The 288,358-nt window shown below is 45.2% G+C and overlaps 1 protein-coding gene across 3 annotated transcripts; it reads left to right on the top strand.

Annotated features, from left to right (window-relative positions):
* The first annotated feature begins 68,476 nt into the window (after positions 1-68,476).
* On the top strand, positions 68,477-267,309 carry RPE (ribulose-5-phosphate-3-epimerase). 3 transcript variants are annotated; one of them, XM_069225666.1, is made up of 6 exons: positions 68,477-68,661; positions 119,086-119,165; positions 145,382-145,521; positions 164,600-164,734; positions 226,517-226,603; positions 227,056-227,133. In XM_069225666.1, the coding sequence occupies exons 1-6, from the start codon at positions 68,540-68,542 to the stop codon at positions 227,116-227,118; spliced, it is 627 nt and encodes a 208-aa protein (XP_069081767.1). In that variant the 5' UTR covers positions 68,477-68,539; the 3' UTR covers positions 227,119-227,133. The 3 variants fall into 3 exon arrangements, with proteins under 3 accessions (XP_069081767.1, XP_069081768.1, XP_069081766.1); XM_069225665.1 differs by lacking the exon at positions 227,056-227,133 and adding an exon at positions 266,821-267,309 and having other exon boundaries at positions 68,483-68,661; XM_069225667.1 differs by lacking the exons at positions 164,600-164,734; positions 227,056-227,133 and adding an exon at positions 266,821-267,309.
* The last annotated feature ends 21,049 nt before the right edge of the window (positions 267,310-288,358 follow it).

The following is a 288,358-nucleotide window of genomic DNA, read 5'->3' as shown; positions in this document are numbered from 1 at the left end:
TGCAAGGCATTTTACTCTGAGAATATCTTTGAATATGACCATCTGCTCAACGTTTTTCACCCTAGAGTTCAACTGCTGAGGATGAATAGGAGATGGAGACATACCCCAGTGTACAGACCCCTGATGGACCTGGCGACAATGGAGGACAGGCACATTATCGTTACTTACAGACTTGATAGGGCCACAATCCAAGAGCTGTGTGCCCAATTGGAGCCAGACCTGTTCTCAGCTATCCGCCACCCCTCTGGTATCCCCCCTCTTGTGCAGGTCCTGTCAGTGCTCCATTTCTTGGCAAGTGGGTCCTTCCAAGCGACAGTGGCCATGGCAGCAGGGATGTCACAGTCTATGTTCTCAAACTTGCTGACCAGAGTGTTGTCAGCCCTAATGAAACACATGCGCAGCTACATCGTATTCCCCAGGGGGAGGATTTGGCCACAGTGAAGACTGACTTCTATGCACTGGGACATATCCCCAACATCATTGGTGCTATTGATGGTACACATATTGCCTTTGTTCCCCGCCCCCAGAGAAACGAACAGGTGTTCAGAAATCGAAAGAGCTTTCACTCTCTGAATGAGCAGATAGTGTGCCTGGCGGACCAGTACATCTCCCATGTCAATGTAAAGTATCCTGGGTCTGTGCATGATGCCTTGATCTTGAGGAATAGCAGCATTCCATATGTGATGTCTCAACTCCAGAGGCACAGGGTGTGGCTAATAGATGCGCCCATGGTCCCCACCCAGTGTCTGTTGGTATATGGGTGTGGGGTTGGCCCTAAGGGTGAGTGTCTGGCTAACAAGTATCCCTTGATATTTACAGGTGACTCTGGTCCTCCACCCTCTCATGGCTACTGACCCCAGTGAGGAATGCCAGGACAAGGGCAGAGGAACGTTACAATGAGGCACATGGGCGAACAAGGAGGATCATTGAGCGCACCTTTGGCCTCCTGAAGGCCAGATTCCGGCGCCTTCATCTGACAGGTGGATCCCTGTGCTAATCACCCAAGAAGGTGTGCCAGATCATCGTTGCATGTTGCATGTTGCACAACCTGGCCTTGAGATGCGAGGTGCCTTTTCTGCAGGAGGATGAGGCTGGAGATAGTCGTTGTGGCAGCAGTGGAGCCTGTGGACAGTGACGAAGAGGAGGCAGAGGAAGAGGATGTAGACAACAGAACAACTATAATTCAACAGTACTTCCAGTGACAAACAGGTAAGACACTGTAACTTCACCTTCCATTGCAGTTTTGTGTTGGAAATTGTACATGGCAGCCTGATATTCCAAGCTCTATGGCCACTTACTGTACCCTTTGGCATCTCTATTTTCAGATATCTGTGCCCCACTCTGGCTCCTGGTGTGTTTACTGCTGCCCACTACAGGTCATACCTATGTATACATAACTGTACATGGGGACAAAGGAGGTGCAAATGCGGTTGGTGCAGCACTACAAAGGAAGGTCCCACGCCGCCAGAGATCAACTCAGCAAGTTGAGTGTCGCAGGATAGAGTGCTGGGGACCTGGGCAAGGCTGTGCATGAACGAATTTTGCAAATAGTGCACAGAGGCCTCAGGAGGTGAAGAAGACGCTGTGCAAAAGGGTACTGTCGTTCTCGGGGAAGGCAAGGTCTTACCTCCTCCAAATTGGGACAGCAGGACCTCAGGAGAGTATATGGGGTCCACCCTCTGTGTTCCAAGGAGCACGCTTGTCACCAGGAGAGAAGACCAAGAGAAACGGTCATCGACTTAGAAGGTGCCTGCTTCAGCAGGGGAGTGACTCCATCACCCCACAGGAGATTTCTTCGGTCCTTCTGGTGCAGGGTGAAGACAGGGAGTTCTCAGAGCGTGCACACTGTGGAAACTGTTGCAGTTGCTTGCTGGAGCTGAAGTTGCACAGGAAAAGTATTCCCTTCTGGATACTTTGTTGCTGTTACAGCAGTTCCTGGAGCAGGCTGTGGTTGATCCGAGGTCAGAGGATGAAGTAGTAGTTGCAGGGGATTCCTGCTGGAAACTTGCAAGTAGAATCCACAGGAGAGACCCTAAATAGCCCTGAGAGGGGAATTGGCTACCTTATCATGTAAGGACCTATCAGGAGGGGTCTCTGACATCACCTGCTGTCACTGGCCACTCAGAGGCCTCCATAGTGCCCCCACACCTTGCAAAGCAAGGTGGCTGAAGTCTGGGACAAACTGGGGGAGCTCTGGGCACCACCCCTAGGTCACTCCCCTTTCCTTTGTCCAGTTTCATGCCAGAACAGGGACTAGTGGCCCCTGAACCAGTGTAAACTGGCTTATGCAAGGAGGGCACCATCTGTGCCCTTCAAAGCATTTTCAGAGGCTGGGGGAGGCTACCCCTCCCCAGCCTGTTACACCTATGTCCAAAGGGAGAGGTGTAACGCCCTCCTCCCAAAGGAAATGCTTTGTTCTGCCTTCCCAGGACTGAGCTGCTCAGACCCCAGGAGGGCAGAACCGTCTGTGAGGTGGCAGCAGCTGTAGCTACATTGCAAGCCTCAGAGAGCTGGTTTGGCAGTACTGTGGGGCCATGGTGGAGCCCTTAGGATGCATGGAATTGGCTCCCCAATACCAGAAATGGAATTGGGGGGGGGGACAATTCCATGTTCTTAGACACCTTACATGGCCATATTTGGAGTTACCATTGTGAAGCTACATATAGGTACTTACCTATATGTATTGCACGCTTGTAATGGCGTCCCCACACTCATAAAGTCTCGGGAATTGGCCCTGAACTATGTGGGGGCACCTTTGCTAGTGCAAGGGTGCCCTCACACTTAGAAACTTTGCACCTAGCCTTCATTAAATGAAGGTTAGACCTATAGGTGACTTATAAGTTACTTAAGTGCAGTGAAAATGGCTGTGAAATAATGTGTGCACTATTTTGCACAGGCTGCAGTGGCAGTGCTGTGAAAGAGTTTGTCTGAGCTCCTTATGGGTGGCAAAAGAAATGCTGCCACCCGTAAGGATCTCCTGGAACCCCAGTGCCCTGGGTACCTAGGTACCATATACTAGGGACTTATAAGAGGGGGTCCAGTGTGCCAGTTGAAATTGGTAAATGGAGTCAAAAGCCTATAGTGACAAATTTAAAAGCAGAGAGAGCATAAGCACTGAGGTTCTGGTTAGCAGAGCCTCAGTGACACAGTCAAGCATTACTGACACAACACACATTAGGCCACAAACTATGAGCACTGGGGTCCTGGCTAGCAGGATCCCAGGGAGACAGGCAAAACACACTGACATATAGGTTTTTATCTATGAGCACTGGGGTCCTGGCTAGCAGGATCCCAGTGACACAACAAAAACACACTGACACACTCTCACAAACATGCTAAAAGTTAGGGTAACCATGCTAGAAATAGGCTACTTTCTCACAATGAGTAGGGCTGTTATTGCCAAAATGTTGTTCCTCCCGCATTTCTGCATCCAGTCCAAAATAAAACAAAAATTCCACTGACTGCAGCTTTTTTCTAGACTGGACAGTCTGTTAGTATCTTTGATTTGGGCTGGGCGCTGCAGTAGTGTGGTGTTAACTACACTCCAAGTGGATCTGGATAACTGGGGATTAGCAATTCCGTATGTCAAAGTATACCATTATGCAGCACATAGAGCACACCACAAGGTGGCTAACTTAGACTGATACATGGGAGAAGAGGCTCTTCCGGGGCATGCTTGGTGCGGACACGGTAGTTCAATTCTTGATGAAGGGGAATAGATTGAAATACCCGGTCCTGTATCTGGTCAGAACTACTGCGGCTCTCTGGGAACAGGTAGTCAGGCGGGTGCTTCATCTGGCTCTCTTTGATAGGGAATAACGAATTTGGGATCTTGCCCCATTTCGGGCTATTGGGGACTGAGGCCTTCATTACGAGTTTGTCCGGCGGCGGAGGCTGTCTGCCAAAATGGCACCGCCATGAGACTGCCTGTGCGGCCAGAACACCGCCGGCCCTATCACCGCAGGGCCTGCACATTGATTACGAGCCCGGGCCCGCAGTAATTCGGGCAGTGGAATGCGCAACAGGACTGTCCATGGGGGCCCCTGCATTGCCCATGGCAAGTGCATGGGCAGTGCAGGAGCCCCTGTGGGCCCCCGGATTCCCCTTTTTGCCAGCCTTTGCATGGCTGGGCTACTGCCATGCAAAGGCTGGTAGTAGACCAGCCATGCAAAGGCTTGCAGAAAGGGGACTCTTAATCCCAGGGCAACGCTGCTAGCAGTGCTGCCCTGGTGGATTACAATCACTGAGACCGCCAGGCTAATGACTGGCGGCAACCTGGCAGTGCCGGCAGTCCTACCATGCCACTTTCGCCACAGTTGTAATGTCGCGGTCGGACCGCCACCATGACCCTGGTGGCCTGGTGACCAGCAGGGTCATAATGAGGCCCAAAATGTCTATGGAACAATGGAGAGTAGAGGGCTGTCAGGCGGCAGGTGATCTGTACCCTGGGGAGCTTTTCATCTCATTTCAGGAGGTTCAGAACGTATTTGAAATAGGCCCAGGTCACTTTACACTATGCTGAACTGGAAAGTGTGGTGAGGGAGGTGTGGTGTGACTTCCCAGCTGTGCCGAGGGCGTTGGAGGTGCTGGGGGGCATGGTTCGATGGGGAGAGGGAAAACACTTCATTAACCTGTTCTATAAGGCCCTCAGGGGGACATGTTGACAAAACCCTGTGTGGCGCGACGCAGCTGGGAGCAGGAGCAGGAGGGTCCGATATCTGACACCGACTGGTCACAAGCCTTAAAATCGGTGCGTTCAGTCTCTTGCAATAACAGGTTTAAACTGTTACATTTCAATTTTCTCCATCACACCTATGTGACTCCTTACAAATTGGATTCCTCTAGAGGAGCTAGATGTAAGCGTTGTGGTGAGGACGATGCCACTTTCCTACACCTGGCTTGGTTATGTGCTGGGGGAGGTGGTCCCCAGGATAGAGGAAGTCAGTGGGTTGGTGATTACTCTGTCTCTGAAGACATGCCTGTTGGGAGTGGTGGCCTAGCCTAAAGGGTGGAAGATCCCCTATAAACTCTCACAGCTCGCCCTTTTGTTGGCCAAAGGTAGAGTGGCCACAGGGTGGTTTGGATTAAGAAGACCGCTGGTTGACCACTGGCTTAGAGCTCTTCTTGAGTGGGGAGTAGTAGAGGAACAGCATATGTGCCTGGCACACACAGATGACAGGGCAGTGGAGGAGATATTGGCATGAGGACAACTCCTCTATTAATTAAATGATGATGATTTGGCTTTTGATGGTAGCACTGATGTTGAAGGATGACTTATCTCACCACTCTGTTATTTTCATTACTAATGCGACAACCATGTTCATGTCAAGTTTGTGGCACTAGGACTGGGCTATATGGTTTGGTTCATGTATTACACTCAAAAGTACATGGTGTGGTTATCTCAAATGTTGTCTGTTCTGACACGGGTGCTGTGTTGCTTGCTTGGATTTCTCTCTGTCTGAGGATTTACCTATGTGATCTTGTGACTCCTGCACTGTATGGTTTGTATGTGAGTTATATGGAAAACCAATAAAACAAAGTTAAAAAAAACCTTCTGGAGCTGAGGGCCATCTGCTTGGTGGTAAAAACCTTCTTTTCATCCTTCAAAAGAAGGCTGACAGGTGCTCACGGACAACATTGGTCACACCAATTTGCTTTTGGGGCTCTGGGTTTGGGGGTGTGGGAAGCCTTAAAAGCAACTGACGTCAGCACACAGGAGTGATACTTATATAGGCCCTGCATATCATTTCTGGAGCAGCATGGCATTAGTGCAGAGCTGCATGGTGCTGCCTACAGACATGCAGAGGTACTGCTGAGAAGTTTCCAGATCCAGTCTGACACCTAGGGATATTCAAAAGGTAAGTGTAGGAAGCTAGTTCTCTATGTGGTGCACTAAAAAGAAGCACACCATGCAGAGAGTCCAGTAGATCCCCAAAGGTTTGCAGAGGCAGAAATAGGTCTAATGCTCTATTTGGGGTAGTGCGGGTGAGCAGTCAGGCTTATCAAGGAGTTGTGTTAAACATTTGTTGTACTCACAGACGCATTAAATGAGACACACAATCAAAGAATAAATCTGAAACCAAATAAAAAAAATAACATTTGCTTTTATATATGCTTTGAATCAAAGAACTTTGTTATAAGGTAAGCAGCTTTTAAACTAAAAATACTTTTACGTTTCAAAAACCGACAGTGCAATTTTCAGAGTTCTGAATGTTAACCTATGGGAGGAAAACAAGAATGCAGTTTTGCAAGAAAAATACTCGATTTACAAATCCAGTCTTCGGGATTTTAAGTCAACTTAGGCAAGGTTGACCTCAGCACCAACAGTGTACCTACAGCAGCACACGGGCGGCTGGGTGCAGAGATCAGTTTTGGGATTGGGTGCCAAATGTCAACCAATGGAGACTGGGGTGAACGAAGATGCACTGCTCACAAGTGAGTAAAGCGGTGTCAGCGGTTGATCTCCTGGGGTTAAGGTAAGTACAAGGGGGGCCACATGGAAGCACCAAGCTTACACTCTCAGCGGCACGGGGCTGACGGGTGCAAAGTGTCAACACAGCGTTGGGCGCCCAATGTTAACCAATGGGACTAGGGGTGACTAAAGATGTGCTGCTCACAGGTGAGTAAAGCGGTGTCAGGGGTTGATCTCTTGGGGCTGAGGTAAGCACCTGGAGGGGGGAACACAAGGCAGCACCAAACGTACACCCTTAGCAGCACAGGGGCAGTCGGGTGCAGAATGTCAACACGGCATCAGGTGCCCAATGCAAGTCAATGGAGGAAAAAAGGCTGCAGGCTAGGGCCAGGAGGTTGAATGAAGAAAATCCACAGCTGACCAGGTAAGTTCGGATGTTGAAGGACTCAGGGACACCGTCGGTCAAGCTCCCCAGGATCCAGGGGCTCCAGATGCAGGGGTGTCCTTTGACGTCAGAAAACAGCTTACTGGGCAGTTGAGGTCAGGGGTTCTTCGACTGAGGCTGCAGACTTCAAGGCACATTCCGGCAGGGGTCAACCCACAGTGAACTCAGGCTCAGAATTGATGGAGAGCCTTCACAGGACCTGTGGGCCACTCAGACTTGGACCGTGGGCTGCAGAATTGGGTCCTGGTGTGGATTTGCGGCTCCTCAGAGCAGGGTTCTGGTTCTTTAAAGTTGGTTTCTTCTGCACAGGTCCGCTGTCCACAGGAGATCTTGGTCTTTGTCAAAGGCAGGCAGTCCTCCCAGGGCTTTGGAGGTCATTGGGCTGCAGGACGGGTCATCTTTTGATGCAGAATCATTGAGGGCTACAGACAAGCAAGTAGAGCTGGGGCCAAGTCAGTTGATGTCTACAGTCTTCTCTGGTGGTGCGATGCTGTAGTGTCCGGCTCTTCTTAGGTTGTCAGGAATCTGAGTTCTAGGGTTCAGGGGTGCCACCTAAGTACTGAATTTAGGGGTGTTACATGGAGTGCCAGGTGATAGCCAATGGGCTACTCACCTGTAGGGTGACTACACCCTTTTTATGACCACTTCCGCTGGGAAGTGGGCATAACCCTAACACTAGTGGCCTAATTCCTTCCTAACAAGATGGAGGAATTTACAAAGTAGTATCCACTTCAGCTCGTCCACCGTAGGTTTGGAACTGGCATGAAGTGGGCACTCCTCCTAATTCAACTAATTTTCCCGCCTGTGCTGCCGCCAAAAGTGGGGTCAAGACAGAGGGGTTGGTCATCTCCACCATCCGGAGAGACCTGGGTCACATTACAAAGGAAGCAAGGCCTTTGAAGCTCCCCACCCTGGAATGTCCATCCTGCCTGGGATTCAGGGAAGCCATCATGTAGCTGGTGAACTCCTAGTGACCAGTGTTAAGAACATACATTTAAAATGGCCCTCCTGTACACTTACTATGTCCGAGAATCGACAAAGACATAGCAGGGGCATATCTGCTCATGCAGGTACGCCCTCACATGTAATATAATGCACCCTGCCTTAGAGCTGTAAGGCCTGCTAGAGGGGTGACTTACATATATATTGCATGCAGTGTTTAGGGGACCTCGCACACAGGCTGTGTGTCGTGTCCTGTTTTCAATTTTGGAAGTGTTGTATAGCTATTTTAGCCATGTTCTAAACACGTTGTTTTAAGCTAACTAGGCCTGGCGTTGTGCACTTTAACCCAATTACATTTTATTCTGCATTGCTTTATTTTTCTAGCAATAGCTACATTTGGGGTGCTGTTTTATGTTCTCTATCTCATTGTTCTTTCGCCTAGGAAAGCATCACATTCTTAGTAGGACATGTAGTTCACTTTGTGCTTTTTCCAAAGCTACAGTTAGATAGGGTTGCTGACAAACGTGGTATGCTATGTCTCAAACGTTCACGGAAAAACACACACTCATATGTGGGGACCATTTCTTAGAATGTTAGCTGTTTTATTATAAAGCACCCCTTTGTCCCAGACACGTTAGAGGGAGATTCCAGCCAGATGACCACGAGTGTATGCTGATTGCTGCAAGCTTTACTTAGACAACCGAGCCCTGATCCAGATGGGGACGATGTCTTTTTAGACTTCAGACCTCTTCTCCAGGTATAAGAGATAATGTTCTTCCAGGGGGAAACCCGAAGGGCAGATTAGGCTTAGTACGCTGTGCTCATACTTAGCGTAGGTGAGGGGTTATAGATCCACTCCCCTGTTTAGACAGCATGGTAGGACTATTTTTGTCTTTTACACTTTCAGTCATGTGCCCGCTCCTATTGTATTTTATTTTCCTTGTTATCCCAGATGCAGATATTTAAATAAATGCTTATTGAAATATATTCTGCCTCCGTTGTCTTTGCCTGAGTGAGATCTTGCCACTTGAGAGAAAGGGATGAGATCTGATGTACCACGATCCCTTGGTAGTCTATCTTGCCATGAGCCCGGTCGCCACAATCATCTCGGTTAGAGATGGAGCGCTGCTAGTCAGCCGGAAACCCCGGCTTAGGCCAACAGGTGTCACCTGGTGTGGAATTGTACTTAGTACCCACAACCCAGGCAATCCTACCGCCCAAATCCAGTAGCCTCATTACCCTAATAGGAACCTACGTGATATGGCACCACCAACGTTTGGTCAGACACGAATATTCGGATCCTCCTAAGTATCTCTATCTTACTGAAGGCTAAAGACACCTCGATACTATATACGGAGACGTCCGTGGTATTGAGGATTTCCTCCTCAACTAGGTAGGTCGGACCTATCTTGAGCTGTGGGTTGTTCAAGCTTGAGCCATAAAAGTATTGATCCTCAGTTGGTATCCTTATCTCTGAACGGTTAAACCAGTAATATGGCAAACCCTCAACGGGTAGTAATAGCAGTAAATATGAGAGGCCCCCTTACTGAACATTTATTGGCAAATGGCCTAACGGCCCAGAGAGGTCCAGTTACATTTGTTATAGAAGCTCATGCAGCCTACAGAACAGAATTTGTTTATTCTTGGGTCACCTTTCCAGCAGTAGATGGGAAAACAAATACATTTCATAACTATACACCAGTAAATCCACCTGCACAATACAGAGCTTATGCATATTTAGAAATAACTTTATTTTATCAAGACCACAATAATTGGCTTGATGGTGGCCTACTCCATACAATATTACATGTTAGGTTAGGTCATTTGAGTAATGCTGGCTCGACCTGGCCTTTGTTGGCCACATATACACCACATCCTGATGTAGCAGGCTTGGCGGTAGCTGAGGTCCGCCGCTTATATATAGAGATCATAACAATATATAGCTTGTTAGTACAATTTGTCATGCAAACATTAAACACAAACCCAGCACGGGCTGCTCCAGCGCAAGCACATGCACCAACGCCAGGCATTAATCCTGTGACTGTATAGTCGATCAAGGGTAAAGTACCCGCCAAAGGGGAGGAGATTTCATTTTGGATAGTTAAAAAAATAAATGCACTGGAAGCAGTCTTTCCCCATACGGAACCTCAGGATAAAAATAGAATTTTGACAATGTGCTTGCCTTTCGGGAAGGTTCCCACAATTGAAAACTGCAATACATGGGGGTACGGTATTTCCCACGCTCCACACAACTGAACATGGTACACCAACGTTTGCCAATATTCCGGAGGTGTTGAAACAGAGTCAAGATGAATAGGGGGCAGCCCCTGCCCTACATTTGGGGATGCAATTAATAGGTAATTTTGCCACTGTGTCTTCAATCATATTAAGTAACATTAAAGGGGGAGCAGTTGCACTGACAGTGCGCATACGTCTCCGTGACGTTTTGGTAGAGGATCAAGAACGTGAGCTGCCAAAAATTATCGCTGAAACATACTCCAGTATAGGTCGAGATAGTTTGGGCGCTAGACCAACTAAGTCACAAGTACAAAGTAGATCCAATAAGGATGCTGCCAAACAAACACCTGAGGGTCCTAAAAAAACACTGGGATAAAAAACAACAAACATCTAAAAAGGAAAGGGGAGAATCTCCGCATTCGGAAACCCCACAAAATAGATACAATCTTAGAAATAGGGATAATATAAAAACGCCTAACGGATATCATTATACTGATACATGCCAATCTCGTTCCTTTCAGGACTCACCGAAAAAACGCAGTGAGAGAGGTGGGCAGTCAGATCAGCGGACAGAGTACATGAAACCGAGAAAGGACTCACAACGCTCGTCAGAAGTTTCTGTTAAAAAAGAAAAGAAACTTCCACAACAGAAACCACAATTTAAAAAGAAAAAATCTGCAGCATTTGAAATACGACATGCCACTCAAGAAGAGGGCTTTACTAAAGAACAATAAGTGTGCGTTGGCACTGCTAGACAGCGCAGCAGAAGTCACAGTAGTTCACCTGGATCTTCTAGCGCATCTGGAGGTGAAAGGAACTGATGACTATCTACAAGTAGAGACTGCGGGCATGAGTGTCTCCACACCAAATAGAGTGTATAAAGTAACTATTCAGTTAGAAGAGGACATCAAAGGCATAATAGACGCCATCTTTGGGACCGCGTCATCTCTATTTATGATATTCTGCTGGCCGAAAAAGATTGGCCACCGGTATTTGTCAGTGAATTCCCATATGGAGAGGACATCATTGAAAAATCCTTCTCGCCCCTTGTTCCGAAAGAGCTTGTTGAAAAATATGCCATTGATTGGGCAGTGGTGCAGGCACCTGCACTATATCGCAATCATGTAGGGTGGGACAAAGATTCTCCCTACCACATAATACCAATAAAATCCCAACCTCAGCCTCAACCTCAATACCCAATAAAATATGATGCAAAAGTCCCAGTGAGGGAAATCCTCACACAATTAGAGAACCAGGGTGTCATTGAACCCTCAGACTCATCACGAATGAATAATCCATTATTTCCAGTCGCTAAACCCGACCATTCATATAGAGTAGTCCTAGACTATAGGCACTTAAATAGCCACACAAAGACATCTGCTATACAAAACGCACATAGAACAGCACTAATGAACAACATTGTGCTGAAAAATTAACAAACAACTCTGGATATATCCAACAGGTTTTTCTACCAAAACATAGCGCCTGAAAGTAGGGACTTAAAACGTTTCAGCGCTTTAGGCTCTCAGGAACAATTCTGCTGACTCTCACATGGCTACAAGAACAGTCCTGGACTGTTCTTAGCTCGTGTGACATCGATATTACACGACATAGACCCTGAGGCGTTGTCCTATGTGGATGATATGTATCCCACAGACGATGACCTAATACAACATTTAAGATGGGTAGCCCGCATTGTTGTCGGATTTGCCGAAATCGGCTACAAATTCACCTTCAAAAAAACAAAAATAGCCTTTCAGTGTCCTGTTTTTGGGATACGAGTTGTCGGTAGTAATGGGTTTGGTCGCAGCAGTAACACGCTCTAGAACAAGAGTGGATAATTAAACATTAGCAGCTATAGGAGCGACGGCTAAAGGTACACCTGTGCCCAAGGCCTAGCCCACTAAATAATCCAACCGGATGGGAGGCATGTTTGACGCAGAAGTAAAAATTCCAGGCGTGGGAGTCTGAGTGATTCCCAACAAAGACCTAAGACCAGAGTTAGTAAGAGCAGCGCATAAGGGAGTTGCATCGGCACATGCCCGGGTGGCCGCTACAATGTCAATATTACAATCAAGCTACTGGTGACCAGGTCTTTATAAACAGGCCAAGCAGTATGTACTTTGCTGTGACATCTGCCAACAAATAAAAGGCTCCAGTGTTAAGCGCCCACCACAGATTCCCCTCTTAATTTCCAACAAACCATTACAATGTGTGTACTTGGACCACTGTGGTCCGCTGACACCAGACAGTGCATACAAATACATTTTAGTTGCTGTAGACTCATGCTACAGATTTCTATGGGTCTGGCCACAAAACTCGGCTGACGTTCTAACTGTTATTAAAGATTTGCAAGTCTTTGTCGGTACATTTGCTGTTGCAACTTTCCATTCGGACCAGGGCCCTGCTTTTGCCTCAAGGGCTTACAGGAATACCATGCCTTTTTTAGGGGTCCAACTGCATTACTTGTCTCCATTTCCTCCTGAGGGAAATAGTGTTGTGAAGTGACAAAACCGCAATTGAAAGTAATCCTTAACAGCTATCGTATTAGGCATGGGTCGTAGTTGGCTTACAACTACTGACGGCCACTGATATTGATTATAGGGTTCGGTGAACACTTAATAATCTGCCTAGAAAGTCCCTCGGAGGGCGTACTTCATACAAGTGCCTGTTTGGAACTCAAATGTATGTTCCAGATCTTGATGGTCCTGGCATGGAGGCAGCAGATACACCTTGTAACATAAGTGAATGTGTCACTGTCTCGCAGGAGTCACAACAATTCCTTGACGACAACGCATCTGCCAGTGCTGCCTCCTTTGAAATTAGGGATGTACCAGTAACATCTACTGGCTAGATTCCCAAGCTAGGGTATCTAGTACGTGAAAAAATTGCTGTGAAAAAGGAGTTTGGTCCTTCTTATCATGCACCGGTCCCAGTCCTGGGAATACATGGTACCAGAACTGTAATTTTACCACCGCTGTCTGGTTCGAAGGAGAATCACTTTGTCTCAATTGACAATGTCAAACTACACCATGTGGCCAATCCTGCACAGCAGACGTAGGGGACTCCAAGGTAGTACCCAAATCCCTCCCACTACCAAAGGGGATCTCCCCCTACAAGTCATCATTAACAATACTGATACCACTCTGAGCTTGGAAAGGGTGGAGAATGAGCTTTCATCGGTTCCACTGCCGACAACTTCTACATTGATTTCTGCTAATATGGAGCAACCTTCTACAAATTCCACACAAACAGATGTTTTAACATACTACACACCACCTAGGGAATCTTCAGCAGTTTTCCCTCTTCGAACTACACCACCAGCATTTGTTTGTACAGATGATGGTTACTTCGTCGATGCTGACGACTTTTCTTCAGACCCATCTGCCTCAACTGTGACTGAACTGTCAAGAACACAAAAAACTAATACATTGGCTAAAAATTTACTATCTCACTCACCTATAGAACTATCTATGGTTATCGCTGACTGTAGTTGCCTTTTTTCTTTGGATTGGGTTTGTCATTGTTTTTTTTCGTCTTCTACATGGTCATTACCTTCCTGATCGCTCTACAGTTGAAATGGTGGATGAAGTTTTAAAACCACATTTTTTTTCACATAAAATACACAGAGACTTGTCCCTAGTGAACATTGCAGCAGTGGCAATTCCAGATGGGATTGTATGGGATAAAGTCTTATTCGACATATATGGTTCTATAGAGATCATTCAAATTCCTTATGTGTTCAAACTTTCACTGATTTATGTTATTACACCCGGAGTGATTTCTGATGATTGGGATGTAAAAACAGTTGATACTATGATGTCTGATCAATAGTATTATACAGTTTTTGAAAATGATGGTGTGTATCAATTTAAAGGAAATTATGGAACTATGTTCTGTTACAATCATTATGGACATCATTTCATTCACAGAGCTAGTACCCCAAAGATTGTTTTTAAATATGCACAATGGGACCACTGCCCAACTCTGCCAACAGGCAGTTCAAAAATGTATATTGAAAAGTTTGCATATTTTTCTGGGCACAATGTCAAGAATGCTGAGTCATATTATTTCAAATTGCCAGTGATGGAAGATTTGCATGTATTATTATTATTATTTTTTTTTTAAGGAAGTCCGCATACACCTCCAAGAGTTTGTGACACCTTCAATACGCAAGCTTTCCACTTTCCGTGACCAAAAGTATGAAAGTGGACACGCAGCCCAAGGAGGCCCATCTCACCCACTCAGCCTACCTGGAGTCACCCTTGTGGCTGGCGCGGATGAAAAATGGGGTTTGAATCATAGGACTATAACCCGAGGGTAGTGTACCTTTGGCAGCTCTGATAGAGGGTGGTGTGGAGGAGGGGGGGCCCACTCCAAAAGCGCAGCCCATAACTTATTTTTCTTCCACCTCCTCTCGGGGCCACCCACCCTTAGGTCCTGTTTAGCTGTCTTCAAAAGAGCTTCAAACCATCTCCCGTGCATGGGGGGAAACCATAACCCACTTCGAGCATATCTCCCTTCTAGCCAGAAGAATAGCATAAAACAGCAAGTTCTTAATTTCTCTTGACCAGCCCTTCCGATCATGTAGTCTCCCAAAAATAAGGAGGGGGAGATTTACAGTTAATTCCCTCCCTAAAACCTATGACACTGTTCCAACCACCTCAGACCAAAAAGCAGTAATTACTGGGCACTCCATGAACATATGAATATCAGAAGCATTTGGGGCACCGCATTTAGCACAGTTCAACACTTCCCCTTTCTTTATTTTAGTGAGTTTTGCCGGGGTGATGTAAGCTCTGTGTATCACATACAAGTGTTTTTTCCTCAATGGAGCAGCTTTTACTACCCCAAAGCACATTCTCATAGATTCTTGCCATCCTAGCTATGCCACTTCATTCATCATGGTGCCTCCCCATAGTTGTTCAGGCAATTTAAAGTCACCATGAATTAGCTCCAGAATCTTCCAGTACCACGCTGATACCTTATTGCTACTTGAGGAGCCATTAAAAAGATCTTTTGCTAAGGGATTTCCCCCCGCCGAGTTAATCGAATGGACTGTGCCCAAGCTTCCAATTGAATATATTTAAACCTAGTCAGAGCGCCACCAGTTTTATCCTTTAATTCTTCCCAGGGAACTAGGACTGCTTCCCTCAGAAGTTCACCCTGATATTCCAGCCCGGCTACCCGTAATGGTTTGGCCAATGCATCTTTCAAACATTCTGGTGTGCCTGGAGAATCCCAGATCAGAGCCCACTGGTTATAATAGGCTATCTTGGTGATCGTTTTAACCTGGTGCCAACATGTTGCAGCATCCTTCAAAACTTTTAACCTTATCTTCTTGAAAATTTTTGGATCACCAAACTTAAAAAGAAAATGATTTGCAGCTCCATAAATAACTCGGGTCATGGCCTTAAACACAGCACCCATCACTCTATCATCCGGTGAAGCAAATAGCAAACTTGAGCTCCTCAGAAGGAAGGCCCATGTGTATAGCTGTAAATCCAGCAGTGATAGCCCCCCCTTCTCTCTCTTCCTCCACAATTTTTTCCACACAATTCTAGGACCTTTGCAAACCCATATAAATGAATTTATCACTCCTTGAAGCTTATTGAGATACCTGCAGTTCATTTGTGAAGGGATTGCATTCTGAACAAAATTTATTTTGGGCAAAATAATTATCTTAACCAAGTTTACCCTCCCCAGTATCGTCAATGAGAGATAAACCCAGCCCTTCCTTAAATTGACACACTCCTCTAACAGCTTTTCCTGATTTTTCACTACAAGTTTCTCAATATCTTGTGTAATAACTAGACCTAATTATCTCATTTCCGAATTCCCCTGCCGTACCTCCCCTTCCTGATTCCAAGCCATTATTTCAGTTTTTTCTGTGTTCACCTGGTACCCCAAAATAGAACCAAAATCCTGGACTAACCTTAGTAAAGCAGGAAGTGCAGTGGACAAATTTGTGGTATACACCATTAAATCGTCCACATAAAGACCTACTTTCCTCTCCCACTGCTCCCACCTAAAGGGGACAATTTCAGGATCCTGTCTTATTCTCCTAGCAAGAGGTTCGATGTACAGGTCAAACAGCAACGGAGCTAGAGGGCAGCCCTGTCTAGTACCCCTAGATATTGTGAAGGGCTTTGTTAATTTCCCGTTAATGAGAATTCTGGCAGAGGGTGCATTATAAATCCGTTTTATAGCCCTACAAAAGTTATCTCCTAAGTTATGATTCCTTAACAATAGAGTTAAATAATCCCAATTAACCCTATCAAAGGCTTTTGTAGCATCCAAAGCTATGATCCCTAAAGGAGTCTTATATGCAGTAGCCAAGTCTATTTCCCCATTTAAAGTATGCGTGAGCTCATGTAGATACCTACCCTTTATAAAGCCCTTCTGATCAACATTAATCAAATCTTTCACTATAACGTTTAATCTATCCGCTAATGTTTTTGCGAAAAGCTTGTAGTCACAGCTTAACAGTGAAATGGGTCTATATGACTCACACCTAACCGGATTTTTACCTGGTTTCAAAATCAAAGAAATGTTTGCCTCATTCCAAGAGGCTGGAATAGGAGTATCCTTTGCAAAGACCTCAGAAAATACTTTTAACAGGAAAGGTGTTAAAGCCTGTTCCAATACCTTTACAGTTCACTTGGAAGACCATTTGGGCCCGGATCTTTTCCTCCTTTACTACTCCTTAAGACAGTAGTTAATTCCCCTGACATAATGGGTCTTTTCAACCAAAGCTGCTGCTCGGATGATAAAGTAGGAAGAGTATCCTTCCCTAACCAAGTTTGAAACTCTGTTTCCCCAACCCTTATTTCTTCTGTATAAAGTTGAGAAAAAAATTGCAAAAAGGCACTATTTATTTTTTCAGTCTCTATAGTCTTCTCCCCTTGATCCAACTCAACTTCCTTGATGCAATTTCTCACTTGATCCCTTTTTACTTTCTACGCTAATAATTTCCCTGGGCTTTCCCCGTATTCAAAATGCACCAACTTGCTTGCCTCCCATTGCTTTATAACTCTTGATTGTAGAAGGGCTCCAAATTGTTGTTTCATAGAGTCCAGCTTTCGTTGCCCCACCAGTTTCTCCCTTTTACCCATGCTCTTCAAAACCTGCTCTCTACATCCCTTCATTTCTATTTCTAGATGCTCCAGTTCTGACCTATACTGCTTGTTCTTATAACTAGCAATATTCATAATTACCCCTTGAATCACTGCTTTATAAGCATCCCAGACCACGTTAAACGAGACTGAACCTATATTCTCCTTGAAAAACTCCTCAGTCTCTTTACTCAGCTTAACTACAACATCTTTATCTAATAATAGAGTACGATCTAACGTCTATTGGCTCGTCTCTCTCTCCTTCAATACGTTCATTTTTAATACTACAGCCCCATGGTCTGATAAATGGGGGGGAAGGTACTCTATATCTTCTACCGCATCAGACCATGCCTGGTCCACCCAAAAAAATCGATGCGTGAAGAATGGCTGTATTTTTTGTTATTGTAAAAAATAAACTGCTGCTAACCGGCTCTTTCCCTTCACCAATCATGCAACATCCTTTCCTTCATCATCCTTCTCAAACCTGCTGAGATTTCAAGTTAGCTACTGATCTACTTTTTGTTGATCTGTCCAGCTTGTTATCTAAAGTTACGTTAAAGTCTCCTGCCATTAATAGTGGATCCAGAAAGTCCAAGAGCTGACAGAACATCTTCCTGAGTGATTCTATATCATCACAACTGGGGCCATAGTATCCTACCAACATAAAAGGTCTCCCGAATAACCGTACTCTGGCTATTATCCATCTCCCTGTTTTATCTGTATCGACCTTTAATATGGCTACCTCAATCTGATGCTTAAACAATATTGCCACCCCTCTAGTATTAGAATCCTGTTCAGTGCATACACAAAGGCCAATCCATTTCTGTTTTCTAAACAGCTCCTTACATTCAAACCTAGGAGAATCCATCAGATACTGTAAGATCCTCTCTCTGACCTCTCACCCTCAGGCCATTCACATTCCAAGACAAAATTTGAAAACCTTGATTACGACTGGGCCATTGGGCTGCCCCTTTTCTATCCGTCTCTTGCAGCTTGTTTAACGACTTCTGTGGTGTAGAGGACTTTTTTACCCCAATTTTTCTCCCGACTGCTCTTCCCCCCATCGTGTCCCCCCTTCCCACCCTTGGAGAACCCTCCTTTCATACGGACCAAAAAAGGGCCCATTTTTGAAGCACCATTGGGTCTTCCTCAACGGGCGCCCTCTCCTTAGTTATTTCTGAATATCTCTTTTTTTAATAGTCTTCAATAGCTCATCCGCTGCTTTAACCCCTCTTATATTATACATTTTGTTGTTATGCATAATCCTTAAAGTCGCTGGGAATCTCAACTGTACAGATGCACCCAGTTTCCTGAAATCCTCCATCCGCCTCCCCAACTCCCACTGCCTCTTCATAGTCACGCTAGACAGATCAGACCTAATCTCGAAGGTAAAATGATCGCCCTTTAAAGTTTTCTGCCTAAGTGCCAAAGACAGGATTTTCTCTTTTAATAGGTATGTCTGAAAGTTTACCAAAATCTTCTGGGGTTTAAGGCATTCGGGTTTCCTCTTAAAAGGATCCCTTTGAATCCGCTGAATATCATTCACTATCTCTTCCGGACTTTCTTCCAGCAAAAGTGAAACTTTCAGAAGAGAGATCAGAAACATTTTTACATTTTCTCCTTCTGCCCCTTCAGGAACATTCAACACTCTCAAGTTATTCCTCCTGGAATAGTTTTTTAGCTGTTCCAGCTTATTTTGCAACATCTGTTCATTTCCCTTTAGTGTGTTGATTACTCCCTTGTGGTCTCTAATTTCATCTTTCATAACTTCCACTGCCTCTTCTAACGCTTGTGTTCTTAGTACTAGAAGGTCCAGCTTTTTTTCCAAGGCACTACACGCCTATTTGTCCTTGATTATTTTTGGAAATCGTAAAACCCCTTTTAATATCTTTAGACAGAGTCCCGATTGCCTTCTCAATAGAGGAGTCCGGATTACTAACAAATAAAGCAGAACCTGGGATAGGGGCCGAAGACAGGGAGGTGGAAAGAAAAGATACCTCCTTTCCTGGTGTCACCGACCCTAAGGGATTTACAGCATCCGGTAGTACAACCTCACTACTGGTACCCTCTCCACCCTCCTCCCGAAAATCAACAGATTCCTGGGATACCATCAATGGCTGTTGTTGCAGTTTATATGGGGAGGTTTCTTCTTGATATCTCCCCTCACCTTCACCCTCCATACCCAGCATCATTGAGCTCTTAAGCAATCTTAAAGCGCTAGCATTCAAACCAGCTCCCTCTCCAGCTGGCTTAACTGGGGACCCTACTTTAAGAAAAGTTTTCAGTGATGGAGTCAACTTCAAACTAGTAGATTTAACAGTGGTTTTCTTCCTTACTTTAATATTTTTAGCAGTTTTTAAAGCAGTATTTCACTTCCTTCTCCAATTTCCAATGTAGTACTAGGCAAAACTTGCCTGTCTGATGGGTTATTGTGCCTCATAGAAACAACTTCAAATTGTGCGTGTCCTGGTGTTCTCTCCCCCCTCCTACCACCTTCTACCTCCTTACAGTAGAGCACTCCTTTACTGGATGGGGGCCAGCTTCCGAGCCCTCTCCACACCACCTACATGCAGGGTTGGAGCTTTCACCATCAAAAGGCAGCCTGTCAACACGTGTGCTTGTGCTGACTTTGCCTGTCGTGCTCTTGAAGGAAAGTCGGGCCTAGAGTCGTCTGGAGCGTTTAAGCTCTGACCTCACCCTTGACCAATTTAGCTTTGGTCGGCCTCAAAACCCCCAGTATCGGCCCCTCGAGCTTGCGGGGGTATTCTCATTCAGGCGGAATCCTGCAGAGTACGGCTCCAGCGCGGAAGCCCGCCGGGACCCGTGAGTGCGTCCGCGCACTGCAAAGCGTGCAGCCGCCATGTTCTCCCTCCTTGAGTCGATTAGCATGTATTATTGACGGGTTCAAAATTTATATATTCTGATTCCTTTGTTTCCCGATTGGCCATAGAAGGTTATGAACATTGGTTTAATTCAACTGACTTAAAAATGTGTGTGGGTAACAAACATTTTTGCAAATTAGAGGTACAGACGCTTTATTTAGAGCTTGTATGATTCCTGTTCAGATTATATTTTTAAATGAAAGAGTACAACAAACAAGATGTTTAGGCTTAGCAAACATCAAAGAATTGAATGCGGCCAGTATTCCCGTCCCTGCAAAAATTTAACAAATGGCAAAAGTGTACAAATGCATCTGAAGATCAGATTAATCAATGGGTACAAAATGAAACATATAACACGTCGTTATCATGTGTTGTGGGTGGTTATTGTGGTCTGTAGACACCAATGGGTGCCAACAGTGTTTTGTAAACTCCTCAATGGGTTTTTAGAACTTAGAACTAATAGGCCGGACCCTCGTTATATATCCTTAGAACACTCTGGTATTGTGACAGCAAATAGTGTAGGGAAACTAGGCTAGCAATGGATAAAGGTCTCCTCACTAGATGCTGTTAAAGAACATCTTGGTCTCCTTTCCAATAACACGGATTTATATGACTTACTGTTAGGCCCCAGAAGACAATGGAGAAAACGCTTCATATATGAAACATATAATGACATTTGGAAACTGTCCCAACAAGAAGCAGATGCACGGTTAAGGCACATCGATCAGGAAAACTTACAGAAAGCATTAGCCATCGTATATAATGGAATTATCACCTTGTCTGACTGCATTTACACCCTAAATACCATTTTGTCCTCTGCAATAGATGCAGTATAGAGTTATGTATCATTTTTGCAACTTGGACAAAGTCAGCTGCGATCAATCATGCAGTTAGGTTGGACAGTACAAACAATGAAGGTGGTCGCGTCCCCTGGCAACATGTGAGCACAAGGGAGATTTTTTTCAACATTCAATTTACCACGACAGCAACAAATGATGGCTAAGAAGGTAGCATTAAAGATCATGTTGAGAATAGAGACATTAGAAAAGTTGCCTTTTACCGTGGCTGAGGTACCATTTACTGAATGGTTAATAAATGGGTTAATTAATCTGCCTATTTCAACACTTAAATTTACATCCTGCTTGAAACACATTCCAGTAGGCAGATAATTACATACACGAGGTGTGGGAGCTTCTCTTTTTGTACAAATGTTTCAGTGGCATGAAAGAGGTCTTTCTTAGCGGCAGTGAATGAGAGACTTCTGTGAGCCATTCAATGGTTTATAAACAGCTGTCCTTGCACAGGGCCTCCGCTGCAAATTTAGCTTGTTATCTGAAGGGAGTCCCGGTATCCTTGATTAGTCCTGCCTTCCATGTGCTCTCCAATGGCAGCTATGTGCTCCTTAACAGTGAGAACTGTTGCGGAATGCGAGCCGGATTTCCTTATGTCGTTTCCGTCTCCGAAATTGTTACATGTTGCGGGAATGTCCTTTTTCCCCCTGCACAATTTAAAGGAGTAACAGATATCTGGCCCATATTGCTACTTCTGATGTTAATTTTGACAAGTTGAGCAGACTAAAGGCCTTATTGTTCTAAAAACATGTGGCACTTACATTCACCCGCGAGACCTATGCGCTTCAAGTTGCAAGGTCATCAGCAGCGATTCAGTCCTTTTTAAATACTAATTTTCTGAGATACTTTGGTGAACTCGTGGGATGAATATTCAATGCGTCTAGTACAAGTGAAATCGACCACTTTTTTAAGGCTGTTGGTTCTGGTTTCATTCACATATTCGGTTTAATACCTTCAGCCATACACTCACTTTTTTCAAGTGTTTGCTGTGGTTTTCCGATCACTTTGGCTATAATTGGTGGCATTTTTTTTCTGCAAAATTGCTGTCCCTTTACAAGATGGAGGACTGAGAGCACTATCGTCAGCACAACTGTGTTGCGAATGCATGATGCAGTACTTCGGAGTACCTCTGCTGCGGCAGCTGGACAGTGACTGCTCTTTGTCATCTCGACCGGTTTTGGATTGTGTGCAGCCCGTGTTTCGTTGCCTTTGGTGCCTCTTTGAATGTGCACTGGATCTCTATCTTACTACGCAGCACTTACTTTCATTGGACACTGATCTGCTGATGTTCTCGGTAAGGGCTCATTATCAGACATGGGTGTTGAGGGTGCGTTTGTTGCGGGAGGCTGTCTATGAGTTGCCCCTTGTGGATGCTGTGACTCTTGACCCATTGACGGGCACTACACGGAATGCTGCTGCCTCAGCTGACGCTTAGTCTCTGGAACACAAGTGCTCTGTAGTCTTCCTTGGACATGACTTGGATATTTTACCACCTGCCGAAGTGGACTGTCTCCTGGCTTCCATTGACCTGGATATAATTGGCGACTTCCAAAATGACTTTGACTTTTGAAATTTGGTTCTACGTGCCACGTAGTGGTGTTTGAAATTGTCCTTTCTTACAGCTTATGTTTCCTGAACTTGTCACGATTGACACCTTAAGTAGAAGCTTTAATTTAGGGTTTGTTTGCCTTATTTTAGAGCCAGCTTTGAACCACCTTTGACCGGCAAGGGGAGGGTGTTGTATAGCTATTTTAGCCATGTTCTAAACACATTGCTTTAAGCTAACTAGGCCTGCCGCTGTGCACTTTAACCCAATTACATTTTATTCTGCATTGCTTTATTTTTCTAGCAATAGCTACATTTGCGGTGTTGTTTTATTTTCTCTATCTCATTGTTCTTTCGCCTGGGAAAGCATCACATTCTTAGTAGGACATGTAGTTCACTCTGTGCTTTCTCCAAGGCTACAGTTAGATAGGGTTGCCGACAAACGTGGTCATGGAAAAACACACACTCATACGTGGTGACCATTTCTTAGAATGTTAGCTGTTTTATTATAAAACACCCCTTTGTCCCAGACACATTAGAGGGAGATTGTAGCCAGATGACCACGTCTGTATGCTGATTGCTGCAAGCTTCACTACAGCTAAAAGCTTAGATGACCGAGCCCTGATCCTGATGGGGACGGTGTCCTTTTAGACTTCAGGCCTCTTCTCAAGGTATGAGGGATAATGTTCTCCCAGGGGGAAACCTGAAGAGCAGATTAGGCTTAGTATGCTGTGCTCCTACTTAGCGTAGGTGAAGGGTTATAGATCCACTCCCCTGTTTAGACAGCATGGCAGGCCTGTTTTTATGTTTTACACTTTTAGTCACATGCCTGTTCCTATTGTCTTTTATTATCCTTGTTATTTCTATGCACCTGCTTTTATCCCAGATGCAGATATTTTAATAAATGCTTATTGAAATACATTCTGCCTCTGTTGTCTTTTCCTGAGTGAGATCTTGGCACTTGAGAGACATGGATGAGATCTGATGTACCACGATCCCTTGGTAGTCTATCTTGCCATGAACCCCGTTGCCATAATCATCTCAGTTAGAGATGGGGTCCTGCTAGTTAGCTGGAAACCCCGGATTAGGCCGACAGGTTTGACCTGGTGTGGAATTGTACTTAGTACCCACAACTCAAGCGATCCTACCGCCCAAATCCAGTAGCCTTATTACCCTAATGAGAACCTACGGGACAGAAACTGAACTAAACTGAAGAGCTTACAGAGTGACAGAACAGGAAATTACTTTAAACACACTATGACAGGAAACATAATGGATTGGACAAAAAAAGGTAGGAATCAAGGAAGGGACAGCCATGATGGAAAAGGAAAAAAAGAGAGAACTGAAACCTGTTAGCGAGTCTGACCTTATTTGGCTTTTTATCTTTAAGTTATAAGGGGTCGCATTAGAGGTTTTGATGGACCTTTTGACTGCGCTTAGAGGAAATCCCACCAGAAGACTCTTTTTCCAGTACTAATTTATAACAATAGCAATCAATAGTATTGATAATCTTGGGAGTCAAAAATTTCCACACACCATGACCCCTTTGGCCATGAATTACCACACTTTTATGAAAAAGCTAGAATGTTTATTTCCATATATTAACAATGCTAATATGACGTAATTTAATCTCAAAATCAAATGATAAACATACAGAAACAACACTGGTTGAGTAATCTTCTAAAGAATCTTAATTTAAATAATGCATGTATGGTTATGCACTCTAGAATTACAGTACAACTCAATAGCAAGAATAACTGTGCAATAGAAATAGCATACATTTAGGTTCAGCAAAGAAATGACATCAACTGTTGTCAATAATTAGCAAACATCTGATTAGAAGAGCATGTTTGGGCTTCATGCAAAACAATTCAGTCAACACAAATTTGGAAAACATCTAGCTATGGCTCTATCAAAATTAGTGGTTGGTACAAAGGAACAAACGACAAATCACATCAACAATAACATGTGGCTAGTACCTCTCTTTGGTATGGATCAGCAAGATGTGATTGTCTTCGTCAATTGGGTATCTGTTCGGTCAGCATCAGCATCAGAATTTAGCAATAAAGATTGAGATAAAATTCTTTAAGTAAAGGAATCAAGGCGAGTACACCTCATCGGTGAAGAAGGAAAATGGGAAGTGTGTCTCAAGAGTGGGGATAATCGGAATGGTGCTTCTCAGCAAAAGATTAAGAAAAATTAGCTCTCATCTCTCTGTCTAGTCGGGCTAAATTAAAGTTCTCTAGGACGCTTCCCGCGTTGCTATTGGTCAAAGAATCGTGCGTTTACATTTAGTCCAATGAAAGTAGAACCTCAAATCTAAGATATAAATAAACTGTCTTTCACATGTCGATGATAGGCTATTCTTCTCCTGTTCCAATCTTCAGATTCGTCAGGTAACAATTTTGTATCTTTTCTGTCCTCCAGTCAGTGCTCCTGGGAACATCGCTTTCACACACACTAAACTCTCCAATGTATCGATAGCTAATACAGAGTATTCTAGCAAGCAGTTCTCATGGGAAAGAAAATCCACACAGCGGAATAATACAAGTATTTATTTCTCTAAACAGCCATTTTGTGTAAATTATTTAAACAGTGCAGCTTACCATGAGGCTGTGCAACTAGGCACATGACCTCGCCAACTTAAGACCTACAATTAATAAGGCACATACACAATACGTAATAATTAATATACCATACTACTACATTAATTTAAACATGGGCACAACATTTCATATTAATAAGCAATTAATACGGACACTTCATGATTACTGACGGCCACTCAAGTAGGTGCATTTTCCAAGTCATGCATTATTTTCTATATTAAATCATTTTCTATGCTGAATCAATATTTAGAATATTTTTTTGTAAAAATTCAGCTCTGCTAAAATTTGTCCTGCCTATCTAACTTATTTCTTCATTCCCTTTTCAAATTTTCCCTGAACTATTTTTCCATTTTAATTTCTTCCCTCCTTGATCATTTTTCATTTTCTTCAATTTAATTACATGATACAATTTACATATTCCCCATGCTCCAATTATGCAAATCACAATAATCAATATCCCGTGTATTATTTTCAATACTATCCATTTCGTTAGATTGCCGAGCCAATTCCCCACGGAAGCAAATCCTTTGCTAACTTTTTCCCAAACTCCTGGTTCTTTCAGCTCTTTCAAATCAGCACTATCATTAGTCAGATTATTAATCAACCTTCTAATTTCTTTGCTATTATCAGGAATATACGAACAACAATGCTTCAAGTTTAACATTTTGCAAACTCTGCCACCTTTTACTAAAAGAATGTCTAACGCAAGCCGGTTTTGAAGAGTCATAGATCTTACCGCAGCCACTTATTATGATCATGACCATTATGATCATGGCTCCTGAAAAATATGTCAACATGTTATCCACAATAGTAGACAACCATTTTCTAATTTTCAATGAATTCAGAACAACTCCTACTGAAGGAATTATTGCTCCAAATATATCTCCAACTATGCCAGAATATGATTCTTGCTTTTGTCTAATATGATGTAATTCAGTCATTTTAGGTAATTTACTCAAGCTCCCTATCTGAAATATCTTTGGGAAAACTGTCCCCAAATAACATGTGCCATACTATCCTCTTGGCAGACGGTAATACACATTTGGCCTAAAAATGTAATAAACTCCAGGAATTGCTGGATCTGTCCATTCAACATGAACTTCCATCACGAGTAGGCTACCTTAAATTGTTTTACACTTTTGCTCTGATTCATTGTCTTTTAATGTTTTTAATATTTTTAACTGTGAATCCACTTCGGGCATTTAATTTTTACTGTTGAATATTATTCTGTGTACCTAATTTTTTACTGCGAGCACCGGAGCCCGTGTTTAGTGGCTACCGGTTGCTCGGATCTCCCCTCCTTCCTGGTTGGGACATTTTCGACCGCCATCTTTTTAGGCGTGCAGTCTAGTTGTTTTTCTTTAAGCCGGCTGAGGCTGCCATACGTCAGTATTTAATGACTGACAGGCGCCGGCCGTGCCGCTGGCGCGACGAAGGTGCACCAAAGGCAAGCCCGTCTGCGCCCGTCCGCACCCTGGAGCACCCAGAGCCCAGATATGCTGCCCTTTTCACCCCCATCAGGTTAGCCTATTTCTCTTCACAGTTGCAGGCACTTAGAACTACTGACCCCTGCCCTTCCCTCTATAGTAATAGGAGTCCCCTTTCCCTCGGCTTACCATGGATTCTCCCATGCCCACATTGTCCGTGGACTGTTCTGCAACCGACGTCCTCTGACGCCCCCCTCCCTCACTTTGGCAGAATGATGTTGCTCAATTGCAGCTTCCTCCCAGCCCACTCCCTAAACATCTACACTCTCTTGGAAGAGCTCCTGCCTGATGTATTGTTCCTTACGGAAACCTGGCTGGATGATGATTCTACAGTAGACATTTGTAACTCTTTGCCTTCTACATACTCTATGCTACATCTAGATAGACCTGTCACCAGAGGTGGGGGAATAGCTATCATTCATAAATCTACTATTAAGTGCACCATTTTACCTTTGGACATTTCTGATTGCGAGAGCCTGATGTTTTCATTATATCTGTCCTCCACCTTCACTTTTTTGGGAATCCTGCTTTATCAACCCCCTGGACATGTTTCCCGCCGCTTTCTGGTCACCCTACCTGAGATTGCAGCCAGCCATATTTGCAAATTCTCTAATTTAACTCTTCTAGTAGATTTTAACATTCACCTTGACAACTTGGACTGCCCCTCGGCCAAACTATTAGTAACTTCCCTTTCGGCACTTCAATTAACTCAGCACGCAATTGGCCCTACGCATTTGAAAGGCCATATGCTAGATCTTATTTTTAGTAATATTGCTAATCTGTTGGCTGCTCCCCCTCTGCCACTAATATGGACTGATCACTCCCTTCTATCCTTTACCTTCCCTTATGATGTCACTCAGGGACAGCCCCTTTGCTCTTCAATATCTGGGCGTATCTGGTCAAAACTGGACCCAGAGGAATGGCGTAGTGCCCTCCGGGCCCTTGGTAAAACCAATTACTCTCCAGTTTCAGAATCGGCAGACTCATTTGATAAATAGATTTTATCCTCCCTGGATGTTATTTTGCCCGTCAAACCTAGAGTAAAAATATCGTCTCATAAAACCCAAACCCTGGTTTTCTCCTTACCTTCTTGAAATTAGGAAGAATTGTAAAAAATTAGAGAGGCTGTGGCGAAAAAACTACAGTCTCTCTGATAGAGATAACTACAGTCTCTCTGATAGAGATATCTACAGACAGTCTATCAGAGTATACCATCACAATATTAAAATCGCCCAGTCCACCTACTACGGTGGGAAAATAGAAAGTTCCTCATGCCCCCAGAAATACATTTTTCACATTTTTAAAGAACTTACTACACCTCCCATATCTGCCCCCATGACTGAAGCCTCTGTTACCCACAGTAATCTACTGGCATCATATTTTCAAGATAAAATCACCAGTATATACTCTGGGTTCCCCACCTCAATGAATCTGCTCCCTATTTGTCAGGTCATAGACTCCTTCTCTGGAGGAGTCTCATTAACCACTTTCTCCCCTCTCACTGATGTGATAACTGACAACCTTCTGTCCAAAAATAAATCTGGTTCTCCCTTGGACCCTGCCCCTCCTTCTGTTCTCCTATGGGTATCGGATACCATTGTTCCTCTGCTTACAAACATTTTGAACTATTCTCTATCCTCTGGGTCCCTTCCTCAGTCTTTTAAACATGCTGTTATTAAGCCTCTTCTGAAGAAACCAAAACTTGATCCCACCTTACCAGAAAATTACAGACCTATTGCCCTCCTTCCTATTTACGCCAAGATCCTGGAGAAGCATGTCAATTCTGAACTAACTAGCTATCTTGAGAACCATGAGCTCCATCATCCCACCCAAATGGGCTTTAGAGCTTTGCATAGCACTGAGTCAGCTCTTCTTACTGTAACTGAGTCGGTTCGTCAGCTCTTAGATCAAGGGACTCATGTAGCCATTATCTTGCTTGATCTGAGTGCAGCCTTCGACACAGTCGATCACGATCTCCTTTGCTGCAGACTTTCAGAAATAGGGGTAGGAGGCTCTTCCCTGTCCTGGTTCTCTTCCTTTCTCAAAGGTAGATCCTTTCAAGTTCTGGACCGTACTTTTTTCTCTGATATTCTCCCTTTGACCTGTGGAGTCTCCCAGGGCTCCTCTCTTAGTCCCACTCTTTTTAATGTTCATCTGTCACCATTAGCCAAAGTGATCGCCCTTCACAACCTCTCATTGGTCACTTATGCAGACGACACTCAGTTGGTGGTGTCCCTCTCCAGCTCTGGAGGCTCGTCTGTGGATAACCTCTTCCGCTGTATGAGGGACATCACTAGCTGGATGATCGAATCCAAACTCAAATTTAACGATGGGAAGTCGGAAGTTTTGGTCCTAGGTAATGGTTCCCCTGCCTTCCCTCTTCCATCTTTTTCAGATACTTTTAGCAATCTTCCCCCTCCCAAACCCCAAGTTAAGAGTCTGGGCGTGTGGCTCGATCCTCGGCTTACCATGGATTCTCAAGCCAATAAAGTTTCCTCCACTTGTTTCGGTCTCCTACGTATGTTTAGGAAGATTCTCACCCTTCTCCCTCACGCCGCTAGAAGAATTCTTATTCGAGCCTTAATTCTCTCTCGGCTTGACTATGATAACTCCTTGTTCCTTAGCTCCCCGCTCTATGTAATAAAGAAGTTGCAGAGAGTGCAAAATGCAGCTGCCAGGCTTCTTATTCATTTACCAAAACATTCTTCTGCCAAATCCGCTATCTCTACTCTTCACTGGTTCCCCATCAAGGAGCGGATTCACTTTAAATCACTTTGTATTGTTCACAGGGCCCTACATGGTAGGGGTCCAATCCTCTTAAGAAAACACATTTTACTGCATACTCCATCTAGGAATCTACGATCTTCCTCTCTTAGGTATGTCCACATCTCTCGGTCTAAGAGAACTTGGGGTAGCAACTCCTTTTCCAGTAAAGCTGCCCATCTCTGGAATGCCCTTCCCTCTGAGCTCTGCCATGAATCTTCAGAGCGACTCTTCAGGAAAAAGCTTAAAACTATTCTTTTCCGTAATTAACTCTTGTTCCCCTACCTGTACGTGATCTCTGTTGCTGTTAGCGCTGGGATGCCCTTGGGTAACTATGCGCTCTATAAATCCAAAAAAACTAAACTAAACTAAAACTCCGAAACAAAAACACATGTCTGCATTCACTCGTTCCCACAAATAATGTATCAGTTCTAGATTTTGGCCCACATATGCAAAACTTTCCTACGTGTTGCACATCTAAAGCTAAGCTTTCTTGCGTCTTTATCTCACTAAATGCATAATCATTTCTAAATGTCCTTTTTTCTAAACCCTTTTCTAATTTATCCTTTAATGCTTTTCTCCTATCATCTGTCTGATCAAAGAAGCTCTTTTCTATGAATGTAAGCAAGCATGTTAAATTGTTGCGGTGTGCGTATGTGATGCCAAAAGTCAACATAGGCTCAAAAAAGCCTCTCACTAATTCTATAGTGTTCTCCTCTGCTACTCTATTCAGGTACTTAATTATAGGGAAAAATGAAAACACAACATCATAAGTGGAATAGAAACACTGAATGTACAGACTACAACTTATTCCGTAAGTAAGGGGCAAATTATGATAAGTAACTCCTTCCTCGACTAATGAAGGAATCTGCATGCAAACATAACAATCTCTTGCATCCATCATCTCAGCATACTCACTAAATAAGTGATAGACGACGTTAGAAGAAAATTCTCCTTGGGCATTGTTAGAGCTGACAGCCTTAGGGTGGTTATCCCCCAACATTTTGCCTGCCTTCCTCCACTTTTCTGACACTGTTTTTACTGGTTTTTAGGACTCTGCAAATTCTACCACTGCTAATCAGTGCTAAAGTGCATATGTTCTCTCCCTTAAGACATGCTAACATTGGTTCGTACCCAATTAGCATATTTGATCTATTTGTAAGTCCCCAGTAAAGTACCCATAGGGCAGGGTGCTGTGTAGGAAAAAGGCAGGACATATACCTAAGTGTTGCATATGTCCTGGTAGTGGAAAACTCCTAAATTTGCTTTCCATTACTGTGAGGCCTACTCCTTTCACAGGCTAACATTAGGGCTACCCTCATATACTGTCTGAGTGGTAGATTCTGATCAGAAAGGGGTAAATAGGTCATGTTTAGTATGGCCAGAATGGCAATACAAAATCATGCCTATTGGTGAGGTCGGATTTTATATTAGTTTTTTAGAAATGCCATTTTTGGAAAGTGACCATATCTCGGCACTTAAAATCCATCTGTGCCTTACAGCCTGTCTCCAATCCATGTCCGGCTTGGGCTAGTTAACAGCTCCCTTGTGCATTTCACCCAGACAAACACAGGATACTCAGTCACACCGGCACTCATCTCCATACTGAATGGGTCTTCCTGGGCAGGAAAGGTGGAAGGGCCTGACACTTACATTTCAAAGGCTAGTAGGCTGCTCACACACAATGGACTGCCAAACTCCCTACTGGGACCTGGCAGACAGACCTGTACTGAAAGGGGACCTTGTGCACTTCAAAACATTCTTTGAAGTCTCCCCCACTTCAATCGCACTTTCGGGTATATAAATACCAACTCAGACACTTCCTGGGACAGACACTCTGAACGAGATCCTGCAACCTGCCAAGAGGAGCTGCCTGGCTGCCCAAAGAACTCACCTGGACTGCTTTGCTGTGAAGGACTGCTGCCTTGCTGTTGCCCTGCTGCTTTCTGGCCTCTGGCTCTGCTGAGAAGTGCTCTCCAAGAGTTTGGATTGAGCTTGCCTCCTGTTCCTGAAGTCTCAGGGCCAAAAAGACTTCTACTCTTCAAGGAAACTCCTTGTGCGCTGAAAATCGACGCACAGCCTGCCGGAATCGACGCACAGCCTGCCTCACGATGAAAGAATTGCTGCATCCCTGAACTAGAATAGCACAGCCCGGCTGCCCAAGTGGAGATCAGCGCAGCGCCTGCGTTGCGATCAGAACTTCAATGCACAGCCATATTGGATTGACGAATCGCCGAGCTGGAATAACGCAGCACAAGTTCCTGAGTGAGGAATCGACGCAGCGCCTGCCGTGCGACAGAAACTCTGATGCATCGCCATTGATGCAGCACCTATGACTTCGTCCCACATGCCCAGGATTTCCCACGCATCGTCCCTGTGCATCAAAAGACCCCGCATCGTAGGAAGGATCCAAGACTGCAAGCTGGAAATTGATACAAAGCCCTTGGAGAGTGGGAAGAATCAACGCATCATCTGTGCACGTCAGGAAATCCGACGCACACCTTCCTTTTTCCACGCATCACCTCCTCTGCGGTCTTCGTGCGTGTAATTCTGTCGCATACCAGGTACTTTGTGCACACAAGAGACATTTGTTGATCCTTAAAGACTCAACACTCTTCTTATCATTGCAAAAGTGATATTTTGACTTGTGCTTATCAAATCTTGATCGTTTTTTACCTTAATTTACTCAGATAAATACCTTATATTTTTCTAAACCTGTATTTATATGGTGTTTTCACTGTGTCATTGCATGATTTATTGCACAAATACTTTACACATTGCCTTCTAAGTTAAGCCTGACTGCTCAGTGCCAAGCTTCCAGGGGGTGGGCACAGGATAATTTGGATTGTGTGTGACTTACCCTGACTAGGATTGTGTTCCCTACTTGGACAAGGGTGTATACCTCTGCCAACTAGAGACCCCATTTCTAACGGGCATTGTCTTTGTGCAGATATTTCTCATCTAGCCTAAACTTCGCTATTACTGTGAGTGCAGTACTTATCTCTAAAGCTAAGGTATGGTTGGCCTTACTTTTGTCAAGAACACTCATACCCACAATCGATACCAGGCACAATATCATGCATACAATCGTCAAACCAGTACTCATGTATTTATACCACCTATTCTTCTTACCCTGCTGGCTAAGGTCACTCATGATCTGTAAAGAATCAGAAAGTAGAAGAGAAAAATTATAACTATGCAGCAAGAATCAAAAACAAATCTTCAATCTTCTTCAGCAATTATTTACAGCTTTCATTCTTTCTTCCAGGGCCCTTTTTTGTCAAAAAATCAGTAAATTATCTAAATCGGATTAGCCGCTTGTCAAAATCAGGTTATCAAGTATTTTCCGGTTAATTTCATCAGTCTCTTTCTTGCACTTTTCTCAGCTTACAGTTTTCAACAGTTCAGTTCATTGATTTCGTTCAAGTGCCAAAATATTGACCTGGAATGTCTTGATCAAAACAAAAAGACAAAAATTATCTTTGCCATTCACTCGTTGCATACACCCATTCAGGACCAGTGTACCTTCGACTTGCCATTCTCTTTCTTATCAACCTTCGATCTCCATTCAATTCTCAATCACTCAAGTCTTCTCTCCTTGTCGTGTCTACTTCCTCCTCAACTGTTGTCACTGTAATTGATTATTTTCTTTTCGCTTGTGACTTTGGCAACTTATCTCCTTTCTGTGGACCTTTCTTCAATGCTCTTTTTAATGTTGCACTTATAATTTCTCTTTGTTCTGCAGGATTTTCTCTTGACAGACCTGCAACTGATTCCGGAGGAGTCAGACCATATTGGATTTGATCCGCCTCAATTCCTTCCCCCTCGGGGTCTGTCGTTTGCTCTGTTTGTCTCTCTAGACTGCCTGCTTCTGGGAGAGCCCTCCTCTGACTAGACTCTCCTGCTGCCTCAGTTGAGGTTTGTTCACTTTCACTTTCCTGTGGGTCTTTTCCTTCGTCTCTCAGAGAAGTGGCTGAACCGCTTTCAGTTTGCTCAGATTCAGTCTCAGTTTGTCATTCTCCCCCTTCTCCAGTTCTGGAGTTTGTCTGGACGTGTTGGTAGTCTAAACAACTCCTCTTCATTGTCTAATGGACAGGCCACTTTCCTTGTATGGCTTTTGTGGATCCAATTCGGAACACCAGCGCACTTCACAGCTGTGGTAGTGATCACCGCTACCTGGTAGGGGCCTTCCTCACAAGATTTCTGTTCACAACCCAATCACCTGCTCTCAGGACAGTTGCAGTGTGGTGGCTTCCACCTCAAGAGAGAAACAGAAAACCACATCAGCCAGACCTTTGCAGTAGTCCAACACCATATCATCTGTTATGTTCACAAGAGTATTTGCAGGAACCGCTGGCAACCTCATTGCTCTTCCCATGAGGATCTCATGCAGTGACAGTCCTGTCTTCCTGTCTGGTGTGTTCATCATTGACATCAAAACTAACGGTAGTGCGTCGGGCCATTTCAGATTCATGGACGCACACATTTTCGCCATTCTTGGTTTCAAAGTACCATTCATCTGTTCCACAAGTTCTGTAGCTTCAGGGCGGTACCTACAATGCAACTTCTGTTCAATGTTTAAAGCTGAACATACTAATTTAATTACTTCATTGTTTAAGTGACTTCCTCTATCTGATTCTATAGAGACCGGAAGCCCAAACCATGGTATCAGTTCCCTAAGCAGTAATTTTGCTATGGTGAGGTTGTCATTTCTTTGTGTAGGGCAGGCTTCAATCCGATGGCTAAAGATGAAGACAATTACCAACACATATCTCAATCCTCCACATACAGGCATCTCAATACAATCCATCTGCATTCTGCTGAATGGACCTCCTGGTTTTCCAATGTGGCTCAAATTGACCACTTTCCCTTTGCCCATTTCTTGACAAATGATGCAGCAATGGCAAACTGCTTCAGCAAGCTGTCTAAATTTGTATTGAACCAATTTTGTTTAAACACTTGAATCATAGCGTCCCTCCCAACATGTGCTTGACTGTGAGAATATCTAGCCATTTGAGTCAGTAAACTATTTGGCAACACTAGCTGACCTTCTTCTGAGACCCATAGTTCGTCTTCATGCTGGACACATTTGAATTTGGACCATTACCTTTTCTCTTCCCTTTCAACATTATCCTGCAATACTTTCAATACTTTCAAGGTATCTATGACATGTAATGCATAACTTGGGCACTTCTCATCTTCATCAGATAGCAATTCCCATTTATCTTTAAATGATATATAGTTCAATGCGCAAAACCATGCGACTTGATCCGCATATCCATTTCCCAATGACACAAAATCTTGTGATTTCAGGTGTGCACTGCATTTCACCACGGCAATCTTCTCAGGCATATGAATAGCTTGTAACAATTCATGAATTCTCTCACCATTTCTGACGGGTGAACCAGAAGAGGTCAGAAAACTTCTCTGTGACTACAACTGGCCCAAATCATAGCTATTCCGAATCCATACTGGCTGTCTGTATAGACGGTGACTAAGTTGTGCAGAAACATGGCATGCTCTAGTGAGGGCTCCCAGTTCCACCACTTGTGCAGAATATACTCCTCGAAGCCAGGACGCTTCAAGTATACCACAAATTATGCACACAGTATACCCTGCTCTCAGTGTTACCGTGTTGTCTCTTAAACAGGAACCATTGACAAAAATAATTTGGTCATTTTCCTCCAATCGGGTATCTATAATATCAGGTCTTGGTTTTGTGCACAGATCAGTTACTTCAAGACAATCATTATCAACATCTTCCAATTTGTCAATTTCAACATTTTCTTTCGGGAGTAAGGTTGCTGGGTTAAGCACTGTACACCTTTTCAGTGACACTTTTGGGGACCCCAGGATGGTCCTCTCATAGCGAGTCAGTCTGGCACCTATAAGGTATTGTGTCTTTGTCAAGATGACAATGAACATGCATCACGCTTGTGACAAAACAACGTGAAGGGTTTTGTGTAGTCAGGCATTCCTAAAAAAGACGGGGCTTTGCACAAGCTTTCTCTCAACTCAGAATATGCTTTCATACAGGCTTGTTCTAACACTAGAGGATCAATAACTTCTTTGTGAGTCAGCTTCTGCAATAGCTTTGAAATGACTGAAAAGTTGGGAATCCACCGGCGACAGCGACAATAGCTTAACATTCCCAGAAACATCCTAACATCTCTCTTTGTGGCTGGGTGGATTCATATGGCTGTGACCCTTTCTCTGGTTATTTTCCTAATTCCTTTCTCAGTTAGGTGGCCCAAGTATTTCACTTCTTTCGGACAGCATTGTAATTTCGCTTGGGACACCTTGGGGGTCATTATGACCCTGGCAGTTCTGCCCGCCACGTCGGCGTTGGCAGCCATACCGCCAATAGCGAGGTGGTGGAGGACCGCCAAATTATGACCATTGCAGTGAACTGGCTGCATGGCAGCCAGTTCACCGCCTGTACCTCCAGGGGGGTGGAACTGTCTGGTCGAAGGTTGACCACCTTCGGTCCGGCGGTCCATCTAACACAGCCCGTGGCATAATGAGTATCCTTACCGCAAGGGTTTCCGTGGCGGCAGCCCCACCACGAAATCCCTGGTGGTAAGAATACTGGCAACAGGAATACTAAATCCTGTCGCCACTACAGGACTCCCCAACAACCCCTCCCTATAGGAGAACCCCCACCCCTGACCCCACCAGGAAAACCCCCACCCCCCAAGCAGCGACATCCTGTCCCGATCCACGTACTGATCCCCCTCCCCCCAATCCTCGTACTGATCCCCCCACCCCCGATCCCCATACTGCCCCCCCAATCCACACACACACACCACACATAAGGACATACACGCAAACATCCATGCTTATTCATTCACAATCACATGCACACATGGCCACAACACTCCCCCACCCCGTATACAGGCATTCACACAAGCACAGAGACACTTGCACCCATGCACATAAACACACACAACACCCCCTACCCCCTTCCATTCACAAAGTTGTACTAAGGCGGGCGGTGTTGTGATGACGTGGCAATGCCAGCGGAGTATCCTCCACTAGACCGCCGACCGCTGGTATGGCTGCTGGTGGCTCTCCGCTCAATTTATGGCAGAGATATTCCAGGAGTCATAATATGGCGGTCTCCTGGTGGGCGTGACTTCGGCAGTCCACTGTTTTGATCGCCGATGTGATAATGAGGGCCTAAAAAGCCCATTCTTCCCTAAATTATTCCATAAGGCAATCGTATCATACTTGCATTTCTCTTTTGTTTTGGATGCAATAAACAAATCATCAATGTACTGTACCAATGTCGATTGGAAAGGCATTTCCAATGACTCCAGGTTCTTTTTCAAGATCTGGTTGAACATGGAGGGTGACTGTGAAAATCCTTGAGGAATTCTACACCAACAGTAAACTCGATCCAGAAATTTGAAACAGAAGAGAAATTGACTATCCTCATGAAGAGGAACAGAAAAGAATGCTTGTGACAAGTCTATTACGGTGAACCATTCAGTGGCGCAAGGGATCTGAAACAAAATCACTGTTGGATTTGGCACTATGGGACAACATTTAATCACAATATCATTTACCTTTCTCAAATCCTGAACAATCTGAAATTTCCCACAGGGCTTTTCACAATCCCAATATTGGTGAGTTACAGGGACTGCTCAACACTTCTTTCAAAACGCTGTGGTTCACAAATTCTGGAATTATGGGTGCAAACCCTTCAATCGTATCCTGTGTCATGGGGTACTGAGGGACCTGAGGAAAAATCACGTTTGGTTTGACTGGGACCTTAACTGGCTCAACTCCTTTTATTAGAGCAATGCCCTTTACTGTCAAATCCCACACTTTCATCTAAACAGTTCCCTGTTAGTCAGAAGGAAGAACTCTCACTGTGAAAACCATAAAGAAACTAATTAAAGGGTACTCCTCATTTACTGTCTCACAATCTGTCTCCGAAGTCAGGTCATCCTCATCATCACTGTTTGTCTGAATTTCAGTTCCATCATTTGAGCAAGTAATTAAACACCTTGTTTTAAACAAGTCCCTTCCCAGTAAGGATACTGGACCTGAGTCATAAACCACAAATGTGTGTAGTCCTTTAAAGTTGCCAATTTTAACCTGAACTGGTTCGTAATTGGGTTGGTCAAATACTGATTCGCATATGAACATAAACAGAAATAGTGGTAGTAATGGTAAAGTAGATGTTTCCAGTAGTTGAAATAAAAAAGTACTTGTAGATGTGGTGCTATGTGGTCAATTGCCTTACTACCTCAAGGCAAAAACAGTATGTATCCCAAGAATACACAACATACAAATATCCACCATACAAATATCCAATAAAGACCATAGCACTCTGGAATGAGCACATAGAATGTAGATGATAGCTTCCAAGTTATAAAGACTGTGAACCATTCCTTAAACAAAACAATGATCTTCTTTGTTGCAAACTTGTAGTTTATTCATGTCAGCGACAGTCCTTTAAAATATATTTGTTCATTAACAGCCGTCAACAATAGTCCTTCATAGGTAATTCATTTATTAACAGCCAATAGTCCTCCATAGGTAATTCATTTATTAACAACCAACATGTGTTTAGTCACAAAGTGACTTTTTCAAGGCATTAAAATATAATGATGGAAAATGTAGGAAAATGTCTTCTTGTTGCAATTACCCCCCCCACACACACACTTTTTGCCTGATATTGATGCTGACTTGGCTGGGAAGTGTGCTGAAATCCTGCTAACCAGGCCCCAGCACCAGTGTTCTTTCATTTAAAATGTACCATTGTTTCCACAATTGGCACACAGATAAGTCCCTTGTGAAAGGTACCAGTGGTACCAAGGGCCCTGTGACCAACCAGGAAAGGTCCCTAAGGGCTGCAGCATGTGTTGTGCCACCCTAAGGGACTCCTCACCTAACACATGCACACTGCCATTTCAGATTGTGTGCGTTGGTGGGAAGAGAAAGGCAAAGTCGACATGGCATTCCCCTCAGGATGCCATACACAAAAAATACTGCCTGTGGCATAGGTAAGTCAACCCTCTAGCAGGCCTTAAAGCCCTAAGGCAGGGTGCACTATACCACAGGTGAGGGCATAGCTGCATGAGCAATATGCCACTACAGTATCTAAGTCCATTCTTAGACATTGTAAGTACAGTGTGGCCATATTAAGTATATGGTCTGGGAATTTGTCAAAACGACCTCCACAGATCCATAATGGCTACACTGAATACTGGGAAGTTTGGTATCAAACCTCTCAGAATAATAAACTCACGCTGATGCCAGTGCTGGATTTATTAAAAAATGCACACACAGGGCATCTTAGAGATGTCCCCTGTATTTTACCCAATCCTTCAGTTCAGGGCTGACTGATCTGTGCCAGCCTGCCACTGAGACGAGCTTCTGACCTCCTGAGGTGAGAGCCTTTGTGTTCTCTGAGGCAAGAAACAAAGCATGCACTGGGTGGAGGTACTTCACACCTCCCCCCTGCAGGAACTGTAACACTTAGCAGTGAGCCTCAAAGGCTCAGGCTTCGTGTTACAATGCCCCAGGGCACTCCAGCTAGTGGAGATGCCCACCCCCCAGACACTGCCCCCACTTTTGGCGGCAAGTCCAGAGGAGATAATGAGAAAAACAAGGAGGAGTCACCCTCCAGACAGGACAGCCCCTAAGGAGTCCTGAGCTGAGGTGACCCCTGCCTCAGGAAATCCTCCATCTTGCTTTGGGGGATTCCTCCAATAGGATTAGGGATGTGCCCCCCTCCCCACAATGAGGAGTCGCAAAGAGGGTGTAGCCACCCTCCAGGACAGTAGCCATTGGCTACTGCCCCCCAGAATTAAACACACCCTTAAATACTCTACGAACCCACGAAACCAGATTCTTGCAACCTGTAGAAAGAAGAAGGACTGCTGACCTGAAAGCCCCGCAGAGACGACGGAGACAAAAACTGACTTGGCCCCAGTCCTGCACGCCTGTCTCCAGACTCAAAGAACCTGCACAGTGATGCATCCAGCAGGACCAGTAACCTCTGAGGACTCAGAGGACTGACCTGTACCTAAAGGACCAAGAAGCTCCTGAGGACAGCGGTTCTGCCCAAATCTACAACCAAGAAACCATCTTTAAAGAAGAATTCAGCCTCACTCCGGAAGCGTGAGTCTTCACACTCTGCACCCGATACCCCCGGCCCGAGTCCAGAGAAACCAACAAGTCAGAGAGGACCCCCAGGTGACTCTAACGATGTGGACACCTGTGTCGACCTCCCTGCACCCCCACAGTGACACCTGCAGAGAGGATCCAGAGGCTCCCCCGACCGCGACTGCCCGGTAACAAAGGAACCAGACACCTCGACAAAGCACTGCACCCGCAGCCCTTAGGACCGAGAGTAACCAACCACCAGTGGAGGAGTGACCAGCAGGCAGCCCTCATCCTAGCCCAGTCGTGGCTGGCCCGAGAAATCCCCCTGTGCCCTGCCTGCTTCGCCAGAGTGACCCCCGGGTCCCTCCATTGATTTTAATATAAAATCCAACGCCTTGTTCACACAGTGCATCCGACCGCCCCTGTGCCGCTGAGGGTGTATTTTGTGTGCCTAATTGGGACCCCCTCAGTGCTCTACAAAACCCCTCTGGTCTGCTCCCCGAGGACACAGGTACTTACCTGCTAGCAGACTAGAACCGGAGCACCCCTGTTCTTCAAGGGGGCCTATGTTATTTGGCCCCTACTCTGACCTCCGCACCTGACCGGCCCTGTGTTGCAGGAAACGTGTTTTATTGAATCCTAGATTTATAATTTATTCGGGTTAGTCATATATATGTAGAGCCCATTTCATTAGTAATATCCATACGAAGCACAAATGCTTTTCTAAGTATGAAAAAGCACGAACATGTAAAATCTCACGATACAACTGTGGTAGAAAGCAACTTAAAATATGCCCTAACATACCCTAAGTACATAGAAGAAGTCAAACAGGTATATATAAAACCTGTTCTATTAGCGATATCCATATGCAGCACAGATGTGCTCATTAAGTATAAAAACAGCACAACCGTGTCAACCTTACGGTCCAACCATAGTGAAAAGCCTGTTAAAATATGCCCGGACGTAACTTAAGTATATCGAAAAAGTAAAATGTCATATCTGTCATTACCTCAAGAAAACAAGTATTCTGTTGGCTCCCAGCGTCTTCTGGATGAGTATCAGGGAGACGTACATAGCATGCACGTAAATAGTCTCCCTTCGAAACATAGAAAGAAGACTGATTCGAGTAAAGTCCCCGTTCTGAACTTGTGGATTGGTGGCCATGTTTGTGTCCACTGTGTACATATTGAAAAAGTAAACTACCTTATCTGTCATTATCGCAAGAAAACGAGAGCTCTGTCGGCTCCCCACCTCTTCCGGATATGTATTAGGAAAACGTACATAGCGTGTACGTAAATAGTCTTCCTTCGAAACATAGAAAGAGGACTGATAAAAGTAAAGTCCTCGTACTGAACTGTGTAGTGGCGGCCATGTTTAAATGTAAGAGATACAAACAACAGACCCTACCGATATTGATACGTCCACCGTGTGCATCATTCAGTACCATATTTAATCCATGTTGATGTTAAGATATCTATCGTAAACTACTGTAACGTAAATATCTGTGATAGTGTATAGTCATGGGTCCCATTTGCTCTCAGATGTGGATGTTAGATCAATCATCCATTTAGTTGTATTCATATCTGAAGTCTAAATTGTTACCAGAGAATGCCGAAACTGCATCAGAGTAATGAACAACAACATAAGTAGTCAGAAATTTTGAATATTAGATTCCATGGAATTGCTCAAATTACCAGCCACCCTAGATTAGGCGATAGAAACAGGGAATTGAGGAAGTGTGAAACCCGATGGTTTATTAAATTACGGGCTGTTAAAGATGGTTTGAAAACTGATAGAGAACTATGGTGGTCATTACAACATTGGCGATATAAGGTGCTTACCGCCGTGCAGAAGACCACCAATTCACCGCCGCGGCCACGGTAGACCACCACAGCTATTATTACACACATCACGGAATCCGCCGAAATTCAGACACCCACACAACACCACCACACCAAAGGTCAGCGATAAACTGGCGGAAACAAATCCTCCACCTCCACGCCAACAGAAACACGCCCATGCTATTACGACCCACGAATCCACGCGGCGGTCTTTCAACCGCGGTATTCCATTGGCGGTACACACACATCTCCAAAACACCGCCACATTGGACAATTACAAATACACACAGCTGATACACATACACACACCACACACCCAATACAATATAAAACACACACCCACATCACCCACAAACACCTACAACCAGAATTTCTGAGAGAAGTCCAGAGACAGCACAGATATTGACAACCCCATCACACAGAGGCACACAACACCATCACCCATACTACATCCACGCACAAAACACCACATACCACTACACTCATCACACTCATCAACACATACACCACCCCACACATCACACACAACACCCCATGTCACGCCAAAGACACCCCCGCTTCTCCGAGGAGGAGCTCAGGGTCATGGTGGAGGAAATCCTACGGGTAGAGCCACAGCTATTTGGCTCACAGGTACAGCACACATCAATAGCCAGGAAGATGGAGCTATGGCGCAGAATAGTCAACAGGGTCAACGCCGTGAGACAGCACCCAAGAAATAGGGAGGACATCAGGAAGAGGTGGAACGACCTACGGGGGAAGGTGCGTTCAACGGTATCCAGGCACAACATCGCGGTGCAGCGGATTGGCGGCGGACCCCCACCTCCTCCCCCACAACTAACAACATGGGAGGAGCAAGTCCTGACCATCTTGCATCCTGAGGGCCTCGGAGGAGTCGGTGGAGGATGGGACACTGGTAAGTCAAATCTTATCTATCATATATACCTGCATGCTATCACACACCCCCACCCTCACACCCTCCCATATCACCCCAAATCCTCACTAATCTACCCATGACACCAACCACCCATCCCAACACCAAGCCCTGCATGACACAACTAAGCATGGACACCCCTCACTAAAGCATGCCCACTGCACATACCCAGAACACCCCCCAACCATCACCACACAAGCCCCCACACAGGAATGCCTGCACTGGGGATCACGGACACCCAACCATTTCACACCATGAAACACACACATGCAATAATCATGTTCTTATACCCCTGCAGGAACCCGAAGGAACGTCACAACACCAGAGGGTCCAGACAACACCACTCCACCCCCAGAAGAGGCCCACAGTGACGACAGCAGCTCTGCCCCACTGGATCCTGATGACCAGCCCGGACCATCGTGGGCCTCATGACAGTCGGTTCCCCTTGCCCAGCCACAGCCCAACACCGAGCTGCCACCCTCTGGTAACACCGGCACAGTACCCACCCAGCGGGCCCAAACCTCCCTACCCAGGACAGGTCAATCAGCAGTGTGTCCACCACTACAGGGCACCCAGGGTAACCCACCACCCCAACAACAACAGGGACCTGGGGGCAGTGGTAGTGGGCACACGGTCCAGGGGACGGAGCCACAGGAACACCGGGGAACTGGGAGGGCTGCTGTGCGACAGAGGGAGGACAGGCCAAGGGAACCAACTCTCCACGAGGCCCTATCCTCCATCATGGGAGCATACCACCACTCCCAGGAGACGATGGCGACGGTCCTGGACAAGTTGCAGGAGACCCTGCGTCTCCAGGACGAACTGTATTTGGGGTTCAGGGAGGAGCTCAGGACCATCAGCGCCGCCCTGGGCACCATCGTAGGGGTGCTGACGGACATTCAAAAGACCTTGAGGGACACCGTGGCACTCCAAGGGGCCCCTGACACTAGCCAGGACGACGAACTGCCCACCACCTCCGCCGGCGCTAGTGGACAGGACGCCCCGCCACAGGACCAACACACCAGCACCCCACCCCCTGCAGACGGACAACCACCACACAAGCGGGCCCTGAGATCCAGGAACAGGACACAGCAAGATGGCAAGACCCCCGCCAGGAAATAAGACCACCCTGATTGTCCCCCCACTGTCCCACATTGTCACCCTGTCCAGATTGGAACTGCCCCAGCTCCAACTCCAATGCCCAGATGGACAGTGCACTTGTGAGACTAATAGACTGGACTCTGCTATGGACATTCCTCCACCATCACCCATCACCATTTTACAACCTTCCTTGAATTTTTTAGCACTTAACTAAACACCCTTGAAAGCCAAAAAGAATCTAGAGTCAGTCTATGATTTGGAACTTTGTATTATCAATTACAGTGTCATAATGGGTTACCCATTGTAAGGCTAACATACCAATGTCACACATCACAAGCCCTTGAAGGATGCAAGCAGTTGACACGTAGGTTACCACACTTGTGAAACTGAAATGGAAAGGTACAACTCAATTAAAAATAGTGAGTGAAATGTAGGTACAGGATAGAGGTAGACGTGTGAAAGTTAAGGTAATGTTAAACCAGAAAATGTTCTCACCTGTGTCTCACTGGAAATATTGCTGTATGACTGACTCCCTGTTGTCGTTTTCTTCATCCTCAGCTTCATCCTCATCACTGTCCACTGGCTCCACAGGCTCCACAGCTGCCACAACAACGTCATCTGGATCATCCTCCTGCAGAAAAGGCACCTGGCGTCGCAATGCCAAATTATGGAGCATGGAGCAGGCGATGATGATGTCGCACACCTTCTTCGGTGAGTAGAATAGGGATCCACCTGTCATATGGAGGCACCTGAACCTGGCCTTAAGAAGGCCGAATGTGCGTTCGATCACCCTCCTAGTCCGCCCATGGGCATCATTGTACCGTTCCTCTGCCCTGGGATTCTTCACTGGGCTCAATAGCCAGGAAAGGTTGGGGTAACCAGAATCCCCCAATAGCCATACACGTGCCTCTGGAGTTGACCCATCATATCAGGGATGCTGCTATTCCGCAGTATGTAGGCGTCATGCACAGAGCCAGGGAACATTCCATTTACCTGCGAGATGTACTGGTCTGCCAAACAGACCATCTGGACATTCATCGAATTATAATTCTTCCTGTTCCTGTAAACCTGTTAACTCCTGCGGGGGGGGGACCAGAGCTACATGGGTCCCATCAATGGCACCTGTGACGTTCAGGATATGTCCAAGGGCATACAAGTCACCTTTCACTGTAGGCAAATCCCCCACCTCAGGGAAAATGATGTATTTCCTTACGTGTTTCAGCAGAGCAGACAACACTCTGGACAAGACGTTGGAAAACATAGGCTGGGACATCCCTGATGCCATGGCCACAGTTGTCTGAAAAGACCCACTTGCAAGGAAATGGAGCACTGACAGCACCTGCATGTCAGGGGGGATTCCAGTCGGATGGCGGATTGGTGACATCAGGTCTGGCTCCAACTGGGTACATAGTTCCTGGATTGTGGCACGGTCAAACCTGTAGGTGACGATGATATGTCTTTCTTCCATTGTCAACAGGTCCACCAGCGGTCGGTACACCGGAGGATTCCACCATCTTCTCATATGTCCCAGCTGACGGTGCCTACAAAGGACAACAGCGAAGAACTAGTCACTATTCCTCCAGGTATGTACTCACAGTTACACACAAGACTACACCAGACAAAAAACCCTTCCTGTATGTGTGTTGAGTATAGGCCTAGCTATGCGTGACGCAGCAGTAAATGAAGCCATGTGGGCCCCTGAAATGGCGGCTGCCTGACCTCTAAACTGGGACAATGGGATTGTGGGGTAACTGCGCTGGCGCAGCACACCGTCGCGGTAGGCGGTCGTAGACCGCGGCGCAATGCTGCATTGGTTAACATTGGACCCTATGGGTTCCAGGAGCCAATGAACAGGTGCGCTGGCGGTGATGATGCGCACCGCCGCGGACGTCACCGCCGCGGACGTCACCGCCATTTTCTATCTGTTCACTCACTAGATACCTGACCTTCGACAGGAAAGGACCTACACTGCTAGTGCTGCTGTGACCTCGGTCTGTAAGCGACGATGGCTGCTGCGTCTGGCGAAAGGGCCCCTGCCTTCACTGCACAGGAGTTGGAGAAACTTGTGGATGGGGTCCTCCCCCAGTACACGCTACTCTACGGTCCTCCAGACCAACAGGTTAGTACACAGGGAGCACGTTGTATGGGCTAGCCCTGGGTGGAGAGGGCTGGGTAGAAGAGGGAAGGGAGCAGAGTACATAGAACAGTTATGCATGGGAATGAATGGGTCACATGGCCAGAGTAGGGAGGGGGCCACTCACATTGACGGTGCACTTGGTAATGACTGTTCCTCTTTCCTTGTGCATGTCATGTAGGTCAGCGCCCACCAGAAGAGGGAAATTTGGCGTGCCATTGCCAAGGAGGTCCGGACCCTGGGGACCCACCAGAGACGGGGCACCCACTGCCGTAAGAGATGGGAGGACATTCGCCGCTGCAGCAAGAAGACGGCGGAGGCTCAGCTGGGGATGGCCTCCCAACGTGGGAGGGGTGCCCGTCGCACCATGACCCCCCTGATGTTCCGGATCCTGGCGGTTGCCTACCCGGAGTTGGATGGGCGCTTGAGGACATCACAGCAGACACAAGGGGGTGAGTACAACCTCATTCTGCGGACTTTGCGTGCAGTGGAGGTGTCTGGGTGGGGGAGGTGGGCTGTGGGTGTCCCTAGGCCAGGGCGAGTTAGGTAGGCAAGGCCCCTCTGTAATGTAGGCCATGTGGCACTCAACCCCACCTCAGCAGAGTGCCAAGTTGAGGTATAGTTGCCCCTGTGGCATCCATGTTTGCAGATTTCCACCATTGCCATGTAGACCATGTTCCAGAAATTGCATGTGCAGAGGTCAGGAGCACGGCGTTATGCAGGGGGCTGCTACGTCTGTCTTGTCCGCCAACGGTAGCGGCATAACATGCATTAAAACTCTCTTTGTTCCGTCTCCCCCCCTTTTCCTGCTCTCCCTGTCCTTTTGTATATCAGCATCATCAGGCGGAAGTACAGTGGCACCGGAGCACGAGGGAGCTGCATCCCACATGGCCATGGAGGGCCACACCACAGACTCTGAATGCACCAGTGGGACGGAGGGCGAGGGGAGCTTCACGTCGGCCACCGGATCACCAACCAGCGACACAGACTCGTCTGCCGATGGGAGCTCCCTTGTGGTGGCGGCACCATCTGTGCCCCCCATTTCTATAGGTACAGCCGCCACCTCCCCTACCAGCACCGCCCTCCCAGCAGCCCCTCAGCGTTCGCACCGTGCCCGCTCACCCAGGAGGGTGGGCATCACCTTTGCCCCAGGCACCTCAGGCCCTGCCCCAGTCACCCCTGCTGCCCTCAGTGAGGAGGCCATTGACCTCCTCAGGTCACTCACTGTTGGGCAGTCTACCATTGTGAATGCCATCCAGGGTGTAGAAAGGCAGTTGCAACACGGTAATGCATTCCTGGAGGGCATTCATTCTGGTCAGGCTGTCCTTCAGCGAACCCTGCAATCTCTGGCCTCAGCACTGATGGCAGCCATTGTCCCTGTGTCCAGCCTCCCCCCTCCAACCTCCTCCACCCAGACCCACTCTCCTGTACCCCAGCCCATCCCAAGCACACCTACAGACCAGCATGCACACAAGTCAACACACACAAGTAGCTCAAGCAAACATAGGCACCACACACACCACAGGCACTCCCGCAAGCCTCACCCACATACAGACACAGCAACATCCACTGTCTCCACTGTGTCCCCCTCCTCCTCTTCTCCCTCCTCCCTCCCAGTCTCGTCTACACACACACCTGCATGCACCACATCTACAGGCACTAGGACTCGCACCAGAACACCCAGCACCACAAGCCGCTCACCTGCACTCACCACCTCCACTGCCATTTACACGTCCCCTGTGTCCTCTCCCAGTGTGTCTGTGACACCCCCTCCCAAAGTACACAAACACCGGCAATCACTCACCCAACATCCATCCACCTCACAACAGCCTCCAGTACCTGCACCTGCACCCAAAACACCTAAAGTGACGCCTCCTACAACCACCTCCTCTTCCTCCACTCCCAGACCCCCTCCAGCTACCCATCCCAGTGTCCATCAGAAACTGTCCCTATGTCAAATTGACCTTTTTGCCCCCACCACCCCCTCCAATTCATCAGTCCCTTCGTAGCACCTCAGCCAAAAAGCCTCCAGTACCAGTGGTGCGTGTTCCAGGTTTTTGGAGTGCACCGGCCACCAGGGCAGGCAGTAGGACCCGGAGCCAAGGCACTGGCAGCCCACCCCCTGTAAAGGCTCAGAAATTGGAGAGTGGACGACAGGACCGTCTTAAGACTCCTGGTGGGACAACAAGTGACATGGGATCAAAGGCGATTGGTGAGTCAGCTGTAACTCCAAAAAAGGTGGGGAAGGTCCAGAGGAAGTCTGCCCAGCCTGTTGTGAGTGTCATGGCGGAGAAGTGCGCCATCATTTCCGGCGGTCCAGACACAACCGCCAGCACCGTCGTCACTGGTCCAGAAACCACCGCCAGAGTCACAGCCCAGGAGGGCACAAGTATCGTCACTGGTCCAGAAACCACCGCCAGAGTCACAGCCCAGGAGGGCACAAGTATCGTCACAGGTCCAGAAACCACCGCCGTAGTCACAGCCCAGGAGGGCACAAGTATCGTCACTGGTCCAGAGACCACCGCCAGAGTCACAGCCCAGGAGGACCCAAGTATCGTCACTGGTCCAGAGACCACTGCTGGAGTCACAGCCCATGAGGGGCCAGGATGCCACAGCCCCGCTGGGCAATGATGGAACGTCATGCCACACACCAATGCCCATTGTAGAGATCGTCATGCCACACACCAATGTCCATTGTAGAGATCGTCATGCCACACACCAATGCCCAGTGTAGAGATCGTCATGCCACACAGCAATGTCCGTATCAGAACCGCCATGTCAAACCACCACTGAACAGTCCATAGACCGCCATGGCAAAGCACCGCTGAACATGGGCAAAGACCGCCATGGCAAAGCACCGCTGAACAGTCCATAGACCACCATGGCAAAGCACCGCTGAACAGTCCTGAACTGCTATGTCAAAGCACCGCTGAACAGGGCAAAGACCGCCATGGCAAAGCACCGCTGAACAGTCCATAGACCGCCATGGCAAAGCACCACTGAACAGTCCTGAACCGCCATGTCAAAGAACCGCTGAACAGGGCAAAGACCGCCATGGCAAAGCACCACTGAACAGTCCATAGACCGCCATGGCAAAGCACCGCTGAACAGTCCTGAACCGCCATGTCAAAGCACCGCTGAACAGGGCAAAGACCGCCATGGCAAAGCACCGCTGAACAGTCCATAGACCGCCATGGCAAAGCACCGCTGAACAGTCCTGAACCGCCATGTCAAAGCACAGCTGAACAGGGCAAAGACCGCCATGGCAAAGCACCGCTGAACAGTCCATAGACCGCTATGGCAAAGCACCACTGAACAGTCCTGAACCGCCATGTCAAAGCACCGCTGAACAGGGCAAAGACCGCCATGGCACAGCACCGCTGAACAGTCCATAGACCACCATGGCAAAGCACAGCTGAACAGGGCAAAGACCGCCATGGCAAAGCACCGCTGAACAGTCCATAGACCGCCATGGCAAAGCACCGCTGAACAGGGCATGCACCGTGTAGGAATGAATGGACCGCCACATCAGGCATCCTTATCCCATGTGCAGCTGGGACAGTGACAGGACAGGTACTTTCACGGGGAGACTCATCCAGTCTGGGCAACAGTCCCCCTCCAGAACCAGTGGAGACCTGCATCTACTTGAGAGACTGTGGCTTTGCACTCCCCAGGATGGCACAGTGGGCAAATCACCCACTGTATAGACTTGAGAGACTGTGGCTTTGCACTCCCCAGGATGGCACAGTGGGCAAGCCACCCACTGTAGAGACTTGAGAGACTGTGGCTTTGCACTCCCCAGGATTGGCTTATCAGAGGGTAGTGTTAAGCATTTGTTGTACACACACAGGCAATAAATGAGAACACATATTCAAAGACTTATCCCCAGGCCAATAGGTTTTTATAGGTGGTACACAGTCCAAAAATCAACAGTTCCTGGGGAAGGTAAGTATAAGTTAGTTTAGCAGGTAAGTAAAGCACTTATAAGTTCAGTCTCCGGGGCATAGGCAGCCTACCGTTGGGGATTCAAGTCAACCCCAAACACCCAGCACCAGCAACAGGGCCGGTCAGGTGCAGAGGTCAAAGTAGGCACCTATGGAGACTAGGGGTGCTCTGGTTCCAGTCTGCTAGCAGGTAAGTACCTGCGTCCTCAGGGAGCTAACCAGGGGGGTTTTGTAGATTACTGGGGGGGGGTCACAAACAGACACACAAAATACACCCTCAGTGGCACAGGGGCGGCTGGGTGCAGTGTGCAAAGTAGGTGTCGGTTTTGCATTGAAAACAATGGAGGGACCCGGGGGTCACTCTGGCGATGCAGGCAGGGCACGGGGGCTTCTCGGGCCAGCCACCAACTGGGCAATGATGAGGGCTGCCTGCTGGTCACTCCTGCACTGGTAGTTGGTTTCTCTCGGGCTTGGGGCTGTGGGTGCAGTGTGTCTTCCAGGTGTCGGGTTCTTTGTTACCAGGCAGTCGCGGTCAGGTGTAGCCTGTGGATTTTCTCTGCAGGTGTCTCAGGGTGTCCATGTCATTGGAGTCACCTGGGGGTCCTCACTGCAGTGTTAGTTTCTCTGGACACGAGCCGGGGGCGTCAGGTGCAGAGTGTTGGGGACTCACGCTTCCAGAGTGAGGCTGGAGTCCCTTTAAAGATGGTTTCTTCTTTGTAGGTTAGACAGTGCCGCTGTCCACTGGAGTTTCTTGGTCCTTTGGGTTGCAGGGCAGTCCTCTGAGTTGGCAGAGGTCGCTGGTCCCGCTGGATGCGTCGCTGGTGCAGGTTCTTTGAGTCTGGAGACAGGCCGGTAGGGCTAGGGCCAAGTCCCTTGTTGTCTCTGTCGTCTCTGCAGGGCTTTCAGGTCAGCAGTCCTTCTTCTTCTTTAGGTCAGCAGGAATCTGTTTTCCTGGGTTCAGGGATGCCCCTAAATACTCAATTTAGGGGTGTGTTTAGGGCTGGAGTGCAGTAGCCAATGGCTACTGTCATTGAAGGTGGCTACACCTTCCTTGTGCCTCCTCCCTGTGGGAGGGTGGCACATCCCTAATCCTATTGGGGGAAATCCTCCAAAGCAAGATGGAGGATTTTCTAAGGCAGGGGTCACATCAGCTCAGGACACCTTAGGGGCTGTCCTGATTGGAGGTGACTCCTCCTTGTTTTTCAAATTTTCTCCTCCAGACTTGCCGCCAAAAGTGGAGGCTGTGTCCAGTGGGCGGCATCTCCCCTAGCTGGAGTGCCCTGGGGCGCTGTTACACCAGGCTTGAGCCTTTGAGGCTCACTGCCAGGTGTTACAGTTCCTGCAGGGGGAGGTGTGCAGCACCTCCACCCAGGACAGGCTTTGTTTCTGGTCACAGAGTGCATAAAGGCACTTACCCCATGTGGCCAGAAACCCGTCTGGATGTGGTAGGCTGTCAGAAACTGGTCAGCTTAGCACTATTAGTTGGGCTGGTATACAGGGGGCATCTCTAAGATGCCCTCAGTGTGCATTTCTCAATAAATCCCACACTGGCATCAGTCTGGATTTATTGTACTGAGAAGTTTGATACCAAACTTCCCAGTATTCTGTGTAGCCGTTATGGAACTGTGGAGTTCATGTGTGACAAACTCCCAGACCATATACTCTTTATGGCTACCCCGCACTTACAATGTCTAAGAATTGGCTTAGACACTGTAGGGGCATAGTGCTCATGCAGTTATGCCCAGACCTGTGGTATAGTGCACCCTGCCTTAGGGCTGTAAGGCCTGCTAGAGGGGTGACTTACCTATGCCACAGGCAGTGGGTTGTGGGCATGGCACTCTGAGGGGAGTGCCATGTCGACTTAGTCTTTTTCTCCCCACCAGCACACACAAGCTGTGAGGCAGTATGCATGTGCTGAGTGAGGGGTCCCCAGGGTGGCATAATACATGCTGCAGCCCTTAGAGACCTTCCCTGGCCACAGGGCCCTTGATACCAGGGGTACCATTCACAAGGGACTTATCTGTGTGCCAGGGCTGTGCCGATTGTGGAGACAAAGGTACAGTTTAAGGGAAAGGACACAGGTGCTGGGGCTTGGTTAGCAGGGTCCCAGCACACTTTCAATCTTAACTAGCATCAACAAAAGGCAAACAGTTAGGGAGTGACCATGCCAACAGTTGCATTTTCCTACAGGTACCTATTTACTAGGGTCTTATAGGAGTATTTAAGAGTATAACCAATTGTGATAAGCAGCACAACACCTGTAAGGAAAGAGAGCTGGCTCAGGGAACCTGTTTAGCAGGGGCCCTGGGCACTACCAACTTCGAACACATCAACACCAGACAAAAAGTGGGGGCGAACCATGCAAAAAGAAGGCTCCTCTCACAGACCTGTTGTTTACATCTCATACATTTAAACACGGCAGCCACTACCAAGTTCAATACAGGGACTTTACTTGAATGAGTCCTCTTTCTATGTTTCAAAGGGAGACTATTTACGTGCATGCTGTGTACGTCTCCCTTATACACATCCGGAAGATGCTGGGAGACGATATAACACTTGTTTTCTTGAGGTAATGACAGATAAGATATTTTACTTTTTCGATATACTTAGGTTACGTCCGCACATATTTTAACATGCTTTTCACTACTGTTGGACCATAAGGTTGACACGGTTGGGCTGTTTTCATACTTAAAGAGCACATCTGTGCTGCATATGGATATCGCGAATAGAACGGGTTCAATATATACGTGTGTGACTTCTTCTATGTACTTAGGGTACATCTGGGCATATTTCAAGACGCTGTCCACCACAGTTGGACTATGAGATTTTACACATTCGTGCTTTTTCATACTTACAAAAGCACATTTGTGCTACATATGGATATTGGTAATAAAATGGGCTCTACATATATATGACTAACGCAAATAAATTACAAATCTAGGATTTGGTAAAACATGTTTCCTTTACATAAAGGCCTTGTATAGGGGTCATTGGCTTTTGTCGATGCAGTCAGGGCACGTCTTGGTATAGGTGGAGACGCGTTTCACATATGAAATACCACGCAAACATTTTGCAACAGAAATTTCTTCTACGAGGATATCCCAGAAAACTGATTAGAGACTCCTACAAAAGAGCAAAATACTATAATAGGACTAGTATGTTCGAGAAACAAAATAAAAAATACACACCTTCCATAGTCTGTGTAATCCAACATTCAAATCTAAATGAAAAAATTAGGAAAATAATTCTTGCCAATTGGCGCATTCTTAACAGCGATTCGAACCAAACATCATTAGAACGCCCCCTTCTATCTTTCAGGAAAAAACAAAATATCTCAAACAAACTAGTGAGAGCCAGTCTACCTAAAAATGAGACCTTTTGTCAGAAGTCTATATATGGGGATCGACCTATTACAGGCAACCATAAATGTGGTAATTGCAAGGCTTGTCCTAGAGCCATCGTGGTCAACGTATTCTCGTGGAAAGGCACCAACTTTCAATTATCGGAGATGACAAATTGCAAAACAGCTAATTGTATCTATTTAATCAGGTGTCCGTGCCCTCTCCTACATGTAGGAGAAACAGGAAGAGAAGTCAAAGTTATAATATTGAAGCACATTTCCAATATTCAAAATGACAAAGAGAGTGCCCCACTGGCTACACACTGGAAACAGCATGGGCATAAAATCGAGGACCTCTCCTGGACTGTCCTAGAAAGAATTAAGAACTATGGACAGATAGAGGACCATAAAATCCGGAAAAAGAGAGTAGTTTTCTGGATTTTTACATTAGACAGCTGTGAAAAGGGATTGAACGAGTATATCCCTTGGGAAAACGCTATCATATAAGCTAAACTATCATTTGTAAATATTTATATATTTATTTTAAAACAGTACTTTTGTCTAAAAACTTTAGGATTTTTTCTAGCATTCCTTTTTTCCATAGGTTTGTATATTTTCATCACGGCTGTTATCTTTATTTTTATATCTATTTTTATTTTTTATTTTTTATTTCATTTTTATTTTTATTTTTATCTTTATTTTCATTCTTAATCCCACTTTTTCTCCTATCCGCTTCTCTTTATTAGCACTCTGGGGAGTAGTTGGTACCACAAATTGGAGGACGTCTTCATTAGAGTCCATCTCTCATTAGTTGATAGATATTCTTTGCTAGGTATTTTGCTAGATATTAATATCTATATCATCAGATTGTAGCATGTATTCTACAGAACCATCTGAATCGAAAATAATTTCTGTCCTTTGAGTCACAAATATAGAGTTAGTTGGAAATCGAGTCCATAGTTGGGTTCCATCTGTTGTTCACTTTATCTATAAGTGACGTATATTTTTTTATATATTTACAGCCCTTTGACATTATTTATTTCTGACTTCGCCTTCCCTCGTATCTATATTAAACAGTGTACAATATATTAATCAATAGCTTGTTTATCTTCCGTCCGCGCCTTCGTAATACTCTCAATATGGCGCCCGCTTTAGACCGCCTAACTATCTTGCATTCCGGTGGCCCAGTGCTACTAGGAACACTATTCTGTAGCCGTATAAGAACGTCTACGTACTGCGGCGGCTGACTCTAGTCAGCAGATGCGGGGCGATTGAACGTCGCGATCGGTATTTTTCTAAAGTATTAATTTCCCTTTTCACTGTTTCTACATTATATTTATTCCATTTCACTATTCGATTGATTGATTTGAGCGGCCTATTGTATAGAGCCTAATTATTTTTGCCCCCTTTCACTCTTTGTAATTTGCAACAGTTTCTGTTATCATTCTTAGACACACATACTCTGGATTTACCTTTTGTATCGCTACGATTTTGAGGACCCATAAAAACCGATTATATGTACCTAATTTCCACAACTACTACCAGCTAATATTCAGGTGAATTCCAGTATTTACAAATAATAGCAGTAACATATATTTATTACATCATGAACATCCGATCCATTTCCTTATTTATTTATTTATTTATCTATTATGTGTTTTTTTAATCTATTTATTCAGCTCATCTCCTTGTATAACAATTGGTATCATCACGCTCCGTAGTGAGATAGAAACGGCCGGAAAAATTACTGTTTCATAAAAATGCTAGAAAGGATTCCTCAAGTAAGGTTTTTCTGTATCAGAATTTATTACTTCTATCACTTAACATACACCAAGACGCATGTACTCGCCGAAGGGAATTAAAGAATGCTGGTAGCACAATGTAAGGCACCCTTCAATTATAGTATACTAACTACCGGTTCCCCTAGCTATATTTAGGATGCATCATCGTTATTAATTTAACACTTGTCATTGTATGTTCTTCAGTTTTCAGTCTGCTATATTTCATACTCCATTACTAATAACACCACTTAAAGTTCATTTAGACTTCTTGGGCACTTATTCTGATATGACAACATGTCACACTTGATTGACATATACGGTCTTTGAAAGGTTTATTTAAACACACATCTAAGGGCTGTAATACAGATGTAAGCCCACCTGGAATAACGGCTAAAGTAACTTGAGAAGACTTTGCCAATATTTTTATGTCATCAGATGTGTGGGCTCTGAACATATCCCAAACTAGCAATGATGGTTTTTTCTTTAAGGCTGCTCCTGGTCGTCCGTTCCAAACTTCTTCCAGCCACTTTTTTGTTCCATCTTCATCCATCCAGCCTTTAACATGTGCGCGCACTGTAATTCGTGGTGGGAAATTGACCTTTTTAGGCAAGGTCTTTCTTTTAAAAATAATGACAGGCCGCAGCTTAGTTCCATTAGCCAAACATGACAGAACGACTGTAAAATGGTTTTTCTCATTACCTGTGGTTCTGAGTAAAACAGTTTTGTCTCCCAAACTTGCCACGGTTCTGTTGCTTGGAGGATCAAAGGTCATAGGTGTTTCATCCATATTCCCAATATCTCCCAGATCATAGTTATGGATCTTTCTTTGTTTTATGATGAATGAATGGAATGACATCACTTTTTCATCAAGGTCTTTTGGCAACTTCTGTGAAATCTTTGTTCTTTGCCGCAAACATAGGCCATACCTATTCATGAAGCCAGTACACCATCCTGCTGACGCAACAAAATGTTCAATGCCTGGTGCTTTTAATTTGTCATCTTTAGCCATTTGAAGGGCATGTAAGCGAATTCCCATGCGTGTTACGCAGTAACCATTTTGACGACACTCCATAACCCATTTATGCAATTCAGTCTCTAGAGCCCCATATGGAGTTGTTAAACCACGTCGAGCTTTTCCAAGTCAGCTTTCATTTTCCGCCACTCCCTCACTTGTTTTTCATCAACACCAAATTCCCTACTTGCAATACTGTTATTGCTTTTTTCTGCTCTTGACACAACCTTTAGTTTGAAAGCAGCTTCGTATGACCTGCGTTTTTGTTTTGGTGCAGGATTAGAAGTACTGGGATCCATTTCTAACAGGAATTATTTTTATTTTTTTTAAAATGCCATACCATAAAATAAAAATATACCGTAAACCCAACTCTAAAAATACTGTAACTAGAGTACAATCAAAATAAAGCTCTATCTGCTCCTCCCCCCCCAAAAAAAAATATAATTTGACAATATGTATGTGTATATTATGTCATATTTGCAAAGAACTTTTATGTCTGAAGAAAAGAACTGCGGTGTCTTCAAGCAATGCTTTGCAATTGTGACACTACAAAAATAAACAATCATTTATTGTAACTGCTTTGGAGTGTGAGCAGCAATTCCGGGACTGTAGCAGTGGAAGCTTCAGCTATTTCCACAACCACCTAACCAATTTTACCATAATTAAAATTAAATTCCTTTCAGGAGTGCGATGGGACTGTATACACATAAACACGAATAGAAAACCGGTACTTTTTTTACATACATCTATCTATATATATATTTATTTTTTTATTTTAATCTATATATACACACACACATATACATATATATACACATATGCATATATATATATATTGCTCGTTTGCGTCCGGGGTTCATGCTAGTCTTTCATGCTAAGAAACAGAGCATGCGCAGGCTCCTTACCTCTATCGCGTTTAAGCTGTACTGCGCCTGCGCGGTAGGACTTTCTTCATTCGCAGCCCATCCGGATGACGTGTCACGCTGGGAGCTGCATCTTCTGTGAATGGCGATCCCGGAAGCACCGAAGCCTCGGCCGCGCGCAAGTCCTCGGTAAGTTCTTTTTTTTTTTTTTTGTTCACTGGAGTATAAGCCGAAGTGGATTTTTCAGCCCAAATAAGTGGGCTGAAAAATTCGGCTTATACTCAAGTATATACGGTAATTCCTTTTATCAGATTTCTTGACTGAACACTATTGAACAGTACCACTGGGAACGGCCCTGAAGAAGGTGACCCGTAATATCATAAAACACCGAAACGGTTGTAGGCCCTTTGGTCCCTACGGTACCACTTCGATAGAACTACGTCAGCATTGTTTTTCCTTTTGTGTATTAGATTATCAATATTAATGTACTAAAAGAATTTATATTTATATATCTCTATCATTAAGAGTTGTTTTAGCCTTAGTATGTTATTAAGCTTAGCTTTATTGATGTCACGTTCCACTTGTAGATAAGACACCTCTTTTCATTTCTTTCGTCTAGTGTGCTTGTGGTATGTCTGATTTAGGTACTTTGTTTGTTTTTCATGAAATATTGTATATTTTTCTATGATTGTACTATTACTGAATAATAAAAATAAAAAATTCATATAAAATCATGTAATAGGATTATTCTATCTGTGAGTAATCGTTTGAGTACAGCAGCCTGATATCATGTGTCTATAATTGGTCTGTTATATTTATTTAGTCATTATTAGTTAAAACAATATTGTTGTTTTATTGAAGATTATAGCATCTTCATGTGTATTTGAGTAGCTCTCTCAGTAGTTTTCTCTGCGTTTCACATATGGACTTTAGTGACTAAGTGGGCTCTACATTTATATAATTAACGCTAGAAAATTGAATAATTAGGATTCGATAAAACATGCTTCCTGTTGGAATAGGCTTATGAGAGTTACATTTTTCCAATACACTCAGGACACGTCTGGGTATACTTGGAGTTGCGTTCCACTGTAATGGGCTATATATCTTTACATTAATGCTGGTGAACTGCAGAACTTTTTGTATAGGTACTTCCCACCATTCATTTCCTAATATTGTTCCCTTCTCTCAACTTGTTTCCCTGCCAGACATAGGACTGATCATGGTCCTTTGAACTTCTACCTCTGTTATATACTGTTGGTGTTTTGGAACTTATCTTCCTTGGTGACACGGTAGAGGAGACAGTTTTTTGGATTATTTGAAATGACTGAAGTCTACATTTTACTCCAGACACAGGTACTAGCAGCGTGTTATTTCTCTTTGGCAAATAATTTTTGGTTTGTTATGGATTACAAGATCCTTTAGTTTGTCATTTTAAACTGGATATTCAGTGGAAGCATAACAACTCAATGATGTAATCATTACATTTCAGCTTTTACACATATGACTGACCTACATTATCCATGGACTCATCATTTCTTATATTTCTGGTAGGTTGGCAGGATTTGCATAAATTAATCTGACCAAACTCTTTTGATAACCCAGCACGGGACAGGGTCTGTCTCTACAGTTCGGTTTACTATTTTCCTATTTTCCGTTTCTCTACACACATTTACTGCACATCTTTGAAGATTATGGTGTATCACTTATGGCTCCGGACTAAATATGGTTGGATTTTAATTATCTCTATTTATGAAGTGTGTGGTACATTTTCTTTTACGCATAGTGTAGACATCCATTTACTTTCACCAATTTTTGATTGTTGGGTGATGTCATGTCCTAGTGTTTTAAAGTATTTTCCAAATAAGAGTACATATCCATCATTATATTTTACAGCCTTGAAAAAGTCACTTTGTGACGAAACACTTGTTGGCTGTTAATAAATGAATTACCTATGAAGGACTATTGGCTGTTAATAAATTAATTACCTATGAAGGGCTATTGCTAACGGCTGTTAATGAACGAATACATTTTAAAGGACTATCACTGGTGTGAATAAACTACAAGTTTGCAACAAAGAAGATCATTGTTTTCTTTAAGGACTGGTTCAAAGCCTTTATAACTTGGAAGCTATCATCTACATTCTATGTGCTCATATGTGCTCATACCAGAGTGCTGTGGTCTTCATTAGAAATACTGATTCGCGACTCCTAGAAGGTAGACTGTTTTCCCTGAAAGGGGCAAGTTTGAAACTTCTGCAGTTCTTACTGTAGAGTGTGTAGCTCCTGTGTCAACCAAGAATGAACCTTTGTGACCCATTACTTTTCACTTTACATGTGGACCTTTCTAATCTACTTCTAGGGAAGCTGCAAGCATGCATTCTTCTTCATCAGAACTGTCACTCACCCAATCATCATTTATTCCATTCTCTGTGACGCCGCGCTCTACCGCGGCGTCTCTTGTTTTAGCCGTGGTCGGGCCGCTGCTCCGAGTCTCGGAGCTCCGGCATCGCCGCAGCCCACATTTTTGCATTTCTTCTCTCACGGCACAGACCAGAAAGTACATTTCATGTTCCCGGTCGCGCCGTTTTCCCAGCTTGCCTTCCTGATATTGCTTCCCTTTCTTACCTGGGGGAAATCCTCTTCTTTCTTCCTTTTTTCTTCTTCTTTTCTTTCCACTTTGCTTCTTTCCTTGTTCTGATATTCATGTTGTCTTCGTGTTCTTTTTCCAGCATACCTTGTTTTTTTGTTTTCCTTTTATACTGCCACTTTTTTTCTAGTCTTTTCTATTTGGCCTCTCCCAATCCAAGTTGGTGCCGCTCTTTCTTCCTGTTTGTCACTTCCTGTCTTCTGGTATATAAGCCTTTCAGTTCTGGTCTTCCTTGCATTGCAAACACTTCCGCTTGGTTGTGATCCTCGGTCCTGTTTCTTCATGTTTTTCTCCAGTTTCTGTTGCATTTGGCAAGAGATTATTCAATTTTTCCCTTTTTTTCATTATCTTTTTTCCTCTTTTTCAGGAGTTCCTGTCTAGAGGTTTTCCCACGTTTGTTTTTTTTTTGGGGTACGGTCTGCTTAGGCGATTTCCAGTCAAGCAGCATCGTGGCTACTAGAAAGGGTCACCCTTATCTTGGTCAGTCCAGAACCAGCAGAAGACCGGGTGCTTCTTCAAGTTCTTAGGCCAACGGAGGGAAGCGACGTGCAGACAGTGACATTCTTACTGTGTAATGGTAATTGGTGTACTGTGCTATTACTCTGATTAAGCCTTTGACCTGTGACCTGTTGAGGAAGTATCACATGCTGCTGCTCCATTGGGGCTTGAGGTATTTGAATTTGCTGTCTAGGTACCATTTGAACTTGCTGTTGCATTGGCTGTGACTGGGGCATCTGCAAACGTGGCATTTGCATCTCTTGCCTGAGATGAAAACCTTGCACCTGATTCATATTGCTTTGAAATTTTGGATCACAACCTCTCATTCTCGGTCCTCTCATGTTTTGAAAAGCGTTGATGTCACTTGTTTGCTGAACAACACCTTCCTGTACTTATTATCGGACACTCCTGCTTCCAATGTCCGAGCCCCCTGCAAACGTGACAAGGCAACAATCTCTTTATTCCCTGCTCATCATTCTGAACCACTACAGTATTCAAATCAGGACTACTATTTCCAATTCCAATTCCTCCATGACCTCTACCTCTTGCTTGATTCTGAAACACCACATTTTCCTGCTGCTGTTGCTGTGGAAAATTTTACTGCATACCTGTTTGTGCTGCTTTGATCTGCATCACCATTGCCTTCTCTTCTCTTTCAACTTTCCTTGCTTCAATTCAATCTTGTCACTACAATATTTTGCATACTGCAATACCTCATAAATCGGCTTTGCTTGCCAGCAAATCAAATGACTCTTAATCACCTGGCTAATTTCAGTGCTCAATCCTTCAACAAATCTGAACACAAAATGAATCATGTCTTTTGGCTCAATTGTTTTTGTACCTCTGTAATGTTTGAACGCCTGCAACAATCTCTCAAAATATACATGTATTGACTCTTTCACTTCCTGGGCTGCCCTGTCTATCCTCTGCCAGACAATGTTCTTGGGCGAAATACTCATTTTCAAAACTTCAATCAACTTATAGTAATACTTCAGTACGTCAGGGGACGGTGCACATGTTGCTAGATCTCTCTGAGGTTCTCTTGAGGGCCAATCTACGCTTCTCTTGCATTCAATCCATAAGTCTGCTGGAATTACTATCTCTAACAGGGTGTTCAAATCCTTCCACAGGCTTTTTGCAAGTTTCACAAACCTGTCTGTCTTTTGGTACCATTATACCGGCTTCTCTCTCAACCTGGGATAATCATTTGTAAATGGCAGGATATCACTTCTGCTCCAAGGAACATGAACAAAATTCCCTCCTGGAATCTCTCTCATTTGTAGAATTTTCACTGGGTCCTGAACCTGCTGCACATTTGCAGTAAGATTTGCAGAATCCCTTTTCTGGTTATCTCTTTTCTTCACCCATCTACCTTCCCACTTGTCTAATGCTCCCCATGTTCGAATGCTCTGTATTAATTCTCTAAGGTGAATTTTCATTCCTGGTAAGCAAAATCTAACCTGTAACTCCTCTTCAAGTGCTTCGTCTTCTCAACCTCTATATCATATTTCTCTGATAGGTCTGCCAATTTCTGATGCGCTATTCCTGCTTTGTTAGTAATCAGCTTGCATAAGTAACACAACTCATTTTCCTTGAACATGTCAATCTTGTCAACCCCATGGTTCCCTCAATTAAGTCTTCTGCCTCTAGTCTAAGTCTGGTCAAACTTCCTCCGCTAGAATCTACTTGAGTGCTACTCAACCTTTCTAACCATTCAGTTTACTGCTGAGATGTCAAACCTTGTAACGTAACGTTATTGTGACTTAAGCCTGGCACTTGCTGCATTGTCAGATTCAGGGTTTCTGGTATCACCATACTTGGATTTAGACCGATGTATGATCTCACCTCATTATTTGGAGGGGTCCTGAAAGGACTTAAATCAATTAATGGACCTGTTCCATCAAACGTCGGTCTCATGGGAGTTGTCATTCTTGCATTCGCATTGTATCTCTCCCTTTCTACACTCGGGTTCAGAGACTTCTGCTTACTGTTCTCATTATTTCCCTGGGCAAACAATGGTATGTCTGGGCCTAAGGTAACTGGTACTGACACTGCATCTGGGCTTGGTCTGACATTTGGCTCTCGTGTGTGCACTAGTCCTGTATTCTGATTTGTCAAGGTGAACATTTCTGTCTGTGAACCTGTTACAGGGGTGTATCGTGGAACTGTTTGTGACTGTATCGGGGACATTAAGTTTGGGGTGGACTCTATCTGGACCAATGTTGGCTTCTGGTAAACTTGTCCTGTCGGCACTACCAGGTTTGTTGCAGTACATAAAATGGGTACATCAGGGTAAATTCTTGGAATATCCATTTGCGGCATAGGCCTCTTAACTGCTGAGGTAGCTGGAGAATTATGGCTCACCAGTACCTGGCTCTGGGTTGATTCAACTGATTTCGGGGCTATAGGATCTACATTGGTGATGGAACTTCTCTTGTGCGCCGCCTATGGCGGGGGACGATTTCTCAACAACTGTAAAATTAATTCATCATCATCTGACTCTTCGTCATGTGTCAGAGACCACCTAGATCTTGTGGATTTCTGCTCTTTGTCATCGGAAGGATACGTATCCCTCTTTCTAGTGCTCTTTCTAGCTTTGTTCTCATTCTCTTGTGTAATTGTAGCAAACAATTTAATTCCCTGTAAAGTCTCAGTTCTCCAAATTTCTGATCACTGTCCCATCTAGCCTCCGCTAGTGTCTTCTCAGCTTCTCTCATTCTCCTCTAAAATGTTTCTTGCTGTTGCTGCCTAGCTACTAATTCCTAAATTGTAATGCCTCGAACTGTGCTGGTCTCGTGGGATGTTTCAAATCATACAGCACCCTCCTCAAATTTTCTAAGCTACTCAAATTAAATGTTCCATGGGCGGGAAATGCTAAGCTCCTATCTTTCTCTGTCACTTTGCACCAAAGCCAAAGACATGGCACAGCCAAAGACATGGCACAGCAACCTTTTCTTCAAATACAATATAGGCGGGTGTACCTTCTGGCGGTGTAATTTCTCCTATACTCATTGAAATATACGTATCTCCCATTAGGGCACTCTTTAAAGCTTTGAAAAATGTAATCTCTGCGACTTTTATGCTACTTTCAATGAAATTAGGAACTGACTTTCAATCCCAAAATCCTTTTTGTCGACCTTGTCAACCAATTGCGCTTCACGGTTTTCTGTCAATCCATGTGTGACACTTCTCACTAACCGACCTATTCCAGCGCGGTTCTAATGACGTCACACTCACACGTACAGAGGCTGACGAAGTCTTTCGGCTTGTACTCCTAAACTCGGATTCACACTAAACTAATGCAAAATTATTGTGAGCACTAAACATAATCAAAAAAACAGTTTGTCAGTTTACTACAGGTAGGGTAACACAATCGCTTCTGAAATCTTATGGATTTTTCACTGATGGCCTTTTGCTCTAGCTGCTACTCTTTCTTTCTCAGTTTCCCTGATTCGCAAGCAAAATTGGACCCGCAAATTTCACTCTCAACTGATCAGTGGGTCTGTCCTGGTGCACATAGGACTCACCAGATCTCAGTTAAAAACTCTTCACACACTTTAACACGCACTCACGAGTTTGTCAACCACGCCTGATTGACCTATTAAACCAGACAAAAAACAAGTGTCTCATACACTTTTCCATATACTCTGGAGTCTTAGACCTCACATGGGCCCGTATACCAACAACCACGTTAACTATTTTTTAGCACAAAGTGCCAAACACATGCGAAGCTCAATGACTTCCCTACTCTCACACTTCGGAGTACACAAACTCTTTCAACTACTTCATTTGAAGTATGCAAACTCCCTAACCCTCACAAACATCACAATTCACCTGCAATTTGCATAAGCTATGCAAGCGCAAACCCTATTCCATTCACACTGTCACTGGAATACACAGAACATCTTCAAACAATCATTGGCAAGCTCCAAGGTTCTGGGAAAGTCATCCTAAGTTTTTAGGGACACATTTTCTCTCCACTTCGTTTCATCGAATTCGAAAATCCAAACTTTCACTAATTTCTCTTACCCAATCTGCGAATTATTTTCTCTCTAGGGGACTAACCATTACACCACTACAATCTCTGGATATCAGCTTTCTCAGGAGGAAACATTCGTGGTGGCCTCTTAAGGAGATGTAACCATGCTACTCCCTTACCTTCTCTAGAGTGCAAATACAATTTAGCCTTTATGATGGTCTCTTAAGGAGACAAACCATGTACCCGGCCTTTATGATGGGTTCTTAAGGAGACTAACCATGTACCTGGCCTTTATGATGGGGTCTCAAGGAGACTAACCATCCTCTGCTACCATCTCTGTTAGTGTGTCTGACCTTATTTGGCTTTTTATCTTTAATTTATAAGGGGACGCGTTAGAGGTTCGATGGACCTTTTGACTGTGCTAAGAGGAAACCCCACCATAAGACTCTTTTACCAGTACCAATTTATAACAATAGAAATCAATAGTATCGACAATCTTGGGAGTCAGTAATTTCCACACACCATGACCCCTTTGACGATGAATAACCACACCTGTATGTAAAAGTTAGAATGTTTATTTCCCTATATTAACAATGCTAATATCATGTAACTTAATCTCAAAATCAAATGATAAACATACAGAAACAACACTGGTTGACCAAATCTTCAAAAGAATCTCAATTTAACTAATGCATGTATGGTTATGCACTCTAGAATTACAGTACAACTCAATAGCAAGAATAACTGTGCAATAGAAATAGCATACATTTAGGTTCAACATAGAAATGACATCAACTGTTGTCAATAATTAGCAAACATCTTCTGTAAGTCTCCTAGCTAACTTTCTGATTAGAATAGCATGTTTGGGCGTCATGCAAAACAATTCAGTCAACACAAATTTGGAAAACATCCAGCTATGGCTCTATCAAAATTAGCCGTTAGTACCTAGGAACAAAAGAGAAATTACATCAACAATAACATGTGGTTAGTACCTCTCCTCAGTATGGATCAGCAAGCTGCAACTGTCTTCGTCAATTGGACATCTGTTCGATCAGCATCAGCATCAGAATTTAGCAATAAAGTTCGAGATAGAATTCTGAAAGTAAAGGAATCAAGGTGAGTACACCTCATCGGTGAAGAAGGAAAACGGGAAGAGTGTCTCAGTAATGGGGATAATCAGTCAAAGAATTTTACGTTTACATTTAGTCCAATGAAAGTAGAATCTCAAATGTAAGATATAACTAAACTGTCTTTCACATGTTGATGATTGGCTCCTCTTCTCCTGTTCCCAGCGTCAGAGTCATCAGGTAACAATTTTGTACCTCTCTGTCCTCCAGTCAGTGCATCCATTGTTAGCTCCTGGGAACACTGCTTTCACACACACTAAACTCTACAATGTATTGATAGCTAATACAGCGTATTCTAGAAAGCAGTTCTCATGGGGAAGAAAATCATTTAATAGCATTTGGTCAAGGCAGCAGAATAATACAAGTATTAATTTCTCTAAACAGCCATTTTGTGTGAATTATTTAAACAGTGCAGTTTAACATGAGGCTGTGCAACCAGGCCCAAGACCACGCCAACTTAAGGCCTATGGTTAATAAAGCACATACATAATATGTACTAATTAATATAACATACTACTACATTAATTTAAACATGAGCACAACATTTCATATTAATAAGCAATTAATAAGGACACTTCATGATTACTGACGGCCACTCAAGTAGGCGCATTTTCCAAGTTGTGCATTATTTTCTATATTAAGTCATTTTCTATGCAGATTCAACATTTAGAATATGTGAATATTTGTTAGTAAAAATTCAGCATTAACAAACCTGAACTGGACTAACTGCACAGCAGATTTGAAAGGCAGATGCAAATCTTCAGGCAGGTGATTGCCATTTAGTGTTGAAGGAGCAGGGAGCAGTAGCCTGGAAGGCAGCCAAAGATGAGTAAACCTCCTAGCTGCAGACTTCTTGCAATGTTTTTTGAGCCCCAGAAACCATGCAAAGTACTGTGGTTCTCAGGCAGCCAAGTGGTGCAAACACTGAAACATGACAGTTCCGACTCAAAACTCCTAGCCTTCAAGTAGAAAACAAAATGGAAAAAAGGAACAAAATAAGCGGTGCCTCACCTCCCTCAAACAACACATATTTTTCAAATAACTGTATTAAACTTACTTGATTTTTGCCAAAATGTAAAGATTCCATGGGTGTGGATGCGGCAGAGACTGCAGACAAAAAGAGAGTGATGCTTTCTCTCCAAAATCCAAAACCAAAATGACCAGGGGCTGAACAAAGTAGAGGGAAGAGTATTCACTACAGGAGGAGGATGTTACTACTGTATTTACAGTAGCCTCCGAATCTATTTGGCACTTCCTCCTGTAAAAAAAGAAAATGAAAGATCAATGTGTTTAACCCAAAAAATGACCTGAACATTTTCTTTGGTTGAAAAAATGTATATTGAGTTGAATTGTGGGTACCCAGATTAAAGAACTGCTGCTCGCGATCAGAACTGCAATGTCGCACTCAAAAAATTACCCAATTTGTCCACTCTGGTAGAGACTTAACCGCAAATGTTGGTTTGAGTTGATTTGCAGCACCCATGTTAAGGACTGCTGTTGCCTACAGAAAATGCAGCTTGTACTGAAACTGCAAACTGAATTGTTTGCATGCTCTTGCGTTAGGATTGTTCCCCGAACAGAATTCTTGTTATGCAGTGTGGCGTGATCATTTAATCTCAGGCATTACGCATACATTTTGTTACAAAAATGCCCGAAATTATGCCAAATTGCACTGGCATAACGAAAAGTATGCCCAACCCAGTACTTATGTAGTATAGTAATAAACCTGTTATCAGTTCCACCCTTCGAATGAGGACTAACGTGAAATCGACATGTGCCGCTGCAGTAACCACATGTATTTCATTTTCTTCTGCGCGTTTTTTTTCCAGACAGACTTTTACTTGTTTTTTCCTGCTGAAATCTGTTATGGGAGATTTGTGGAGTGCGGCAGTTCATACACAACTCACAAGTCCAATCCATGTGCATACTTACATTGATTGGGGTAATAATGGCATCTCTTAAGAAAACAAACATATCACAAAGAGGTATTGGGGATTTTCATGTCTTTCTTATCATTCCTTGGGCACGTGAGGAACGCAGTTAAGAAAACATGATTCGTATTATATACCTAAAGGTGATTTTAACACTCATGACCAAGGTCGGATTGGGAAGGAGGGCAGCCAGGAACTGGGCGATGGGCCGGTGCCTCAGGGTCACATGTGGGCCAGTTTTATTAGGGCCTCAGTTAACCGGCCCACATAGCCTTACAGTCTTGCAGGCTCCCTACCAGGCCACCGTAATGTATATTCATCTTGGCCACGTCATCCCGCCACCCAAGCCAGGCTGGGGGCCAGGTGAGAAGAATGACCCTTGAGCCATTCTCACCTCAAAGTGCCTCCCCCACCCCATTTGTCTGACCCAGCCCTGCAACAGTGTTTCTCCTGATGCCTTCCCGCTGGGCCATCACATTCAGTCCATGGTGAGTGAGCAGGGGATGAGGGAGTATGCAGAGGCCTCGCCTGGCGCAAGGTGTTTTAGGCCCTGGAGGGGATGTGTGTTTGCACAGGCCTCACTGTGACACCTTTCCCAGCATCGAGTCCCAGCATCCTTTGATTTTGGGCAAATCAAAGAATTTCACAAAGCCTAAATAAAAATGAGTTTGAACTTGTGCAGTGTAACTAGTGCTCATTAAATCACTCCAATGCCTTTGCATCCTATATAAAACTACACAAACAAAAAACAAATGGCCTGATTCCTGAAAGCCCAAGCCTTGATAAATGAGGACTCTTTTCATAAAAACATCCATATTCCTTTTTAAGATGGCTTTTCTGCCTTTGTCTAGGTTTAACTCACCTTTAGGAAAAAATTTTAATGTACTTTTGCATTACATTTGCTTTTAAAGTATGTAATGGCCAGAGCTAAAAATACCGGCTCTGGGTGATTTTCTCCATTTTCATACCAGCTAAGACATTAAGGGCCACATGTACAAATATCAGGTTTTGCGACTTGCAAATCGTGAGTCTCAGAGACTCACAATTTGCGAGTGGCAAAACCTGATGTACAACACTGTCAATGGCACTGTTTGCGATTCCCAATGAGGTCGCAAATGACCTATCTCATAAATATTCATGATAGGTCACAATTTGGGACCCCATTGGGAATGGCCGCAGACGGCAGACTACCATGTCTGTGAATGCTTTTAAATAAAGCAGTTTTTTTTTTTTTAAGTGCAGGCTGTTTTACCGAATCGCAAAATTGGGTCTGTACATTGCAAAATGCTTTTTTCTTGTCGCAAACGGCCGGATTCTGCAGATCGGGCTGTTTGCAACAAGAAAAAAGCTTTGTATATCTGGCCCCAAAATACTGGTCATGCTGGTAAAAAAAAAAAAATACGACCAGGTGGGAGCCCTAGCCAGATATCTGGTTGTGGCCACTTTATTTCACCTGGCCAGCCTGACCAAACTGCAGTGCTTCTAGTTTTTACCAATTTTACAGGCTCTATAACGCTTAATTTAACAACATTTTTCTAAAATTGGTCTAGTGAGGGTAAGTAAGTGGCGATCATGAAAAGACGATCCGGGAACGTGGGCCACTTTTTGGGGGAGTGCCCGAGCCTAATTGTGATCCCAATCCGACCATGCTTCATAACTACACTTCCCAGAAACCTGTGTGATGACGACTGGAATGGTCTTACATGCAGCGCGGTTGCCATGTTGAACGGTGTTGACGTGATGTGCGCGTTTATTAAACGCACGTAGTAAGCGGGGAGTTCAATAGTTATCGGTAAAAAATTTAGCCGACTTTCAGTTTAGTAACTCTTCAGAGCTGTCAGTACGGTAATCACTATCCCTCTCCACCCTTCCTCCTCTGCTAGGGTGACGTCGGTGGTGACGTAAGTGACGGACGGGGCTGAGGGCCAACCACGCTGCTGCTCCCTGTACCTCTGCCAGTGCCAGGAGTCCACATTTCTTTCAGGCTGACTTTCGGACGGTGCATCATGGCCTCTAGTACTCGCGTAGGACCATCCATCCTTGGCAGCGACTTGTCACGGCTAGCGTCCGAATGTGAGCGCATGTTGGAGAGCGGAGCCGACTACCTGCACCTGGACGTGATGGACGGGTGGGTTTTCGGCCTCGACTACCTTACTCTATACAATTTTTTTGCTGTTTTCTATATAGAACGAACACTGCCTGAGTTTTAAAACTCTCAACACGAACTCCAGGTTACGTTACACGAGGTCTGATTCATTTTTTAGACACACAGTGATTATGTGATTTGCCCAGACTCACGGGGCGTTGAACTGACGCCGGATTCCAACCTTACTCCTCAGGTCTAAACTGGGCAGCTTCGTTCGTCAGTTCACATCTCATAGAATATCAAGGCGAAAGAGGCTCCTCTCTCGCCCCCATTCCCATCCACTTAACTGAGACATCATTCTGCATCTCACCACATGCACAACTTCAATAAGGGTGTGCTCAATCCATATATTTAGTGCTGCAATTTAGGGCCTTAACATTAAATTGCAGGATCAGCTTGAACTTTCCTTTAGCGTTGCTGCAAAATAGTCCCATGTCATCGATACCTTCAGGTAGACCTCCCTTCTAAGTCAGTAGTAGCACGCTGTAATCTTGGACATATTGTAAGCCTTATTCCATTTGCTAAAAAAGTGCATGCATTCATCTGTGAAATACAGACATTAGATACGAGATAGATTGTTAATCAAAAGCATATTAATACTTTTGGGCCTAAAATACAGAAACTGCAATCATGATTAAATTAGTGCTACAACAGTTGTCTATGGATTAGATATCGCTTTGGTCCAGACAATTTTTACTTCTGATCTACTTTATTCAAGAATAAGTCTAGAAATGTTGTGATCCTTGCATACTCATGGTTTATGTTGCTGTTTAATCCATGTCAAATAAGCAGACTTCTATTCAACAGGCCTTGAAAAATCATAAAAATGTTACTTGACCTGCAGGTCGAGTAGCTTGAATAATTTACTTGACCTAACTATAATGTACTTGATCCGGAAACGGGTCTCAAATTGTGTGATTCTAGGCAAATTTTGTATTTTACAGTCGTCTTTTTCTTCATTCTCACATATGAGTGCACATTCAAATATGTGAGTTCAGCTTTTCTGCAGTAAATAAAAAACTGTACCACATATAGGGTACACTTGATCCATGCATGACTTGCCTCTTAGTTTACTAATAGCTTTGCCATCAGGGCCGTAGTACTCAGTTTATGTTTAAACTCTCACTTTTAATAAATATATTACTAAAGCATGATGTGGTAGCGCAGTGTCATTTTCAGACAGCAAATTTCCATGAAGAGTCCAAAAACTTCCCACTAACTTACAGCTTTACTGATAAAACTATATAGTGTATGAACAATAATCTGGAAAAATTGGGTTTCAGAAAACATTTATCATTTGCACATCACCAAGTAAAGTGTTCTAACTTTTTTCATCCTATTAAAATATTTTTTTCATCACAGAGAAGTTAAAAAATGGTCTTTCACAAGTATTGAAATATATTTTGAAATGTTTGGAAAGTTGACTTAGTTATATAAATGTTGTGTGTTAAGTTAGGAAAAACCTGATACCAACAGCCTTTCATTTCACATAAGTCAGACAGTTCACCTTACAAAATCCTGGAACTCTGCAGTCACAAGGAAAATTATTTGCAGTGCAAGAAGACAAACTGACTTTTGACCTCTGTGTCTGAACACAGAGCAAACATGATAAGAATATGATTTAAAGGCATCTTAATTGCTAATTCAGTTTCTGACTGACAAGAACGCCTGTCCGCTCGCCAGAAGGGGTGAGTAGGATCTAAAAATAGCTCGACCTCATAAAATAAAACTTGCCATAGCGAGTGGTCGATTCGAGCCCTGTTCAGCAATATTATGTTTAACATTTTTCCTTGGTTATATCAGTCCAAGGCCAAATAGGGCTGGGCATGTAGATAAGAGAAGGATGTAAGCTGTTCATTGTATTGATTATCAACAGAGTGACTAACGTGTTTCAGTTTGACATTAGGATTCATACTATCCTTTTAATATCATGGTGTCTTCAAGTCTGTACTAAGCCAACTTTAGAACAAGATGCTTGTTTATATTCATCAACAAAACTAGCTTGCTTTTCTGCGGACTTGATTAGTGATTTAACCTTCAAGTATAGGCAGGGCCACTGGAATTATGCGTTTGCGCAGCTGCAGTGATTTTTGCATTAATTACAGATTTACTGCATTTGCCACATAATCCATCATCTGGCACATAATCTGCAGATTTTAACAAAAAAAAATATTTTCTAGCTCAAACGGTTTGAAAGTTACTAAAAGCACAGCAACACGTGTTGCCGCACAGTGAAAGGCCCTTTGGAAAACTGGACTGGTCACCTTTTTGTTGCTTATTGCTATGTTTGGATATTACAATGGCACTAACAAGGTGCAACCAATGCCCAGACAGTGTTACCAAGTTTAACATTTTTGAAATACTAAAATAATATTATTACAAAGTGTGCCGCATAATTTACAAGACTCTGCCACATAATTTGGCTTTCTCATGCCTTATAATTCCAGTGGCCCTGAGTATAGGAGGATAATCAAATCTTCCTCCCATAGCGTCTCTAAAGTATATTTTATGGCTATAATATTATATTTTATGGACAGCACATTGGCCTTTTTCAGCCTGACATATTTCATCCAAAACAGCTGGTCATCTGACAACTCAGCTTTGCAAGATACACAAAATATAAGTGAAAGAAGCATTAGGAAAGCCAAAATGCCTCTTGGATGAGAGAGCTGTCGGCTTTGTCAGTGTTTTTATATATACATTTTTTTTTTTTAGCCATGCTCTGTATACAGCATGAATGAAAGAAAAAACAAGCATTTCCAGTGCAATGGGTCTCGCCTTTGCTTGAGTTACAGCAATTGATGTTGTAAATGCATAACTGGACCTTTCTTGCCACATAAATTGTTGAACCCTGCTGCATAATTTGGTTCTCTCTGCCATATAATTCCAGTGGCCTTGCCTATAACTAAAGCACTTCCATTTACATTCTTCCTCTATCTGCAGCATAAAAATGTTGCCATTATTTGTTATATTTATTTGTTATTATTTTTGCCCACCACCACCACCGCCATGACGGAAAGAAGGCTGTTAACACTTGCCAAGGCAGAACAATTCCAATGCTTTCACATTCATTCACTTTACAGTGGTAAAAGGGACAGGGATATGACCATTATAAAGCCCCTTGTCTTGATTTGGTGTATAAATTTACATTTTGTTTTATGTAGGATGCAGGTTGTTAGCCAAGCAATTTATCAGACTTCTGTGATGGAGGTAAAATAAGCTGTCTGAAAATCCATGATTCGCTGTGAACAAATGTTAAACTAGCCACATTTAAACTTAATCTCAAAACTTTAACTTGATATTCACACAATGTTAAGGTAGATGGGAGCAGTTCAGCTTTTGCATATGATGGTGCCATGGTAAAAGGAACCTCATAACACTTGTCCCTGACATGGCGAAACTCCCATTTGTTTGGGACATCAAGTGCGATCAAGTTTGAGCTGTGTAAAACTTGAAAGTGCCATGGCCACCATGGAGTGAAGGAGAGACGAAACGATGTAAAACAAATTGCTCCAATGCTGCGGATTGAGTTCGCACTGTATAACATTTGAAAGCACCATGGAGCGCGAAGGGGGGAAAAAAATAAACAATGAGAAGTAACTGGTAGTCATGTAAAGCGCTCCAATACTACCAATTGAGTTTGCGTTGTGTAAGACTTGAAAGCGCCATGGAGCATGAAGGGGAGAGACAAAATAAATGACAAAGCAATCTGCTCACAGTAAAGCATATTGGCAATCGTGTAATTATCCATGTAACGGGCCGGTCCCCAAGGTGGTAACAAAGCAGCCTCAAAGTGGGACATACGTAATGCATTTACCAATGACATCAAGGGATTTTTGAAAGGTAAGCCCATGAATGAGTGAAAGTGAGGGGCATGAGATGGCCATGGTTAAAAGGCCACAATACTAACAGGTCAGAAGCACATGCACACTCAACCTAAAAAAACAGACCTGTTGGTTTTTACCAATGCTTGTATAAGTTTACTTCAGTAGCTGAAAACTAAAGTATTGGTACTAAATACACAAATACTTCACACCGGTATATTTAAACAAAGCTGCATTAACACGCTGGTGGAGAAAGCATCAATTCATCACTGCAAAACAACTGGTTACTAGTACCACACTTTATTTTATGTACGAGTACAGCTTTCATAATCCTCTGTATACAACAAGTAGTATCAACACTGTCTGGGGGAGAAATGAGTAAGATGGCTCAGTGATTTAAACGCTCCTCTTTGGTTTGAACCTGGCAAGGTGAACTCAGCCTTCCGTATTTCCAAGGTTACTAAATTGAACACCATTCAATTGGCTTATAATAGAATATTACAATGTTCAAAAAATATATTAACATAATATAAACTGATAGAAAACCAATTGCAATAATTGTTGAATACAAACACATATTGACTTTCCTCAATCAAAAGTAATATTTGAAGGTCATACATATTTCAAGGTGAAACAGGGTGAATTTCTAAGGTTGCATATGTTAATCCATAGCCCCAAAGCAGATTTTAAGGATAACCACGGACTACTTGCTCATCTTCACTTTAGATTCACTCTATTGAAATATAACCTGTGGTGATGTTCTGAGATTATGGTATATCTCCATTCCATGGTCCAATGACCTAGGATCATAGCCACTAATAATAATAAATAGTCTATGATTATTTTGGCAAAATACATTTCTGCCAAGGCGTGTCAAATAATATATGAGACCATTGTTTCCAGACTTTGGTGTACCCAAGCGGTCCCAACTAGCTACATAGTTGACAAATACAAACATAGTCATTTTTGGCATTTTAGCTAAACGGACTTAAAAGTATTTGATACGCAGCTTCTTTACAATGGAGGAAGCAAACTACAAAAACCAGCGTGCTGAGTGTCATTGGTTAATCTGGACTAGCTGAATGGGTGACAAATGGTATAGGTGATACATTCACACTTGGCTGCTAAGATATTCTCATATTACAAGTTGATTGGCATTTGACCACAAAGAGAAACCTGTTAATTGACAAACACTACCTCAATTCATAACTGATGAAATTGGTATGAGCCTGAAGACTAAAAAGAAGTCCATTATTTTAGAATTACTGTAGAGAGAGACACCAAGTAGCTCTCCTGATCAGAAAACAAATACAGTTCGGTCACCAAATATAAGATAAAACGTCTTGTAAGCCAGACATTTTACTAGTCTTAAGATTCATAACGAAAATAAAACGCAGAACTCTTTCCAACTCGGCCACTATGAAGATTAAAATAATTACACTTTGAAAGCCTCTCAGGGGTTTAAGAGTATGTTTAAAAAAGTGTGTTTTAAAAAAAAAAAAATTATTTTATTTTTTAATTTTTTTACATGGAATCGAAACCAGTATCTCACAAAAGCAACACCACAGAGCAGTAAACCCGTTGTTCAAGCTTTTGGTGCAGGGATACATGAGCACTTTAAAACGATGTAACTAACAACTCCCTTCATGAATCTGAAGTTAAAGGACCGATTGGACCCTTAAACAATCACCAATATGCAGACAGCTCAAAACAGTTGGAAAAAAAAAAAACAGGCAGCGTTGCAAGTACTAAACAAGAGAAAAGCTTGACTAAAAAATAAAAGTATTCCAGAAACCATGTGTATGTTAACAGTAGTTTGCCAGAGAGAGGTAGCTAGCGGAGCCGGTTGTGGACCCCGATTGGACTTTTGCTTCAGCTCTGGTGCACACGGTCTTTTGCAACCATAGATTTAAGCTGCAGCATTTCCATTTCCTCCTCTGCACCTACACAACTCCTTATAAACATAAAATAAACAGAATAGATCCTTCCAGGGGGTCTAAATGTGTATGCTGCGTTGAAGTTCAAGATACCTTTCTGCATCTGGCCTGGGAATGTGTGCGGATCTGAGTTTTCTGGGGGTTGGTGGTGCCTAGGACCACGGCTGCTGTGGGTATTCACAAGTGCTCTAACTTAGATTGCGGGTTTATTTGATTTAGTGAAGAGTCCCAAGGGATATAAAATCTCCTACAAACTGGCTCAGCTAGCTCTGGTCCTGGCTGATCGTTGTGTGGCCTTTGGGTGACTAGGCACCAGGGTGCTAATGGTAACTCAGTGGCTGAAAGATTAAATGGATTGGGGGGGTAGTGGAGTAGCATCACATGCCCTCGTCACGCACTGATGGGGTGGGGGGGGATACTGCTTTGGGCCTAATGCTTGAAAAATGTAATGAGGAAGGAGACTCAAGTACTGATGATAGTTCTGGGGAGGAGGGGTGAAATTCTTGGTTAAGATCTGCATTGACATGTATAAAGTAACCAAGTGGAGTTTGTGATGTGGTCCTTCATTATTTTGCGGATCGTCGTCTTGGTTCATTTAATAAGATGTACTCACCTCCGTATGGACCGTTGTGCTGTCTCACTATTTAATACTTGAGTGGTAATTCATCACTGCCTACGTGTGTAACTCCTGATATCTGGGATGATTTCTATGTAACTGGATGCGGGGTCCATTCGATTCCAAAGGGAACAAGGTGACAACTAAACTGCACCAGAGTTTGATTAAGGGGCAAGAGTGGGAACTCCAGGGGCATATTAGAAGGGATGCACTCGGGAGCAGAAACAGAGTGATGGGGGGAAAGTGAATGTCATTGTTTGTTTGTCTTTATAGAAAGAAAACCTACAACATGTCAATACATCTTTACCCCCAACAACGCAAAAGGAGACATGACGCCTAAAGACAGAGTTAGGGGACTGCACTACGAAGGGCCTGGGATGTTAGGAACAAAAGGAAAAGGAAAGTAGCGGATTTCAGAGGAGCAACCCAATCTAGATGGATTGGTGGCACATACAAAAAATATGCCCACAAATGTAGTCCATTACCAAGTTAAAAGGGTCAAGAATTGTGCACTGCTTTTGGGTACTGCCTGCTTGTGCCATCCCGTTGTGCATGATGGCGAGGTATACTTCTGCACCAGTTGATAAAGGATAATGTGGCAATAGCTGCACAACCATTATTCCTTATTTGTCCTTTAATAAATTGGCCCAAAGCATCCTTTGTTGTGTAGAATTGTTCACTTCTTTATTGATGTGATTACCTAATTGTGATATAGTTTGAGCTTGGCAATCCTCTGTCCTTTCAATCAGATTTTTGTTTATGCCTCCCAAAATGTGCTGATATAACTAACCAAAGACTTACTCACCCTCTGGTCTGTATTGTCTCAATAGCTAAGGGATGATGAATGTCGTGTCATCTGCATTCATATAATATAAAACGGAAGGAGGCTAGTTATATCAACACAATGTAGAACGCTTCTGAGCCGGTAAAAGATAATATGATGGTTCTGTTCTGCCACAACGGATACAAGTTGCACAACAAGCAGTTTTGCTTTACTCATATCACCTTTACTTCATCTTTTAAAAACATAAATATTTGGGAGTAATTTGGAAGACACAGAATGAAGATTTATGAAATAGGATTTGCAGCAACTCTTGTTATGCCAAACGTGTACATTTTGAATTAACTACGTCTATGTACCATCCAACAAGTTTGCAGAAATAAAAGCATTGCTCTTGCATAGCTGTTTGGTATCACTCATGATAATAATGTCGGGGAAAAAATGTAGCAATGAAGAAATAAAAAAAATATTTGGTTAGGGTAGGCGCTATGCTACCGAAATACTGTGCACTTCACATTAATGTGCAAAGGGAAGGCTAAGGAAGTACTTTTATATACACCCAGGTGTTTGTAAGAACACATGTGAATTCGTTTTCTATACGTGGTTACAGCACCCCAGGAACCTTAGCCTTATTGCACATTAACACATATTTTAAATAAATGCACTGCCACTAGTGTTGTACGCTGCCTATTCAGCCGGCAGTTCCTGTTTAGCCTTGTTGTGAAGTTGGCATCGCAAAGTGCGAAAGTGCAGTTTTATTGAAGTCAGATTAACTTTGCTATGCTGTAGTGGCAAAGAACTCTGACCAAGCAGGTTTACCATAAACCGCATGGAAAAGGTGAAATATTGATCATCAAAGGGAATAAGACCTATGTTGGGCAAACTTTAATATTTATACATTAACATATTAAATTATTAGTTGGAAGTTATACTGTAGGCCAAGTTGGTCACAATGAGATCTTATAATTAAACAAACAGTGAGGAGCTTCTGTGTTGTGTGCAAGGCCACATAGGACTCACAGTTTCAAAGCAGACACAAAAGGAAACAGAAGTTCGCTCAGTGAAACGTTTTTGCAAAAGTGCAATTATTCATGTAATCGGCAAAAGTGCAAATATCCATGTAACAAGGTTGATGTCATGCAAAGCGCTTTACTACTGCCCAGCGAGCTCGTGGTGCCTACGAAATAAGGAGAAAAGGTAGTCCAGAAACCATACGGAAAACACAGAGCCTCGTATGTTTTCAGTAGTCGGCCGGTGCTTTAGGAGGGCTAAACACTGGAAAGGCATGACACATGCCTTTCACTAATTAAATCAAACGAATTTTAAAAGGCCAGCCCACGAACCAACCAAGCTGATGGGTGTGGTTAAAAGCCCACAGAGAGATTACACCAGGGACAGCGCCCTTCGCTTATTTTGTTTTTTTATTTTGTTAGCTTATTTTGTTTTTCTTTCAGCCATGCTGCAGAGCAATGTCACTGCTCTATAAACTGGCTAAAACAAACATTGGCAAAGTCACCAGGTTTAGCCTTTGTTTTTTCTTTTGCATTCTATCTTACTATGTAACTGAATTATAAATATTAGAAAAATGTTACAATAATGTTTTGTTTTAAATTTGATAAACCGTTAATAGTTGTTTATGTTGTGATGTATGTTGAATTAATATCCCAGGATTCCAAACTCGTAATTTGTACCTTATTTAATATGGCGCTGTATTACAGTATAGAAATGTGTAGTTAGTAGAGTGCTGCTGCACCATTAAAATCATGCCCCTTTTAACTGCAAGATAAACACAATTGTGACTGTCTGTTTAGAAGTTAAATATAGCATTATTTGGTGTTTAGAGGAGTTATGACCACTTTTGGGCATGGTGCCACTGCACCTGCTCCAATAGGCCTCAGTCACCCCATGTATGTACAGCTCACTTGCATTTCCTAGCTGTGTCAAACTGATGGAGTGTTTCTGTGATGGAAAGTGTAGTGGTGCCCAACAGACACAGTCCACCCACAGAGAGCAAATTGTAAAGCCACTAGCTTCTTTCCACATTTTACCAGCAGCACACTCGAACGTCCCAGCTCCATGCATGAGTAGTTCATCCATGCCAGGTTTTTCCTTTGCATTCTGGGGCTTGTAGCCTTCATTTTAAAATGTGATCAACATGAATACAAGTCCTTAAATTCAAAGAAAAAACCCAGACTGGATGACATGGATTTGGTAAATTTGAGAGCTCTAGGCAGCCAAGGTTTTATTTATGCAAAAAGCAGGACTGGTTTGAAATATTACATATGAGATGGGTTCACTTGTCAGCCGTGCATTCAGAAAAGAGAAGACACACTCTGTGTTCTCTTGAGTGTGCTGCTCTCTTACTAATGACTCTCTGAAGGCAGGGATTCAATACCTGAAAACTATTGAGAAGTCTTTCGATGGTGGAGAGCAAACAGCTGTTCCCCATTCCCAGCTAATTCCACAGGGTGGATTGATTTTCGACCACCGCATGTGGACTCTGACACAAATATGGCTAATTGAGATAAATGGAAGCTTTGTCCAGTTGCAGAGCTCGCACAAGGTTCGGATGTCATCTTCTCCAGTGGGTGGGGGGAGTTCGGTTAATTTAAGACCCCGGGGCCCAGGAGACTGGATATTGGAACAAGATCTCAAGTGTTTACCATTAACTGGAAAAGTGAGGAAACAGCACACCTTGGGGTCTAATCTGTAAAGCTGTGAAGAGTCGGACACTGACTAAAATCTGGACTGAAACAGCATTTATTGAAAAGGTAGCTATGAACCAACAAGGTGGCACATATAGCCGTCCGGGCTGGACCCAGGGGCAGTCAACTTTCAAGAGAATGTCTCCAAGAGACAGGCGAGCTCGGAGGTCACTTTTAGGACGGCTACACAATGTTCTAGCTCTCAATGGCAGAGGAATTGCAAAGTAAGACAAGCAGTGCGGGCGTGGAGATTCTCCGGGGTGCTGCTGCTGCTCCTCTTCGGCACCATTTGGGCCTTCTTCTAGAAAGTAAACAAGCATGTAATTGATAAATGACAATGCTGCTGAGGGGCAGGGATGTGGAATTCCTATCGACCGACGCCCGGGACATCTTGTTTGGGGTCAAGGGCAACAAGTTTTTATGTTTACTTTGTCCTTGGGACAAGTAGGCCCAACCCTCTGCAGCACAAACCCTTTGGCTGCCTGTTTACAGAGAGTGGAACTCTCTGCAGTTGAGGTAATGTGTTTCCAAAAGATAATGCTGTTCGAACTTGTATTTATGGTTCATTATTTGAAATCCTTCATTATTAGGGTGAGTGCTGTAAATAAATGTTTTAAGGTCACACTTCACTACTGACGTTGGTTCCAGTACAAAAAAAAAAACGTGTATACACATGTTTGAAAAGTTTAGGCTATGAGGCTAAGTATAATGCTCCCAGAATGCTCTCTGATTAGATGCAAATGAAGTGTCATTTAGTAAAATGTGTTGGTGCATGCTAGTATTTCCCAAAAATATTTCTAATGGAAAATCAGTGTAATCATTTTCAACACGATTATGGGAAGCATGAAAATAAACAAACACTGACAAAGCCAACTGATCTGACATATTTTTATAAGTCTTTTAGTTTCATCAATGCGTGTCTTGTTTTGACATGGCTTTTGTAACACTTTATTGTTGTGGGAGCTATCAGGCCCTCAACACTGCAACAAACACTGGCAAAAAAAACAAACCAAAACATTTTTGAACTCTAAAAGCACACGTTGCCACCAGTGGCATAACAAAGGCCCTGCAGCCGCCCTCCTGGGGGCCCCTTCAGCACAGCACCTGGCCTGAGTGAGTCTGGAGAGGGGTCTCTTCCATGTTCTTTTCAAAGGGGCACCCTCCAGTTTCGTTACGTCACTGATTGCCACTGTAGTTCTGACACTGAACAAAACTACTTTGTGTGCCAATATGCTCCTTGTGGAAGAGCAGAATGTGATCGCTCACAGTAAAGCCAGCCGAAAGAGAGAGAAATAGAAGTTTAATAAAAACAAAATGTTTTGTTAACACCAGACCTAATTAGGGACCAAGACCCACATGCAGGTAGCTTTTTGCATGTGGCAAACAGCGACTTTCGCTGTTTGTGGCGTGCAAAAAGCACATTGCGATGCACAAACCCAGTTTTGCGATTCGGTAACCTGGTTACCAAATCGCAAAACAGGTTTGCGACTCGCAATTAGGAAGGGGTGTTCCCTTCCTAATTGCGACTCGCAGTGCAATGTAGGATTGTTTTGTGACCGCGAACGCGGGCGCAAACCAATCGCAGTTTGCACCCATTTCAAATGGGTGCTAACACTTTCGCTAAAGGGAAGGAGTCCCCATAGGACCCCTTCCCCATTGTGAATGTCACTGTAAACATTTTTTCAGAGCAGGCAGTGGTCCTGCGGAACACTGCCTGCTCTGAAAAAATGAAACGGAAACGTTTCATTTTTCGTTTTTGTAATGCATCTCGTTTTCCTTTAAGGAAAACGGACTGCATTACAAAAAAAACAAAAAAACTGCTTTATTAAAAAGCAGTCACAGACATGGTGGTCTGCTGTCTCCAGCAGGCCACCATCCCTGTGAGGGCCGCAAATTGCGACCCACCTCATGATTAGTCATGAGGTGGGCATTTGCGAAGCCCTTGCGAATCACAGATGGTGTCAGGGACACCATCCTACATTCGGATTTGCGACTCGCAAATTGCGAGTCTCTCAGACTCGCAATTTGCGGGTCGCAAATCTGAACCTACTGACATGTGGCCCCAAATTCTTAAAGAAAGTCACAAAAGTGCACCCATAGTATATGTCGTACCCCTATAAAATATTTGTGAACTGTATTTTAGCATGGGTAAATACGATGTGTAGATTTGCTCATGTGAAAATCTATTGAGCATTTGCAAGTTCATTTTCCCTCCAGCCACTTTCTTCCCAACCCTGGAAGAAGTTCTAATTCTGCCATTGGCAGGAGTAAATGTCCAACCTTTCTTATTATGGGAAAATATTAGAGAGAAGCTGGTGAAAATCTTTAAAACATGCAGGTTAGTAGGTTTGCAGACTCGAAGGCATTCCAGCCCTGGAACTATTGCTTACTGCTTCCTCCAGCCCCAGTATGCAGATCTGCAGAAAGGTGGAAATATAAGGAAATTGCTACAGTAGGGATTGAAACTGCAAGTATTCAAGCCCTACTAAGGTAGTAGCCATGGCATAATCAGAGACGCTATTATCAGAGCTCTTACATAATGAGATTGCTGCCATAATTTGTCGCCACACTACATGGCACCAAAGGGACAAGTAGATCTTTTTACAGGACAAGTAGATTTGAGAAGCAACCTGTCCCCTGGACAAGTAGATATTTTAATAAATTCCACACCCCTGGAGGGGTATTCATTGTTGAGGTATATTAATGTGTGATGTCGCAGTAGGTGCTAGCTTAGGGATCCATGCCACTGTGTGCAAACTGCAAAGTAAAAGGTAATTATTTTTTGTTTTTCATCCATGTCCCACAGACACTTACCCTTCCCCCATTCCGCAGAGCATCACAGTTCACATACTTTTTTTGAAGCACTTCGACCACTGACTAAATTAATTGTTCATAAATGACCCGTGTGCATGTCAAAATTAACCAGCAGTTGTTTTAGTGTCTGGAAGAGCTGATTGCTCACCAAAATCGTACAGGCAGCTGAGCACCGAATCCAGTGAGCACCCTGGCGGGGGATCTAGATCACTTCTCATCATTTGGAGTGGATACATATTTTCTGCACCATGAACATGCTATAGCTGTCAAGGTTCGTCACTGTTGCAATGCACTATGCGCATGAGTGAGTCGTAGTCACTATGAGGTTTGGGGTGGGGTCAGGCAAACGTCACAACATTCTTGTGAGATCCTCAGAGGCATGTGGGAGATGGTCCACTGACCCTGAAATGGCAGCCACTCTGACTCATAGAGCAGTGACCTGGCAAAGAAGCTTTGGACCCTAATTGAAACAAGGAACACAACACCCTATCACCTCACTGGGTAGTAAATCATAGGAAGTAGTAGGGGAGTCCTGAGATTCTCAAATTCCTGATGCCACTGAAATGTAGCATTCCGAATGTCTAGGCTCTTGTTGTGAAGTACTCTGCCAAAATCGTTTCCAAAATTAGTACAACAAAAAAGGGAGCACAAGCCTGATATGTTTGCGAGTGCTAGGCTTGCAATTTCTACGTACACTCTGGTCCCACTTCTTTGACCAGTGTATCCAATGACACATATTAACAATGCAAGATGGTCACTGTGATTATGACCAAAAAAAGGTGCTTCCCTTGTATGGAGTGCAGGCATTGGAAAAAAAAAAAAATAGTACCTCAGAAGCGCAATGCTAGTGTATAGACACTGGTTGCCAGCCACTAATCGCCAGCCGGAAAGGGTACTTTGTCCAAACTCCAAGGAACAGAAGAAGCGGAGAAACGAAGAGAGGAAGAGTAGCCAGTTGACATGAAAGGCTGCTGCTAACCATTAAGAAGTAAAAAAGGGAGAGTGACCGGAGGAGTCTACCAATAGTAAGTAATGAGATGACTGGGGGGTGGGCTGTGAGCCCCATTTTAAGATGTTTTTTTTTCCCTAATACAAAAGATTTTTCCACAGAGCAAGTGCTGTGCAGGCGAACCCTAAAAATGAGAAAACCAATAGCTCTTACGTATATAAGACCTATTGGCTTTACCAGTGCTTTCTATTAGCTATTATAATACCACAAAAGCAAGCTGTGTGTAGTAGCTGTCATGGTATGCATACTGCAGTGTTCCGTTAAACTTCCACATTCTGCAGTATCCTTCCATCCTTGGAGTGCACCTGCTGCCCAGGCCTTACTGAAAGCCATCACGAGACCATCTACTCGCCAAAGATTAACATTTACTTTCGTATGCAACACAGAGCGGGGGTCAGGGAGGTGAAAAAACTCTTGACACAGCCAGCACCATCTGCATCATAGTGCTCTTTTATTGTGGGTCCTAAGGGAAACACGAACGGGTGGGGACAAAGCAACATGGATGGTGGGCAGGAAGGGTGGGAGGAGAAACTACATGAACGGCGGGAAGGCAGAGTGGTGGAAAAAAAACACAGGTGATGGGCAGGTAGGGTGGGGTAAAGCAAAAGAACAGGGAGGGAGATGAAGACAACAATGCGGCAAGCACTCTTATAGAGTGTTGCAACTAAAATACAAAAAAAGTTGCTCCGAAAGTGCGAGTAGTGGAACAGGGGTGTGGAATTTATTAAAATATCTACTTGTCCAGGGGACAGGTTGCTTCTCAAATCTACTTGTCCTGTAACAGGGGTGTGGAATTTATTAAAATATCTACTTGTCCAGGGGACAGGTTGCTTCTCAAATCTACTTGTCCTGTAAAAAGATCTACTTGTCCCTTTGGTGCCATGTAGTGTGGCGACAAATTATGGCAGCAATCTCATTATGTAAGAGCTCTGATAATAGCGTCTCTGATTATGCCAGGGCTACTACCTTAGTAGGGCTTGAATACTTGCAGTTTCAATCCCTACTGTAGCAATTTCCTTATATTTCCACCTTTCTGCAGATCTGCATACTGGGGCTGGAGGAAGCAGTAAGCAATAGTTCCAGGGCTGGAATGCCTTCGAGTCTGCAAACCTACTAACCTGCATGTTTTAAAGATTTTCACCAGCTTCTCTCTAATATTTTCCCATAATAAGAAAGGTTGGACATTTACTCCTGCCAATGGCAGAATTAGAACTTCTTCCAGGGTTGGGAAGAAAGTGGCTGGAGGGAAAATGAACTTGCAAATGCTCAATAGATTTTCACATGAGCAAATCTACACATCGTATTTACCCATGCTAAAATACAGTTCACAAATATTTTATAGGGGTACGACATATACTATGGGTGCACTTTTGTGACTTTCTTTAAGAATTTGGGGCCACATGTCAGTAGGTTCAGATTTGCGACCCGCAAATTGCGAGTCTGAGAGACTCGCAATTTGCGAGTCGCAAATCCGAATGTAGGATGGTGTCCCTGACACCATCTGTGATTCGCAAGGGCTTCGCAAATGCCCACCTCATGACTAATCATGAGGTGGGTCGCAATTTGCGGCCCTCACAGGGATGGTGGCCTGCTGGAGACAGCAGACCACCATGTCTGTGACTGCTTTTTAATAAAGCAGTTTTTTTGTTTTTTTTGTAATGCAGTCCGTTTTCCTTAAAGGAAAACGAGATGCATTATAAAAACGAAAAATGAAACGTTTCCGTTTCATTTTTTCAGAGCAGGCAGTGTTCCGCAGGACCACTGCCTGCTCTGAAAAAATGTTTACAGTGACATTCACAATGGGGAAGGGGTCCTATGTGGACCCCTTCCCTTTAGCGAAAGTGTTAGCACCCATTTGAAATGGGTGCAAACTGCGATTGGTTTGCGCCCGCGTTCGCGGTCACAAAACAATCCTACATTGCACTGCGAGTCGCAATTAGGAAGGGAACACCCCTTCCTAATTGCGAGTCGCAAACCTGTTTTGCGATTTGGTAACCAGGTTACCGAATCGCAAAACTGGGTTTGTGCATCGCAATGTGCTTTTTGCACGCCCCAAACAGCGAAAGTCGCTGTTTGCCACATGCAAAAAGCTACCTACATGTGGGTCTTGGTCCCTAATTAGGTCTGGTGTTAACAAAACATTTTGTTTTTATTAAACTTCTATTTCTCTCTCTTTCGGCTGGCTTTACTGTGAGCGATCACATTCTGCTCTTCCACAAGGAGCATATTGGCACACAAAGTAGTTTTGTTCAGTGTCAGAACTACAGTGGCAATCAGTGACGTAACGAAACTGGAGGGTGCCCCTTTGAAAAGAACATGGAAGAGACCCCTCTCCAGACTCACTCAGGCCAGGTGCTGTGCTGAAGGGGCCCCCAGGAGGGCGGCTGCAGGGCCTTTGTTATGCCACTGGTGGCAACGTGTGCTTTTAGAGTTCAAAAATGTTTTTTTTTTTTTTTTTTGCCAGTGTTTGTTGCAGTGTTGAGGGCCTGATAGCTCCCACAACAATAAAGTGTTACAAAAGCCATGTCAAAACAAGACACGCATTGATGAAACTAAAAGACTTATAAAAATATGTCAGATCAGTTGGCTTTGTCAGTGTTTGTTTATTTTCATGCTTCCCATAATCGTGTTGAAAATGATTACACTGATTTTCCATTAGAAATATTTTTGGGAAATACTAGCATGCACCAACACATTTTACTAAATGACACTTCATTTGCATCTAATCAGAGAGCATTCTGGGAGCATTATACTTAGCCTCATAGCCTAAACTTTTCAAACATGTGTATACACGTTTTTTTTTTTGTACTGGAACCAACGTCAGTAGTGAAGTGTGACCTTAAAACATTTATTTACAGCACTCACCCTAATAATGAAGGATTTCAAATAATGAACCATAAATACAAGTTCGAACAGCATTATCTTTTGGAAACACATTACCTCAACTGCAGAGAGTTCCACTCTCTGTAAACAGGCAGCCAAAGGGTTTGTGCTGCAGAGGGTTGGGCCTACTTGTCCCAAGGACAAAGTAAACATAAAAACGTGTTGCCCTTGACCCCAAACAAGATGTCCATAGGAATTCCACATCCCTGAGTGGAAGGACATTAGGCAAGGAAGCAGTACTTGAGGCATTCTCCAGGGGAGGATAAACACTTGAAGAAGAAAAGCAGGCGCACCAATTGTAAGCTGGGGGCGGCTGTAAGTAAGTAAATACTAATTCTAACAAGAAGTGTGCATGCATACTCTCAGGTGGGCCCTAAAAATCATGTAGATTCTCAGTTTGGACCCACTCTGTTCCAACTAAACTATTACCTGAGGAGTATCATTTCTAATTAGTATAGTTTTTTTTTTTTTTAGTTTGCAAAGTTATTTACATCTTGCAAATATAACAGGACAGTAGCGCAAACTAGCGTTAATCTTGCTTGGAAAAAAAAACCCTCTTAAAATCGAACCATATGAAACAGCACCATACATTGGATAAAATCTGAGCAACTTCGCTCATGCATTTGCATAGTTAGTTTTCAGTGCTAAATATGTTTGACTCCTAGGAAAGCAGGGGTGCCTTTCTGGTACCCAAGTGGCCATATTACTTGACTGCAGCAAAAGGGTGGCTATTTTGCTAGAAATTAGATGATGTTCACAGATTTGAACTTGCACCAATATTTCTTCATGGAATCTTTTCAAAATTGTGATTAAAAATTTGGTTCTACATGCAAAAATGTCAATTTCTCCCATAGTCTATCTCTGTCAAGCTTATCAAAAGCATTACTAAAGTTAACAGAACCAAAGTGGTAAGCCGTTATTTGCCTAACATGTTTGTCAATTGAAGACCTTATGGACATAATACCATCCAATACATTATTTTTTTGGCTTGGGATATACAGTATGATGTGTTTGAGAACAATTCAATTTTTATGTGCATTTGTTGAGGGGGAAAAAAAAATAAAAGCATTCAGATAGAAGTGTTGAACATCCTCTCAGTTAAGAAAAGTTACTCAGGTACTTTTCATTTTGGAGACTAAGGTTCTGATTTAGCGTTTGATGGACAGGTATTACACCACCAGGATGACAAGAGTAAAGTACCCCCCCCCCACCCAAGGGAGTACTCACTCGCCAAAGTTGGAGATGTCTGCCGACCCAGCGGACATCTTGCATTTACAGCAGAAAGTGCCTTTGCAGCAGTTCCTGTAAATGCATGAAATTAAAAAAAGCAATGATCCCTTTCACCATGGGGGCTGTTTCCTCTGTGGGGGTCATTTTATAGTACCCGGTAGTAAAGACTGGCCATTTGTCTGCCTACTCTAAATAGGGTGGGCAAATAAATGACCAAACCTCCATCTGACCTTACTCAGGCTGGAGAATGTGTATGTCGGCAACGGAGGAGTAATCTTTGCTGTCCACATACTGAATGTCTGCCTGACCCTAAATGAGGTGGGTGGACCTTCAGTTTAGCGGAAAGGGTACTCATTCGCCACTGCCATGGACTACTTTCTCCACCAGAATATAAATCGGACCCTCATGTTGGTTTCAATAAATTCAGTTGGTTCTATTCATATTGTACCCAGGTGCTTTTTTAATATTTTGAATGAATCACCTCTGTGCAAGCAATACCAAGGCAAATTTGAAATATTTAACAGTTTAATTTTATCTTGTTAGTAAAGTGGTGTGGTGGTGTTTCTTTTTTTTTTTTTTTTTTCTTTTTTTCTCCGCGGCCATTATACTTGCTGTCATTCATGCCGGACTGCATAAGTTCTGAAGCATGTGGATTAAGTACAGAATTATTAGTAGAGGCGTTGGATGTTTGGCAACCCTACTACGCATGCTGTAGCTACTATCCATGGATTTGCTATGTGGGCAGCTGAAATGTTAGTTTGCATCTCCTGCATTGGTGAATGTGAATGTGCAGTTTCATCTTATTTTGATAACGGTACTATCTAAATGGTTAAAGCTCCAGACCTTGCTGAGGTATATACACTTGCTAGGTGTTCTTCTATTGGAAGAAGTCAATAGCTCTAGTGCAGTGGTTCCTAAACTTTTTTGACCTGCAACTCTCTTGACCTGTTGGCTGCGGCTCCTCATTATGTTACTTTGTTTTAGCTGTCTGGGGAATGTAAGACTGGCCTCCGGAGTACTTTCATTTTTCTTCCTAAAAATAATTGGGATGAAGCTGATGAAGGTATTACAGATGTAACAACATAAAAATATTACAGTTAAATAAAAAATAAAAAACTTTAATTGGTTGTCAGAAACAATACAAGGGGAAACTCTTCAGCCCCGGGGTCTGCATATAGTGAACCATTTGGTTCACATGCTTAATCCAATTATTTGAGCTTTTTCAGTTTTTTAATAAAAATAGACACTATAAAGCTACAGAGTACTCATTGTAGCCCCACATTAAAAAGTAGCGACTCGAAGCACTAGGTACTATATTAGACGCCTGCATTTAGCCCTAGCACACCGTGGTGCATTGACTGTCTCCCCTGGCTCTGCTCCTACTTGATTTCGAAAAAGCCTTCGATACAGTGGACTGGTCTTACCTCAACCGCGTGTTGCAGAGCTATGGACTCGGGCCCAAATTCCACGGCCTCGTAAGACTGCTCTGTTCTAATCCAACCGCCAGGGTACAGGTAAATGGTGTGGTCTCTGATCCTTTCCTGATGTGCCGAGGTACCCGCCAGGGATGCCCGCTGTCTCCACTGCTCTTTGCACTTGTAATTGAACCATTGCCGAAGTTGCTGCGTGAAGCCCCTTTGATCTAAGGATGGGCATGGCCTGGGGGACCGGAGGACCGCGTGGCGCTTTACGGAGATGATGTCCTCCTCTATATCGCTGATCCTGCCACAAGCGGCCCACGTATCCTACAGATCCTTGACCTCTTCTCAGAGGCCTCAGGCCTTACGCTAAACCCCCATAAATCCTTACTGGTCCCTCTGAACCCCTCCAGAGACTGTATTGAGTGGCAACACAACATTCCCATCTGTAGGAACAGTTTTAAATCCCTGGGAGTGTTCATTGCACTTATTCCGGAACTAGCTTGGGAACTTAATGTTATGCCACTCCCTAGGAAAATCAAGGACGATCTATAACGATGGCGGTCCCTACCCCTCAATCTATTAGGGAGAATAGCCCTCTACAAAATGATGATCCTTCCCAGGCTCCTTTACCTATTACAAAATTTCCCATACCAGATCCCTAAGACGTGTTTCAAAGCAATAGACTTGACAGCGCGCCAGTTTCTCTGGAACGGCACCCGTCCTAGACTGGCCCTCTCCACCTGACAACGAGACGTCTATGATGGGGGTTTGGGAATGCCCAACGTCCACCTTTACTACATTGCAATGCACCTGCTCGTAATTAATGACTGGGTGGTGGGTGGCTGGACTGACCCAGCATACCGACTGGAGCTTCATACACTGAGCTACCAGGGAGTTTTTGATGCTTTGTACGGTGGCCTGATCCCTAAGACTGTTCCGGAAGTGACAAGAGCGATCTTAATGGGGTGGCGTGAGGCCCAGAGGGTGTCGGGTTGGTGTGGACGCCTCACCCAGCAGACCCTGCTCTGGGATGGAAGACTACTCGCGGATGTCGCGGGACTCGAGGGATTCCAAAGGTGGGACAACATAGGAATCTCTACACTGGGGTATGTCTGGGAGGGAACACACCTGAGGTCCTTCGGGGAGCTCCAGGAACTCTTCTTGCTACACAAGACATAATTCCATAAATACCTGCAGCTTCGCCACGCTTTGTCCGTGCACATACGAGAGGGAGACCGCGTCCCTGAATGCAGCCATATGGAGGCGAAAGTGTTGATGGGAAATGTAGGCAAGGGCGGAGTCTCCCAGATATACCGTTCCCTACTGGTCAACACTACTAGTCCCCTGGTGGGGCTCCGTCGGAAATGGGAGGACTGGGTGGGACCAATGGAGGAGGAAGACTGGGCGGAGGCATTGATGGCCCCTCAGGTATTAACAATGGCCATGCGATTCAGTTTACTTCAGACCCTATACCTACACATGGCATACCTCACTCCCACCAGATTATACAAAGCAGGCCTCCGAGCCACAGCTAACTGTCCCAGATGCTCCGGTCCAGACGCAGATTTTTTCCACATGGTTTGGGCTTGCCCAGTGATGACAACTTACTGGAAGGCAGTCATAGGGGAGGTCTCAGAGGCCTTGCTGGAAGATATCGAAGTGGCCCCATTACCACTTCTGCTGGGGGTCATGGGTGAGATGGGTCTAAGGAGAGCAGACAAGATTTTCTTGGGTGTGGCTTGTTTGGTGGCTAAGCCAGACATAATGGCAGAGTGAAAGGCCGGAGTGACACCGGCTTTGAATAAATGGAGACGTGGTCTGGACTGGTGCGCACAGTGAGAGAGGCTGGTATATAAAGCCAGGGGATGCCCAAACAAATATATCAAAGTGTGGGGAAAATGGGGCGATATGGCATGCTCTTAGCGGGGAAGCGGTGCGTCTGGGAAGGAGGTACCCTCATGATGCTGAAATACAAACTATTGACTATCATTCATTCATTTTCTGTATAAGATTTGCCCTACGATGCCCAGAAGTGGTCTAGGGACTGACCGTTCGCAAACACCAGTTAGTGTTCTGTTATGTGTGTTTGTATCTTTATTTTCTTGTTTTCCTAAAATCAATCAATTTCTTTATAAAAAAAAAAGTAGCGACTACCATATTAACATCATGCAACAGTGAAACTCCAGATCATTCATATCTTTCTTGCAGCACCAATCAAAAGTGTAAAATATCAAATATAAGATCAGACTGCCTTCTTGCCTGACATTCAACAGAATTCTTTGAATGTCCGTTTAAACCAAGTATAAAAAAACTGGATCAAAGTCATTTGATATTGCAATTAAAGATACAAATACCCTTGTACAAGTGATATAGACTGCGGAGCAATAATCATTACCCCCTTGCTGTTAAACATTTCACAATATAAGGACCCCTCTTGTCTAACACATTCTTCTTATGTTTCTGTGCCACATATACATTGTGTCATGTGCCACAGGACAAACAAACATGTTCCTTTGCATATGCACTAAGTGTGGAGATAGATGTCATGATACATACACACACACACATATATATGTATAAAGTGTGTGTGTGTGTGTGTGTGTGTGTGTATATATATACATATATATATACACACACACACACATTCTTAAATGCATGGCTACTGAGGATTGAAACAGTGGGTCGAATTCAGTTTAAAGTGAAGTTTTAAGTAGTGAGTAGGCAGCAGCTGAGTTAGAAACGAGCGCTAAGCACCCATGCTAAGGTTTCCTTTGAACTTTCAACCTATTTAATTGAATAGTTGGCATTAAATCCCCCACAAAACTACAGTTGCACCCATTATCTTAAATGGCGAGAGTCTACAAAACAAGAAATACTACACTGCGTAGAGTAATTCTGCATGTCATGTCCAACTTTGGCTGGGTTGAAAGTTGGCTACAGAAAAGTCGTCATAAAATTGCAGCATCAGCTAAGGACATTGTTAAACTACACAGATGCTCCAATTATAAGTAACTGCAAGCTTTAAATATGAAGCCAAGAAACTGCCTTCAATTAAAGGGATCCTTTGATTCTTTTATATTCCTCTTTAACCAAAAGCAGTTAATTCTGCGTCTGCATGCAGCGTGCTGTTGGCTAAGAGCCTGACTTGGTTAAAAGTAGCACACATGACACCAAACCAAGCTGTATCATTAAATCTATGTTGAGATGCGAGACACTACAGCAAAGTGGTATTTCAAGGCATTAACTATATATTCAATGAGACCATGAAGAGTTAGTGCGATCTTGGATGCCAGGCAATAGTAAAAGTGCATAGAAACCACAGGTGGCCTGTTTTGAATACACTTCACCAAACATGGATACACTTCACTAAACACGGAGAAAACAGTATGGATGGTTAGCGGATAGTTACACATGAAGAATATCACCACCAGTGCCCAAAGGCTGAGTGGGGCATGGAAATCCGGCACTGAAAACTTGAGTGTGCATGGCTCGCTCCTCAGCACCTGCATATATAAGACACCCTGCATGTTCTGAGAATGGTCGTCTAACGACTTGTGGACAGAAATACTGAACGGTGCATGTGAACCAGCCACTCTCGTCCCCATCCGCTGTAGGCCTCCTCTGCAAAGTAAGATCTCGCACCTGTTTCCTGGTGTCCACCTTGCCATTGAACGGCACGCGAGCACCGTCAAGATGTCCACAGCGGTTGTCCATGTGCTGGCTCTGGTTTGCAGCTGCTGCCACAGATCAACCAACTTCATGGCAGCAGCATTTTCAGGAGCCCAGCATACCCTCCAATGTGATAACGATGCAGCGCTCTTCAAAGCTACCCTCGGTGCACATTTCTGATTAACGTAATCTCTCAACAACACCCTTGTGGTACTGAAAGAATCCAGATCGCTTGCCCTAGCAGAACGCTTGTCCCTGCGCACCATCTATATCAAACACTTCACTGTATAATGCAGCATGATCAATATTGCATACCGGGCTTGCTGTGTGCTTGAAGCACATCTGTTTCTGGCTTCCCTGGTGAGTTTTGATGGTACACTGAGGTGCTGAGGCACCATATTGGGAACCAATGGTTTAAGGGAAGTGCTGCTTCCTAGCTTGTTGAGTTGACCCTGGTATAAGTATGATCTGTGAGCATATTGGAACAAGCAGGGACACTGTCTGCCAATCCTCAGTTGTACGGCCTAACAGCCTTTACTCAGCACTTGCTGCAGTTTGCATGATCTCTCACTGTCATTAATAGTTGGGAATGACATCTAGTTTCAGTGCGGCGCATCAGTCAGTGTTGCACCTGAGATACAGAACTGAGACCGAGTTAGTTCATTGCTAATCATAAAACGTTCTTGAGTGCCCGCTTTTGCCGCTGCTTCTCAAAGTGCTAGAGCGATGTGTTCTAAGTTCCAATTTCTGTACAGGCTCAAAAATTTCACCATACACAATACTGCTGTGACAGTAGGTGTTCATAAATCCGTTTATCTAACAGTAGTTGGTCTTCTTCAATCTTACGTGCTAACATGATGAATTGCAGGTGCTTTGTTAAACCAAGACTGGCTCACCCAATGATGTTTGCTTAGTTACTGTTTTGTAGTCTTTCTCTGGCAATTCACTGCAAAGTAACTGAGATCTCTTTGTCTCTTTGTTGAATCGTTCTGTTCCAAATGACTGGAAACATGAAATTGTAACTGATGCTGAAAAAGAATCTCTAGATAGTAGTAGGTACCGACATTTATCACCAATTACTAACTCTGTTTTGAGTAAGATAGCCTGAAGGCTATCAGGTTAGCAGTAGTCCGGTTACCTGTAGGTTTTCAACATCCTGGATCTTCTGCATCTAGGATTTCATTCCAGCAGGTGAAATTTAACTGCTTTGGCGCTGACTGTGGAAAAAGTAGTGCTATGGGGGATAACGGAAACACGACGGGCATGATCTTGTTATCTGTCCATCAGGTTGGATACTGTGGACCATTATATCCTCAATACTGGATAGTGGGAAAAGGAGTTGGTTGCACAGTTACTGTCCGTCTCTTATCCTTTCTTGAGGTCTGCACACAATGTTTAATTCTGCTACCCTTTTGTCCACAGAATTAACACTTTGCAGTGTGTGGTCCCACAGGGTTCATAATTATCTCCAATGCTGTTTAATGTTTACGTTAGACAATAAAAACTGTGCTAATACGAAGGAGTTTCAAATCTGTTCTCAAGGATATGAAGATGAGGGTTATGCTACAGTGTCTCCACTTTATTCCCCCACAGCAGCTTTATTCTACAACAGCAGAACTTCATTGACAAAACATCATTATAAACTATTTTTGCCATGAGTACTTGGGAAAACAATAGTCCAAAAATAACCAGTCACAGTGCAGAAGTGTCCATAAAGCTACCATTTCCAAAATCCTTGCACTCTTTCTTTTTGTGAACAGTCATTTCATCCATGTATCCTCATGCTATTTCTGGTCAGATACCATGAGAAAAAAACAATTGTTCAGGTACTCCAATTTACAATTATTCCTTATCATCTTTAGCAATAACAGCGGTTTACAATTAATCTAGTTGAAAACAATTTAACAATACCCCTGCATCCTCATAAAACAGTGTAAAACCTTATTCAGGAGATGATGATATACTCCTGTGTATCTCCTAGGGTGGGAAAGTGTTGTATTGAGGATAATGCTTCAGTCTCTGGGTAGGATAATCATCGCCTCAGTGTCCTAGAGTTGAAACTTCTCTTCACTTTAGCTCGAATTGTTTTTTTAATTCTGTATCAGGACCAGAGGCTCAGATTATTCTGGTTCGAAGTTTGCTCTTGACCAGAGTTGCCACATTCTTTTCTGGCTTGAAATAAAACTTTTTAAATATAGACATAAATGGCGAGTCCAGTGCCATCATATCTTCCAGGCAAGCTCTCAAGGCAAACACTTTAGAAGCCATAGCTCCTCTGGCCTAATTAGTTTAAAAAAAAAAAAGGAAACATCAATGCCTGTTCACTGCATAATCCATGTTAACTATCTTGCAATAGCTGTCGATGGGATGGGCAAGAAAGGTTTCTTCAATGCAATCAAGAGTTGTTGTAACCCCACAGGCATAAACTCCTCTGTCATGGCTTCATACATTTTGATACACTGTTACACTAACAACTTGAGTGAGTCCTTGAACTCAGGGTAGGATATATTCTTGGTATTACTGTATGTACGGCTATTTATGGTGAATGTAACTATGAGGTGTAAGCATCCTGCTGGTAATATCCAGGGCTATTGCACTGAAAAACGTTTCCAAGATATCAAGCACTGGAACATGGCCAACTTACCTGACAGCTCCTTCCTAGAAAGGAACTGATTGTGTTGTGAGGAAAGAAACAACAACTTCATGACCACATTAATGTCCCATAGTCCTGAATACCTGGGAGCTGGTGGAAACGAGAATCTGACTCCTTTTAGGAGCCTACACACCAGTGGGTGTGTCCCACAGCCACTCAATCCACCAATTCATGACAGGTGGATGAAACTGTTCTAATGGAACCAATCTGAAAGCTCATCCATCTGATATCATCTGTGGTCAAACAAAAATTCAGAATGTGGCCAGTCTCAGCCCCCATAGGATCCAGACTTCGTTCTGCACACCAAGATGCCTAGCTTTGCTAGGCTGATCTGTACTGTTTAACAGTGCTGTCTACACAGGCCTTTCTGACAAAAGATTCAGTTGTCTAGAAAAGCCTTGGCCCCCAACTGAAGTAGCAAGAAAGTTGATGATCCAAGCGAGATGTGAACAGATTTGTGTGACAAGTTCCCCAAAGTGTCATAATAACCTGAAAGACCACAGGTACAAAAAGCTTCCAGACATTAGCATCTTGGAAGTTTTGGGCACCTCTGAAAGGCTCCCTATTTCTGTGGCCTCTTTTGTCTCCCTGGGAGGGAAAGAAACTGCTGAATCTGTTGACTTCTTGACCTTGACCTCTCCTAGATCCTTGACCTCACTGAGGACCTTAAATGTGAAAGCGATTGGGTTAGCATTCTTTTCCTCCCCTAGTCTCTCCAAAAATCTTCTGGCTGAAGATCGTTTTGATTGAGGCCTAAGCTTAATTCAGTGATGCAAAAGTGGAGGCGTATTCACTGAGTTCCTTGAGGAACGGATCTCCAAACAGACCTCCTTGGGCTAGTGAACCTTCCTCCAAAGTTGCCAAGACACCCAAGTTGGGGATCTACCTTAATGAGCAAAGATCAGTTTCTTTCTGTTGATATAGCACAATTTTAGTTTCCCAGCCATATAATTGGTCTCTGGGGCTAGCATGAAAGTACTTCTGGTTAAATTAGGGTACCTGAGACGTTGGTCTCCTTCACCATGTTTAAAGTTTTTGTGAGCAGTCCCACGATGTCCAGTAGTTTGCCCTGGCAGGCACGCTAAGACCTATTGATAGTTGGATTTTGGCTCAACTCAGATTTGTCCCTGAAGGTGACCTGTCTCAGGGGTAGTGGTCACTTTGCCTTCCAGAGTTGGTCTTGCGAACCTCCTTGTCAAGGGGTTTCCTAAGTTGGGCAGTGACTTACTGTGTCACCTTGTCATGAATTGTTCACTGAGATGATCTAGGGCAGAAACTTTCCTCTGAGTCCAGCATGTCAGAGGTAATTTTATCATGCTGGCCCTGAATGATCGGTTTGGAGAGTTTACGGACGGGAGCTTCGTCACCAAAGCTTCCCAGTGTCATAGCTATTGTCTGAATCCTAGTTTTGCGAATCATCCCTATCTGAGCCATCATCTGTGATGGGAATGAGGGGTTCTTGGTCTGGTTTGTGCATTGCTCTGGAACCCATACCTGGTGTGGTTGGGGTCTCCAGACCTCTTTTCCCCTCACTGTAGATTTTGACCATATGAGAAAAGCTTCCCATTGTTTTATCAAAGGCTTCCTCCCTTGTGAGTTGCTCCCTCTTCCTTTTGGCTTGCTCCTTTGTGTTACTGTGGCCATCCTGCCTTCGAGGTTCTGGGATTCCTCCAGGAATCCAAAGGTTTTCCCTCCAAGAGAAGGGTCTCGGACTGGTCAGTGATCAGTAACAGAAGTTGCTTTCTGAAAGGCTCCAGGGCACTAGTGACCACCCTCTTAACTGAGATGTCTACCAACTTGCTTAAATTATTCTCCCAAGGGATAATCTCCTCCACTTCCTCTTCATAGATCCCAGAGGTTCTCTACATGATGTAAGCCTGTGCCCAATACCAGAAGTATTGCGATTTTGTCTAATTGCAAGCTGAACTCATGCACCTTGTAGCAGTAAATTTACTAGGAGGGGGAGGGCACACACCCTTATGGTGCCTTGGGTAGCTGAGCTCCCAAGTGCCCAATATACCACTCCCCACAGGGAGAAGAACCTGCCTGTCCGGCACCAGACACAGGTCAGAATTGGCTTAAATGTGTGCAAAGGTTATTCAGTGGAGCTGTGAAGAGAGTAGCCTAGGCCGCCGCATCTGTCGGATACCAAGTATTCTATTAAGCTAATTGGTAGGAAATCCTCCCTCCGGGACCTCAAAGTTACCCCAGGGGGCATATACAGAAATTACCATTTGCAGCCGTATGAGGGCATAATGGACACATATGAAATCTCCCCCCCCACCCCCCACACCACCTCCCCAGCCTCGTCCCAGCATGTGGTAGACTTATGAGCACAATACACAGCATATAGGGCCTGATGGCAGTCACTGAACCCTCCACTAGCCCTACGCTGACCACACTACTAACGTTAGGAAGTGGGCCAAAAGAAGTTAGCCTCCTTTCATAGGGCCCTACATGAAGACCTTGATAGTGACCTACAAATCCTATGAAATAAATGGCCCCATGACATAGGGCATGTGATCAGTGGGCCTCGGCATTAGAATATCCCACTCAAGTCCCTAGAAACACCACATTTCGCTTCCAAAAATTAAATTTATTTTTTAGGGCTTATCTCAATTCTAAGAGGCTTGGCTTAATTCAGTCACACCATCACTGCATGCCCTAGATGCAGCACTGAAGGCGCGGATTGCCTCTAGATGGTCTGGCCATGCTGCAAAACATTGACCTTTTGGGCAGTAGTAACATCCCATCTTGAAGAAACTACAGATAGCACTCGTTTTCGAGACCCCAAGCTGATGAAGTATGCACCCCTTACCCTGCCACTATTAGTGAATCCCCCATGTTCTTTCAAAGCCAGAACCAAAGACTCAAGTAGTATACTTTTGCCGTAGCACTCCCCCATATGATTATGGGTTGTTTATCGATATGTTTATACTTAAAACACAATATATGTGTGTATATATATATTTTTTTTTTAAACAGCGTGCATAAAGCTGATCTAATTATCGGCTCCTTGCAAGGTCTCAAATGGAATCCTCGCATCCTCACCCAATAATTCAGGATTACTGCGATGCACTTGGAGATATGAAGTTCAGTCATGTAAGTGTGCCTCCCCCCCCCAACACCCTAACAGTCGGAGGACTGCACTGCACTAAGTTTTGGCCAGGTGGATTTTGACTGATCACTAGATGGAAGTTAAACACCCAGTAAATGTTTGATCGCGAGTGGTGTTGCCCCCTCTCATCTGCTCATTAGTAATTTCCTGAAATACTCAAAGCCATTGATTAGACTGTTTCACTGCCAATTACAGGCAGTATGGGAACTTCAAAAAGTGATCGTAACTGGCTGTTGGAGGAGCGAAGTAAGAGGGCATGTGTTGTGGAACCGGCAGCTTTGTGGACTGCCTGCATTGTGTTTAGTTATTGCTGTAGTTCTCATGGGAAAAATAGTTTATTTTGAGTTTTCTCAATTAAATAGTTGCGGTTGGAGAATAAAGCTAAGAACGTACAGCATAACCTGAGCCTCAAACCTGACATGGAAATAGCTCAGCTGAATAGATCATGTGGCTGAGAAGTGGTGGCTTCTGTTGGTGACACTCAGCTGACACTACACTCGAATCACTGCTCTCCTTGTTCGTTCCCCTGTTTGCATAACTTCTTGCGTGGTGACCAACCATTGACGGGCTGCATTTTTTTATTTTTTTTTATTTTTTACATTTTTATAACAAAAAATAACTTTCGTTAGTTGGGAAATTAAGATTGCAGTCCCATGATAGCCTTTGGCCCTTTACTGTAGGAGTTCCATCCCCCGATGATGAAGGTCAAAACAGTAGTGATTTAGTTCGAAGCAGAGCATTCCTTTTAAAGCACAAATGAACATGTTTCCTTCTGGGTGGTTTAATGTGTTGTACCTCTTAGAAACAAAATTTTCCAGTTTTGGATAGGAAGTATTATTCAAAGGTGCTTGCTTCATGGGCTGCCAAAGACTGGCTACTGCAATAATTCTTAGGCCTTCCAGAGAGCTCCCTAACCAAACAGCAGTGAATACAAAACTTCTAGATTAGAAAAGCCACAAAGCGGAAACAATATGATCATTTTTCTCACTCATGCAAAGTCCTCCACTGGTTGTCTGTAAAGCAAAGGGTCCGTTTTAACGTCTTTTTTTCTAATACTAAGATCTGTACTGGCCTGATCACCTTTTCTTTGAATGAGTGTTTTCGTCTACCCTGGAGTACTTGATTGCTGCAGTCAAGTTCCTAATATCAAACCTCACTGCACTGGCGGGCCGCTGGCCAGCCCATAAATTACATTGTCCCAAATTATGGAGTGATCTTCGAATTTTGGCACCTAGCTTTCAGGCATTATTGGTCTGCTGCTTTTGTGATTTTGGTGTTTGTATTTGTTTGCTGCTCTTTTGCTAAGCCTCTGATCGCAGTTCAGAACCAATAGATCGCATAAATGGTTGAGATGGAAGGAGAGGGTAAAATAACACGTGAATGAGGCTACCATTGCAAACTACAAATTTTGAGGCAACTAAACAAATCTAAATAAAGGAGGGAGGTTTCCCAGCGCAGCACAAGCGGTATTGGGTTCCAGGCTTTAGCTCTAACTATAGAGACCTGGAGCCGAGCCACCTGGACAGAGATCGCTTTAATTGCCTCACTGTAACTCGTCATTGGCATAATCTGTTTTAGCCATGTTTGACTTAGTAGCAAGATAACCTGTGGAGTGAATGTTATGTGAATATTACATCAAATCAAATCTTGTACAGCGTAGTGTTTTAGATCACTGCGACTGGGGTAAAAGAGAGCAAAGGACAGAAAAAGTAAAGAGGATGGAAAGAAGTGAAAGCGGAAGAGCTGAATGCAAAAAGAAATTGGTTGTCTATTAAAGCGTATGGTTCATTTAGTGGTAAAATTGGATACAAATGAAATTGTTGCTAAATGTATCTCTTGTCTCTATACTCATTTTAAGGTTGACACAGTAATTGCCTGTTCTAGCTAATAATCTTCCATGCGGGAGCTACACATGCTGCATAATTGAAACAAATACAAGACAACAAGCATTGGCAAAGGAATTGGGGCTTGCCTTTTTGAACTATTGGTTTTAAGCTACGCTGCACAGCATCCGCAATGCTGTGTGGCATGGCTAAAGTTGATAAAAGACCCTCCTAAAAAAACAAAAATCCTTTGACACGGTCCACCCGTGTCATTTTGTATGCATGCACACTGCTCATGCAGGCACCTAAAAAAAATGCCTCTGCTTTTTTGTTGTTGTTGCTGATCCTAGTCGGGTTGGTAACTAAAGAGAAATAAAAATGTGCAAAAGTATTTTTTTTAAGTGGGTGGGGTATTCAACACTAGAGAGGGTGGGGGAAGACAAAGCAACACAGGGGATGGTGGGGGTACGCTGTAGCATCATGGGAGGGGTTGCAAAAGCAACAGTGGTGGAAGGCTTTAGGGGGGACACAAAAGCAGAGAGGGGTGTGAGCTAAAGCAACACTGGGTTGGGGGAAGCAACATGGAGTGCTCAAATGGGGGAGGTAATGGGGAGAAGCACACAAGCGGGCTAGGGAGGAGGGAGGTGCAGTTGCACAATAGAGAACAACATGGATTGCAGGGTGAGAGTCGTACATGAGGGAGACGGTTTGAAAATATACACACATTCTGACTGCTTTTCAACCACTACTTTCATTTGTGTGAAGCACTCCGTTAGTCGAATCAGCAGCACCAGCCAGTCAATATGGTTGTAAAAAGGCAATACTCCATTGCAGAGACAAACACAAGTTTGGCAAGCCAGGGCTAGAATAAAAAAACAGTTAAAAAAGTGACCAGGAAAGCAAACCTCTGGTAAGCAATGGGCGGACTTTAAGCCCCATCTGTGTTCTCAACAAGCCAAATTATGCCTTGTAAAAGACAACATGTGGGCTGTCCAATAGGCATAAACTAAAAAACAAAGGAAAATGGGACCTTTGAATACTGAAATAACATGATGCAGGATTCATCATGGGACTGGTAGGGTGAAGAATGAACGAGCAATACAGGATTGGGCTTCAAGTGGCTTTTGCTTGCAATTAGTGGGATTTTAAGACACTTGAATGGTTTGTCTTTGTGTGTTTAGTCAGTCGTGTAGTAGGACAAAAGTAATCGGGGGAAGGGAGGTGGTGCTGTTGTGTTAAGGCTTCAGATTGTCTGGTCTATAGTAACGTGCTAAAGATTAGAATGTGTATTGACGGAACTGTCAACTAGCAAAATTATGTTGGTTTTAAAGCCAGTATTGGCGGAGTGTGGCAAACATACGAAAGTGGCGTTATCAGTCCTGGATTTGTTCTCTGTATTCTGGGATCTGTAAAGCGTGTTTCTCTTTACAAATAACAGGGGACAACAAGTTCTAGAATGCAAAGAAACAAGCAGTATATCATCTACTTATGTGTCACATGTGAACGGTTGAATTTTCAGACTACAAAACAGCAGAATAACTAATAAACAACTAATAGTTTTACAACGCCCCTTGTCTGCTAATACATTTTAACCATGTGCTAGACAGAACATCAGGAGAAATGCATACATGTGAAAACCCATTTCTATTTAAAAAAAACACTATTTAGGTGATTATTCCCTTCCTCGAAGCAAAAATATGTACTACAGAGCCAATTCAGAATGAGAATAAATTCTCCTCCCACCTTCCCGCCCTCAACAAAAATGGGCCCATATCTCACCTTAATAATCATCTAAACAATTCCGCCTCCATGATCATACTAGATTTACACTGGGCGGTTTTCCAGTGGTAAACCAGCAGAGATGATGTATGAAACTTAAACGTTTGCTAGCAATGGTCTGACCTCGAATCTTGAACATCAAATCTCAAAGAAGTGTAACAGTTTATTGAACTTCGAATTCGAGGATATTCGGTTTGCTGCGGATTTTTACTTTGATTTGAATGGGTAAAGCCCCCCTTGACCATGACATCGCTAGCCCTCTCCTATTCAGTGCACCATCTGGCACACTCACTATTTATTTAAGTAGCTGCATGAATGGACCATATAATTAAACTGCACCCTTACACCACTTTAGAGCATTCCAGTATTTCAGCATAGTCCAGAATGTAAACCGAGCAATCCCTTAATGTTAATATTACCAGCATGCTCCGATTGCTCATTTCCCCATTCCCGCCCCCCCAACACTTTAGAAACGGCTCGGGTAACTTCTTGGTGCTTTTGTGGTTCTAGTGGGAGAAGTGTCGGCAATACCGCACATAAATGCAGAAATTATTATTCTCTGTGGGCAAACTTCAGTATTGCGCAAATCACTGCTGATAATGTTCTTACTGGAACCGGTACTTCATAAACATTTTACGACTAAGTTCAACTTGGAGTACTAGGTTTCTTCATTTGTGGCCTCAAGGTAGAAAACATAATGGAGCCTCTGCAGTTGGCTTCGTGTTGGGAAGGTGCTGACCTCTTTAAATTGATAAACGAACCGGTCTTGGGAAACAGGCCTGACTGGCAGCTCTCTTCATGTACACCTCCGCTCAAGTTGTACATGATCCAAACAGTTCATCTGTGTTAAAATAATTTCTGGAGAATTGCTGCTTCTTAATTGGTTGCTTTATACCAATTGCTGTAAAAAGGCGTTTTCATATACATTTCTCGGCGTTTGACTTTTCGAGCAGATCAAGAGCATTTTGGGAAACCCTTTGGAATGGTGAATCAGTGGTTAAAATAGGTACAGTTTTTTGTAACGCTTTACTTCTTTATTATCTTGGGTTTTCGGTTTACACACTTCCTTTCAGGAAAGCGGCTGATGGTGAAATTGTGAGTGGATTGCGGCATTCGGCAGAATTGTCTGGCCTCCAGCAGTATCATTGTACTTGAGAAATTCAACTCTGAGCTCTTCTTTGGCTAACACTCTCTTCCTCTCTTTACGTCTGAATGTCAGCAGCATTCTGTCGAAACAAACTTTGAGCTATAGCAAGTTAGTCATGGTTTTCATTTCAGGCATCCTCTGGAGTAGAGAGCACTAAAACCTGTCTGCAGCTAGTAGAGATCGATCATATTTCCAAAAGATGTTGAATGAAAAATAGTAATTACAGTTTGTGGAAACAAAATGCCTCAGAGCTGAACTTGGTCTCTTGTCTAGTTTTGTTCCAGAGAAGAAGTTCGTGTTTGGCTCAGTCCAAACTTCTGCTGCTGGGGTGTGCTTTATCTTCATGACCTTTTGAATTGCCACCGGGCCTTACTGAGTTCTTTAAGTCCTAAACAAACACATTGGCGTAAACTCCAGACACCACCCAAAATATTATTTACATAGTGATAGCAGTGTACCTTTTTTGGAACATTTTCACATATATTAACTAGGAAGCTGAAGTTTGCAACAGTTAAGTGGTGTTTTTTTTTTTGAGGAATGCAAGTTAATTGGGTAATTGAAAAAGTATCTAATGGATGGGGGATTTCGAAGCCTTAAACGGCCCAATCGATTATCAGATGATTTTCCAACCTTTCTATTAAGAAGGCCTTGCCTATGACTGGTGCAGTTGTCAGTTGTTTTGGAATGCAACAATGATGAATGCATTGACAGGTGGCCTAGAAGTGAAATAGGTCTGACATAGTTGTTGTGGCCCACAGTCTTCAGAGCCAGCTGCATTGTATACAAAGCATTTTGACCTGCGCCCCTGCCTATCTGTCTGACAAGCTCAGCATCTCTAGTGGCTCGCTGCACACCTAAAGCCAGGACATCATCAGCCTAGCGATGCAAAAGGACCCCAAAAAAGAAAAAACAAGGCAACAGGCCTCCATATATGCACCAGTTTCTGGAGGAAGGTCCCAACCCATTCCTCCTCTATTTGGGAAAAGGCTGAAAACACGACTCTTTAAAGAACAGTACTTCGTGAAGAAGTAACAATCTACCCACTCTCTCAAAACCCAGCTTTCCCTCCAATCGCTCATTGACTGTATCCATGCCTTTTATCTTGTGCTTTCTATGTAGGTTTGTGTCTTGTAAGTACCTCACCCACATATACACACCTACCACCCATATATACACACCTACTTAAGTGTCAGCAGAATCCTTCAAATGGTGGGAGATCTTCAAGAATATCTTTACATAATTGATACAAAGTGTAGAGATTTGTTTAACATGCTCTATATAAAAAACAATTTGTCGTAAGGTGATTGTACTAGTACAAAATCTTCATGACTCTTTCACATATTCAACCCTCTATTAGTCCATTGCCCTCTCTTCAACTCACCTTTTATGGATTTCTGAAACTGTAATCTAGATACAATCAAGGTATCTAGTTCTGAGGGGAGGGACTATAATACCTTATTTATGCTGTTGCAGAAGAGTAGACTGATCAGGAGAAATGGGGTCTCTAGTTGGTAGCTGGTTTGCATCCTGTCCAAGTAGGGACCCTCACTCTAGTCCGGATAAGGCAGCTACCCAGTTCAGATAACCCCTGATCACCCCCTTGGTAGCTTGGGTCGGGCAGTCAGGCTTATCGCCGAAGTAATGTGTAAAGCATTTGCACATAACACACAGTAATACAATGAAAACACTGCAAAAGGACACCACACCAGTTCTAGAAAAATAGCCAATGTTTTTCTATGTAAAACAAGACCAAAACGAGAAAAATCCAACACACAGATATGAATTTAGCAAGAATTAACTTCAAGGAACTGTATTTGTAAGTCAAAAGCTCCACCTTGGGCTTTTACGGTGTTGTGATCAACAAAACCAACAGTTCAGGCTGGCCGCAATGTTGCGGGCCAGCTACGGTGTCGGGAAGACCCTTAAACAGCACCTTGGAAACGCAGGGCATTGTGTTCCTCGCGTTGAGATTCGGAGAGCGGCGTCGGTTCCCGGAGGTTGGTGCAGGGGACATCGGGCCCTTGAAGTCACATGCGTTGCAGAATGAGCTCCTGGCTGATGAAATCAGGAGCGCTAGCGTAAATGGCTTTGGGGCTGCGGTGTGATGCAGAATGTTGCGACGTGCGGTGCCCACGGGTCAGGGTGCAGGAAGCGGCTCAGTGACGGTGTCCAGTGGCGTCTGTGAGACCAGGGCTGCGGTGTGAAGCGGGGCGGTGTGACATGCGGCGTCACCAGGTCACGGTGCAGGCATCAGCGTTGTTGCTGAAGCGCTGTCGCCAGTAGGCCCAAGTTGTCGGCGTGGGATGGGCTCGGTGCAGACAGGGATGCCTGGTTACGACACTGGAGTCGATGGTGCTGGCGTCAGTGGACTGGGGCAGTGGTGCGGAATAGGACGGTGCTTCGTGTACCTCACAAGCAGTGTCCACAGGCCATGGTGCAGGCTGAGGTGCCAGTATCAGCAGGAGTATCGTCGTCTGGGATGCCCAGGTTGCGGTATGAACAAGGCGATGCCGGAGTGTGGGCCCACAGGTCACGGTGCTAGCAGCTTCAGATGGTGGCATTGGTGAGACCAGGGTTACGGTGTGATGCAGGGTTTTGCGGCTCTGTGTGACCTCGGCACGTCACGGTGCAGGCAGAGGCGTAGTTGGCAGCATAGCGGTGGTTTTTCTTCTTGAACAGCATAGAACACACAGTTCCCAGTCAGATGAAACTGAATTGTTTGGTATCCCTGAGACTTCCAACAGGAGGCAAGCTCTACTCCAAGCCCTTGGAGAACTCTCTTAAGCAGGATACACAGAAAAGTTTACCCTTTGCTCTCTTTTAAGGCAGAAGCAGCAACTGTAGGCCAACCCAGCAAAGCACACACAACCAATGGGCAGTGCTCCTCCTCTAGCTCTTCAGCTCTTCTCCTTGACAGAGGTTCCTCTTGATCTAGAAGGATTCTAAAAGTCTGGGGTTTTGGGTCCACTACTTATACCCCTTTCTGCCTTTGAAGTTGCCCAACTTCAAAGGAAAGTCTGTCAAACTCCACATCTGTATCTGCTCTCAAAGGGAAACTGCACTTAACATTCGGGCTGCCTTCAAATAACTTAACCTATGAGAGAGATAGGCCTTTCAACAGTGAAACACGAATTTGGCAGTATTTCACTGTTAGGACATGTATCACACACCAGTACATGTCCCACATTTATATACACTGCCTGCCCGGGGGGGGGGGTACCAAGGGCCTACCTTAGGGGTGCCTTACATGCAGTAAAATGGAATAGGTCGTATTGGCAGGATTGCACACATAGACACTGCAGTTGCAGGTCTGAGACATGTTTACAGGGCACAATCAGTGCTGCAGGCCCACTAGTAGCATTTGATTTACAGGCCCTGGGAACTTCTGGTGCACTTTACTAAGGACTTACCAGTAAATCAAATATGCCAATCAAGTATAAATCAATCACTGCTACCATTTATATGGGAAGCACTTGCCCTTTAGCACTGATTAACAGTGGTAAAGTGTGCAGAGACAATAGACCAGCAGAAACAGAGACCTTATACCATAAAACAGAAGGTCAAAAGGCAAAAAGACAGGGGAGACATGCCAAAAAGCTGCCAGGTCTAACAACTCTGTAAAGAAAAGTTCTCTGTCTTCACCAGTCTAGCTTTTTAGTCAATAGTACTTCACATGTTGGTGATTTTATGGTACTACTGTAAGGGACCGCTACAGTTGCCACATTGCAGTATGAGTTTGGTTAAACATTCGTATCTAACTTAAGCTACCAAACATAACATGGCGATCCTTGGCAGGTGTGCCAATGGTAGAACTTGAGATTTCATTATTAGACTGCGCAGTTACAGCATCTGTTATTGCAGCTCTTAAAAGAACACGTAAAATAAGCCAGGCTGTTTGTCTCCAGTTTAACCTCCAGACTTGACCAGGCTTTCCTACTTTGAATTATTTTAATATTTTTCAGTACTATTCAACTGATTTGTAATGTGCAGTCTGGACGACATGTTAGCACTAAAGAGAATTTTGCTTTATGCACCCTATGTACTGAATGTTACATTTAATCTGTGTTAATAATTTTAAGTAATTGCTGCACAAGCTTGAGATGTGAGTCTCGAAGCCTGTCAACTATGGTCAGAGTTTTCCTTTGAATAGTAAATCACACAAAAGAGTTGGTTCTCATTTTTAAAGCCGTTATGGTTCCATTATGGAACTTCAAATTGCTATTTCTAAGCAATCTGTTCTTTTAATTTCATACTAATTGGATAATGAATTAGATTTTTTTTTTCCTCCATGCAGTGCTCCACCTTATAATTTTTCAAATTGGATTGAATTTTTCAAGGTTAACCTGGCCTTGAAGACCAGAAGGATACCAACAACACAATGTAAGATGAAAACCATAAACAATAACACACAACGACACATACAAATCCCCATTTACCCACTCTTTCCCAATCTTCAGCTCCTGAAGTCGTAATGATAGAGTGTAGGACTATGCATTATATCAGGGGCAGGAAGTTCCATATGTTCTAACCTCATCATCCAGCCAAGATGTAGGGGTTCATGATGGGCTCCAGAGTGATGCCTCTATAATCTGCCCATCTCCCCCAAATCTTGGGGTGCTTCTGGGGGCATCCCCTTACCTCAAACACTGCAGTCTCCAGCCCCATGCAGTGATCCAAACCTTAATTCCACACTGCTAGGGAGGGGGCATGTTCTGCCTTTGGCGCCTTTGGAATATCCCATGCAGCTATAGTTATTCCCATAAGTAATAGTTCTCTCTTGCATCTGTTGCCACTAGGACCATCTGTGATGTAGAGGGCGGTCAAACTTGGGTCTAGGAGAGCGGTCAAGGTGAACACCTCACCCAGTCAGGATGTGACTCACCTCTAGAAGCTTTCTAACACAGTGCAGCTTCCGACTGTATGTAGTAAGGTGCCATCCTCAGACTCATCGAAACACTAAAGGTGTGTGGGGGGGTTTGTTGTGTAACTGGAGAGGACTGGACTATTGTGTCCAGTACAAAAGGCGCTAATTAAGCACATATTTATCAGATTGAGAAGAGTGTAGGAAGTAGCTGTGTCTTTTGGAGGGAGTTCCCTTTACGGACTAGGTGGTCTCACACACATTATAGTGTCATGCTTCATCACTTAACCACCTAGCCCCACCCAGGTAAGATGATACTACCTGGGCGGACTCAACCTCGTTGTTAAAAGAACTGCTGAGGGAGTGCTGAGATTAAATCTGACTAGATATTACAGGGATCCAGATAAGAAATGAAGTAAAATTACTTTACAAATCACCTGTTTCAAGTAGAAATAATTTAATAAAGGTGTTTGTAGGTAAGAGTAAAAACTATGGTAAGGACTCAGTTGAGAATGATGACTCACGGAGTCTAAAAATGAGGGACCAACATATTTCTACCCGCACAAGGAGCTGGAAGGTCTGGGGCATTCATCAGGGTTAGGGATCCCTATAAGCAAAAGAGCATGAAAACATGCCTAGAAAATAAGGTAAGTAAATGAACGGCCTACCTGAGCATTTTGTTCAATGGGCAGCCCTGTGAGACAAGGCGGATTGCTTCTGGTCTGGGAAGTAACGGAGGGAGGGTACCCCTTATAGTCACACTCACTCCAAAGGTTTACCCGGTATAAGCACCTATGACCCGTTTCCCAGCCGCTCGAAGCGGTACCCCCCCTCCGTTACTTCCCAGACCAGAGGCAATCCGCCTATCCAGTCAGATTTAATCTCAGCACTCCCTCTGCAGTTATTTTAACAACAAGGTTGAGTCCGCCCAGGTAGTATCATCTTAACTAGGTGGGGCTATGTGGTCAAATGATGAAGCATGACACTATAATGTGTGAGAGACCACCTAGTCCGTAAAGGGAACTCCCTCCAAAAGACACAGCCACTTCCTACACTTCTCAATCTGATAAATACGTGCTTAATTAGCGCCTTTTGTACTGGACACAATAGTCCAGTCCCCTCCAGTTACACAACAACCCCCCCCACCCACACACACCTTTAGTGTTTCGATGATTCTGTAATCCATTCGGGAGCAAGTGTAGGGGTGAACCACTCACAACACTCTCTTTTTGTGTTTTAAAAGTATAAGCCATCCTCAGACTGACATCATATGCATAGCGGGAAGGCCACCAGGCCCATATGTCATAAGCGATGTTGCGTGTAGTATGCCCTGTGCCGATATTTTAGTTGGATAAGGCAAAGGTTAGCCAAAATGGCTGCCTCACGGGGGTGCACACTGCGTCTGACTAGTCATCATCATCTAATGCCTCTAAATCTGCCTCCCAGAAGCTCTTGAGAGTCAAGAAGGTGTGAGTGCTGTGTTGCACTAGGGAGCAATATATCTGGGATATTCTGTGGACCCCAAGGGCGTCTGAAAGGAGTTTACCCTTCATTAGGTTGAATTCAGGAAGTGTGTCTGTGTGACTAACATAGGGGGTAATGGTGTGCCTGAGATGTAAGTGGCAGTGGAACTGGCTGCGATGCAGCTGGAATTCTTGCTGTAGGTCTGTTCTTGAAAGATTTCCACACCCTGCCGCACATAACATAGCCCATGGATGAAATGCCTATGAGGTCCCACCTCCTGAAACCCTCCAAACGAGCTACTTGATGCAGCACAATGCTGTGCCATAGTGGCATCCTTTACGTCAACCTACTCTACCATCCCATGGGGTGCAAGGTGGTGCCCCATAACTTGAGAACAATACGTCGCTGTGGGGAGAGGGGATCTCTCTCTTCCTGTAGAGGTTGTCCAACCTGTGGGTATTGACCATTTTTCGGCCATGCATGCTGGGTCTTGGTGATGGTCATGCCACCATTCATTTATGATCATCAGACGTGAGGCTGAGTAGTAGGAGTATATATCTGCAGTTGCGATGCTCCCCACCGACAGGTGGATTGAACGCATGTGGCTTACCCGATTCAGGGGGCACCACCGTTCCAGAGGAACCCGGACAGAAGGGAGTTGATCCTCTCAAACCAGCTCTGGAGAATTGCATATGGGTAACTTTTGTATTTGGTATACATGTCTGGGCAGGTACAGCGGAAGAAGTGACCCTCCCCCCTCTTGTTCGGGTGACCACTGTTCAATATTCTATGACCAGGACCACTCCGTATCTGGTGTGATATACACCCTGATTTGTCTAAAGCCCCTCTCCGCCAGTTGTATATCTGTTGCCTAGCTGATCGGTTCGGCAAATCCATTGAGGGGAAAAATTACAGATTTTGAGTATTCAGAACGAGACCAGACGTTTTGCTGATGATTTGCATGATGTGGAGTATGCGTTGGCCTGAGGCATCCAGTTCCGTCAAGAAAAATAAAATGTTGTCGGTGTATAACTGTAGGAGTCTGGCCTGGTTTGTAGTGGGTTCGTTGGGTACTTACACCAGGTCCAGTTATCCCTTATTAGTGAAATGTAGTAGTGTTCTAGCAGCTAAGGCTGAGAGAGGTAGCTATAGCAGAGCAGCTTAGGCTGAACTAGGAGACATGCAAAGCTCCTGCAATACCACTTAAAGTTAAACAGTACTTATACACGAGTAAAGACCATACTTAGTGTTACCAAAAATAAAAGTAGTTTATTTGGGTGACTCAAGACCCAAAAATATCTTAGAGGCAATACTCCTTCTGGAGGTAAGTATTGTACAAAATATATACACTAGACACCCAAATAAGGTTAGTAATTAGACATAGGATAGAGCAAACAATAGGAAATGCTATAGAATGCAATGGGAGAAAATAGGGCAACACAAACCATATACTAAGAAAGTGGAATGCGAATCACAAATTCCCCCCCTAGACAAGTGTAGTGTGTGCAGAATCGCTGGGAGAGTAAGAATACAGTAAAGGTAAGTAAATTACCCCATCCCAGAGCCCAGAAAAGCAGGAGTAAAGTATTGCAAGTTTCCTTAGGACACACTACAAGTCGTGATTAGAGTTATTGCAAGAACCAACCAAGTCTGCAAACACCAAATGGTGGATTCCTGGACCTGAAGTATTGCAAAGGAAGGAGACCAAGTCCAGAAGTCGAAAGAAGTCCCAGGGAGGACAGGAGCCCCCGCCAACCCAGAAGAGGGTGCAAAAGAAGAGTCCTTGGTTGGACAAAGTCTGCAGAAATGCACCCTACGAAGATGGAAGCGGGTTCCTGCGTGATGCAATGGATATCCCACATTGTGAAGTTGGATGCAGGCGAGTTTTGGCGCTGGATTCCTCCAACAAGCCTTGGTTCCGGCAAAGTCGTGTTTTGCGTCAAGTAGGTGCTATCTGGACCCAGGAAGGACCTGGGGGCCTCAACTTTGTGTGAGGAGGAAGAGAGGGCTCTCAGCACTTCAGAGAGCCCTCCGAGCACTAGATAGCACCCACAGGAGTCCCAGGACACTGGGACAAAGGAGGTGCAAAATGCGGTTGGTGCAGCACTACAAAGGAAGTTCCCACACCCCTGGAGAACAACTCAGCGAGTTGAGTGTCGCAGGATAGGGTGCTGGGGACCTGGGCCAGGCTGTGCATGAAGGAATTTAGCAAATAGTGCACAGTAGCCTCAGGAGGTGAAGACGCGGTGCACAGGGGTACTGTCGTTTTGGGGGAAGGAAAGGTCTTACCTCCTCCAAATTGGGTTAGCAGGACCTCAGGACAGTCTGTGTCGATTGGATCCACCCTCTGTGTTCCAAGGAGCATGCTCGTCGCCAGGAGAGAAGTCCAAGAGAACCGGTCATTGACTTAGAAGGTGCCTGCGTGAGCAGGGAAGTGACTCCGTCACTTCATGGGAGATTTCTTCGGTCCTTCTAGTGCAGGGTGAAGACAGGGAGTCCCCAGAGCGTGCACACCGTGGAAACTGTTGCAGTTGCTGGCTGGAGCTGAAGTTGCAGAGGAAAAGTATCCCTTGTGGATAGTTTGTTGCTGTTACAGCGGTTCCTGGAGCAGTCTGCGGTTGATCCGAGGATGAAGTAGTAGTTGCAGAGGATTCCTGCAGGAAGCTTGCACGTAGAATCTGAAGAGACCCTAAATAGCCCTGAGAGGGGGATTGGCTACCTTATCAGGTATGGAACTATCAGGAGGGGTCTCTGACGTCATCTGCTGGTACTGGACACTCAGAGCCCTCCAGAGTGCCCCCACACCTTGCAGAGCAAGATGGCTGAAGTCTGGGATACAGTGGAGGAGCTCTGGGCACCACCCCTGGGGTGGTGATGGACAGGGGATTGGTCACTTCCCTTTCCCTTGTCCAGTTTCGTGCCACAGCGGGGACAAGAGGTCCCTGAACTGGTGTAGACTGGCTTATGCAAGGAGGGCACCATCTGTGCCCTTCAAAGAATTTCCAGAGGCTGGGGGAGGCTATTTCTCCCAGCCTGGAACACCTATTTCCAAAGGGAGAGGGTGTAACACCCTCCTCCCAAAGGAAATGCTTTTTTCTGCCTACTTAGGACTGAGCTGCTCAGACCTCAGAAGGGCAGAACCCTGTCTGTGGAGTGACGGCAGCTGTACTTGCATTACAAGTCTCAGAGAGCTGGTTTGGCAGTACTGGGGGTCCATGGTGGAGCCCCCAGGATGCATGGACTTGGCTCCACAATACCAGATTTGGAATGGAGGGGACAATTCCATGATCTTAGACACCTTACCTGGCCATATTCGGAGTTGCCATTGTGAAGCTACATATAGGTATTAACCTATATGTAGTGCACGCGTGTAATGGTGTCCCCCACACTCAAAAAGTCCCGGGAATTGGCCCTGAGCTATGTGGGAGGGGGGGGGCACCTTTTTCTAGAGCAAGGGTGCCCTCACACTTAGTAACTTTGCACCTAACCTTCAGCAAGGGAAGGTTAGACATATAGGTGACGTATAAGTTACCCAAGTGCAGTGAAAATGGCTGTGAAATAATGTGTGCACTATTTCACGCAGGCTGCAGTGGCAGTCCCGTGAAAGGGTTTGTCCGAGCTCCTCATGGGTGGCAAAAGAAATGCTGCAGCCCATAAGGATCTCCTGGAACCCCAATGCCCTGGCTACCTAGGTACCATATACTAGGGACTTATAAGGGGGAGGTCCAGTATGCCAATTCAAATTACTAAATTAAGTCACTAGCCTATAGTGACACATTTAAAAGCAAAGAGAGCATAACCACTGAGGTTCTGGCTAGCAGCGCCTCAGTGATACAGTTAAGCACTACTGACAACACACACATTAGGCCACAAACTATGAGCACTGGGGTCCTGTCTAGCAGGATCCCAGTGAGACAGGCAAAACACAGTGACACAAACTGACAATCGGGCCAAAAGTGGGGGTAACCATGCTAGAAAGAGGCTACTTTCTTACAACGCTATGCAATCTGAGCAGACCGGGCTCCATTCAAAACCCTGCATTTGGATGTCCATTCTGACCCATACTGCCAGCGGTTCGACCTCCAAGACCAAAAACAACAGGGAGAGAGACCAACCCTGGCGGGTCCCCCGCTGTATTGAGAATTCTTCGGATGTGGAGCTCGCAACCCTCACGGTCGCTGTCAGTTCTGTATACAAAAGCTGTGCATTGGAAATTAATCTGGGGCCAAAGTTCAATCTGCAGGGCAGGACAAACAACCCAGCAGACAAAATCAAACGACTTGTCCGTGTCAGCCAGGAGCACCCACTGCAAGACCCCCAGGTGACCTGATAATCACCTGCCAGTCCAGGTGTATATGGGAGCATCTATTGGCAAGCACCTTGGCCAAGAGTTTGGCTTCGATGTTCAGGAGGTATATAGGGTGGTCGTCAAGAGGGCTGCCGGGTTTGGGTTAGACCACTATCTCTGCATTGCACCAATCCAGCGGAAGGAGTGCATCATCCTTTGCGGAATTGACCGCTTGTATATAATATTTCCCTGGTGTAAAGAAATGGCTCCCTGTTGCAGTTACCCCCCACTTTTTGCCTGATACTGATGCTGAATTGACTGAGAAGTGTGCTGGGACCCTGCTAACCAGGCCCCAGCACCAGTGTTCTTTCACCTAAAATGTACCATTGTTCCACAATTGGCACAACCCTGGCACCTAGGTAAGTCCCTTGTAACTGGTACCCCTGGTACCAAGGGCCCTGATGCCAGGGAAGGTCTCTAAGGGCTGCAGCATGTCTTATGCCACCCTAGGGACCCCTCACTCAGCACAGACACACTGCTTGCCAGCTTGTGTGTGCTGGTGGGGAGAAAATGACTAAGTCAACATGGCACTCCCCTCAGGGTGCCATGCCAACCTCCCACTGCCTGTGGCATAGGTAAGTCACCCCTCTAGTAGGCCTTACAGCCCTAAGGCAGGGTGCACTATACCACAGGTGAGGGCATATGTGCATGAGCACTATGCCCCTACAGTGTCTAAGCAAAACCTTAGACATTGTAAGTGCAGGGTAGCCATAAGAGTATATGGGCTGGGAGTCTGTCAAAAACGAACTCCACAGCTCCATAATGGCTACACTGAATACTGGGAAGTTTAGTATCAAACTTCTCAGAATAATAAACCCACACTGATGCCAGTGTTGGATTTATTAAAAAATGCACACAGAGGGCATCTTAGAGATACCCCCTGTATTTTACCCAATTGTTCAGTGCAGGACTGACTGGTCTGTGCCAGCCTGCTGCTGAGAGACGAGTTTCTGACCCCATGCGGTGAGAGCCTTTGTGCTCCTTGAGGACAGAAACAAAGCCTGCTCTGGGTGGAGGTGCTTCACACCTCCCCCCTGCAGGAACTGTTACACCTAGCAGTGAGCTTCAAAGGCTCAAGCTTCGTGTTACAATGCCCCAGGGCACTCCAGCTAGTGGAGATGCCCGCCCCCTGGACTCAGCCCCCACTTTTGGCGGCAAGTCCAGGAGAGATAATGAGAAAAACAAGGAGGATTCACTCCCCAGTCAGGACAGCCCCTAAGGTGTCCTGAGCTGAGGTGACTCTGACTTTTAGAAATCCTCCATCTTGTAGAAGGAGGATTCCCCCAATAGGGATAGGAATGTGACCCCCTCCCCTTGGGAGGAGGCACAAAGAGGGTGTACCCACCCTCAGGGCTAGTAGCCATTGGCTACTAACCCCCCAGACCTAAACACGCCCTTAAATTTAGTATTTAAGGGCTCCCCTGAACCTAAGAATTTAGATTCCTGAAACTACAAGAAGAAGAGGACTGCTGAGCTGAAAGACCCCTGCAGAAGAAGAAAAGAAGACACCAACTGCTTTGGCCCCAGACCTACCGGCCTGTCTCTTGCCTTCTAAAGAAACCTGCTCCAGCGACGCTTTCCACAGGACCAGCGACCTCTGAATCCTCAGAGGACTGCCCTGCTTCAAGAAAGACAAGAAACTCCAGAGGACAGCGGCCCTGCTCCAAAAAGACTGCAACTTTGTTACAGAGGAGCAGATTTAAAGACCCCTGCAAATCCCCGCAAGAAGCGCGAGACTTGCAACACTGCACCCGGTGACCCTGACTCGACTGGTGGAGAACCAACACCTCAGGGAGGACCCTCCGGCGACTCCGAGACTGTGAGTAACCAAAGTTGTCCCCCCTGAGCCCCCACAGCGACGCCTGCAGAGGGAATCCCCAGGCTCCCCCTGACTGCGACTGCCTGACTCTAAAATCCCGACGGCTGGAAAAGACCCTGCACCCGCAGCCCCCAGCACCTGAAGGATCGGAACTCCAGTGCAGGAGTGACCCCCAGGAGGCCCTCTCCCTTGCCCAGGTGGTGGCTACCCCGAGGAGCCCCCCGCTTGCCTGCCTGCACCGCTGAAGAGACCCCTTGATCTCCCATTGACTCCCATTGGAAACCCAACGCTTGTTTCTACACTGCACCCGGCCGCCCCCGCGCTGCTGAGGGTGTACTTTTTGTGTGGACTTGTGTCCCCCACGGTGCCCTACAAAACCCCCCTGGTCTGCCCTCCGAAGACGCGGGTACTTACCTGCTGGCAGACCGGAACCGGGGCACCCCCTTCTCTCCATTGAAGCCTATGCGTTTTGGGCACCACTTTGAACTCTGCACCTGACCGGCCCTGAGCTGCTGGTGTGGTGACTTTGGGGTTGCTCTGAACCCCCAACGGTGGGCTACCTTGGACCCCAATCTTAACCCCGTAGGTGGTTTACTTACCTGCAAAACCTAACAATACTTTACCTCCCCCAGGAACTGTGAAAATTGCACTGTCTACTTTTAAAACAGCTATTTGTGTTTTATGTGGAAAGTATATATGCTACTGTAATTATTCAAAGTACTTACCTGCAATACCTTTCAAATGAGATATTACATGTAGAATTTGAACCTGTGGTTCTTAAAATAAACTAAGAAAATATATTTTTCTATAACAAAACCTATTGGCTGGATTTGTCGCTGAGTGTGTGTTCCTCATTTATTGCCTGTGTGTATGTACAACAAATGCTTAACACTACTCTTTTGATAAGCCTACTGCTCGACCACACTACCACAAAATAGAGCATTAGTATTATCTTTTTGCCACTATCTTACCTCTAAGGGGAACCCTTGGACTCTGTGCATACTATTCCTTACTTTGAAATAGTGCATACAGAGCCAACTTCCTACACCTGGTTTGGGCTTAAAGGTTTTAAAAACCTCCCACTGGGAGTCCATTAGGGCCTGGAGCTTTTCCTGACTGGAGTCCTGCCAGGGCCGAGGCCACCTCCCCTTCCGCAATCGCCTCATTAAATCGATCTCGGGTAGCACCTGAGAGTGTCTGAAGGGGCAGAGCATTTACAAAGTCTACAGTTTGATCCAGGGGCAGCATCTTGTGGCAGGTGTATATCGCCGGAAGTATGTTGCAAGGGTGTGAGCGATCTCTGTGGGCTCAAACATCTTGTTTTTATGTATTCTTGAGCAGGCTTTATGGTTCAAATATGTTTTATTGTTTCAGAGCTCAAAATTAGTACAAACAGACAATATGCAGTGAAAGGCCGCATCCCACGGGGGTTTGCCAGACCAAAGTGGTCACATAAGTGAAAGTGACAACGGCAGTCAAAACATTATCCAAACTATGCCTTCCTAGCACACATACCCCACACTTGTACTCACTCCTGGATGATGCGATCGGTCTATGTTAACCCAAACCAAGTCTAATGACCCTTCCTGTTGACTTCCGACCCCCCCCCCCGACTGCCATTGTATGTAGCAGTTAGTCTCAGCAGGCTCAGGTATTTAGGGTATGTCATTTTGTTAAACTCTGCAGAGAGTAACACTATGTACGATTCCCACAGCTCCAGGTATGCATCTAGATTGTGTCATTGCCAGGGTCAGTTGTTCCATACCAAGGATACGCTATAATCTGTGTAGCCAGGCTGTATGCATTGGGACCTGAATTTCAGAGTATGTGCCGATGTCCTTTAGCAGTGAGTCCCAGTATTGTGTGAGTTTTGGACAGGACCACAAGAGATGCAGCAGTATACCTGTGGCACTGCATCCTCTCCAGCAATGTCCACTGTGGGTGTGGTTCCCCTTGCGTAATCTAGTAGGTGTCAGATACCGAAATGTGGCTATTGTAGTGGCTGTTTCTATGCTTGCTGTGTTGCGTGCTGTATGACGTGTCCTGTGGTATATTTTCCCCTCCATTCTTTGAATGCCGGGGATTGCCCCAATTTGTGTTTCAAGAATTTCTGTCTCACTGTTTTCTCCTCAGTGTGGGCTTGCAGCAGGAGATCATACTACTGGGTGAAAACGCACCTATCTCTATCTTTTGTTAAGAGTGATTTTTCCCAAGGGTTTTGGTGCCATGTGAACCCCCAGGGTTGGTGACCCAGTGTCACACATAAAGGAACTGAAGGGTTCAGCCTCAGGAAGGCTGAAATCAGTTTTCAGTTGCTTTAACAAGAGGGGCACGTTGGGCTCAAACATGTGACCAATGGATCTGCAGCTGGCACCTTGCCAGGCAGTGAAAGCTGTGGGATGAAGGCTTGGGGTAAGTTTCCCAAAATGGGCGTCATTGGTCAGAGGAAGGATATCAAGCCTTTCTGAGTGGCCACCCTGTCCCAAACCGCAAGAGTGGCCCTAGTGACAGGTGAGGAGTACAGTCATATGTCCTTTGCTTCTTTTTGTAGAAAGGACATTTTCATTAAGTGCTCTCCTGCTATTGCTCGCTCCATAAAGCACCAATGCTTTCCAGACTCTTGGTGGTCCCACCCCACCAGGAAGCGGCGTTATGCAGCCTGGTAACAGTGCTGAAGGTTGGGGACCCCAGACCCTTCTCAGCAGCCAGACGGTGGCTATGCACGCAGTTGATGTGGGGCCGCTGTCTCTGCCAGACAAAGCAATTGATTTCCATCTGAAGAGACAGGCGTGTGCCTGTGGGGGACTTCAAGGGAAGGGCCTGGGCCAAGAATAAGGCCCTTGGTAGACTGATCATTTTTAGGGCCGCTGTCCTCCTAAGTTGGGAGAGACGGTAAAGTCTCCATTAGCATAGGTTTGTTTGCACCTGCAAGAATAAGGTGCAATAGCTGGCGATCGACATATCGCAGCGAGTGGGCGCGATCTGTATGCTGAGGTACAACACTTAAGAAACAGCCCATGCCAAAGGGTATCTGGTGGCCAACTATTTCTGTGTGGGATGTGTGACGATGAGCTTAAGGGCTTGTGATTTCTGGAGGTTAATGCGAAAGCCCGATGCTCAAACTGGTTCACCTCCTCAAAGAAGAAATGCAGGGGGTTTTAAAGTTGTACCAGACCATCACTCGTGTACAAGCTTATGATGCGCTCGTCTCCCCCAAACCACACCTGCTCAGGTCGTCTATCTTTTATGCCATGGATTCCATAGAGCAAATAACAGGGGAGACAGCGTACATCTCTGTCTTGTTCTTCTATGGATCAGAAAGGGGGTCGACAATACCCCACTGATCTGTACCTCTGGCATTATTGAAAGTTTGGGGAATCTGTGATCTGTATGGTCCAAATAGAGTCTGACACTCTCCATGAGTTCTGCTTGAGTTATGAGAAAAGTGTTCTTTAGTTCTGCTTATTATATGTGGTTTTGAATAAAGTGCTCAACTCAGGAAAAAAATTGTAAATGCCAAAAAACACTCGGGTGTACAGGATACCAGGATTAGAGGACAATGTGCATTGAAGATGGCAAAGAAGATATGTTTGCTATCTGACCTTTATCTTGATGCAGTTTGTTCTGTACTTCAAAAAGGGTTTTGAGGCCTATTAGCAAGTTGAAATCCAGACCAAGTGGCTTCTTTAGAGTTTGGAAGACACAGTATTCAACCACAAGTAGAGTCAGACAAACAGTCCTATTTTTACAAGTGGAGTTTTCACTGGCTCTCTGCAGGTCTCAACCTTTGGCTAAAATTGGGCCATTAGTCAAAATACCTCACTTAGGACTGACGCTCCTATGTTCTTTTTGCCTCTTTGGGGCCACCATGGAATGCCTGACAGTACCAAACAGGAAAAACAAATAAATAACTGTTGCAAGCTTTGAAAAATAAAATGCAGAGTGCCACTGACATTTTATATATATATATATATATATATATATATATATATATATATATATATATATATATATATATATATATATATATATATATATATATATATATAAACAAAAATAACCTACTACATTGGATTCTGTTTTTGAGAAACAAAAAGCACTGAACACAGCCCCTGCTGCACTGGCTGAACCAAAATATAGCCTACCTGGTGCTAAATAAGCCCCTATGATTGGGCCAAGAATAAGTGTTTTTCTAGATAACCTTTTAGAGCTGCAGGCTAATTTAGTGAGTGTCAACCACATGAAAATTCAAGTTAGTTGACTATTAAAATTCACTTGTGTGGATACTCATAAGTTACAACTGGGTCAGAAGAGTATTTGTATGGTTCTATATGATGGTAAATCATTTTCTTTAAGGATTTGTTTCCTCACCAGCAAGTGTTTCCATTTTAAGGTCCTCCTTTGCCAGCTTTTTTTGTATATGCACCTTCAAGAAATTTGCTTGTGATTGTCATAACATAATTTCAGAATCCACCATCAGGAATGCTCTTTCTGTCCTTATGTAGGCATTTTGTTCCAAATATCACCTTTGGCCATCCAGTAGTGGAGTGCTTGAGAAAGAACCTGGGAAAAGATCCTTTCTTTGGTAAGAAGTGCATTTTTCTTTTATCCTGCTGTTATTTTTTGCATGATTCTCTTGCGAACTAAGCTAGGTTTTCTGCAGAGCTTAGGTGTTTTGTGTAGTTCTGAATTAATTGCTAGACCCCTGTACGATATATTGAAAAACTTCTACATGGTAGTGCTTCAAACAGTTAAAAATTAAGTATTTCCTGGACATTCTTTAAGTTTAGATTTCCAAAAATATTTTTTCAAATGCATGTTGAAAAATTGCACAAGTAAACATCTACCATAGATATCATTGCTCAACAATAGAGCACACAGTTGTATTTTTGGATGCATGATTTACCTATGACATTATGTTCATATGTCTGATTTGGCACAGAAGGCAGTTTTGACCTCCGTATAGTGTCCACACACCTTACCCTCCATCCTTCTTGTGTCCTATTTTTATATGCATAATTGTCTCTCTCTTTTCCTCTCTTTTTCTCTCTTTTCGATTTATCGAAGATATTTCTTCCTCGTCTTCTTTATTATTTTGCTATCCTCTCAATCCATCTCCCCAATTCCCTTTTCAATGAGAAACAGCCTGTTGATCCCCTTCAAATCGGGACAGGACATTATTGGATTGCCCTAAATGAAAACCTGCCTCCCACCGATGAGGGTGGGTTAGCAGTACCAGATATTAACTCGGTCTTGCTCCACAGCTGAATTGTGAAGCTTTCTGGAGGGATATCTGCTGGGGTGGGTCAGCTGACATATCAAGGTTTTACTCAAACCTGCGCTATCCTGCTGTCCTTATTGGTAACAGCATGAGAGCTTGGAGGGGAACTTCTCTGTTCCCTTCAGTTTGCGTGGGCCAGGGTGTTACAACGCACTGGTAGGAAAGTCCCCTATGCGAAAGACCTGCCTTTATAAGTCCTACTGCAACCTCCACACAAAAGTGACTGGCCTAGCCAATGTGACTGGGAGTGAAGGGGCATGGCCATTTTGGGTTACTGGTATGGGAGTAGGCAACTGAAAAGTTCAAGATTTGATGCATGAACTTCCCCTCCCACCGTGACATTTCTTACTGTATGTTGCAGTCACACATGCTGTCTGAGCATGGGGCAGTGAGGGACTAGAACTACATGAGCACAATTGAGGGACTAGAACTACCTGAACACAATTGTCTGAAGACTATTTGCACTATGTCCCAACAAACAAGAGCGATCACTATCCTTTAGAGGACTCCTGCTCTCCTAGGCCAAGTGTGACCTCTCTAATCTCCAAGAACTCTAGGCTTCTGACATGAGCCTGGCACTTGTTAGATGAATATACTGACCTAGACTCCTCATTCCTACCGTAATACTTGATTCAGACCAATTCAGTATTCTTATCGACATATGGTATACCTTACCCCATAGTGTATCAACATTATGTTCACTGGAACCCGAGCGGCCTGCTCTAGATCTCAAGTGTAAGGAGTAGACTTTTATCAAATGATACTGGGACAAAATGCTGCACCAAATTAACACAGCCACAGTCTTGAATTTAGATAAGAATCCATTGGTCTGTCTACTGGGATTGATCTCAAAACCTAAAGCCAAGATAATCATTACTAAATTCACTGATTCGGCTCTTGTCCTGCAGCGGACCATGTTCTGGAGGTCCCCCATAGACCCTACCATTCAAGCAAGGAGACGCGAGTTGTCTAAATGGAGTGAATGTGAAGGCGTTGTGCTGAATTTGGAGGTTCAGAGAGGTCTAAGCAACCCAAAACACACACAATCATGAAACCAAATATTGAAAAATTGCCCCCTAATTGCAGAAGATGACTGATTGCTAACCCTCTGAGATGGGATATGCTTGGTAGAGGGTTTTGGTGGTAGGTTCCTATATGGGGGCTCAGTCTGACCATGGGTGCCCCATCCCGTTTAAAGTTGAGTAAATCTAATGCATGCTATTATTTCATGGATACCAATTCCAACTTTGTCACTGTGAGCCTATACAAGGGATGTTACTGTTCTTCTGATATGGATGTACAATATATCTAGAACTCTAATAAAAATGTGGCAAAAATAATCCTTGGAAACCCATTACGCCCCATTGTCAGTCACTGAAAGTTCGTGAAGACGTTCTTAAAAAACAACTACTCCAAGAAGTCAGAGACAACCCTCATAGTAACTTCCTTGACAGATCATAACCCCGACCAATGCAAAAAGTAATCGAGTACCATAATGCATATTTAGCAGGACTTTTCACTCTACAAAAAAATGTGTGAGATACTCAAAGCTAATTTCCTCTATGACCGCTCTTCCGTTGCTTACATCAGGAGGATAACTTCCTTTTCTCTAGAACCCACCACTCCAAGCACATGAAATGCAACCCCTCACTTTCTTCCCAACATCGCGATCTATCCATGGGCACCAGATATTTTCTCTTATGTGTCCCTTAGTGCATCTCAAAACCACAATGGTTTTGTGCCCCCTCGTGGGCTAAGATAGAGAATGCCTCTCTCAAATGATCTGTCCTTCCGCTTGCCTTTCTGTCCATTCATTAACCCTTCCTTATATTCAATATTCCTTCCTTCTGTTTACCCATATTTTGTTCTTCCTCGCCTCCCGCTTGCTCTTTTTTTTTTTATAAACACATTTTATTAGGTTTTCAGCTGGTATGCAGCAGTATATGGCGGGAGTTGCCCTAAGCTTACATTAAAACAGGTCTTATCATCAGAGTAATATAATCAGTTGTCAAGTATCACACTATAGCATTTTATGCATGTTTCATTAATGTGTAGAGATGCCGGTGAATAGTCCATTTGGTTGCGGGATGACTCAGTCGGTCAACCTCATCTATACAATGTTGTTCGAAAAATAACTTAACTCTCATGAACATGACTCCCCCCGCCCCACCCCATCTGTCCATTTAGATACAACCTCCTACATGGTAGTGGAAGGGGTTTGTCCGGTTAAATGATCATGGTCATAATGTGAACCAGCATTCATCCTCCTTGATGTCTGGTGTATGTGTAGTGCCCAATTTTTTGAGTTTAAGAAACCCTACTGATGTCACATCTAAGAGGTAGATGGCCTATCTACTGTACAGTAGGGGTACAGGGTCACCAGTGCATGTACCAGGGTGTCCCAAGCCCATGCTTTGTCAAGGGAGCCCTGGCTGTCAAGGGAGCCCTGGCCACGCTTGGCTTCTAAGTCAAGACTATACTCTTGTAACCTGCCTGTTTCATCACCTGTCGTCTCCAAGTTGCAAATCTGGGTCCCCTCAGGTCTTTGCAGTTTCTACTGATTTCCCTTTTAGCTATGAGAAACACTAAGTTTTGGAACTGGCTAGTGATTTTCATTTTTGCAGTGTGGGAACCAACTTAATAGGCAATGTCTTTAATGCATGTAATATCCTTTTCAATGAGCGTTCTCGTAATGGCTTCCCAGTATTCTCTCAAGTGTGTACAGCTCCAGAGCATATGAAGGAATTTGACAGCCTCCTCCCCACATCTTGGGCATATGGCATACTCCACTCCAAAATGACGGCTGAGCCTCCCCGGGGTGAGGTATGGTCTGTGGAGTATATAGAAATTTAATGAGCTTAAATCTGGCGTTTCTGGACACCTTGGGTATGTGCACTAGAATAGTCTGCCAGTACTCATCTGAGATGGGGGTTTCTAGGTCCTCCTCCCATTGGTATTTAAGGGTAGCATTGAGTCCCCCTGCAGCCTCCTGTGTAAACAGCTTTTCACGTTCCCGACGAGATAGCCAGATTACTGGCAGACTCCTGATTGAGTGGATTCTGTCAGCTCTTGTTTACAGTGTCTGCCAATCACTCTTGTGATCACCCCATGTACTAAGAAGTGTCCCTGAGACAATCTGAATTGTGATCGAAAGTCTTCAAAGGACAGAAGCACCTCTGCTTCAAAAATGGCACTTACGGTCATTGCTCTCGCCTCTACCTAGTCCAGCACTCTTCACCAGTCACCTCTGTGGGGAAGTTCCAACATAAATTGTATTAGAATATTTGAGGAACAGGGTGTTGTCTGTCTGGCCTTATGGAGGCGCTGAAGCCACCAGCAACACAGTACCGTAAACTCCATTGTGTCGTCCGCAGTAGGGCAACGTAGTCGGAGCAAGCCCTTAGCCAGGCTATGGATATATGTGGTGAAGGGGGGCCAACTTCCTTACCGGGTGTCGTTCGACTCTCTTATCTGCTAGGTCAGCAATTGGAGGTGGCCCACCAAACAATAGGATCCAAAGTCGGGGATGGCCATGACTCTTCATGGCATTCACCAGTCTCTGAAGTGTAGCTAATGACACCCTCCTCTGGCTTGAGCCTCATAAAAAAAAAAAAACAATGACAAGTGTGTTTAGTTCCCTGAAGATCACGCGTGGGATCCATAATGGCAAGGTTATGAATAAATAGAGGGAGTGGGCAGGGCTACCATTTTCAGCAGAGCTCCATACCATGCCACCGTTAAAGGAAGCGAGCTCCAGAAATCCATGCTGCTCCTGAGACCCTGCAGGGCTCTTCCCACATTTCCCTCAAGGAGATCTAGGGGGTCATGGTATACTTGCACTAAGTATGATCGACAACATGGTTTCCATTGCAGAGTGTCTGTATTTTCAGGGCCCCCTTTGGAGGCCAGTGGTCTCTGGCAATTCACCTGGAGACCAGAAAGTGAGCCAAAACACTCCAACAGGTTGTGTGCCCCCACCAAGGCTCTGTCTGTGTCTCAAGAATAACAGGAGGTTGTCCGCATAGAGTGCAATATATTGCATATACTCCCCACCTTTAGGCTAGCAAAAGCAACTCTCATTCAGGGGTGGCATGCAAGAGGCTCCATGGTGAGGGCAAAAAGGAGGGGCAACACCTTTTCCATTCCTAACATTTGCAATACTTCATAGAGGCAGGCCCCTTCCAAGCTATCTCAAGCTTTTTCAGTGTCTACGGCAAATACCTCAGCTCTTTTTTTATTATAGGTAGTTTTCAGTATCGAAAAGAGTCTTCGGATATTGAGAGCAGTGTTTCAGCCTGGGATAAACCCTGCCTGGTCCCGGTGAACAAGGGTAGGCATATGCCGAAAGAAGGGAGTGGCTAAAATCCTGGTGAAAATGTTATAGTTTATATTTAGCATCAAGAGTAATAAGCCTTGACACTGGTTTCCCTGGCTTCATAAGGGGTTTAGTGAGTGCTTCTTGGGTGGACAGTGGTAGTGACCTCTATTCGTTAGCCCCTCGACTAGCCAAACTCTATAAAACGGCTAAGTCCTCAACATAGGTTAAGTAAAATTAAACTGAGAGGCCTTCTATGCCCTGTATCCTGTTGTGGGCCATACCCTTGATGGCTGCACGGATCTCTGGGAACGTGATATCTTGTCCCAAGTCATCAGCCTCCTGAGGTGGAAGAGTTGGAATCTCCACCTGGGACAGGAACTGTCGGATGTCCGACAACGTAGGCTTGACAGTACGGCGATGTAGATTAGAATAATAGGAGTAAAATTCCTTATTAATATCTTCCTGCCTATAGACTCTGCAGTGCTGGGCAGATTCAAGTTCCATGATCACCGATTCCCCTCTCTGCTGGGTTCGCCAGCCATGCCAGAAGAGAGCCAGTGCGGTGTCTCTCTCTGTGGGCCCGACCATGTTGTTTTTGTAATCCGACACCGTAATCGCTGCCCTCCTTTTGCTAGTTTCTCCTTGGCATCCAGGAGCTCGGTCTGTAGCTCTGGATGGTCTGGCCTTCACTGTTTGAGAGTTCTCAACTCCCTGTCTGCTGTCTTAGTTTCCTTCAACATCGTGCGAAGTACCCCAATGGCCTCAGAGGTACAACGTCCTCTAATCACTGATTTGAATGCCTCCCATTCTATTAATGGAGACTATGTGGACCCCGCATTATCCTCAAAGTAAGATGTTATGGCTGTACCAGTTGTGTCTCGGAAAACCTGGTCTTCCAGTGATTCGGGTTGTAGCCGCCATGTGGGGATTGTTGGTCTAGACTGACCCCAATGCAAGCCCAGCAAAAGTAGGTTCTGATCTGATATGGTCCTAGTTAAATATTCTGACAAGTACTCCATCTCATGGACATCTGACGAATACAAGATTGTGTCAACGCACACATGTAGGTTGTATAGGGGGTAAAACCAAGTAATCCGTTTCTTGGATGATGGGCCCGCCAAGAGTCAGAGGCCCCATTCAGATTGCCAAGCAGAGAAAGCCCTGGCGCCCCGGTGTACTGGGGAGTCTCCTCGTAAAGGGGGTGTTACCTATCAGAAACAGGATCAGCAATACAATTAAAGTCTTCTCCTAATACAACCGAGCCTGCTAAATGCGGGGCCAGGCTTCCGGATAAGGTGGAAAGAAAAGCTGTTTGGTCAATGTTCGGCCATACACGCTCCCCACTGTAATATCTCGGCCATCTAATCTCCCTGTGATCACTACATATCTGCCCATGGGGTCTACTAGCGATCTAGTGTGTTGGAATGAGACCCCTGGTTTAATCCATATGAGGACCCCCGACGTAGGCTGAATATGCTGTATAATATACTTGGCTTCGACATCTATGATGTAGTTCTAGACCTTCCTTGGCATCCAGGTGGGTCTCCTGGAGCAGTGCAATCTGGACTCCCCGTCGAGTGACGTGTGAAAACACCTTATGACATTTGGCCATAGAACTCATCCCCCTAATGTTCCATGTAAGTATTTTGTAACTCAAGGTGGTATCCACTGGGCAAGATTTGAGTGGCTCTCCTATTGTTTTCGTGGGGCTAGTCCCCATGTGTCCAGGTACCCCTCCCACTCTGAAGGCAGAATTTTCATGGTCAAGGCGCTTTGACTTCCTCTTGAACAGAAACACAAACTTCACAACTCCCATTCTCTAAGACAAGCAGCTCAGCTCCACTCATCCAAACATTCAACTGGACAACATACGTGTGGGTGCACCCACATTTACTCAAGAGACATGTGGGGGTTGAAATTATGGCCGGTACCTGACTCTGTTCCCGTTCCTCCCTTATCCAGCCAATGTAACATAAGCAGGATGTTGCCCTGGGGTCGTTGACATTATAATCAGTAGTAATCTACTCCGTTCTGGTAGCCCCCCTCCCATCTGGCATCGGCAGGTCGCCTATTTCACTAAATGAGGTCGTCAGCTGTTCGTGGAGTTACTACTGGTAATAGGTTGCTAGATGTCTCTGATCCAGAATCAGATGTCACGGCAGAGTCCTCGTCAGCTCCTGCATTTGGAGAGGGTGTGAGACTGGTATCTTCTGTACTCATTGCCGCTAGCATCTCCAATGCTCATTGTTGCCCTCTCTGTACCTCCGCGTCTGATAGGGCCCCGGGACAGGACCATCTGACCCAAGAATTGCTGTTTTCGGTGTTTAGATGTATGTTCAAATCTGGTGCCCCTTGGCCCGGCGGGTGGGCCTCCAACCAGTCACGTACTTCGCAAGGGCTCTGGAAAAACTGCACTCCTTCTGGTGTCACTGCCCGTAGCCTGGCCGGGAACAGCATTGCATATTGCTGGCCGTGTGCTCTGAGCTGTTTTTTTAGCTTCACGGAATGATGATCGTGGTTTCTGCACCTCTCTTGTAAAGTCTGGGCGTATAATGATTTTACTGTTTGTTACTTTGAGGTCTCCGTTAGTCCTGGCCTGGGCCAAAAGAGATGAGCGACCACCGGTCGCAGTGGCGCCCCTGCTAGAGTCAGGCGGAATGGTACCCTATGTGCTCGTTCAAGAGCATAGAAGGAAGACAGGCCCTCCGGAGCCACCTCATTCCACAGCCACTTTTCAAGAAAAGCCACCATATTGGTGCCTTCAGAGCACTCCGAAAGCCCAACAATATGGATGATGTTCTGCATGATCTGTTTTTGCTGTCCTGTGCCCTAGTTTCTAAGGTCTAGACCTTGTCTTCCAAACTTGTGAGGCACTCCCAACAGGTGGGGGGGAGGAAGAATATCTGCTACCAGTCGTTCATTTGTCGTAACTCTCTCTGCCAGTTGTCAGTGATGATCTTTCTTAAGGCTCAGGTCAGCTCCTAGGGCATCGATTTAGTTTTGGTACTTCCTGTGATGCAGTGATGCCCTGAAGAATGTCCTGGAGTGTAGCACCAGTTACAGGTGGGTGCGATGGATCCACCTGAGCAGTCTCCCCTTCGTGTGCAGCTAGTGCTTCTGAGAGCTTGTTTTCACAGTTCGGGTCTATTTTCTTGGTGACTTTCCCCATTGGTATGGATCTGGGCCTCACCTTCTTTCTAGTGGTGTCTAGATGGCACTGCTTTGTTTTCTGCATGCGAGGACGTTTCTAACTGTTCTTGCTGATTTCATGGAAAGTATAATCAGTTTCCCTTAGTTGGTCAATATGACATTACCCTTACTTGAGACTTAAGACACATAAAGCATAGTTTGCTATTCTTTTCAGTAGAGGAAAAAGTAAACTACTTGATATTCCTGTTGATGGAATAAAGAATTTATTAAGTAGATGGTTTTCATTAGTGATATTTCTGTGAACTGCCTGTCACAGCTGCTATTTGTCCACCCAACACATATTTTTCTCTGACCAGTTCTACAAGCCCTGAGCCAATATCAACTGGATGTGAAATGCTTATCTTCTCCGCTGTTCTTTTAAGTTTAAATCTGTTATTAAGTAGAAAAAATTGTGGAGTACAATGAATAATCACTAAATAACTATTCACTAGACATATACTTCCCACCAACAGGAATTTCGGAGGAAAGATCCAGCAGTTACTAAATAAGCTCTTTGCAGCTGTAACACAATGCATAAAACTCTGTGGCTCAATGGGCACAAAAGGATGGAAGCAAGAGAAAGTGGAAAGTCAACAGAATGTATTCAAAGATAATGAGGGAGAAAAAACTCAGTTGCGCTCCCCATTTTCCAACCCCTAAGGAGTATCCTTGAAACTGTTAGCTAAAGCCACCCCCTACTACTCCCAGAGGCTGAACGCTTGCTGCTAACACCAGGGCAAAACAAAGTGTTTCCTAGAGCCTCGGTACGCCCTGCAAGAATACCTTTTGCAGACTCCACCTGTGCGAAAAAGTTATTCTTTCCAACACCTTACACTCTGAGCTTTACCTGTAACTCTACAGAGGCAAGAAGGGCCCCATGCCACTATCTCTTGATTGTCAACAACTGTAGCTTTCTATGCAAACACTTTAGACATTAGTCAGGAAATAAGAACGAGCTCTTGCCAAATATCACTGACTTCTCTCCATTCCATCTAGCACAGAGGCAGCAAGTGGCAACAAAAGCAAACCCAGCACCTGAAGTATTGCTCCCCTCCGAAGCTCCAGGCTTGTGTTTAGCTTTAAAATAAAGCCCACTGCACAGGTCCTGGAATTCGCCAAATCTGTGATCAATAGTTGATCTTTCAGTCGAAACTCAACTGTAGTCACCCTGTTTGCTTTAACTTCTAGGCCTTGCCACACAATTTTCACTTCCTCAGAGGGCTCCTCGAGCACTCTACTTTACAACCTGTTTTTCTATAAATGTTTGCGTTCGTCTTGCTCAGCCCTACTACAAAAATGGGAGTCCAAGCAGAATCGATACCGTCTAATCAATGCGGTCACAAAATGAGGGGTGTAGAGGCCATCTGGATCTATCACCCTGTTACAAGCCTTCATCTAGAATTTGTGTTGCTTCCAACCGTTGCTCCCAAACCCTCTGTTCACCTCCTCCGGTGAGTACCAGGTCACGACGGTCAGGGCCACAGGAAGGCAAAATGGAAACAGGCCAGTGCTCTAGGACTATGCAGCCATATTTGGCTACGGGAGACGACATACCCCGACTTTTCATTTAAAAAAACTGTGGTCATACTGCCTTACGTATGCTTGACTGACTTGTGTTTGAGGAATGGTGGAAAAGATCCCATGTCTAGTTTAACAGGAAGAGTCTGAGCAAGTTTGTGCAGTACCACATTCGAACACGGCCATTGAACTATACTGGCCCTGTCCTCTGCAGGCTCCTCATCTTAGGTGGGATGTGCATGATTTAATTATTTCTTTCAGGCCCACTTGGAAAGAACCCCTTTTAAAATGCTGTTCCTAGATGTTAACTGAGTAAAATAAGTTTTTGTTTAAATAGAGAATATCTGGGGCTGAGCATAGGATAATAGATATGTATAGGGCTCATTAGGTGCAAACTGAGTGTTTTCCTTAGGGCAACGTAATGGCTTAGGCTACTTGGGCTGAGTGATGCCCTGGACAACCCTCACCACTCCCTGGCATTGGAGGGAAGAAATAAGCCCAGTTAATAATAAGTAAAGGTTTCTCTAGAGGGGTATTGTTAGGACTGAGTAACAGAAAACTGCATTCTTGGCCTTCATGCACAGTCACATTAGGGGACGATGAGACTCCGATTCATAGCCATGTGTATGTTGGTAGCAGACAGATCAATTGGCGTTTATTGGCTGCAGGGGATAAAGCTACCCATGGCTTTGTGGCTAAGATAAGTCCGTAAGTGGACAGTAGCAGAGGAGTGCGGCGTGCTTAGAGCTTGTAAATTGGTATGTGAACTGTTGTACCCCTCAGATGTACTTCCACCACAGATCTGGTGCATCCCCTTTAACTGTAACTGACTGGTGTGTAAGTTGTACAACGTTTTAGTGGAAAATGGCATTGACACCACCTGGGAATCCCTTTGATAAGTGTACAATAGGATGAACATCTTGCTGCATGCAAATCAATACGTCTAAGAAAAACTACTGTTTTACACAGTTGGGCACCTAGGATGACCTTTGTCGGTAAAGTAACTTCACTCATCCTGTCTACTCCCTAAATCCAGTGATTCTGTCTGTGCAGATCTTGAAAAATCGTCAGTGGGGACCTGTGGCCTGACTTGTGACTCAGGTTGGAGCACCTTGAGGAAAGTTGTATTAATGTAAATGACATAGGAGTTCATGCATCTAAAATTTGACTGTCTAGAAACTGTACTTCTCCACATTCACAACCTGGGCGATGAGTTCTCCAAAGTCTGCTTAATGTAAAGGAAACTAGCAAGATAGCACTGAAGAATAGGATAAAGCTCTTTGATTGCAGAACGGGTATGACAGTATGTCACAGGTAAAACGCCCCAAAACAGTGTCAAGAAATGCTTGCCTCACAGGTTTAACTTTTAACTCCGAAACTCTTCTGTGACCGACTCTTCATTTCGGAAGTAGAAAAACCAACCGAAGTAAAGTTGTCCCAGTCTGGCAGGAAGCTGACCTACTATCTTTATGGTGCTTTTGCTTGAGAGTTAGTGTTCAGACATATGTTTTCTGAGCAGTGCTGTAGTGCAGAGGTTTCCCACCTAGGGCCAGCTGAGCCAAACCCTTGCAAGAATTTCATTTCAGGACAGACACTGATTATGTGAATTCTATTTCAATTAGTCATTTACACATTTATCTTCTATGGATATCCACAAAATCTGGCATGTATCTTGCCTTCCTGAATGTATGCTGAACACCCCTGCTTTACTATCATACAGAATTTACAATAGAACCGCCGATTTCAATGTGCCTTTCTACAGCCTTCTGTGTTATCTTAACGATTCAAGGTAAGAATGACTTTGTAAGCTTAGTGTGCCTAGCAAAGAGGAGCAAAATAATCGTAACCAAAATAACAAGTAATTTATTAACAAAAAAACAACTTTTCACTTTTCCTCCCAGCCAGGACATTCTCTGCATTGTTGCACGTCTGGGCGAAGCACCTGGGGATACCACTTAGACCAAACCTCTCTTCCAAGCAAGAAATGCCCACTCCTGCAGAATGTAATGGTCAAGGCCCATCAATCTTCGTTGCTCATTTTATTGGGGTGCTTCTTAAAAGCAGCAACAGGGGTGCATGTTCCTTGCCTGGAAGAGTGATTTTATATAGACATAGATATAGCTCTCTCTGTGTGTGTGTGTGTGTGTGTGTGTGTGTGTGTGTGTATATATGTTCCATGGCATGTGTAGTTGCAGATACACATGCTTTGCACATCCCGCCATCTAGTGTTGGGCTCTGAGTGTTACAAGTTGTTTTTCTTCGAAGAAGTCTTTCGAGTCACGAGATCGAGGGACTCCTCCCCTTTCGGCTCCATTGCGCATGGGCGTCGACTCCATCTTAGATTGTTTTTTTTCCGCCATCGGGTTCGGACATGTTCCTTTTCGCTCCGTGTTTCGGTTAGGAAAGTTAGTTAGAATCTCGGAAAATTCGACGGTATTGTCTGCGTTCGGTATCGGGTTAGTTATTACAGATCAACACTGACTTTTGAAGAGCTTCGGTGGCCCTTCGGGGTTTTTTCGATCCCCCGTCGGGGCTTGGTCGGCCCGGCCACGTGTCTCTTCAAGGCTGATGGAACGGACCCCATTCCGCTTCTGCCCAAAATGTCACAACAAGTATCCGTATACAGATCAGCACGTGGTCTGTAACTTGTGTTTGTCTCCAGAACACAAAGAAGATACTTGTGAAGCCTGTCGAGCGTTTCGGTCGAGGAAGACATTAAGAGACCGAAGAGCGCGAAGACTGCAAATGGCGTCGGCGCCGACAGGACAAAGGCATTTGGAGGAGAAAGAGGAAACCTTCTCCATCCAGGAGTCGGACTCGGACGAGCTCGATCCCGAAGAAACGCCTAAAACCGTGAGTAAGACGTCAAAACATAAAACTCACGAGAAGACCACAAAAGCCCAGGGGACGCCACCGCCAGCAGGCCATGGCTTAACCCGTAAAATAGGTGACCGATCATCGGCACCGAAAAAAGGGCACGCTTGTGTCGAAGTCATCCGATAGCAATCTCGAGCCCGAGACAGCGGCTCCGAGCAAGTTCGGCACCGAGACAGCGGCAACGAAATGGGTCTGCACCGAGAGACCACGACGCCGAAAATAAAGAGTGTCTTCGGAGCCGAAAAAGGCTACCGAAAAGGTTTCCATTCCGAAACATCCAGCCTCGGAACCGAAATCAAGTTCCTACACAGAGGAACAGGGATTGTCCTCCCAAATGCAAGGACATAAGTTCGGACAAGAACTAGAATCAATGGAGCCAGATTACACTCAATGGAGGCTCCACATTCAAAAGGACACAGGGAAGATCAGCACTCTTCCCCCAATTAAAATAAAAAGGAGACTTTCCTTTCAAGAAAAGGACAAGCAGCCACAGGCAAAGGTGGCAAGACAAACAACTCCGCCACCATCTCCACCACCATCAATGCACACATCACCGGTAGTCACTCCACCACTGATGCAATCCCCAACACATACTTCAATGAGCCAGGACGATCCCGACGCATGGGACCTTTATGATGCGCAAGTATCGGATAACAGCCCAGACTGTTACCCAGCGAGACCGTCCCCACCTGAGGACAGTACATCCTACACGCAGGTGGTCTCAAGGGCAGCGGCATTTCATAATGTCACCTTGCATGCAGAACCAATTGAAGATGACTTTTTGTTTAATACAATATCCTCCACTCATAGCCAATACCAGAGCTTACCTATGCTTCCTGGAATGCTAAAACACTCCAAACAGGTGTTTCAGGAGCCTGTGAAGGGCAGGGCCATAACTACAAGGGTGGAGAAAAAGTACAAGCCACCGCCTACAGACCCTGTGTATATCACGCAGCAATTAACACCAGACTCTGTGGTAGTAGGGGCAGCTCGCAAGAGAGCAGACTCTCACACCTCGGGAGACGCACCACCTCCAGACAAGGAGAGTCGCAAATTTGACGCTGCTGGGAAAAGGGTTGCAGCACAAGCAGCAAACCAATGGTGCATTACCAACTCACAAGCACTTCTGGCAAGATATGATAGGGCTCATTGGAACGAAATGCAGCATTTCATAGAACACTTACCCAAAGAGTTCCAGAAAAGGGCACAACAAGTGGTGGAGGAAGGACAAAGTATCTCAAATAATCAGATACGGTCAGCAATGGATGCAGCAGATACAGCTGCAAGGACAGTAAATACTGCTTTAACAATAAGGAGACACGCGTGCTTGCGTACGTCAGGATTCAAGCCGGAAATACAACAAGCCGTGCTGAATATGCCTTTTAATGGACAGCAGTTGTTTGGGCCGGAAGTGGACACTGCTATAGAAAAACTTAAAAAATACACTGATACGGCCAAGGCCATGGGCGCACTCTACTCCCCACAGAGCAGAGGCACATTTCGCAAAACACAGTTTAGAGGGGGGTTTCGAGGACAAGCAACAGAACCCACAACCTCACAAACAAGGCCCACTTATCAAAGCCAATATCAGCGGGGAAGTTTTCGGGGGCAATATAGAGGGGGACAATTCCAAAAGAATAGAGGGAAGTTCAAAAGCCCTAAAACTCCTCAAAACAAACAGTGACTTCCAAGTCACAAATCCACAACACATAACACCTGTGGGGGGGGAAGACTAAGCAATTTTTACAAACATTGGGAGGAGATAACAACAGACACTTGGGTACTGGCAATTATCCAGCATGGGTATTGCATAGAATTTTCAGATTCCCTCCAAACGTTCCACCGAAAACACATAATATGTCAAAACAACACATGGATCTTCTAGCACTAGAGGTCCAAGCATTGCTACAAAAAGGAGCAATAGAATTAGTACCAGTTCAACAGAAAGGAACAGGAGTTTACTCTCTGTACTTTCTCATACCCAAAAAGGAAAAAACACTGAGACCTATATTAGATCTCAGAACATTAAATACCTACATCAAATCAGACCACTTTCACATGGTGACATTACAAGATGTAATACCACTGCTCAAACAACAAGACTACATGACAACACTAGACCTAAAAGATGCATATTTCCATATACCAATACATCCTTCACACAGAAAGTACCTAAGATTTGTATTCCAAGGGGTACATTACCAATTCAAGGTGTTGCCATTCGGAATAACAACTGCGCCAAGAGTTTTTACAAAATGCCTGGCAGTAGTAGCTGCGCATATCAGAAGGCAGAAAAATACATGTGTTCCCGTACCTAGACGATTGGTTAATCAAAATCAACACACTAGAACGGTGTTTACAACACACAAAGTACGTCATAGAAACCCTACACAAAATAGTTTTCTCAATCAACTACAAAAAGTCACACCTTCAGCCGTGTCAGACACAGCAATACTTAGGGGCAACAATCGACACAGCAAAAGCGATTGCCACCAAGTCCACAAAGAGTACAAGCATTTCACAATTTAATACAGGTCATGTATCCAAACCAAAGAATACAAGTCAAAATAGTAATGAAACTCCTAGGCATGATGTCCTCATGCATAGCCATTGTCCCAAATGCAAGATTACACATGCGGCCCTTACAACAGTGCCTAGCATCACAATGGTCACAGGCACAGGGTCAACTTCTAGATCTAGTGTTGATAGACCGCCAAACATACACCTCGCTTCAATGGTGGAACAATATAAATTTAAACCAGGGGCGGCCTTTTCAAGACCCAGTGCCTCAATATGTAATAACTACAGATGCCTCCATGATAGGGTGGGGAGCACACCTCAATCAACACAGCATTCAGGGACGATGGGACTCTCGGCAAAAACAGTTTCACATAAATCACTAAGAACTATTGGCAGTATTTCTAGCGTTAAAAGCATTTCAACCAATAATAAGCCACAAACACATTCTTGTCAAAACAGACAACATGACAACAATGTATTACCTAAACAAACAGGGAGGAACACACTCAACACAGTTGTGTCTCCTGACACACAAAATATGGCATTGGGCGATACACAACCACATTCGCATAATAGCACAGTTCATTCCAGGGATTCAGAATCAATTAGCAGACAATCTCTCTCGGGATCACCAACAGATCCACGAATGGGAGATTCACCCCCAAGTACTACACACTTACTTCCAAAATTGGGGAACACCACAAATAGACCTGTTTGCAACAAAAGAAAATGCAAAATGCCGAAACTTCGCATCCAGGTACCCACAAGATCAGTCTCTGGGCAATGCGTTATGGATGAGTTGGTCAGGGATATTTGCATACGCTTTTCCCCCTCTCCCACTCCTTCCATATCTAGTAAACAAGTTGAGTCAAAACAAACTCAAACTCATACTCATAGCACCAACTTGGGCAAGACAACCTTGGTACACAACACTACTAGACCTCTCAGTAGTGCCTCATATCAAACTACCAAACAGACCAGATCTGTTAACTCAACACAATCAACAGATCAGACACCCCAATCCAGCATCGCTGAATCTAGCAATTTGGCTCCTGAAGTCTTAGAGTTCGGACACTTAGACCTTACACAGGAATGTATGGAAGTCATAAAACAAGCCAGAAAACCAACCACTAGACATTGCTATGCAAATAAGTGGAAAAGGTTGGTTTATTATTGCCATAATAATCAAATACAACCCTTACACGCATCTGCTAAAGACATCGTAAGCTACTTGCTACATTTGCAAAAGTCAAAACTCGCTTTTTCATCCATTAATATACATCTTACCGCAATTTCAGCTTACCTGCAAATTACCCACTCAACTTCACTGTTTAGGATACCAGTCATAAAAGCCTTTATGGAAGGACTAAAAAGAATTATACCACCAAGAACACCACCAGTTCCTTCATGGAACCTCAACATTGTCTTAACACGACTCATGGGGCCACCTTTTGAGCCCATGCACTCATGTGAAATGCAATATTTAACATGGAAAGTTGCGTTTCTAATTGCCATCATATCTGTAAGAAGAGTTAGTGAAATCCAAGCATTTACCATACAAGAACCATTTATTCAAATACACAAGCATAAAGTAGTTCTAAGGACAAATCCAAAATATTTACCAAAAGTCATATCACCGTTCCACTTGAATCAAACAGTAGAACTACCAGTGTTCTTCCCACAGCCAGATTCTGTAGCTGAGAGAGCACTACATACATTAGACATCAAAAGAGCGTTAATGTACTACATTGACAGAACAAAACATATTCGGAAAACAAAACAATTATTTGTTGCTTTCCAAAAACCTCATACAGGAAATCCAATTTCCAAACAAGGCATTGCTAGATGGATAGTTAAATGCATTCAAACCTGTTATCTCAAAGCAAAAAGAAAACTGCCTATTACACCGAGGGCACACTCAACTAGAAAGAAAGGTGCTACCATGGCCTTTCTAGGAAACATTCCAATGACTGAAATATGTAAGGCAGCCACATGGTCTACGCCTCATACGTTTACCAAGCACTACTGCGTGGATGTGTTAACAGCACAACAAGCCACAGTAGGACAAGCAGTACTATGAACGTTGTTTCAAACAACTTCAACTCCTACAGGCTGAACCACTGCTTTTGGGGAGATAACTGCTTACTAGTCTATGAAAAGCATGTGTATCTGCAGCTACACATGCCATTGAACGGAAAATGTCACTTACCCAGTGTACATCTGTTCGTGGCATGAGACGCTGCAGATTCACATGCGCCCACCCGCCTCCCCGGGAGCCTGTAGCCGTTTCGAAGTTGATCTTGAACATTTGTAAATTTGTAAATATATCACTTTAAACTACATTATGTACATACATGTTTACTCCATTGCATGGGCAATATTACTATAATACACAACTCCTACCTCACCCTCTGCGGGGAAAACAATCTAAGATGGAGTCGACGCCCATGCGCAATGGAGCCGAAAGGGGAGGAGTCCCTCGATCTCGTGACTCGAAAGACTTCTTCGAAGAAAAACAACTTGTAACACTCCGAGCCCAACACTAGATGGCGGGATGTGCAAAGCATGTGAATCTGCAGAGTCTCATGCCACGAACAGATGTACACTGGGTAAGTGACATTTTCCATATATATATATATATATAATCATCCATCCATCCATCCCCCGCCTGTAGGACAGGTGCTGGCATTGTGCATCAAAGATAGCAGAGTATTTTGCTTTCCACTCAGTTTATTGTGTCAGAAAGAAACCACCAGACGCATTCTGGCTAAAATGCATCAGGTGGTTTCTTTGGTGGCACAATAAACTGCGAGTGGAAAGCAGAATACTCTGCTGTCTTTGATGGCATGATGCCAGCGCCTTTCCTACAGTCGGAAGAGGAATTGTGGAGGTTAATACGGAGGACTCCGTGAACAGCCGGCACACCCTTCGCTTGGGCCCAACGGAAGCCATCAGTTGAGAGAAAAATATATGTTCGATGGCATCTGTCGCTGTAGATACACATGGTATGCATGAGCTCGCCATCTGGTGTTGGGTCGGAGTGTTACAAGTTGTTTTTCTTCGAAGAAGTGTTTTCGAGTCACGGGACCGAGTGACTCCACCTTCTGTGCTCATTGCGCATGGGCGTCGACTCCATCTTCGATTGTTTTCTTTCCGCCATCGGGTTCGGACGTGTTCCTGTCGCTCCGAGTTTCGGAACGGAAAGATAGCTGAAGACGGAAGATTTTCGACGGTATCGTTGCGATCCGGTTAGAGATAGACACATACGACGACGCGTTGAACATCGAAGCGCCTCGGTGCCCTTCGGGGTAGATTTCGGCACCCCGTCGGGGCCTAGTCGGCCCGACCGCGTGGAGGACAACGCCGATGGATCGGACCCCGTTTCGATTCTGCCCCGAATGCCACAACAAATATCCTTATACGGACCTACACTCGGTCTGTAATCTGTGCCTGTAACCCGAGCACAGCGAAGAATCCTGTGAGGCCTGTCGGGCGTTCCGGTCCCGAAAAACTCTGCGCGACCGTCGAGCGAGAAGACTCCAGATGGCGTCCACGCCAAAAGAGCGTCCACAGTTCGAGACAGAAGAGGGACAGGAGGAATCCTTTTCCATCCAGGACTCAGACTCCGACGAGCTACACTCTACAAGAACTGTGAGTAAGACGTCGAGATCAAACCTTAAAAAAGGAAAGAAGGCCCAGGGGACGCCACTGCCAACCGGCCATGGCTCCACCCAAATTCTCGGTGACCAACAATCGGCACCGAAAAAGGCCCATTCAGTGTCGAGATCGTCCGACTTCGGTCGAGACACCGGCACGCAGCCTCCTCGGGACCGAGAGAGTGCTAAACAGAAGCATCGACACCGAGAATTCGGTGTCGACACGGATCGACGCCGAGACAGTGGCGCCGAAGACCATAGAGGCCAGGAATTTTCGGCACAGAAAAAGAGGAAGGTTACCTCGGAGCCGAAAAAACAATCGACTGGGTTTTCGGAGCCGAAAAAAGCGACATCAGACCCTGTTTCTGGCTCCTACACTGAAGAGCATTCTATGTCTTCTCAAATGAAGAAACATAGATTTGAACAAGAACTGCAATCCACTGACGTGGATCACACGCAAAAGCGTATCTTTATTCAGCAGGGGACTGGGAAGATCAGTACCCTTCCACCTGTCAAACGAAAGAGAACGCTTCAGTTTACTCCTCAGCAACAAACAGCACAAAAGGTAACACCTCCTCCCTCGCCTCCACCTGTAACTCCGGCTTCGCCAACTTACACCCCGTCACATTCGCCAGCTCACACCGCCATGAGCCACGATGACCAAGATCAGGATGCGTGGGACTTGTATGACGCACCAGTGTCTGATAACAGCCCAGACACATACCCAACTAGGCCATCACCACCGGAAGACAGCACAGCCTACTCACAAGTGGTGGCTAGAGCAGCATTATTCCATAATGTGGAACTACACTCGGAACAAGTAGAGGATGATTTTTTATTTAACACCCTCTCCTCAACCCACAGCTCCTACCAAAGCCTGCCGATGCTCCCAGGCATGCTACGCCATGCAAAGGACATTTTCAAGGAGCCAGTTAAAAGTAGGGCAGTGACGCCTAGGGTGGACAAAAAGTATAAGGCGCCTCCTACGGACCCTGTATTCATCACCTCTCAGCTGCCACCAGACTCTGTGGTGGTAGGGGCTGCCAGAAAACGGGCAAACTCACACACTTCTGGGGATGCACCTCCCCCAGATAAAGAAAGTAGGAAGTTCGATGCAGCCGGGAAGAGGGTTGCTGTCCAAGCAGCAAACCAGTGGCGCATCGCAAATTCACAAGCGCTGCTAGCGCGATACGACAGAGCCCACTGGGATGAGATGCAGCATCTCATTGAACATCTCCCAAAAGATCTGCAAAAAAGAGCAAAACAGGTTGTTGAGGAGGGTCAAAACATTTCCAACAATCAAATACGCTCCTCCATGGATGCAGCAGACACGGCCGCAAGAACCATTAATACGTCGGTTACCATCCGTAGGCACGCATGGCTCAGAACGTCTGGATTCAAGCCAGAAATTCAGCAGGCAGTGCTTAACATGCCAGTAAACGAGAAACTTCTGTTCGGTCCGGAGGTCGACACAGCCATAGAAAAGCTCAAGAAGGACACTGACACTGCCAAGGCCATGGGCGCACTCTACTCCCCGCAGAGCAGAGGATCTTATAACACCTTCCGCAAAACACCTTTTAGAGGAGGGTTTCGGGGTCAGGCCACACAAGCTAGCACCTCACAGTCCGCACCGCCCACCTACCAGGGACAGTACAGGGGAGGTTTTCGGGGCCAGTATAGAGGGGGGCAATTTCCTAGAAATAGAGGAAGATTTCAAAGCCCCAAAACCACTACCAACAAGCAGTGACTCACACGTCACTCACCCCTCCCACACAACACCAGTGGGGGGGAGGATACATCAATATTACGAAGCATGGGACAAAATAACTACAGACACATGGGTCCTAGCAATTATCCAACATGGTTATTGCATAGAATTCATGCAATTCCCTCCAGACATACCACCAAAATCACAAAATTTATCAAAATACCATTCACAGCTTCTAGAGATAGAAGTTCAAGCACTACTGCAAAAAAATGCAATAGAATTAGTACCAAGCACACAAATAAACACAGGAGTTTATTCACTGTACTTCTTGATACCAAAAAAGGACGAAACACTGAGACCAATTCTAGACCTCAGGGTAGTAAACACATTCATCAAATCAGACCACTTTCACATGGTCACACTACAAGAAGTGTTACCATTGCTCAGAAAACACGACTACATGACAACCCTAGACCTCAAGGACGCATATTTCCATATACCAATACATCAATCACACAGGAAATATCTAAGGTTTGTATTCAAAGGAATACATTACCAATTCAAAGTATTGCCTTTTGGTTTAACAACCGCTCCAAGAGTATTCACAAAATGCCTAGCAGTAGTCGCTGCACACATCAGAAGGCAGCAAATACATGTGTTCCCGTATCTAGACGACTGGCTAATCAAAACCAGTTCGCTCACACAATGCTCAAACCACACAAATCAAGTCATACAAACCCTCTACAATCTAGGGTTCACCGTCAACTTTGCAAAATCAAACATTCTGCCAAGCAAAGTACAGCAATATCTAGGAGCCATAATAGACACGACAAAAGGAGTAGCAACGCCAACTCCACAAAGGATCCACAATTTCAACAGGGTCATTCAACACATGTCTCCAAACCAAACAATACAAGCAAGAACAATACTACAGCTCCTAGGCATGATGTCCTCATGCATAGCCATTGTCCCAAACGCAAGACTGCACATGAGGCCCTTACAACAGTGCCTAGCCTCACAGTGGTCTCAAGCACAGGGTCACCTTCTAGATCTGGTGTTGCTAGACCGCCAAACTTACCTATCGCTTCTATGGTGGAACAGTATAAATTTAAACAGAGGGCGGCCTTTCCAAGACCCAGTGCCACAGTACGTAATAACAACAGATGCTTCCATGACAGGGTGGGGAGCACATCTCAATCAACACAACATAAGAGGACAATGGAACATACATCAAACAAAACTGCATATAAATCATCTAGAATTATTAGCAGTTTTTCAAGCACTAAAAGCTTTCCAACCAATCATAACCCACAAATACATCCTTGTCAAAACAGACAACATGACAACGATGTATTATCTAAACAAACAAGGAGGAACACATTCAACGCAGTTAAGCTTGTTAGCTCAAAAAATATGGAAGTGGGCAATCCACCATCAAATTGGTCTAATAGCACAGTTTATTCCGGGAATCCAGAATCAGCTGGCAGACAATCTCTCTCGAGATCACCAGCAAGTCCACGAATGGGAAATCCACCCACAAATTCTGAACACCTACTTCACACTCTGGGGAACACCACAAATAGACTTATTTGCAACAAAAGAGAACGCAAAATGCCAAAACTTCGCGTCCAGATACCCACACAAGCAATCCCAAGGCAATGCCCTATGGATGAACTGGTCAGGAATATTTGCTTACGCTTTTCCTCCTCTCCCTCTCCTTCCTTACCTAGTAAACAAATTGAGTCAAAACAAACTCAAACTCATTTTAATAACACCAACGTGGGCAAGACAACCCTGGTACACAACACTGCTAGATCTGTCTGTAGTACCACACATCAAACTGCCCAACAAACCAGATCTGTTAACGCAACACAACCAACAGATCAGACACCCGGACCCAGCATCGCTGAATCTAGCAATCTGGCTCCTGAAATCCTAGAATTCGGACACTTACAACTTAGCCAAGAGTGTATGGAAGTCATAAAGCAGGCCAGAAGGCCATCCACTAGACACTGCTACGCAAGTAAGTGGAAAAGATTTGTTTGGTACTGCCATCATAATCAGATACAACCACTAGAGGCAACTCCAAAACATATAGTAAATTACTTGCTCCATTTACAAAAAGCAAAGCTAGCCTTCTCTTCTATTAAAATACACCTTGCAGCAATATCTGCATACCTGCAAACTACATATTCAACTTCCTTGTATAGGATACCAGTTATCAAAGCATTCATAGAAGGGCTTAAAAGAATTATACCACCAAGAACACCACCTGTTCCTTCATGGAACCTAAACGTGGTTCTAACAAGACTCATGGGCCCACCTTTCGAACCCATGCACTCTTGCGGAATACAATTCCTCACCTGGAAAGTTGCCTTTCTCATCGCCATTACATCTCTAAGAAGAGTAAGTGAAATTCAAGCGTTCACAACACAAGAACCTTTTATACAAATACATAAAAATAAGGTCGTCCTACGACCTAATCCAAAATTTTTACCAAAAGTTATTTCTCCATTCCATCTAAATCAAACGGTAGAACTACCAGTATTCTTCCCACAGCCAGATTCTGTGGCTGAAAGAGCACTACATACATTAGATGTCAAAAGAGCATTAATGTACTACATTGACAGAACGAAGAACATCAGAAAAACTAAACAGCTATTTATTGCATTCCAAAAACCTCATGCAGGTAACCCAATATCAAAACAAGGTATAGCCAGATGGATAGTTAAATGCATCCAAATCTGCTACCTTAAAGCAAAAAGACAACTGCCCATTACTCCCAGGGCACATTCAACAAGGAAAAAAGGTGCTTCAATGGCCTTTTTAGGAAACATCCCAATGCAAGAAATTTGTAAGGCAGCCACTTGGTCTACGCCTCACACATTCACCAAACACTACTGTATAGATGTGCTATCCGCACAACAAGCTACAGTAGGTCAAGCTGTATTAAGAACTCTATTTCAGACAACTTCTACTCCTACAGGCTAAACCACCGCTTATGGGGAACTAACTGCTTACTAGTCTATGCATACCATGTGTATCTACAGCGACAGATGCCATCGAACTGAAAATGTCACTTACCCAGTGTACATCTGTTCGTGGCATCAGTCGCTGAGATTCACATGGACCCACCCACCTCCCCGGAAGCCTGTAGCAGTTCAGAAGTTACCTTTAATTTTGTACATTTGTATATATATTACTTAATCCTTTAATAGGTACATACTTACATTTTTCATTGCGCGGGCACTATTACTATAGTACAACTCCTACCTCACCCTCTGCGGGGAAAACAATCGAAGATGGAGTCGACGCCCATGCGCAATGAGCACAGAAGGTGGAGTCACTCGGTCCCGTGACTCGAAAACACTTCTTCGAAGAAAAACAACTTGTAACACTCCGACCCAACACCAGATGGCGAGCTCATGCATACCATGTGAATCTCAGCGACTGATGCCACGAACAGATGTACACTGGGTAAGTGACATTTTCAATATGTTTTGAAGCGACTTTAAAGTTGGTTAAAAATGTCACATTTTAAACTTAACCCCTTCTCTCCTCTCCTTTCTTTCTTTCTCTTTTTTTTCTATCTATCTATCTTTCTTTCTTAGGTCTAGGAGGTAAGGTACCCCTAACCCCTTAAACATTTTACAAATTTTCATGACATGGCAGCTGTAATATTTCTCTTCATGTTGTGGGCAGACACTCAGTGCGTGAGCTCCCATGGGACTCACAGGAGTTTTGCTCCCGCAAACCCAAACATCCAGATATATAAATTATTTCTCTAAAGGTACTGAAAGAATTTATTCCAAAAATCATGGCTTCTGGATCAAGATCTAGCTTTCTGCCAGATTTGGTGTAATTCCATTAATCTGTTTGGGCTGTAGCGCTGTTTAAAAAGCCCTGTGGAAATTTCATGGGGAAAATGCATTTTGGGAGCTCCTTTTTTTAGCTTTATATAGTGTGAGTACTGCCCAAGACCACTAGAGAGCTTTACATGAGCACAAGATTATATTATATAAGGTCAGAATCCTCTTATTTTAAGCACAGATGATTAAGTGATTTGCCCAGAGCCAACGCTGGGTCTCGAACCTGGTTCCCAGATCCAAAGTCAGCAGCCATGGCTGTTTGGCCATAGCCATATTTTTCAATTTATGTGTGGTAGTCATATACAAGTAGGATGATTGTGTATCACCATGTGTAATAAGCACATTGCTGAAATGGCATTGTGAATTAAAAAACAGCTGCAAAAAAGTACTTGAAGGTTCAAATGGAGTCTTGCTTGGAAATACTTGAAATAATTTGTTTGAAAACTGTACTTAGGGTCACAGTTCAGTGCCTTTGCACCAGTGGCCCTGGAACAATTTTCAGAGTCTGTGTGCTGACATCAGCATTACATCACTGAAGGCATAGGGACTGTGAAAAATCCTAGCTTCACATAGTGTTGCAAATTAATTCAGCACAAGATTAGTATGGGTGTAGTATATAGCTGGTGTAGGATTTTGGAGCACAGCGTTGCAAATATAAGGCTAAAGCATTGTGCGACAGCCTATTGTCATTTACAGGCAGCACTTTTTCCATTGAAATGGCAACTAAATTGAACAAAGTTTTACTGATGAAACTTTTTAGCACACAAATGATAATATGTTAAAATCGTGTTTCCGTGAATATCATTTGCGGATCACAAGTAAGTGTCTTGATTTTGTGTTGATTCTATTAAAATCTTTGTGCCCATTACACTTTAAAGTTACAAAGTGCTTTATTTTTGCCTTCCAAACTGCTATTTTCTGACATGTATGCAGTTCATTTACAGGTATTTCATCTTTTTGTTAAAAAAAAAAGTACCCAAATAAGATTGTCACGTAGTTCACTTACTTTAAAAACTCCTGTCACTTTGCAGTCAGAGAAAGAAAAGGAAACAGCAATCCCCATTTTAAAAGAATAAGCAGCAATTTGTGAGAGGACGTAGCCTGACATTTAACCTCTGTCTGAAGCAAACACAAAATATCAAGGCATCTTTATTTATTGCTCTTTTGCGACCTAAAAGGAATAAGATGGCGACCCACCAGTGGGTTGTGCCACACAGTTTAGGAAACACTGGTCGAGATCATTAACCATGCACCAAGGCTCTTTTTTAACACCAAAGAGAAAAGCCAAAGTATGCCTTTTGTTACAATGCTGTCAACATATTTTTGGCTGTTCTGAAGCAGGTAAAGATTGTGCTCTTAAGTAAATTCCCAGACACCCAGCAATCATCAACAGGCTTGCATCTGTCAGTTTTGTGACCCATCTCAGCACTTCGCCACGTGTGTGGAACTGCTGCACATTGCGCTGGCGCTCCTGTTTACCATGTTTTTGGAACTATTGTACAGCGTTCTGGTGCTCCTGTACCAAGCATTTCTACCACCAATATGAAATGTTCCTGAATAATGTAAATTATTTTCAGCACTGCCAGCGCTGCTTTCAGTTGAATTGATCAAAGTAGCCAGTGCCGCCACTTAGCTGCCACATTTTTGAAAGCATGAATGTTGTGATGTGGTAACTTTGTCTAGTGCTTTAGATTTTTTTTTTTTACAAAAGGTTTCACTTTGATTTGCATGGTTAATCTGCAACCACTTTATTGTTGCCATAATCCAAGGGCTATTGATGAGTTTGGTTGACCTTTGAGTCCACGTATTTAAATCCTTCTCTTGGGGGTATGGTGTTGAATACTTACCTTTGCATCTCTTTTCAGATATGCACATGATGGTGGCCAACCCAGAGCAGTGGGTGAAACCAATGGCTGCAGCTGGTGGGAGTCAGTACACTTTCCACCTGGAAGCCACAGACAACCCTGGGGCTTTGATTAAAGAAATCCGAGAGAGCGGGATGAAGGTGAGTGATGCAATGACTGGAACAAAAGAGTAATAAATGAACCAATCTTCTTGCTATTGCAGTGACTTCTGTCCTACATGCATTTTTACCTGTGTGGCTAGATGTGCATTTGACCGTTCTTTACGTTTTGGTCAGCAGAGGCAAGACATCTGGTATTAGTGTGAGTGAGAATGGTTGATTCCTCTCTAGACATTTAATGAGAGTACAGCTACCCCAGTCTACATCATGCAGAGATAAGGTGGTTTCATAGTGGATTAGGTGTACCGTAAATATTCACCGGTAACGAAGTCTGTGTGCCTTTTTCCCAGCATTGTGGATAGTGTCTGCTTGGCTTCGACACAATGAAATGCAGGCCCACATTTGGTGGTGCTTCAATAAAATATGCTACAACTGTATATCTGGCATAGTAAGCAATATAGACTTTAAAAAAAAATAATTGTTAATTTTTATTATTATAATAAACATAGATGACATACAAACTTCAGTTCTGCCACTCCACATAGCCGGTTGTAGGTTTTTTCTTTTTTAATTATTGATGTAAATATTGCCCTGACATAAATGACTTTAAGGTATGCAGTTGGTGATCATATATTTATCGTTAAAGGGGACAAGTTTGGCATTCTTTTGCTGCCTTTTCTCCTCTTGCCATTCTTTTGCCGTCTCTGTGCCTCCACAATTTGATACTATTTCATAAATACTATTTAATACATTGTGTACATGTAAGTGGAATTAGTGTGTCGACTACAGAGATCCTTGATTTGTTTGTTGTTCCTCTTGACAATGAAAGCTGGGTGCTAGTGATTCTGTTCCATCTTTGGAAGTGGAGCTGAAAATATTCTAAATGTCCTATTTGCTGTCCACTGAAAGAAGGAGCAGGAGATGCCAATTTCAGGCGAATCTCTGCTGCACAGGGTGCTTTGAAAGTAGCAGCTTCATAGTCCTGGGAGCATGCCCTTAGTGAGAGATCATGGGTCTCCTGTTCTGTTTGGTTTCACTTGTTAATAATGTGGACAGCTGCGCATGTCTAGTGTGGATACATTCAAAGTGAATCACTGGGGGCATGGGATGGCCGGGCATAGAGCAGGACTAAAACTATACATATTCTTAGCCTCAAAAAAAACAAGCTCTCAATATTTCTGCTAAGAAAGGATTCAGCCTGCTTTTGTTAAGGGACAGTCTTTGCAGGTACACATCTACTCTGATCGGAGGCACGTTACACTCCCAGTGGATCCTAGAGCAATACCTCACCTCAGACAAGATGAAAATATTGGTGTAGCAGCCCTGTGTAGGAGTAGTTTGGGGGCAAAGACAGATACTAAAGAGTGGCACAAAATGTTGACTTCAGAGTTTGCCTGTGTAAGCGCTGTTGTTTTGTGATAGGTGCCAAATATGCTGAAGGGGCAGTTCTGACAGACTTTATTTCAGGTCTCTTTGAAGGCACGGAGGGGAGCTAATCCTAGGTGGTGACCTATAGTGATGGATGGGACCAGAGACAGGACTCTGGCTATTAGTTTTCCGGGGGTGGGGCAGTGGGGACAGTGATGTCACATTCCGAAAAGGATTGACTACGATCTATAGGTCTAATTAAAGTCTGAAGTTAATGGGGTTTGGACTGCATATACTACTGAGGAGTGCCTGAGTCATATACATGATGGTCCACTTTCTGGTTAACAACTCTATAGCAAGGCGCAAGATTCCTTCATTGGTGAGCTTGCTCTGTGTGATCATAGCTAACTCTACTTGATGATTGCTAGAGACACCGCAAGCTGCGGTGCTAAGCATTGGTGATTGCTATCTTATTCTTCAGGATATTGGAATTCAATGTTGGTGGTAGGGAAGGATTAAAAACATCTAAATTGAAAATTAAATGGACTGTGTGAGTCCATGCACTCGATGGGAGGTCATGAAGGTCGTCATCTGATGGCAGCACATAGAAGAGGCCTGACTAAACAGAATGAGAGCTCTGATAAAACAAAAGCTTGGAGGAGAATTAGCATCCTTAGAAACACACACGCTGAGGTTGGCTCATAAGACCTAGAGGAAGATTCTGGCAGTCTAAGTCCAGGTGTGCACTTTAGATTTCGAAAGATAACAATATGCACTGGTAAAAATAAGACCGACATTTGACGAGGATGGAGAAAAAGCAGAAAAGCCAATAGCTTGTATGATTAGAGCACAAGTGGTTCATTAAAGGGTGAACTGACATAGATTGTGGGATAACCTGGTTGTTCAGATATGCTGTGGTATAGCAGAACAGTATAGTAGATACTGTGAAGAACTATATAGTAAAGAACCAATGATGCAAGAGGAGATGGAAGAATCCCGGTTTCCCTGAATCTCGGTGGCCCAAAGTCAAGCCTTTGATGCCCCCATAAGAGTGAACAGAATATTAAAAAGTAGACAAAGTATTAAAAGCTATAGGTCCACTGAAGTGGGGCGAGGCTCCTGGACTGGATGGCTACTTGGCCGAATTCTACAAGGCCTTAAAGATAAAAGCCAACTTTGGAACAAAGAGCCCCTTAAACTTCTTTTTACAAAGCCATTTGATTACCCATTTTGTGCACATTAGTCCTGAAGCTAGGCAAGGATTCCCAGGAGTGCTTCTTCTATCACCCGATCTGTCTCCTCAACGTAAATGTAAAAATAATTTAGAGGCAAGACATACTGCACTCAGACCAAGCAGAATCGTCTAAGTCAAGGCAGCAGCAATACCAAGATGATTATGCATATTATTGACCCAGTGAAGTGGGAGTCTAGGAAACATTCAGCTGGATGGATTGGCAGTTTCTGGAGCAGTTGCTGACAGTGATTGGGCCATGAGGTAATTTTATGGCGGGAATACTAGCGAGCTGTAGGCCCTGAAGAGTTAGGGTAAAGGTGAATGTGATTGCCTTGGACTATATACATATTACTAAGGGGTCAAGACGGGGATGTCCACTAGTCTTACTTCTGTATGCGATCTACAGTGTGTGTGTGTGTGTGTGTGTGTGTGTGTGTGTGTGTGTGTGTGTGTGTGTGTGTGTGTGTGTGTGTGTGTGTGTGTGTGTGTGTGTGTGTGTGTGTGTGTGTGTGTGTGTGTGTGTGTGTGTGTGTGTGTGTGTGTGTGTGTGTGTGTGTGGGTGTGGGTGTGGGTGTGGGTGTGGGTGTGTGGGTGTGTGGGTGGGTGGGTGGGTGGGTGGGTGGGTGGGTGGGATGTTCCAGCTATTGGTTCTTCAGAGACCTATCTAGTAGTTTGTTTGGTCCTGATCATTAATGAAGCTAGTCAGCCTAACTAATCCCAGCTAGTAGGACAGGTACAGAAGTGGCACATTGTTTGGTCTCATAATAGCTCTCAAAATGATTTTGTTGCCAGTCACCCCTGAAACAAGCAACAGAGGCTTGACCTGAGTCAAGAGCCATGTTTTTTCAAGCAGCGCATGTTAAATGTTTAGTGGAGTGGTTACCGGTAAATCTGAGAAGCAGTGGTGCTTCATGGGCTACGCAATGGCAGGTAGACGCTGTGGTCAGTACCATGACTTATGAAGGTACAGAGGCCCACATGGATTTACTACTCCCCAATGACCAGGACTGTAATGTCTGTCTGTTTTTTAGTGAGAGTTTCTTTATCACCTTCCTTTTCTCATTTTCACCAGTTGAAATTAACCTTGATTTCGCCCCTTCTCAGGTAGTAATGGGTTTTGAAGACTGGCAGAGGAAGAGTTTTATACAAAGGTTGGGAGTGTCTTGAAAAATTAAACTTTCAAACTCTTTGACGAGGTTAAAAGGATTTTCGCTTGTCTTAAGTTGAATGATCTTGTTAAACTTTGGTATCCCACTGTGTCCTACCACCATCAGTGTGGAGGCAGGCTGCCCGAACTGTGGAATGGATACAATCCAAGGGATAAAGGCTTGATGTGAAATCTCTGGAAGCAGACAACAAAAGAGTCACACAAAAATTTGGATTCCAGAGATGTTAGGTAAAGGACCTCCTCATGGAGCTGATAGACGAGCCGTGGAAAGTATGCTGATTAGAGCTGTGAAGACAGTAAGGAATGCATTTGGTAGAGACGCCCAATATAAAGTACTTTATTACTAGTGCTACGCTCCAGTTAGGCTCAGGAAATGGTGTTTGGGCTCCCCTTATATACTTAGTGTAAAGCAATGAGGCAATCCCTCTAACCCTTTTGACCAGGGCAATAAACAAGATTACTATATGGTCAATGCAAGGGGGAAGTAATCCTAGACTTCCACTGTAAGCTGTCAGTTTGACAATTACGTATATCCATTCTTTATTGTATTAATTGTACTTTATTCCTTTTTACTTCCTTTAACGAATTTTAACAGCATATATTGCACATTTTCAATATCTATGATAGTAGGTGCTCCTATGTTGAAACACAGTGAAAGTGAATATTGTGAAGGAGAGTGATAGTGTTGTATACAATATGTACAGAATTTGGTTAAGAATAATATGGACTTCAAACGGCTCCGTCAATCCAGGAAGCCCTGAAGTCACAAAGTATTTTTACAGTTACAATCCATATTCAATTTTTTGTCGACGTTTCGACCCCATTTATAAGACCTAAATCAATGTAGAGTCATCATCAGGATTGGGGATATTTTGTGTTCGGTAGCACCTAGTAGAAATTCCAGTAATTAATTATGGTCGTCTGCATGCTCAATTATTATTACTGATGTAGCGAAGCCTGGGCTATTTCTGTAAATCCAAAGTATGGCATCCTTCTTTTGTTCATGTCAAAGGGCCAGCTGTGCAATAATGGTGGCTGGGGAGGCTCACGGTATTGGTTTATTTAGCCATTCCTTTTTAAACCGCGACGTCGGATGGACGCGCGGCTTGAAGTGAAAATTCCCGGCTACACAAGTGGATATTGTTAAAGCTAAATAAACAAATACCGTGAGCCTCCCCAGCCACCATTATTAGTGGTCCACCTGCCAGATTTAGGTGTTGGCAGTCCCATACGAGATAGAGCGCCCGAGTCCTGACATCTCCTCCAGGAATCTCCACCGCGTCAACAGCACCATTGTAAATAGTGGCGGGACTCCAGCCACCCTTATCGCTAAGCAGATTTGGATGTGCCTTCCCGCCAAGCAAAGTGAGGCGGTGCTACCTCCATACCTGAGTTGGCAGATTGGAATGGAAATGAGGGGAAAAAACCTACCTTTTTCTCCTGAGTCCATTTTTGTCTTTGACTGGACACAACCTTTGTTTGCTGCTGCCACTGGACCACGAAGAAAACACGACCCCGCCACCGAGCCAACCCTCTTATCCCCAAGCGATCCGCAGTGCCAGTGTACGTTTTGTGGTCACTGCACATGAGCTCGGGACCACTGCAGTCATGTACATGACACTTTTTTTTTTTTTTTTTTAAATTACTGTGATATGTATGTTTCAGGAACTCCATTGTGGCAGACATGGATGGAGACACTTCTGAAAGACACATACACAAATGTCATTTATTGCCAAATGATGCTGGCACCACATTGATGTTAGTCACATTTGTCAACTATGTCCATGTGTGCACATTGCAAGGGGGATCTGTACCTGTGATGTTGTGCTTCCAGATCTGCATGCGAGTCAATACGTGTATGTGTGGGTGTAATTAGATTGGCTTTTTGAGGTGGAGGGAGCTGGAGTGGATGACGTGGTTATCTCAGTATGGTTGCACTTGCTTATGGGTCTGATGTTGTGTGTCGTGTTGCTGTGTACAATTCAGATAAGTGTTGGTGTATGGTGGTCGTTGTGATGTGTGTAGTTGTGCTTTTGTGTGAGTGTGTTTGTGTAGATAAGTGTGTAGTTGGATTGTGGTTGTGTGTGTAGTGTCAATTGTGTGTAAATGCTGTGTAATGGATGTATAGCAATGTGTGTTTTCGGCATGTACGTGTTTTGTTGTGGTGGGATGGCAATGGATTGTAGTGTGTATGTGGTGTGTTGTGTTGTGCAGGGGGGCACATATGGCTAAGTACTGTGTATGTGTGACATCTAAATTTGGTCGGTGGGAACCCACCAGCCTGACGGCTAGGGAGAGCACTCCATCATAGTGGTCGGCGGTTCACCACAACACATCTCAATACAGTGGTTGAAACACCATCTACCTGGCTGAGTACTCTGGGCCGGGGCTGTGGCATGTTGCTGTAATACCGCCAAGATATAATATAGGGCCTTAGTGCTTTGATGTGCACCCTTAGTTTCGCAGGAAACCACTGGGATTCTTCAAGCCTACCTGCCAACAACTTAATTGGTGACTTGGAGATATTTTCTTTTAGTTTGTGTCACCTTGCTTTGTTCGGGTAACATCAGCCCTTTGTTGTCTCTCAAAGTGAGATCTCCATGACTGGAAGGTGCACCAGTCACAATGTCTCACTTTTGAGAAGTGCTGATTTACAGGAGGGCAGTGCCCTTCACCTGCAGAGCTCAGTCCGTAGAGGCTGAGTGATCACATCTGCCATGTTTTCTCCCTTTGCCAAGTGCTGAATACCCATTATTTTCAGCTCAAATGTGAGGCCTAGACAGAAATGTCCAAAGACTCAGCTCTGTGGACCAGAGCTGTCACAAAACTCTGAAATGTTCTCAGTTGATGTTCAAGCCCTTCTATTTGTGATTCATTCCTTCCAACGTTGACCTTAGAGTTTCTCAAGGCCCTTTTTGATCAAAGAGACCTTCTTATCCATACTTACGATGGTATCCTTCATTTCCTTCAAGAAAGGATGGAGTAGTAAATTGCCACAAGTGAAGGTAGCAGCACTTGAGTTCTCTTCTTTCTTTTGTAGGGGACCACATTTTCTGCTGGTTATAAAAGCATCTTGAGCTGTTGGTGGAGTACTCCTCCAAGATCTGAAGTCACTCAGACTCCTCTGCATAGATCTGCAGTATAATGTGCACTGATGCCTGGCTGGCCGCCACACAGCATAGCAGTATCTAAGAGCCCACTTGGCCCCATCTGTCTCTACTAGGCCTTCCCCATGCTTGTGGGTTCCCGCTTCTTGCCACACTGGAGTGCGATGTGGGACCCCTGCCTCAAAAACCAGTTCCACAGGGATCAGCTGTTTGGTGCTGCAGTCCACTTACCTAGGCCTCTATTGCAGTTTGACTTTGGGCCAGCACTCTCATGGCCTGGTTTTATTGACGTTTCCGCATCTTTTTGATCCTTCATTGGACTGTGCCACCACTGTGATTATTTTTGCCAGTGGAGGGTGAGAATTTGCTGTTATGGTTTTCAATCATGACCTTCCAGGCTCCAGGACTGTCCCATTCCAAACCCCACAAAATTTGAAGTTTCATGACCCTGCTTTCATCAGACACTCTCCCTTGTAGTCAACATCTCTGGCCTGGAAAGTGGAAGCCTCATTGAAACATCTGTCACACGTCCAACTATGTGCTTAGCTGGCCATGCTCCCAATAAAAATCAATTAAAGTCTTAGTGAGGCTCTAGAGGACTTTTCTAATAATAGAATTTATGAACCAGGCCATGGCTATTTTACAAGGTCATGCTGTTACTGTAGCAGAGGACTGCAGATGTGTGGTATAATTGACATTGGTGGATTCAAAGCCATAATTTGAGCCCGACCCTCTGCATGTAAAGAGCCACCAGTGGACGACCACCCTAACAGCACCAGAGGGTTCTCGTCTGAGGAGTAGATGCGAACTCAGAGGTGGTCCCTAATGTGGTTGAAACTCAGGAACCTTCTTGGAGATGAAAAGCTCAAGTTCAACCACCTACCTCTTGCAGATAGAGCAAATGCAACCACATCACTAAAGCCAGTGGAGAAGTCCACTTAGTCATAGCTGTTGTAAGCTTTCCAGTTGTATTTCATTTTAGCCTGTTTTAGCGGAAGCCATCTCAGATTTAATTCTTTTTTTTTTTTTTTGTAAAAGCACCAGCTGCACTCTTAGTGCAAATGTATTAATTCTAATGTCAGAAGCGACAGCAGTTTTTCCTAGTCCAGATTTTCTAAACTTAATTAAGTGCTGTAATAGCTATCTCTGCACTGATTATTCTTTTAGCCTCCTTTCTGGCTGTATCTTCTGACCTCAGCAATAGGATGGTTTCAATCGAGTCTACATGGTAAACTCAAATTATTTATGTTCTTCTCACTGTCCGTAATGGATGACCTTGCTATTTGAGTCATGGTGGCCTCGCCTATACTTTGCCTCTCTCTACACCCACTGCGCCATAAAGCTCCTCCTAAACTATTGCTAAGACCTTTCTGATTCTCTTTACCTCTTTCATTCTGATGAATTCTGCACAATATTTCCCAGGCTCAGGCTCTGCTAAAGGACCTACCCAACCTTTAGCAATTAGCCCACCTTCATCTCCAGCTACTTTATTTCCCTAACTCCCCCCTCTTACTCTCTACTCTTGTATACACTGAAAAAACATGGACTGTGCTTGACTACATGAGCAACCTTATGAGCTAACTATGCAGCATTTGCTCTTGCACCACGTCTAAGGTCAGTTAAATATGGCTTGTGCTTACCAAAACATTTGTCACCTAACCCCTAAATATACATCCTCCTCCTTTGTATACATCACAACTAGCCTTTACTCCCATCTCATAGAATGGAACCAACAGGGACTTTCCTTAATGAGCCAACAGGAACTTTTCTTAATGAATTCCACATGGCCCTCGAGTCCCATGTACTTCCTCTTTGGTTGATCAATCACTTCATCATCAACACATTAACAGTTTTTGCAAACTTCAATGTGGACAGCTGCTGCAGACCACAAAGATATATGTCCTGCCAACCTACTGTACCATGAAGCCTTGTTGCTTTATCCACTGGTCTAGATCGAGAGCTCACCTAACCGTTGACACTTCCCCCTCAGTTATCCGTATGATCATTACTGTCTTCCACTATCCATATGTTGGTGACCAGTGGTCTGTCCCCAATCCTGCCAGCTTCTCTATCCCGGTCTCTCTAGCCCTCTGCCCTTGGATCACCCACACCATCAAACTTTGTTCCACTCATCTCAATAAACAGAGAAATACATGCACTCCAAAAACCCAACAGCGTACATTCTAGCAATGGTCCTGACACAGCCCTTCTACATCAAAGGCACTTCTATCTTCTTTTTGACCTCGTGCTACACAGCTGTGGTTATTTCCCTAAGATTCGATCCTGTGGTCTCTCCCTTTCTCTGTGTACTCGTCTCCCCTTCTTTCTGATGTACTATTGCCTTATCAAGGAACCTGCAAACTTTGGGATCATTTAGAAAATGTGTTGAATTTGTCCTCAGTAAACCAAACTGACACATCTACCCTGTTCTACCTCCTCACTATCAGCAACACACTGTCTGCAACTCATTCCATACATCCTGGAGCCTGTTTAACTCTCTGTCACTGAGCAGACAGGAATATTGCAACAGGCTGCTTTCTTGTGTTCTTCCTTATTACTCCCCCCCCCCCCCTTTGAGAAAGTTATTAACTTTGTCATTCTGTATTGAACCACTCATAAGCTACCTTTCTGCTCCTTTTCAGCAGGAAAATCAATATCTGCCCTCTGGTCAAATCAGTCTCTCTCTATAAATGTGTGATTAAATAACCAGAAGTAACACAGAAAGGAGAGTTTAGGTAGCTAAACTGTAAAGGGCCTGTTTAAGGTTATGGGCCTCTACCTCAGAATTGTATTGCCCCTTGTCATCATAGGCCCACTTGTCATGTTTAATGTAGTAGCAAGTTATTGGGTGCCCCTCTAAAGCCAGGGACACAATTAACTAATGCCTGCAGTAGGAGCTAATGCGGACTGTGGAAGATGAGGTTGATGTGCTCAGTGCCAGTGAAGATTTGAAGACAGATAGAATTGTATTATGGCTTCCACTTTGCACTAGAGTCCGGAAGTCTGCCACTGATAATAGATTGTGGAAATGCAAAGTCTAAAAAGCTGAACTTGACAACCTTCTCTAAACCTTCAATATGATGCTTTACTTTCATGCCACAGTCTAGACGTAATCTTAGACATTTGCCTATTTTCTTATTTTTAAAGGATGATGACAAATTGTCACTTCTGTGGAACGCTGCTTATAAACTCCATTTGAATTAAGCTACACAACTTACTGCTTTATTTCTGTTGAGGTTAGATTCCATATGCGTATAAACTCCTGTGTTTTGTGATACAGCAAAGAAAGCTCCTCACGAGGGGATTGTTGATTAATCCAAGAAAGCAGCTCCAACAGTATTCTTGATATGCACTGCTACTTCTTTTCTATAGGCTTTTGTACACTGCTGCATACATTCTCCTGCAGACTGCCTCGAATCTTGTGACAGTAGAAGTGTGCCCTTGGTGTCAGAGGCAGAACCAGCCTTACAAAGAGTAAAATGACTGATTGGTGAGCACATCAATAAATCCGTATAGAATGAGTGCCAAAATAGTCTGCCCTCTTATATATTTTTGTCGAATTCACTTTTTTTTTTAAATGTCTTTTTTTATTGGCATTTGCAGTACAACAGTAACAGAATAACACCCTCCCCCGCCAATGAATAGCCACCCTTGATTTGCCAGTAATGGGGCCACTGCTGTCTGTTTGCGGTTAGCGGGCTGCAAAGGTTTAACATAACCCAAGAGACATGTCTGAGGGTTGTAGGGAACAGGTTCATCAATAACGTTAGTGAGTATCTGCGTAGCAGTGGTCCAGTGTCTATAGATTTTTGGGCACCCCCATGCAAGGTGCAGGAAGTCCGCTCCCAGTGCACCACACCTGTTACAGTAACCATCCTGCCGAAGCCCATACGTAGCCAGCTGTGCAGGCGCGTAGGATATGTGCTGCAAGAACTTGAAATGAAAAATGTGCAAATTCCCATTGACTGTGAGCCTACCTGTCAGAGCACAGAAGAAAGACCATTCCGATAGTCAGCGGGGGTCAAGCATGGCATTCTACTTGTCTAAGAGGGTAGTGGTGGAACGGCACATCAACGTCTGCACCGTATTATATAAACTAGTGATGAGACCCAAACGGGAATCCCTGGTTAGCCCTACCTGGAGACCACCAGAGGCAGGGGCAACATTGGGTAGTACTCCTTCACATGCCGCCAGCAGCCACAAATATGTAAAGTGCATGTGGTGAGAGTTGCGACTTCGCTGCGGCAGGTCCAAGAAGAGAATAAAGCTTTCCTCTGGGAGTAAGTCCCCTAGTGTTCACAGCAACGTGGAGAAGTGTGGCTCAATGGTTAGAGCGGCAGACCCTGATGCAGAAATCTGGCCCGGGACCAGGGTTCAATTCCCGCCTCGGCGGGTCTTGGGCTCAATTTCCTCGGACCTGATAATTCTCGCATCGGTGCCTAATCTAATTCATGGGTCCCACTCTGTAACTCTGGGCAGTAGCTTGCTTAATCTCCACAACGGCCCCAACAGCGCTGTGATGCCTGGCTTCACCTTGGAGGTTGCCCAGGAGTGGGCACCTCACAGGGAAAAGCTAGGAGGGGTTCCACAGCTGTATGCGTACAGCGCCTTGAGACCCTAACGGGTGAGTAGTGCGCTATACAAGTACGAAGTTTACAGTTTAATGCCTGCATCACGAACCAGAGTTAAAGCCTTCAGTTCTTGCGTGACAGAGAGGTTGGTTGGGGTGCTGTGTGAATGGCAGCACCAGAGCATACAGGGGGAGTCTACCAGTTCGAGCTTCTATGGCCTGCCACACCTATGAGGTACAATTGATAGTGCTAATACTGCCATGTGTCGCGTTCAAGCAATCATATAGCCATAGGGAGGACAGTGGTATAGGTTCCGCCGCGTCCTGTTCTATGGCAAGATGTCGTGTGTACCTCTCTTGGTGTGCCCAATTATAAGCATGCTGTGCCTGTACACATGGATAATAGAGGTAGAAATCAGGAACATTAAACCCGCCCAATTCAAATGGGAGCGTGATTTGCGTCCATGCAGTCCGTGCTGTCAGTAGAGACTGCAATGTCTTTAAAAAAAAAAAAAAAAAAAAGTAAAAATTTGAGTCGGGGAGGGGGACCCGGGTAGTCAAACACAGGTAGAGAAATTGAGACAGAATTACCATTTCATCATCGCTATGCGTTTAGCAAAGGACAAAGGGAGGCAGGACCACTGTACTCGGTCCTCCAGTTTAGTAACCACTCTACCATAGTTGCAGCAGATTACCAGTTCATGGTCCCTATGCACCCAAATACCGAGATACCTTACTGGACCTGTGCACCATTGCAACAGGAATTCCGTACGGACCACTTCAGTGCTATCCGTAAGGGGGGGGGCGGCATGTAAAACTTTTCCCAATTAATACTCAGGCCACATAGCCATTCGAACCACACGTAATATTCCCTAGTAAGAGTCCCCAGATGAGTCTGTGGTTCTCACATACAGTACCATGTCGTCGGCGTATTGGGATTTAGCCAGTGGGCACAAGCAGAACTGGAGGGACGCCTCTGCGTGCCGCTGTCGAGTGAGACAGACCATAAGCTCCAGAGCAAGCGCGAACAACAGTGGCGGCAGGAAGCCCCCTGCTGGGTGCCCTTGTTCACTGGAAATTGGTCCAAGGCCCCACCACTAACCCGTATCCAGACAGCCGGGTCTGTATACAACAATTGGAGCCAGATGATGAATCTGGCAGGGATGCCCATCCGTAACAGAAAGGCAAACGTATAATCAAATGCCTTAGCGGCATCTAGAAGGACCGCCATGGCTTTCAAAGAGGGATTATGTGTGGTGCAATGGGAGGAGATAAACCCCGCTTGGTCCAGGAGGACCAATTTGGGCAGGAGCAGCAAGAGACGCCCATCTATTAACTTGCCCAAGATTTTAGTATCTGTGTTAAAAAGAGATAATGGGCGATATGTGTCACAGTGCTCAGGTGGCTTGTCAGCAGCGAGACAGTAAGTGCTTTCCTTAGGGAGGGCAGAGGAGGCTACTCTGTGTATGCTTCTTCAAGCATACTTAGGAGATGTAGAGCCAGGATATCTTCATATTCTTTATAGAATTCCCCAAGTATACAATCCAAACCTGGAGCCTTGCCCTTGGGGAGCCCTCGTATAGCATCCTCCACTCCTTCTGTAGTAAACATCTGGCTAAGATACTCCCTTTGACCCTGCGATAGCAACTCTAACGCAATATCTCCCAAATACCTGGCTATGTCCAGAGCTGTGGTGGACTCCCTGTGCCCATAAAGTTTAGTGTAGTAGGAAGCAAACTGTTTAAGACTGGAGCAAGTATCACAGCTCTGCTTCCCCCACCCGGATAACTATACGCACTATGCGGGACAAAGCCCTAGGGGTCATAAGTTTGGTGGCCAGGGCACGTCAAGGCCTATGCCCCCCCATCCACACTCCGCATACACACATGCCAAAGGTCACCTGGCCAGATGCTGCACCTCATGCTCTGCAGTTTCATCATACGCTGACACTTGTTACCTTATTTTTGCAAGTAGAATAGGTGAGGGATCAGAGGTGTAGTCCCTCTCTAGACCCCGCAGAGAGTCCTCAGTGGTTCATAAGCAGGACCTAATAGCCTTCATTATGTCTGAGAAGACCTGGAGTCCCAGTCCAGACAATAATGTTCTCCCCATGTTCCACATACTGTGAAATTTGTTTGGGCAAGTTATTGCGCTATAAACCAACCTCTTTGCCTCCATGCAGTGCATCCTACCAGTGAGCGATTGATTCAGTGGTGGGTGGACGGGGAAGGCGTTTATACTACCCCACCCTTTGGCAATATCCTGCCTCATCAGGGCAAAATTTAGCATGCAAAAATGAAGCTGTTTCCTGAGGAGAGCCATGTCATTGGGAAATCCCAATATAAAGACGTGCGGGGTGTAGGGGACCCTTGCCCCCAGAATGGCGGTCAGCTTTCAAGTTACTGTCTTCCAATATGATTATATAAGGGGGCAGGCACAAATCATGTGGAGGAAGGAATCCTCCCCCTGCCTGCATTGCAAACTGTTCGGAGTCTGCACACTACCTGGCTTAAATAGCCTTTATCTATGATAGTAGATCATGTGTAAAATATTCAGTTGTATAAGCCACAGACTCATTTTTAGCGCCATCTTCTTTTGGTGCATTAGCCCAGTCCATGTCCTCAGTTGAGCCCGGGACAGACTCCCATTTGTTTCTGAGGGGGAGGGGGGGAGCAGAGATTATCGTGCCTGTTTATGAGTATGTGGTTCGAGTATGTAATGACCTTACATGGCATCCTTTCCGAAAGTATCCTTTTTTTCTACGGGGCTACAGTTTTCTAGCTCTCTCCATGCCACACAGTCAATGTTTTGGGTGTGATGGACCTGTAAGTTTAAAAAAAGAAAAAAAAAAAAAAAAAGAGAATCTTATAATTCATACTCCCCATGTAGGTCATCACAGGATTTCATACCCTCCCTCCCTGTTAGGTCTCCGCAGGTCGATATTCTTATGAGATCTCAGGGTTTCATCCTGGTCAACTTTTGCAGCTCTCACAATTGACTACCCACCCACTAGGGAGTCTCTTGAGATAGCTTACCTGTGCAACCCACATATGTCGTCACCTTGTCTCATGTCTCGAGAGAGTCTTTTGTGGTTCTCAGCAGGGGGGACCTGAAGGGTACTCTGTAAGTATAATGTATGTGGTATTTCCCTTCTACCAAATCTCTCTCCAACCGTGTTGCTGGGTAGTCTCTAGGTGTATGGCACTATTTGTTAACTGCCTCTAGCTGAGGGGCCCAGTAGTAATCTCAGAAGTCTGATAGCGCATTGCTACTATTATATATCAACCTGTATAAGGTAATGAGCACAGCCCGGTGGGGGAGAGGAGTGGGGGCTACTGCTGTCCCAGAGAGGGGAGTGCACTGTCACCTCCACTCTGTTGAAGGTCTCAGGCACTGGCCATGGAGAATTTCAGAGCACATACAAAAATTTGGGCAATGTGATCATCTTTAAAGGGGCAGCTCTGCTCATGATCGAAAGAAGCAAACATTTCTAACAGTGAATGTCTTCTCAGAAAATCCAGTGGACCACCTCCACGTCCCGCTCCAGAAACTGAATAGTACATCTCGTCATTTTGATCCACAGGTATTAGAAACCCTCTGTCACAACCACTACTTCCAGGGGTATCACTGTTGTAGGGGGCCAACTGCCTATTTTGTACACAATTAATTTGTAACAATTTTGTAGCCTGCATAACGTTTGAAGGCGTGGAACACTGACAGAATCTCTGGCAAGGAGGTTACCTGCTCTGGCAGGTACAGTAGTATATCATCGGCGTAGAGACACTTTTTCTCTGGTTTACCCGTTACTTCTGGAAAGCCCACTATGTCTGCCCTGAGTCTCAGGCAGCTCGCCAGCAGTTCCGTACATAGTGCGAACAGCAGCTGCGACACAGGGCAACCATGCAGCACACTCCGCCCAATCTCTGGAATTCCCACGAGTTGCAGGTTATTTCACCGAGATCTGCTCTCCCCACCGTTAGCATGTTTTTTTAGTTGGAGGGCTATCTCCTGGAGTTTAACAAAGTCTGCTTTCAAAGCTCTAACTTCGTCTTCTGTGGAGCAGACCCTGGTCTTGACTGCTGTCATGTGCTCTGTCACTTTCTGCAAATCATGGCAGATGAGAGACACCTCAGTGCCCATCCAGACTATCTTACCCTCCACAGCCTCTCTGGATTCACATATATCTTGATGTATAGCAGACATGGACAACGCCTCACTCTGCTCGGGTGGCTCCCTCTCTGGGCCTCAAGATAAGGATGTCCTCTAAACTGGGTGAAGGAAAGGGGCCTGGGGCTCATCTGTATGGTTTCTCAAGGGTATCGCCATTCCCGCCTCACACCCCACGGCAAGGAAGGGGGCATTAGCAGCTGCAGATGTGTTCAGTTTCCGGGTCTACGCTCTGCCACTCTCAAGGCCTCCCAACTCACAGGTTGAAGCACAGGAGGGTGAGGTGAGGGTGATTCCTCACCTACATCTTCATCCCTCATACCATATCACTTCCCCAAGGGTGGAGGCTACCTTCCGGGGCCAGGGTACTTCTGGTACACCTTACCGATCATGCCCTGTCCACAAGGTGGGCTCACCAAATCATCGCTCATGTGGCTGCAGCTCCGTCCACCCCTATTGTCTGTCTGTTGCTTCCTCTGTTCACTATTTAAGCCCCTCCCTCTGCATGTCCACCCGGCCCGCCTTACTCTCCTCAGAGGGAGTGGCCTGAGCTTCCAAAGTCTCAGCAAGGGTGATATGCTGTTTCCACAGTCGCTGCCCCCAATCCCGCTGACCTCTCTTGCCATCTTGTGGCCCTTGGCAAAGTCAGGTTGTATGGCGGCCTTCTGCCGGGTGCAAGGTTTCTTGCCACAACAGATAGGCCGCCACGATAGTCTGCTGACTCCAGCAGGCACCCGGAGTAGCCAGTGGTATCCAGTGGGGTGCCGTACTGTAGATTATGCGGATAAAAGCAGGGATTTAGCAGAAGCTTTACAACGGCTCAAACAACATATTTGGTAGAAGACTACACCCTGTCCCCCCATGTTATATGAATTTTTAAAGCACACTATCACCCCCAAGGACATATTGGCTTTGCCAATGCTTGCTATAAATCACTGTAATCCATAGTATTTCTTTAGCTATGCCAGTTCCAAATATATGCCCAAAACCAAGATATTGGCCTTTTTTGCCCTCACCCTTGATTTTCTTTCAGCACACTTCTCAAAGGTTGTATAATTCAGTCTAAAATGGGTAGACATAAGTCATGTCTCTGTGCGACATGTATGTCATACCTGTTTTAATTCATACCAGTCCTGTTCTGGTAGTTTTTTTTTTTTTTTACATCTATGTTCCAAGATATTGGTAGATCGTTGCAGATAATACTCCTACCCCCGTTTGGTGCCACCAGTCATTTATCAGCTTCGTCTCAGTTAGAACTAGATTCCAAGGTTGTCATCTTCGAGAAACAGTGAGGTGGTGCATGGTACAGGTGCTTAGCCTTTGAGCTTCAAAGGGCATGTTACAATCTTGAGTTTCGTGGCAGGCATGTGAATGCATGATAGTCGGTTTTTAAAAATATTGGCAAGGTCTCGAATCACTTGCAGTATGATTTATAATCATTTGTCATATTTTGTCTTAGGGACTGCATTCCATTGGTGCATTCGTAGGTCCTATTTCACTGCTAGTCCTGAAATCCCTGCGTGTACCATAGAATTGGAATCACTGTTTCAGTGCATGCAGTTTATGTGCCGCCTTTGTGATTTCCTTTTCAAGATCTCTTCTTCAATAAGATATGGATAAAATTTCACTTAGTCACCTCGTTCAAAATATCCTAGAGGTTACAAATTGTTTTACATTGCCAAACTGTGGTTCCGCATGTTTTGCTCAGGGGAAGGCTTCCTTCTTGAGGTGTGGTTGCGATATATCTTGTTTGGACTTTGCAGTATTTCCTGTACAAATATGCAGTACAGAAGTGCAGGCATTTTAGGGGTTATGGGCTATCTATCTATCTATTGCCGTTAGCTGCTGGGACCTCTTGCAACTTCCTCCCAACCCAACCTCCCTTTTTGTGTCAGGGAGGTTAATGCTTTTCCTTTCACTGAGCTGCTATTGAGAGTTTTGCGGAACCTCCATTTCACTCTTACTCTACCCAAGTACTGGTTCATTGGCCCATTAAATACAGAAAGTAAAAAATGAGCAAACATGCAAATTGTTATGTCAGACTGAAGCACAGTGTTGGGCGCAATGACAGACTGCGGACAAACAATATGTTAACAACAGAAGCCAGTTATGACTGCCCAGGGGATAGTAATGGTGATATAAAGTCTTCAGTTCCCCACCCAGAGGCCAACTGGACCACTCACCAGACAACTGGGCCACTCAAAGCACGTTGCCACTGTAATACATTGCAAAAGGAGCTTGAAAGCAGTTATGTTTTATATTTGATGTGCAAGAAACCATTAAAATGCAATTTGTAATCTACGTTGAAAAGAACCCGGCATCTGAGCAGCATTCCAATGGAGGGTGGCTAGAAGTATCGAACTCTCAATTTTAATCACAAGTTGGCTATTTGTAATTAAAATAGTGGTACTCCAAAGTGTTTGTTTGCACTTGCAAATATCTCCTTTGTATGGATCACAGCTTTCTTTAACAGGTCGGAAACTTTGAGAATGAAAATTGGTCTGGGCGCATAAACATCCAATGACTGGACCAATTTAAAAATGAGGTTTAGCAGTTTTGGATTAATATAGATGTTTTGCTGTTGCTCAGGCAGATGTAAACTCCATTGTCAGAATGGAGATGCTGTGGTTTTCAGTCCCTGACAGTGGTACACAATTAACATATCTGAGCATGTGGTGCATGGGTTATGGCTGGAACCAGAGGCACTTACACGGGGAATCCCTCCTCTATAGCCAGAGTGTATGGCTGATCCCTCATAGGCACTAGGGCTTTTCAGCCGGACCCTGCCAGCGCCTGGATTCCCTCACAGGTGACAAGTAGCACTTTACAAACCTATTGATTGAAGGTTACTGCGGTTCGAGTTGTAAAGAGGCTAGGTTTTGGAATTTGGGTGGTCGTACATTGATGCTTATTACACGGCTTGTAGGAGTCATCTATGATGATAGTATTTAGGTATGCAGAAGTTTAGGTGTCCCTAGACTGGTGAAATTCCTAAAGCAGTTTAGTTTAATGCAGTGTTGGATTAAGTCTTGGAGGATGTAGGCCATGTCACGGAACATTAAGCAAATGATGTGGGCTGTGAGGTAAAAGATAACCGTTGGAAGCGCTACATCCTAGTCTTGTAATATCCAAGATAAAGGCTGATCCATTTGTAGAAAATTAACAATAATGACTGTGGATAAAGAGCTGACGTGTGATGCATGCATGGTTTCATAAGCCATTTTCTTTTATCTGTTTTGAGACTGCCCACTGAAAGTTGCTGAACAAAATAAACAGTATAATAGGCCAACCTTATCTGTGGCGCTCTCAATCATCCAGCATTCCACCGATGATGAGTTTCATTTATGATGTGTTAACCCTTCCCTGGTGTAATATGAATTGACACTAGTTCCTTTAGCATCTTCATAGCATCCTAAGGCTAGCTGAACTGAATATGAGATTGACATTTTTTTCCATCTAGTGTTTTCGGTTTCTGCTCCAATGTCTCTGGATGTGTTCATTTGCAGGTGGGACTTGGCATAAAGCCAGGGACAACAGTAGAGTACCTGGCCCCATGGGCCAGTCAGATTGATATGGCTTTGGTGATGACTGTTGAGCCGGGCTTTGGAGGTCAGAAGTTCATGGAAGACATGATGCCAAAGGTACGTTTGAAAATTATGTTTTGGACTTGTGTTCACTCTGACCTATCTCAGTTGCCATCCCTTTTCGCTTATAAACATTGTGGAACGCACAGTGCCGCTGGATTCCATGCAGTCGGTGTCACTATTTCCGTTGCATATTTAAGTGGAATAGGCACCAAGGAAAAAGGGACCTTTATCCTGGACATTATTTTAACTAGCACGAGAATGAACAGTCGGTCTGGGATATGGATAACTCCACTTTCCTGCTCATGATATTGAGAGTGAATTCTGTATACTAGCGATTGAAGGGCTTGATTTTGTGTAGTCATTTAGGATTTCTATGTTTAATCTTTGAGCTTGTGTTCTTTAATTGGTAGGCACAAGACTTCCCACATTTGAAAAGCTGATTTGCATTTGTTACAAAATCCATACAGCAGTTATGGGTTGATATGATTCCAGCTGGGTAATCATTAGCTCTGAAGGCCCACCAGGTAGGCATCCGCATTCTAATCATGTTGAAATGATCCTGTCTCTTTTACACTGTTGGCTAGAACTTAACAGGTATGGAAAACAACAAGCAAATGAAACATCAAAAAAATTAAGAACTCATCTCAGTTTACAGAACTAGAACATAGAGGGGGTGGGGGGCAAGATTCAAAGATGCTTGATGCTGAGATCCAAGATCACCAGTATCACTAAAAATGCAGGCGATAAACAGAGAAGTGAGAAAATAAGATGGCTGCTAGAGAAATGCAGCAGGGCCAGCTGTGCCATGAGAACTGCACTTGGGGACATCTGATAATAGGCTTGGGATAAAATAACTGGGACTGCATACAGGGCTTTGGATAAGGACATTGGCTGCTGCTGGTGGGAACTGCGGGGTACGTAGGCAGGCAAAGGAAACAAAGGTAAGAACGAGCCCTGGAATGACGCAAGTTGTTGCTCCACTGCAAAGCTGTGTATAACAGGGACTGCAAAGAGCAAGGTCCAAGTCCAGAAAGTGGGTAGCTTTGAGGGGAGCATACAGCAGGCAGCCCCATTGTAGGAACAGCCAGTGATAACAAATGAAAGCATCACATGTTAACACTCTGAGATGAATGCCCTGTGATATTTTTTTTATAAATACTGAGTGTAGGAGGCTGGCCTGGCTTGTAGTGGGTACCAGAGGTACTTAAACCTTGTGCCAGGTCCAGTTATCCCTTATTGGTGTAGAAGAGGTGTTTCTAGCAGCTTAGGCTGATAGAAGGTAGCTATGGCAAAGCAGCTTAGGCTGAACTAGGAGACATGTAAAGCTCCTACTATACCACTGGTGTCATATGCACAATATCATAGGAAAACTCAATACACAGAATTACTAAAAATAAAGGTACTTTATTGTTATGACAATATGCCAGAAGTATATCAGTGAGTACCCTCAGTATGAGGATAAGTTATATACACAAGGTATATGTACACAAACCAAAATTAGGTAAGTAATAGCAAGAAAAGTAATGCAAGCAGTGTAGAATTACAGTAGATTGCAATAGGAGCACATAGGTATAGGGGCAACACAAACCATATACTCCAAAAGTGGAATGCGAACCACGAATGGACCCCAGACCTATGTGAGCTTGTAGAGGGTCGCTGGGACTGTAAGAAAACAGTGACGGTTAGAAAAACAGCCCATCCCAAGATACTGAAATGTAGGTGTAAAGTGCACCTACTACCCCCAGAGAGCACAGAAGTTGTGATAGGGGGATTCTGCAGAAAGGACAAACACCAGCAATGCAACAACAGTGGATTTCCGGACCTGAGTACCTGTAAGACAAGGGGACCAAGTCAATAGTCGCAACAGTGTCGAGAGTGGGCAGGAGCCCAGGAAATGCCAGCTGAGGGTGCAAGGAAGCTGCCACCGGATGGAAGAAGGTTGGAGTTCTGTAAGAAAGAAGAGAGCTAGGGACTTCTCCTTTGGAAGACTGATGTCCCATGTCGCGATGAAGCTTGCAAAGGTGTTCCCATGCAGAAAGACCGCAAACAAGCCTTGCTAGCTGCAAGGGTTGCGGTAGAGGTTTTTGGGTGCTGCTGTGGCCCAGGAGGGACCAGGATGTCGCCACTTGGAGGAGGAGACAGAGGGGGCGCCCAGCAACTCAGGGAGCCCTCACAGAAGCAGACAGCACCCGCAGAAGTACCTGAACAGGCACTTGGAAGAAGAGTGAACCGGAGTCCACGCAAAGTCAAAAAAGAGAGTCCCACGATGCCGGAGGACAACTCAGAAGGTTGTGCACTGCAGGAAGGAGTGTCGGGGACCCAGGCTTGGCTGTGCACGAAGGTAATCCTGGAGGAGTGCACAGGAGCCGGAGCAGCTGCAAATCACGCGGTACCCAGCAATGCAGTCTAGCGTGGGGAGGCAAGGACTTACCTCCACCAAACTTGGATTGAAGAGTCACTGGACTGTGGGAGTCACTTGGACAGAGTTGCTGAGTTCCAGGGACCACGCTCGTCGTGCTGAGAGGGGTCCCAGAGGACAAGTGATGCAGTCTTTTGGTGCCTGCGGTTGCAGAGGAAAGATTCCGTCGACCTATGGGAGATTTCTTCAGAGCTCCTGGTGCAGGGAGGAGGCAGGCTACGCCCAGAGCATGCACCACCTGGAAACAGTTGAGAAAGCCGGCAGGATGAAGCGATACAAGGTTGCTAGTAGTCGTCTTGCTACTTTGTTGCAGTTTTGCAGGCGTCCTGAGCAGTCAGCGGTCGATCCTTTGGCAGAAGGTGAAGAGGGAGATGCAGAGGAACTCTGATGAGCTCTTGCATTCGTTATCTGAAGAATTCCCCAAAGCAGAGACCCTAAATAGCCAGAAAAGGAGGTTTGGCTACCTAGGAAGGAGGATTGGCTACCAAGAGAGGTAAGAGCCTATCAGAAGGAGCTTCTGATGTCACCTGCTGGCACTGGCCACTCAGAGCAGTCCAGTGTGCCACAAACACCTCTGTTTCCAAGATGGCAGAGGTCTGGGACACACTGGAGGAGCTCTGGGCACCTCCCCTGGGAGGTGCAGGTCAGGGGAGTGGTCACTCCCCTTTCCTTTGTCCAGTTTCGCGCCAGAGCAGGGCTGGGGGATCCCTGAACAGGTGTAGACTGGCTTATGCAGAGATGGGCACCATCTGTGCCCATCAAAGCATTTCCAGAGGCTGGGGGAGGCTACTCCTCCCCAGCCCTCACACCTATTTCCAAAGGGAGAGGGTGTTGCACCCTCTCTCAGAGGAAGTCCTTTGTTCTGCCTTCCTGGGCCAGGGCTGCCTGGACCCCAGGAGGGCAGAAACCTGTCTGAGGGGTTGGCGGCAGCAGCAGCTGCAGTGGAGACCCCGGAAAGGCAGTTTGGCAGTACGCGGGTTCTGTGCTAGAGACCCGGGGATCATGGAATTGTCCCCCCAATGCCAGAATGGCATTAGGGTGACAATTCCATGATCTTAGACATGTTACATGGCCATGTTCGGAGTTACCATTGTGACGCTGTACATAGGTAGTGACCTAAGTACAGTGCATGCGTGTAATGGTGTCCCCGCACTCACAAAGTCTGGGGAATTTACCCTGAACGATGTGGGGGCACCTTGGCTAGTGCCAAGGTGCCCACACACTAAGTAACTTTACACCCAACCTTCACCAGGTGAAGGTTAGACATATAGGTGACTTCTAAGTTACTTAAGTGCAGTGGTAAATGGCTGTGAAATAACGTGGAGGTTATTTCACGCAGGCTGCAGTGGCAGGCCTGTGTAAGAATTGTCAGAGCTCCCTATGGGTGGCAAAATAAATGCTGCAGCCCATAGGGATCTCCTGGAACCCCAATACCCTGGGTACCTCAGTACCATATACTAGGGAATTATATGGGTGTACCAGTATGCCAATGTGAATTGGTAAATTTAGTCACTAGTCTGTTACTGACAAATTTGGAAAGCAGAGAGAGCATAACCACTGAGGTTCTGGTTAGCAGAGCCTCAGTGAGACAGTTAGGCATCACACAGAGAACACATACACGGCACACACTTATGAGCACTGGGACCCTGCCTGGTAGGGTCCCAGTGACACATAGACTAAAACAACATGTTCGGTGGCATGTGTAGCTGCAGATACACATGCTGTGCATAGTCCGCCGTCTGGTGTTGGGTCGGAGTGTTACAAGTTGTTTTTCTTCGAAGAAGTCTTTTCGAGTCACGAGACAGAGGGACTCCTCCTACTTTGGTTCCATTGCGCATGGGCGTCAACTCCATGTTAGATTGTTTTCTTTCCGCCATCGGGTTCGGACGTGTTCCTTTTCGCTCCGTGTTTCGGGTCGGAAAGTTAGTCAGAATCAACAGAAAATTCGTTGGTATTGTTTCGTTCGGTATCGGTTTAGATTAGAATCGACACCGAATCTTGAAGAGCTCCGGTAGCCCTTCGGGGTAATTTCGATCCCCCGTCGGGGCCTGGTCGGCCCGACCGCGTGCAACATCGAGACTGATGGAACGGACCCCGTTCCGATTCTGTCCTAAATGCCACAGTAAATATCCCTATACAGACCAACATTTGGTCTGTAACTTGTGCCTGTCACCCGAGCACAAAGAAGAAACGTGTGAGGCCTGTCGAGCGTTTCGGTCGAGAAAAACGCTCCGAGACCGAAGAGCCAGAAGGTTGCAGATGGCGTCCACGCCGACAGGACAACAACGGTTCGAGGAAGAGGGAGAAGAAGAAACATTCTCCATCCACGAATCGGATTCCGAAGAATTAGATGTCGAAGAAACCGTGAGTAAGACGTCGAAACAAGCATCACACAGAAAAACAGACAAAGCCCAGGGGACGCCACTGTCGACAGGCCATGGCTCAACCCATAAAGTAGGTGACCGCCCATCGGCACCGAAAAAGGGCGAGCTGGTGCCGAGATCGTCCGACTCAGGTCGAGACACAGGCACGCAGCAATCTCGGGACCGAGAAATTGCCGCAGAAAAGGGTCGACACCGAGACAGCAGCACCGAAGCTGCTCGGCACAGAGATAGCGGCACCGAAGATGGTCGACGCCAAGAAGGTACGACACCGAAAAAGAGGAAAATCTCTTCGGAGCCGAAAACAACAAAAGACACGGTTTCGGTGCCAAAACGCCCAGCAACCGAACCGAAAGCCAGTTCCTACTCAGAGGAACAATCACTGTCCTCCCAACTTCAAAAACACAGATTTGAGGAGGAATTACAAACAACAGCTGTAGATCACACGCAAAAGCGGATCTTTATACAAAGTGGTACAGGGAAGATCAGCACCCTTCCCCCAATCAGAGGAAAAAGGAAACTAGATTTCCAACAACAAGAAAAAACACCACAAGCAAAAGTGGTGAAGAAGGTAACTCCACCACCGGCAACTCATATATCACCGGCACAGACTCCGTCACAATCACCAGCTCATACCACCATGAGCCAAGATGACCAGGACGCATGGGATCTCTATGACGCCCCAGTATCGGACAATAGCCCTGAGTCGTACCCCACTAAGCCCTCACCACCTGAGGACAGTACAGCGTATGCTCAGGTGGTAGCTAGGGCAGCCGAGTTTCATAACGTATCGCTACATTCAGAGCCTATCGAGGATGACTTCCTTTTTAACACCCTGTCCTCCACCCATAGCAATTATCAAAGCCTTCCTATGCTCCCGGGAATGCTAAGGCACGCTAAACAAATCTTTAAGGAGCCAGTTAAAAGCAGAGCAATAACCCAAGGGTGGAGAAGAAATACAAGGCACCACCCACAGACCCTGCTTTTATTACATCACAACTGACACCAGATTCAGTTGTCGTAGGAGCAGCTCGTAAAAGAGCCAACTCGCACACATCAGGCGACGCACCACCTCCAGACAAGGAGAGCCGAAAGTTTGATGCAGCCGGGAAACTGGTTGCAGTACAAGCTGCAAATCAGTGGCGCATCGCCAACTCGCAGGCACTCCTAGCCCGATATGACAGAGCCCATTGGGACGAGATGCAGCATCTCATCGAGCACCTCCCCAAAGAATTCCAAAAACGGGCAAAACAAGTGGTTGAAGAGGGAGAAAACATATCCAACAACCAAAACCGTTCTTCTATGGATGCAGCAGATACAGCTGCAAGAACTATAAATACTGCTGTAACGATAAGGAGGCACGCATGGCTGCGCACATCCGGCTTCAAACCTGAGATACAACAGGCAGTGCTCAATATGCCGTTCAATGAACAACAATTGTTTGGACCAGAAGTGGACACTGCAATTGAAAAATTAAAGAAAGACACTGACACAGCTAAAGCCGTGGGCGCACTCTATTCCCCGCAGGGCAGAGGCACATTTGGCACATTTCGCAAAACTACTTTCAGAGGAGGGTTTCGAGGTCAAGCCACACAAGCCAGCACCTCACAAACAACACCGTCTACCTACCAGGGACAGTATCAAAGGGGAGGCTTTCGGGGCCAATACAGAGGGGGCCAATTCCCAAGAAACCGGGGAAAATTTCAAGGGCCCAAAACCCCTCAAAACAAGCCGTGACTCACAAGTCACTCAACCCCTTCACACAACACCAGTGGGGGGAAGACTAAGCCAGTTCTACAAATCTTGGGAGGAGATAACAACAGACACTTGGGTCTTAGCAATTATCCAACATGGTTATTGCATAGAATTTCTCCAACTCCCTCCAAACGTCCCACCGAAAACACACAAGATGTCCAAACAGCATATAGACCTTCTAGGACTAGAAGTTCAAGCATTACTGCAAAAAGACGCAATAGAATTAGTACCAAAAACACAAAAGAACACAGGAGTTTACTCACTGTACTTTCTAATACCGAAAAAGGACAAAAGTCTGAGACCAATATTGGATCTCAGAACACTAAACACCTACATCAAATCAGACCACTTTCACATGGTCACGTTACAAGACGTAATACCACTACTGAAACAGCAAGACTACATGATAACGTTAGATCTAAAAGACGCGTATTTCCATATACCGATACATCCCTCGCACAGGAAATACCTAAGGTTCGTATTCGAAGGAATACATTACCAATTCAAAGTGTTGCCATTCGGAATAACGACAGCACCAAGAGTCTTTACAAAATGTCTAGCAGTAGTAGCTGCACATATCAGGAGGCAGCAAATACACGTGTTCCCGTACCTAGACGATTGGTTAATCAAAACCAACTCGCTAACAAAGTGTTTACACCACAGTGATTATGTTATACAAACCCTTTACAAACTGGGTTTCTCCATCAACTATGCAAAGTCACACCTTTTGCCGTGTCAAACACAGCAATACTTAGGAGCGACAATCAACACAACAAAAGGGATAGCCACTCCAAGTCCACAAAGGGTTAAAATTTTTCACAAGGTGATACAAGCTATGTATCCAACACAAAAGATACACGCAAAGATGGTCTTAAAACTCCTAGGCATGATGTCCTCATGCATAGCCATTGTCCCAAACGCAAGAGTGCACATGCGGCCCTTACAACAGTGCCTAGCATCACAATGGTCACATGCACAGGGTCACCTTCTAGATCTGGTGTTGATAGACCGCCAAACATACATCTCGCTTCTATGGTGGAACAGTACAAATTTAAACAAAGGGCGGCCTTTCCAAGACCCCGTGCCACAATACGTGATAACAGATGCTTCCATGACAGGGTGGGGAGCACACCTCAATCAACACAGCATCCAAGGACAATGGGACGTACATCAAAGAAAGTTTCATATAAATCACCTAGAATTGTTAGCAGTATTTCTAGCGTTGAAAGCATTCCAACCAATGATAACCCACAAATACATTCTTGTCAAAACAGACAACATGACGACAATGTATTATTTAAACAAACAGGGGGGAACACGCTCAACACAGTTGTCTCCTCACACAAAAAATATGGCATTGGGCAATTCACAACCACATTCGCCTAATAGCACAGTTTATTCCAGGGATCCAGAACCAGCTAGCAGACAATCTCTCTCGGGATCACCAACAGGTCCACGAATGGGAAATTCACCCCCAAATCCTGAACACTTACTTCCAAATTTGGGGAACACCTCAAATAGATCTATTTGCAACAAAAGAAAACGCAAAATGCCAAAACTTCGCATCCAGGTACCCACACCGGCAATCTCAAGGCAATGCTCTATGGATGAATTGGTCAGGGATATTTGCGTACGCTTTTCCCCCCTCCCTCTCCTTCCATATCTAGTAAACAGATTGAGTCAAAACAAACTCAAACTCAAACTCATACTAATAGCACCAACATGGGCAAGACAACCTTGGTATACCACACTACTAGACCTGTCAGAAGTACCTCATGTCAAACTACCCAACAGGCCAGATCTGTTAACACAACACAAACAACAGATCAGGCATCCAAACCCAGCATCGCTGAATCTAGCAATTTGGCTCCTGAAATCCTAGAATTTGGACACTTGAACCTCACACAAGAATGTATGGAGGTCATAAAACAAGCTAGAAGGCCATCCACTAGACACTGCTATGCAAGTAAATGGAAAAGATTTGTTTGTTACTGCCATAATAATCAAGTCCAACCATTGCATGCTTCTCCAAAAGATGTAGTAGGATATTTACTACATCTACAAAAATCAAATCTAGCTTTTAATTCCATAAAAATACATCTCGCAGCAATATCTGCTTACCTGCAGATTACTCATTCAACTTCCCTATTTAGAATACCTGTCATTAAAGCGTTTATGGAGGGCCTAAAGAGAATAATACCACCAAGGACACCACCTGTTCCTTCATGGAACCTCAACATTGTCTTGACAAGGCTCATGGGTCCACCTTTCGAACCCATGCATTCTTGTGAAATGCAATACTTAACGTGGAAAGTTGCATTTCTCATTGCCATTACATCTCTAAGAAGAGTAAGTGAAATTCAGGCATTTACTATACAAGAACCATTTATTCAAATACACAAAAATAAGGTAGTTCTAAGAACCAACCCAAAATTCTTACCAAAGGTCATCTCATCGTTCCACTTATATTAAACAGTAGAATTGCCAGTGTTCTTTCCACAGCCAGACTCAATAGCTGAAAGAGCACTACATACATTAGACATCAAAAGAGCACTAATGTACTACAGAACAAAACTAATTAGGAAAACAAAACAACTATTTATTGCATTTCAAAAACCTCATACAGGAAATCCAATATCAAAACAAGGTATAGCTAGATGGATAGTTAGGTGCATCCAAACCTGCTATCTTAAAGCAAAGAGACAGCTGCCTATTACACCAAAGGCACACTCAACCAGAAAGAAAGGTGCTACCATGGACTTTCTAGGAAATATTCCAATGAACGAAATATGTAAGGCAGCAACATGGTCTACGCCTCACACATTTACTAAGCACTACTGTGTAGACGTGTTATCTGCACAACAAGCCACAGTAGGTCAAGCTGTACTAAGAACTTTATTTCAAACTACTTCCACTCCTACAGGCTGAACCACCGCTTTTGGGGAGATAACTGCTTACTAGTCTATGCACAGCATGTGTATCTGCAGCTACACATGCCACCGAACGGAAAATGTCACTTACCCAGTGTACATCTGTTCGTGGCATTAGTCGCTGCAGATTCACATGCGCCCACCCGCCTCCCCGGGAGCCTGTAGCCGTTTGGAAGTAATCTTCAACATTTGTACATTTGTAAATATATTACTTTAACCTTCATTTTGTACATACTTATTCATTCCATTGCATGGGCACTATTACTAACATACACAACTCCTACCTCACCCTCTGCGGGGAAAACAATCTAACATGGAGTCGACGCCCATGCGCAATGGAACCAAAGTAGGAGGAGTCCCTCGGTCTCGTGACTCGAAAAGACTTCTTCGAAGAAAAACAACTTGTAACACTCTGACCCAACACCAGACGGCGGACTATGCACAGCATGTGAATCTGCAGCGACTAATGCCACGAACAGATGTACACTGGGTAAGTGACATTTTCCATATACAGTGAAATATGGGGGTAATATGCCAGTGTGAAAGGTGGCTTGCACGAAAATGCACAGAATTGTTATGCTACCTCTGCAGCATCTACTGCTGATGGCTTCGCCTATGATTGGTATATGACAAGGCATGCGGCATTGGAATATAGGGGATATTCAATACACACTCTTACATGTTCAGTAACACATGTGCATACTGTTGGTCTCCTGAACTATGGGACACAAGGATAGGTGTGAAAGTTGGTGTGTAGTGCTTTGGAGCTCTGCTAATGCAGCAAACCCGAGTACAATTGATAGAGGGAGGGAGGCTACTTGCATAAAGGGGCACAGTGAGAAGATTACAGTAGTGCTAAGGCATACGTTAGCAACTCCTAACTTTACAGCAATGCACTTTCTGCAGTGCGCCAGTAGTAGGCTGCCAATAACACACTTGGGGCCAGATGTAGGAAGAAATGCAATTTGCGAGTCGCAATCCCATATGCAGGATGGTGTCCCTGACACCATCTGCGAATCGCAAGGGGGTTGCAAAGACCCACCTCATTAATGAGGTGGGTTGCAATTTGCGACCCACTTGCGATTCCCAGCACTCACAGGGATGGTGGCCTGCTGGAGACAGCAGACCACCATGTCTGTGACTGCTTTTTCAATAAAGCAGTTTTTTTGGGGGGTATTGCAGCCCGTTTTCCTTAAAGGAAAACGAGTTGCAATACAATCGTGAAAATGAAACCATTTGGTTTAATTTTTTCAGAGCCATTCACATAGGGACCCCTTCCCTTTTGCGAATGGGATAGCACCCACTTCACATGGGTGCTAACTGCAAATTGCTTTGCAACCGCATTTGCGGTCACAAAGCAATTCTGCATAGCGATGCAAATAGGAAGGGGAACACCCCTTCCTATTTGCGAGTCGCATTCCCATTTTGCGAGTCGGTAACCAAGTTACAGACTCACAAAATGGGAATGTGCATCGTGATGTGCGTTTTGCTTGGCGCAAACTGCGAATTTCACAGTTTGCAGCATGCAAAACGTTTCCTACATCTGGCCCTTAGTTGTGTGGAGAACTACTACATACCCAGATAGGTAAAATTGACAAAACCCAATCAAAGGTGACGTTCGATTCCAGAAAATCAACCCAAGGCAAGGATGAGGAGACTTCCTCGGAGCATGCTGCAAATACACCTCAAACGTTAGAAGTAGACGTAGATGGTAAAACAGACTCCTTAACAGACAACTGACCCAAAACCCCACAACTGCCAAGAAGAATTTCCCCAATGGGATGGAAGCTATCGCTGTCTGGTTGATGAATAGCTGCCTCAAGCTAAACTCTGACAAGATAGAGATCCTCATCCTGGGACCCTCCACATCAGCCTGGAATGACTGCTGGTGGCCATCCACCCTTGGCACCCCCCACCCCTACAGAGCACACACGCAACCTCGGCTTCATCCTGGACTTATCGTTCACCATGACCCGCCAAGTCAACTCAGTCGCTTCCTCCTGTTTTCACACTCTGACTGCTCGGGAAGATCTACAAATGGATCCCAAAGGACTGCCGCAGAACCGTGACCCACGCCCTAGTTACCAGCAGACTCAACTATGGCAGCGCCCTCTATGCCGACACCCCCAGAAGAACCTGAAAAAACTAAATCACATCCAAAACGCCTCCACCAGACTCATCCTTGGCATTCCCCACCACGAAAACATCTTCAGTCACCTAAGAGACCTCTACTGTCTTCCTATCGAGAAAAGGATTAACTTCAAACTCCTGGTACACTCATACAAAAGCCCTTCACGACCTAGGATCCACCTACCTCAACCACTGCATCACCTTCTACTCCCCCACCAGACCTCTCTGCTCTGCTCAACAACCACTAGCCACCGTACCCTGCATGCGGAAGCCCTCGGCTGGTGGAAGATACTTTGCCTTCCTCGCTGCAAAGAGCTGGAACACCCTGCCCCGGCACCTCAGGCAGTCACTATTGCTGCATCAGTTCAGGGAGGACCTTAAAACCTGGCTGTTCAACTGAAGCTCAGACGACAGTCCCCCTCAGCGCCTTGAGACCCTTACAGGTGAGTAGCTGTGCTTTATAAACATTGATTCGACTTGATTTGATGGATAGAATGTCAGAGAGACTGGACAATCGCACAAGTATAGATATGGTTGAAACCAGGATACCCGAGATCAGTGATAAGAATGTAAGAAGAATGGCTGCCCAGTGTAAGTTGGAAAAGACTCACTGCTGTGCATGTCAAGAATGAAGACATAGAAGCGATCTCACTGTACAGTAACATCAGAATCATGGGGTGGCAGAAACAACAAATGCAGCAAACATGAATAAGCTTGTTGAAAACCTGTTGATAGTTTTTGCGTGGCGCAAAACTTTCTCTGAGATTGTAAGAAGAAAACAAGCCACCACACAAAACTAGAGAAATGATGCAGAGGAACCAAACTCTGAAAATAAGGGTCTCAACAAGAACGACTAAACCAGGCCAAACTGAGTTTGTAGTGCTTGGGATGATGGCAAATATGCATACGGATTATAATCCATTAAAATCCATGTATGGTGATCATATATGAATGAAGGGCTTATTGGAAATATACATATCTGGTGGTTTATTAGTAGAAACTGTGTGTGGAGACGCTCACTGTATGATCTTGTGTAATATCAGTATTACACAAAACATTGCTGTGAGTAACCGCATAGCACACTCGTAGGTATGTGTTTAGAGCACTACCTTAGAATTCAGTGAGGATAGTGGTCCCTCTCAAGTAAGGTAGATGAGCACATAAACAGGAGTTGAGCGGCTCCACAACAGTCTGAAAGGCAGACACCACTACCACTTGCAATGGGTGTGGACCATACACGTACCCCATGAGTTTGCTCCTCAATGTTAGCCTTTTTTAGTTTGAGGGGAAGATTGGGGGGGAGGAAACTTGTTGATTCAGTGCTAGTTGGAGATTGCGGTGTGGGAAGGAGGAGAGGGTGCTTTTGTTTACAAAGCTGCATGCTAGAAGGAGGAGCGAAGCAAACATGTTATCACTGCCTGAGTATGAAGCAAAACAATTACTCACATCATTAGGTGATGCAAGGTAGAATGCTCAGTAAGAACTAAAGAACCACATATTCACCAGCTTTAGGCGGCTCTCATGGATCGTAAGGAGCTTAAATGACCACAGAAAGGTGCACAAAGTTGCTGCATACCTGAAAAAACACTTGATTGAAATGGCACTCCTACAAGAGACACATTTAGCCCCCAATAATAAATTGGGTATGCAAAATAAATTATCAAGGGTGCTTTGCAGCCCTGTTTGACTTGCAAGTAAGGGGACTGCTGATCTGGATTTGAAGGGGATGGGGAATAACAGTGCAAGATATAGTGACAGATCCAGGGAGTAGATATTTGATAGCCTGAATGTCTTATTACACAAACATATTTTATATTGGTGTGCATATATGGGCCAAATTATGATATTTCTCAGTTTTATTATGATATCTATCATATAGTAGACCGATATTGGTGTTCTAAACAAATTTGGGAAGGACACATAAACCATGTTCTAGACCCGGAATGGTATAGATCGTTAGGCCCACCCCCAATGTCCCTCCTCTACAGCACGGACCATAAACACCATAATGTAACACGTGGTAGATGCCGGGCAGCACAGAAATTCTTCTAGCGAAAAACACTTCTAGTACACGGCGGTACACAACATGCACTCACTCACAGACTGTCAATTACTGATCAAAGATATAGGGGGTTATTCCAACTTTGGAGGAGGTGGTAATCCGTCCCAAATGTGACGGATTTACCACCAGCCGTATTACGAGTTCCATAGGATATAATGGACTCGTAATACGGCTGGTGGTATATCCGTCACTTTACCGTCACTTTTGGGACGGATTACCACTTCCTCCAAAGTTGGAATAACCCCCATAGTGCCATATGAGTAAATGTGTGCATATTCGTGCCATACTTACTCGACTGTTCTCTGGTTGTATAAGATCTAACAGTACCACATAAACAACCCAACAATTTCACTTGAAGGTTTCCATCAGACTCCTTGTTAGACACTGATTTTCACTCTGAAAGAGCGGCGGCTGTCAATGAACACTTTAAGCACAATGTGGGCTTAGAACGGTTTGAAGCTGTTTGGGAGGCCTTTAAAGTCCGTATACAAGCAATGAGTATATCCAAGCATCCAAGTGTGCTGAGAGACCGACTGACCCGCTTGGATGGAAAAAAATAGGAAAACTAGAAAGCACATATGTTTTCCAAAAAGACAAAATTATCCTAGGGGAGGTGTAGGCTAAACTGGAAGAGTTTCAAGATTTGACAGGTAGAGAGGTCAAGCATATAGGAAATTAGCCATTGGCAAGTGTATGCGGGGAAGGGGAAAGGCTGGTTGAAAGGCTGACATTATTGTACCCTAGGCACACAGATGGAATAATCTCTAGTATGCGCTTGGAGAAAAGAGCCCTGATACATGAATCAGAGCTCGTTGCAGGGTAGACTAGACAGTAGTATTAAGACCTACATACCACACGCTCCACCCAATTGACACAAGAAATGCACAGTTACTTACAGACCCTGACTATGATGTGGTCATAAAATGAGCGTAAAGCAAAGCCAGTTCCATTGCTCGAGCCAAATTAAATTATAAATGCAATCGGAGGTACGCTGGGGTTAAGGCACCTGGCTCTGATGGACTTGCAGTAGCTTTTCATAAAGAATTCCTAACGGCACTGCTTCCCAATTTTACAACATTCGTTGAGACTGTGGCCCAAACTGATTGATTGTGTCCCGTCTACTCTTCAAGAAACTTCAATAGTAACAATAATGATGCCAGGCAAACTGGTAGACTAGTACTCTTCATATCGAATATTGACATTATTAAATACAGATGCAAAAAATATTTTATTTGCGAAGGTAGTAGTGAACTGTATCGGCTCATTTATCCCTGTGCTCGTCTTGCCACAACAAGCAGGATTTGAGCCAGGTATATCGCCATTGTTTCATCTCAGTGGCTTGTTTGGCATCATCTCCCAAATAGACACCGAGGTGCAGGCAGTAGCAGTATTTTTACACATAGAAAAATAGTTTGACTCAGAGGAATGGGAGTTTAATTTGGCATGCTGGCCAAGATTGGAGAAGCTATCATTTCCTAAAATTGATCTTATTATTATATAACAATTCCATGGCAAGCAGAATGATAAATGGCACTACAAAGGAGCCAAATCTAGCATGCAGGGAATACCCAGCAGAGATGCCCCCAGGCTCCACTGCTGTACGCATTGGTAGCAAAGCCACTGATGGGCACGCATGGGGAATATCAAGCGGACAGGGGCTCTGAATTCTTTTAGGATACAAATTCATACAGTCCAGATATAAATTTAATACACTCTTACATGGAAGAGGCCCCGGGCTCAACGTAGCACACATACTCGGAGAACTAGTGCACTTCAGTCGATATTCTGGCCTATGCATAAATTGGGAGCAATCGATAATGGTACCTCTTACTGCTACCTGTAGGTGGTGTATTGTCCCTGTTGGAGTTGCCACAGTGCCTGGTGAGGTCCCTAGGGATTAAGATGCATACTCATCCTATCATAGTGAGGTTAAGAAATTACTGGGTAGCAAAGGACAGACTCGCAGAAGATATTAACAAATGGATCAGGCAGGCATTCAATCAATCAATCAATCATTTGTTAGGCGCGCTACTCACCCGTTAGAACCTCAAGGCGCGGGGAGGGTTGCTACTGCTCGACTACCCAGGTCGTGAGTCGTTTCCTGAAGGTCAGGAGGTCCTGGGTCAGATGTAGGTTAACGGGGAGGGAGTTCCAGGTTTTGGCAGCGAGGTGGGAGAAGGATCTGCTACTGGTTGTTTTACAATGGATGCGGGGACCGTGGCACGGTTGGCGGAGCTGGCTGGCTGGTGGGTATGTGGAAACTGAGACGCTTGTTGAGGTAGGCAGGGCCTGCGTTGTGGAGAGCCTTGTGAGGGTAGATGAGGAGTTTGAAGGTGATCCTCTTGTTGACGGGGAGCCAATGTAGGTCTCTGAGGTGGGCTGAGATGTGTTTGTGACATGGGATGTTGAGGATGAGGCGCACAGAGGCATTCTGAATACGTGGAAGTTTCCTCTGGAGCTTGGCCATTGTTCCCGTGTAGAGTGCGTTGCCGTAGTCCAGTCCCCTGCTGACAAGGGGGTGAGTGACCGTTCTTCTGGTTTCGATGGGGATCCATCTGTAGGTCTTGCGAAGCATGCGGAGAGTGTTGAGACATGAGGATGTGACAGCGTTGACTTGCTGGGTCATTGTGAGCGATGAGTCTAGTATGAAGCTGAGGTTGCTTGCGTGGGTGGTGGGAGTTGGTGCGGTTCCTAGGGAGGCTGGCCACCAGGAGTCGTCCCTTGCTGAGCGGTTGGAGCCGAGGATGAGGATCTCAGTCTTATCAGAGTTCAGTTTAAGGCGGCTTATCACCTTCCAGTTGGCGATGGCATGTAGTCCGTTGTGGAGATTGATCTTAGCGGTGGCGGGGTCCTTGCTGAGTGAGAGGATCAGTTTGGTGTCGTCCACGTAGGAGACTATGTTGAGGCCGTGAGATCGGACCATGTTGGTGAGAGGCGCCAAGTAGACGTTCAAAAGGGTTGGGCTGAGAGAGGATCTTTGGGGGACTCCGCAGATGGTCTTGGTGGCTTTCGACAGGAACGGAGGGAGACGGACTCTCTTGAGTTCTACCGGAGAGAAAGGATGTGATCCAGTCCAGGGCCTTGTGGCGGAACCCGGCGTCGTGGAGGCGCACATGAAGTGTGTGGTGACAGACTGTATCGAAGGCTGCAGAGAGGTCAAGGAGAATGAAGGCTGTGGTTTCACCTCTGTCGAGCATGATCCCAATGTCGTCGGTTGCAGCGATGAGAGCGGTCTCGGTGCTGTGGTTCTTGCGGAAGCCGGATTGGGAGATGTCTAGCGTGCCGTTGTTCTCCAGGAAGCGGGATAGTTGGCTGTTGACTTCTTCTCGATGACCTTCGCTGGGAAGGGGAGGAGGGAGATGGGCCGGTAGTTCTTGAGGTCTTCGGGGTCTCCCTTGGTTTTTTTGAGCAAGGCGTTGACTTCGGCGTGTTTCCAGCTCTCCGGGAAGGTGGCGTCTCAAAGGAGCTGTTGATGATAGCACGGAGTTAGGGGGCAATGATTTGGCTGGCTTTGTTGAAGACATGGTGAGGGCAGGGATCAGCGGGTGATCCGGAGTGGGTGGTGCTTATGGTCTAGGTGGTGTCCTCGTTGTTGGTTTGGATCCAGGCACTCAGGAGGTTGGTGCGTTGGGGTTAGTGGTGGGCGCGGTGGATGTGGGGATCGGGGAGGCGAAGCTGCCGTGGATGTCCGTGATCTTGCGGTGAAAAAAGGTGGCGAGGGAGCCGCAGAGGTCTTGCGAGGGGGGGGGGGTTGATGGAGCAGGACTTGGGGTTGGCGAGTTCTTTGATACTGAAGAGCTCTTTGCTGTCGTGCGCGTTGTCGATTCGGTCTTTGTAGAATGATCTTTTGGTAGCCCGAATGAGCTGGTGATGCTTGCAAATGGCTGTCTTGAGGGCGGCATGGTTGCTCTGTTTGTTCGTGGCGCCATATCTTCTCAATTTTCCGGCACTCCCGCTTGGAGGCCTGAAGGTCGGCGGTGAACCAGAGTGCTTTCCTGCTGATGCGGTTGTTGGGTGGTTTCCTTAGTGGGGCGAGGGTGTTGGCGCAGTCATCTAGCCATTGTTTGAGGTTGAGGGCGGCAGTCATGGGGTCGCTGGTGCTGGGTGGCGGGGCATGGGCGGAAATCAGCTGGTCTTTCGAGATCTTGTTCCAGGTATGGCGAGGGATCTGTTGTGGGTGGTGGTGAGCGGTGGGTTTTTGAAAGGTGAAGTGGACACAGCGGTGGTCGGTCCAGTGGAGTTCGGTGGTATGGGAGAAGGTGATGTGGCTGCTGGCGGAGAAAATGGAGTCGAGTATGTGGCCGGCTGAGTGGGTGGGCGTGGTGACGAGTTGTTTGAGACCGAGGTTGTCGATCAAGGCTGAAGAGTTGCTGTCGCTGGTGTTCTCTAGGTGAAAGTTCAGGTCGCCGAGGAGCATGTAGTCCGTAGAGGCGCAGGTGTGGGCGCTGATGGTGTTGGCGATGGCGTCGCAGAACTGTGGTCGGGGCTCTGGGGGTCTGTAGACAAGGGTTCCTCTGAGAGTGGTGTTGGGGTGAATCTGGAAGTGGAAGTGTTCGGCGGCATCAATGGTGTCATTGGTATTGGTTGAGATCCTTATGGTGCTCCTGTGGACAATGGCGATTCCTCCTCCTGGTTTGTTGGTGCGGTCTCTGCGGGTAATCTGATAGCCTTCAGGGATGGCTCATGGTTCATCCAGGTTTTGGTGAGGAAGGCGATGTCTGGGGAGGCTGAGGTGAGTAGGTCCCAGAGTTTGACAGCGTGCTTGTGGACGGAGCGGGTGTTGAGGAGGATGCAGCTGAGGTGCTTGTGGTTGGAGCTGCTGTGGTGCTTGGTGGCCTGGGTGCAGGTGAAGCTGCACATCTGGCAGGAGAAGGGTCCGTGGGTGTGCCTCGAGGTGGCTTGGACGCAGGCGGTGAGGCGGCCAGGGTTGAGGGTGTGGAGTTCCTTGGTGTTGTAGTGGTCGGGGGCACGGAGGCAGTCAGGAGGAGCTGCGCGGCGTGAGGAGTGAAACCCGACCTAAAACAGGCATTGTCCTTTTATGAATCGAATTGCTATATTGAAAATGATGGTACTATTCCTGTTCTTAAGCATAGCTTTATTTTTACCCAAAATATTCTTTCACACAGTACAGAAATTAATGGTCATATTAGTGTGGCTGGGCCGGCAGCCATGTGTAAGTTGATCCACCTTGGTGTTCCTATAAGAGAAAGGGGGATTGGCAGCCGCAGTGCTTGGAGCTGGGTTAGAGGGTAATATGGGTGACTTTTTGTGATGAGTTGTGATGCGTTGCTGACTTTAGTCCGATTGCGCAAGCAAGGTGCCAGCCTAAGTGCATTAGACGTATTCCTAGATTATAGGCTGCGACATTTGTCTGAGGGAAATATTGGACGAATCACTATGTGAACAAAACCCACGTAGCTTGTTGAGGTATGTTGTCCAGAAAAGAAGAACAAGGCATATTTGTATACAACTGCATGCATTGGCTACTGGTATAGCAACCGAAGGGGACTGTAAGAGTTGTTGGAAGACCTGAACCCACAGATGAGCAGTGGCGGTTCTGCTGCTCTGCAACAAAAAGCGTTTTCCTGAATAGTCGCCTCAGGCTAATACATTTTGAAAATACACAGAGATATTGTTATACCCCTGCAAGACTATTTTGGTGTGGACTTGGGGAGACCCCAGGATGCTTTAGATGTAGTGCAAGAATAACTGACTTTATGTATGTGACCTGGCACTGCTGAGTTATATGGAACTATTTTGATTTGATATTTACAGAACTAAGCAAAATCAGAGGTTCCTATCACACCAGATCCAATGACTGCATTGTTGGGTTACGTGAAGAGGTTGCCTGTGACAAAATATGCCCAATATCACTGTTTTTGGCTCAGAGCCGTATAGCAATAGCATGGTGTAAGGGACCACTTCCAACAGTAGAGGAATGGCATTGAGACCTCCCCTTTGTATCGATGCATCGGAGAATTATATTCTACAGATTCTGCCCTAAAGCAGGCCCCGAAATGTATGTGAGCCATACCAAGCATACTTAATCACACATTCAGCTGAAAAAAAATGCTGAGGCAGAAACAGCTGACAAAGTGTAATGTTTATAAAAATGTAAGATTTTGTTGTATATTATTCATATATTACTTGTTGACCATTCTGAGCAGTTCTGATATGCAAGTGTGAATAGGTGTTCCTTTCTCGTCTAAAAGATTGTACTAGCAGTTTTGCTTTTATTGCTTACTTGATGTCATGCCCAACGTTCATAAATAAAATACAAAAAGAGAGGTAGTGGGAGATACTTGTAGTCAAGATTATTTGACTGAACAGATACCGAGGGCTGTAACCTGTCCTCTAACCGGACAGCATTCACTGTAAGCTCCTCCGCACTGGAAAAAACGGTTTATGTCATGATGCTTCGTGATCTTGAAAGAGTATTGTAATATATTGTCTTATCTTGTCCGGGTCATAAAATTCATTTGTTGATATCCAATCGCTATTTTGCCTTTAAATTATTTCTAACACCCAAGTCTGCATTTAAACTTGATTCAGTTATCACAGACAAACTACCCCCTAAAGGCGACTTATTGGGCTACATTCTTAACATATATATTTTTGTTAATATTTTTATGTTATTATCATCATCATAGATATTTGTATGAACAAAATATATGTAACAAGAAAGTGAGCATTTAATATGTGGGACTAGTGACAAATTTAGAATTCGTGTATTATGTAAACAAGGAGCAAGTTACATGACACAAAAAGCAGCTGTTCCATAATTTTCAGAAACATTGTTACTTGTAGGTATGAATATTATTGGTATAGATTTTATTTCAGGTCTCACCACGAGGCCAGTAATGAGAATAGGGCAGTAAGAGGTGCTTGAGGAGAAGACAGGTGGAGGAAGTAGTATAGCGAAATTCTGGAAGAGGCCATATAGCGACTTGAAAGTGAGCAAGAATCACTAATGCTGTCTTTCTGCTAGTATGTGAATAGGTCTTCTACTAAGGGAGGGTCTTATTAAATATTCAGGTCTCATGACCTCTGTACTGTCTGAGACTTATTGAGTGCTATTATGTCTTTAGTGATGGGCAGATCTTTCAGTACATAAGTAGTGTTTATACCATGTATGGTTATAGATATACATGCTCTGCATACTCCTGCCATCTATTGTTTGGCTCAGACATTTGTAGGTTGTTTTTCTTTGAAGGACATTTTAGAGTCACAGGGTGTACTGTGACTTCTCCATTATTGGGCAATGCTCATGGGCACTGACTCCATATCCGATAATTTTGTTTCTGCCATCGGTTCACGCGTATACTGAGATACTCTGAGATTCAGGGTGTTTTACATGTTTTTTTGAACCCATATGGTTAAAACTTGACATAAACTATTTGAAAGAACCAGTCCTCATTCGAAGACTTCATCTCGTTCTTCAGTGGGCACTCTGAGGACAAACAGCCAGCGCCCCAGTCCTTTTGAGGACCTCATGCCCTCCATCAAGCTTCATCACCAGAGAATGTCGATCTCAAGGGGATAAAAAATACTAGTTACACTGGCTCTTTGGCGCTTGTAAGTAAATCAATGCTTAGTCATTAGCAAGATGAGTCATGTCTGGCAATTTGCTGTTGAAAGCATTATTAACTTTTTCAAGGCCTGGTAGCAAGAGTGATGCCTGCGCATTGTGGCAGTCTATGCCTGAAGTGGAAATGATGAAAGCAAGTGTTGTTAAAACTGATGAGCACTCTGATCAAAGGAACACTACTATCTCCTACATCAACAGTCATGTGTGTGCAAATTCAGTATGAGAAGAATGTTTTTTCTGCACTTTTCCCGCAGCAACATATAGGAGTTACCTTTGTAAGCTGAGCGGCGGCTCTTGGCAAGGGAAGGTGCAGTACAGTTCAGTCTTGGAGTTATTCCCCATTCTACAGCAAGGATGTACCCAAACACCAGCCAAATGCTCGTAGCAGCACAGAAGATAGCAGGCCAGACTCAGAGAGGGGTCTGGTATCCAAACGCAGGATGCTGCTTACCTTGGACAGAGGTAGTATCGACGAGAGGCTGTCGAGACAGCATCACACTGCAGTGATAGAACCGGTAAGGGAGTTGGGAACAGAGACTTTGAACCACCAGCTGACCATGAGGCCTCAGTAGAAATGGTCTTAGCACATAGGCCAGGGCTAGTCATGGAGCCTAAAGCGACGGCTGGAGCACTGGTGTCTATTAACAGAGCAGTTCATTTACAGTGAAATAAATGGATCCAAGTTGCCAAACCACAGCATTTGAGTGCTTTGATGAGCAGGATCTGGTATGAACCACATCAACAGTGCTGTAGAGGAGTCTTCCTCTGGAATGCATGAGTGTAGATCCAGTTTGCAGGCTGGAGGGCATGGCGGACCTTGGTTGGACGCTCTGGTAAGGTACCTCTCACTGGAGAGCAGAAGCTGTAAAGACATTGAAGAAAGCTTTCCCCAACAGGGTAAGGCACCGTTGTCATTTAGTTGTATATCTAACTTAGCAGAGGAGATGGTAATTTTATCTGCACGTCATAGCTTAACCCATGACCATTTCATCTGGACTCAATTTTGTCATCCGGGAAGGGTTCAATCTCAGCGACCATAGGGCTAGTGGCAGCACATCAGGCCATTTTAACTGTGTTTCTGGTATATCTTAGCCATTTTGTTCTTCATGGTCCATTATGAACATGTCTTAGCTATATTGTTGTTTAGGATCCTACTATTCCTTTCTTTTTTGTCAAAGACTTAGGGTGGTAGGCAAATAAAAATGCTCGCCTATTCCTAGGGCCTTACAAACTTATTTGCTTGGCACCCCTAACCTGGGGAGAAGATCTCTGCATACTCGCTTAGCAATTTTAATGGCATCTGAGTGGGAATTGGGTTGGGGGTGGTACACAGCCAGCTATCCTGAAAACATGCATTCCAAGAACGTAGGAGTAATTTCCACATTTGGGCATCTGAACACAGTCAGTCTGGATGTGCACAAAGGGACCCCAAGCAGGAGGGTGAGCAGCGAGTGTTGGCCTTAACCTCTCACCCAGAATTATGTGACAGACATATGGCACTGGATTGGCTTTAACTTTAGGCTGTTGAGGAAAAGAAGGGTCCTTACCCATTGGTTACAGCAGCATACATAATGCCGTCACCGCCAATTTGGGTTGCTCCATGATACAACTGATGTGGTTGGGGAGTAGAAATTTCATTATGACAAATACCCCAGTGTTGTTCCTCTACAGCCTTCAGGGCCTCTTACATTGCTGCTTGATGCAAAACTGTTTTTCATTTTCAGAGGCTTGCTCCTGCAATTGAGGCAAGTCTTTTAAAGTGGGTCTTGGAAATACATCAGTTCTTATACATAGCAGCATAAGCAGTTTTAGACAAAGCAGCATTCATAGCAGTGGAATTGCCCTGGGCTTTGCTCCTTGTTACCATCATTAGAGGGTGCTGGTGAGCAAGGCACTTCACCACTGCTACCCTTTCTGGCGACTTTTTAAAAGGTTCAGAAAGTATTGTCCATTCTTAATAGGAGTATCTGCCGAATTCAAGAAACTCATCTGCATACAAAAGAGCCGAAAGGTGTATGTCACTCCAAACAAATACATTACATATACTGTAACATTATTTTATTTAGTTAGTAAACAATCCTGAGTGAGAGCAATGAACTCTGCAACTAGAAGTGGCTTCACAGTAGGGAAGTTGCAGCTTTCCTCAATTTGGTATACATTGCAGACAGCATAACCAGTGGCTAGAGTATTTTTATCAATCCAGAGACATCAAAATGTTAGTGTTCAGTCAATAAAGGGAACATTAATCAAATGAATACAAGGGGTAGTAACTTTGGCAGTGCCCATAACTGAATAATGCAGGTCTCCTTTCTCACTAGTAAGCCTTAAAGTAGCACGATTCACAGTGGGGCAATGGGTTGAAAATATGTGAGACGGACAATGATAGTATTTTATATCAAGACAATCTCTAGCTATGGAGGGATGTTGAGTCTTTGTTGTGCGGAAGAGCGCAACCACAGAGTGAGACACAGCAACAGTTAATGGAGAACTTAAAATCTTCTGAGGCTTCAACAAGATTTGCAGCAGCCACCACAGACCATAAACAAAGAGGGAGTCCAGCCATGACTGGGTCCTAAACTGAGGAGTAATAAGCTATGTTTTTGTTTCTATCCCAGTGGCTTTCCACAAGCACCCTAAGTGCAGATCCATTAATTCCATGAAAATATAGGATAAAATGTTTAGCATAATCTTGGAACCGTAAGGCGGGGAACAATGTTGGCGCTTGTTAGATTTTTACAAAAGCATTTTCAGCTTTACTAGACCATTGCAAGGGTTCAGGACTATCTTTTTGAATATATTCTTGCAAAGCCTTGGCCATGTTAGCACAATCCAGAACCCACTGTCTTCCGTGTCTTGTCCTTTCCAATAAGGTACATACTGGGGAAACAGTCACCGTGCGGGCAACTTCTGGATGGCTTCAGCTTGTTCAGGTGCTGGTGGCTCTTGCCAGCAGAAATTTCATGGCCAGGGTATCATGAGGAAGGCATAACTGCAGTTTTCCTTTTGAAGACTTGTGCCTCTTTTTAGCCAATTTAATGAGGAGCTAGACAGAGTCCTCTTTGAACTGATCTAGAGTAACTGATGCCAACAATAAATAGTTACATACGGAATTAGAGTAGACCCTGGAACAATACCAACGTGTCCTAATCGTTCCTTAGTACTTGCAAATCCATTTGGGGAGACTCAGTAACTCCTTGTGAGAATCAGGTTCACCACAGTTTAGAACTCCTGCATGTGAACATTGGTGTGTAGAGGAAAGCAAACAAAGGTCAATCACAGTAAGGCATTTTCAGGGATGCAGAAGAAAATTGTAGATTGGGTTGAGGGACCACAGTGAAGCCTGGGATCACCACATTATTTATATACCCAGGATTTTGAATCACTTGTACATGTTGGCTTTTTCCGCCTTGCATATCTGGAGACTAAGGGTATTAGATCTGCCAACAGTACGTACTAGATCCGCTTGTTTACTCAAATCTAATATTACAGGGCAGATATCTTCCTCTACCTCCGGTTTTAACAGCTACTGGCGTATTCTTGGTAACTTCTTCTGAAGGTCAACTTTCACCTTTATGGGCCCCATTGACGAGATGCAGCCCACATTGTTGGCCCCTGTGGGCCACAATGTTAACAGTACATGTGAAACTAATGTGGTTAAATCGTGGGCAGGGTGGCTTGACAGCTGAGTATTCCTAGTCTGAACAACTCAAGCACTTGCATGTTAATGCACGTACCTTTCCCTCTTATTGTTGTGGTATTTTCAAGAAAATCCTTTCTGGGGTGCAGTACAGTTCAATTAGCACAGCATAGTCCTTTCTAAACCAGTTTGTTGTGCAAGTTGGTCTAAGCTGAAATTAATGCTTATCACTAATGGGTCTACAGAAATGGACTCTAGGTCAGTAATATTGTTGGAAACTCGCTAATTGGAAATATCAACTTCATCTATGGACAAGTGTGAGAGAGGTAAAGAAGGGAATTTAGGTGTTTAAAAGCTGAGCGGTTTGCACCAGTGTTAATAAGGTAAATAACAAAGGTGACAAAATACATATAAGCAACCTTTTGACCTACTGGTATTAGTATATACATAACATAGTAGGAACGTCTTGGACTGTCCTAAAATTCTAGAAATCGGTTCTGAGTAATTTGGTGAAAGCTAGGTTGGTTTTGGAGTCTGGACTCATTGGAGATGCCCTGGAGACCATATAGGGGAAATCTAGTTTTCAGTGCCACAGCTGACCACATGCAAAGTAATAGCCTCCAAGGCCCTGGGCCTCTCCTCTGAGGTACCCATTTTCTCAAGTTCCTCCGCTTTGCTGTCCGCCTTTTCTGAGCTCCTTGTCTCACTGTTTTAGTTACTTACAGCATATTTTGCAATTTTAGAAACCTTCATTTGGATTCAGCATTCTTTCTTTTTCCCGTGCGAGACCGTGGTTGTGATTAGTGACTGTCACCATTTCTGCTAACCTTTCAGCTTGCAATCCAGTATATATAGTGGTCACTGACTCGTAAAATTAAATAATAATCCCTGTACGAAAGCAGCACTGACAGATTCCTGAGCCATCTGTCAGATGGGCTATACTCAGTACATTTTCAACACATCCGTGAGTCTGTTCAAAAAATCGGTGGGCACCTCACCCTTATTTTGCTTACAGTTTGATATTTTAGTCCAGTCCATTTTCACTAGCTACACCTTTTGAGATTGCATTTCTGTTCTCCGCAGCGTTCAACTTCCCAAACAATTGTGCACACCCTCTTTGACAGTAGGTTTATCCACAAAAAATATAAGCCAAGGACGCAAAAGCCAAACATAAGTGCTGTTGGACTTCACCTAAAATTGTGGTTGGATTTTTGTTCATGTCTTTAGCCAGTTTGCTAGGTCTGCGCTGGGCTGTTCTCCTTCCAAGTTACCCTTGAGAAATTTAATCTTTGTCTCTTTTACCTTGGGTCATCTTTTTGGCGCTAAGCTTGGAGTGTTACAATTTGTTATTCTTCGAAGAAGTCTTTTCGAGTCACGGGACTGAGTGACTCATCCTTTTCGGCTCCATTGCGCATGGGCATCGACTCATCTTAGATTGTTTTCCCGCAGAGGGTAAGGTAGGAGTGATAGTGTAAACAGAGAGATGTCCATGCAATGGAATAGAGATGCATCTACAAAGTTTAAATAAAGGAATGTTTATATACATATGTACAATTTTTAATTATAACAAACGACTACCGGCTCCTGGGGGGAAGGGAGGGTGCATGTGAATCTGCAGCAGAACATGCCATGAACAGATGTACACTGGGTAAGTGACATTTTCTGTTCGTGGCATGCGTAGCTGCAGATACACATGCTATGCATAGACTACAAAGCAGTAATCCTCCCCAAAGCGGTGGTCAGCCTGTAGGAGTTGAAGTTGTTTGAAATAATGTTCTTAGTACAGCCTGTCCTACTGTGGCTTGCTGTGTTGCCAACACATCTACACAGTAATGCTTGGTAAAAGTTTGAGGTGTGGACCAAGTGGCTGCCTTACAAATCTCTGTCATTGGTATGTTTCCCAGAAAGGCCATTGATGCTCCTTTCTTTCTAGTAGAGTGTGCCTTTGGTGTAATGAGTAGTTGTCTTTTAGCTTTCAGGTAACGTTTGTATACATTTCACTATCCATCTGGCTATGCCTTGTTTGATATAGGGTTACCTGTATGGGGTTTTTGAAATGCGACAAACAACTGTTTAGTTTTACGAAATGCTTTTGTTCTGTCAATGTAATACATTAGAGCTCTTTTTATATCTAATGCATGCAGTGCTCTTTCTGCCACTGAATCTGGCTGTGGGAAGAAGACTAGGAGTTCCACTGTTTGGTTTAAATGAAACGGTGAGATGACTTTTGGTAGAAGTTTTGGGTTTGTGCGTAGGACAACTTTGTTTGTGCACTTGTATAAAGGGTTCTTCAATAGTGAAAGCCTGCATTTCACTAACTCTTCTTAATGAAGTGATTGCCACTAGAAATGCTACCTTTCAAGTTGGGAATTGGATCTGACAAGAATGCATGGGTTCAAATGGTGGGCCCATGAGTTGTGTAAGTACAATGTTAAGATTCCACGAGGGTACTGCTGGAGTTCTTGGAGGTATGATTCGTTTTAGGCCTTCCATGAAGGCTTTATTGACTGGTATACTAAATAGGGATTTTGGGTGTTTATTTTGCAAATAAGCAGAAATTGCAGTGAGATGTAGTTTGATGGATGAAAAAGCTAGATTTGCTTTTTGTAGGTCGAGTAAATAACCTACGATGTCTTCTATGGATGCCTCCAAAGGTGTTATGTGTTTTGTTTGGCAGTAGAAAACAAATCTTTTCCATTTGTTAGCATAACACTGCCTGGTGGTTGTTTTTTTTTGCCTGTTTAATGACTTCCATACACTCTGTTGGAAGATTTAGATAGCCAAATTCTAAGATTTCAGGAGCCAGATTGCTAGATTGAGCATCACAGGATTGACGTGCCTGATCTGTTGTTTGTGTTCCGTTAACAGGTCTGGTCTGTTTCGAAGTTTGATGTGAGGTACTACTGAGAGGTCCAACAGTGTGGTGTACCACGGTTGGCGTGCCCACGTTGGTGCTGTGAGTATTAGTTTGAGTTTGTTTTGACGTAGTTTGTTGACTAAAAATGGAATGAGTGGGAGAGGTGGGAAAAGCGTAAGCAAATATCCGTGACCAGTTGATCCATAGAGCATTGCCCTGGGATTGAGGGTGTGAGTACCTGGACGCGAAGTTTTGGCATTTTGCGTTTTGGTTTGTTGCGAACAGATCTATGTCTGGTGTCCCCCACTGACGAAAGTGTTTGTGTAGTACCTGGGGATGTATTTACCACTTGTGAGTTTGCTGGTGATCTCCACTGAGGTTGTTTGCTAACTGATTGTGAATCCCTGGAATGTATTGAGCTATCAGGTGAATGTTGTTGTGAATTGTCCAATGCCACATTTTTTGTGCTAGGAGGCACTACATTACTATTTAGTTTCTTCTTGGAAAGTTTCAGGGTGATTTGTCAAGTGGAGGCCAAGAAACAGGAAGTGACACCCTCACTCACCCCCCAAACCTTCCTCCCCAAATCCCCAACAAGGCAATTTCAGTTGGGATATTTAAACAGTGCTCCAGCCAAAACTGCTGAACAGAATTGTACCAAATTTGGCAGGAAGCTAGATCTTGGTTCTGAAAGTATGCTTTTTGTGATTTGGTTTATATCTGTTCAGTAGTTTTTGAGAAATTAAAGCATCTGAACGGTTGGGTTTGAAGAACTCTTGCAAGAGTCTCCCTTGCACAACTTCAAAAAATAAAGTTTTCTGGTTAGCCGATAGGGTTTTTTCCCCTTTGGGCCATCTTGCTCCCACAGGAGTATGGATCCTATGGGAGCAAGCACTCTGATTGGCTGGCCCGCAACATGAACAAAACTGTTTGAGCGGCTATTCCAGGACTCTGGGGGTGTAGTCCCCAGTCTGAAAACTGGATTTTTTTTTCTTCTTTTTTTTTCCACAACATAAAGGGCAGGGTAGGGATACCCTGCCCCACTAAGTCCTGTGGGGGGATCCAAGAGAGATTCCCCCCACCCCCCACCAAAGGGCCAATTACAGCACTGGGGGCCCCGTCCCCCAGAGCCCAGCGTTTGTATTAAAGGGGAGGAGGCATGCAGCCCCCCCTCCCTGACTCTCTTAAGACCCCGGGTGATGCAGACCCCATTCCCCAAGGCTGACTGCACTGTGGTGTCCTGGGGAGCCCTCCTCCGGCACACAGTTTCCCTGCCTGCAAGACTGCGGGCAGGGAAAAAAAAAAATCTCCCACCAAATGGGAGCTGCAAAAATCTTCACGCTAGGTTGGAGCAGCATTTGTTTCCCTGCCCACGCTCTTAAGGGCAGGGAAGTCAGATTGCTCCCGCCTGGCAGTACCGGAGAAATTAACCTGCTTCTGCCGGGCAGGCGCAATGCCAGCTCCAGTGGGACCCAGTATGGGTACATGCAGGTAGCCAGTGGGGGCCATGGAGCTCCCCCTGTGGCCCCCTCCGTTGTGTCTTGTGGGTGGTCTAGGTGGACACTGGGCACCCACATTAGCCTTGAGGGATGTGGTCCCCGGTACCTGTAAAGAGGGGAGTAGAATTCAGTGGTTTAGTGGGTTTGGTGGCAGGGTGTCGTGAATTTGGGTAGAATAGGGAGGAGTGGATTGAGGTAGTGGGATGGATTGGAGTAGATCCGGGATTTGATTGGGGAAGAGTGGGTTGGGTTGGATTGAGTTGAGTTGAGTGGATTGGAGTGGATCGACTGGCTAGGGTTGACTGGGGTGAGGTGGATTGAAATGGGGTGGGGTGGATTGAAGTGGGGTGGGTGGATTAGATTGGTTTGGTGTGGGTCGATTGGAGTGAATAGGACTGGGGTGGTCTGTACGGGTGGATTGGGATGGATTGGAGTGGGGTGGATTAAAGTGGAGTGGGTTGAAGTGTGGGTGGATTTGGGTTGTGGTGGGCTGGATGGTTTGGATTGAATGGGGTGAACTGAACTGGGGTGGGGGGTTAGATTTGGGGTAGTGTGGGGTGGATTGGAGTAGAATGGGGTGGATTTCACTACAGTGGACTGGAGTGCATTGGAGTGGGGTGGATTAGATTGGAGTGGGGTATATTGGGTTGGGGTGGTTTGGAGTGGCGTGAGGTGGATTGGATTGGACTGTATGGAGGTGGGTTGGACTGTATGGAGGTGGGTTGGACTGTATGGAGGTGGGTTGAACTGTATGGAGGTGGGGTGAAATGGATTGGGTAGGGTGGATTGGACTGGTGTGGATTGGATTGGTCTTGATTGGGTTGCATTGGGGTGGTTCAGGTTGGGGTGGTTCAGATTGGGGTGGTTCAGATTGGGGTGGGTCAGATTGGAGTGGTTCAGATTGGAGTGGGGCAGACATGTTTTGGAGTGGAGCGGGGCAGACATGTTTTGGAGTGGAGCGGGGCAGACATGTTTTGGAGTGGAGCGGGGCAGACATGTTTTGGAGTGGAGCGGGGCAGACATGTTTTGGAGTGGAGCGGGGCAGACATGTTTTGGAGTGGGGTGGGTAGGAGTGGAACGGGGCAGATTGGGGTGGGTAGGAGTGGAGCGGGGCAGATTGGGGTGGATAGGAGTGGAGCGGGGCAGATTGGGGTGGGTAGGAGTGGAGCAGGGCAGATTGGGGTGGGTAGGAGTGGAGCAGGGCAGATTGGGGTGGGTAGGAGTGGAGCAGGGCAGATTGGGGTACGAGTGGAGTGTGGTGGATTGGTATGAGTGGATTGGTTGGGGTGGATTGGATTGGTCGGGGTGGTTTCGGCTGGGATGGATTGGAGTGGGGTGTACTGCACGATTATGTGTTAAAGCATCATTTCAGAAGTTGCACATAAGAAAGAAGCAATGTCGCATTGCCATGTTTAGAACAAGATAATCCTCATCTTTGAGAACAGTGCCCACGAGCAAAAGTAAACATGAGTGCTAGGTGAGAAAAGAAAAATTGACAAAATAAAAGAAAGTTAGCTATAGAAAATAAGTCTTTCCAGTTTTGTTTGTCCTGCTGGGCATGTTTTGCCACTCAAACACCTTCTGTTTGCATGGCACTAGAAGTTAAAAAGAACAAAATAGTACTTCAGTCACATAGGGAGCAGCAGACAGGTATTTATTAAGTTGAATCAATCAGTGCTTGGTCCCTGCTCCACCAAGAGGAACGGAAATGATGCTAGGCTTGCAATGATGTATTACCAGGCTGTAAAAAAGAGTGCCAGGCAAGCAAACAAATGGTAAACAACGAGCGGGATCCAAGCCCTTATTGTTAACAATAGTGTTGCACATTCAAGACACATGTGCTAGTGCATGCTCTTGCAGGCTCAACCCTAAAAAGTAAGTCACCTGGGCCATTAAATCCATGACCCCAGGAGAACTTGGCATATTTTTCAGAAACACTTTTCAGCTGCTGTGCAAGGCATTCTTCTGAATCTTTTTAAGATTGTATTGCTTGTGGGCTGCAAAATTTAAAAAAAGACTGAGAGACACGTAGATTTTATGTCACCCCTTGATAAAGCCAATACGCTCACTTATGGTATATTTTGATGTTATGATTGACATAGCCAGTAAGTCTGCCTGAGTGCGGCAAGGACCTGCAAGGTCAGCTGCACCCTGTACATGCCAAAAAGCCGCATTTGGTGGCGTGGGTGGAGTAGGGTGCTGAAGGACATGCACAGCGTGGGGTTGTATGCATGCATATAGGGTTCGACACAGCAGGGGTGGCTGCCTGCAGCCGTGCATGATGGGGAGGGGGCATGCCTGTCCATGGCAGATGGCTTTACGTACAATCATAAAATATTACTTTACGTTTAATAAGACCCTGGAAATTCACTGAAAAAAATAAAGGTTAAAGTGACCTTACAATTAGGAATTGTTAGGGTGCGAGTCATAGTTGTTTTAAGGCACAGCTTGTAGTTACCGGTTACTTGAGATAACTAACTGTTTTTTCAGTGAATATATAAGGGTTACAGGGATGTTGAAGTTAGGAAATAGAATTAAAAAAACATAGAAATTCACTCAAAAAAAAACAAAGGCTACAAGGACATTATAGTTAGGCTTACGTTTTAAACGTACAAAACCATAGAAATTCTGCTGTTCTAGTCTGAGCTATTTCAAGTAACTTTAACTTGTACCCTAAGGTAACCATAACTCACGCCCTTGCCATGCACTGCTAATTACCCCAGATATTACAGCACTCATGACATCTTTGATAACATCATTGATAATGTCACTGTAACATTTGCAGTAAAATTGTTGATGAGATAACTGTGCATTGTGGGGCGCAAGTTATAGTTACTTGAAATAACTCTAACAGGTGAATTTCTATGGTTTTGTACATTTAAAATGTAAGTAACTATCACGTCCCTGTAACCTGCGTTTTTTTTTTTTTTTAAAGTGAAAAACCAAAGGTTTCAGTAACGTTATAGTTAGGCTCAGATTTTATCAGTTCCAAACGATAGAAATTCACCAGTTATAGTTAGTTACCTTGTGTAACTATAACTTTTGCCCTAAGGTAACTATAACTCACACTCTCGCCATGCACTGCTAATTACCCCACAGTTTACGACAATCATGCCATCTTTCATAACATCAATGTAATATTTGCAGTAAAAGTTTTGATGAAAAAACTGTGCATGGCGAGGGCGTGAGATAGGGCCCGAGTTATAGTAACATGAGGTAACTCTAACAATAACTGGTGAATTTCTATGGTTTTGTACGGTTAAAAGCCAAACCTGACTATAACGTCCCTGTGATCTTTTTTTTTTTTTTTTTTTTAAAGTGAATTTCTATGGGTTTTTTTTAATTCTATTTCCTAACTATAACATCCCCGTTACCTTAGTTTTTTTCAGTAAATTTCTATGTTTTTTTTAATGTATGGTAATTTTAATTACTATAAACGAATCCAACCACCGCCACACACGGCCATGTGAGGTGGCGTTTGGCAACAGGGTCAACCCCCAACTGTGCACATCCTTAAACCATGCTCATGGGAGGTTGCCCACAAGACGTGGCCTGCAGCCAGACCCTGCAGCTAACACCCCTTAACCACCCAAACCCACGCTGTGCACAGCCCTGTCACCATGCGCGACGGGAGTCAGCCCTAGTTTCTCTGGTTGTGAGAATAGGTGTGAGAGGGTGTATCTGGGGATGAGAGTGGCTGTCAGATTGTCTGGATGTGGGAGTGCATACATCAATATTTGAGTGGGTGCCCAAGTGTCTAAGTGGGTGTGTGAGTGGGAGAAATTGATTCAAAGAGAGACAGAAAGAGTGATTTTTAGGCTTTAATATCTCATATACTTAGAATGAGATTTTTGTTGGATTTAACAAAAAATGTATTTAATATTTTAAAAAAAGTAAAATAATTAAAAAAATGGAAATGAGTCCAGCTAGACTTGAACCCTCATACCTCAGTGTGAGGGTTGGCAACCTTCACCTTGAGCTAGTATTTTTTTTTTATCCCCTTATAGGCTATGTGGAACTATGAGGGAGCCTATTTATTTATTTTTTTTTAAAAAATTTTTTAATTTGAAATGCCATTATGGGTTACCTGGCACAGCAGGGGAAGCCTTCAGGCTTCCCCTGCAGTGCCACTGCTTCAGCAAGCACGGAGTTGCTTTGACAGCAGATCCGTGCTTGCTGAAGCATTTCACCCCGTGTGCAGGGGACAGAGATGACACTTCAGATTTTGATAGCAGTGATTTTTAGGCTTTAAGATCTCATATACTTAGAATGAGATTTTTGTTGGATTTAACAAAAAATGTATTTAATATTAAAAAAAAAAGTAAAATAATTAAAAAAATGGAAATGAGTCCAGCTAGACTTGAACCCTCATAGCTCAGTGTGAGGGTTGGCAACCTTCACCTTGAGCTAGTATATTTTTTTTATCCCCTTATAGGCTATGTGGAACTATGAGGGAGCCTATTTTTTTTTAAACATTTTTTTTTAATTTGAAATGCCATTATGGGTTACCTGGCACAGCAGGGGAAGCCTTCAGGCTTCCCCTGCAGTGCCACTGCTTCAGCAAGCACGGAGTTGCTTTGACAGCAGATCCGTGCTTGCTGAAGCATTTCACCCCGTGTGCAGGGGACAGAGATGACACTTCAGATTTTGATAGCAGGACCTGCTTTACAGGTCCAGCTGTCAAAAACCTGTGGTGTTAGCTGTGGCTTAGCTGCAGCCAAGCTACACCAGACAGCTATGTCTGGGGGTTGGCACCCCCTAGCCATAGCTGGATCCGGCACTGGGGGGTGGCAGTCCCCAGGGCCATCAGTGGCTCCACGAGGGGGGCCGCATGACCCCCTCCAATGAGAACTTAGCCCCAATGGTGTAGGGGGACGGAGTATGGTGCCATGTGGTTAGTGGTTCGCTGGGCAGCAAGGGAGCCACCCAGCCCCTCCACTCCAAATATAGTGCTGATCCAGGGGGTGGTGATCTCTGAGGCAGCAGGGGGTGTGGCGTCCTTCACTCCAAACATATTGTTGCCATGGGGGTGGTGGTTCCCAGGTGCAGGGGGGTGTCTGGCCCCCTCCCCCCTGCATACTAAAAGAGCCCTGGGGAGGTAGCAGCCCCTAGGCCAGTGGTGGGGCCACAGGCCCCCTGCATACAAAAAGAATAATAAGCCCCAGGGAGGTGGCGGTCCCAGGGGCATTGGGAGGGGGCTTAGGAGGCCCCTGCTTTTAAACATTTTTTTTTGTTTTTACTAAAGCCCCAGGGATTCGGCCCACATGATGGCATTAAACTAACGAAGCGCGGGAGACCATGCCATTTATTTCTTTCTTATTTTTGTTTAATTTTACGATTTGAATTCTCCACCACGTTTCCGCTCGTAAAAACAAAAAATGCTTTTTAGCCCTGGGAGGAGGGGGGGAGTGATTGTACCCTGTCCCCTTTTTCTTTCTTTTTTTATTTTTATTTTGGGACTCAGCTGAAGCCCAAGATGGCTGGCAACACTTGAACAGCTTCTGTTTTTGAAGTGTTATCAGCCAATCTGATCTCTGCACAAGATCGGAAAGGGACGTAAATCCTTCACGTCCCTAAATATGCAGATTTGTTTTCCCCCTAATTTCTCAAAAACTACTGAATGGAATTGCACCAAAACAAACAAGCACTCTTCCTAGACCAGGACCTAGGTTCCTGCCAAATTTGGTGTAATTCCGTCCAGTAGTTTTTGCGCTATTGCTGTTCAAATTAATGGGGGAAATGTGTTTTGGGATCCCCCCTCCCCCTTTTTTTCCAGTGAATTTCAATGTTTTTAAAAAAATTTTTTAACATAAAGTAATTGTAATTACTATACGTTAATCCAACCACCGACACGCACAGCCTTCAGACATATTCCTCCTCCCCGCACATATTTTTGTATCAAAGCCCTGGGGAGGTGGTGGTCTATGGGGCTACTAAAAGCTCATTGCCTGCAGCCAGACTCAGTAGCGGAAAGAGCCCTTCACACGCTAAATGTTTTAAAAAAAAATATTTATAATGACAGGCCAAGCCCTTCTGCACGTCTGACTAGCTCTTTGTAGCTTTTGCAGAAACTCATGAAGTCCATCCCGTCTCCATGGCTGGTATTGCCAGGTTGATAGTCAGGTGTATACCCCATCCTGTTTTGATACAGCTAGAAGAGCCCAATCTGTCTCTCCCCCCACATCTTAGCCCACCAGCAGGTTGTGGTTAGCCTGACTGTTTTAAGATCTGTGTTTGGGGGCGTGGCCGGGCCACGAAGTAAGATGGGTGCCTAGAAAGTGAGCTCCGGGCCGCGGCGATGCCGAGGAGGTGATGGAGGCGTGGAGACGGCCGGACCGACTCCTTTATCTGACGCCTTCTGCTGCCGTTGCGACCCTGATCTGCACCACGGGAGCCCACAGGCACAAGCCGGTGGACCCATAACTTGCGACTCGCTCCCGATGGAGAAGGCCTGTCCGGGAGGCGGAGGCCCATTATTTCAATGCCGCGGCCGACTCGTCTGCGATGGCGGTGGGGCGGTCCTGAGAGCCGCCAAGGCCCTTTTGCACCTCCGGAGCTCCGACCCCCGCAAGGGAGACCTGCTGGGGCACCGGGGGCCCTTTGGCAGATCCCGACAGATGACGCAAAGGCGGGGTCCCTATCGGAGAGGTGGAGCCACGCCCTTGGATCCTGAAGAGGAGCAGCCTCACCCACCGACGAGAACACCACTGGCTACCAAGGTACGGCTCCCCCCTCCTTGGCGCTGACAGGAGACACCGTGCTACCTCCCCGACCACCTCTCAGTGGAATAATGTACTTACATCCTCCTCTCCCTCTTGCAATAAACACTCAACGATAACAAAGAAGAAGGAGAGAAGGAAGGAGAAAGAAAGAAGAAGTGAGAAAACAGAGAGGGGAGGACAGAGGGAGAAAGAGGAGAGGGGAGAACAGAAGGAGCTGGAGGAGTGGGGGGACAGGAGGAGGGCGAAGAAGAGAAAGGACAGATAAAGCTACCACCACCCGGTGAAGGGCAATCACCCTGCATCCCTCTCTCCACTGGACAGGAAGGAGGGAGACGTGGAGGGAAGGGGCAAGACAATAAAACAATACATAAACAATAAAAGGAGGAAAAAGGGGAACAAAAGAGGGACAAAGGACAACAGGAGAGAAGGAAAACAAAAAATGACCAATGTAAAGTTGGACCAATAATAAAGGAAAAAAGAGGCAAAAAGCCACGAAAAGAAATGTGGAAAAAGGAAACTACACAAGGGGCAGACGACCCAAGTTAGCATACCGAGGTGGGCTTTACTACCATCTACCTCTTCCATCCCACTCAGACCCCCAGGCATAGGAGCAGGAGCTAACGCTTCACCACAATCTACACGTGCCAGGAGGACACCACCGATCACGGACGGGATACTCAAACACATACTCTCAACCATAATGGACAGCTGGCAAAAGATCTGAAGAAGTACACGCCTACCCCCCTCTTCAATATTCCCTGCAACGCATACTAAGCGCGGGAGAACCCTACACAGCAAATAGAGGACACAGCCTCCATAACACTCTGGGCCACAACCGGCCCTATACCGGTCCTACTATTGCGGAGCCCCCATTGCTGTAACTCCACCCACCCCCCCCCCCCCCCCCCTCACCTGACGGAAGTGGATGACTTAGAAAACACAGACCCCTATCGGACCCTGAGGAAAGAAGACCTGGGCTCTAACTGGGCAGTCCCTACGGGCCGTTAAGATGATGCCTGGTAGCAAACCGAACCATAAACCCGCTAGCAAACCGGCAGGACAACTACTATTCTCAGAAGCGCTACATCACAAGCGCAAAACTCCTACAACGACAGGCCCTCACGTATCGCCACACCCATCTGAGCCCACCATGATATCTGACAAGGAACACTCCACAACTATGGAACGGATACTACAGGAGAGCACCACTGTCAGTCGCCGCATAGAGGGAAAGGACGCCTCTATAAGCTCACTAAAACTAGAGACCAAATCCATGCGTTCAGACATCACAGGCTTCCAGTCCAGGGTGACGGGACTGGAACAACGCATGGGATCACTGGAAGCACAGGCTACAGCGTCCCAGGACCGACACCAAGACCTCTTCTACCTTAGGAGTAAGCTAACGGACATGGAGGACAGAAGCCGGAGAGATAACATCCGCCTACTTGGGATCCTGGAAAATGAAGAAGGTGCAGACATGTAGGCCTTTCTGAGCTCTACGTTCCCAAAACTGACCTCATTGGATTTTGACCCACCGCTAGATTTCCAACGGGCACACAGAGTAGGCCTGAAACGCCCACATAAATACTCAAGGCCTCGACCAATCATTGCATGCCTACTACGACATAACAAAACTCGTCAAATACTCCAAGCGGCGTGTAGCCATGGCCCTTTCCGGATAGATCAGAATGTCATCCGAATAACCCCCGACTATTCCAAAGAGACCAATGAACGCAGAAAGGCTTTCCTAGCTTTACGACCCCGGCTCTGCCAACTGGAGATGAAATATGGCCTCTTTGACCCTGCAAGAATGTGGGTCACTAAAAACGGAGTATGCAAGGATTTCTATGATCCTGAAGAACTGAGACTCTTCCTTGACTCTTTCCAACTCCAACCTATGGATTCTACCAACTCAAATCACCCGCACCATATTTCAGGGGATAACGCAGGCAATGGAACTTTACCCTCAGGAATGGAGAAACACATGACACTGATACCTGTCAAAGAGGCAGGGACTTGGAGAGACTAGCAAGATCACACGATGATAGGGGTCAGGTCTTACGTGCAGTGGCAGCCCACACTCAACTATCAGAAAGAGACAAATCCTGCTCCCCTTTAAAACCTACAATTGTATCTCCTTGAGAAGGCGACTCGGCGACGTGCAAAAATGAGACAATTGCCTGAACATGGATACCTAGCCGCCACCGACCCCAAGGACGGATAAGTACCCATCTAGACCGCACATTTGTATCTTTCTTATAACTGTTTATGGTCATTGGTGTCATAGTTAAGATCAGGCGGTTAATCTGCCCGAGTTTGCCACTAAGAAATACAAGACCTCATAATGTGACAACCTCATTCAAATTGTAAATTGTTCCTCACGAAAGATCGGGTACATATACCATCGCCTGGGTCAGATTTCACCGACTCTCATAGACTACATAAGAGTTAAGACCCGGCCTTACAGTTCCAGTTATAGTTTTACACAGGCGTTGTCAAATACCTCTCAAATAAACTGACGCGCCTCCATAGCACTATAGAAGACCCCATAGCAACAAACGCCACAGCATAAACGAAATCTGCTCCAACAAGCAACATACAAGGTTAACACCGACACCAGAGCCAACTAATCCCCATAATTATCCTAGGGGCTAGGATCAGACCAAATACAATTACACTAACCTAAATTTGGTGGTACACAACCCAATATACATTAGTACCTTCTCTAATATAATGCTACAAACCACAGAATTATAACATGTATTGTTAATAACCTCTGCTGAGCACACATACCTGCCCCCAGACTATTTATGGTCGATATTCGCAACCTCCACACAGGACAATAAAGATTACATCACATGTTAAACTAGCAAACTGACAATATCTGAATACATCCCACCTTATAGTATTATGATGTAATAATACGAAATAAGGGACTTCCAGTGAAGTAAGACACACACTGACCACCTATAACCCAGGAGGTGGCAGTTCTCACTATTTACTCTACGATTAATTGCCTGGCATTTAGTTTAATAGTCAATCATACAACAGTATGATAAGGCATTACGATATATTATGTTATTTGAATTAGCAGATTACAGTAATGTTGTATTATGTGGAACAGTAACGCTATAGATGAAAAAAAGTATTCAGGATGTATTATATCTGCACCTCTCTGTACCTTCGCCTGAACCAGAAATACACTGCCCCACCCGCTCCCTCCCCCCCCACCCCAACCTCCCCTCCCTACCTTCTATCTATTTCCTCTGCCACTACTTCACACTTCCACAATATAACCTCAACCCCCGGCATCGACCCCTTTCCTCTTCCCCCTCCTCAAACCATCCCCACAACCTCTAATTCTATATGACAGTATCACCCTATCGCGGTGACTACCCTCTATCTCAAATCTGTAAATTCCTGAATCGCACAAACACCCCACCTGTCATCATTCATCGCCGAGCAGACCCATCCCCATAGACAGCCTTGAACCTCCCCCGCCCCCTGCCTTTGTCACACTGATAAGACACTACCCCTTCAGCAACTGTAACCAAATCAGGCCGAACCAAATTACACCAAACTGCTGATGCCTTGTGGACTAAGTTCCTGCCCACCGCTCAAATGTAATCACCTACTCACCTAACCCTACCCTCACTCAAGATGTCAAACCTTGATCATCGCCATCATCATTATCATGACCAGTAATCCCCCCACCCCCCAAGATTTCTTCCCCTTTACTATATACTTGGGACCCTGCCCCCTGCTGCCCCCCTGCCCCCAACTCCCATACCCCCGTCCCACTCCTCTGAAGTCCACACAGTCACTTTTTTCCTCTCCCGCTATAAATCGACGCCGGCTGTCTGTTGCGCCTTCCTCGACTCCCTGGCAGAGATCACCCCAATGGCACAAGAGTCCCGAGAGGAACCGGACCCGCCGTTTACAGACCTAACCACAGAGGCTGGATTTCTAGCCTCCCCATACCTCACTTCTTTATCTCTTTTTACAACATTCTTTCTTGTCATTTTCTTCATTTTATCCTATACACCGGAGAGACACGTCCTCTACGGATTCTCTCCTGGAATGTACATGGCATGACAAGCTATGTTAAATGGAAAAAGGTACTGTCCTACCTTCAGTCTAAAAGAGCAGATATTGCCCTACTTTAATAAACCCACCTCGATATCCTGGAATCCAGTAAACTTAAAAGGGACGGGGTAGGAAAGGTTGCTTTTAGCTGCTGCCCAGTGGATCAAGAGGCTGGGAATAGCACACCTCGCAAATGCAGGGTAGCGATACTAATGCGGAAGTCCCTCCCGATCACAATCATTAAAACGTGGAACGACGCGGAGGGAAGATATATATTCGCTAAACTAAAAATAGGAAATACCTTCCTATGCGTGGGCTCTGTTTACGCACCAACCGGCACAAAGCACCCATTCTTCCTACAACTAAATCGCCTCCTGTCTGAAATCGGAACTACCTACTATATAATTGGGGGAGACTGGAATCTCGCCCAAGATACCATTCTAGACAGGACAGGTACCATCGACGTAGGTAATAATCAAGATAGGGCACTACTGACAGACCTAACCACGGATGCTGGCCTAGTTGACTGCTGGAGAATACAACACCCGAAAGATAAGGAATATGCTTTTCTATCATCTGTCCATGGTACCCAATCACGCCTGGACTATTTCCTCGTATCACACACTGTAATCCCCCAAATGCTAGACACTTGCATCCTAGATAGCGGCCTCTCAGACCACTCGCCGATACTACTTCTGATCCAGGCAGGCCTAACCGTCCCCGTCCCTCCCCCCCCAGCCGAAAACCATGGCGCTTCGCTGCACACAGATACCGCTCCCCCCCACCAAGGGAAGGAACAACTTAGGACTCACATGTCCACATACATGACCAAGAATACAGGCACTGTGACCTCCAAAAGGGTTCTATGGGCAGTGTCAAAGGCGACCCTGAGAGGGAACATGATGCGAGACGCAGCATTAGCCAACAGGGACAGAGCAGCTCGCCAAACTTCTTTAGAAACCACAATCCAGAACCTCACAAAACAATACACTGCCCAACCGTCCCCCAGGTTGCGTCACTCCTTACAACAGGCCCGAATGACACACAATGAACTCTATACATCCCATGAGAATACGCGCTGCAAAAACTACGCGGCCGCTGCTTTGAACAAGGTGAGAAGGCAGGACGTCTCCTAGCGGCCCAACTCCGACAGAGAGACTGCCTCTGCCATTCCGGCCATAACATCCTCCTCAAGAGCGGTACTGACCCGCCCGTAAGACATTGTGAACGAATTTGCCACGTATTACCGACATCTTTATACCCCTGAAATAACGACTGATCATACCCAGACAGAGGCATTTCTTAACGCAGCCAACCTGCCTTGTCTGTCAGAGGCAGGTCAAGCCTTTCTAGAAGGCGAAATAAGCAGGGAAGATATAACGCAAGTTATCACAAACCTCCCCTACCATAAATCTCCGGGAGAGGTCGGATTCCCTGCGGAATTTTATAGATGGGCCGGGGAAGAGGCAATCACAGCAGTGCACGAGGCACTGGCGGAAGCATGTCAGGAAGGCTCCTTAGGTGCTCTGTCCAACAGGGCCACGATTGTTGTCCTACCTAAGCCAGGGAGGGACCCTCTACTTTGTGGCAGTTATCACCCCATCTTCCTTCTGAACGGAGATGTTAAACTCCTAGCCAGCATCTTAGCAGCACGGTTACGTAAGGTGATAACGTCCCTGATCCATAATACCCAAGTGGGGTTTGTTCCGGGTCGTACATCCAGAAACCATATGCGCACCCCCTGCCATACCTTACTGGAATCCCTTAAACTACCAGAGGAAGCCCTAGCTTTATCTCTAGATGCGGAGAAACCATTTGATTGTATTGAATGGCCCTACCTGTTTACCACTATGAAGCACTTCGGCCTCGGAGAACAATTCATTTCCAAAGTCCGGCCTACTGTATGATCATCCCACAGCACAGGTTAATTGCGGGGGCTTTCTATCAGATCGATTCCCCATCGGAAGAGGCACCTGCCAGGGTTGCCCCCTCTCACCGCTCCTATTCCTGCTGGCCATGGAACCCCTGGCAGCTACCATACGGAACTCTCAACAGATAAAAGGTATCCCTTTAATAGGGGGCTCATCCGAAATCTATCTTTACGCGGATGACATTTTATTAACTTTGTCCGACCTTGAAAACTCTCTGCCATCGCTACTCTCTACCATAAAAGGCTTTGCACCCTTATCCGGATATCGTGTAAACTGGGACAAGAGTGAAGCGTTACCATTATCCCGCGTAATGATGAGAGCTGCAATTCATGGCCTCCCATTTAAATGGACACCGACTCGTCTAAAGTACTTAGGAACGTTTATTAACCGAGGCCTGGAACACATGGTCAGAGACAACCTAGATCCTCTTATTGTCAGAATGAAGCAGGACGTTGACAAATGGTCACTACTGGGCCTGTCCATGTGGGGCAGGACGCAGGCGGTCAGAATGTTTACCCTCCCGTGTTTCACATATGTATTAGGCATGCTCCCTTTACTGGTACCCCTCTCCTCGCTCCGCCTGATCGCATCCATAAGGACTTCCGTCTAGTGCTCCCTACGCCCTAGGCTGAAACCTGCAACAATATTGGCACGATGACCCTATGGAGGCTTAGGCCTACCCTCAGTAGAACACTACTCATTACCTGTAAGGAAATGCCTTCTTGGCATGGTTACCCCCTGACTTTTTGCCTTTGCTGATGCCAAGTTATGATTTGAAAGTGTGCTGAGGCCTGCTAACCAGGCCCCAGCACCAGTGTTCTTTCCCTAAAACTGTACCTTTGTTTCCACAATTGGCACACTCTGGCATCCAGGTAAGTCCCTTGTAACTGGTACCCCTGGTACCAAGGGGCCTGATGCCAGGGAAGGTCTCTAAGGGCTGCAGCATGTCTTATGCCTCCCTGGGGACCCCTCACTCAGCACAGACACACTCCTTGCCAGCTTGTGTGTGCTGGTGGGGAGAAAATGACTAAGTCGACATGGCACTCCCCTCAGGGTGCCATGCCAACCACACACTGCCTATGGCATAGATAGGTCACCCCTCTAGCAGGCCTTACAGCCCTAAGGCAGGGTGCACTATACCATAGGTGAGGGCATAGGTGCATGAGCACTATGCTCCTACAATGTCTAAGCAAAACCTTAGACATTGTAAGTGCAGGGTAGCCATAAGAGTATATGGTCTTGGAGTCTGTCAAACACGAACTCCACAGCACCATAATGGCTACACTGAAAACTGGGAAGTTTGGTATCAAACTTCTCAGCACAGTAAATGCACACTGATGCCAGTGTACATTTTATTGTGAAATACACCCCATAGGGCATCTTAGAGATGCCCCCTGAAAACATACCCGACTTCCAGTGTGGGCTGACTAGTTTTACCAGCCTGCCACACACCAGACATGTTGCTGGCCACATGGGGAGAGTGCCTTTGTCACTCTGTGGCTAGTAACAAAGCCTGTACTGGGTGGAGGGGCTTCTCACCTCCCCCTGCAGGAACTGTAACACCTGGCGGTGAGCCTCAAAGGCTCACCCCCTTTGTTACAGCGCCACAGGGCATCCCAGCTAGTGGAGATGCCCGCCCCCTCCGGCCATGGCCCCACTTTTGGCGGCAAGGCCGGAGGAGATAATTAGAAAAAAAAGGAGGAGTTACTGGCCAGTCAGGACAACCCCTAAGGTGTCCTGAGCTGAGGTGACTCTGACTTTTAGAAATCCTCCATCTTGCAGATGGAGGATTCCCTCAATAGGATTAGGGATGTGCCCCCCTCCCCTCAGGGAGGAGGCACAAAAAGGATGTAGCCACCCTCCGGGCTAGTAGCCATTGGCTACTAACCCACCAGACCTAAACACACCCCTAAATTGAGTATTTAGGGGCCCCCAGATCCAAGAAAGAGAGATTCCTGCAACCTGAAGACGAAGAAGGACTGCTGACCTGAAAGCCCTGCAGAGAAGACAGAGACACCAACTGCTTTGGCCCCAGACCTACTGGCCTGTCTCCCCACTTCAAGAAAAACTGCAACATCGACGCGTTCCCCAGGGTCCAGCGACCTCTGAAGCCTCAGAGGACTACCCTGCATCTAAAAGGACCAAGAACTCCCGAGGACAGCGGCTCTGTTCCAAAGAAGAAACAACTTTGCAACAAAGAAACAAACTTTAAAGGACTGCACGTTTCCCGCCGAAAGCGTGAGACTTTCCACTCTGCACCCGACGCCCCCGGCTCGACCTGTGGAGAACCAACACTAAAGGGAGGAATCCCCGGCGACTGCGACCCTGTGAGTAGCCAGAGTTGACCCCACTGACCCCCCCAGCGACGCCTGCAGAAGGAATCCAGAGGCTCCCTTGACAGCGACTGCCTGCTTCTAAAAACCCGACGCCTGGTAAAGACACTGCACCCGCATCCCCCAGGACCTGAAGGATCTGACCTCCAGTGCAGAAGCGACCCCCAGGTGGCCCTCTCCTTTGCCCAGGTGGTGGCTACCCCGAGGAGCCCCCCCTTGCCTGCCTGCTTCGCTGAAGAGACCCCTGGGTCTCCCATTGCACTTCATTGCAAACCTGACGCCTGTTTGCATTCTGCACCTGACTGCCCCCGTGCCTCGAGGATGTACTTTTTGTGCTGACTTGTGCCCCCCCCGGTGCCCTACAAAACCCCCCTGGTCTGCCCTTCGAAGTCGCGGGTACCTACCTGCTGGCAGACTGGAACCGGGGCACGCCCTTCTCCATTGAAGCCTATGTGTTTTGGACACCACTTGGACCTCTGCACCGGACCGGCCCTGAGCTGCTGGTGTGGTAACTTTGGGGTTGCCCTGAACCCCCAACGGTGGGCTACCTTGGACCCAACTTTGAACCCTGTAGGTGGTTTACTTACCTGCAAAACCAACAACTACTTACCTCCCCCAGGAACTGTTGAAATTTGCACTGTCTAGTTGTAAAATACCTTATTGCCATTTTTGCCAAAACTGTATATGCTATTTTGCTGATTCAAAGTTCCTATGATACCTAAGTGAAGTACCTTTCATTTGAAGTATTGATTGTAAATCTTGAACCTGTGGTTCTTAACATAAACTAAGAAAATATATTTTTCTATACAAAAACCTATTGGCCTGGAATTGTCTTTGTGTGTGTTCCTCATTTATTGCATGTGTGTGTACAACAAATGCCTAACACTACCCTCTGATAGGCCTACTGCTCGACCACACTACCACAAAATAGAGCATTAGAATTATCTCTTTTTGCCACTATCTTACCTCTAAGGGGAACCCTTGGACTCTGTGCATGCTATTTCTTACTTTGAAATAGTACATACAGAGCCAACTTCCAACATTAGCCTTACAACTTTCACAGCTAGCGTATACACTACCAGATATACCAGATCCCCCACAATGGGTAGCCACAGAGAAACTCCTCAGAGGCCGGCATAGGAAAATGGGAGGGACATACACTGATCACCCCCACTTATCTAACCCCATCCTCATGGCCACAAACCTAGCATGGCGCAGAGCCCACCGATTACTTGGTATACACCCTTCCCTGCACGCCCAGGCCCCTATAGCAGGGAATAAAAACATAAAAATAGGAGGAAACCTCCTTCGATGGCCACAATGGATCGAGGCAGGTATCCATAACATATCTCAAATAATAGACAGAGACAGCTTTTGAACCTTCGCCTCCCTTCAGGAAGAGTTCGGCATACACAGTAACCAAGAGTGGCGATACATGCAGCTTAAGCATTGCATGCGTAGAGCCCTAGGAACCCCTCCGTGGGCACTTAAAACCTCACCCATTGTCACCTATCTCCAGAAATGGGGTCGACAACGAGGTGTTATGGCTGATCTATACGTAGAGCTAACAAACCACGTTTATTCGCAGCCTCTTCTTAAACGACTGCGCTTAAAAAGGCAGAACCGACTAGAGATTGCCTATACGGAAGAAGAATGGTCGGACATCCTAAAAGCCCTTGACAAGGGAGTCCGTGAAGCCCGCCTGAAATTCTGTCTATTTAAAGTTCTCCAAGAATGGTACTGGACCCCCATCAAACTTCTCGGGCAGGCTTGATGCCGCAAGCGAAATGCTGGCGATGCGTCGACCCTCATTGTGACTTACTCCATATCCTATGCCATTGCCCGACGATACAACCCATATGGAAAGCGTTACGCCATGCCCTTATAGACTTTATACAGATACCAAGCCCGATCCCGCCATCGCTCATTCTTTTGCATGATATGCGCCCGTACCCTTCCCTATCGCGAGCCCATAAACGGTTACTTCATACAGCACTTGCCACAGCCAAAATATGCATACTTCGGCACTGGAGGTCCAGTATTGCCCCCACACCAACAGAATGGATGACAGGCATGTTCCAAACTGCCATCCACGAACGAGTAATCTACAACCTGCAGGATCAAGCGGCACTATTCACTGAAGTTTGGAGCCCTTTCCTGACAAGACCATGAGGCAGCTGGTGGATGGTCAGCGAGAGTCAATCGCTTTCTCAGAACTCTTCGCCCTCCCCTTCCCACTCTCTCCCTAGCACCTCTTTGTTCTTTCCCCTCTTTCTCTCTATTCTTCTCCTTCCGCCCTCTGGATTTCTCGCCCTGACAAACGTCCTGGACTTCGGGTCAAGTAGCCAGATACTCCTTCTCTTCCCCTTATTCGACCAGGGTGTGATTATTTAATTCATATCAGAAGAACATACCCTCCAAATAAATCCATCCCAATCTACATCCTCCTACGGACAATCCCTTGATAGCTCCTCCCCTGGTGCTATCCTTCCTCAGGTGTCGGAACCTTCATCTCATATCATAACAATCTAGGCACGTATGCCAAACTGTCCAACTCCTCGCAAGAATTCACACCAGACAGGGAACAATTGAACTATTCACGCAACAGCTTTGTCGTTATGGCGCCAAGACCTCCGGTCCCTTTTTACATTTATCCATTTATCAATCTTCCCCTCTGCTTTCCTCCCCCCCCTCTTAGCTTATACGATATTTTTATCCTTCTCCCATCCTATAGTCACCTCCCCTCCTCGTCGTTCTTCTTTCTTCTTTTTTCTTTTTCTCCCTTTTCTTATATTTCTTTTACTCCTTCCCCTTAAATGTTTACTCACGATTTTTCAACTAAATATCTAGAATATTTGTTACATTGCATAAGCTTATATATCTAATGTGTAACCATTTGCTGTACAAAAAAAAGCTTTGAAGGTATATTTCTATATATTCTGTATCACTTTATATTCTTTAATAAAACAACAAAAAAACTGTTTGACACCTGTATCATCCACACACTAGCCACCACTTATGGAGGGTAGTGCTTTATAGTCTACACAGAGCATCTATATCTACAACCACACATACTGTGAACAGAAAATGTTACCACATAAGGGCAGCTCAATGGATGCATTTTCATTCCTCTTCACTGTTCAGTGAAGCTGAAATTGTATTACTGGTATGTAGAGGTTTGGCACGCAAAATATCTATCGATTTTTATATCATTTAATTTCTCTGACTGACAATCATCAGCAGTATCTGCTTTGGGACAGTTCATTGAGGAGGTTAAAATGTGTCTTACAGGATTCTTTTTATATCCAGATACTATAGACAGTGAAGAGAAATGGCACACTGAGAAGGGTATTTTGGTTGTATGCTGAACTCTTCAAGATTTTTGGGGTCATGATAGAAGTGGTGATTAGGCGAGTATTCCGAAGTAGAATTACATGTGGTGAACTGCATTAGTTTCCTCAATGCAATTTGGATGGAGCAAAATATAAACAAGTGAAACCTATTTAGTGACTTAACCCTGCTGTCTTGGGCATCTCATCATGAAGCTCTACTGTAGGTTTTTCAGCATCAAGTATAATAGGAACCGCCTCGTCTTTGTCTTCTGCCAGGGGCCAAGTATTATGGAGAAATCTCAATTAGGAACAATTTAATCTTGTTTTAATAACATCTATTCGTCTTTTTATAAAAATTTAAATAGTTATAACTTTAACATCTTTCACTGCAAGTATGTTTGCAACAATCTTTCGGTGCATAGTTATTACCTAGAAGGGTCTGTAATATTTTGGCAGCAGATTTTTTTTATCCTTTCTTGGGGAAGATACATAATCATTGCTTTTATACGTTCTGCGCTGCTGTATCTGTTGCTCCCAGATTTTGTTTTCAACATTTCAAAGGATGAAGGGAAATCGTGGTGCAAAATCTGTCCAGAAGACTACACTCCTTCTGAAAGCTTTGCTTATCAACAGACACGCTGCCAATCTCTTCTACTTTTAAGAATTCATCCATTCCTTCATCCTCTTAGAGTCAAATTAGGTTTATGTCCTTTTAGATACAGCATCTTCAGCAGCAGCACCTTTGGTCCTGCAAGGATCTCTGTTCTGCTGCCTCGGAGACCGACTGCAACTTGCATGCACGTTTCTTTAGAAACAAATGATGTATCTTTACTGCAGTTGAGCATTATACATTCAGGCATTCCTACATAAAATCCTGTGGGTTTGCTCTTTTCAGACTTCCTGCCTCCTCTACAGTCTCTTCTCCCATCTTCTTTGAACTGATGGCAAATTCAATTAAATTATCTGCATCAAAAACGTTCTGCTTTCATGCAAGCTGCATGTCCTCTTGACACAATTATGTGTTGCCTTTGCAAACTAAATTACAAATAACACGTGCCATCAGGTAAATATTTAGGAAAAGATGTAATCAATATAGAATGACAGGACATGTAATACCTACCCACAGGTGCAGGTAATGTCATCAAAACGTTCTTAAGTGACCTATAAGGGTTGCAGGGTAATGTATATCACTATTCAGTCTCTAATTGCAGTTCCACATATAAATCAAAGTGTGGTGGAAATATAGATTGTGAAGACTACACACAGCTTTGTAACTGGATCATTAGCTGTGTAAATAAGGAATACACTCAAAGTAATGTGGTAGGGAGAGTGCCCATTGATTAATACAAGGTAGTTCCGTGTGTGACAGAATTTCATGGTGATAATACTCGGTATATTTTTCCATTGGGATGCAACATATGAAATAGCACATATAGTCAATCAATCAGGAAATGACGTTTCAGGGCACATTTTCTATTTGGGGACATTCATTGAGGCAAATACAGTATCAATATGCAAAACACAGTGTTACTTAGATCTGTTGTATTTTAATCACCAATTAGGGTTTAGGATACTGCATGGCTCAATGGAGTGGTCAGTTCACACTCTTTAACACAATATTACATGCTTATGAACTTAAGTAGAGCTCAGCATGTGCAGGTACCCTCTCGGGTTCCTAGTGGGCTTCCCCAGCTGTCTCAGGTTACAGCATTGCATTGCATTGCATGAATGATGAACGTACTTGAAGTAAGCTCATGACCTGTAATTGTATAATAGCAGCCTCAAGTGTTAGACCAATAACGCCAGGATGACGTTTCAACTAGGATGCCCCACGAATGGACATGTAACAGCAGCAAGCGCTACCGACTCTACTTCATCCACCTTTGGATTCTTCTCTTTATCTCTCTCCCAAAAGCTTTTCCAGGAGGCATCGAGGCAGCATACTCATGGTGCAAAAACAATATATAAACTTCTTAGTCGGTTATTTGTGTGTGGCTCCAACAATCATAGGATTTTATCCACATACTCCATCACCTTAGCACTACCAGACACAAGCTGCCTTGGACTTCATTTGGGATTACTTTTCCTCTTTGTTGCAAGGGTGTTATGTGGTCTTCAGATCGACCCTCATTATTAGACTGGTGTGGTTACTCTATTTCCTCTTTAAACAAAAACCTCCCATCTATCTTTAGTGCATTGTAGGCAAAAACAGTTCTAAAAAAAAATGTAATTTAAAAATGTTCCCAGGAAATTTCAGTTCTTGTAAAATTATCTATGTAAGATAGGACACATACCAATCTCTAGAGAAGATTAACCTGGACACCTTTCATTATTCAGGTCCCTACTATAACCTAAATGTATCCAAATCAAACCACTTTCGCGTGGTTCTGTCAGGACCGTAAAATGAGGAGGAAAATGAGGAGGTAAATGAGCAGGCTAGACCAGACGTGGCATTTCCTACAAAGTTTGGACTTTTTCTTTGCCTGAATGGATGGAAATAAATCTCTGATCTTAGACTTGAGCACCAACTACTGTGTAAGTGACAATAACCAAACCCCACAATCTTCACAAGATGCAGGGTGTCTGAATCGCATTAAAATCTCTCTACCTATTGATTCCTGTAGAGTTTCTCTAAAATAACGAAATACATTTTGTAAAAAAAACAACAAAAAAAGACACTTTACCTGAATCATGTACCCTGCAAATTTTTACCTCACGGTACAATTAGTTGTAGTTTAAAAAAATTCTGTAACTCCTTCCTTTAAATCCTACCCCTGATTTGAGAACGCAATTCCAGTCAACCTCTTAATTTTTACTAAGATTCTTGTAAACATTATTTATAACTGACTTAATCAAAAGAACTTTCTCACCTAACTCAAATCCTACCAGTTAAATACTGTTCTTAATAAATTCCAATTTAGACTCCATCTTCCAAAACGCCAAACCCATAACCAAGCTCCTCTTCGTGGGGAAACAAATCGAAAAGCTTGTCTCCGTCCAACCCCACTTTGACATCAACATTGCACTGAGGCTACAACCCTTCAGTTACTTAATGTTGCACTTCATATACCCCATGATGGTCATTCTGTCTCTATAAATGCTAGGGGTTGTTGTCCACAGACAATTCCTTTTTTTGAGAGCTCAGTATTGTATGATAGTCAAGACCAGTTGGCTATGACAGCAAAAGGGGTCTTTTTTAGTCCCTAATTTGTATTAGCCTAGCATGTCACGCTCACCAATATGGCAGTGATAACCCCAGTCTCCATGAAGAGTGCTGTGTTGCCAAACTGAAGAATCTTCAATGGCCTATGAACATTTTGGGGAACTTATCCCTTTATTACAGTCCATCCAGAAGAAAGTATCTTCTACTCCACATAGGAACTATCATCTGCCAGTCAGTCTTTGCTCCTTCATATATATTGTTTAGGAATCTCACTCACAGTGTTAAACACTGCAAAATCACTAGGTTTAATTTTGGATACTAATCATAGCTTCCAAATTCATATAGCAGAAAATGTGCAGAAAATAAATCTCACCCCAACCCCACATACTTGGAAGGTTTGGCATTCCTTCTTGCACTTGGCTATATTAATTGGGGGTGGGGAGAGGGGGTGTTATACCATTCTTGCAGGTCATCCTGAAGCCACCCTAACTTTATTGAGAACAGTACTTCACTTCTTCACTCTTCTTGTCTTTGAGAACAAACATAAGCTATACCCAACCACATCCCCTTATTGTTTGCGTCCATTAGCTTCCACAGAGCCATTGTTAATGTTTAAGACCACTTAAACTAATTTTACGGATCCACATCTGTCACCTTTCATCCCTGATGAAGTTTTAGTATATGGGGTTGCTCACAGAATCATAAGGACATCACAAATTGTTCTGGACCATCCTTAGTGCAAGTGATATAAAACCATTAACCAAGCCCTTTTCTGGTTCACGGCAACGCTTTGAAGTACCATCCTTGAAGTTCTTCCTTTTCCTTCTAAAAAGAGCCACCTACTGCAAAAAAAAATTCAGTCCATGCCTCTTGTGAAGCTCAACAATTGTATAATAAATGGATCTCCACTTTCTACTATTCCATGTAACTTCATCCCCACTAGCTTTCTTTGATTCTTGGTTGTTTATCTGATTGCTGGTATAGTGCTCTGCTGCCAATGTTTTACAATTCATAGATAAATCTGGTTAGCTCTCATTAGGGGAACCTGATGAGAAAAAAAAACTGGGTATGTACACTGGAGATCTGCACATTGAACCGGAAGTTTAAGCGATTTGCCCAGAATCACACGGTTTTCAGTCATGTACCAGAGCCAGAGTTAGAACAAAGTTTGCAAGCTCCAAAGTTGTCAGCCTACACTGTAGGCCATATATCTTCCTTCAAAATGTATCTTCAACAATGTTTCATAGGCATACAGGGAAAAAAACTCACTCATGTATGTCTTCCAGTCGCAGCTGAAGTTCCTGTTTGCTGTGTCCCATATAATATTGTCCTGCGCTACCTTTTTTAAAGACTATGCCTTGTAATCTGCACATAGTCCACTACTGCCTGTAATAATTTCAAATAATGACATTAGTTATAAGTTAGATTGTAATTGTAGGAAGCTGGCTCTCTATATACTATATCAAAATGAGATACAGTATACACAGTGTCCGGGGGCTCCCCAGAGGCTTTACAGAGGCTAAAATAGATAATACTAATGTTCTCTTTTGTGGTAGTGTGGTCGAGCAGTTAGGCTTATCTGAGGGTAGTGCAAAGCATGTGTTGTACACACAGAGACAATAGAAGAAGCACACACTTAGAGGGTCATTCTGACCCTGGCGGCCGGTGGCCGCCAGGGCCACCGATCACGGGAGCACCGCCAACAGGCTGGCGGTGCTCCAACGAGCATTCTGACCGCGGCGGTTCAGCCGCGGTCAGAAGCGGAAAGTCAGCGGTCTCCCGCTGACTTTCCGCTGCTCGTGTGAATCCTCCATGGCTGCGGAGCGCGCTCCGCAGCCATGAGGATTCTGACCCCCCCTACCGCCATCCTGTTCATGGCGGGAAAGCCGCCATGAACAGGATGGCGGTAGGGGGGGTCGCGGGGCCCCTGGGGGCCCCGCAAAGAATTTCAGTGTCTGCCTTGCAGACACTGAAATACGCGACGGGTGCCACTGCACCCGTCGCACCTTCCCACTCCGCCGGCTCGATTACGAGCCGGCATCCTCGTGGGAAGGTCGTTTTCCCCTGGGCTGGCGGGCGGTTTTTCAGCAACCGCCCGCCAGCCCAGGGGAAAACTTGTAATACCCGCCGCGGTCTTTTGACCGCGGCGCGGTATTTTGGAGGGCGGCATCCTGGCGGGCGGCCTCCGCCGCCCGCCAGGGTCATAATGAGGCCCTTAATGACTTAACTGCAGACCAAAGGTTTTTATATAGCAAAAATATCTTTATTTCTAGAACCACAAGATTCAAGTTGTAGGTAAGTACTTCAGTAGATTCGTATTTCACACATATATCATTAATACTTTGTTTGAAATCAATGAGTTATACAGGCTTTGAAATATTGGCAATTATGGGGGTCATTCCGACCTTGGCGGGCAGCTACCGCCGCCCGCCAGGCGGAAACCGCCATGCGGCCGCACTCATGCGGCCCCCATTCTGACATTCCCGCTGGGCCGGCGGGCGCAAACCAAGTTTGCGCCCAGCGGGAATGAGGCCGCAACACAGCAGCCGGCTCCGAATGGAGCCGGCAGTTGTTGCGGCCGTGTGACGGGTGCGTTGCACCCGTCGCGCTTTTCACTGTCTGCAAGGCAGACAGTGAAAAGCTGGCCGGGGCCCTGTTAGGGGGCCCCTGCACAGCCCATGCCAGTGGCATGGGCAGTGCAGGGGCCCCCAGGGGCCCCAAACCACCCCTTACCGCCAGCCTCTTCCTGGCAGTGAAAACCACCAGAAACAGGCTGGCGGTAAGGGGGTCATAATCCCCAGGGCAGCGCTGCCCTGGCGGATTATAGCCGCTGGGGCAGAAATGGTCCGACCGCGGCTTTACCACCACGGTCGGAATGGGGAAAAAAGCACCGCCAGCCTGTTGGCGGTGCTTGCAGTCATAATGGCCCTGGCGGTCTCGGGCCGCCAGGGTCAGAATGACCCCCAATATGTTGACAGTGCAATTTCCAGAAACAGTTTTTAGGGGGAAGAAATGATAGTACGATTTACAGGTAAGTACCTGACTTACAGTTCCAGTCTCCATGGGTTAGGATGTCCACAGGTTGGGGTTCAAGATAACCCCAAACACCCACCACCAGCAACATGGGGCCGGCCAGGTGCAGAGGTCAAAGTTGAGCAAACTTAACATGGGATCTTATGAAGACTGGGGGCACTCGGTTTCAGATCTGCTAGCAGGTAAGTACCCGTGTCCTCGGAGGGCAGACCTGGGGGGGTTTAGAGGAGCACCGGTGGGTGGGGAGGCTGGGGGGGAGGCTGGGAGGGGAGACAGGAGGGGGGAGACAGGAGGGGAATACAAGTTGGCACTAAACACCGCCTCCCCCCTCCAGTGGCACAGGGGTGGCCGGGTGCAGGGTGCAAACAGAGTGTCGGGCTCCCAATGCTCTTCTATGAGGGGACCCCAGAGGTCACTCAGATGCTGCAGGCGAAGCCCAGGTAATCAACTGGATCAAACCATAGGCTGGACAGGAAGGAGGGCTGCCTGCTTGAATGTAGCTGCACCGGAGGTCGGGTTCTCCAAGGCCTGGGGGCTGCAGTGCAGTGTCTCTTTAGGCATTGGATATCTTCATCTGGAGCTTTCGCTGGTAAGTGGGTTCTCGGGATTCCCTCTGCAGGCATCGTCGTGGAGGGGTGGAGAGGTCAACCCAGGGTGGGCACTTGCTCAGAATCGCCTGGGGATACTCTCTAGTTGGGTGGCCCAATTGGAGACTGGCCTTGTCGTCGGGTGCTGAGTGGTCAGGACTCACACATTTCGAGTGTCTGGAGTCCTTGGTTGTTGTTTTTTCTTGAACAGGGCTGTCCATTGTTGTTCTTGGTCCTTTTGGGTGCAGGGCAGTCCTCTGGAGTTTGGCAGAGGTCGCTGGTCCGCTGGATGCATCACTGGTCTTGTGCAGGTTCTTTGAAGGAGGGGCTAGCTGGAGTGCCCTGGGGCACTGTAACCCGAGGCTTGAGCCTTTGAGGCTCACTGCCAGGTGTAGCTGTTCCTGTAGGGGGGAGGTGTGAAGCACCTCCACACAGGACAGGCTTTGTTTCTGACTGCTGAGAGCACAAAGGCTCTCGCCCCATGTGGTCCGAAACCTGTCTGAAAGTGGCAGGCTGGCACAGACCGGTCAGTCCTGCACTAGTAGTTTGGCCAACATGCAGGGGGCATCTCTAAGATTCTCTCTGGGTGCATTCTTCAATAAATCCCACATTGACATCACTATGGATTTATTGTGCTGAGAGGTTTGATACCAAGCATTCCAGTATTCAGTGAAGCCATTATGGAGCGGTGAAGGAGTTGGTTTTGACAAACTCCCAGACCATATACTTTATATGGCTACACTGCACTTAAAATGTCTAAGAATACACTTAGACACTGTAGGGGCATATTTCCCATGCATCTATGCCCTCAACTGTGGTATAGTGCACCCTGCCTTAGGGCTGTAAGGCCTGCTAGAGGGGTGACTTACCTATGCCACAGGCAGTGGGTTGTGGGCGTGGCACCCTGGGAGGGGTGCCATGAAGACTTTCTTTTTCTCCCCACCAGCACACACAAGCTGCAATGGCATAATATATGCTGCAGCCCTGCGGGACTTCCACTGGCCAAATGGCCCTTGGTGCCATGGGTACCTTTTACACTGCTAACCAGTGCTAAAGTGCACATGCTCTATCCCTTAAACTTGGCAACATAGGTTCACTCTCAATTGGCATATTTGATTTACTTATAAATCCCTAGTAAAGTGCACTACATGTGCCCAGCCAGGGCCTGTAAATCAAAGGCTACTAGTGGGCCTGCAGCACTGATTGTGCCACTCACCTAGGTAGCCCCTTAACCATGTCTCGGGCCTGCCATTGCAAGGCCTGTGGGTGCAGTTTCACTTCCACTTGACATTTAAAAGTACTTGCCAAGACTTAAACTCTTCTTTTTCTACATATGTCACCTCAAAGGTAGGCCGAATGTAACCCATAGGGTGCTATGTAGGTGAAAGGCAGGACATGTACCTATGTGTTTAATATGTCGTGGTAGTGAAAAACTAATTTCATAGGCTAACATTAGGACTGCCCTCATATACTTTTTGAGTGGTAGATTCTGATTAGAAAGGGGTAACCAGGTCATATTTAGTATGGCCAGAATGGTAATAGAAAATCCTGCTTATTGGTGAGGTTGGATTTTATATTCATATTGTAGAAATGCCACTTGTAGAAAGTGAGCATTCCTCTGCACCTAAAAACCAGCTGAGCCCTACAGCCTGTCTCCAATCAACATCTGGGCTGTGCTGGTTGACAGCTCCCTTGTGCATTTCACCCAGACAACCACAAACACAGAGCACTCAGTCACACCTGCATTCATCTGCATATTGAATGGGTCTTCCTGGGCTGGAAGGGTGGAGGGACTGACACTTATATTTCAAAGGCTAGTGGCCTGCCCTGACACAATTGACTGTCAAACCTCCTACTGGAAGCCTGGCAGACAGGACTGTACTGAAAGGGGAACTTGTGCTATTCAAAACCACTTTTTGAAGTCTCCCCCACTTCAAAGGCATTTGTGGGTATATAAACTGGGTCTCTAAACCCAACAACCTCAAGATTTGTGGACGTACACCTGCACCCTGTCAAGAAGAACTGCCGGGCTGCCCAAATGACAAATCTGGACTACTTCGCTGAGGAGTACTCCATTGCTAGCCTCTTACTGTGCTGAGAAGGACTCTGCCTTCCCCAAAAGTGCTCTCCAAGGTCTTGAATTGAGCTTGCCTCTTGTTTTCTGAAGTCTTGGGGCTAAAAAGACTTAGGCCCCCTGGGGGCCCCTGCACTTCCCATGCACTTTGCATGGGCAGTGCAGAGGTCCCTGTGCAATGCCCCATTGTGCAGGTCACTGCCCGATTTACGGTCAGTGATCTGCGTGACGGGTGCAGCTGCACCCGCTGCACAGAGGCATTGACGGCGGCTCCATGTGGAGCCGCCGGCAATGTCACAGCAAGGCATTCTGCTGGGCCGGCGGGCAGAAACAATGTTTCCGCCCGCCGGCCCAGCAGAATGTTCGTAATATGGCCGACTGAGTCCCCGGGGGGGCTGGCGGTCGATAGAAAGACCGCCAGCCTGAACACGGCGGTGAAAACTGCCATGTTAATAATGATGTCCTTAATCTCTTCACAAAACTCCTTGTGCGTCAAAAATCGATGCACTGTCTGCCGAAATTGACACAAAGCCTGCATTGTGACTGAGAAATTGCTGTGCAGCCAACCAGAAGAACGCAGCCCCGACTTTCTGACTGGAAATTTGACGCAGCACCTGCCTTGTGACGGAGAATTAGACTCATCGCCTACCCTATTGATGAGGCACCCCTGTCCACTTCCAGCATTTGAAGGATTTTCCCTGCATCGTCCCTGGGTGTCAAAAGTTCTCTGCATCTCAGTGAGGAACCAAGACTGCGCGCTGAAAAATGACTCCGACCCTTGCAGTGTGGGAAGAAACGATGCATTGTCTGTGTGGCGCCAGAAAATCTGACACAACACCCTATTTTACCACGCAGCTTCTCCTCTGTGGTCTTTGTGCGTGATATTTTTGATGCACACCAGGTACTGTGTGTAGCAAAGAGACAACTGTTCATTTCTAAGGATTAAGAATCTTTTAAAAGTGATATTTCAACTTTTGATTATTGGATCTTTGCTGTTTTGACCTTATTTTATTCAGATACATTGTATCTATTTTTATAAACCTGTGTGGTGTATTTTTGTTGTGTTTTCACTATGTCACTGTATGATTTATTGCATATATACTTTACACTTTGCCTTCTAAGTTAAGCCTGACAGCTCAGTGCCAAGCTACCAGAGGGTGGGCACAGGATAATTTGGATTTTGTGTGACTTACCATGACTAGGATTGTGGTCCCTACTTGGACAAGGATGTATACCTCTGCCAACAAGAGACCCCATTTCTAACAAAATGTATGTCATCCAAATTAATCCTAACTCATTATATTATATTAAATCACAATATTAAACTCCATGCATTTCATCTTGAGCGTTCAGATGTTTTCCTGCAGTTCCTATAAATCTAAAATACACCTGCTGCAGTTTTGCAATAATGAATCCAGTTAACCTGTAATGGCAACTTATTGGTTGACCCTCAGAGTTTGTAAGAGTAATACAAAAGAATTGTAGTATTTATAAACAACATGTTATATGCTTACTCTGTGATGTCTTCTTTTAAAGATTAGCTCGTTGGACATATTTTGGAATGTGCAGCGTTGTGCACTGTGATTTGTTGTTGAGGATCTCTCACCTACTCTGCAATGTTTTTTCTATGCCATGTACCTACAAGACCCAGCGTGTAAGAAACTGTTCACTTGTAACGTCAGGTCAGTGAAGTTAAAACAATCCCATCAGAAGAATTCTTTTTCCACCATACTTGAGGGCTGTGTTTTTTTCTGCTCACATCCTCCCCACATTCTTTCTGCAGCAAAGAATTCATGAACATTTGCTGGTCTCTAACGTAAAATGACAGAAGCAGCAACAAAAAAGTTAGGTCTTGGCCACCTATTCAAATGATTGGGACTGTGGATCCGATCAGTATTTGCATATACTACAGTTGGCAAGAGGGAAACCGTGCCCCTCTCTGGATCATTACAGAACTTGACCTCATGAGCTGAAGATGCCAGTTTTCTGCTATATAGAGTGTTCATCAGGCAGATGGTAGCAAAATCATGAGCAAATCAAAACGTTTTTGCTCTACTTTTATTTTTTCTCGTCTGACGCCTGCATGTAACTTAATAGATTGCCAGTGTTGCAAATGTGCAGTTCCCTCAAACAATGTCATCGTTTTTATCAAATAAAAAAACGCCTTCCATTGGAAACTACAACTCAGTTATTACTTAATTAAACGGTCAGTTTGTGTTAAAAATATTAATGAGGTTTTCCGTTCCCAATTTTTTTATCCAAATTTTGTTGAATAATATTGAGATCTCAAAATAGCAGATTATCACTATGTAAAATATCTCTACTTTTCTCCAAAAACTGCTAGACTGTTTTCATTGATCCCAAGAAAGGGGATCACAAACTACACCAGGCTGTGTTGTCTTATCACACAAGGGTTTGATGTTCGTCCATCCAGCAGTTTTTGGACTACATGTAACAAAACCTTTCATGGGTGCCTTAAGATGCCGAAAATTCACTTTCAGGACCCCACCTCCAGTGATGTTTGCTCACAATGACATATCTTCATGAAACTCTCAAATATAGTTTTTTGTGTCATATTTTTAGAACGTTCCATGCAGTTTAATCAAATTGCACCAATGTTATTAAATAATCACTACCAGCATTGCCAGCAGTGAGACCTTCTCACCATAACTATAGTCTCATTCACCAACTCTGCAAGGGGTTCTTGGGGATGGGGCTACAGACCAAAGTCAGATGAAATCTTGCAGAAATATGCTGATGGAGGATAGTGAAGGAGGCACTGACCTCTAAATGCTCGAATGCAGACACGTGACCACCCTCTGCGCATCTGATGAGCTTGAACCGATGTCTCTGGAATTGCACACTTATGATGATCGTTCTAATAGTCAGAAGCATTTTTAAAATTACAGTGTAAAGAAGATAGTTCTGAAACTACTGGTCAGGAAAACAACTACTGACATTTTCCTCATCTGAGGATTTGCAACAATGTGCAGGTGAACTACACTGACCACTGTTCTTCACATGACTTTCACAGCTGAATGTAATCGCAAAATGCCTGTTAACTTTATGCACAGCGATTTGAAAATCTTTTGGAAAGTTTTGTGCACTTTCATCATCTGTTATAGAGTTAATCAAGGTTCAAGAAATGCATGAACATTTATAGTCATAATTGGATGTATTTTTGCAGCTCTTCAGTATTTATCCATACTCTCTTTTATAGCCATTGCTTTTTTTTGGACAGTTACATTTAATGGGTGTTAATTGAGTTGTACTGTATCTGAATTCCAAACCAAAACTAGAAATATTTCCCAACCGATAAGCAGTGTCAAAAAGCGCTGTGGGACAACATTGATAAATGGCTGGTAACTCCAGAAGACTGGTCCATAATCAGTCACTGGGGTGTGACATTGCTAAAGTCGCTGAACTTAAATTTGCTTGCTTATCAAAAAAGATGTGTGTAAGCTAGAGTCACATGTGTATGTGATCTCACTCGCTCACTTATACCCAAATGTTTAGAGGAGGTATGAGTTTTGTATTGCAGTGGAGGGGTGAGAAATGGAAGAGTTTTAAATGTAGAATTGTTATTTTTTTTTTTTAAACCATTTATAAACTTTAGCTTGTGACATGAAGCCGCTTATTTTATTTTAGAGTTTGTGATGGTTTTCAAGAAACAGCAAGCAAAGTATTACATTGTGCATTCAGCACTGGTGTTTAGCAGTTTAAAGTTTGTCTAGGATAAATAATGGCACGATGTTGAGTAACATTTAACACATTGAACTGATATGACTAGTGTCGCAGTGTTACATCACTTGTGGTATTAAGGGCAGATGTCCGTTCTAGGATTGGGGGTCGGGGGGCCAAGGAGGTACTCGTATGTCTTTCCATTATTTGGCCTTTAGTCAGCTAGCATTGGCACTCAGATGACCGTCATTCATCTCACTGTTTAGATTAATCCATTGAGTGCCTGATTGTTGTTTTACTCTGCATATTGTCCCACATTCCCTAGGGTCTCCTACATGTTCTGCCCTCTGCATTCGGTCAGGATTTTCTCCCAACTTTTCATGCGTTCCTTATTGTTTAGACCTTTATACTTGTCTTTATGCAGTGTCTCCTGTTTAATATCAGCCCATTGTGTCACCTTTGCACCTTCACACCATCATGCGCCTTCCACGCCATTGCTGTTCTATGTTTGGGCAGGATTAGCGTCCGCCATAAGGATTTGTTCTCCATCTTTTTCTTGAGTTGTTGAAATAGACTCAGAAGACAGTTTTTCTGTGACATTCTATGTCTGTGTGAATGTAATGGTAATTTCATTTGAAATATGTGGTCTGTAATGGCTGTACATTACCACACCATGCATACTCCACTCTATGCAACTCCACTCTACGATGCTCTTTCAGTCCATTCACTGCTCCATGACACTCCACGCTCCTCTGCCACTGCCTTCTACGACACTCTATGGCACTCTACTCTTTGCCACTTTACTCCACTGTATGCTACTCCACTCCAGTCTGACACTTTAATCCACTCTGCGCTGTGCCACTCCATTCCATTCTACAGCAATCCACTCTGTGCTACACCACTCTACAGCATTTGACTCCTTTCTACGGTACTTCACTCTACGACACTTTACTCCACTCTGTGGTCCTCACACTCTACTCTTCCACTCTCCACAACACCCTGCACCATTCCACATCCTCTATGCTACTAACTTTGAGCCATGCTGTATAGCAAACACGCTGTTGTACAACCTGGCTAAAAACCATAGCCAAAGGTCTTGCACAGGTGAGACCAACTGGCTCTGCCCATGCTTGTTGTTTTGAGAAAGCAAACCCCCGAAGCGGGAAAAAAAACGAAATGACCCAGATACACTACGGGCTTAGTTCCTGCACTTGGCACCCAGTCTGCATTTTCCCTGGCTGATGCAATTATGAGCAGATAAAATGAGTGAGGGTCGCCCGACTTTATAGGATGGGATGAGATGACCGTCACTGCGACCTGGGGTCCTGCGGCAGACTGACTGATCAGTCAAAGTTTTACACGGAGGAGCTAGCAGAGACTCTGCTATGGGTAAACATAGAACCTCCCTCATTCAACAGTACCTGCCTGGAACTACGACTTTGGTGGGGCGGGAAAATTGCCTTTCTACGGGAGTGTGCTTAATCTACCGAACTCGTTGTACGGCCCTGCGTCCTTAAGGTGCGTGAGAAGAAGCTTTCCTTGAATCTGATTTGGCCTTAGTTGAATTTCAGAGACAGACATGTATGTTTACACAGCAGTTTGAGAACGTACTCATGGTGTCCCCGGTGCTACCTAGGTCCAGTGGCTGAGGACGCAGTTCCCGTCGTTGGATATCGAGGTGGATGGCGGCGTGGGACCCGATAACATTCACAAGTGTGCAGAGGTGAGGAATGCCTTGGTACTTAGCTAAATAAAATTCATAGATGGTCATGGAGAAAGGGAATACTGTAGTATCAGTGCTACTTTTTTGCAGAATGCCAGCACTTTGCTAACATAAAAGGAGGTTATAACATTAACACTAGCTTAGCACTGTGTTGTTTATTTGGTTGTCCTGTGGGCTTACCCAAGGTGCAACACTGACTCTCGCGTTACCTGTATACAAGTGGTAGTGACTATGCTAGCGATGTGTTTGTGATCTTCTGTACTGTAATTAAAGCAATAAAATTGGTTATAAAAAAATCACTAGCTGGGTAAGAGAACGTAGCAAGTTGCAGGCGGCGAAATGCTAAAAATTAGGCATCAAGCTTGGTATGTTCTTTGATGAAGCGCCGGAAAAACTGATTGACTGGATAAGTAATATTTTTATTATTTCCTTCACATCAAATGACTCGAAAGTTTAGCAAAACAGTCACCGATGTTCTCAAATTGCTGATGTTGCAGACCCAGATATTGTTCTAGTTTTGGGCGTTATCTCTGCATTAGTCTCCAACACCTACAGGTAGTTGAATCCGGTGAGTTGGTTTGCTGTAAATCTGTGTCTGTGTTTGAAAAGATGGTTGTGCCTATTTACACATTACTCCATTTTAATGCCAAATGTGTTTGTCGTGTTATTTTTTTTTACCTGATAACTAAAGTTGTTTGCTTATTTTAGGTTTCAACAGGATAGGCAGTCGTGTCTATAGTATTCCAATACTTGCAACTGCTGCATCAGGAGGAAAATGTTTTGCTGTGTGTAAAATTAAATACATCCTTCAGAAATATTTACAATATTTTTTTCTACAATGCCAGGAGCACAATAGTTTACAGCTAAATATCTTGTTCATCTCCTATTCAGTTTACCAAGCTGAATTGGGCATCATATTGTTTCAGGGAGCCTGGTGCCATCCCCTAAAAAGTAGAAAAGCATACGAGCAGTCAGTGATCTTTAGCCAATGTATTAATATGCAACCTATAAGCCCCAAATAGCTGAAATGGAGCACAAAATGATGCACCCACCAGCCTTCGCAATAGAATTTTGTAAGGGTGGAGGGATGCTTGGTACACGTGTGGAGTGATGTCTGTCTAGAAGAATATAAATAGAAGTACATTATACTTAGTAAGTATGATTAGAAGGATGGGTGATGGTTGAACAGAATAAGTGATTTTAAATTGCAGTGAGCTACTAGTGGACATAAGAATTTTATGAACATGAATAATCTTTTTGCCACGTGATCCATGAGCCATTCGAAACCTGCTCATTGTGAATTGCCTACTCGGGCTCTCAGCCATGACCTGTGCACCTGCACTATTTCCACAGCCCAAAAACATTTTTAAAACGTATTTCATGGTGAACAAACGAAACACCACCCTGAAGTTCATAAAGGATTATCAATGTAGTTTTACTTTCTTCAGATAGGTAGTGACATTGTAAAGTACAAATCATCACCATGCCTTCTTGGGTGATAGATCCCAGCCACCTCCAGAAGGTGGCACCCCGCTTTGTCCTGTAATCTTGGGGGATCTTACAGGCTGCTCAGTGTCCAAGAGAAGCCCTCCAGGAGCCCCCCCCCAACCATCACAAATCTGCATAGTCTGTCCAATTGTACTGTCACTGACGAGAGGGGGAAATATTTTTTAGAGCAATATGGGTGACTTCTCTAGAACCCAGGGGGGAAACCAGCATGATATACACTTGTGTATCCATAGTGGACTAACAAAGCTGCACTTCGCACCTTTGAGGTTTGGGGTGTTCCTTTTGGCATAAAAGAACTGCTCAGCTCCTTATTTTGTGTTATTTAGGCCGGACACATTTCAAGAAATGATACAGGGTTGATCTGTGGCTGTCATACATGTCTGGACCTGTTCTATCTATATGTGCGGTGGGGTGCTGCCTGTCCTACTGGATTGGGTGCCTGTGATGTGTAACCTCCTTGCAATGTTGCACATCTGTGATGCCTCTGAGCGACACATCATTCCGGGAGTCATTTTGGACTGCTCATGTCTCTTGTTGGGCCCATCACGTCCAAGAGCCAGAAAAACCACCAAACACACCCACCACATACTTCCACCTGAGAAATAACTGTTACCCTTGTTGTGTAGCCATTTTAGTCATAGCTCCATGCACGTTATTTTAGCATACTAGGCCTGCCGCTGTGCACTTTAACCTTGATATATTTTATTCAGCTTCATTTTATTTTTCTTATTCTTACAATAGCCACTTTTGAGGTCTTGTTTTATTTTACTCTGTCTAGCTGTTTTTGCAAGCACTGCTTTCTCAAGCAAGACATTCTTGCTCACTCTGTGCTTCTTTCAAGGCTGTAGCAAGATAGGTTACCAATGAACGTGGTACAAGTTTTGTCTCTGACATTCATTGAAAAACACACATCCTTACGTAGGGACATTTTCTCATGACATAAGCTGTTTTGTTATAAAAACACTTCCCTGTCCATTACACATGAGAGGGATATTCCAGCCAGAAAACCACGACTGTATGCTGATTGCTGAACACTTCGCTACAGCTGCTTATGCAGACTTGAGGCCTTTGCTCAGGTCTGGGGGATGATGTCTTCCCAGAAGGGCAGAATCAGAGCTTAACACGCTGTGCTCTATTATATCCTAGGTAGGAATTAGTCTATTGGCAATATGATAACATTATTTTCTATGCTTTATTCTCCTTGTCACAATTTTAATCTTGTCATGCTGTATCGTCCTGGTTATTGCAGCACATGCTTTGCTATCTAAGATGCAGTCGCTTCATTAAAATCTTATTGTAACATATACTGCCTCTGTCATTGTGTATGTGAGACTAATGTAACTGAGAGAAAAGGATGAGACCTGAGTGACCACGGTTTCCCTGAGAAATCAATTATGTCATGCGCTCGGCTGCCCAATCATCCTTGTCTTGGGTCGAGATGAGGCACTGCTAGTTAGCCGGAGCAAAACCTGGATTGGGGGCGACAGGTGTCACCTGTAGTGGGTCAGACTCAGTCTCCCACACCGCAGGCAATTCTGCTGCTCAAAATCCAGTAGTCTCATTAGAATAATGACACCCTCAGTCAGCTTGTTAACATTTAGACTGTACCACTAAGAATTTGGAGTTAGGTAGTGCGGAAGGCCCAACATACAAGCCATCTAAAGTAGCGTCACCTGTCCAATGTACCTGTGGAACCATTTATAATCTTATTGATGCATGTATTTCCTCCAACTTTTCCTTCGCAGCGGATCTAAAGTTTTTAATGGCCTGCAGTTCTGTATCTGGAGAGGAGTTTGAATTATTCTCTAATCTCAGTTAGGTGCGATCTGGCATGACTGCCTCAATGGAGCTGGGAGTGTTGCCCAGCTGGGGTAGGAGTGTAGAGGTGTCTATTCCAAGCAGAGCCTGTCCCTACCTGCGCCATAGAATAGGTACTTGCTGCCACAGCCTGCCTACAGTAGGCCTCTATCCAGGTATCTCGAGTCACGAGCTGCTTCCTTACTCTTACCTCAGCCCCACTGTTCACAAGATAACCCCGTGTTGCAAGTCTGCAACTGGCCGTTTCTGATACTCTTCTTTCACTGCAGGCCCAGCTGTTTTCTCTCCTTCATTTATGCCAGGTCGTGGGGCTGCCTCCTCATCTTTTTTGGTAGCTCTGTTCACCAGGCACCCTGTCCAGCTGAAATCCCATACGGACTATACCTCATGCTTCTTCTCCACTGTGGGCTCCTGGCTGACTCACTGGGGGTAGCTTAGCTGGCAGGTGACTGTTGTGAGTGTCACTACCTCATCTCGCCGACCCAACATTTCTCTACCACACTCTTGAAGCTGCCTACTGGCTGGCCTAAAACATGGCTGCACATGAGCTGAGAGTTGGTACCCAGACACTCCCAAGATGGCAGCCACTTGATGCGGTAGCAGCTTCAATGCTTAGTGGGGCACTGAGGCAGGGATCCACAGGTCTGGCCAGACCCCACAATGAAAGAATGCAGAAGAACAAGCGAGCAGCCGTGTACAGGCATGTGTAGGAAGGTGGCTCTTTATTTAGTGGCCTAAAAAGAGGTACACTGTGTAAAGAGTCTAAGCAAACCCCAGAAGATTTACAGAGGTACAAATGACACCCCAAATGCACTGTTTTGTGGTAGTGTAGGCGAGCAGTGAGCAGGGTGATAAGCATTTATTGCGCACACAAAGGCAGTAAGTGAGACATACACTCAAAGAAATCCGGCTCCAATTTATAAAAATAACATACTTTTATATAAATTTTGATACCTAAATCATCGGAATCGAGTTATGAATTTTTACAGGTTTCAAAAGTTGACACATTATCCTGTGGGGGAAAATCATGTATTGCATACAGGTACTTAGCAGCAACTTACAGGACCCATCTTCTGGAGTTAAGGCAAGTATGGGGCAAGGTGGCATGGTCCAAGGCAGCACCAACAGGTCACTTCGGAAGGCACTAGGGCTTTTTGGTGCAGAGGTGCTTTTCAGCCTCAGGTGCTCTAATGTTATCCTGTGGGAAAAGAAACATACTGCATTCTGGCACTTAACAACATCATACAGGACTGTTCTTCTAGGGTAAAAGTAAGTATGGGACAAGGTCCAAAGCAGCACCAAGAGTTCACTTCGGGAGGCACTGAGGTGTCCTGGTGCAAAGGTGATTTTCAGCCTCTGGTGCCCTAATGTTATCCTATGGGAAAGGAACAGACACTGCATGCGGGTGAATATGGGGCAAGGTCCAAGGCCACACCAACAAGGATTCAGCAGCCAGTCCAAGGGGAACGCATACAGCGGCTCAACCCTTGAGATCCGTGGCCATGTAGGGACACCGTTGGCCCACTTCTTCTCAGGCTGTGGGGCTCTTGGGTACAGTGGTGTCTTTTGGTGTTGGGTATCTGTGCAAGGGATACTTATAGTTGGAGGGGGGACCTGCAGAAGGAGGCTGCAAGCGCCGTCAGAAAGTCCACCATGGGCGAACTTAAGGTAGGCTTCGTCTCTGTAGGGCCTGAGAACCACATTAACACCACTGGCCCACTTCAGCTCATGCTAGGTGGCTTGGGTGCAGTGATGTCCAGCGTCTGGTTTTTGGTGGTTCTGGTCCTCACGGTTCTTTCTTCTGTTGCCTGCAGATGGCGGGGAGTGGCTCGTCTGCTCCAGGGGATTTCTTGTCGATTTGTGAAGTATTGGCAGCTCTCCCAGTTTCTTGGATGCTGCAGCGGAAGGACAGGTCAGTTGCTCCTTAAGGGGCACGGTGCAACAGGCAGGCTGGCAGTGTTGGCACCAAGTTAGTTGTGCTTGTCGTTTCTCGGGTCAGCAAGCTTCTTTGTCCGCTCCCTCTTTTGTGTCCCGCAAAGATGTAAAGTCATGGCATTGGGGGTACTCAAATTAGGGGGCATTAAGTGGAGGGCTACCCTTGGGGTCACAACATCCCCTCGATGACCGCTTCCTTTGGGGAGTGAGCATCACCTTGTTCCAGAATTCCTAAATCCACCACACATAGGATCGCACAATTTCTAAGGCTGTTTTAATTTCAGGCTGGTCACCATAGGGTTGTGTCAAGCCTGGAAATGCAACATGCTTATTGCATAACTAATTTTCCCACCTGTCAATGTGCCGGATGTGCCCTGGGGTGGGGGGGGGTGTCGGCATCATCCCCTGAGGAAGGGAAGATGTGCATACCAAAGACAGTGGGCTTCTTTGAAGCTTTCTGCCTTGGAATGCAGATTGTCAGGTCTCCCTGTTGGGAGGGGTGTGTAACATCCCTGTCAGAGCAGGCTTTGTTTTCTGGCCTCAAAATAGCAAAAGAGCTAGAATCTGGTTTGTTGGTGGCAGGCTTGCTAAAACTAGTCAGTGCCCCCACCAGAAGTTGTTAGATTTTCAGGGGGCCCCTCGAAGGTCTCCTCTGGGTGCATGTATTACTAAATCCATCACTGGTATCATTGAGGGGTTTAATAATACAAGATGTCTGATACCAAACATCCCTAGTTTCAGTGAAGCCATCATGTAGCTGGGGAACTCGTATTGACCAATGTCCAGCGCATATTTTTAAAATGGTTTCCCTCCACAGTTACTGTGTCTAAGCATTGACAAACGCATAGCAGAGGCATATCTGCTCTTGCAGATATGCCCACACCTGCAATATAATGCACCCTGCTTTAGGGTTGTAAGGCCTGCTGTAGGGGTGACTTACAAAAATTACATGCAGTATTTTTGGGGACATGGCACACCGGCTGTTTGCCAAATCGTGTTTTCACTTTTGGGAGCACTTTGTCACGCAGCCTACCATGGCAGTCAGTATAAAGTTGGTGCTGGGTTGCTTAGAGTGGCACAAGTTATGCTGCAGCTCTGAGGGGGGCCCTCTTTAATGCCTGTTGGCAGGAACCCAGTGCATTTAAGTAATAAATATGTTCGACGGCATGTGTAGGTGCAGATACACATGCTGTGCACTGTTCCTGCCATCTAGTGTTGGGCTCGGAGTGTTACAAGTTGTTTTTCTTCCAAGAACTCTTTTCGATTCACTGGACCGAGTGACTCCTCCCTTTTGGCTCCATTGTGCATGGGCGTCGACTCCATCTTAGATTGTTTTCTTTCCGCCATCGGGTTCGGACGTCTTCCTCTTCGCTCCGTGTATTCGATTCGGAAAAAGACTAACTTCACCGAAAATCGTCGGTATTGTTTTCGATCGCGAAACATCTTGCATCAACACCTCAACACCGGCGAAACACAGCTTCGGTTTCCCTTCGGGGCTTCCGTGCCCAGCCAGGGCCTGGTCGGCCCGACCAAAGAAAACATTGAAGACTAATGGACCGGACCCCGTTCCGTTTCTGCCCACAGTGCCACGCCAAGTATCCCTACACAGACCAACACCGGGTCTGTAATCTGTAATCTGTGTTTGTCCCCGGACCACCGAGAAGATACTTGCGATGCCTGCAGGTCCTTTTGATCGAAGAAGACCTTGAGGGATCGGAGGGCGAGGCGACTGCAAATGGCGTCAAAGTTCAGAGCACCTCGACGTCGAGGAAGAGGAGATGGTTATCTCCATCCAAGGTTCCGATTCGGATGACTCCGACGCAGGCCAACCACCCACAGCAGGCCAGCACGTGAGTACGCCTGCCCCGACCCAAGTCCAGAGTCAGTCCAAAACGAAAATAAAGGCCTCGGGGACGCCACTGCCGGAAGGCCATGGCTCGACCCATAAGAAATCAAGCGGTGACAAAGCAACACCTTCGGCACCAAAAAAGGGCAAATCGGCACTGAAGTCTTCGGACTCGAGCTGAGAACCTGTGACCGAGAAAACTCGAGATCGACTCGTCGAGTCGACGAAGCCTCGAAAGAGTCTTTCGGAGCCGAGGCCTACTGTCAGCATGGGCATTTCGGTGGTGAAAAAAACGGCTTTGGAGCTGAAAAAAGCCTCGTACACCGAGGAACATGGACTCTCAAAACAATTGAAAGAGAGACACAGATTTGAGGAGGAACGTCACCAAATGGCGGAGTTTGATGAAACTCAGGCAAGGATACAGATCCATAAGGATACTGGGAAGATCCGAATGGCACCTCCTCTCAAATTCAAAAGGAAACTGGCTTTCCAAGGACGTTCAGACACTGAGCAGCCAAAGGCTAAAGTGCCTAGAGACAAATCTCCAATCACGCCAGTATTCCCAAGAACATTCTCCACCGCATTCCCCTCAGAGAACAATTTCACCTCTTGCCACACCCACTGCACAGTCACCCACACACACACTGTGCAGTTGCAACAGGATACGGACCCCTGGGACCTCTGATGAAACTGTGTCAGACAATAGCCAGGAGTGCTATCCTTCTAAACCATCTCCACCCGAGGATAGCACCCCATACACTTAAGTATTGGCTAGGGCTGCTGCATTCCACAATGTGACCATGCACACAGAACCATTGGAGGATGACTTTCTCTTTAATACCTTGTCCTCAATGCATGCTTCCTACCAAAGTCTGCCTATGCTCCCAGGCATGCTTAAACAAGCCCAACAAATTTTTCAGGAGCCAGTGAAAGGAAGAGCCATTACACCACGAGTGGAAAAGAAATACAAGCCACCACCGTCAGACCCAGTGTTCATCACACAGAGGCTGCCTCCAGACTCGGTAGTGGTTGGAGATGCGAGAAAGAAAGCCATCTCTCAGTCATCTGGAGATGCACCATCTCCAGATAAGGAGAGCAAGAAGTTCGACGCGGCAGGAAAGAGGGTAGTAGCACATAGCAAACTCTCATGCCCTCCTCACACGATATGACTGAGCTCATTGGGAAGAGATGAGCGACATCATCCAACATCTCCCCAAGGAATACCAGAAAAGAGCTCAGCAAGTGGTAGAGGAGCGACAAGCAATATCGAACAATCAGATACGATCTGCATTAGATTCCGCTGACACTGCTGCAAGAACAGTGAATACTGCAGTGACAATTAGACGCCATTCTTGGCTAAGATCCTCAGGCTTCAAACCGGAGATTCAACAGGCTGTCCTCAACATGCCATTTAATCAACAACAGCTATTTGGCACACAAGTAAACACAGCCATCGAAAAAATGAAAAAGGACACTGCTGAGGCCAAAGCAATGGGAGCGCTCTACTCATCCCAATACAGAGGGACATTCAGAAAACCGCAATATAGGGGAGGTTTTAGACCACAGTCATCAGAAACATCCACCTCTCAAACAAAACCCTCCTGCCAATCACAATATCATAGAGGGGGGTATCGCAGGTCATTCAGGGGACAATTCCCAAGGTCCAGGGTAGCATTTCAAACCATAAAGCAGGCCACTAGTACCAAGCAGTGACTTGCCCATCACCCTCCCCCAACACACATCCCCTGTGGAAGGAAGACTGGGAATTTTCCACAATCATTGGTCAGACATAACGGACACATGGGTTCTATCAATTATCCAACATGGTTACTGCATAGAATTCACACATTATCCTCCAGATATTCCCCCAAGAGTGCACAAACTGTCGTCACAACATCTAACAATGTTACGAACAGAGGTGCAGGCACTATTAACAAAACAGGCCATAGAACTAGTACCTCATCAACAAAAAGGAACAGGGGTTTATTCCCTATATTTCCTTATTCCCAAAAAGGACAAAACACTAAGACCAATTTTAGATCTCGGGACTCTCAGCCTATTCATCAAATCAGAACACTTTCACACTGTGACACTACAAGACGTAGTCCCATTACTAAAACATGGAGAATACATGTCAACACTGGATTTAAAAGATGCGTATTTTCATATACCCATCCATCCATCTCACAGAAAATACCTCAGGTTTGTTATACAAGGAAAACATTACCAATTCAAGGTATTACCCTTCGAGATAACAACAGCCCCCAGAGTATTTACAAAATCCCTTGCAGTAGTAGCAGAATACATAAGGAGACCACATATGAATGTATTCCCGTATCTTGACGATTGGCTAATAAAGGTTAACACTCAACAGCTGTGCCAAAATCACACGTTACGTAAAAGATACCCTACACACACTAGGGTTTTCTATAAATTACCAAAAATCACACTTGCAACCATCCCAAATTCACCAATACTTGGGAGCAACTCTCACTCAAAAAGCGATTGCAAGTCCAAGCCCACAAAGGGTACAGTCATTCCACACCATGGTACCACAAATACAACCAAATCAGCATTACACAGTCAGATTTATGATGAAACTCCTAGGCATGATGGCTTCATGCATCGCAATTGTCCCAAACGCACAGTTACACATGTGGCCCTTACAACAGTGCCTTGCACAACAATGGACGCAGGCACAACGTCAACTCCAAGATCTAGTGTTGATAGACCGCCAAACACACTATTCACTTCAATGGTGGAACCCCGTAAATTTTAACAAAAGGCGGCCTTTTCAAGACCCTGTGCCTCACGCCATTTTCACAACAGATGCATCAATGATTGGGTGGGGAGCACACCTCAACAATCGCAATATACAAGGACAGTGGGACAACCAACAGAAACAACTACACATAAATCAATTAGAGCTGCTAGCAGTCTTTCTAGCACTAAAAGCTTTTCAACCTCTTCTAGCTCACAAACACATTCTTGTCAAAACAGACAATATGACAACAATGTACTACTTAAACAAACAAGGGGGAACACACTCATCACAACTATGCCTCCTAGCACAAAAAATTTGGCATTGGGCAATTCACAACAATATTCACCTTATAGCGCAATATATCCCAGGCATCCACAATCAATTAGCGGCCAATCTCAGTCGAGATCACCAGCAAACTCACAAGCAGGAAATACATCCCCAAATACTACAAAAATACTTACACCAGTGGGGGGACACCAAACATAGATCTGTTTGCCACAAAACAAAACGCAAAATGCCAAAAATTTGCGTCCAGGTACCCACACACTCGGTCCAAGGGCAATGCTCTATGAATCAACTGGTCAGGGATATTTGCTTACACTTTCCCCCCTCTCCCACTCATTCCTTTTCTAGTCAACAAACTGAGTCAAAACAAACTCAAACTAATACTCATAGCTCAAACGTGGGCACGCCAACCGTGGTACACCACACTGTTGGACCTCTCAGTAGTACCTCACATCAAACTTCTAAACAGACCAGACCTGTTAACGCAACACAAACAACAGATCAGGCACCCCAGTCCAGCAATGCTCAATCTGGCTCCTGAAGTCTGAGTTTGGCTATCTAAATCTTCCAAAAGAGTGTATGGAAGTCATTACTATGCTAACAAATGGAAAATATTTGTTTTCTACTGCCAAGCGAAACACATCACACCGTTAGATGCGTCCATACAAGACATTGTAGACTATTTACTACACCTACAAAAAGCAAATCTTGCTTTTTCTTTCATCAAAATACACCTCACTGCAATCTCGGCTTACTTGCAAATTACACACACAAAATCACTGTTTAGAATACCAATCATAAAAGCCTTCATGGAAGGACTAAAGAGGATCATACCTCCAAGAACCCCACCAGTACCCTCGTGGAATCTTAATATTGTACTTGCACGACTCATGGGTCCACCTTTTGAACCTATACATTCTTGTCAAATCCAATTTTTAACTTGGAAAGTGACATTTCTAGTAGCGATCACCTCACTACGAAGAGTTAGTGAAATACAAGCTTTCACTATTGAGGTACCCTTTATACAAGTGCACAAACATAAAATTGTTCTCCGAACAAATCCAAAATGTGTACCAAAAGTCGTTTCACCATTTCATTTAAACCAAACAGTGGAACTCCCAGTCTTCTTCCCACAGCCAGACTCAGTAGCAGAAAGAGCACTGCATACGTTAGACATAAAAAGAGCACTAATGTACTATATAGACAGAACAAAACCATTTCGTAAAACTAAACAATTGTTTGTCGCATTCTAGAAACCCCATGCTGGTAACCCTATATCCAAAAAGGATATAGCCAGATAGATAGTTAAATGCATACAAACGTGCTGCCATAAAGCTAAAAGAGAGCTACTCATTACACCAAAGGCACACTCCACTAGAAAGAAAGGAGCAACAATGGCCTTACAAGGTAACATACCAATGACAGAAATTTGTAAGGCAGCCTCATGGTCTACACCTCATACTTTTACCAAACACTACTGTGTAGATGTGTTAGCAACACAACAAGCCACAGTAGGACAGGCTATATTAAGAACATTATTTCAAACAACTTCAACTCCTACAGGCTGACCACCGCTTTTGGGAGGATTACTGCTTTGTAGTCTATGCGCAGAATGTGTATCTGCAGCTACACATGCCATCGAACGGAAATTGTCACTTACCCAGTGTACATCTGTTCGTGCAATGTTCCGCTGCAGATTCACATGCCACCTCCCCGGGAACCTGTAGCCGTTTAAGTTGCAATTAGAAATTGTATATATGTAAATAAACATTACTTTAGCGCAGACCATGTACATACATAACTATTCCATTGCATGGACATCTTTACTATTCTCATTCTACCACCCCTACCTCACCCTCTGCGGGGAAACAATCTAAGATGGAGTCGATGCCCATACGCAATGGAGCCGAAAGGGAGGAGTCACTCGGTCCCGTGACTCTTCGAAGAAAAACAACTTGCAACACTCCGAGCCCAACACTAGATGGCAGGAACAGTGAACAGCATGTGAATCTGCAGCAGAACATGCCACGAACAGATGTACACTGGGTAAGTGACATTATTTTATATATATATATATATATATATATATATATATATATATATATATCCAGAACCCAGCTTCCTACAGCATGCCATGCCTCCTCAAACGTTGCTGCCAAATCATGCCTCTCAAGATTTCTTTGAGCTTCCAACACCAGCCCAGATAGTGAGGAAGATGACAAGACAGAGTAGCACAATTATTTGCCTGACATCTTGGCAGTCAAGCCACACACCTTCAGAAAGTTTCACAGTTGTGTAAGTAATTCTCAGAGAAGGAGTGTGAAAGCATAGAAGAATTACGTACTAGTAGGAGTAACAATAGTGACATGAATATTAGTGCTAATACTAGTAGGAGTAGTTGGGTGAGTAAGAGAAGACATCTGGGTAATAGTGGAAGGGGTTGGAGAGTGAGTCGGGATAGGAATAGAAGTAACAGCGAGGATATGACTAGGGGTACGCGTTCGTAAGATAAGGGTGTGGAATGGAAACAGGAAAACTGGGGCACCCCTACTGCAGCGCATGGACAGTGCACTGTCAATACATTGTAATGGAATCTCTTATACATCTTGTAGGCAGTAGTAGGGTTGTAATGAGAAAATCATCTTGTGGGCTGATTAAAAATGTAAATGATAAAGCACTATTTAATGGGAGAAAATTCAAAGCAAGCAGGTGACTGAAGAGTGCTGACCCAAAGCCCCCTCTGTAACTTATTTTGTTCAATCACAAGCCCAGAGTGACCACTAACTCTAACCAGACCTTAATCCTAATGTGGTAAGTAGACTGTCATTAAAATAGAGGCTAGTCTGACACCATGAACTGAAGGTATACAAATCCAAAAACAAAGTCGTACAATAAGGTGTGTAATTCCCTGTAGCAGAGAAATGAAGCAACTAGGCAGTACATGTACTTAAAGACGGAAGCAGCTATACCATGTAGTCATAGCTGAAGAAAGGAACACTCCCTGCCATTTACTGAAAATAGGAATGATAGTAGTACAGCAGTATGTCTAAGTCTTTGCTTTTAAGCCAACATAACTCTAGTTTGGGAACCACTCTCCTGTGTGGGATAGAGAAGGGCTAGTCTTATCTACTCCCTTTAGTGACAGAAATAGGATAAGCTAGTACAGCAGTATATAGGCACAGAAGCAAATCCAGCTTCTGAAAAAGCTTTCTTTCAGACCTACAGATGAAAATGCTGTATTTGTGGTGTTGATCCTGGTGCACACCACACTCCACTGATATAGGTTTAACACCTCTTGGTCGATCTAAGGCTTATGGTTCTACTTGCCATTAATGAAAAATAGGTGTTCGATGGCATATGTTGCTGCAGATACACATGTTTGGCACAGTCCGCTGCCTGGTGTTGGGCTCGGAGTATTACAAGTTGTTTTTCTTCGAAGAAGTCTTTTTGGTCACGGGACCGAAGGACTCCTCCCTCCTCGGCTCCATTGCGCATGGGCGTCGACTCCATCTTAGATTGTTTTTTTCCGCTGTCGGGTTCGGACGTATTCCTTTTCGTTCCGTGTTTCGGTTCGGAAAGTTAGTCAGAATCTCGGAAGAAAGCGTCGGTATTGTTCCGTTCGGTACCGGGATAGTTAGGTACATCGACACCGATCATCGGAAGACTTTGGGGTAGTTTCGATCCCCCATCGGGGCCTGGTCGGCCCGACCGCGTGCGACATCGAAGCCGATGGAACGGACCCCGTTTCGTTTCTGCCCAAAATGTCACAGTAAGTATCCTTATACAGATCAGCACTTGGTCTGTAACTTGTGCTTGTCCCCCGAGCACAAGGAGGATACCTGTGAAGCCTGTCGAGCCTTCCGGTCCAGAAAAACACTCCGGGACCGAAGAGCCAGGCGTCAACAAATGGCGTCCACGTCGACAAACCAACGTTTCGACGAGGAAGAGGAAACATTCTCGGTTCCGGAATCAGAATCCGGAGACTCCGACGTCGAACAACAGCAACAAACTGTGAGTAAGACGTCGAAAAGTAAATCCATCGACAAACCGAAAGCCCAGGGGACGCCACTGCCAACAGGCCATGGCTCGACCCATAAAACAGGCGACCCGTCGAAGGCGCCGAAAAAGGGCACGCCCATAGCGAAGACACCCGACTCCGGTCGAGGGACCGCCATGGAGCAACCTCGGAGCCGAGAAAGCGGCTCCGAGAGACAAAAACAAGATACCGGCACCGAAAAACATCGGCACCGAGAATCCATGCCGAAAGGAACAAAAATTCTGTCGGTGCCGAAACCGAAAAAAGATTCTCTCTCGGCGCCGAAAAATACCACACCTTCATCCTACTCAAAGGAACAAGGAATAAGTGGCCAAATGCACAAATTTGGACAAGAGCTCCAAAGTGTAGAATCGGACTACACACAAAAGAGACTGTACATCCAGCACGACACAGGGAAGATATCAACCCTTCCCCCAATCATGAGGAAAAGAAGGATCGGACTTCCAAAGGATGACGCACAACCACAAGCCAAAGTGGTTAAAAAAGTCACGCCTCCGCCCTCTCCACCACAGGCATCGCCGGCACAAACACCGCCACAAATGCACTCACCAGCGCAAACTACCATAAGTCATGACGATCAGGATCAAGACGCTTGGGACCTGTATGACACCCCAGTGCCGGACAATGATCCCGAGTCATACCCCACAAAGCCGTCACCGCCAGAGGACAGTACCTCATACTCGCAACTGGTGGCTAGGGCAGCAGAATTCCACAATGTCCAACTGCATTCCGATCCTATAGAGGATGATTTTTTATTTAACACCCTCTCGGCTACACACAGCCAATATCAATGTCTCCCAATGCTACCAGGGATGTTACGGCACGCAAAACAAATTTTTGAAGAGCCCGTAAAATCAAGAGCCATCACCCCAAGGGTGGATAAGAAATACAAACCACCACCCACAGACCCAGTGTTTATTACTTCGCAGTTACCACCTGACTCCGTGGTAGTAGGGGCAGCTCGCAAGAGAGCAAATTCACATACATCTGGCGACGCCCCACCTCCGGACAAAGAAAGCCGAAAATTTGATGCGGCAAGGGAAAAGAGTAGCATCACAGGCAGCCAACCAGTGGCGCATCGCAAATTCACAAGCGCTGCTGGCCAGATATGACCGCGCACACTGGGACGAGATGCAACTTCTCGTAGACCATCTTCCCCAGGAATACCAAAAAAGGGCGCAGCAAATAGTGGAAGAGGGACAAACGATCTCAAACAATCAAATCCGCTCTTCACTAGACGCAGCCGATACTGCAGCAAGAACAGTCAACACTGCTGTCACCATAAGGAGACACGCTTGGCTACGCACTTCAGGCTTCAAACCTGAAATCCAGCAGGCTGTCCTTAATATGCCCTTCAACGAGAAACAACTTTTTGGCTCTGAAGTGGATACAGCCATTGAAAAACTTAAAAAGGACACAGACACGGCCAAGGCCATGGGCGCACTCTACTCCCCGCAGAGCAGAGGCTCTTTCAGAAAAACTCCATTTAGAGGGGGGTTTTGTGGCCAACCCACAGACACCACCAGCCAACAAACAAGAACCACACCATATCAGGGTTCCTTCCAAAGGGGAGGTTTCAGGGGATATCGGGGGGGGTCAATTCCCAAGGAGTAGGGGAAGATTCCAGACTCCAAAAACACCTCCACCTAAACAGTGACTTTCAAGTCACGCAACCCCTTCACTCAACACCAGTGGGGGGAAGACTAAGCCAATTCTACCAATCTTGGCAACAGATTACAACAGACAATTGGGTATTAGCAATAATCCAACATGGCTATTGCATAGAATTCCACAACTTCCCACCAAACATCCCCCCCAAAACACGCAAAATGTCACCACAACATTTAGAACTTTTAGGACTAGAAGTTCAAGCACTACTGCAAAAGGATGCAATAGAGTTAGTACCAGTACAACAAAAAAACACAGGAGTTTACTCCCTGTACTTTCTAATTCCAAAAAAAGACAAAACATTAAGACCAATATTAGATCTCAGGACACTAAATACCTACATCATATCGGACCATTTTCACATGGTCACACTACAAGACATCATTCCACTGCTCAAACAGCAAGATTACATGACCACATTAGACCTAAAGGATGCGTACTTTCATATACCAATACACCCTTCTCACAGAAAGTACCTACGGTTCGTATTCAAAGGAATACATTACCAATTCAAGGTGTTGCCATTCGGAATAACAACTGCACCAAGAGTGTTCACAAAATGTCTAGCAGTAGTAGCAGCACACATCAGGAGACAACAGATACATGTGTTCCCTTACCTAGACGATTGGCTAATCAAGACCAACACAGTAAAAAAATGCGCAAACGACACCACGTTTGTCATACAAACCCTTCACAAACTGGGGTTTTCCATCAACTATACAAAATCACACCTAGAACCGTGTCAAACACAACAATATCTAGGAGCAACCATCAACACATCAAAAGGAATTGCCACTCCAAGTCCACAAAGAGTGCAGGCATTCCACAAGGTAATAAGTGCTATGTTTCCAAACCAAAAGATACAAGCAAAATTTGCGCTAAAACTTCTAGGCATGATGTCATCATGCATAGCCATTGTCCCAAACGCAAGACTACACATGCGACCCTTACAACAGTGTCTAGCATCACAATGGTCACAAGCACAGGGTCAACTTCAAAATCTGGTGTTGGTAGACCGCCAAACATACCTCTCGCTTCTATGGTGGAACAGCAAAAATTTAAACAAAGGGCGGACATTTCAGGACCCAGTGCCTCAATACGTTATAACAACAGATGCTTCCATGACAGGGTGGGGAGCACACCTCAATCACCACAGCATTCAAGGACAATGGGATATACACGAAACAAAATTTCATATCAATTACCTAGAACTGTTAGCAGTATTTCTAGCGTTAAAAGCCTTCCAACCCATAATAACACACAAATACATTCTTGTCAAAACAGACAACATGACAACAATGTATTATTTAAACAAACAAGGAGGAACACACTCAACACAATTGTGCCTCCTAACACAAAAAATTTGGCAGTGGGCGATTCACAACAACATTCGCCTAATAGCACAATTTATTCCAGGAATACAAAACCAACTAGCAGACAACCTTTCGCGAGACCACCAACAAGTCCACGAATGGGAAATTCACCCCCAAGTTCTGAACAAGTACTTTCAAATTTGGGGAACACCCCAGATAGATTTGTTCGCAACAAAAGAAAACTCAAAATGCCAAAACTTCGCATCCAGGTACCCACACCGCGAATCACAAGGCAATGCTCTATGGATGAGTTGGTCAGGGATATTTGCGTACGCTTTTCCCCCTCTCCCTCTCCTTCCATATCTAGTAAACAAGTTGAGTCAAAACCAACTCAAACTCATACTGATAGCACCCACATGGGCAAGACAACCTTGGTATACAACTCTACTAGACCTTTCACTAGTACCGCATGTCAAACTACCCAACAGGCCAGATCTGTTAACACAACACAAACAACAGATCAGGCATCCAAACCCAGCATCATTGAATCTGGCAATTTGGCTCCTGAAATCCTAGAATTCGGACACTTAGACCTCACACAAGAATGCATGGAGGTCATAAAACAAGCTAGAAAACCTTCCACTAGACACTGCTATGCATCTAAGTGGAAAAGATTTGTTTACTACTGCCATGCCAATCAAATACAACCATTACATGCCTCTACTAAAGACATAGTAGGATACTTACTACATTTGCAAAAAGCAAATCTCGCTTTTTCATCTATAAAAATACACCTCGCAGCAATATCTGCTTACCTACAAACTACTCATTCATCGTCTCTATTTAGAATACCAGTTATTAAAGCGTTCATGGAAGGGCTAAAAAGAATTATACCACCAAGAACACCACCAGTTCCTTCATGGAATCTTAACATCGTCTTAACAAGACTCATGGGTCCACCTTTCGAACCCATGCATTCCTGTGAAATGCAATATCTAACCTGGAAGGTCGCATTTCTCATTGCAATCACATCCCTCAGAAGAGTAAGTGAAATACAGGCATTTACCATACAAGAACCATTTATTCAAATACACAACAATAAAATAGTTCTAAGAACAAATCCAAAATTTCTGCCAAAAGTAATCTCACCATTCCATTTAAATCAAACAGTAGAATTGCCAGTGTTCTTCCCACAACCAAATTCTGTGGCTGAAAGGGCACTACATACATTAGACATCAAAAGAGCACTAATGTATTACATTGACAGAACAAAGCTAATCAGGAAAACAAAACAACTGTTCATAGCTTTTCAAAAACCACACATAGGAAATCCAATCTCTAAACAAGGCATTGCTAGATGGATAGTCAGATGCATTCAAACATGCTATCTTAAAGCCAAAAGAGAATTGCCTATTACACCAAAGGCACACTCAACCAGAAAGAAAGGTGCTACAATGGCCTTTCTAGGAAACATTCCTATGAGCGAAATATGTAAGGCTGCAACCTGGTCTACGCCTCATACGTTTACTAAACACTACTGTGTAGACGTACTAAATGCACAACAAGCTACAGTGGGCCAAGCTGTACTAAGAACATTATTCCAAACTACTTCAACTCCTACAGGCTAAACCACCGCTTTTAGGGGAGGTAACTGCTTTATAGTCTATGCCAAACATGTGTATCTGCAGCAACATATGCCATCGAACTGAAAATGTCACTTACCCAGTGTACATCTGTTCGTGGCATTAGTCGCTGCAGATTCACATGTACCCTCCCACCTCCCCGGGAAGCCTGTAGCCGTTTAGAAGTAGATCATAAATCTTAAACATCTGAACATTTGTAAATAATTATTAGAAACTCTTAACGTACATACATATTCACTCCATTGCATGGGCACTATTTATACCAAACAACTCCATCCTCACCCTCTGCGGGGAAAACAATCTAAGATGGAGTCGACGCCCATGCGCAATGGAGCCGAGGAGGGAGGAGTCCTTCGGTCCCGTGACCAAAAAGACTTCTTCGAAGAAAAACAACTTGTAATACTCCGAGCCCAACACCAGGCAGCGGACTGTGCCAAACATGTGAATCTGCAGCGACTAATGCCACGAACAGATGTACACTGGGTAAGTGACATTTTCATTGTGAAGGTGTGGCTGTAGTTGCAGGTGCACTGCACACATCCTCCATCTATTGTTGAGCTTGGACTTTCGTCAGTTGTTTTTCTTTGAAGAAGTCTTTTGAGTCAAGGGATGCACCAGCCAGTTCAGACCTATACAGACCGAGCTCCAGGATTAAACATGTCTCCTACATTTGTTTTGGGCCCATGCCGCGAATATTTAACAACCAGCATTGGAAGAACCAGTTTGTCAACCACATTTCTCTTTGTCAACACCCTCTAAAGACCAACAACCTCCTACCCCAAGTGAATGTCCGTAAGTCCTGTAACTTTGCGCTGCATGAATACCACTCCAGTAGACGGCGAGGGCAGGACCACAGCATCTAATGAGGGTCTTCATCCATAGTCTGACAACGGGGGCATCGGGAGTAAGCTGTGGGTAAATATTGGTGAAGCTGTCCAGGGGTTAAAGGTGCCCAGTGGAGAATATGAAATTATATTGTGGAATCTGGCGTTCCTGGAGATGTTTTGTTGAAAAGTCAGCACCTGGACCCACTCAGAATCATGTAAAGCCCTCCCTTGGTCCTCCTCCTACTTCACGCATAGGGTAGCAAGGTCCGTAGTGCTCGGTAGAGCCATTTGAGCAGATGATCCCTGTAAGGAAATGCCTCCTTGGCATGGTTACCCCCTGACTTTTTGCATTTGCTAAGTTATGATGTCTCCACAGTTGGCACAACCCTGGCACTCAGGTAAGTCCCTTGTAACTGGTACCCCTGGTACCAAGGGCCCTGATGCCAGTGAAGGTCTCTAAGGGCTGCAGCATGACTTACGCCACCCTAGGGACCCCTCACTCAGCACATGCACACTGCTTCACAGCTTGTGTGTGCTGCTGGTAGGGAGAAAATGACTAAGTCGACATGGCACTCCCCTCAGAGTGCCATGCCAATCTCACACTGCCTGTGGCATAGGTAAGTCACCCCTCTAGCAGGCCTTACACCCCTAAGGCAGGGTGCACTATACCACAGGTGAGGGCATAAGTGCATGAGCACTATGCCCCTACAGTGTCTAAGCCAAACCTTAGACATTGTAAGTGCAGGGTAGCCATAAGAGTATATGGTCTGGGAGTTTGTCAAACACGAACTCCACAGCTCCATAATGGCTACACTGAAAACTGGGAAGTTTAGTATCAAACTTCTCAGCACAATAAATGCACACTGATGCCAGTGTGCAATTTATTGTAAAATACACCCAGAGGGCATCTTAAAGATGCCCCCTGAAAACATACCCGACTTCCAGTGTGGGCTGACTAGTTTTTGCCAGCCTGCCACACACCAGACATGTTGCTGGCCACATAGGGAGAGTGCCTTTGTCACTCTGTGGCCAGGAACAAAGCCTGTACTGGGTGGAGGTGCCACTTTTGCCGGCAAGGCTGGAGGAGATAATTAGAAAAACAAGGAGGAGTCACCCCACAGTCAGGACAGCCCCTAAGGTGTCCTGAGCTGAGATGACTCTTACTTTTAGAAATCCTCCATCTTGTGGAAAGAGGATTCCCCCAATAGGATTAGGGATGTGCCCCCCTCCCCACAGGGAGGAGGCACAAAGAGGGTATAGCCACCCTCAAGGACAGTAGCCATTGGCCACGGCCCTCCCAGACCTAAACTCCCCCCTAAATCCAGTATTTAGGGGCCCCCAGAACCGAGGAAGATAGATTCCTGCAACCTAAAGAAGAAGGACTGCTGACCTGAAGCCCTGCAGTGAAGCCGGAGACGACAACTGATTTGGCCCCAGCCCCACCGGCCTGTCTCCCTACTTCGACGAAAACTGCAACAGGGACCAGCGACCTTTGAAGCCTCAGAGGACTGCCCTGTATCCAAAGGACCAAGAAGCTCCCGAGAACAGCGGCCCTGTTCAACAAACTGCAACTTTCTGCAACAAAGAAGCAACTTTAAAGACTCCACGTTTCCCGCCGGAAGCGTGAGACTTTCCACTCTGCACCCGACACCCCCGGCTCGACCTGTAGAAAACAAACTCCTCAGGTAGGACTCCCCGGCGACTGCGAGCCCGTGAGTAACCAGAGACGACCCCCCTGAGCCCCCACAGCAACGCCTGCAGAGGAAATCCAGAGGCTCCCCCTGACCGCGACTGCCTGTAACAAGGGATCCGACGCCTGGAACCACCACTGCACCCGCAGCCCCCAGGACCTGAAGGAACCGAACTCCAGTGCAGGAGCGACCCTCTGCCTAGCCCAGGTGCTGGCTACCCCGATGAGCCCTCCCCCGTGACTGCCTGCATCGTTGAAGAGACCCCTGGGTCTCCCCATTGATTCCAATACAAAACCCGACACCTGTTTGTACTCTGCACCCAGCCACCCCTGTGCCGCTGAGAGTGTACTTTCTGTGCCTGCTTGTGTCGTCCCCCCCCCCCCACCCCCCAGGTGCCCTACAAAACCCCCCCCCTTGTCGGCCCTCCGAGGACGAGGGTACTTACCTGCTGGCAGATTGGAACTGGGGCACCCCTGTTTCCATTGAAGCCTATGTGTTTTAGGCACCACTTTGACCTCTGCACCTGACCGGCCCGGAGCTTCTGGTGTGGTAACTTTGGGGTTGCCTTGAACCCCCAACGGTGGGCTACCTTGGACCCAACTTTGAACCCTGTAAGTGTTTTACTTACCTGTGAACTTAACAATTACTTACCTCCCCCAGGAACTGTTGATTTTTGCACTTTGTCCACTTTTAAAATAGCTTATTGCCATTTTTGTCAAAACTGTACATGCTATTGTGATTATTCAAAGTTCCTAGAATACCTGAGTGAAATACCTTTCATTTGAAGTATTACTTGTAAATCTTGAACCTGTGGTTCTTAAAATAAACTAAGAAAATATATGTTTCTATATAAAAAACCTATTGGCCTGGAATAAGTCTTTGAGTGTGTCTTCCTCATTTATTGCCTGAGTGTGTACAACAAATGCTTAACATTACCCTCTGATAAGCCTACTGATCGACCACACTACCACAAAATAGAGCATTAGAATTCTCTCTTTCTGCCACTATCTTACCTCTAAGGGGAACCCTTGGACTCTGTGCACACTATTTCTTACTTTGAAATAGTATATACAGAGCCAACTTCCTACATTGGTGGATCAGCGGTGGGGTACAAGACTTTGCATTTGCTGGACTACTCTTAGCATTTCTTTTAGAGTTTAAAAGTTTTGTAAAAGTTTGGATTAAGTTCCTGAGATAGTTTTAGATTCTTTAAAAAGTATCCCAACTTTTAGAGAAATAGGGGGTGATTCTGACCGCAGCGGACGCCGAAAGTCCGCCCGCCAGCCCAGCGGGAAACATCCTTCCCACGAGGAAGCCGGCTCAGAATGGAGCCGGCGGAGTGGGAAGGTGCGACGGGTGCAGTTGCATCCGTCGCGAATTTCAGTGTCTGCAAAGCAGACACTGAAATTCTTTGTGGGGCCCTCTTACGGGGGCCCCTGCAGTGCCCATGCCATTGGCATGGGCACTGCAGGGGCCCCCAGGGGCCCCACGACACCCCATACCGCCATCCTGTTCCTGGCGCGTGAACCGCCAGGAACAGGATGGCGGTATGGGCTGTCAGAATCCCCATGGCGGCGCAACAAGCTGCGCCGCCATGGCGGATTCCCATGGGCGGCGGAAAGTCGGCGGTACACCGCCGGCTTTCCGCTTCTGGCCGCGGGTCAGAATGCCCGGCGGAGCACCGCCAGCCTGTTGGCGGTGCTACCGCCAACCTCCGCCATGGCGGTAATTACCGCCAGGGTCAGAATGACCCCCATAATGTCTACTACAGAAGAGATGGTGGTGGAGCTCAACCTCACCCCTTACCTGCATCTTAGGATGTCAGACTTAAGGAGTCTGTAAAATCAAAAAGATATAAACTGGATCAAACCCTACCAAAGTACAGCTCCAGGAGCTCTTGGCAGAGTTTGCTAGAGACAACCCCTCTAAAGGTAACCTTACAGAGGAGGAAGCTAGTGATGTGGAGGACAATTTCTCCCCTCCAGTCCTAGTTAGGGAGACCAGGGTTCCTCCAACCCTGACTCTACAAGTGATATTCAGAGGTGCTGCTTCTCCCACCGGGGAGTCCAGCAACTCTGGAAGCAATGAGGGCAGCCTCAATGAAGATGACCTCCTGTTAGCCAGGATGGTCAAACGATTGGCTTTGGAGAAACAGCTCCTAGCCGTAGAAAGGGAAAGACAAGTGATGGGCTTAGCTCCCATCAATGGTGGCAGCAACTTAAATAGGGTCAGAGATACTACTGATATGCTAAAGAAAAAAAGGGATTGTAACAAAATATGAAGATGGTGATGATATCACCGAATGGTTCATAGCTTTTGAGAGGGCTTGTGCAACCAGAAAAGTAAACAGATCTCACTGGGGAGCTCTCCTTTGGGAAATGTTTGCTGGAAAGTGTAGGGATAAACTCCTCACACTCTCTGGAAAAGATGCAGAATCCTATGACCTCATGACGGCTACCCTGATTGAGGGCTTTGGATTCTCAACTGAGGAGTACAGGATTAGGTTCAGGGGGGCTCAAAAATCCTCGAGCCAGACCTGGGTTGATATTGTTGACTTCTCAGTCAAAACACTGGATGGTTGCATTAATGGCAGTGGTGTAAATGATTATGAAGAGCTGTACGATTTATTTGTGAAAGAACACCTGTTAAGTAATTGTTTCAATGATAAACTGCATCAGCATCTGGTAGACCTAGGTCCAATTTCTCCCCAAGAATTGGGAAAGAAGGTAGACCATTGTGTCAAGACTAGGGTGACCAAGACTTCTACAGGGGGTGACCAAAAGAAAGGGGTCACAAAGACTCCCCAGGGGAAGAGTGTTGAGACATCCAAGGGAAAAAGTAGAGAGTCTTCTACAGGGCCCCAAAAACCTGCTCAGGAGGGAGGGTCCAAAGCCTCTTCACAATCCTCATTTGGGTACACAGGAAAAAACTTTGATCCCAAAAAGGCCTGGTGTCATAGCTGTAATCAGCAGAGACATCAAACTGGAGACAAGGCCTGTCCCAAGAAAGGTTCCACTTCTACTACTACTACTCCAGTTAGCACTGGAATAGCCAGTCTCCAGGTGGGATCAACAGCGTTCCGAGAGCAAATCGGGGTCCACACTGAAGCTACATTAGTCTCTGAGGGTGGGGTGGACTTAGCCACACTAGCTGCCAGGCCCCCTAATATGCAAAAATACAGGCTGCAACTCTTTATTAATGGGACTAGTGTAGTAGCCCTGAGGGATACAGGTGCCAGTGTCACAGTGGTGACAGACCAACTGGTTTCCCCAGTACAATACCTTACAGGGAAAACTTATCCAGTCACCAACGCTGACAACCAGACTAAAGTACATCCCATGGCTATGGTAACTTTAGAAAGGGGAGGGGTAACTGGCCTGAAAAAGGTGATAGCCTCCTCTGCTATCCCAGTAGACTGTTTGCTTGGAAATGACCTGGAGTCCTCAGCATGGGCTGAGGTAGAACTCAAAACCCATGCAGCCATGATGGGTATCCCTGAACTGGTGTGTGTCAAGACAAGGGCACAGTGCAAGGCTCAGGGTGAAAAAGAGGCGTTGGAGTCTGGAATAATGGCCCAACCCTCCAATAGAAAAGGAAAGAAGATTGGGGAACCAGCTTCAACACAACAAAAGAAAAAGAACCTCTGTTCTCAGGAAGAAGTTCTACCCTCTGAGGGAACTGAGCCTGTGGAGTTGGATCCTTATCTTATCAGGTTGAACTCTTAGGCCCAGGGGTACCCACAAGGGAACAGATATGTGTAAGGGGCAAGAAACCTGTCCTTCTCTTGAAGGCCTTAGGCAGCAAGCTGCTGACGAAACAAAAGGGAAAGTCAGTGGAACCCACAGGGTCTATTGGGAAGATGGACTCCTTTACACTGAGGCAAGAGATCCCAAACCTGGTGCCACTAGGAGAGTGGTAGTGCCTCAGGAGTTTAGGGAGTTCATTCTGACCTTAGCTAATTACATTCCACTTGCTGGGCATTTGGGACAAACCAAGACATGGGAGAGGTTAGTCAACCATTTCTATTGGCCCAACATGTCCCAGAAAGTCAAGGAATTTTGTACCTCCTGTGCCACCTGTCAAGCCAGTGGCAAGACAGGTGGCCATCCAAAGGCCCCCCTCATTCCACTTCCAGTGGTTGGGGTCCCCTTTGAAACAGTGGGAGTGGACATAGTGTGTCCACTGGAACCTCCCACAGCCTCAGGGAAGCAGTATATCCTAGTAGTAGTGGATCATGCTACTAGGTACCCTGAAGCAATTCCCCTTGTGTCTACTACTGCCCCTGCAGTAGCCAAAGCACTCATTGGTACCTTTACCAGAGTGGGATTTCCTAAGGAGGTGATTTCTGACAGAGGTACCAACTTCATGTCAGCATACCTTAAACACATGTGGAATGAGTGTGGGGTGGCTTACAAATTCACCACACCAGACCATCCACAAACCAATGGTCTTGTTGAAAGGTTTACCAAGACATTGAAGGGCATGATTATGGGGCTCCCTGAAAAGCTCAAAAGGAGATGGGATGTCCTCTTGCCATGTCTGCTTTTCGCCTACAGAGAGGTGCCTCAGAAGGGAGTAGGGTTTTCCCCCTTTGAACTTCTGTTTGCCCATCCTGTTAGGGGACCACTAGCTCTTGTGAAAGAAGGCTGGGAGAGACCTCTTCATGAGCCTAAGCAAGATATAGTGGACTATGTACTAGGCCTACGTTCCAGGATGGCAGAGTACATGGAAAAGGCAAGTAAAAAACCTTGAGGCCAGCCACAACTCCAGAAGATGTGGCATGACCAAAAGGCTGCTATGGTTGAGTTTCAGACAGGGCTGAAAGTCTGGGTTCTGGAGCCTGCGGCTCCCAGGGCACTTCAGGACAGATGGAGTGGCCCTTACCCAGTGCTAGAGAGAAAGAGTCGGGTCACCTACCTGGTAGACCTAGGCACTAGCAGGACCGCCAAAAGGGTGATCCATGTGAACCGCCTCAAACTTTCATGACAGGGCAGATGTAAACATGTTAATGGTTACAGATGAGGACCAGGAAGCTGAGAGTGAACCTCTCCCTGATCTCCTCTCCTCTGACCCTAAAGTTGGCTCAGTAGATGGAGTGGTCTACTGAGACACCCTCTCTGGCCAGCAGCAAGCTGACTGTAGGAAAGTCCTACAACAGTTTGCTGAGCTCTTTTCCCTAACCCCTGGTCAGACACACCTCTGTACCCATGATGTGGACACAGGAGACAGCATGCCTGTCGAAAACAACATTTTTAGACAGTCTGACCAAGTTAAGGAAAGCATCAAAGTGGAAGTCTACAAGATGTTGGAATTGGGAGTCATTGAGCACTCTGACAGCCCCTGGGCTAGCCCAGTGGTCTTAGTCCCCACACCTCACACAAAAGATGGTAAGAGAGAGATGAGGTTCTGTGTGGACTACAGAGGGCTTAATTCTGTCACCAAGACAGATGCTCATCCCATTCCAAGAGCAGATGAGTTAATTGACAAATTGGGTGCTGCCAGATACTTAAGTACCTTTGACTTAACAGCAGGGTACTGGCAAATTAAAATGGCACTAGTAGCAAAATAGAAAACAGCATTCTCTACACCTGATGGGCACTATCGGTTTACTGTGATGCCCTTTGGCTTAAAGAATGCCCCTGCCACCTTCCAAAGGTTGGTGAATCAAGTCCTTGCTGGCTTGGAGTCCTTTAGTGCAGCTTATCTTGATGATATTGCTGTCTTTAGCTCCAGCTGGCAGGATCACCTGGTCCACCCGAAAAAGGTTTTGCAGGCCCTGCAAGCAGCAGGCCTCTCTATTAAGGCATCTAAATGTCAGATAGTACAGGGTACTGTGGTTTACTTGGTACACCTTGTAGGTGGAGGCCAAGTTCAGCCACTCCAACCCAAGATCCAGAGTATTCTGGACTGGGTAGCTCCAAAAACCCAGACTCAAGTCAGGGCATTCCTTGGCTTGACTGGTTACTATAGGAGGTTTGTGAAGGGATATGGATCCATAGTGACACCCCTCACAGAACTTACCTCTAAGACCATGCCCAAGAAGGTAAACTGGACTGTAGAATGCCAACAGGCCTTTGACACCCTGAAGCAAGCTATGTGCACAGCACCAGTTCTCAAGGCTCCAGATTACTCAAAGCAGTTCATTGTGCAGACTGATGCCTCTGAACATGGGGTAGGGGCAGTTCTGTCCCAAACAAATGATGATGAGGTTACTCCCCAGGGTGAGGTGTTGGAGTGCCATTGAGAGGGAGGCCTTTGCTGTGGTCTGATCCCTGAAGAAGCTGAGACCATACCTCTTTGGTACTCACTTTGTAGTTCAGACTGACCACAGACCTCTCAGATGGCTAATGCAAATGAAAGGTGAAAATCCAAAACTGTTGAGGTGGTCCATCTCACTACAGGCAATGGACTTTATAGTGGAACACAGACCTGGGTCTGCCCATGCCAATGCAGATGGCCTTTCCAGGTTCTTCTACTTAGAAAATGAAGACTCTCTTGGGAAAGGTTGGTCTCATCCTCTTTTGTTTGGGGGGGGGGTGGGGGGGGGGGGGTTAAGGAAATGCCTCCTTGGCATGGTTACCTCCTGACTTTTTGCCTTTGCTGATGCTAAGTTATGATTTTAAAGTGTGGTGGGACCCTGCTAACCAGGCCGCAGCACCAGTGTTCTTTCCCTAAACTGTACCTTTGTCTCCACAATTGGCACAACCCTGGCACTCGGGTAAGTCCCTTGTAACTGGTACCCCTGGTACCAAGGGCCCTGATGCCATGGAAGGTCTCTAAGGGCTGCAGCATGACTTATGCCACCCTAGGGACCCCTCACTCAGCACATGCACACTGCTTCACAGCTTGTGTGTGCAGAGTGTCATGCCAACCTCACACTGCCTGTGGCATAGGTAAGTCACCCCTCTAGCAGGCCTAACAGCCCTAAGGCAGGGTGCACTATACCACAAGTGAGGGCATAAGTGCATGAGCACTATGCCCCTACAGTGTCTACGCCAAATCTTAGACATTGTAAGTGCAGGGTAGCCATAAGAGTATATGGTCTGGGATTCTGTCAAACACAAACTCCACAGCACCATAATGGCTTCATTGAAAACTGGGAAGTTTGGTATCAAACTTCTCAGCACAATAAATGCACACATGCTAGTGTGCAATTTATTGTAAAATACACCCAGAGGGCATCTTAGAGATGCCCCCTGAAAACATACCCGACTTCCAGTGTGGGCTGACTAGTTTTTGCCAGCCTGCTACACACCAGACATTTTGCTGGCCACATGGGGAGAGTGCCTTTGTCACTCTGTGGCCAGGAACAAAGCCTGTACTGGCTGGAGGTGCCACTTTTGGCGGCATGGCTGGAGGAGATAATTAGAAAAACAAGGAACTGTAACACCTGGCGGTGAGCCTCAAAGGCTCACTCCCTTTGTTACAGCGCCACAGGGCATCCCAGCTAGTGGAGATGCCAGCCCCTCCGGCAACTGCCCCCACTTTTGGCGGTAAGGCTGGAGGAGATAATTAGAAAAACAAGGAGGAGTCACTCCCCAGTCAGGACAGCCCCTAAGGATGTCCTGAGCTGAGGTGACTCTTACTTTTAGAAATCCTCCATCTTGTGTATGGAGGATTCCCCCAATAGGATTAGGGATGCACAGAGTCCAAGGGTTCCCCTTAGAGGTAAGGTAGTGGCAAAAGTAGATAATTCTAATACTCTATTTTGTGGTGGGGCTGGGGCCAAATCAGTTGTCGTCCCCGTCTTCACTGCAGGGCTTCAGGTCAGTAGTCCTTCTTCTTTAGGTTGCAGGAATCTATCTTCCTTTGGTTCTGGGGGCCCCTAAATACTGGATTCAGGGGTGTGTTTAGGTCTGGGAGGGCAGTAGCCAATGGCTACTGTCCTTGAGGGTGGCTACACCCTCTTTGTGCCTCCTCCCTGTGGGGAAGGGGGCACATCCCTTATCCTATTGGGGGAATCCTCCAAACTCAAGATGGAGGATTTCTCAAGGCAGGGGTCACCTCAGCTCAGGACTCCTCCTTGTTTTTCTCATTATCTCCTCCAGCCTTGCCGCCAAAAGTGGGGGCAGATGCCGGAGTGGCGTGCATCTCCACTAGCTGGAATGCCCTGGGGTGCTGTAACAAAAGGGGTAAGCCTTTGAGGCTCACCGCCAGGTGTTAAAGTTCCAGCAGGGGGAGGTGAGAAGCACCTCCACCCAGTACAGGCTTTGTTCCTGGCCACAGAGTGACAAAGGCACTCTCCCCATGTAGAGGCAACATGTCTGGTGTGTGGCAGGCTGCCAGGTACTGGTCAGCCTACACTGGAAGTTGGGTATGTTTTCAGGGGGGCATCTTCAAGATTCCCTCTGGGTGTATTTTTACAATAAATTGCACACTGGCATCAGTGTGCATTTATTGTGCTGAGAAGTTTGATACCAAACTTCCCAGTTTTCAGTGTAGCTATTATGGTACTGTGGAGTTCGTGTTTGACAAACTCCCAGACCATATACTCTTATGGCTATCCTGCTCTTACAATGTCTAAGGTTTTGCTTAGACACTGCAGGGGCATAGTGCTCATGCACATATGCCCTTCCCTGTGGTATAGTGCACCCTGCCTTAGGGCTGTAAGGCCTACTTGAGGGGTGACTTACCTATGCCACAGGCAGTGTGAGGTTGGCATGGCACTCTGAGGGGAGGGCCATGTCGACTTAGTAATTTTCTCCCCACCAGCACACACAAGCTGTGAAGCAGTGTGCATGTGCTGAGCGAGGGGTCCCTAGGGTGGCATAAGACATGCTGCAGCCCTTAGAGACCTTCCCTGGCATCAGGGCCCTTGGTACCAGGGGTACCATTTACAATGGACTTATCTGAGTGCCAGGGTTGTGCCAATTGTGGAGACAAAGGTACAGTTTAGGGAAAGAACACTGGTGCTGGGGCCTGGTTAGCAGGGTCCCAGCACACTTTCAAATCATAACTTAGCATCAGCAGAGGCAAAAAGTCAGGGGGGGTAACCATGCCAAGGAGGCATTTCCTTACAGTTGATCAAAGCCAAGTCTCCGGAGCTCGTGCGGCATCACCTGCAGATGACAACCCAGTTGTTGTTCAGTCTGGGCTTTTCGATAAACGTGCCCAAGTCTCACCGGGAGCTCTCTCAACATCTCCTGTTCATAGGGGCAGTACTGGACACAACATTGAATCGAGCCTTCCCTCAGCCACAGCGGATTCAGGACATTCAGGAGTTGATTCCAAAGTTTCGAGAGGGAGCGGTTGTTCCAAGTCCTCAAGGTCCTTCGTCTGCTCGGTCTGTTCACTTCTTTCAGTCTGTTGGTCACTCATGCATGCTGGCACATGAGGGCTCTTCAGTGGTGCCTCCGCAGGCGGTGGTTTCAGCACAGAGGGGATCTCGCTGAGTCGATAAAGATCTCCAGAGACACTGCAGCGATTCTACGATGGTGGTCTGTGGACGGCAATCTTTCTCAAGGAAGCCCTTTTTCACTACCACCTCCATTGGCCACGGTGATAACGGATGCTTCCACTCTGGGGTGGGGAGCACACCATGGGGGCCTGGAGATCAAATGTCGTTGGTCTCCAGTGGAGCAGATGTTTCATATCAATCTGCTGGAATTGCAGGCGATACGTTTGGCTCTCAAGGCCTTTCTCCCTTCCCTTCGGGGTCAGTCGGTTCAAGTCTTGACGGACAACACAACCGCGATGTGGTATATCCACAAACAGGGAGGAGTAGTGTCGTACCTTCTCTGCAGAGAGGCTCTGCGGCTCTGGTCCTGGGCACAGGACCATCGGATTTGCTTAATAGCAAACCATCTGGCCGGGGTTCAAAACGTGGGTGCGGACAGTCTCAGTCGGCTACTCCCGGCCGATCACGAATGGCGTCTTCATCCAGATCTGGTCCTTTACATCTTTCGGATGTGGGGATTTCCCCAGGTAGACCTATTTGCCACTCGAGAGAACGCGCACTGCCCATTTTTCTGCAGCCTCCAGTATCCGGTGCAGGAAGCGTTGGGGGACGAGTTTCGGATGTCCTGGAACGGCCAGTTGCTTTACGCGTTTCCCCCCCCCCCCATACCTTTGATTTCTCAGGTTCTGAGGAAGATTCGCCAAGACCGGGCCCAAGTCATCTTAATATCTCCGGATTGGCCAAGAAGGGTGTGGTGCATGGACCTTCTCCAACTCTCACTGTGCCCTCTGCTCCATCTCCCTTACAGGGCAGATTTCCTCTCGCAGTCGCAGGGGCAGGTTCTACACCCCCACCTCCAGAGCCTGCACCTTCATGCCTGGAGATTGAACTGGGCAATCTGAGTTCTTTTTACTCCCACCAGATAGGGTGGAAGTTATTTTATCGGCAAGGCGACACTCCAACAAATCTGTCTATGCGAGCAGATGGGCTAAATTCGTTGCTTGGTGTGGAGAGAGGTAAATGAATCCCTTAAGTGCCCATTTGTCGGATATATTGATGTTTGCATTGTCCTTGGCACAGCAAGGCTGTGCTGTTTCTACTGCCAAAGGCTATCTTTCGGCCCTCTCAGCCTTCTTATGCCTTCCTGATCAACCCTCTTTGTTCAAATCCCCTTTAGTATTGAGGTTTTTGAAGGGGCTTACCAATCAGGTTTCCTCCCACTCCGTTTCTTATGCCCCAGTGGGATTTAAATCTGGTTTTAACCTTTTTGATGGGTTCTCATTTTGAGCCGCTTCATTCCTGCCATTTGAGATTTTTAGTCCTAAAGACTGTTTTTCTTACCGCCATCACGTCTGCTAGGTGTGTAAGTGAGCTTCAAGCTCTTTGTGTTCACCCTCCTTTTACGACCTTTCATGCGGACGGAGTGATGCTGTGGACCAGGGCGGCTTTCCTCCCCAAGGTAGTGACTCCTTTTCATTTGGGGCAGTCTATCACTCTCTCGTCATTCTATCCTCCTCCACATCCATCTAAGGAGGAGGAGAGACTCCATCGACTGGACCCAAGGAGGGCCTTGAGTTTTTACATAGACAGGACGAGAGAGTTCCACTTGGACGACCAACTCTTTGTCGGATACGTGGGGAAGAGGAAGGGGAAGGCCGTCCACAAACAAACACTGTCCAGGTGGGTCGTTCTTTGTGTTATTCATTGGCAAAGAAAGTTCCTCCTGATGGTATAAGAGCTCATTCCACCAGGGCTAAGTCAGCCACGTCGGCCCTGGCTAGAGGTGTTCCGGTGGCAGACATTTTTAAGGCTGCGACTTGGGTGTCCCGCCACCCCTTTGTAAAGCATTATTGCTTGGACTCTGAGGTGAGGAGGGACGGCCATTTTGCGCTGTCTGTGCTGCAGGATTTCTTGGTATGATCAGTCAGACACCCACCTCCGAGGCGGTACTGCTTTGGGACTCTATTCATTAGGCGAGGAATCCACAGGTAGTTGAATCCATCAGAAGAGCAATTACTTACCTTCGGTAACGCTTTTTCTGGCAGATACACTAGCTACCTGTGGATTCCTCATGGTCCCACCCGCCTCCCTGTAGTCTGTCTGGTCATACTGAGATTTCCTTGGGTATATATATGTATATTTGTATGCTGCTTATTTGAGAGGATGTATGTGTGTGTGTGTGTGTATATATATATATATATATATAGGATGTATGTATATATACATATATACATATATATATGTTCGATGGCATGTGTAGTTGCAGATACACATGCTTTGCACATCCCGCCATCTAGTGTTGGGCTCGGAGTGTTACAAGTTGTTTTTCTTCGAAGAAGTCTTATCGAGTCACGAGATCGAGGGACTCCTCCCCTTTCGGCTCCATTGCGCAGGGGCGTCGACTCCATCTTAGATTGTTTTCTTTCCGCCATCCGGTTCGGACGTGTTCCTTTTCGCTCCACGTTTCGGTTCGGAAAGATAGTTAGAATCTCGGAAAATTCGACGGTATTGTTTGCGTTCGGTATCGGGTTAGTTACAACAGATCGACACCGATTTTTGAAGAGCTCCGGTGGCCCTTCGGGGTTTTTCGATCCCCCATTGGGGCCTGGTCGGCCCGACCACGTGTCTCTTCAAGGCTAATGGAACGGACCCCATTCCGCTTCTGCCCCAAATGTCACAACAAGTATCCTTATACAGATCAGCACCTGGTCTGTAACTTGTGTTTGTCTCCAGAACACAAAGAAGATACTTGTGAAGCCTGTCGAGCGTTTCGGTCGAGGAAGACATTAAGAGACCGAAGAGCGAGAAGACTGCAGATGGCGTCGGCGCCGACAGGACAAAGACACTTGGAGGAGGAAGAAGAAACCTTCTCCATCGAGGAGTCGGACTCGGACAAGGTTGATCCCGAACAGACTCCTAAAACCGTGAGTAAGACGTCGACACACAAAACTCACAAGAAGACCGCAAAAGCCCAGGGGACGCCGCCGCCAGCAGGCCATGGCTTAACCTGAAAAATAGGTGACCGATCATCGGCACCGAAAAAGGGCATGCATGTGTCGAAGACATCTGACTCCGGTTGAGATACCGGCACACAGCAGACTTGACCCCGAGACAGCGGGTCCGAGCAAGTTCTGCACCGAGAGGGCGGCACCGAAACGAGTTGGCACCGAGAGACCGGGACGCCGAAAAAAAAAAATATGTTGTCGGAGCCGAAAAAGTTTCCATTCCGAAACATCCGGCCTCGGAACCGAAATCAGGTTCCTACACAGAGGAACAGGGACTGTCCTCACAAATGCAAGGACATAAGTTCGGACAAGAACTAGAGTCAATGGAGCCAGACTACACTCAGAGAAGGCTCCATATCCAAAAGGACACAGGGAAGATAAGTACTCTTCCCCCAATTAGGATGAAAAGAACACTTGCCTTTCAAGAAAAAGACAAGCAGCCACAGGCATAACACCGCCACCATCTCCACCACGCTCAACGCACACATCACCGGTAGCCACTCCACCACTGATGCAGCCCCCAACTCATACTGGAATGAGTCGGGATGATCCCGACGCATGGGATCTTTATGATGCGCCAGTGTCCGATAACAGCCCAGACTGTTACCCAGCGAGACCGTCGCCACCTGAGGACAGTACAGCATACACACAGGTGGTGTCAAGAGCAGCGGCATTTCATAATGTCACCCTGCATGCAGAACCTATTGAGGATTTCTTTTTGTTTAACACACTATCCTCCACTCATAGCCAATACCAAAGCCTCCCTATGCTACCTGGAATGCTAAAACACTCCAAACAGGTGTTTCAGGAGCCTGTGAAGGGCAGGGCCATAACTCCAAGGGTGGAGAAAAAATACAAGCCACCGGCAACAGGCCCGGTATATATCACGCAGCAATTAACACCAGACTCTGTGGTAGTAGGGGCAGCTCGCAAGAGAGCAAACTCTCACACTTCGGGAGACGCACCACCTCCAGACAAGGAGAGTCGCAAGTTCGACGCTGCGGGGAAAAGGGTTGCAGCACAAGCGGCCAACCAATGGCGCATTGCCAACTCACAGGCACTGCTGGCAAAATATGATAGGGCTCATTGGGACGAAATGCAACATTTCATTGAACACTTACCCAAAGAGTTCCAGAAAAGGGCACAACAGGTGGTGGAGGAAGGACAGAGTATCTCGAACAATCAGATACGGTCAGCAGTGGATGCAGCAGATACGGCTGCTAGGACAGTAAATACAGCAGTAACCATAAGGAGACACACATGGCTGCGTACGTCAGGATTCAAGCTGGAAATACAACAAGCCGTGCTGAATATGCCTTTTAACGGACAGCAGTTGTTTGGGCCGGAGGTGGACACTGCTATAGAAAAACTTAAAAAGGACACTGATACGGCCAAAGCCATGGGCGCACTCTACTCCCTACAGAGCAGAGGCACATTTCGCAAAACGCAGTTTAGAGGGGGGGTTTCGAGGACAAACTACAGAACCCACAACCTCACAAACAAGGCCCACTTATCAGAGCCAATATCAGCGGGGAAGTTTTCGGGGACGATATAGAGGGGGACAATTCCAAAAGAATAGAGGGAAGTTCCAAATTCCCAAAACTCCTCAAAACAAGCAGTGACTTCCATGTCACAAATCCCCAACACATAACACCTGTGGGGGGGGAGACTAACCAAGTTTTACTAACATTGGGAGGAAATAACAACAGACACTTGGGTCCTAGCAATTATCCAGCATGGGTTACTGCATAGAATTTCTCAAATTCCCTCCAAACGTCCCACCGAAAACACACAATATGTCAAAACAACACATGTACCTTCTAGGACTAGAGGTCCAAGCGTTGCTACAAAAAGAAGCAATAGAATTAGTACCAATTCATCAGAAAGGAACAGGAGTTTACTCTCTGTACTTTCTCATACCCAAAAAGGACAAAACCCTAAGACCTATATTAGATCTCAGAACGTTAAATACCTACATCAAATCAGATCACTTTCACATGGTGACATTACAGGATGTAATCCCACTGCTCAAACAACAAGACTACATGACAACACTAGACCTAAAGGATGCATATTTCCATATACTGATACATCCTTCACACAGAAAGTACTTAAGGTTTGTATTCCAAGGGGTACAGTACCAATTCAAGGTGTTGCCATTCGGAATAACAACTGTGCCAAGAGTTTTAACAAAATGCCTGGCAGTATTGGCCGCACATATCAGAAGGCAACAAATACACGTGTTCCCGTACCTAGACGATTGGTTAATCAAAACCAACACGCTCGAACGGTGTTCACAACACACAAAGTACGTCATAGAAACCCTCCACAAACTAGGTTTCTCAATCAACTACACAGAGTCACACCTTCAGCCGTGTCAAACACAGCAAAAGGGATTGCCACTCCAAGTCCACAAAGGGTACAGGCATTTCACAATGTAATATAGGCCATGTATCCAAGACAAAAGATACAATCAAAATGGTGATGAAACTCCTAGGCATGATGTCCTCATGCATAGCCATTGTCCCAAACGCAAGGTTGCACATGCGGCCCTTACAACAGTGCCTAGCATCACAATGGTCACAGGCACAGGGTCAACTTCTAGATCTAGTGTTGATAGACCGCCAAACATATACCTCGCTTCAATGGTGGAACAATATAAATTTAAACCAAGGGCGGCCTTTCCAAGACCCAGTGCCTCAATACGTAATAACGACAGATGCCTCTATGATAGGGTGGGGAGCACACCTCAATCAGCACAGCATCCAGGGACAATGGGACACTCAGCAAAGACAGTTTCACATAAATCACTTAGAACTACTGGCAGTATTTCTAGCGTTAAATGCATTTCAACCCGTAATAAGCCACAAACACATTCTTGTCAAAACAGACAACATGACAACGATGTATTACCTAAACAAACAGGGAGGAACACACTCAACACAGTTGTGTCTCCTGGCACAAAGAATATGGCATTGGGCGATTCACAACCACATTCGCCTAATAGCACAGTTTATTCCAGGGATTCAGAATCAGTTAGCAGACAATCTCTCTCAGGATCACCAACAAATCCACGAATAGGAGATTCACCCCCAAATACTAAACACTTACTTCCAAAGTTGGGGAACACCACAAATAGACCTATTTGCAACAAAAGAAAACACAAAATGCCGAAACTTCGCATCCAGGTACCCACAAGATCAGTCTCAGGGCAATGCGTTATGGATGAGTTGGTCAGGGATATTTGCATACGCTTTTCCCCCTCTCCCACACCTTCCATATCTGGTAAACAAATTGAGTCAAAGCAAACTCAGACTCATACTAATAGCACCAACTTGGGCAAGACAACCTTGGTACACAACACTACTAGACCTCTCAGTAGTGCCTCATGTCAAACTACCAAACAGACCAGATCTGTTAACTCAACACAAACAACAGATCTGACACCCAAATCCAGCATCGCTGAATCTAGCAATTTGGCTCCTGAAGTCTTAGAATTCGGACACTTAGACCTTACACAGGAATGTATGGAAGTTATAAAACAAGCTAGGAAACCAACCACTAGACATTGCTATGCAAATAAGTGGAAAAGATTTGTTTATTATTGCCGTAATAATCAAATTCAACCCTTACACGCATCTGCCAAAGACATCGTAAGCTACTTACTACATGTGCAATAGTCAAAGCTAGCTTTTTCATCCATTAAGATACATCTTACCGGAATTTCAGCTTATCTCCAAATTACGCACTCAACTTCACTATTTAGGATACCAGTCATAAAAGCATTTATGGAAGGCCTAAAGAGAATTATACCACCAAGAACACCACCAGTTCCTTCGTGGAACCTCAACATTGTCTTAACACGACTTATGGGTCCACCTTTTGAACCCATGCACTCATGTGAAATGCAATACTTAACATGGAAAGTTGCGTTTCTAATTGCCATCACATCTCTAAGAAGAGTAAGTGAGATGCAAGCATGTGCCATACAAGAACCATTTATTCAGATACACAAGCATAAAGTAGTTTTACGAACAAATTCTTACCGAAAGTCATATCACCGTTCCACTTGAATCAAACAGTAGAACTACCAGTGTTCTTCCCAGAGCCAGATTCTGTAGTTGAAAGAGCACTACATACATTAGACATCAAAAGAGCGTTAATGTACTACATTGACAGAACAAAACAAATTCGGAAAACAAAACAATTATTTGTTGCTTTCCAAAAACCTAATGCAGGAAATCCAATTTCCAAACAAGGCATTGCTAGATTGATAGTTAAATGCATTCAAACCTGTTATCTCAAAGCAAAAAGACAACTGCCTATTACACCAAAGGCACACTCGACTAGAAAGAAAGGTGCTACTATGGCCTTTCTAGGAAACATTTCAATGACTGAAATATGTAAGGCAGCCACATGGTCTATGTCTCATACGTTTACCAAGCACTACTGCGTGGATGTGTTAACAGCACAACAAGCCACAGTAGGCCAAGCAGTACTACGAACTTTGTTTCAAACAACTTCAACTCCTACAGGCTGAACCACCGCTTTTGGGGAGATAACTGTTTACTAGTCTATGCAAAGCATGTGTATCTGCAGTTACACATGCCATCGAACGGAAAATGTCACTTACCCAGTGTACATCTGTTCGTGGCATGAGACGCTGCAGATTCACATGCACCCACCCGCCTCCCCGGGAGCCTGTAGCCGTTTCGAAGTTGATCTTGAACATTTGTAAATAGATCACCCTAAACTACATTATGTACATACATATTTACTCCATTGCATGGGCACTATTACTATAGTGCACAACTCCTACCTCACCCTCTGCGGGGAAAACAATCTAAGATGGAGTCGACGCCCATGTGCAATGGAGCCAAAAGGGGAGGAGTCCCTCGATCTCGTGACTCGAAAAGACTTCTTAGAAGAAAAACAACTTGGAACACTCTGAGCCCAAAACTAGAAGGCAGGATGTGCAAAGCATGTGAATCTGCAGCGTCTCATGCCACGAACAGATGTACATTGGGTAAGTGACATTTTCCATATATATATATATATATATATATATATATATATATATATATATATATTGATTACCTTTTGTATAAAAGTTTTCTTGGATACTATCAAAATGAGTATGGAATGTCTGTATTCACCTATTCGCCTCAAAGGCACATAAAAAATGGGGTAAACTGACGTCAGCACACCGGGAAGGACCTCTTATTGCCATGATGACATCAGACGGAGCCGCGTGGAGTTGGGAAATTATGAAGTCCTCGCCGACGTGCAGAGCCGGAAAGAAGTTTCTGTTGAATGCTGCGCATTAGGGAGAATTCATTAGGTGAGGAATCCACAGGTAGCTAGCGTATCCACCAGAAAAAGCATTACCAAAGGTAAGTAACTTGCTCATCTGGTCGATATTGCTGCCATTAAGCTAATCTTTCCTATTTTGGAACCCTGCCATCAAGGTGTTCATGGAGAGCCTCAAGATCATCATACCTCCCTGGATGCCCCGCCCCTGCATGGAACCTTAATGTGATTACGTGGCTCATGGGTCACCCCTTCTGACCTCAGCACTCTTGCCTTTTACAGGTCCTCTCGTGGACAGTGTACTCTCTCATAGCTGTAACTTCCTCAGATGCATCTGTGAGCTGCAGACACTTACCCTGCAAGAGCCTTTCATTCAGGTTCACAGGTACAGGGTTATTCTCAAAACAAATCCTTAGTTCTTCCCTAGGGAAGAATCCACTTTCCACCTCAATCTCACTGTCTCGCTACCAGGCCTTTTTCCGGATCTAGACTCTGGACTGGAGAGAGACTTTCATACTCTAGATGTTAAATGGGGTCTCAAGTACTATACTGATAGGACTTATCCCTTCTGCAAATCTGATAAGCTTTTTGTAGCCTTTGCCAAACCCTACAAGGGCCACCCAATCTTAAACCAAGGTATAGCTAGGTGGATAATCAAGTACATCCAGAACTGTTATCCCAAAGTGGAAAGAACCCTACTTCTCTCCACCCAAAAAAAAAACTGTCTTTTTTTTAATTTATTTTTTTAGCAATATCCCACTAGTTACTATATACAAATAGGCCACCTAGTGATCCTCACACTTGTTTACCAAACACAATTGTGTGGCTATCCTGGCCCATCAGCAGGTTATGGTTAGCCTTGACAGTATTAGGGACACTGTTCCGGTTGTCTGCACCACCCATGGGGTACCACCGCTTATAGATGGTACTACTTTGCAGTCTGTACAGAGCATGTGTATCCACAGCCACACAGGCTACAAAGAGGAAGATGTTACTTATCGGTAAGCATCTGTTGCTTATATTTTTACTTATTCTTGCTATATGCAATTTTGTTTCTCATTTTTGTTGTCCACTGCTTGCTTGACTGTCAAGAGATAGCCACTGTTATCGGTGCTGTTTGTCTAATTCCATTATACTCTTTTGTTGTAGGCAGGAGCAAACATGATTGTGTCTGGTAATGCTATCATGAAGAGTGAGGATCCCAGATCAGTCATTAACTTACTACGAAACGTATGCGCTGAAGTTGCTCAGAAGCGTTCCCTAGACCGGTGAAAGTAAAGGCTCACGGCAGGCCAGCTTATGACGTGGTTGATGTAGGAGGTCGTTCCATTGCAACATACCTACTGCTGCTAAGCCAGGAATGCACAGCTTGAAAGTTCATCCATTGTCATTGTAAACAATGCTGATATGCCTAGTCTTACCAGAGGTCACACTTGGCATTGCTAGAGATGACAATTTTTGGAGCGAATGGCAGATACTATGTTCATTTCCTTTGAAGTTTTTAGCTACAATAATGCATTTCTGACCCTTTCAGTCACATGTACAATGAATATTCACGGCATTCCTACAAAGAAATCAGTCGATAAAGTAAAATGATTATTTCATGGTACAAGTCTCATAATAAAACAGTGTTTCTAAGTATGTTGTCCATCTTTTTATACTTTCCCATTGAGAGAACAGGATAACAGCTGTAGGAAGCTGACCTGGTGTGTGGTGGGTACCTATGCTATTGACACTTTATACCAGGTCCAGGTATCCCCTCTCAGTGAAGTGTAGGCAGTGCCTAAAAGCCAGGCTCTCTAGAAGTAGCTGAGGATGAGCAGCCAAGGGTTATCTAGGAGACATGCAAAGCTTATGCAATACCACTACAGTCACACACTACTTACAAACAAGAAACAAACAACTTGTATGTACAAAAATAAAGGTACTTTATTTTTTTAACACAGTATCGGAACATACTAGAGAGGCCACCCTATAGGACGTAAGTAAATACACACACACATACATATATATATATATATATATGTTCAATGGCATGTGTAGCTGCAGATACACATGCTATGCATACGTCGTCTGCCATGTAGTGTTGGGCTCGGAGTGTTACAAGTTGTTTTTCTTCGAAGAAGTATTTTTGAGTCACGGGATCAAGTGACTCCTCCTCTTCGGCTCCATTGCGCATGGGCATCGACTCCATGTTGGATTGTTTTCTCTCGGCCATCGGGTTCGGACGTGTTTCTTTTCGCTCCAATAGTTTGAGTGGGAAAAGTTTCAAAACTCTCTAATTCTCGTCACTATTGTTCCGATCACTTTCCATCTTCTATCAATCCTTCGGTACCGTCAGGTCAAACATCTTTATTCACCCTTTGTGGTGCCCGCTCCCAACTCTGGCCTGGTTGGCCAACCGCATGGAAGCCTCATGGACTGGACCCTATTCCACTTTTGCCCTCGGTGCTACGCTAAATTTCCCTACACAGACCAACATCTCGTCTGTAATCTCTGCCTTTCCCCAGACCATCAAGAAGAAAATTGCGAGGCCTGCAGATCCTTCCGCTCCTAGAAAACGCTCCGAGACAGAAGAGCACGAGATGGCATCCAAGAGCACCTAACATCTGAATGTCGAAGAGGAGCAGATCATGCAAACAGCTGTCTCCGTTCGAGGATCCAACTCTGAGCAGGAGTCTGAGGAGGACAGACTGGTCACGGCAGGACAGCACATGAGTATGTCTGCCCCTGTCCCAGCCAAGCCCAAACATAAGGCCTTGGGGACGCCACTGCCGGAAGGCCATGGCTCGACACGAAAAAAGACCTTCGGTGACCAACCCACAACTTCGGCACCAAAAAAGGCCACGCCACCCAAGCAATCTCCGAGCCCACCAAACATCGATACTTAGAGTCAAAATCTCGAAAATTATTTTTGGAGCCGAGGCCATCCTCGACCCCAACTGTTTCGATACCAAAAAAAACAGCTTCGGAGCTGAAAAAGTCAATTTACACGGAGGAACATGGACTTTCACAAGCACTCGAAGAAAGCCATAAAGTTACTGAGGAACAGTCACAAATGGAGGCAATGGATGAAAGGCAAGCCAGGATTCACATCCATAAAGAGACTGGCAGAACTTTGACAGCACCTCCTCTGAAGCCAAAGAGGAAATTAGCCTTTCAAGAAGAATTGGACACTGCTCAGCCTCCAGCTAAAGTGCCAAGAACCAAAGAGAAACCTCCACCTCCTCAATTTTCTCCTCCTCACTCTCCTCATTTACTTATTTCTCCCCCTACTAGTCCTACACCTATGCAATCACCAGCACACTCATTCGATTCGCAGCAGGACAATGTGGATACATGGGATCTTTATGATCCAGAACCCATTCTAGAGAACAACACAGATTGCTATCCCTCTAAGCCCTCACCACCAGGGGATAGTACAGGCTACACTCTGGTCATAGCTAGGGCGGCATCCTATCACAATGTCGCCATGCATTCTGGGCCGTTAGAGGATGATTGTCTTTTTAATACACTTTCCTCTACATATGCAACTTATCAGTCGCTTCCCAAGCTCCCCGACATGTTAAAACATGCTGATCAAATATTCAAGGAGCCAGTAAAAACTAGAATAATCACTCCTGGGGTGGAGAAAAAATATAAGCCACTGCCCTCTGATCCTGTCTTTTTCACACAACCGTTGCCTCCAGACTCCGTAGTGCTAAGCGCAGCGAAGAAAAGAGCAAACTTGCAGTCATCAGGGGATGCACCCCCACCAGACAAGGAGAGTGGAAAGTTTGATACTGTGGGGGAAAGGGTGGCATCTCAGGCAGCCAGCAGAGGATAGCCAACTCTCAGGCATTGTTGGCTAGATACGACCAGGCCCACTGGGATGAGATGAAAGACATAATACAACATCTCCCCAAGGAACAGCAGGCGAGGGCACAACAAATAGTAGAGGAAGGGCAAGCCATCACCAATAATCAGATAAGGTCAGCTCTAGACTCTGCAGGTACAGCAGCTTGAACGGTCAACACCAAAACAGCTTTTTGGCCCAGAGGTGGACACGGCAATTGAAAAAAATGAAAAAAGATTCTGACACAGCAAAAGCCATTGGTGCTCTGTATACCACGCAATACAGGGGATCTTTTCGTAAACCCCAATACAGAGGTGGATTTAGAGCCCAAACAGCTGAAGCATCCACTTCACAAACAAAGTCAGCCTACAAACCTCAATATCAACGAGGTGGTTTCAAAAGTACTTACAGAGGCCAGTACCCCAGAGGCAGGGGAAAATATCAGACAGCAAAACAAGCCTCACAACAAACAAAGCAGTGACTTGAGCTATCCCTTCACAATTCACGCCTCACCTGTGGGGGGAAGACTGCAAACGTTCCACAATTGGCTACCCAATACCACAGACAGCTGGGTATTATCAATTATCCGCAATGGCTATTGCATAGAATTGACACAAACTCCACCAGATATTCCACCAAAACCACAACACCTCTCCACACAACATATCGCCCTGTTGCAAGAGGAAGTAAAATCTCTATTACTCAAACAAGCAATAGAGGCATTACCACAATCAAATAGGAACAGGAGTTTACTCACTGTATTCCCTCATTCCCAAAAAGGATGGAACCTTAAGGCCAATATTAGATCTCAGAACCCTCAATCTTTACATCCTGTCAGAACATTTTCACATGGTAACACTACAGGATGTTGTCCCACTACTTCAACAACACAATTTCATGGCAACATTAGACCTCAAAGATGTGTATATTTTCACATACCCATCCATCCAGCGCACAGAAAATATCTCAGGTTTGTCATTCAAGGAAAGCATTATCAGTTCAAAGTGTTACCCTTTGGAATAACAACAGCTCCCAGAGTATTCACAAAATGCCTAGCGGTAGTTGCAGCCTACCTAAGAAGGCAACACATTCATGTCTTTCCATATCTGGACGATTGGCTAATAAAATCCAACAGTCATACACAGTGTCAAAACCATACGCATTATGTAATACAAACCCTACACACCGTAGGGTTCTCCATAAACTACCAAAAGTCACACTTACAACCTGCGCAAATTCAACAGTATTTAGGAGCAACACTAAATACTCAAACACTCGCAAGTCCAATTCCACAAAGAATACAAGCATTTTGCAATATATTACCACAAATACAGCCAGTCCAACAGTACACTGTCAAATTCGTCATGAAACTATTGGGCATGATGGCATCCTGTATTGCCATTGTCCCACATGCAAGACTAAACATGCGGCCTTTACAACAGTGCCTTGCACAGCAATGGTCACAGGCACAGGGTCAACTTCAAGATCTAGTGTTGATAGACCGCCAAACATACATGTCCCTTCAGTGGTGGAATTCCACAAACCTAAACAAAGGGTGGCATTTGTAGACCCCGTGCCTCAGACCATACTTACAACAGATGCATCAATGATTGGCTGGGGGGCTCACCTCAACAATCACAATATTCAAGGACAATGGGACGCCAAACACAAACAGTTACACATAAATCTCTTAGAGTTGCTAGCTGTATTCCTAGCGCTCAAAGCTTTTCAGCCTCTTCTCACTCACAAGAATATCGTTATCAAAACAGACAACATGACAACAATGTATTACCTAAACAAACAAGGAGGGACCCATTCATCCCAACTCTCTCCTAGCCCAAAAAATTTGGCAATGGGCAATCCACAACAAAATTAACCTAGTAGCACAATACATTCCAGGGATACACAACCAATTGGCAGATGTTCCCTGCAGAGATCATCAACAAACACACGAGTGGGAGATTCACCCTCAAGTGCTTCAACTATACTTTCAACAATGGGGAACACCAGACATAGATCTGTTCGTCATTAGCAAAAACACAAAATTCCAAGATTTTGCATCCAAGTACCCATATCCCCTATCCAAGGGCAATGCTGTATCGATGAATTAGTCAGGGATATTTGCTTCTGCTTTTCCCCCTTTCCCGCTCATTCCATTTCTAGTCAACAAACTGTGTCAAAACACGCTCAAAGTGATACTCATAGCACCAACGTGGGCACGTCAACCCTGGTACACACCACTATTAGACCTGTCAGTAGTACCACATATCAAACTCCCAAACAGACCAGATCTGTTAACACGAAACAAACAGCAGATCAGGCATCCAAATCCCAACATACTCAATTTAGCGATTTGGCTCCTGAGGTCATAGAATTTGGGTATCTACAACTACTGTAAGGAAATGCCTCCTTGGCATGGTTACCCCCTGACTTTTTTCCTTTGCTGATGCCAAGTTATGATTTGAAAGTGTGCTGAGGCCTGCTAACCAGGCCCCAGCACCAGTGTTCTTTCAATAGCCTGTACCTTTTGTCTCCACAATTGGCACACCCTGGCATCCAGGTAAGTCCCTTGTAACTGGTACCCCTGGTACCAAGGGTCCTGATGCCAGGGAAGGTCTCTAAGGGCTGCAGCATGTATTATGCCACCCTGGGGACCCCTCACTCAGCACAGACACACTGCTTGCCAGCTTGTGTGTGCAGGTGGGGAGAAAATGACTAAGTCGACATGGCACTCCCCTCAGGGTGCCATGCCAACCTCACACTGCCTATGGCATAGATAAGTCACCCCTCTAGCAGGCCTTACAGCCCTAAGGCAGGGTGCACTATACCATAGGTGGGGGCATAGGTGCATGAGCACTATGCCCCTACAGTGTCTAAGCAAAACCTTAGACATTGTAAGTGCAGGGTAGCCATAAGAGTATACGGTCTGGGAGTCTGTCATACACAAACTCCACAGCACCATAATGGCTACACTGAAAACTGGGACGTTTGGTATCAAACTTCTCAGCACAATAAATGCACACTGATGCCAGTGTACATTTTATTGTGAAATACACCCTAGAGGGCATCTTAGAGATGCCCCCTGAAATCGTACCCGACTTCCAGTGTGGGCTGACTAATTTTGCCAGCCTGCCACACACCAGACATGTTCCTGGTCACATGGGGAGAGTGCCTTTGTCACTCTGTGGCTAGTAACAAAGCCTGTACTGGGTGGAGGTGCTTCTCACCTCCCCCTGCAGGAGCTGTAACACCTGGCTGTGAGCCTCAAAGACTCACCCCCTTTGTTACAGCGCCACAGGGCATTCCAGCTAGTGGAGATGCCCGCCCCCCTCCGGCCACGGCCCCACTTTTGGCGGCAAGGCCAGAGGAGATAATGAGAAAAACAAGGAGTCGTCACTGGCCAGTCAGGACAACCCCTAAGGTGTCCTGAGCTGAGGTGACTCTTACTTTTAGAAATCCTCCATCTTGCAGATGGAGGATTCCCCCAATAGGATTAGGGATGTGCCCCCCTCCCTAGTAGCCATTGGGTACTAACCCCCCAAACCTAAACACACCCATAAATTGAGTATTTAGGGGCCCCCAGAACCGTGCAAGATAGATTCCTGCAACCTGAAGACGAAGGACTGCTGACCTGAAAGCCCTGAAGAGAAGACGGAGATACCAACTGCTTTGGCCCCAGCCTTACCGGCCTGTCTCCCCACTTCAAGAAAAACTGCAACAGCGACGCGTCCCCCAGGGTCCAGCAACCTCTGAAGCCTCAGAGGACTACCCTGCATCTAAAAGGACCAAGAACTCCTGAGGACAGCGGCTCTGCTCCAAAGAAGAAACAACTTTGCAACAAAGAAACAACTTTTAAAGGACTGCACGTTTCCCGCCGGAAGCGTGAGACTTTCCACTCTGCACCCGACTCCCCCGGCTCGACCTGCGGAGAAACAACACTACAGGGAGGACTCCCCGGTGACTGCGACCCTGTGAGTAGCCAGAGTTGGCCTCCCTGAACCCCTCCAGCAACGCCTGCAGAGGGAATCCAGAGGCTCCCCCTGACCGCGACTGGTAAAGACACTGCTCCCGCAGCCCCCAGGACCTGAAGGATCCGACCTCCAGTGCAGAAGCGACCCCCAGGTGGCCCTCTCCCTTGCCCAGGTGGTGGCTACCCCGAGGAGCCCCCCCCCCTTGCCTGCCTGCTTCGCTGAAGAGACCCCTGGGTCTCCCATTGAACTCCATTGCAAACCTGACGCCTGTTTGCACTCTGCACCCGGCCTCTCCCGTGCTGCTGAGGGTGTACTTTTTGTGCTGACTTGTGTCCCCCCCCGGTGCCCTACAAAACCCCCCCTGGTCTGCCCTCCGAAGTTGCAGGTACCTACCTGCTGGCAGACTGAAACCAGGGCACCCCCTTCTCCATTGAAGTCTATTTGTTTTGGGCACCACTTTGACCTCTGCACCTGACCGGCCCTGAGCTGCTGGTGTGGTAACGTTGGGGTTGCCCTGAACCCCTAACGGTGGGCTACTTTGGACCCAACTTTGAACCCTGTAGGTGGTTTACTTACCTACAAAACTAACAAATACTTACCTCCCCCAGGAACTGTTGAAATTTGCACTGTCTAGTTTTAAAATAGCTTATTGCTATTTTTGCCAAAACTGTACATGCTATTTTGCCGATTCAAAGTTCCTATGATACCTGAGTGAAGTACCTTTCATTTAAAGTATTGATTGTAAATCTTGAGTCTGTGGTTCTTATAATAGACTAAGAAAATATGCTTTTCTATATAAAAACCTATTGGCCTGGAATTGTCTGAGTGTGTGTTCCTCATTTATTGCCTGTGTGTGTACAACCAATGCTTAACACTACCCTCTGATAAGCCTACCACACTACCACAAAATAGCATTAGAATTAGCTGTTTCTGCCACTATCTTACCTCTAAGGGGAACTTCCTACAACTACCAACTGAATATGAAATTAAATGAATATGGAAGTAATTAAACAAGCAAGAAAACCCACTACCAGGCAATGCTCTGCCAACAAATGGAAAAGATTTGTGCATTACTGTCAATCTAAACAAATTACCCCTTTTTCAGCATCAATACAAGACATTGTATGTTATTTGCTTCATTTGCAAAAAGCAAACTTAGCTTTGTCATCCATAAAAATACATCTCACTGGAACCTCTGCGTACTTGCAAAATATACAGCACAGATCTTAGGGTTCCTGTTATCAAAGCCTTCATGGAAGGGTTAAAACGCATCATCCCACCTAGAACATCTCCAGTTTCCTCCGTGGAATCTAAACATAGTGCTCACATGACTTATAGGCCCACCATTTGAACCTATGCACTCATGTCAGATTCAATACCTAACATGGAAAGTTGCCTTCCTAGTCACAATTACTTCATTGCGAAGAGTTGGTGAAAATCAAGCTTTCACAATTCAAGAACCATTCATACAAGTACACAAACAGTCATACTACGAACAAATCCTACATTTCTTCCAAAAGTTGTATCGACTTTTCATATCAATCAAACAGTGGAACTACGAGTCTTCTTCCCACAGCCAGATTCTGTGGCAGAAGGAGCCCTACATACATTAGATATTAAAAGAGCCCTAATGTATTACATAGATAGAACAACATCATTTAGAAAGACTAAACAGTTATTTGTGGCTTTCCAAAAACCACATACTGGTAACCCCATTTCAAAACAAGGTTTAGCAAGGTGGATAGTAGAATGCATCCAAACACGTTACCTTAAAGCTAAAAAGCTGCTCTTAGTTCCACCTAGAGCACATTCCACAAGGAAAAAAGGGGCTACAATGGCTTTCTTAGGAAATATACCAATGGCTGAAATTTGCAAAGCAGCTACTTGGTCAACACTACATACATTTACCAAACATTACTGTGTAGATGTGTTAGCAGCGCAGCAAGCCACAGTAGGCCAAGTGGTACTAAGAATATTATTTCAAACAGCTTCAACTCCTACAGGCTAACCACTGCTTTTATGGGAGGAAAAACTGCTTTGTAGTCTATGCATAGCATGTGTATCTGCAGCTACACATGCCATTGAACGGAAAATGTCACTTACCCAGTGTACAACTGTTCGTGGCATGTTCCTCTGCAGATTCACATGCACCCTTCCCGGGAGCCTGTAGCCGTTTAAGTTCAACATTCACCTGTACATATATATTTCATTTGCATGGACATCTCTTTTCTTTAAACTCTATCACTCCTGCCTTACCCTCTGTGGGAAAACCAATCTAACATGGAGTCGATGCCCATGCGCAATGGAGCCGAAGAGGAGGAGTCACTTGATCCTGTGACTCGAAAACACTTCTTCGAAGAAAAACAACTTGTAACACTCCGAGCCCAACACTAGATGGCAGACGACGTATGCATAGCATGTGAATCTGCAGCAGAACATGCCGCGAACAGATGTACACTGGGTAAGTGACATTTTCCACACATATATATATATATATATATATATATATATATATATATATATATGTGCTGTGCATTATCCTGCCATCTAGTGTTGGGCTCGGAGTGTTACAAGTTGTTTTTCTTCGAAGAAGTCTTTTCGAGTCACGAGACCGAGGGACTCCTCCCTTTCGGCTCCATTGCGCATGGGCGTCGACTCCATCTTAGATTGTTTTCTTTCCGCCATCGGGTTCGGACGTGTTCCTCTTCGCTCTGTATTTAGGTTCAGAAAAGTTAGTTAGTTATCGGAATATTCGACGGTATTGTTCCAGTGTGCCAATTAGAATTGGTGTAAATGGTCACTAGCCTGCAGTGACAATTTAAAAGACAGAGAGAGCATAAACACTGAGGTTCTGGTTAGCAGAGCCTCAGTGACACAGTTAGGCACCACACAGGGAACACATTCAGGCCACAAACTATGAGCACTGGGGTCCTGGCTAACAGGATCCCAGTGAGATAGGCAAAAACAAACTGACACACAAGTAAAAATGGGGGGAAACATGCCAGGCAGGATGGTACTTTCCTACATCTAGTTTTGAAAAATACAAATTAAGGAGGAGTGAACCCACGCAGTTCTAAAAATTATGACTGTTAAAAGAAAAATGGTACTGTAAATAAATTTCAAATTGGGCAGTGCATCTGCATTCTTCTTCTCAAAATATTTGTCTTGGGTAAATAGCTGAACTGGTCCAGTAAGGTAAGCAGAAGTGTTATGGAGCTTTCACACAGAAGAATATTGTAAAACAGTAAATGTTGATATTGTAGAGTCAAGTAGAAGGTGAGCTTCATGAGGAGTGGACCAAGAGGCAGAGCAAGAGCATAGGCAACTGCAGTGCAATTATGATGACTCCTGTGATTAACTGAGACGTGATAACAATTTTACAACCAATCTCAAACAAGTAGCTGTATGTACCTGGCTGATCAATCTCACAACAGTCATGACAGTTAGCTGAGTGTGTCGATCATATGACATGTCTTTTCCACTTACGGTCCCCCCTGACCACAACCACTGAATTATAGGAATTTGACATTAGAGCTAGCACACTACTTAGTATTTCCCACAACAATGCACCTCTCTCAAGCCTACAGGGCTGAATGATCCTCTGTGAGTCCTATTGGCTTCCCTTTAGATAGGCATTTTTCATAACTTCCTTCTTCTGGCTGTTGATGTAGTCCTGCCTGGAGTCCTGACTCCGAGTCCTGCTCAGTCCGACACCCGACTCAGATTAGTTTGAGAGAGATAGACCTGTAGAGCACTGCTGTTATGAACAAGAAGAGCAAACATATTTGAGCATTTTGTGTAGTTTTGTTAACTAATCTGCATGGTCTGGTCTCTGAAAAACCCGAAAAAAGTACAGCAAGGAGTGGGCCATGGAAGTAAATGTAGCTAAGTGTGAAAGAGGCAATCGCATTCAGGTAGAATCACCCATGAGCCCCCAAACATTGTGAATTGTTGAAATCATGTTTACAAATTAGTTGAACAACACCCTCACTGTTTGCCACCACATGAATCACCATCACTCACACTCACCCAATATATATATATCACTCATTGGTGCAATAGTTACCGGTTCCAAGCATGGTGGTGCACATTTGCCTATTGTATCTCCTCTTTTCCCATGGAAGCAACAAAGAATGGCTGTCTTGTAAAATAATGATCTTTACTGGGGATGTCCAGCTGGGGAATGAAAAGAAGATCAATAGGAATGGGAGGCACTGCCTTTGTGTCTTTTAAGTAAATGGGAAGGCTACTTCTGTGCACACTGGTCCAACTCCAATCCAGCACCCTACATGTGAATCAATGGTGGGGCTGCACAAGTCAGACACCAAGGGGCATATTTATACTCCGTTTGCGCCGAATTTGCGTCGTTTTTTTCAACGCAAATTCGACGCAAAACTAACTCCATATTTATACTTTGGCGTTAGACGCGTCTAGCGCCAAAGTTCATGGAGTTAGCGTCATTTTTTTGCGTGAACACCTTCCTTGCGTTAATGATATGCAAGGTAGGCGTTCCCGTCTTAAAAAATGACTGCGATGCATATGCGTCGTATTTATACTCCTGGGCAAAAATGACGCCCGGGAGTGGGCGGGACTAAAAAAACCCGCATTTGCGCCGGATTTTAGCGCCTGGGTCAGGGCAGGCGTTAAGGGACCTGTGGGCTCAGAATGAGCCCAGAGGTGCCCTCCCAAGCCCCCAGGGACACCCCTTGCACCCTTGCCCACCCCAGGAGGACACCCAAGGATGGAGGGACCCATCCCAGGGAAGAAAAGGTAAGTTGTGGTAAGTATTTTTTTTATTTTTTTTTGTGGCATAGGGGGGCCTGATTTGTGCCCCCCTACATGCCACTATGCCCAATGACCATGCCCAGGGGACAGAAGTCCCCTGGGCATGGCCATTGGGCAAGGGGGCATGACTCCTGTCTTTGTCATGTTAATGGCGTCCGGGCGCCAAAACAAAATGGCGCAAATCGGGTTAAGACGATATTTTTGCCTCAGCCTGACTTGCCCCATTTTTGGACGCCCAAACCCCATTTTGCCCTACGCCGGCGCTGCCTGGTGTAAGTGGTTTTTTTTCACGCACACCAGGCAGCGCCGGTCGGCTAACGCCATTCAATAAATACGGCGTCCGCATGGTGCTTCAGAATGGCGTTAGCCGGCGCTAATTTTTTTGGCGCTAAACTGCGTTAGCGCAGTTTTGCGTCAAAAAGTATAAATATGGCCCCAAGTATATAAATGTTCCTCTAGCTATATCCATTTTTTGTTTGCACAGCAGTTCAATGATAATGTGAAAGTTCTGTTGTGCCCTACTCAGTCAAGGAAGTAGAGTTGGTCCACAAATTCAGGGGGTTTCGCCCAGAAGTTGGACAGCTAATGTACTTGAATCTGACCAATCACCCTCATTCTCCTCCTGTGCTGTTTCAGGAAAAGTGTAATCTTGTGGTATGAAGATTTGGTTCATTTTAATCATGGTCAATCTCTCCACATTTTGAAGGGAGGGACTGGTCTTTCTGACTGTGACAACTGCATAAGCTGAACTGAACACATGCTCATCAGATACACTGGCTATCGGGAAAGCCTCATACTGTATTGCCAACCTGCTGAGCTCTGGCCCCTGGCACATCTCCCTGTACCAATACACCTCTTTTGGGACATCCAGATAGTCTTGGACCATCCTCTGAATGGTCAATTGTGGGTCACTTGCTTGACCTCTGTTGCCTTCGCACTTGACTTAAGCCCTGCCACTTGAAATCAGGTTGCTGGTGTTGTTGCTGCTGGTATTGTTGCTGGTGATCGCTGCTGTAAGACACCGGCTCTGCCCTCTCTTAAAGTTGAAGGCTGCATGCCAGAGCTTCTGCCTGGACTCTAACTTCCAGCCGATCTTCTTCCAGGTCTCTCGCTTGCTCAGCAATCCAAGTCTTGTATTGTGAAACATCCCCTTCTGAAAAAGGAATGAAAGCGGTAAGATGTACTCTTTGGAGGACATGCTCTCTCTTTGCAGCCTTGGATTAACATCCAAGTGAAGAATTAAGCTCTAAACCAACTCATGCGCTTCTTCGTTCACACCAGTGAAACTTTGCAACACCTTTTTTAAACTGGTCCTGTAGAAGATCCAGCAATGGAATTGCTTCACTCATCATACTACCTTCCGTGCTGACTTCCTGTGAGAAAATCTCAAAAGGAAGAAGCATTTGTGTCAGAAATTTAGCTAGCCCCCATCCCCATGGTCCTTCTCCATGGTCAAGCTTTTTCCCAGTAGCATTATCTCCTCTTTGAAGGACATAGTCTGTACTGCTCAAACAGATGTTGCAACATGTAGCAGGTCAAGTTCCAATGTGTTGGCCTCTCTTGTATGAAGGCTTTAACCAGTACTTTATTAGCACTCTGACGGAACCTCACTGCTTCTGGGCTTTAAAAGAATGACTGAAATGACTGCAGGTTCTTCAGAAGGTGACCAGTATGTTGCTGATTAGGGGCCTGATATAACTCTTAGCGGTGCTACTGTCAATCTGTGGCAGCCCCGAAAAGACCCATCAAGTTGATGGATCTCTTCCGGCTGAGCTGAAGACCACCACAACGGAGTTCCTAGCGGTCAGGCTGGTGGGTTACCACCAACCCTATTTACATGTTACAGTCCTGTAGGTGGTGGTAGATTGCTGACAAATCCAATTCTGAGACCTCTTGGTCGCAGCCATTAAAACGCTTTGCTATTAAAGTCTTCCAAAATGTTTGCAGCTGTATGGGATTTCTCCAAGGCAAACATTAATACTGTTGCAAGCCGCTGAACTCCCTTAAAGCTTTCTTCAGCACTGAGACCTGCATATTGCTGTTGCCTAACACCCACAAAAGAGATCCAGTGCGCAGTGATACACATGTAATCAGTTGCTTGACAACCGTTCCACATATCTATTGTCAGCTGGATAGTGTGAATAGCACTCGCATACAAAGCTTTTGCAGCCAATTGCAGCACATCACGATAGAGCACTAGAACAGTAACTCTGGTAAAATAGGTCTGGTAGGGAACCTTACATTTCGGGCAGATGGCTGCCACAAATTCTAAAAATCCCACCCCATCCACAAAAGAAAAAGGGAGGAAGTCCAGGGCTAACATTTTAGCCAGCTTCCCACTATTCAAACATGCTATTGGGTGGTTGTGTTCGTAGGGTCCCTCCTGCCTAAACATGTCCATAACAGTAGTTTGGATTTTTTTTCTTTTGTGGTGCCACTGACACAGGCAACCTTCAGAGAAATCCAGGAGGTGGTAGTCTCAATGTGCATCTTGGGGGAATCACTGTATGTGGTGGTGTCTGCATCTGACCATTGTGCCATTTGAAGGTTGCTGCTGAGGGTGATGCTGGCACACCTCAGGAGACAGGGCTGCATTGTGTAAAGCTGTCATACTGTTCTTCCTCATCACCTTCTTCTGTCACCATGATTGGAGCTGCTGCCCCTGGCTCATCACCACCAGCTACCTTTTTAAGGTGCTTTTCCCACCGGATTGTGTGATGTTTCTTCATATGGGTCGTTTGGCCTCTAGTACCATAGTTTGAACCAGGCTTACCTCAACTAACACATGTGTGGGAAATGGAGCATAGTGCAATGTTGCCTGCTAATCATAAAGAAATTCCAAACTGGGGAGGATAACTTTTTTACTGTGCCACTGCCAATGCCAATGCCTGAAGAACTGGAGGTGGACGACTGTGTCGTTCGCTTCACTGCAGGGCTTACTTGGACTGAGGTAGTGGTGGATGCAGATCTTAACGGGAGACTTACAAATATGGAAGCTGGAGGTGGTGGAGGTGAAACCAGTGCCACATCCCTCTGAGCAGGCTGATAAGGAGGGGTAATTTGAAGACCTGGCATCCTTGGTGTGGTCTCCTGTCTTTTTTGCCTCTGCTTCTCAGGTTTTGGCTGTGTGCTGGACTCTGATTCTGCTGTTTTTGGTACTCTGGGCACTTTACCACTGCTGACCAATGCTAAAGTGCAAGTACTCCCTGTGTAAAATGTATGTGTGATTGGCTTATCCACGATTGGCATATCTGATTTACTAGTAAGTCCCTAGTAAAGTGCACTAGAAATGCCCAGGGCCTGAAAATCAAATGCTGCTAGTGGCCCTGCAGCACTGGATGTGCATCCACCTGAGTAGTCCTGTAAACATGGCTCAGACCTGCAACTGCAGTGTCTGTGTGTGCAGTTTTAAACTGCCAATTCGACCTGGCAAGTGTATCTACTTTCCAGGCCCAACCCTTCTCTTTTTATACATGTAATGCACCCCTAAGGTAGGCCCTAGGTAACACCATGGGCAGGGTACTGTGTATGTGTTTTACATGTCCTAACAGTGAAATACTGCCAAATTTGTTTTTCACTGTTGGGGGCTGCCTTTAAATAACTTTTAAGTGCAGATTCATTTTGGGAGCAGATTGAAAGTTGGGGTTTGGTGTCTCTGAACTCACCATTTAAAAATACATCTTTTGGTAAAGTTGTTTTTTAAATTGTCAGTTTGAAAATGCCACTTTTAGAAAGTGGGAAGTTTCCTGCTCAAAAGATTCTGTGACTCTGCCGGTTTGGGATTCCCTGTCTGGATCAGACTAACAGTTGGGCTGTTTGTGAATCCCCTCCAGACAGTGAGACAAAGGCAGCTGGGGAGCAGCCTGCATATCCTGATGGGCCATCTGAGCTAGAGTGGAGAGAGGAGTGGTCACTTACACCTGAATGGGCTGTGCCTGCCCTCACACAATGCAGGCCTGACCTGGACAAGGCAGGATCTTGTGAACAACAGAGACTTTCCTTTGAAGTTTGTCTACTTCAAAGGCAGAAAGGGGTATATGTAGTGGACCCAAAACCCCAGACTTTTGATTTCTTCAAGAACACCTCTGGAACCAAGAGGAACCTCTGCCTAGGAGAAAAGCTGAAACGTTGAGAAGTGCTGCCCCTGCCTGTGACTGTGCTTTGTTGGGTTATCCTGCAGTTGCTGCTTCTGCCTGTGAAAGGGGACAAAGATAGGACTTTTTTGTGCATTCCTGCTTGAAGAAGAATCTCCAAAGGCTTGAACTGAGCTTGCCTCCTGTTTTGTCTTGGGGCCATCAAAGACTTCCTCTGCCAGCACCTGGACTCTCTGCTGAGACTCCTGCCCTGCCAAGTGGTGCCCTATCCAGTGCCTCGGCCCTTGAAAGGCGAAGTTGGCAGAACAAGAGCTGAAATCCATGCACAGAATGCCGTGATGCCGTGTGGAGAAATGTTCGACGCACCACCTGTAACGTGGCTGAAAAGCAATGCGCCACCCGCTTCGTGGCAAAAATCGGTGCTCCACCTGCATTGCGGCTGGGAGATTGACGCATCATGTCTGAGAAACGACGCAACATCCGCTTGCAGCTGCTAATGACGCAAACTTCATGCAGCTCGGTTTTCTGACACCATGTGCCCGGATTTCTCATGCATTGTCCCTGGGCATCAAAGTCATGGTGAACTGGCAGGGATCTGAGGTGCCCCGTCTGGAAAGCAAGGCATCGCTGTCTTGCAAGGGAGAAAAATGATGTATCGCCGACCCGTCTGGAGAAGAAACAACACATGGCCTCACTTGCGGGTGAGGAATCAACGCATCGCTGCTTGTCTGACGCATGCTCGTCCATGCAGCTTTATTTTTTATGCAAACCACGTGCTTTGTGTAAAATAAACGTTTCCATTGTTTTCTATGGAGTAAGACTCTTATTCTTTTGAAAAGTCATATTTTTACTTGTGCATGTTGGATTTTTGTTGTTTTGCTCTTGATTGATTTAGATAAATATTACCTATTTCTCTAAACTGGTGTGATGTCCATTTTGTAGTGCTTTCACTATGTTACTGTGTGTGTTGGTACAAATACTTTACACATAGCTTCTGAGTTAAGCTTGCCTGCTCGTGCCGAGGTACCAAGGGGGTCAGTGGGTGGTTAACCAGGTGTGTTTCTCCTTTGCCCTGGCTAGAGTGAGGGTCCTTTCTTGGACAGGGGTTAACCTGACTGTCAACCCAAGACCCCATTTCTAACTAATCTTGGTGTCCTCTGAGCCGCCTTCTATACTCACGATCACTGGCTTGTCCTCATCACTGTCACTTTCCATAACTCTAAGGCTTTCAGGAACTTTTCTTTTCCCTTGTCTCTGGTGGTGGGTTTCAAACTTGGCCAGGATCGAATCCATATCCAGATCATCAGAAGGGGGTGCTTGGAATAGATGGTGGAGTACCCTCTGTTTGTCTTGCTGGAGATTGGAAAGCCAATGGTTCAAGACCTACACCTTGCTCTGCAGAAAGCTCGACTTGCTGTTCTGCTCCTACTTCAGGAAGGAATGTTGCTGGCTTGGCTTCTGTTGCCCACTTTACTCAGTTTCAGGTGACGATTGGATACTTTGTGGCTGAGACAATTCCAATTCGGTCTCACTGCTCGTCGCCATGACTGCAGTAGCTGCCTTGCCGAGAGACATGGCCTTAGGCTTAGTTTGAAGTAGTGCCATTGATGTGGGGGTGCTGCTTCCAGCTTGCTGCCTGGAGAACAGTGCAGCAGGTACATCATGTTTCCTGAAAAAGTTGGAGGGTAGCACACCTGCGGTGGCAAACTGTTTATTCTTATCCTCACTGGAAACTTTCTTGGCAGGAACACCTTTCTTTGGGGCCATCTTCAAGCTCTGCCAGTTGGCACTTAGTTGCACAAGCAGAAGCAGGCAGAGGGGGACTCAGCTGGTGTGGTGTATCTGTGTGCTGGCCTTCTGTGTGGCATTACTATAGCTGATGTCTCTTGTGCGCCTAAGCAAACAAGAAAAACATTCAGTGAAACATGGCATTTTTGCAGTTTGAATTGCTCATACAGACAATAGTGAGGTTTTCCCAAATAATTAACACCAATAGTGTATCTGTTCCAATGCAAACCATATAATAATATTTCAATTAGAATAAACAACAACATACAGATTTAAAAGGTTGCTTTATGTGCCTCTAGGGTGAGACACCAGTGGCAGGCAGGCAGGCAGGCAGGTGCAGTGAAAAATGGAATAAACCTCAAAAACAAAAATGCTGGTTGTCCCTGTGGCCTAAGACAGCTATGACAGGCCTAGGGTGCAGGATAAAATGGAATAATAAGCCTTAAAAAAAGGGAATGGTGGTGTGCGCCTACGGCCCAAGAGAGCTATGACAGGCAAGTGGTGCAGGGAAAAACAGAAAATTCATTTAAAAAGGTGAATGCTGGTGTGTGCCTATGGCCTGAGAGACCTATGACAGGTATGGGAAAATTACATAATCCCTAAAAAGGTGAAAGCTGGTGTGCAACTTTGGCCCAAGAGACCTATGGCAGACTAGGGGTGCAGGGAAAAGTTGAATAATCCTTAAAAAAAAAAGTAAATGCTAGTGTGTGCCTATGGCCTTAGAAAGCAGGCAGGAGGTGCAGGGAAAAATCAAATAATATAAAAAAGTAATTGGTGATGTCCCACTAGGGACTATAGGAAATCCTTTGAGAGGCAAGGAGGTGCAAAGAAAATTATAAAAATGCATATAATATTATATAAACACTGTACATACATACTACAATGATCCTCGAGCACATTAAACTGATATCCGGGATAAAAGTAAAAAATGAACAAAAAGCAAAAAGGCATTGCTATCTTCTATCAATGTTCCTAGAAAATGTCTTTGAAAACGTAAAAAAAGGATTTAACACAGTGACTGGCTACACAAAATGGCCGCTGGCTACATGTACAAATACCAACAAGCTAGAAGGCATGGACAACAAAGAACACATGCAAGCCTATGAGAAAAGCACACTGGCTGTCTGAACAAAATGGCCACCGGCCACATGTTCTCAAACAACAACAAATAAGGAGGCATGGACAACAAAGAAGACATGCAGGCCTCTGGTAAAAAGCACACTGGCTGGCCACATGGTCAAACAACAACAAGCACGGAGGCACGGACTTCAAAGAACACAACCAGGCCTATGGCAAAAACACACCTGCTAACTACACAAAATGGTCGCCGGCCACATGTTTAAACATCAACAAGCAAGGAGGCACGTAAAGCAAAGAATACACACAGGCCTATGGCAAAAGCACACTGGATGCCTACACAAAATGGCCGCCGGCCATATGGTCAAACAAGAAGAAGCAAGGAGGCATGGACAACAAAGAACACATACAGGCCTATGGACACTGACTACACAAAGTTGGCTGCTTGCTGCATGGCATGGAGAGCAGAAACAAAATAGTGGTCTGTAGATAACACACACACACAAATACACACTGGCCAGACAAAGGAGGCATGGTAAACAATGAAGACAACTTTACCATTAATTCAACAATGCCAAAAATGAAAATTAAGTCATCTTTAAAAAAATTCCAACAACACACATCCTCCCAAGGCATCAAAATATTATTACCCCACCAAAATACACTTTTTGCAGAAACTAAAAAGGGGAATACAAAAAACACACATTTAGCATTTAATCCAATGCCATTTCTGGCTACATCATACATGTTTTGAATACATAAAACACAAACAGTTGTTTCATGTACCCAATGTCTAGTACTGACTGGATGGCCCAGGGGCAGACTGGATCACATTGTAAAATAAAAGAATGGTGCAAATTTCACAAATAGAGAAAATTTACTTATCTGTACACCCCGTCTTCCCTTATAAAAACTAAAGAACTGAATGCAAAAAAATAGGCCCCTACTGAAACTCCAGGCCACCCACCACAACCACAATCAAATTTAAAATTTAATAAAAGTTACAAATATATACTGTGACATGCTCTTTATCAAATAACACCCTTACCCAAAGTGTTTTAACTTACTTGTTGTGATATCCCAAAAATAAAGCGCCTGATTTAGAGTTTGGCGAATGGGGTTACTCTGTCACATATGTGATGGACATCCTGTCTGCTGTATTACAATTCCATTATATCCTATAGACATCATAATATGGCAGACGGGATATCCATCATGTTTGTAATGGAGTAACCCATCCACCAAACTCTAAATCAGGCCCCAAGTCCTTAAAATCCAATGGTCCATATGCATCAGGAATTGCACACAAGCAGAGTAATTCTTTCACCTCGAAATCCAAATGAAAAATTACCAGGAGATGGACAAAGCACAGGAAGAAGCCTTCTGGACACGAAGAGGAAGTTGAAGTCTCTGTGGCACTTCCTGTTGAAAAAAAAAAGTAAAAGAAAAATAATGCTTTTTGCACTAAAAAATACCTGAACCGTCCTTTTGAGTAGAATATTCACTGGAAAAGGTATTTTGTAGTTGATGTAGCTGATTCTTAAGTAGAAAATCTACTAAAGAAGCAGCCCTGAACACTTGTGCCCATAGGCATTACAGAATGGCACCGTAAGGCACCATGGTGGCAGGAAATCGTGGCGGGGCCAGCAAATCTCTCTTGCACAAGCACATGTTGTGGAGCCTCACCTTGTTCAGGTGAACAACACGAACATCGAACAGAGAATAATTCCGCCACACACCAATTTACAAACATAACACAGAGTTACGAAATAACCCCAATTCCGCAAGCAGAATTATATTTCCACTGGGCCTTGTAAGAACCTTACTGTAACACACAAATGACTTTTGCATGCATTTCTTAGTAGTGAAAATGTTGTATACCATAATATAAGCTATATTAGCTAAACAAAGTGGATGGATAACAATGTACACTGATAGAGTAATCAACACAACAAAGATTTGAAGACCTATTGGTGCAGCGTCCCATGCACACACAATGCCCAGTTTCTACCTAGTTTCATCAGCTTTCAAACGGCAGCTGTAAATGTGCTACAGAGATGCTAAATACAGCTTCAAATTCAAAGAGGCTATAAATCAAAGACACCCACTTAACCGTCTAGAAAAAGTGCATTTGTTGAAGAAAGGTGTAATTTTGCTTGATGAACCTGTACTGCAACAAAGTATAAGAGACAAATCCTTTCATTTAATAAGTAATCATTGCACTGCAACCCACAGCTTTATTTCACTCTGTCCAAAGGACAGGAAACTAGATTTGTTTCAGCGCATTGGGACACTTCTGGTCAAATTATAAGAGTTGAGTTGAAGCATTAGGTGTCAGTTTTTATACTGTTGTGGTCATGCAGGTCATCATTTCCAATTATAATAATGTTGAAAAAGCTTACCATCAGGATTGCTGGAAATCAATGTGCAACATGACCAGAGATTTGCAACCAGGTCTACAGTCTTATCCAGAATGTTTAAAGCAGAATAACATATATTGACAGGGAATCTGTCTCTGGCAAATCACTCTCAGCAGATGTTGGGGCCCATATTTATAATTTTTTCAGGCAGCGCATTGCAGCAAGCCACCTTGATGCACTGCACTACGTGAAAGGGCAGGAATGCGTCATATTTAACATTATACAGATCATTCCTGTCCTTTCCTAGCACTGGATCACTTTTGGCTGCCTAGCGCGAATGCAGGCACCCTTATATCAAGGTGCAAGGGTGCCTGGTTGTAGGCAGAATTGTTTTTGTGCAGGAAGGGGCACCTTCCTGCACATAATCAATCCTCAGAGGCATTTTCCTCTTTCTATGTGTGCTGCAGAATGCAGCATACATAGAAAAAGGAAAGAACGAGGAGAAATAAAGTTATTTCTCCCTGTTACACCTCATCTGGGAGGCATAGTATTTTGACCCATTCCAGGTCTACCACTAATGGTAAATATGGGAATGTGCCAATATCTATGGGTGGATGCGTGGGAACACCCACGCTCCACCTGTGGAAGGCCTCACTGGGACAGAGTAAGGCAAGGCAGTGATTTGTGCTGCCTTGCGTTACTCCAGAATTTTAATGCCATGAAGGGACACGCAAGGTGGCCTTGTGTTGCATGATAAATCTCACTTAGGATTTGTGT

Source organism: Pleurodeles waltl, chromosome 3_1 (assembly GCF_031143425.1).
Source record: "Pleurodeles waltl isolate 20211129_DDA chromosome 3_1, aPleWal1.hap1.20221129, whole genome shotgun sequence".
In the NCBI taxonomy this organism is placed as follows: Eukaryota; Metazoa; Chordata; class Amphibia; order Caudata; family Salamandridae; genus Pleurodeles; species Pleurodeles waltl.
This window is presented reverse-complemented; position numbering and strand designations above follow the sequence as displayed.

Coding starts and splice junctions, on each gene's coding strand:
- RPE (XM_069225665.1), top strand. CDS start 68,540: ATGGCCTCTAGTACTCGCGTAGGACCATCCATCCTTGGCAGCGACTTG. Junction 119,166..145,381: donor GGGAAAAGATCCTTTCTTTG/GTAAGAAGTGCA, acceptor ATCTCTTTTCAG/ATATGCACATGATGGTGGCC. Junction 145,522..164,599: donor TCCGAGAGAGCGGGATGAAG/GTGAGTGATGCA, acceptor GTTCATTTGCAG/GTGGGACTTGGCATAAAGCC.